Below are 288,358 nucleotides of genomic sequence, written 5' to 3'. Positions count from 1 at the left end.
AGCAGCCGTGGGAATGGCTTTCCCCACTCCCAGTATTCCCATACGACTGGTGTAAGGTCATCCTTCCCTACAGAAGGTGGTGAGGGTAGACCCTGGTTTGACTTACCCATTGAGCAAAGTAGGCACCAGGGCCTAGAGCCAACGACACCTTTAGGAGCCCACAGCAATGGTTTACGTCCCACAATAAGCAAGATGTCTCCTTTGAAAGTCATTTATATAATTTTTAAATGTTTTTTGTGGAGGAATGGGGCCCCCAAGGGCAAAAGTACCTAGGACCCACAAAAGTCATCATGGGGACCCTTCAGCCAACAGAGGGGAGGGTGTAAATAGCATTTGGGTTGGCAACCAGTGAAGTTGGCTACAACTCAGCACAGAGAGGGGAAAACACAGCCGGCAGCGTTAACAGCTCATCAGTCAGTGAGACTAGCTCAGCGTGGCAGGGGTTTCTCAAATAGGAATGGGGTGAGGGATGATTGCATAGCTGGAAAAAGCCCTCTCCCATCACCTAGTAATTGATACTTTGTATGGAAATGTCAACAACTTCCCTTATGGACTGAACTGTTGAAGCCCATAACCCCCCATGTGTTTGCAGAAGGGATCTACAGGAGGGTAATGAGGGTTAAATGAGGTCATAGCGTGGGGCCCCAACGCAATAGTGTCCTCCTGAGAAGCCGGAGGCAGGGGATGGAGCAAGCACACAGAGAGGCCAAGGGAGGACAGGGAGCAGCCGCCTACCCACCCGGAAGAGAGGACTCGCCAGAAGGCAACCCTGCCTGCACCTCAGTCCTTGACTTCAGCCTCTAGAACTGTGACAAAATTCATTTCTGTCATTTAAGCCCCCTTAAATGTCTGTGGCATTCTGTTATGGCAGGCTGAGCAGACTAACGCATGGATCTAATTCAATCCCCTAATTGTATGGGGGTAGCAATGTCACAGAGAGTCAGTGATGTGTCCAAGTTAAAGCGGAGCTTGGCCAGAATCTGATCAAACCTGGCCAGCACCAGTCAAGCTGGCTGGAGGAAGTGGAGGGGCCTGCCTCCCTCCCACATGGCACTGAAGGGCACAGCCACCATAGGTCAAGGCGCCATTCATCTCTCCCACCGCAGGCGCTCACTGGGCTTCTTTCCATTCTAGGGTTGGCGCTCCTGCGGGTTTTGTTTTTTTACCTCTAAGCTCACTCCATCAGAAGGATCTTGGACTGTAATTGCATGACCAAGTGCTCTCTGAATGGAAAGGAGGCCCAAACTCCTCCCCACAGCTCCCATCAGTTAGCATGGAAGGATCAACCTCCTAATGACCAAGGGGAAGGGAGGAAGCAAACTCATCGGATTAATCAGAGAAACATAGTTTGCAAGAGAAGAGCTAATTCATCAAAGCTCAGCCAGCACAGAAACAGTGACTCCACTCTCGTCAGCCCCAGGAACACAAAACAGAAGCAACAGAGCCCAGGCCGCAAAGAACAATGAATCCTTCCAAGGAGCCCCCGGTGATTGTGGATTTTTCACATGAATAAAGAGGAACTGATTAATCAAAGATGGTGAATAAAAGCCGCTGGTTATCTCCCGAGACATGAACAGGACCTAAACTAGGGATGCTGCTTTGTCCCCCTTTCTCAGTTTGAGCCCCCTCTTCCGTCAGGATGAAATGTGACAAGAGCAGACGTTTAAGGAGGCAGTTGCTTGGCTGTCTCTCCATTTCTTTTTCTAAATAATCGATACACGTGTATCATGGCTACTATAAACGTCAAGCCACAATTTGTGACTAAGGCCAGTGCGAATCAGTTCAGGCAGATCTCCACTAGAGGCCTCCCCCACTGGAGCCAGAGAGAAGCAATAAAAATGCTCAAGGCTGCCCCGGCATTTTTTTTTTTTCCTATCAGCCCTTAGTGCAGAAGGTCCAAGGTTTCATTTAAGCCTGCAGACTCCCTGGAAGGGAGGGAGTCACAGCCTGAGGTTTTTCATGGTGTTCAGTTGACCTCTGGAAGCTCAAGGACTCTAGGGGGATGGAGGGAGGCTGGACTCTGATCCTTAAAAGTACAAGTCTTTGAGCAAAGTGAGCCATCACTCCTAGAGACCACAGGGAAGAGCTTTTATTCTGGAGACAACGGCAATGCCCCTGAGCTCCAGGCGTTTGCGTCTGTAATTCTCTCGGCCTGTAATGTTTATTTTCCTTCTTGCTCCTTCCCTTGGTTAACTTTACTTGTTTCAGCTTTGTTGTTTCCTCCTCCAGGAAGTCTTCCCTGACCTACCAGGTTGGGTCGGGCATCTTCCTCTGTGCTTCCCTAATGTGTAGGGCTTACGGAACCTGGTTTTCTTTCCCCAACAGCACTTACTCTTTTCATGTCCTTTGGGAAGTTCCCTGCACTCCTGCAACAGCCTTGGCATAGTGTCAATCAAAAGTCCCGTTCTCTTCTAGCCAAAGAAGTGGACACAGGGCTGAAGTCAAGTCACATTCTCATGCTGAGGCAACCTGATATTGATCAAGTTGAGAAAAATGGTGAGAACAAATTTGTCCCAACAGCATAGGCTCCAGAAGAGACTGTCTGTATTTCCTCTCTTTAGGTCCCCAGAGCTGTGTACCCCTGTCCTTTCTGAGCCTGGTTGCTGAACTTCTCCTATGAATTATTTCATAGCCTTCCTATGCACGGTCTTTGGCTGAGATTAGCCAGAATTTTCTTCTGTTGCCTACAACCAAAGAATCCTGGAATCCTCTGATGTCCCATCCAGCACTCTGGGTAGTGAAGGCCTAAGGACAGTGGCTGTCACTCACCTTCATGCCCTCAGCACCTCTGCAGGGCTTGGTATATGGCAGCTCTTCAATAATGTATTGAGTAGAAGATCCTTGTGCTAGTCACTAAGTAATGCTGCTTTGATTTGCTATGGCAAGAGCTGTCAAATTGACAACCACCCTGTACTGACAACGCTGCTCAGGGGTGCCAGCACCCGGAGACAAACATGATCTAATAGAAACATGTCAGGCTTCAAGGCAGGAGCTTGCAGGAAAAGCACTAATTCATCAGAGCACAGCCAACACAGAGACATGCACTCAAGACCCATTGAAAAGTGAGTACCTGGTTTCTACAAAGAATGTTCCAGAACAATGCATATAGGCACATATATAATTCAACTCATCCAACTTTGTATCCCGCTGCCCTCTGAAAAGTGTCCCACCTCTCCCACCTCCCAGAAGAGCTTAGAGTCATTCTTAACTGAGAGATCAAACATGATTCTTCATCTGAGATCAGGAGTCAACAAAATTTTCGTGCAAAGGGCTAGATAGCAAATATTTTGCAAGCCATCCAGTCTTTGTTACAAGTACTTCACTTTGCTGTCATAGCACAAAAGCATCCATGGCTGGCATGTAAACAAATGAGCATGGGTGTGTACCAATAAAACTTTATTTATTGACACTGAAATGTCAATGTCGTGTAATTTTCACGTGTCACAAAGTAGTCTTCTCTTGATTTTTATTCTTGGCCATTTAGAAATGTTAAAACCCAGGTGCTAAATGATAGGAAGTTATGAACACAAAGAAGGCAAAAATAGGAACTTACAAACACAAAGAACCCAAAGATGGTGGGTCTACTTGATGGGGGAGGGTGGGAGGAGGGAAAGGGACAGAAGAGATAACTATTGGGTACTGAGCTTTAATACCTGGGTGATGTAATAATATGTACAACAAGCCCCTGTGTCACGTGTTTACCTATGTAACCAACCTTCACATGTACCCTCAAACCTAAAAGTTAAAAATAAATAAATAATGTCAAAACCATTCTTAACTCAAGAGCCATGGGCCATATTTGGCCAGCGTGTGCTGGTCCTAATCTAGTTGGTGGTTTAATTGCTCACCCGTGACACACAATGACCACAATGCTCACTCCCCCTCCCAGCCAACTACCCCCAGGAAGGAAACTGCACACAGTCAGAAGCGTTCCGAGGGAGTGCAGACAGGAATCCTGTTCTAATAGGAGGTACAGGGAGCAAAGTTAGCAGCTGGAGAATCAGACCCAGGACAGAATTCTATGATTTCCTGCTTGCTATTTGTGTAGCTCCCAGCAACTTGGTAAACTTTCTAAACCTTGGTCTTATCTTATGAAAAACTGGTGCATCCTGTCTCATGGGGTTGCGAGGATTCTCTGAAATACCCTATGTTAAGTTCCTATAAGGAACTTAAACAAATTTACAAGGAAAAACTCCCATTAAAAAGTGGGCAAAGGACAGGGACATTTTTCAGAAGAACACATACAGGAGGCCAACAGCGTATGAAAAAAGCTCAACATCACTGATCATTAGAGAAATGAAGATCAAAACCACCATATGATACCATCTAACACCAGTCAGAATGGAGATTATTAAAAAGTCAAAAAATAACAGATGCTGGCAAGGTTGTGGAGAAAAAGGAACACTTTTACACGGTGGGTGGGAGTGCAAATTAGTTCAGCCATTGTGGAAGACAGTGTAGTGATTCATCAGAGACCTAAAGGCAGAAATACCATTTGACCCAGCAATCCCTTTACTAAGTATATACCCAAAGGAACATAAATTGTTCTGCTATAAAGACACATGCACATGTATGTTCACTGCAGCACTATTCACAATAGCAAAGACATGGAATCAACCTAAATGCCCAACCATGATAGACTGGATGAAGAAAATGTGGTACATATACACAACGGAATACTATGCAGCCATAAAGAAGAAAAAGATGACGTCCTTTGCAGGACACAGATAGAGCTAGAGGCCATTATTCTTAGTAAAGTAACACAGAAACAGAAGACCAAATACTGCATGTTCACTTGTAAGTGGGAGCTAAATGGTGAGAACCCGTGGACACATAAGGGGAACAACACACACTAGCCTTTTGGAGGGTGGAGGGTAGGAGCCTTTTGGAGGGTGGGAGAGAATCAGGAAAAGTAACTAATGGATACTAGGCTTGATACCTAGGTGATGGGATAACCCATACAAACCCCCAAGAGACAAAATGCACCAATGTTTCATAAGACAAAACCAAGGTTTAGAAAAGTTTACACAAATAGCAAGCAGGAAATAATAGGAAATAATAATCTGTCCTGGGTCTGATTCTCCAGCTGTTAAACCTTGCTCCCTGTATCTCCTACTAGAAACAAATCCCCATGACACAAGTTTATCCTTGTACTGCCCTTATACTGCTGAACTGAGAGAAAGAAAAAAAGAAAGAGAGAAGAGAAAGGAAGGAAGGAAGGAAGGAAGGAAGGAAGGAAGGAAGGAAGGAAGGAAGGAAGGGAGAAAGAAAGAGAAAGGAAGGAAGAAAGAGAGAGAAAGGAATAAAGGAAGGAAGGAGAAAGAGAAAGGAAGGAAGGAAGGAAAGAAGGAAGGAAGGAAAGAAGGGAAGAAAGAAAGAAAGGAAAGAAAGAAAGAAAGAAAGAAAGAAAGAAAGAAAGAAAGAAAGAAAGAAAGAAAGAAAGAAAGAAAGAAAGGAAGGAAGGAAGGAAGGAAGGAAGAAAGAAAGAAAGAAAGAAAGAAAGAAAGAAAGAAAGAAAGAAAGAAAGAAAGAAAGAAAGGTAGGTAGGTGCTATGCAAAGCCTTATTTAGAGCCTGGCACAAAGCAAGAACTTAATGGTGCCTAGCTGGTCACACAGAGAAGGAACAGGACAGTTTCATTTTTTTAATGCCAATTTAGATGTAACTGTGAAGAATATACATACATTCTATAAATGTACATTTGCAGAATGTACATTCAGAACAATATATGTACAAAACAAGTTTGCCATGCCCTGATATAGATGAACAATTACGTTTGATTTCCCAGATAAAAATGACTTCTAAGCTCTTCCAGGAGGTGGGAGGAGACAGGACAAGTTTCCCATAACAGATCACAAGGGCAGCTAGAATGTATGGGGGTGGTCCTTGCTGTTTTTGACTTAGCAGAAAACTCAGCTGAGTTTTTATCTTAATGCTCCTTTTCTATTCATTCTGCTTAGCTACTAAGTCTCAGCTCTGTGTTGAGACTGAGGGGCCCTATGGTGCAAACGATCCCCTTTAAGTTATTCCTTATCAAGAGTCCTGGTTTGCCACCATTCCACAGCCCTCTCTGCCACACTGAGCAGATGGCCCTTGGTTTTGGTGGATAAATAAGTCTCAAAGCTTGGGATGATACAACTGGCTGGGTTAGATTATCCTTGAAATGACCACTAGTCATCTTTAAAGGATATTTCACTTCCAAGAACTGCAACAATTCTCTAAGGTGAGAAAAGCCACTAAAGATAAGTGGTGGGAAGTTCTAGAATTATCCACAAAAAGAAAGGTAGAGGAAGGAGAGTATAGTAGATGAGATCCCAGATCCCTCCTTCCAGAAAGGGCTGGCCCCCCTGCTGCTGGAAGTACCGAAGGCCCTGCAGGACGGCAGGCCCAAGGGCACATCCTCCTGGAGGGGCCACTCCCCTCCTGCCGCTATTCCCCTTGAACTCTTCAATCCTCACATCTAAAGATGGCCTGGCCATTCTGGCTCAATGTAGGGCACTCCAACAAGCCATTTCAGCTTCTAAGCAACCTGTGGGGTCAGCCAGGCTATGGGCCCTGTGCTATGAGGAACTTCTCCCTCTCTCCTGCCTTCACTCTACCTTCTCCCTAAGGTGGACCCCAAGAGCACTTCCCTAAAATCTCCCTTGGTTTTAACCCTGGCTCACAGTCTACATCCCAGAGAACCCAGACAGTGACAGTGGAGCAACTAAGAGCATCATCTCCGGAGTCAAACCCCTGGCCAGGTGGGGCTGGGCCATGCAGTATGAAACTCCAACCCTTTTAGGTGAGGCCTCAATCCCTCACCTAGAACATCATCAGGGCCTTTTAATTAAAGGGCATAAATAAAATTCAGGTGCATATTTTCTAGGACAGTGCCCACCCTGAGAAGAGTAACTCAGTAATGCCCGGATTCCAGGAGGTCCCTGTGGCCACAGCCCGCTCCTCCTGTATCTGTCCCTGAAAGATGAGAAGTCTCATAGGCATGCTAGGGGCCAAACAGGAAGGAACCTAAAAGAGCACGGAAAAGTGGGCCATAGGGGCCTGTAGCTGCAAGGTGCATGTTCAATGCACGTGTTTCTCTATAGTGTGAGGCCTGCTCCAAAACCAGCCACAGGACACTTCCGTAAAAAAGGGAGAATCCCAGTGCAACACAGAAAGGAGATTGAGTGCCACACATCTATCTTCCCTAGTGCTGCACAATGTCGGGGTCACCACCTGCAGGGGTCTGTCCTATAGACCCTTACTCAACGATGGATGAATAAATTCACTCAGACACAATATTCAGTGAATGAGCAGGCCGGGGTGTCCATGGCCACTCACAGACACTTGAGGAGAGTGCTGTAAAGAGATAGCAGCTGCGGGCCATGACACGCTGGCCTCACAGGCCTTTATTCAGCACACATTAAATGACAAAGGCTTTGAGTCAACACCACGAGAAGGTCAAGATTAAAGGCCAGCTTCCAAGGCCTAAAGCAAACACCATTAGTGGGTAATATCCCTGACTGACCTACCCCCGAGAGAGCCATCCAGAATGATCAAAGGTTAATTTTAGGACCACATGAGTAAACAAGTTAGTTAGGTAAACTCCCCAAATCTCTCTGTTTCTACTTTAACTTATTTAACTGAGCGGACAAGGCTGCCTTCAGCCAAAAAGGTTTGTATATATTCTCTATAATTAAATTTCTCCCACCAGCCTTACTGACTCCCCACAGCACAAGGCCAGGCACAGAATGGGCACTGGAATATCTAATGGGCGAAGAAAAACCGGGGAGATGGGGAGGTGATGGCTAAGACTAATTCCTGCAAATACTTTGGCCTCTACTCTGTGCCAGGCGTTCCTCCACATATAAAGGATATAGCTGTGAACAGGTAATCACAGAAGCATAATTGCAAGGGACAAGTGTGTGATCCCCACAAAGGGCATAATGAGATTGATAGGGGCACCCCTGTAGACTAAGGGGTCAGGGAAGCATTTAAATCTAGAAAGTGACATTGAAGCAAATACCTGCATGATGGGTCAATTGGCTGGTGAAGGGGTAGGAGTTGGGGGTTGTGGGAGGACAGGCAGGACAGATGCTAAGGAAAGGACATGCAAATATGTTCTAGGAACCAAAAGGTGTCACTGTGATGGAGCACAGCCAGAGGCAGGGTGGCAGGAAGTGATGCTGAGACAGAAGGCAGCAGCTAGACGGCATAGAGCTTCACAAGCTGTAAGTCTTTGGGGTCTTCTGTAAGGCACAATGGGCAGGCTTTGGAGGGAGGGGGTCAATCCAAGTAGTGTCCTGCTTTAAGTTTCAAACATATCCCTGGCAGCAGAAGAGAGGATGGGCCACGTTAGGGCAACAGGGGAGCAAGGAAAGTCCTTCTGATGATGGTAGCCCCAGCCAGGGTGGTCCAGAAGAAATGGAAAAACAGTTAAGAATGATAAATGTGGAATATGTTTCAGAGATAGAATAAAGAGGGTGAAAAAAGAATATTAAGAGTAACCTCCAGGGTTTTAAAGCTGGCAAATGAGGGGATGCATGAGCTATTTGGTGACAGGGAGCATCTGAAAGAGGAGCTCATAGGCTCCTCCTCATGGGGTTAAAGGGCAACACCAAAAAAAAAAAATCCATGTCTACCAGGAACCTGTGAATGTGATCTTATTTGGAAATAAGGTCTTTGCAGGTATAATCAGGTTAAGGTGAGGTCATACTGGATTCAGGTGGGCCACATCCCCCCTACATCCAAATTAGGATGTGAGGCTACCTCAATAGCTAGTGCCTTTGTAAGAGGAAGGTAATCTGGATGCAGAGACCCAGGGAAAAGGCCATGTGCACTTGGAGGCGGAAATTGGAGTTACGTAAGCCAAGGAGCACCAAGGATTGCGGGCCATCAGTAGCAGCTGGAAGGGACAAAGAATGACCCTCCTTTAGAGCCTTTGGAGGGGGCATGGCCCTGCTGATGCCTCAATTTAGGACTTTTGACCTCCAGAATTATGAGAGAGGAAGTCTCTGCTGTTTTAAGTCCCCCAGTTTATGATCATTTGTCATGGCAGCCCTAAGAAACGAACACAGCCCTTGAATTCCAGAATCTGGAGCCAGCTGTTCTCTAGAGTACAAGTCTCAGTGGAGCAGCCGAGCCTCCTCTACCTCCTCTCCAGACAGACTTGGCTCTCACTGACCTCTTCAACAAGGGTAGCTACAAGAGTAGCTACTACCCCAGGAGAGAGCAGTTGCAGGATTTTTGTGTATATGTAACTCAGGGCCCTACAACTTCAAAAAGCCTCCTGCCCACCCCTGTACACGTGGGTGTAATAAAGTGGCATGACAAATGACACGGGGTGGTAAGGGAAGTGACGGTGAGAAGCTGGGAGCAGAATACCGAAGCATTCTGCAGGGCCACGGAGGACTCTTGGAAGAGACAATGGCAGAGAAACTTTAACAGAGTGGAAAAGAAGAGGGGCTGGCTAGGTGGAAGGGAGTGACCCTGAGGAGCACAGGCAAAGCTTCAAAGATAAAAAAGAGCATGGTGGGCTGGGAGGGGCAGGTGGCACGGAGCAGGTGGAACAGAGCAATAGGCCAAGGTCAGAGGGCCACCCAGGCCATGTTAACATGCTCAGACTCTGTGCAGCTGTGATGGAAGCCACCCAAGAATTAGCCATACACAGGACACAGGCAGGCTTGCCTTTTTACGGCTACACACTAGATAGCTTTGACTTATTTTTACTTAATGCTCCCTATGTTGACCCCCTAACTGCCTGATGTGTTGTGGAGCATCCCAGCAAGGTCCCACATTCATTTTTCTCATTTTTGTTTCAGTTTGACTGCAATCATCCCCAACATGACTACATAGCACTTCCCCCCAAATAATACGAAGTGTCTCCAGTCCTGACAGAGTGGCAAATATCAGTTGGAGGGAACTGAGACTCAGTAAAGGGAGAGATTTGGGCTAAATTTTCAATGCAGTCATATCTTCACCCATTACCAGAACTATAACCATTTGGAGGGCACCAAAGGAAATAAGCATTTTCTTTTACTCATCATAGGATTCAACATGGTCCTGAGTCCCGGACCGAAAGCCAAATAACTCACTTAGAAGCACCACATAATTACTGTATTTGGGCATCAGGCAATTACATCCCAACAGGCTCGATCATACTCAAATTCACTGAGGACTCGAGATGAGCCCATCACTCAGGCAATCCCCAGCTCAAAAACAGGTTAGTACTAAAGGGTTGGTTTTTTACAGAGCTTTCTTGAGGTATCATTCACATACTGTGCAGGTTACCCATTTAAACGTACAATTCAATGGTTTTCAGACATTCAGTCATGTCACTATCACCACGTCTTCATTTTTAAGAAGCTCAGAATTCACAATACAGTTCAATGGATATTTTGGGGTAATGTGGACCCCTATCGGTTCCTAAAAACTATGGACCCTCTTCTCCAAAAAGTTAGCATGTGTGCCTACACAGAAGAACATTTCCCACACAGCTTCACAGGGAGTTCTGCTTGCCCAGAACTGAATACATCTCCTTAACCAAATTATAGTCATGGGCAAAGCGGTTTCTCGTTCACGTTTACATGAAACTGCCTCCCTCCGCCCACTATAATGAACTCCTCGGAGAAAAGTACTCAAGCTTGAATGTGCCGAGTGAGAATGGATTGGCCACATGGACTCATTTCACAGGCACATCTGCAAGTGCTGGCACCTTGCTCACTGCTGACCCTTCCATGCAATCTGCCAGCTCCTCAGTCACCAACATGGAAAATGCTCTCTGTGGCCAGTCCTTGATAAACTGCTATCGGCAAAAGACGTACAAGTTATTTTCTCCCCTAAACATTATAATCAAGCTGATGGGCCAAGAACAAATGCAGAGTCTAGAATTCAAGATTTCCAAAGTTCTAAGATGCACCAATAAACAGAGATTGGTGGGAACAATGATACCTACCGCAATGTAGAGGGATTTTTTTTTTTTTTTTTTTTTTTGAGACAGAGTTTCGCTCTTGTTACTCAGCCTGGAGTGCAATGGTGCGATCTCGGCTCACTGCAATCTCTGCCTCCTAGGTTCAGGCAATTCTCCTGCCTCAGCCTCCTGAGTAGCTGGGATTACAGGCACGCACCACCATGCCCAGATCTTTATGTGTAAGACACAGGCTTCTGGCTGGAGAACAAAAAGAAGTTATTGGAAAGAAATTGGGAATTTGCAGAACCTACATGAAGTTAGGGAATCCTGGTGGGGAAATCAGCTGTTTGGTGGGCCTGCCCGCTTCTGGCTGTCTAGAATCCAAAATCGGTGGGCGGCCATGTGACCCAGTCTTGGCAAATCCCACCATCCCACCTGACACTTTGAATCTGCAGAGAGTGGCAGAGACAAAAAGGCAATTGAGAATAATCCCAAGGTAGCTATGGGGGTGGCTTAATGACGTAGCAGCATGTGTCAGTGGCTGCAAATTTGTCCTGGTGGACTCTTTCTATTAAAATCTGATTTTCATGCTTCCTACTTCTTAACACTCTAGAGCATGCTTGGTTCATGCCCAGGTTCTAAGTCAGTCCTTCAGCCTCCCACCAATTTCTAGCTTCCATATCCTTCCAATACATTCCTTGCTCTTACTTAAGAAAGCCACAGTCTGTACTGTAGCTTGCAACCAAAACCATAACCTATACAAGCACATCTCAGACGTCTCTAGGGACTTGGAAGCAGAGACTGCAGAAGCCAATGTACTTATAAGGCGTAAGTATCTGATCAGTGAACAACAGCTGAGATGCATGACTGCCAACCATTGTTTTCTGGTGTTGCATCACTCTCAGAATTCAAGGTCTCAGACAAGGGCAAAGCCTGTCTGACAGGCAGAGCCCGGCCTGACTGACAGAGCTTGGGTTCCCTGCCTACTCCCAGGCCATATTAGGATGACGTGAGGAAGGAAATGCCCTCTCAGCAACTAAACAGGATGCAATGAACTTACCCGACTTGTCCTGGCTAAAGCACCCACATAGGGGAAGAAGCAGTCCTTGAAAACACCAAGAGATTTTTTAGGAAGAGAGAAGAGGTGCTGAGCTAGCACTATTGCCGGAGTCTATTACACATAATGAAAATTCACCCTTTGAAAGACTAAGAGGCAATCATTTTCCCTACAGTATCCAAGCAAAGACAGGTGCTACATCCTCCAGGTAACTCTGGACTGAAAATATATTTCAATAGCTACAGCACATAAAAACTGACCTCACATGCAGAAAGGGCTCCAGACACTGATTATGTCTTATGCCAGAAACGGGTTCCCTGGGGAAGAGGCTAGAAAATGGAAAAACTCCAAGAAGTAGAATTCCCTAATCCATACTTGTCTTATCTTTTATTTCTCCCAGATCAGAGTCATTTCGTATCCTTCTTTTGCTCTTTTCTAACGTGAAGTGACACCTTCTTCATATAGATGACAAATGACCTGCCGTCACATACCAGGTACTGCGCAAAACCACCCTTCCCAAATGCCTTGCCTTTCTATTGTGCATTCTTTCTCAAGGGGTCTTCACCTACAGGCTCAGGTCTGGATTGTTGTAAGGTTAATGAGTTTCCTTCTTTTAAAAGTAGTTGCTCAGGCTGGGCATGGAGGCTCATGCCTGTAATCCCAGCACTTTGAGAGGCTAAGGTGGGAGGACTGCTTGAGCATAAGAGTTTAAGACCAGTCTGGGCAACACAGTGAGACGTCATCTCTACAAAAACAAATTTAAAAATTAGCCGGGCATGGTAGCACGCACCTGTGGCTACTTGGGAGGCTGAAGTGGGAGGATCGCTTGAGCCTAGGAGGTCAAGGCTGCAGTGAGCCATGATTGCTCCATTGCACTCCAGCCTGAATGGCAGAGCAAGACCCTGTCTCAAAAATAAATAAATAAATACAGTATGATAGATTAAACATGCATTTATAATAGTCTCTCCCCACAACTCCAATAGAATATCTTTTTTTCCTTGATATCGAGTCTCGCTTTGTCACCCAGGCTGGAGTGCAATAGCATGATCTCAGCTCACGGCAACCTCTGCCTCCTGGGTTCAAGCAATTGTCCTGTCTCATCCTCCTGAGTAGCTAAGATTACAGGCACCTGCCAGCATGCCTGGCTAATTTTTGTATTTTTGTAGAGACAGAGTTTTACCATGTTGGCCAGACTGGTCTTGAACTCCTGATCTCAGGTGATCCACCAGCCTCGGCCTCCCAAAGTGCTGGGATTATAGGTGTAAGCCACCGCACCTGGCCGGAATGATAATTTTTTTAAATAAAAGGGTAGAAGGCAGATGGAAGAAGATAAAATGTCAACAAACATCAAGGGCTGGAAGGGTGGAATCTAAGGGGTGATCATCTTAGGGCAGAGAAAGCTGAAAGTGGAGTGGGTGGCAAGGAGGACTGGAGCGCAGTTAACAGAAATCTACCACACATACCATGGAAATTCAAAGTCTCAGGAACTAGAGGCAGAGGGCATTTCTGAAGGCAGGTATGGAAGAGGGCTGAAAAATAGGAAGATGAGTGAAAAGTTTGCAAGGAACACTCAGATTGCCCATCCCCTTTCCTGTAATGTGATTTCTTAAAATGGCAAGGACAATCCAGAGAGTAGCTGAGCCAGAAAGTCTCAGGACTCATGAATGCCAAGCACAGCTAAAGGCAAGAGCAAGGCTGTAATAAAAGCAGGGAAATTAAGGAAAATCTATTGCATTTCTCCACTCAGCAATCAGAATGCGGAAGCCAGTTTTTTATCACCCCAATCCACCTCCTTTAAGGGTACTCCTGAGATACATTTAGGAGTCCCTGCTGAATGTGTAGGTCTTTACCCAAACACTCTGTGAGAGGATGACTAGTAGACAAGCATTACTCACACGCACAAGGCTTCCTGCCAGCATTTGTGTCTCTTGAAGTATGATAAAACAGCCCACTATGACATGACTGATGACTGACCCCTGTGGGAAGCACGCTCCTTGTTATTGTGGCTAAGAGCATGGTCTCTAGACCCAAAGGCCTGGGTTCAAATCCCAGCTCTGCCATTTGCCAAAAAAGGTATTACGAAATACCTTTTCATGAAATAAGTTAATATTTGCAAACCCACCCAGAATAGTACCTGGAATACAAAAGAGCTATATAATTTAAATAAAAATTCAAAAAAGAAGCTCTCTAGAAATAGTCAATGTATTACACATCAGATGACTGCAAATAGGATGAGTTAGAGATGATTTTGTACTCAGAAACTGTGGGATGCTAATACAGAGGAATAACAAAATAGAGGTATTAAAAAGTAAAAGTGAGGCTGGGCATGGTGGCCCATACCTGTAATTCCACCACTTTGGGAGGCTGAGGTGAGTGGGCCACTTGAGGTCAGGAGTTCAAGACCAGCCTGGCCAACACGGTGAAACCCTGTCTCTACTAAAACTACAAAAATTAGCCAGACATGGTGGTGGGCACCTGTAATTCCAGCTACTGGGGAGATGGAGGTAGGAAAATTGCTTGAACCCGGAGGTGAAGTTTGCAGTGTGCCAAGATCGTGCCATCGCACTCCAGCCTAGGGGACAAGAGCAAAACTCTGTCTCAAAAAAAAAAAAGCAAAACTGACATAAGTTTTAAGAGATGACTTGTCTAACATTGAGAAAGTCTCACAAAATATATAGAACAAATGGATCAAGAGCAAAACAAATAGATAAATCGTTCTAGGAGCAGAACATCTAAATAATGAATGTTCAAGAAAGAGAGAAGAAATGCTTCTTTCACAGTATTCAAAAATTGTAACAACATTTCAGAATCCCAAAAGTGTACCCATCAAGTACTACAAATGTAAACAGACCCATACCTAGCCACACTGTGAAGTTTCTGTCTGAACATCATAGATAAAGAGAAGACCCTAAAGGCTTCTGAAGAAAAATAGCTATGGCATCCAGCATACTGCATTTCTTGACAGCAAGAACATTGGAAGCTGAAAAAGGATAAAACAAAGTCCTTAAAAATGTGATTTTCAACCGAGAATCCTATACTGGGTTAAATTATAAAAGAAACATGAAAGGACAAGAAAAACTTTATTATTATTTTTATTATACTTCAAGTTCTGGGGTATATGTGCAGAACACGCAGGTTTGTTACATAGGTATACATGTGCCATGGTCGTTTGGTGCACTCATCAATCTGTCATTTACATTAAGTATTTCTCCTAATGCTGTCCCTCCCTTAGCCCCCCACTCACAACAGTCTCCAGTGTGTGATGTTCCCCTCCCTGTGTCCATGTGTTCTCATTGTTCAACTCCCATTTATGAGTGAGAATATGTAGTGTTTGGTTTTCTGTTCTTGTGTTAGTTTGCTCAGAATGATGGTTTCCAGCTTCATCCGTGTCCCTGCAAAGGACACAAATGTCGTTTTTTATGCCTGCATAGTATGCCATGGTGTATATGTGCCACATTTTCTTTATCCAGTCTATCATTGATGGGCATTTGGGTTGATTCCAAGTCTTTGCTATTTTGAGCAGTGCCACGGTAAACATACATGTGCATGTGTCTTTATAGTAGAATAATTAATAATCCTTTGGGTATATACCCAGTAATGGGATTGCTGGGCCAAATGGTATTTCTAGTTCTAGATCCTGGAGGAATTGCCACATTGCCTTCCACAATAATTGAACTAATTTACACTCCCACCAACAGTGTAAAAGCATCCTATTTCTCCGCATCCTCTCCAGCATCTGTTGTTTCCTGACTTTTTAATGATCACCATTCTAACTGGCGTGAGATGGTATCTTATTGTGGTTTTGATTTGATGACCAGTGATGATGAGCATTTTTTCATGTTTGTTGGCTGCATAAATGTCTTCTTTTGTGAAGTGTCTGTTCATATCCTTTGCCCGCTTTTTGATGGGGTTTTTTCTTATAAATTTGTTTAAGTTCTTTGTAGATTCTGGATATTAGCCCTTTGTCTGATGGATAGATTGCAAAAATTTTCTCCCATTCTTTAGGTTGCCTGTTCACTCTGATGATAGTTTCTTTTGCTGTGCAGAAGCTCTTTAGTTTAATTAGATCCCATTTTGGCTTTTGTTGCCATTGCTTTTGGTGTTTTAGTCATGAAGTCTTTGCCCATGCCTATGTCCTGAATGAGTTTGCCTAGGTTTCTTTCTAGGCTTTTTACAGTATTAGGTCTTACATGTTAAGTCTTTAATTCATCTTCATTTAATTTTTGTAAAAGTATGAGGAAGGGATAGGAAGAATCAATATCATGAAAATGACCATACTGCCCAAAGTAATTTATAGATTCAACGCTATCCCCATCAAGACACCACTGACTTTCTTCACAAAATTAGAAAAAAACTCCTTTAAATTCCATATGGAACCAAAAAAGAGCCCGCATAGCTAAGACAATGCTAAGCAAAAAGAACAAAGCTGGAGGCATCATGCTACCTGACTTCAAACTATACTATAAGGTTATTGTAATAAAAATTGCATGGGACTGGTACCAAAATAGATTTACAGACCAGGGGAACAGAACAGAGGCCTCAGAAATAACACGACACATCTACTACCACCTGGTCTTTGACAAACCTGACAAAAACAAGCAATGGGGAAAGGATTCCCTATTTAATAAATGGTGTTGGGAAAAAAGGAAAACATTTTTTAAAGTATATGAAAAACAAATTTCATTTCCATGCATCCTTTTCAGGAAGCTACTAAAAGGTAGAATCCATTAAAGAAAGAGAATGAACCAAGAAAGGCAATCCCGTGGAACTCCTGCTTCTGAGATCCTGACACAAGAGGATATGACATGAATCCTTGAAATGATCGTGAAAGGAAGACCCAGGAGAATGGCAGCCGTTGAGTCACCTATGGAGCGTCCCGCCTGGTTGGTAACAAGAGGATTAGAACTCTAGGAGTAATATCTCAGAATGAACGAGGGAGAGAGAGAGAACAAGAAAACAAGAGAACGAGTCTGGCCATATTGAGGCGTTTTACAGCTCTGGCAAAGCTGGCAAAGACTCTGGGGATGGGCACAGAAAATGAGGCAAAGTAATAACCAAGCAAATTGGGTAAAACAAATTGCAGGGGTAGAAAACATTTTTTAAAAAAGCAATCACAATGTATTACTGGCTCAGTATGTAACATGTTTGCATCATCACAATAGACTGACTGTTGATTCAATGCAAAATTATAAATGATGGGTTATAGTGGGAGAGGTTGGTACAGAAACGTAATCCTCATTTTCTCTCATAGACGTGTACAGTCAGGCCTCTGTATCCATGGTGGATTGGTTCCAGGATTTTCTGTGGATACCAGATTCTGAGGATTCTCTAGTCCCTTATGTAAAATGGTATAGTACAGTCACTCTTTCATATCTGCAGGTTTTTATCTGTAGTTAGTTGAACCTACAGATATAAAACCCATGGATATGCAGGGCCAACTATAATAGATAATATTCATCAATATTTTTAATTTTAGGTGACATTAGCATACCATATATAAATGGGTAATTAGATACCAGAAGGAACTAAAAATATTAAAAATAGCTTCTTCTGCAAATAAAAATTTGGGATAAAAAGGTTGCCAAGAGTTCTGTTATTTGTTATTAGACATGATTATTTAACTTTTAAACTGTGAATGCATATTTTTTTTATTTTACTTTCATAATAGCAAGCTAAGTAGTAAGAAACAATTTTTTTTTAAGTTTCAAAAAATGTAGGTAGAAATTTATGCCAAGAGGAAATAGTAAAGTTACTAAGTATTGAGCACTGACTGTGTTCCAGAAAAAGAGGCTAGAAACTTAATACACATTCTCCATTAATCCTTAAAATAATCCCACAAAATACTATGCAATCGTCATCTCCAGTTCAAATAGGGAAAGAGACAATATGTAACTCATTCACGGTAACAGAACTAGGTGGCAGAGGAATCAAGATTCAAACATATATCTGACTTCAAAAAGTGTGTTTGTCCCTACCACTTTCAATTCTTACTCAATACATTTTCTAAACACTAATCTGATGTCAAATTGATTAGACCAGGCTGCGTATGGGGTCCACATACTGTGATGTACATTACTATCAGTCAAATATTTTCCCTTTTTGCTTCCAAGATTCATGATAGTACATTTCTTGGGCCCCTTATCATTGGATAAGGCCAAGAAACTAGTCTTGGTCAATGAGTTAGGAATGGAAGTAACATGCATCACTCTATGGCAGAGCATTTAGTTGCAGATGTAAAACCCTCCAGAGTCCCCTTTTTCTCTGCATTGGTGACTAGCAAAATTCAAGACTAGAGCTACGTGCCCACTGAAACTTAATACACATTCTCCATTAATCCTTAAATGTATTCTATTCAACATAGTATTAGAAGTCCTAGGCAGAGACATCAGGCAACCAGAGAAAGAAATAAAGAACACCCAAATAGGAAGAGAGGAGATCAAACTATTGCTGTTTGCAGATGACATGATTCTATATCTAGAAAAACTCACAGTCTTGGCCCAAAAGCTCCTTCAGCTGATAAACAACTTCAATAAAGTTGAAGGATATAAAATCAATGTACAAAAATCACTAGCATCTCTACACACCAACAACAGTCAAACCAAGAGCCAAATCAGAAAGGCAATCTCATTAACAATTGCTATTAAAAAGAAAATACCTAGGAATATAGCTAACCAGGGAAGTAAAAGATCTCTACAAAGAGAATTACAGAACACTGCTCAAAAAAATCAGAGATGACACAAACAAATGTTAAAAAATCTAGGCTCATGAATAGAAAAAAATCAATATCATTAAAATGGCTATACTGCCCAAAGCAATTTACAGATTCCATGTTTTTGCTGTCAAACTACCAATGACATTCTTCACAGAACTAGAAAATAACTATTTTTAAATGTATATGGAACCAAAAAAAGAGCATGGATAACCAAGGCAATCCTAAGCAAAAAGAACAAAGCTGTAGGCATCATGTTACCTGACTTCAAACTATACTACAAGGCTACAGTAACCAAAACAGCGTGATAAAGGTATAAAAACAGGCACAGAGACCAATAGAACAGAATAGAAAGCCCAGAAATAGGTTGCACATCTATGACCATCTGCTCTTTGACAAAGCTGATAAAAACAAACAATGGGAAAAAGACTTCCTATTCAATAAATGGTGCTGGGATAATTGGTTAACCATATGCAGAAGATTGAAGCTAGACCCCTTCCTTACACCATATACAAAAACCAACTCACAATGGATTAAATACTTAAATGTAAATCCAAAAACTATAAAAGCCCTGGAAGGTATCCTAGGCAATACTGTCCTGGGCATAGGATTTGGCAAAGATTTCATGACAAAGACATCAAAAGCAATTGTAACAAAAGCAAAAATTGAAAAGCAGAATCTAAATAAACTTAGCTTCTGCACAGCAAAGGAAACTATCAACAGAGTAAACAGACAACCTACAGAATGAAAGAAAATATTTGCAAATTATGCATCTGACAAAGGTCTAACATCCAACATCTATAAGGAATTTAAACAAATTTACAAGAAAAAAACAGTCTCATCTGAGACAAGGCAAGTCCCCATTAAAATGTGGCAAAGTCATGAATAGACATTTCTCAAAAGAAGACATATATGCAGCCAACAAGCATATAAAAAAAAACTCAATGTCTCTGATTATTAGAGAAATGCAAATCAAACCCACAATGAAATATCATCTCACACTAATCAGAATGGCTGTTATTAAAAAGTCAAAAAAAAACAGGTGCTGGTGAAATTGTGGAGAAAAAAGAACACCTGTACACTGTTTGTGGGAATGTAAATTAGTTCAACCATTGGGGTAAGTGGTATGGCAAGTCCTCAAAGAGCTAAAAGCAGAGCTACCATTTAACTTAGCAATTCCATACTGGGTATTTACCCAGAGGAATATAAAGCATTCTTGTATAAAGACACATGCACACTCAGTCATTGCACCACTATTTACAGTAGCAAAGACATGGACTAATCAGACTGGATAAAGAAAATGTGGTACATATACACCATGGAATATTATGCAGCCATAAAAAAGAATGAGATTGTGTCTTTTGTGGGAACATGGATGGAGCAGAAGGCTATCCTCTTTAGCAAAATAACTGTATTAGTTTGTACACTGCTATAAAGATACTATCTGAGACTGGGTAATTTATAAACAAAAGAGGTTTAATTGGCTCACAGTTCCATATAGCTTAGAAGACCTTAGGAAACTTACAATAATGGCAGAAGGCAAAGGAGAAGCAAGCACCTTCTCACATGGTGAGAGGAGAGAGAGAGAGTAGAGGGAAAACTGCCACTTTTAAACAATCAGATCATGAGAACGGCCTCACTATCACAAGAACAGCATGGGGAAAACCATCCCCATTATCTAATCACCTCCCATCAAGTCCCTCCCTCAACACGTGAGCACTGCAATTTGCGATGAGATTTGGGTCGGGACAAAAAGCCAAACCACATAATTCCACCCCAGCCCCTCTCAAATCTCATGTCCTTATCACATTTCAAAACCAATTATGCCTTCTCAACATTTCCCCAAAATCTTAACTCATTCCAGCATTAATTCAAAAGTCCAAGTCCAAAGTCTCAACTGAGACAAGGCATGTCCCTTCTGCCTATGAGCCTGAAAAAATCAAAAACAAGTTAGTTACTTTCAAGATACAATAAGGGTACAAGCATTAGGTAAATGTTCATCTTGCAAATAGGAAAAATTGTCCAAAACAAAGGGGCCACATGCTCCATGCAAGTCCAAAACTCAGCAGGACATTCAGTAAATCTTAGAGCTCCAAAATGATCTCCTTTGAATCCATGTCTCACATCCAGGGCACACTGATGCAAGGGGTGGGATCCCAAGGTCTAGGACAGCTCTACCCCTGTGGCTCAGCAATTTATAACTGCCAAGTCAGTTTTCATAGACTGGCATTGATTTCCTATAGCTTTTTCAGGTGCAAAGTGCAAACTGTCAGTGGATATATAGATCTGGGGATTGAAGAACAAAGGCCCTCTTCTCACAGTTCCACTAGGCAGTGCCCCAGTGGAGATTCTGTGTGGGAGTGCTAACTCCACATTTTCCCCTCTGCATTGTCCTAGTAGAGGTTATCCATGAGGGCTCTGCCCCTGCAGAAGACTTCTGCCTTGACATCCAGGTATTTCTTTACATCCTCTGAAATCTAGCCAGAGGTTCTCAAACCTCACCTTTTGTCTTCTGCACACTCACGGGCCCAACACCATATGGAAGCCACCAAGCTTGGGGCTTTTAGTGACAGCTGGAGCCAGAGTGGCTGGGAAACAGGGCACCAAGGTCCCAGGCTGCACAGAGCAGCACCGACCTGGGACCAGCTCACAAAGACATTTTACCCTCCACAGACTTTGAAGGAGGGGCAGCCATGAAGATCTCTGAAATACCCTGGAGACATTTTCCCCAATGTCTTGGGGGTTAACATTCTGCTACTCTTACTTATGTAAATTTCTGCAGCAGGCTTGAATTTCTCCCCAGGAAATGGATTTTTCTTTTCTGTCTCATGTTCAGGCTGCAAATTTTCCAAACTTTTATGCTCTGCTTCTCTTTTAAATAAAAGTTCTAGTTTCATATAATCTCTTCGTGAACACATAATATAACTGAACATTTCCAGAACTAGCCAGGTTACCTCTTGAGTGCTTTGCCGCTTAGAAATTTCTTCTGCCAGATACCCTAAATCATCTCTCTTAAGTTCAAAGTTCCACAGATCTCTAAGGCAGGGGCAAAATGCCACCAGTCTTTTTGCTAAAGCATAGCAAGAGTGATCTTTGCTCCAGTTCCTAAGAAGTTCCTCATCTCCATCCGAGACCACCTAAGCCTGGACTTCACTGTCCATATTACTATCAGCATTTTAGTCAAAACCATCCAACAGGTGTCTAGGAAGTTTCAAACTTTCCCACATCTGTCTTCTTCTGAGCCTTCCAAACTGTTCCAACCTCTGCCCATTACTCAGTTCCAAAGTCACTTCCACATGTTCAGGTTATCTTTATAGCAGTACCCCTAACCCCTCTCCTGGTACCCATTTGCTATGTTAGTCTGTTGTCATACTGCTATAAAGATACTACTTGAGACTGTGCAATTTATGAAGAAAAGTGGCTTGGCTCACTAAATTGACTTCAGTTCCACATGGCTGTGGAGGCCTCAGGAAATTTGCAATCATGGCGGAATGCTAAGGAGAAGCAACCACCTTCTTACATGGCAGCAGGAGAGAAAGAGCACACAGGAGAAATTGCCACTTTTAAACTATCAGATCTCAGAAGAACTCCCTTACTATCACAAGAACAGCATGGGAGAAACCTCCCCCATGATCCGATCACCTCCTACCAAGTCCCTCCCTCAATACAGGAGATTACAATTAAAGATGAAATTTAAGTGGAGAAACAGCCAAACCATGTCAGTAATGCTGAGACAGAAAACCAAGTACTGAATGTTCTCACTTATAATTAAGAGCTAAATGATAAGAACCTGTGAGCACAAAGAAGACAACAACAGACACTGGGATTTACTTGAAGTGGGAGGATGGGAGAAACATAAAGGGGCAAAAAAGACAACTATTGGGTACAGGGCTTAGTACCTGGGTGATGAAATGATATGTACAACAAACCCCTGTGACATATGCTTACCTATGTAATAAAACTTCACGTGTACCCCAAAACCTAAAATAAATTCTTTTTTAAAACATGAACAAAAAAAGAGAAAACATTGGTTATAGTCCAGGCCCAGTGGCAAGAAGCATTCTGTAGCACCCAATTGTCATTGTGAAGCAACATTTCTCATAAGAAACCAGGGTTTCCTGGAGAAATGGCTGATTCCAGGCCTGTCTGGGGCAGGAAATGTACAAAAAGCACCTGGACACACAAGTGTAAGGAAACTATACCCTATGGGAAAAGGCAATTTCTAAGACAGAGGGTTTTTCATCAGAAATCACGGATGCCAGAAAGGAGTGACAAAGTTTTCAAGCACTGAAAGAAAAGGATTGTCAACTTAGAATCCTACAGTCAATGAAAATATCCTTGGGGAATAAAGGACAAACCAACACATTCTCAACTGAAGAAAAACCAGAAGAATTTGACACCAGCCACCTACCATTTCTCTGCTAAAAGAAGTTCTCTAAACAGAAAGGACATGAAAAACAAGATTACACTTGGAATATTTGTGTGGTAAAAAGAATAATGGCCTCCCAAAAATGTCCACATCCTAATCCTAGGAACCTGTGAATATACTACTTTATATAAAAGAACTTTTCAGATGTAATTAAATTAAGGATATGAGCTGAGATTATCCCAGATTGTCCAGATGGGATTAATATAATTATAGAGGTCCCTTTAGGAGGGAGGCAGAGAGAGAATAGGAAAAAAATGTGACATTGGAAGCAGAAAGAAGAAGATTTAAAGATGCTGCACTGATGGCTTTCAGATGGGAGAAGGGATCATCAGCCATGGAATACAGGTGGCCTCTTAAAAACCAGAAAAGGCAAGAGAACAGATTCATTCCATTACAACAGCGAGCAAAGGAGCAGATACTCTCTTAAGTCTTCAAAGAAATGTAGCCCTGCCAACCCATTTTAGACTTCTGATCTCCAGAACTATAAAATAATAGAAAATTGCTTTGTCTTATGCCATCAAGTTTGGGGCAATCTGTTACAGCAGCAACTAATACAATCGGAAATAAAGAAAAAAGGGGTAAACAAAATTATAGGTAAACATAAAAGGCTTTCCTTTTCTTGAGTTTTGGAAACTATGGCTGATAGATAAAGCAAACATAATAACACTGTCTGATCTGGTTCTAAATGTATACAAGGGAAATATTCAGTGTAATTATAAATAGGGGAAGGTAAAAGAGCATAAAGAAGGTAAAATTTTGACACTTCGCTTGAAGCGATAAAAGGATGATACCAGTAGACTCTGATAGTTACGTATGTATAATATAATGCCTAAAGCAACCACTAAAAAAAACCTGTAAAAAGATACAAGGAGATACACTCAAAAACACTACCAATAGATCAAAATGGAATTTTTTAATGGTCAATTAACTCACAGAAAGGTAAATAAAACAGAAATGAAAGATGGAAAGAAAAAAAATTTTTGGACGTAAGCTCCAACATATCAACAATTGCACTAAATGTAAATGACATAATTATATAAATTAAAAGGCATAAACTGGCAAAATATTTTTTACATGGCCCATAGAAATCCTAAGTGTGTATATACCAAACAACAGAACGTCAGATATGTAACATACAACTGGTACAGACAAATCCATAAAAATAGTTGGAAACTTTAACACCCTTCTTTCGACAATTGATAAAGTAACTAGAAAGAAAATAACTAAGAAATGAAAAAATATAAACACTCCTGTATTAGTCTGTTCTCATACTGCTATAAAGAACTGCCCAAGACTGGGTAATTTATAATGAATAGACGTTTAATTGACTCACAGTTTCACATTGCTGGGGAGGCTTCAGGAAACTTACAATTATGGTGGAAGGCAAAGGAGAAGTAGGTACCTTCTTCACAGGGTGGAAGGACAGAGTGAGTGCAAGCAGGGGAAATGCCAGACACTTATAAAACCATCAGATGTCATGAGGCTCACTCATTATCATGAAACAGCATGGGGAAAATTGCCCCCATGATTCAATTACCTCCACCTGGTAATTACCTGCCCTTAACCAGTGGAAATTAGGAGGATGTATTAGTCCCTTTTCAGGCTGCTGGTAAAGACATACCGGAGACTAGGCAATTTACAAAAGAAAGAGATTTAATTGGATTCACAGTTCCACATGGCTGGGGAGGCCTCACAATCATGGCAAAAGGCAAGGAGAAGAAAATCACATCTTATGTGGATGGTGGCAGGCAAAGAGAGAGTTTTTGCAGAGAAAATTCTATTTTTAAAACCATCAGATCTCATGAGACTTATTCACTATCATGAGAACAGTGCAGGAAAGACCTGCCTTCATAATTCAATCACCTCCAACCAGGTTTCTCCCACAATATGTGGTAATTGTGGGAGTTACAATCAAGATGAGATTTTGGTGGACACAGCCAAACAATATCATTTCAACCCTGGCCCCTCCCAAATCTCATATCCTCACATTTCAAAATCAATCTTGCCTTTCCAACACTCCCCCAAAGTCTCAACTCATTTTAGCATTAACTCAAAAGTCATAGTCCAAAGTCTCATCCAATACAAGGCAAGTCCCTTCTACCTATGAGCCTGTAAAATCGAAAGCAAGTTAGCTACCTCTTAGTTACAATGGGGTACAGGTATTAAATAAATGCTTCTGTTCCAAATAGGAGAAATTGGCCAAAACAGAGGGACTACAGGCCCCATGCAAGTCCAAAATCCAAAAGGGCAATCAAATCTTAGAACTCCAAAATAATCTCCTTTGACTCCATGTCTCACATTCAGGTCATACTGATGTGAGAGGTGGGTTCCCGTGGTCTCGGGCAGCTCTGCCCCTGTGATGTCAAAGGATACAGCCTCCCTCCCGGCTGCCTTCATGGACTGGCATTGAAAGTCTGTGGCTTTTCCAGGTGCATGGTGCAAGCTGTCAGTGGATCTACCATTCTGGGGTCTGGAGAACAGTGGCCCTCTTCTGACAGCTCCACTAGGCAGGGTCCTAGTAGGGACAGTGTGGGGGCTCCCGCACCACATTTCCCTTCTGCACTGCCCTAGTGAGGCTCTCCCTGAGAACCCCACCCCTACAGCAAACTTCTGCCTGGGAATCTGGGCATTTCCATACATCTTCTGAAATCTACACAGAGGTTCCCAAACCTCAATTCTTGACTTCTGTCCACTTGCAGGCTCAACACCACATGGAAGCTGCCAAGACTTGAGGCTTGCACCCTCTGAAGCCACAGCCCTAGCTCTACATTGGTCCCCATTCAGCCATGGCTGGAGTGGCTAGAACGCAGGTCACAAAATCTCCAGGCTGCACATAGCATCGGGATCCTGGGTCTGGCAATGAAACCATTCCTTTGTCCTAGGCCTCCAAGCCTGTGATGGGCGGGGCTGCTACAAAGGTCTCCGATGTGCCCTGGAGACATTTTCCCCATTGTCTTGGGGATTAACATTTGACTCCTTGTTACTTATGCAAAAGTCTGCAATCGCCTTGAATTTCTCCTCAGAGAACAGAATTTTCTTTTCTAATTGGTTGTCAGGCTGCACATTTTCCGAACTTTTATGCTTTGTTTTCCTTTTGAAGCTGAATGCCTTTAACAGCACCCAAGTCACATCTTGAATGCTTTGCTGCTTACAAATTTCTTCTGCTAGATACCCTGAATCATCTCCCTCAAGTTCAAAGTTTCACAAATGTCTAGTGCAGGGACAAAATGCGGCCAGTCTCTTTACTGAAATGTAACAAGAGTCACCTTTGCTCCAGTTCCCAACAAGTTCCTCATTTCCATCTGAGACCACCTCAGTCTGGACTTTATTGTCCATATCACTATCAGCATTTTGGGCAAAGCCATTCAACAAGCCTCTAGGAAGTTCCAAACTTTCCACATTTTCCTGTCTTCTTCTGAGCCCTCCAAACATTTCAACCTCTGCCTGTTGCCCAGCTCCAAAGTCGCTTTCACATTTTTGGGTATCTTTTCAGCAATGCCTCACTCTACTGGTACCAATGTATTGTATTAGTCCATTTTCATGCTGCTGATAAAAACATACCCTAGACTGGGCAATTTACTAAAAAAAGAGGATTATTGGACTTAGAGTCCTATGTGGCTGGGGAGGCCTCACCATCATGGCTGAAGGTGGCAGACAAGAGAAGAGATAGCTTGTGTAGAGAAACTCCTGTTTTTCAAACCATCAGATCTCATGAGACTCATTCACTATTACAAGAACAGAGCAGGAAAGACCTGCCCCCATAATTCCATCACCTCCCACCAGGTTCCTCCCATGACAAGTGGAAACTGTGGGAGTTGCAATTCAAGATGAGATTTGGGTAGGGACACAGCCAAACCATATCAGGGGATTAAAATTCAGGGTGAGATTTGGGTGAGGACACAGAGCCAAACCGTATCATTCCACTCCTGGCCCTTCCCAAATCTCATGTCTTTTCACATTTCAAAACCCATCATGCCTTCCCAACAGTTCCCCGAAGTCTTGACTCATTTTAGCTTTAACTCAAAAGTCCACAGTCCAAAGTCTCATCTGAGACAAGGCTCGTCCCTTCCACCTATGAGCTTGTAAAATTAAAAGCAAGTTAATTACTTCCTAGATATAATGGAGGTACAGGCACTGGATAAATGCTCCTGCTCCAAATGGGAGAAATTGGCCAAAATTGAATAGGGCAGTCATTAAAGCTTAAAGTTCCAAAATGATCTCCTTTGACTCCATGTCTCATATTCACATCAAGCTGATGCAAGAGGTAGCCTCCCATGATCTTGGGCCAGCTCTGCCCCTGTACCTCTCAGCCTCCCTCCCAGCTATTTTCATGGGGTTGTGTTGAGTGTCTGTGGCTTTTTCAGGTGCACAATGGAAACCGTTGGTGGATCTACCATTCTGGAGTCTGGAGGACAGTGGCTACCTTCTTACAGCTCCACTAGGCAGTGCCCTAGTGGGGACTCTGTGTGGGGGCCCTGATTCCAGATTTCCCTTCTGTGCTGCCCTAAGAGAGGTTCTCCCTGAAGGCTCTGTCCCTGAAGCAAACTTTTGCCTGGACATCCAGGAGTTTCCTTATATCCTCTGAAATCCTGGTGGAGCTTCCCAAACCTCAGTTATTGACTTCTGTCCACCTGGAGGACTAACAACACAAATAGGCTGTCATGACTTAAGGCTTGCACCCTCTGAAGCAATGGCCTGAGCCATGCACTGGCCCTTTATAGCCACAGCTGGGATACAGGGCATTAAGTCCCAAGACTGTGCAAAGCATCAAGGCCCTGGGCCCAGCCCACAGAATAATGTTTCCCTTCTAGGCCTCTGGGTCTGTGATATAAGGGGCTGCCTAAAGACTTCTGACATGCCCTGGAGACATTTTCCCCAGTGTCCTGGCTTCCCATTACTTATGCAAATTTCTGCAGCTGGCTGGAATTTCTCCCCAGAAAACAGGTTTTTCTTTCCTACATCCTGACCAGGCTGCAAATTTTCCAAACTTTTATGCTTTGCTCCCACTTGAATGCTTTGCTGCTTAGAAATTTCTTCTGCCAGATACCCCAAATCATCTCTCTCAAGTTCGAATTTCCACAGATCTCCAGGGCAGGGGCTAAATGCCACCAGTCTCTTTGTGGTGTCATCTTTATCCACTTCCCAACAAGTTTCTCCTCTCCATCTGAGACCACCTCCGCCTGGACTTCGCTGTACATATCACTATCAGCATTTTGGTCAAAGCCATTCAACAATTCTCTAGGATGATCCAAACCTTCCCACATCTTTCTGTCTTTTTTTGAGCCCTCCAAACTGTTCCAACCTCTGCCTATTACCCAGTTACAATGTCACTTCCACATTTTTGGGTATCTTGGTAGCAGCACCCCATTCTCTGAAGTACAAATTTACTGCTTTAGTCTGTTCTCATGCTTCTATAAAAAACTGCCCAAGACTGGATAATTTATAAAGGAAAGAGGGTTTTTTTTGTTTTTTTTTTTTTTCTGTTTCTTTGAGACAGAGTTTCGCTCTTGTTACCCAGGCTGGAGTGCAATGGCCAATCTCGGCTCACTGCAACCTTCGCGTCCAGGGTTCAGGCAATTCTCCTGCCTCAGCCTCCTGAGTAGCTGGGATTACAGGCATGTGCCACCATGCCCAGCTAATTTTTTTTTTTTTTTTTAGTAGAGACGGGGTTTCACCATGTTGACCAGGATGGTCTTGATCTCTTGACCTCGTGATCCACCTGCCTCAGCCTCCCAAAGTGCTGGGATTACAGGCATGAGCCACCGCATCCCGCCCTAAGGAAGGAGGTTTAATTGACTCACAGCTTCACATTGCTTGGGAGGCCTGAGGAAACTTACAATCATGATGGAAGGCAAAGGAGAAGCAGGCACCTTCTTCACAGGATGTCAGGACACAGTGAGTGCAAGCAGGGAAAATGCCAGATGCTTATAAAACTATCAGATCTTATGAGAACTCATTATCACCAGAACAGCATGGGAAAAACTACCCAATGATTTAATGACCTTTACCTGGTTATGCCCTTGACAAGTGGGAATTATGAGCATTACAATTGAAGGTGAGATTTGGGTGGGGACACAGAACCAAATCGTATCAACTACCAACAAATAAGTTCTAACTGCTATTTTTAGAACACTCACCCCAACAGAATACACATTCTTTGCAAGTGCCTACCAAACATACACCAAGATATGCCATGTCCTGTGCCATAAAACAAACCTCAACAAGTTTTAAAAAATAAAAAAATCATACAGAATATGTATGTGGTGGTCAGAGGAGCAAAAACAGAAGATGAGAGGAAAACTTTCATATACTTAGAAACTCAGCAACAGACATCTAAATAATCCATAAATCAAAGAGGAAATCTCAAGAAAAATTAAAAATACGTTAAACTGAATGAAAGTGAAAATCCAAATTTCTGAGACACAGCTAAAACTGAAAAGGAAATTTATAGCACTAAATGCATATATCTGCAGAAAGAAAAACTCTCAAGTAAATAATCTAAGCTTTTTGCCTCGAAAACCTAGAAAAGGAAGAAGAAACCCAAAGCAGAAAGAAGGAATGAAATAATAAAGATAAGATTTTAAAAATCAATGAAACTAAAAACAGAAAAATAATATAGACAATGAAAAAAGAGTTGGTTCTTTCCAAGATCAGAAAATAGATAAACACAGCTAGACAAACAAACAGAACTAGAAATATCAGAAATAATACAGGGGATTGAAAGGAGAATAAGAGATTACTGTGAATGCATATATAAATTTGATGACTTGGAGAAAGCAATCTATTTCACCTAAAAACACGAATTACCACAACTCATCCAATATAAAATAGATCATTTCAGTAGCCCTAGAACTATTAAATAAATGAAATTCATAATGTTTTTTAAAAAACTCCCAAAAAGGAAATCTTCAGGCCCAAATAGTTTTACTTGAAGATTCTACCAAACATTTAAAGAAGAATTAACACTAATTCCACACAATCTCTTCCAAAAAACAGAAAAGGAGAAAATATTCCCAATTAAATTTATAAAGCTAGTTCTACCTTGATACCAAAACCAAAAGATAGTACCAAAAAAAAAGGCAACTATAGGTCAATATTCCTTCTGAATATAGACCCAAAAAAATTAACAAACAAAATATTAGCAAATATATTAAAAGAATTACATGACATAACTAAGTGGGGTTTATCCCAAGAATCCAAGGCAGATTTCTAATTCAAAAATTAATCAATGTGATAGACCATATTAACAGGCTAAAAAATAAACATCACACGATGATATCAACTGATGCAGGAAAAGGCATTTGCCAAAAGTCAACATCCACTTATGACGAAAAACTCTCAGAAAGTAGGAAGAACAAGAACTTCCTCAACTTGATAAAGAACATCTACAAAAAACCTACAGCTAACATCATACTTAATAGCAAAAAAATGAATGCTTTCCCCCTAAGGTTGGAAACAAGGCAAGAATATATGCTTTCACAGCTCTTATTCAACATAGTTTTGGAGGTTCTAGACAGTGCAATAAGGCGACAAAATTAAATAAAAGCATATAATCAGAAAGAAAGAAAGAAAACTTTTCTATTTGCAGATAACATGATTTCCTATAATATATAGAAAATTCCAAAAAAAATTACCAAAAACTCTTAGAACTACTAAGTGAGTTTATCAAAATCACAAGATACAAGATCTATACCAAAAAATCAATTGCATTTTCTATACTTGCAAGAAATGCGTGAACATCAACATTTAAAACATAATACCATTTATAATCATTCATAAAATGTAATACATAGATATAAGTCAATTTTTTTTCTTACAAGTGTTACCACAGTTAACACTATGTAGGTCTAATCCATGGAATAACAGATTATAGTAGAGTGCATAGAAGTTAACTGAAGAGTGGTTTCACAGCAGACAGTGAAGAGTATAGTTGTCTTTTTTTTTTTTTTGTACTATCTGTTTGCTTTTGGTATAAAAGTCCATATTGGACTTTTATTCCAAAAACTACATAGCATTCATGAAAGAAATTAAAGAATATCTAGATAAATGAAGAGATACCATGTTCATAGATTGGAAAATTCGTCATAGTAAAGATGACAATTCTTCCCAAATTGATGTATAGGTTTTACACAATTCCTATTCAAACCCCAGCAAGATTTTTATAGATATAAACAAGACTATTCCAAAGTTTTATAGTAATGCAAAGGAACTGTAAAGTTAAAATAATCCTTGGAAAAAAAAATAAAGCTGGAGGAATTAATTAAGACTTCTTGTAGGCCAGGGCCAAGATGGTGGACTAAAAGCAGCTCTTGTGTGCTGCTGTCATGGAGCGTAAACAAAAGGACTAGTAAACACTGACCCTGCAGGCAGATCATCTGAGAAACCGTGGTGAGTTCTATCAAGACAGCAGGGGAACAGAGAGAGCAGAGAAGAGTAAAGCTGGACACCAGCCTCTCTAAGGTCAGCACAGAGCCACGAGAACCTCTCCATATACGAAAGGGTGAGTGAGTGGGACACCCCCAAGGTCCAAATGGAAGAAAAAATATTAAAGGCACCTAGTGAGAAGGGGCAGGTCACCTACAAAGGGAGCACCATCAAGCTAACAGTGGACCTTTCAGCAGAAATCCTGTAAGCCAAAAGAGATTGAAGGCCTATATTTATCATTCTTTTTTTTTTTTAATAAGTGGGTTTTTTTTTTCTTATTTTTTTATTGCATTTTAGGTTTTGGGGTACATGTGCAGAGCATGCAATACAGTTGCATAGGTACACACACGGCAGTGTGTTCTGTTTGCTTTCACCCCTTCACCCACATTTGGCATTTCTCCCCAGGCTATCCCTCCCCACCTCCCCCTCCCACTGGCCCTCCCCTTTTCCCCCCAATAGACCCCAGTGTTTAGTACTCCCCTCTCTGTGTCCATGTGTTCTCATTTTTCATCACCCGCCTATGAGTGAGAATATGCAGTGTTTCATTTTCTGTTCTTGTGTCAGTTTGCTGAGAATGATGTTCTCCAGATTCATCCATGTCCCTACAAATGACATGAACTCATCATTTCTGATTGCTGCATAATATTCCATGGTGTATATGTGCCACATTTTCCCAATCCAGTCTATCATCAATGGGCATTTGGGTTGATTCCAGGTCTTTGCTATTGTAAACAGTGCTGCAATAAACATTCGTGTGCATGTGTCCTTATAGTAGAATGATTTATAGTCCTTTGGGTATATACCCAGTAATGGGATTGCTGGGTCAAATGGAATTTCTATTTCTAAGGCCTTGAGGAATCGCCACACTGTCTTCCACAATGGTTGGACTAATTTACACTCCCACCAACAGTGTAAAAGTGTTCCTTTTTCTCCACATCCTCTCCAGCATCTGTTGTCTCCAGATTTTTTAATGATCGCGATTCTAACTGGCGTGAGATGGTACCTCAGTGTGGTTTTGATTTGCATCTCTCTGATGACCAGTGACGATGAGCATTTTTTCATATGATTGTTGGCCTCATATATGTCTTCTTTCGTAAAGTGTCGGTTCATATCCTTTGCCCACTTTTGAATGGGCTTGTTTGTTTTTTTCTTGTAAATCTGTTTGAGTTATTTGTAAATTCTGGATATCAGCCCTTTGTCAGATGGGTAAACTGCAAAAATTTTTTCCCATTCTGTTGGTTGCCGATTCACTCTAGTGACTGTTTCTTTTGCCGTGCAGAAGCTGGAGTTTGATTAGGTCCCATTTGTCTATTTTGGCTTTTGTTGCCAATGCGTTTGGTGTTTTGTTCATGAAGTCCTTGCCTACTCCTATGTCCTGGATAGTTTTGCCTAGATATCCTTCTAGGTTTTTTATGATGCCAGGTCTTATGTTTAAGTCTTTAATCCATCTGGAGTTAATTTTAGTGTAAGGTGTCAGGAAGGGGTCCAGTTTCTGCTTTCTGCACATGGCTAGCCAGTTTTCCCAACACCGTTTGTTAAATAGGGAATCCTTTCCCCATTGCTTGTTTTCGCCAGGTTTATCAAAGATTGTATAGTTGTAGATATGTTGTGTTGCCTCCGGTGCCTCTGTTTTGTTCCATTGGTCTATATCTCTGTTTTGGTACCAGTACCATGCTGTTTTGATTACTGTAGCCTTGTAGTATAGTTTTAAATCCAGTAGTGTGATGCCCCCCGCTGTGTTCTTTTTGCTTAGAATTGATTTGGGTATGCGGGCTCTCTTTTGGTTCCATATGAAGTTCATGGTGGTTTTTTCCAGTTCTGTGAAGAAAGTCAATGGTAGCTTGATGGGGATAGCATTGATTCTGTAAATTACTTTGGTCAGTATAGCCATTTTCACGATATTAATTCTTCCTAACCATGAACATGGAATGTTTCTCCATCTGTTTGTGTCCTCTCTGATTTCGTTAAGCAGTGGTTTGTAGTTCTCCTTGAAGAGGTCTCTTACGTTCCTTGTGAGTTGTATTCCAAGGTATTTTATTCTTTTTGTAGCAATTGTGAATGGCAGTTCGTTCTTGATTTGGCTTTCTTTAAGTCTGTTATTGGTGTAGACAAATGCTTGTGATTTTTGCACATTGATTTTATATCCTGAGACTTTGCTGAAGTTGCTTATCAGTTTCAGGAGTTTTTGGGCTGAGGCGATGGGGTCTTCTAGGTATACTATCATGTCGTCTGCAAATAGAGACAATTTGGCTTCCACCTTTCCTATTTGAATACCCTTTATTTCTTTTTCTTGCCTGATTGCTCTGGCTAGAACTTCCAGTACTACATTGAATAGGAGTGGTGAGAGAGGGCATCCTTGTCTAGTACCAGATTTCAAAGGGAATGCTTCCAGTTTTTGCCCATTCAGTATGATATTGGCTGTTGGTTTGTCATAAATAGCTTTTATTACTCTGAGATACGTTTCATCGATACCAAGTTTATTGAGGGTTTTTAGCGTAAAGGGCTGTTGTATTTTGTCAAATGCCTTCTCTGCGTCAATTGAGATAATCATGTGGTTTTTGGTTTTGGTTCTGTTTATGTGGTGAATTACGTTTATAGACTTGCGTATGTTGAACCAGCCTTGCATCCCCAGGATGAATCCTACTTGATCGTGATGAATAAGTTTTTTGATTTGCTGTTGCAATCGGCTTGCCAATATTTTATTGAAGATTTTTGCATCTATGTTCATCATGGATATTGGCCAGAAGTTTTCCTTTCTTTTTGGGTCTCTGCTGGGTTTTGGTATCAGGATGATGTTGGTCTCATAAAATGATTTGGGAAGGATTCCCTCTTTTTGGATTATTTGGAATAGTTTTAGAAGGAATGGTACCAGCTCCACTTTGTGTGTCTGGTAGAATTCGGCTGTGAACCCGCCTGGACCTGGGCTTTTTTTGTGTGGTAGGCTCTTAATTGCTGCCTCGACTTCTGACCTTGTTTTGGTCTATTCATAGTTTCAGCTTCCTCCTGGTTTAGGCTTGGGAGGACATAGGAGTCCAGGAATTTATCCATTTCTTCCAGGTTTACTAGTTTATGTGCATAGAGTTGTTTGTAATATTCTCTGATGATGGTTTGAATTTCTGTGGAATCTGTGGTGATTTCCCCTTTATCATTTTTTATTGCATCTATTTGGTTGTTCTCTCTTTTCTTTTTAATCAATCTGGCTAGTGGTCTGTCTATTTTGTTGATCTTTTCAAAAAACCAGCTCTTGGATTTATTGATTTTTTGAAGGGTTTTTCATGTCTCAATCTCCTCCAGTTCAGCTCTGATCTTAGTTATTTCTTGTCTTCTGCTGGGTTTTGAGTTTTTTTGATCTTGCTCCTCTAGCTCTTTCAATTTTGACGATAGGGTGTCAATTTTGGATCTCTCCATTCTCCTCATATGGGCACTTATTGCTATATACTTTCCTCTAGAGACTGCTTTAAATGTGTCCCAGAGATTCTGGCATGTTGTGTCTTCATTCTCATTGGTTTCAAAGAACTTCTTTATTTCTGCCTTCATTTCATTGTTTACCCAGTCAACATTCAAGAGCCAGTTGTTCAGTTTCCATGAAGCTGTGCAGTTCTGGGTTGGTTTCTGAATTCTGAGTTCTTGATTGCACTATGGTCTGAGAGACTGTTTGTTATGATTTCAGTTGTTTTGCATTTGCTGAGCCGTGCTTTACTTCCAATTATGTGGTCAATTTTAGAGTAGGTGTGATGTGGTGCTGAGAAGAATGTATATTCTGTGGATTTGGGGTGGAGAGTTCTGTAAATGTCTATCAGGTTTGCTTGCTCCAGGTCTGAGTTCAAGCCCTGGATATCCTTGTTGATTTTCTGTCTGGTTGATCTGTCTAATATTGACAGTGGAGTGTTAAAGTCTCCCACTATTATTGTGTGGGAGTCTAAGTCTCTTTGTAAGTCATTAAGAACTTGCCTTATGTATCTGGGTGCTCCTGTATTGGGTCCATATATGTTTAGGATCATTAGCTCTTCTTGTTGTATCGATCCTTTTACCATTATGTAATGGCCTTCTTTGTCTCTTTTGATCTTTGTTGCTTTAAAGTCTATTTTATCAGAGATGAGAATTGCAACTCCTGCTTTTTTTTGCTCTCCATTTGCTTGGTAAATCTTCCTCCATCCCTTTATTTTGAGTCTTTGTGTATCCTTGCATGTGAGATGAGTTTCCTGAATACAGCACACTGATGGGTTTTGGATTTTTATCCAATTTGCCAGTCTGTGTCTTTTGATTGGTGCATTTAGTCCATTTACATTTAGTGTTAATATTGTTATGTGTGAATTTGATACTGCCATTTTGATGCTAAGTGGCTGTTTTGCCCGTTAGTTGTTGTAGATTCTTCATTATGTTGATGCTTTTTAGCATTCAGTGTGATTTTGGAATGGCTGGTACTGGTTGTTCCTTTCTATGTGTAGTGCCTCTTTCAGGAGCTCTTGTAAAGCAGGCCTGGTGGTGACAAAATCTCTGAGTACTTGCTTGTTCGCAAAGGATTTTATTTTTCCTTCACTTCTAAAGCTCAGTTTGGCTGGATATGAAATTCTGGGTTGAAAGTTCTTTTCTTTAAGAATGTTGAATATTGGTCCCCACTCTCTTCTGGCTTGTAGTGCTTCTGCCGAGAGATCTACTGTGAGTCTGAGTCTGATGGGCTTCCCTTTGTGGGTGACCCGACCTTTCTCTCTGGCTGCCCTTAGTATTTTCTCCTTCATTTCAACCTTGTTGAATCTGACGATTATGTGCCTTGGGATTGCTCTTCTTGTGGAATATCTTTGTGGTGTTCTCTGTATTTCCTGCATTTGAGTGTTGACCTGTCTTGCTAGGTGGGGGAAATTTTCCTGGATTATGTCCTGAAGAGTATTTTCCAGCTTGGATTCATTCTCTTCGTCCCCTTCTGGTACACCTATCAAACGTAGGTTTGGTCTTTTCACATAGTCCCACATTTCTTGGAGACTTTGTTCATTCCTTTTTGTGCTTTTTTCTCTGATCTTGGTTTCTCGTTTTATTTCATTGAGTTGATCTTCGACTTCAGATATTCTTTCTTCTGCTTGGTCAATTCGGCTATTGAAACTTGTGCATGCTTCATGAAGTTCTCGTATTGTGTTTTTCAGCTCCTTTAGTTCATTCATATTCCTCTCTAAGTTATCCATTCTTGTCATCATTTTCTCAAATCTTTTTTCAAGGTTCTTAGTTTCTTTGCATTGATTTAGAACATGTTCTTTTAGCTCACGGAAGTTTCTCATTATCCATCTTCTGAAGTCTAATTCTGTCATTTCATCACCCTCATTCTCCGTCCAGCTTTGTTCCCTTGCTGGTGAGGAGTTTTGGTCCTTTCTAGGAGGCGAGGTGTTCCAGTTTTGGGTGTTTTCCTCCTTTTTGCGCTGGTTTCTTCCCATCTTTGTGGATTTATCCACTTGTCGTCTGCGTAGTTGCTGACTTTTCGATTGGGTCTCTTAGTGGACACTCAGATTGTTGGTGATGAAGTATTTCTGTTACTTGGTTTTCCTTCTACAAGTCTAGCCCCTTCACTGTACGACTGCTGAGGTTCACTCCACGCCTTGCTTTTCTGGGGTACACCTATAGCAGCTGCGGAACAGTGAGGGATGCTACCAGTTTCTTTTTCTGCTATCTTTGTCCCAGGATGATGCCTGCCAAATGTCAGTCTTTTGGATATAGAGGGGTCAGGGAGCTGCTTGAGGAGACAGTCTGTACTTTATAGGAGCTCAATTGCTGAGCTGTGAGCTCTGTTGTTCATTCAGGGCTGTTAGGCTGCTATGTTTGATTCTGCTGCAACAGAGCTCATTAAAAAAACCCCTTTTTTCTCAAATGCTCTGTCTTGGGGGGTTGGGGCTTTGTTTTTGGATGTCTGTTGAGGTGTCCTGCCCAGCTAGGAGGCAGTCTAATCACTATTTGACTGCTGAGGCTCCGCCCTGCTGTTGTGAGGCTCACCCTGTTGCTGCAGGCTCTTGCTGTTCTGCTGCATTCTCCACCACGGGCCACGCCCTGAGGCAGAGTCTCTCTGTTGTAGCGGGTTGCCTCGGCAACGGCAGGCTGCGTCAGTAGTGGGCATGTATCTCAGTAGGGGCGGGTTGCCTCAGCAACTGCAGGCTGTGTCAGCAGTGGGCGTGTGTCTGAGTCGGGGCGGGTTGCCTCGGTAATGGTGGACACCCCTCCCCCATGGAGCGCCTCAGGGACGGTCTCCACGGCGAGCGTTTGGAATCGCCGTTTTGTCTGTCCCACTGCACTATCCCACACGCTGTGTCCCTGCAATCCCCTGGGCTGGCCCACTGCCCAGGTCCCTTTCAGTCTCGAGTTCAGCCCTCTCAGGTCTCAGGTTGCCATTTCAACAGGGCACCCGGACAAGCGCGCCCTGTGGGGATCGCTGGGTAGGGCCGGCCGCCGCCACCCCGGCTGCCGGCTTCTCCAGGCAGAGCCTCTGCCTGGTGTCCCGCGTCTCCTTTATACTTGGGAATTTCCCCGTTCTGCGGGCAACAAAGATCAGTCTGAAAATGCAGCTTTGACTCACCTCTCTCAGGATTAACTGAGAGCTTAAATCCTGGGTTGTTGTCACAGTGCCATCTTGAGTTCCTCCCCCTAGCATTCTTAAAGAAAAAAAATTTCCAGCCAATAATTTCATATCCAGACAATTTAAGCATCACAAGTGAAAGAGAAATAAGATCCTTTTATAATTGTTACCACCAGACCTGCCTTACAAGAGGTCCTGAAGGGGTCACTAAATATGGAAAGGAAAGACCATTACCGGGGACTACAAAATACACTTACGTACACTGCAGTGACATTCTAAAGCTGCCACACAAAGAAGTCTGCATAGTAACCATCTAACAACATTGTGTGAGGATCAAATTCATACATATCAATACTAACACTCAAGGTAAATGGGTTAAATGCCCCAATTAAGAGGTAAAAAACGTCAATCTGGATAAAGAATCAAAACCCAATGCTATGCTGTCTTCAAAAGGCTCATCTCATATACTATGACATTCATAGGCTCAAAATAAGAAAATGGAAAACAGCTACAGCTACAAAGAAAATGGAAAATAGAAAAAGCAGGGATTACAATCCTAATTTCAGGGAAAAAAAAGGGAGGTCTTTAAACCAATGTAGATCAAAAAAGATAAAGAAGGGCATTATATAATCGTAAAGGTTCAGTTCACCAAGAAGACCTAACTATCCTAAATATATATATATACCTAATGCAGGAGCACCCAGAATTATAAAGCAAGTTCTTAGACACCTACAAAGAAACTCAGATTCCCACACAATATTAATAAGAGATTTTAACACTCCATTGACAGTATTAGATCATTGAGGCAGAAAATTAACAAGGATATTCAGGACCTAAACTCAGCATTTGTCCAAATGGACCTAATAGACATCTACAGAACTCTCTATCCCAAAACAATAGAACATACATTCTTTTCATTGCCACATGACACTTACTCCAAAATCGGCCACACAATGGGCCATAAAACAGAACAACATCATGTTCTTTGCAGCAACGTGGACAGAGCTGGAGGCCACTATCCTAAGTGAACTCACACAGAAACAGAAAATCAAATACCGCATTTTCTCACTTATAAGTGGGAGCTAAACAACGAGAACACATGGACACTAGGAGGGGAACAACAGACACTGGGGCTTAGTTGAGAGTAGAAGGTGGTAGGAGGGAGAGGATCAGAAAAAAATATCTGTGTAGCTTCCCCCAATGGTAGTCATAATCCAGCATCACAACGAGGATATTGACAGTGATGAAGTCAAGATACCTGACATTTCCGTCACCACAAGACTCCCTCATGTTGCCCCTTTATGGCCACACCAACTTCCCTCTCACCCCGCCTTCCCCTGAACCCCTGACAACCACTAATCAATTCCCCATTTCTATAATTTTTTCATTTCAAGAATGTCATATAAGTGGAATCATACAGCATATATCCTTTCGCGGTTCTTAGCAAATTCAAAAAACTGAAGTCAGACCAACCACACTATCCAACCACAGTACAATAAAAATAGAAATCAGTACTAAGAAAATCACTCAGAACCATAGAATTAAGTGAAAATTAAACAGTCTGTTCCTGAGTGACTTTGGGGTAAGCAATGAAATCATGGCAGAAGTCAAGAAATTCTTTGAAACTAGTGAGCAAAAGATACAACATACTAATATCTCTGGGACACAATTAAGGCAGTATTAACAGGGAATTTATAGCTCTAAACACCTACATCAAAAAGTTAGGAAGATTTCAAATTAACAACCTAACATCACAACTATAAGAACTAGAGAAGCAAGAGCAAACCAGCTCTGAAGCTAGCAGAAGACAAGAAATGGCCAAAATCAGAGCTGAACTGAAGGAAATTGAGACATGAAAAACCATACAAAAGATCAATGAATCCAGAAGTTGGTTCTTTGAAAAAAACTAATTCGATAGGCTGCTAGCTAAATTAATAAAGAAAAAAAGAGAATATCCAAATAAACACAATTGTAAACAAAAGAAGGCATTACCACTGACTCCATGGGGGAAAAAATTAGAGACAACTATGAACACCTCTATGCACACAAACTAAAATATCTAGGAGAAATGGATAATTTCCTGGACACATACAACCTCCCAAGACTGAACCAGGAGGAAATTGAATCCCTAAACAAACCAATAATGGGTTTCAAAATTGATTCAGTAATAATAAGCTTACCATCCAAAAAAAGTCCAGGACCAGATAGATTCACAGCTGAATTCTACCACATGTAAAAAGAGCTGATACCATGCCTACCGAAACTATTCCACAAAGTTGAGGAGGAGTGACATGGTTTGTCTCTGTGACCTCAAGCAAATCTCCTCTCAAACTGTAATCCCCATAATCCCACATGTCAAGGGAGGGACCTGATGGGAGGTGATTGGATCATGGGGGCAGTTTCCCCATGCTGTTCTCTTGATAGTGAGTGAGGTTCTCACGAGATCTGAGGGTTATAGAAGTGTTTGACAATTCCTCCCTCACACACTTCCTCTCTCGCCTGCCGCCTTGTGAAGAAGGTGCCTGCTCTGCCTCCAACCATGATTATGACTTTCCTGAGGCCTCCCCAGCCATGCAGAACTGTGAGTAAATTAAACCTCTTCCTTTATAAATTATCTAGCCTCAGGTTTGTCTTTATAGCAGTGTGGACTAATACAAGAAGGGACTCCTCCCCACCTCATTCTGTAAGGCTAGCATCATCCTAATACCAAACCCTGGCAGAGACACAACATAAAAGAAATCTTTAAGCCAATATCTTTGATGAGCATAGATGCAAAAGTCCTCAACAAAACACTAACAAATAAATCCAGCAGCACATTAAAAAGCTTATCCACCACTGTCAAGTAGGCTTTATCTTTGAGGTATAAGGTTGGCTCAACATGTGCTAAATGGTAAATGTAATTCATCACATAAAGAGAAATTTTAAAAAACCATGCAATTATCTCAACAGATAGAGAAAAGGATTTTGATGAAACTCAATATCCCCTCATGTTAAAAACCCTCAATAAACTAGGTATTGAAGGAAAATAGTTTAAAATATTAAAAACCATCAATGGGCCGGGCACGGTGGCTCAAGCCTGTAATCCCAGCACTTTGGGAGGCCGAGGCGGGTGGATCACGAGGTCAACAGATCGAGACCATCCTGGTCAACATGGTGAAACCCCGTCTCTACTAAAATTACAAAAAATTAGCTGGGCATGGTGGCGCGTGCCTGTAATCCCATCTGCTCGGGAGGCTGAGGCAGGAGAATTGCCTGAACCCAGGAGGCGGAGATTGTGGTGAGCCGAGATCGCGCCATTGCACTCCAGCCTGGGTAACAAGACCGAAACTCCGTCTCAAAAAATAAATAAATTAAATAAATAAATAAATAAAAACCATCGATGACAAACCAACAGCCAGCATTATATCAAATGGGCAAAAGCCAAAACCATTCCCCTTGAAAATCAGAACAAGACAAGGACTCTCACCACTCCTATTCAAAATAGTATTAGAAGTCCTGGCCAGAGAAATCAGACAAGAGAAAGAAATAAAAAGATCCAAATAGGAATAGAGGAAGTCAAACTATCTCTGTTTGTAAATGAATGATTCTATATCTACAAAACCCCATAGTCTCTGGCTGAAACCTCCTTGAACTTATAAACAACTTCAGCAAGTTTCAGAAATAAAATCAATGTACAAAAATCAGTAGCCTTTCAATACACCACCAACATCTGTGCTAAGAGCCAAATCGAGAAGGTAATCTGATTCATAATTGTCACGAAAAGAATAAAATACATAGGAGTATAGCTAACCAGGGAGATGAAAAATCTCCACAACAACAATTACAAAACAGTTGACAAAGAAATCAGAGAGGACACAAACAAATGAAAAAAACATTCCATGCTCATGAATAGGAAGAATCAGCATCACAAAAATGGCCATACTCCCCAAAGCAATTTATAGGTTCGATGCTATTCCTATCAAACTACCAATGACATTCTTCAGAGAATTAGAAAAAACTATTTAAAAATTCAAATGGAATCAAAAAAGAGTCTGAATAACCAACACAATCCTACGCAAAAAGAACAAAGCCAGAGGCATCACGTTACCTGTCTTCAAATTATGCTACAGGGTACAGTAACCAAAACAGCATGGTACCAGTACAAAAGCAGACACATAGACCATTAGAAGATAATATAAAGCCCAGAAATAATGCTATACACCTACAATTATCTGTTCTTCAACAAAGCTGACAAAAACAAGCAATGGGGGAAAGACTCCCCCTTCAATAAATGCTGCAGGGATAACTAACTGGCTATCCATATGCAGAGTATTGAAATTTGACACCTGCCTAACACCACATACGAAAATCAACTCAAGATTTGCTAAGATTTAAATATAAAACCTAAAACTGTAAGAACCTTGGAAGATAATCTAGGAAATACCATTCTGGACATAGGACTTGGCAAAGATTTCACAACAAAAATGCCAAAAGCAACTGCAACAAAAACAAAAATTGATAAATGGGATCTAATTAAACTAAAGGCCTCCTGCACAGCAAAAGAAACTATCAACAGGGTAAACAGACATCCTATAGAATGGGAGAAAATATTTGCAAACTATGCATCTGACAAATATCTAATATCCAGAATCTACAAGGGACTTAAACAAATTTACAACAACCCCATTAAAAAGTGGGCAAAGAACATGAACAGACACTTTTCAAAAGAAGATATACATGTGGCCAATAAGCATATGAAAAAATGCTTCACATCACTAATCATTAGGGAAATGCAAATCCAAACCACGATGCAATACCATTCACACAAGCCAGAATGGCTTTTATTAAAACATTTTTAAAAATGCTGGTGAAATTGTGAAGAAAGGAAACACTTATACACTGTTGGTGGGCATTTAAATTAGTTCGGCCATTGTGAAAAGCAGTGTGGCAATTCCTCAAAGAACTTTAAACAGAATTACCATTTAACCCAGCAATCCCATTACTGGGTATATACCCAAAGAACTATAAACCATTCTACCATAAAGATACATGCACCTGTATGTTCATTGCAGTACTATTCACAATATCAAAGGCATGAAATTAACCTAGATGCCCATCAACAGTAGAATGGATAAAGAAAATGTGGTACATATACACCATGGAATACTATGCAGCCATAAAAAAGAACAACATCACGTTCTTTGCGGCAACATGGATAGAGCTGGAGGCCACTATCCTAAGTGAACTCACACAGGAACAGAAAATCAAATACCTCATTTTCTCACTTATAAGTGGGAGCTGAACAATGAGAACACATGGATACTAGGAGGGGAACAACAGACACTGGGGCTTAGTTGAGAGTAGAAGGTGGTAGGAGGGAGAGGCTCAGAAAAAAATACCTGTCCAGTGCTATGCTTATTACCCAGATGATGAAATCATCTGTACACCAGACCCTTGTGATAAACAGGTTACCTGTATAACAAACTTGCACATGTATCTCCTCTGAACCTAAAATAAAAGCTTTTTTAAGAAAGACTTATTGTAAGACCAGCCATAGTGGCTCATGCCTGTAATCCTAGTTCTTTGGGAAGCCAAGGTGGGTGAATCGCCTGAGGTCAGGAGTTTGAGACCAGCCTAGCCAACATGGTGAAACCTCGTCTCTACTAAAAATACAAAGTTAGCCAGGCATGTTGGCAGGCACCTGTAATCCCAGCTACTCAGGAAGCTGAGGCAGGAGCATCACTTGAACCTGGGGGGCAGAAGTTGAAGTGAGTTGAGACTGTACCACTTCACTCCAGCCTAGACAATAGAGTGAGACTCTGTCTCAAAAAAGAAAGGAAGAAAGAAGGAAAGAGAAAGAGAGAGAACGAGAGTCAGGGAGGGAGGGAGGGAGGAAGGAAGGAAACACTTACTGTATAGCTATGGTAATTAAGACTACATGATATTGGCATATAGTCAATTTCCAAGTGCCATAAGAAGGCGGAACAAAAGACAATCTATGGAACAGAATAGGGAATACAGAAATAGACCCAGCCACACATATATGCCCAACTGATTTTTGACAAGATGCAAAAGCATTTCAATGGAGGAAACATGGCCTTTTTGACAAATGATGCTGGGGTAAGTGTATATTTATAGGTTAAAAAAAAAAAAAAAAAAAAAAAAACCTTGACCTAAGACTCACACATTACACAAAATTAATTCAGAATGAATCATGGGCTTAAATGTAAAACTATAAATCATGTAGGAAAAAGACAGGAAAACCCTAGGGCTAGAGGGAATTGACAGACAACACCAAAAGCATGAGCCATGAAAGCATAAACTGATAAATTGGACTTCATCAAAATTCAAAATGTTTGTTTTATGAAAAGCGCTGCTAAAAAGATAAAATGACAGGCTGTGTACAAGAAACATATATATACGCAAACCACATATCCAATGAAGAACTGGTATGCAGACTGTGTAAAAAATTCTCAAAAGTTAATAGTAAAAAAAAAAAAATTCAATGAGAGCATGGGTTAAAACATGAGCGGACCTTTTAGTGAGAAAAAGATACAGATGACAATCACATAAAAAGATGTGCATCCTTAGCCATGAGGGAACTGCAAATTAAAACCACAATGGCAAAAAAAATAGTGACAACACCAAGGACTGTCAAGAATGCAGAGAAACTGAATCATGTGTACATTGCTGATGAGAGCATTAAATATTACTACCACTCTGGAACAGTTTGGCAACTTCTAGAAAGAAAGAGAAGGAAGGAAGAAGGAAGGAAGGAAGGAAGGAAGGAAGGAAGGAAGGAAGGAAGGAAGGAAGGAAGGAAGGAAGAAACAGAGGAAGGGAGGAAGGGACAGAGGGAGAGAGAGAGGGAAGGAAGGACGGAGAGGAAGGGGTTATCCAGTCTACCATTGATGGGTGTCTAGGTTAATTTCATATCTTTGCTATTGTGAATGGTGCTGCAATACTGATCATAGCCAAAACCTGGAAATGAATGCCCTTCAACAGGTAAATTGCTAAACAAAATGTGGAATGTCTAACATGGAACACTACTCAGCAATAAAAAGGAACAAACTACTGATACACACCACAGCCTGGAGGAATCCCCAGAGAATTATGCTGAGTTTAAAAAGCCAACCCCAGCTGGTGCAGTGGCTCATGCCTATAATCTCAACACTTTGGGAGGCTGAGCTGCAAGGATCACTTGCACCCAGGAGTTCAAAACCAACCTGAGCAACATAGAGAGACCCCTATCTCTTAAAAATAAACAAAAACAAAAACAAAAAAAATAATTAACCAGGTGTGGTGGCAGGTACCTGTAGTCCCCAGCTACTCAGGAGGCTGAGGCAAGAGGATTAATTGAGCCCAGTAGGGTGAGGCTGCAGTGAGCCATGATCTTGCCACTGCACTCCAGCCTGGGTGACAGAGTGAGACCCTCTCTTCAAAAAAAGGGGAACCCCAAAAGGATACATGCTGTGTGATTCCACTTATATGACATTCTTGAAATGAAAAAATTATAGACATGGGGAATTGATTAGTGGTTGTCAGGGGTTCAGGGGAAGGTGGGGTGAGAGGGAAGTTGGTGTGGCCATAAAGGGTCAACATAAGGGATCCTTGTGGTGATGGAAATGTCATGTATCTTGACTTCATCACTATCAATATCCTCATTGTGATGCTGGATTATGGCTACCATTGGGGAAAGCTGGACAAAGGTACACAGAATCTCTGTATTATTTCTTAAATGACATATGAACAATCTAATTAGAATATGGGCAAAGAAATGTAAGACACTTCTTACAACTACATGCAAATCTGCGATTATCCTAAAATAAAAAGTTTAATTTAAAACAATACAAGGGGCTGAGTGCGTGGGTGAATCGCCTGAAGTCAGGAGTTTGAGACCAGCCTGTCCAACATGGTGAAATCCCGTTTCTACTAAAAATACAAAAATTAGCTGGGGGTGGCAGCACACACCTGTAGTCCCAGCTACTCAGGAGGCTGAGGCAGGAGAATCGCTTGAACCTGGGAGGCAGAGGTTACAGTAAGCCAAGATTGCACCACTGTACTCCAGCCTGGTGACAGAGGGAGACTCCATTGAAAGAAAAGAAGAGAGAGAGAGGGGAAAGAAAGAAAGAGAAAGAAAGAAAGAAGAAAGAAAGAAAGAAAGAAAGAAAGAAAGAAAGAAAGAAAGAAAGAAAGAAAGAAAGAAAGAAAGAAAGAAAGAAAGAAAGAAAGAAAGAAAGAAGAAAAGAAAAAGAAAGAAAGAAAGAAAGAAAGAAAGAAAGAAAGAAAGAAAGAAAGAAAGAAAGAAAGAAAGAAAAGAGAGGAGGAGAGGAAAGGAAGGGGAGGGGAGGAGGGAGGGAAGTGGAGGTGAGGGGGAAGGGAGGAGGGAGAGGGAGAGGGAGAGGGAGAGGGAGAGGGAGAGGGAGAGGGAGAGGAGAGGGAGAGGGAGAGGGAGAGGGAGAGGGAGAGGGAGAGGGAGAGGGAGAGGGAGAGGGAGAGGGAGAGGGAGAGGGAGAGGGAGAGGGAGAGGGAGAGGGAGAGGGAGAGGGAGAGGGAGAGGGAGAGGGAGGGGGAGAGGGAGAGGGAGAGGGAGAGGGAGAGGGAGAGGGAGAGGGAGAGGGAGAGGGAGAGGGAGAGGGAGAGGGAGAGGGAGAGGGAGAGGGAGAGGGAGAGGGAGAGGGAGAGGGAGAGGGAGAGGGAGAGGGAGAGGGAGGAAGGAAGGGAAAAGAAGGCAATCCCTGTGAAAGTGAGGACAGCAATTACCTCTGGAGGGAAAGTGGGAGCTGTAATTGGAACTGAGAAGCTAGCAACATTCCCTTCCTGGCCTGAGGGAGTTATGAGGGAGTTTATATAATTCACCAAACTATACATTTGTTTTGTGTAGTTTTCTGTCCCTGTGTTTTGTTTTACAATAAGTTTTTTTTAAAAAAGGCAGCTACTTTGTCTGTCTAGATCTTGGAGTTAGCAAATATGGGAAAGTATTCCTAGTCAGTCCACAATTGACATGTATTATGAGCAAGAACTAAACATTTCTCATCAACAACTAAGATTCTGTTGTTTGTTACAGTAGCATAATTAACACATCCTGACTGACACATATGCAGCAAGACAGTTTATAGATAAGTTGTCAGAATTCCAGGACTTAGGGGTTGTCTGAATTCCAAGGCCTATTGGTTCACTTAGAACCAGTCAACCTAGCAAGGAATGGCAATGTGCCCTTGGCAGTGGGGGCCAGGGAGGACTGTTTGAGGATGTTAATTAAGCAAGAACTAAGACAAATTCCCTGCAGAGGCTTCAGACTACATTGTGCTTCCCTCCTTAAATGTATCTGTTGAAATCCCAACTCCCAGTACACCTCAGAATATGGCCCTATTTGGAGGGAGGGTCTTTAAAGAAGTAATTAGGGCTAAATGAGATTATATAGCTGGGTCTTAATTCAATAGGACTGGTCCCCACATGAGAAGACGAGACACCAGGAATATGCTCACACAGAAGAAAGATCACATGAGGACAGGGTGAGAAGGCAGCCATCTGCAAGCCAAGGAGAGAGGCCTCAGGAGAGACCTTGCCTGCTGACACCTTGATTTTAGGATTCCAGGACTCCAGTGTATTTCTTTATGGTGACCAGAGCAGACTAGTACACCCTGGGACACAAGCTGTCCATTAAAACATCAGAAGATTGTAAAAAATAAAAGTAAATAGAAATTTCTCTTCAAAGCTTTCTTCTGAGCTTATTTAGGATGAATAATAATAGCTTCTTCAAAGGTTGATTTACTCCAAAGTATTTTGTTAATAATCCTAAGTAGCTGTTATACTAAAGAATTAGGTTATAATAAAGAAATGGGTGTATTCCGTGTTCCTAGTTATATGATTGCCCAGATGTTTGCCCTGACATGTCTGGACAAGCCCAGGCAGGCTTCAGCCCATAGTCAATTCTCCTTCCTTATTTGTAAATGTGATTGCTGCTTTAAGTCTTTTGTAAAAGACTTCCTCTTTTCCTTTGTTCTCCCTTGCCTTTACCCTTTTAGGAAAAGTTTTGAGTTATTAGCCAATCAGTACAGTTTAGATTGTGAGGCCCAGCTTCCAGCCAAGGGAAGCAGGGCACAGTAGTAGGGGCCAGTCCATAAGGGATAAATATGTCTGCTTTTCCTTTGTCCTTTGTACTCTCCTGGTAAACTGTGGGTGAGTGTACCCTTTCTGCAGAAAGTAAAGTTGCCTTGCTGAGAGAAAATTTATATTCGAGTGCTACTTTTTTTGCTGTGCCAACAATTTACATATAACAATGATCTTGCACCAATAAGAACAGATCATTTCATTCAGCCACACCTCCTGTCCATTGCAGGTCACTGCCTACATATGCCCAGCACATTGCAGAGTGGAGGTAGAGACAAATGAGAAGCCTGGAGCCAGTGCTAACCGTAAGCACTGTTTCAGTAGGGGTGGGACTGGGGATTTCAGTGTGGTGGCAGCCCCATCAGCAGAGAACAAACCTCTGCCATCTCTGTCTAATCTCTCTGAACCTCTCCCCTCACATGCAAGGGACGTTGCTGCTTCCAACAGGGTGACTAGCAGCTGCATGCACAAATCAGCCACATGGTCACATGGCTTTGGTCCACATGGGCAATGTCAGAGGATGGCCCATAATGGAGGCCTCCCTGCCCTAGGGTTCAAGGTTGGCATTGGTGTATGCCAGGCTCTTGCTTTCCCTCCACCCTCAGCCTCAGCCTTCTGCTGGTAGCACCTAAGCAGAAGGCACTTGGGTAAGACATACAGATACAGACCACACCAATGCCCAGATTTCCACAACAGCTGGTTTGGAAGTGCTCACCCAGCATGGCCCTGGGAAGGGGCAGGGACCTACAGCTGCAGATGCCCAAGAATGATGTTATTTTGCAAACTCCTACCAGTTGATGCCAACATCAATTCATTTGTTTGCCTTTCTGTCATGCAACCTTTCACATCTGATGGCAAGAAAGGGAGGCTGCTTATTTACATTTTTTTTAATTTTATACATCAAGCAAAGGTCAGAGCCACAATCCCAAGATGCAGGCAGGCGTGGAGAGCCACTTGAACACTCTTTAGAGTCCCCAGGGCCCCACTTGACATTTGGCGACCTTCACATCCAAGGCATGAGCTGCTGTGAAGAGCAGCGGAAGCTACTGTCCAGCTGCCGGGCTGAGGGCCAGGGCTGGCTGAGAGCTCAGAGTGACCAGATGCTACGCCTCAAGATGACCAGGAAAAGAAGGGCATCGTTAAGAGTCCTGGCCTGAACAGCGTTGCCAGTTTTAGCAAATAATGAAACAGAATTCTCAGTTCCATTTGAATTTCAAATAAATAATCTTTTTTTTAAAGTATACATATATCCCATACAATAATGGGGGACATATTTGTATTTTGAAAACTATTCATAATCTGAAATTCAAATGTAACTGAGCATCCCGTACCCTACCTCTGAAGCAGTGATGTTTAAAATAAAATTTTCCTCATTTTTCCCCCTGGCCCTAAATGTGGTCACAGAGAGACCCACACAGAGAAGCAGGCCATGGCTGAGAATGGGCTAAGTGCTCTGCCCAGCTTGGAAGCTGCAAACCAGCTATTCTCACACAACTGCACCAGATCCCTGAGTCAGCAAGGGCTCCTCCGAGGTCAATTTCTCTGAGGGAGAGCTCTCAATGTGCCCCATAATGAATCCCAAAGACCTACTGACAGGTAGGTACCCAGTGACAGGTGCTGAGTGCTGTCATTGGTACCAGGATACAGCCTTGAACAAGGCAGATGTGGTCCCTCTGCTCTCATGGGGCAGACATTCAGGAGAAGCCAGGAGACTAGAAATTCTCAGGTCATAAGAGGTAAGAATAAACCAACAGGCGCAAATGAGAGGTGATGGGCTACTTTGGACTGAGTATTCAGGGAAGGGTGCTGAGGAGAGGACATTCAAGCTGAGAGCCACGTGACTAAGGGGGAAACATCATTGCAGGCAGAGGAATTAGTTCATGCAAAGGCCCTGTGGGAGAGAGAGCTTATACAAGAGCAGAAAGACAGCTACTATGGCTGCAATGAAGAGGGCAAGGGGGGTGGGGTGAGGCTAGGGGGCATCTAAACCAGAAAGGGGGGTTGAATTTCATTCTAAGTGCATGGGAAGACTTTGGAGCATTTTTAGAATAACTTGATTGGATTCAGAGATGTGCACACAGCCCAGAGAAACGCACAGCATCCTAAGCTGCCAGGACCAGATCTAGGGGCAGACGAGTAAGGCGGTCAGGACGCAAAATGCAAGGAGACTCTCAATCTTAGATCTGTCTATGTGCTGACTCTTACTGGTCCAGTCCCCTGACCCAAAGCCTCCAGAGAAGCCGGCTGATGACTAAGTTACACGACCAGCCTCACCCTCTCGGCAAACCCGCCCTCCCTGCCTGACCTCCTGTGGAGTAGGAGAGGCATTGGGAGGGCATGGGAGAGCTTTACTCTGTACGCAGCCCATCTGGACCAGCCGCAGGTTTCATTTGCTCTGGGTTAGCCCCCTGCCTCCACCTCCGCCAGCCTATTGTAATGAGGGGCTGACTCCAGGCCAGGCTCCGTCTTGGGCACGGGCTTCCTAGAGCTGGGGGTCGGCAGTTCTGCCTTCTCAGCTGAGCCACGACCCGCAAAGCTGTCAGGAGTTTGAGCTTCTAGCCCTCCAGACCAGCGGACTCTCACCCTCAGATGGGCACCCCACCCCAGATCATTGGATCTCTCCTTTTACCTCACACCCGAGGGGGATCCCAAGCCTGTCTCTTTGGAGTTGGGAGCTCAGGGACCGCTTTCCACCCCATCAGCTAAGCAACTTTGTGGTCCCCCAAGGCCCCTTATGACTTCAGCCTTAACCGGGCATACTTGGCTCACCTGTTTGACCTACCCCTGCCTGGACAAAAGCCGGATGTCCTGGAGCCTGGACTTGAGGGAGGATCCCCATCTGCTGGCGAGAGGCAGCATCACAGCCTCAGGTGAGATGCTGGCTCCTTCCTCTGCCCGGCTCCCATCTGTGGTACCCAGGAAGGCTCAGTCCCAGCCACAGCTGATGTGTTTGGTGAGCTGTGTGCGTGCCTTCCTCGGGTTCCCTTGGTGGACACACATACAGTCCTGGTCGCTCAGCAGGTTGCTAAATCCCGGACCTCTCAGAAGTGCCAGATTCTCCATTGCAATCCCCACTGGGCTCCCTCTAACCTGTCCCAGCGAAGTCGAGGTAGCCCACATTCTGCGTGTTGCTGCCACAGAGGTCTATGGGGGCTCCCTGTTTCCTGACCTATCCCAGTACCTCTGTCCTGTTTCTCCACTGAAGACAGGTGATCAGGTTTAGCAGGCTCTGTGAGGCACCTGGAAGGTGGGCGTTGCTGGAGGCTGTCTCCCCTCTCCTAGGAGTGGCTCAGTGCAATGTTCTAAAGAGTCACCAGAGGCAGGGCAAGGTGGCTCAAGCCTGTAATCCCAGCACTTTGGGAGGCTGAGGTGGGCAGATCACAAGGTCAGGAGTTCAAGACCAGCCTGACCAACATGGAGAAACCCCATCTCTACTAAAAATCAAAATTTGCCAGGCATGGTGGTGCATGCCTGTAATCCCAGCTTCTTGGGAGGCTGAGGCAGGAGAATCGCTTGAACCTGGGAGGCGGAGGTTGCAGTGAGCCGAGATTGTGCCATTGCACTCCAGCCAGGGCAAGAAGAGTGAAACTCCATTTGAAAAAAAAAAGAAAAAGAGTCACCAGAGATGCTTTGTTGAACGAAAACTCAGAGGCTCTGGCAACCTCGATTTGTTGTTCTGGTGGAGGCTGGATGTTATTTTCAATCATTGCTATGCCCATAATCCTCAAACTTAGCAGGTGTTAAACTCGGTGGGACATGCCGAGCTTGTTAACAATACAACCCGAACCCCATTCTGATTCAGCACCTGCTGCGGTGGAAGCCGAGAATCTCTCTCTTTTAACAGTAGGACCAGGTGATCCCAGAAACAGGTAAGTTTACTTACCCTAAAGAGACCCAGTAGTAGGTAATTTTTATCCTCACTGAAACATAGGAAGGTGAGGTGATTACCATCCCCTTGTACAAACAAGGAACCAAGCTGAGGCCAGTGACCAGCCCAAGGTCACAGCCAGGATGGAGGAGAGCTGAGATTAACCTGGGCCTGGTGCTCCAACACCTCTTTTAAGGCGGTGTGTCTTGTCTGGGTACAAATCTGTGGCAAAGCAAAAGCCCAGGAGCAGATTGCTATACCCTGGGAGTTAAGGACTGACCTCTGTTGCAATGTTTCCACTTGCAAGGTGGCTTGAGATCATAAGGGATTGCTAAAGCAGTGGTAAAGGGAGCAGTGAGGGACAAGGATGGGTGAGTAGGACATCTTGGCCTTGGGGCCCTGATAGGCCTGTGTCCAATGCCAGGCCCACATCTACCAGTCATGTGACCTCGGTCCAATCGTCTAACATCTCTGAGCCTCACATTTTTCATCTGTGAAGCGGCTAATGAGATACACTGCTGTGTTGTGAGATGAGAGGGATGTCGGGGGAATGCCTGGCACTGTCTATATGAGAATAGCAGCCCTGGGCTTGGAAGTGAGGGCTGCCTTGGGCCCAGGTTGATGCAGAGCAGGTGTGATCTGGAAGAGTCACCCAGTTCACCAAGCTACATCAGTGCAGAACAGACATTAGACCCGCCCTGCCCACCTCGAAGCCTGTTAGAAAAATGGGATGGAATTATGCACTGATGAAGCTGAAAAGTAGCCCATTGATGGATCTCGTCAGTTTCATTTTAATTCCAGGCTACTAAGAAAACTTCTCTTCCCTTCCTGAATCTTTCTAAAGCCTAATGTGGAAGTTAGGTGTGGCGACCTCATCGGGATCTGCAGTCCTCCTCCTCCAGGAAGCCTTCCCGGATGTCCCAGGCTGGATTTGAGGTCCCACCACTATGCTCCAATGCACCCAGGATTGGCCTCCACACTTTTCATTTTCTGAAATTGTTTATTTTCTCCTCCATCTACTCTCCCCCTGCCATCTCTACCTCTGTGAGTCCCCGCATAGCAAGGCCTGTGTGAAATTCATCTCTGTCTACCCAGACTAGGGGACCAGCCAATGCTGTTGAGTTGAATATGTGGATTTCACCTCACTAGTAGTCTACTTTGTTTACTTTCGGATAAATGTCCTCCAAAGACTGGATGGTTAATTGTATGTGTCAACCTGAGTTGACCCCAGGGTACCCAATGGGCGTCCAGATCAAACGTTCTTTCTGGGTGTATCTGTGAGGGTGTTTCCAGATGAGATTCACATTTGAGTCTGAGGACTCAGTAAATCACCCTCTGCAGTACGGGTGGCATCCTCCAATCCATTAAAGAATAGAGCAAAAGGTAGAAGGAGCAATTCACCCCTTTTCCCCTGCCCTGATGTTGAACTGGGACAGCTCACCTCACCTTCTCCTGCCCTCAGACTGATTTGATTTATATCAACTCCCCTGGTTCTCAGACCTTTGGACTTGGACTCAATTACATCGCTGGCTTTCCTGGGTCCCCAGCTTTCAGGAAGCAGATCTTGGGACTTCTCAGCCTTCACAATCATGTGAGCCAATTCATCATAGTAAATCATATATATATGATTTCCTTCTGGTTCTGTTTCTCTGGAGAACTCTAACACAGCACCTCTGCTCCTTTTCAGAGGAGGTGTTTAAGTGAAAAGATAGAGCTTTGGGTTCTTCCTCCTACTTTTCTGCAATATTTGGATGTGGACAAAGACCATTTTGGGGTCTCCTTTCACCCAAACCCAAAAATACACTTCCCTCGCACTTCCCATAAGAACCCCCCTGTACCCGTCCCATCCTCCTGGGACTCTGATATATAACTCTGCCAGGGTTTGTGATCAGAGAGATGGTTATACCTTCAAAGAATTCATTTACATTCACACGCAGTAGGGTGGCTAAAATTTAAAAAGACAGTGCCAAGTGCTGCCAAGGATGTGGGGAAACAGGAATCCTCACGTGTGGCTAGTGGGAAGGTGAAACAGTGCAGCTACTTCGGAAAATAGTTTGGCAGTTCCTTAAAATGTGGAATATACAGTTGCCATATGACCCAGCCCCGCCCCCCCAGCTATATATCCAAGAAGATCTATGTCCATACAAAAACTGTCACATGAATATTCATAGCAGCAACATTTTTAACAGAAAAGAAGCAGAACTAACCCCAAAATAAATTACCTGAAGAATGAGTGAGTGAAGTAGGCTCTATTCCTATAATGGAACATTTAGTCATAAAAAGGAATGAAATCCTAACGCATGCTGCAACCTAGGCGAGCCTTGAAAACATCATGCTGAGTAAAAGAAGCCAGTCACAAAAGATCACGTTTTCTAGTTCCACTTCATGAAATTTCCAGAATAGACAAACCTACGGGAACACAAGTAGATCTGTGGTTGCCTCAGGGTAGGGGCTTTGGGGGAAATGGGGAGTCACTGCTAACAAGCATGGGGTTTCTTTTTAGCGGTGATGAAAATGTCCTACAATTGATTGTGGAGATGGCCACACAACACTGAAAGTACTAAAAGCCACTCCTGTGTAGGCTTAAGTGGGTAAGTGGTAGGATCTGTGGATTAGCCCTCAATAAAGCTGTTTGAGAATATATTTGCAATCACAAGAGGTCTTCCAGGTCTCAGTGACGTGGTCTAACTCACTGGCTGGCAGGTGGCAGAGCAGAGTTGCTTACCAGGTGGGACATTTCCAGAGTGAGGTTCCATGAGCCCTTGGTTCCTCCCGTTGGTGGGAGGGAGCATTCAGAGACCCCCATCCCACTGAAACCACCAACACAGAAGACAAAGCACAGAAGCGAAAATGATCACTCCCACCCTTGTTCCTCACAATCGCTCTTCACACTTTTATTGTTAATTCCCTTCACATGGCAGATACAGAGCTGTCATCTTGAAGACCAACACTGACCGGGATACGCCGCTTTTACAAAATCATCCCCCCTTCTCATTACTGGAACAGTTTTCTGACCGTCTGGGAGTGTTGAAGGGTGACCAGCACATTTGCACATGCAAACAAGGAGTGACCCCAAGGCCTCAACCAAATTTCCCAGAGTTCACCGTGGGCTGCAGGTGACTTCCCAGGTTTTGGGTTTGTGAGCTTTCCTCGCTGCTGCAAGGGGAGGCCCTCAAGAACCGAGAGGCCAGGATATGGTTCATGAGTGTTAACATTTACGGGACAGAAGCGCATCATCAGGATAAGGAACAGCCTCAGCACGTCATGCTCGTGAGGGTTAACTGTAGGAGCGGGTGGAACGATTCCAGTTTATGAAAATTTAAAGCAAACAACGGTTTTTAGCTGGGTGGGAAAAAGGAAAACTGTGATGTTGGCCAGTGACCAGCATTTTTCTGCCCATGTGAGGGTCGCATGAGACCTTTCTCCTAGACCCTTAGCAGACCCCATACTGCAGCTGATTGACTGACTTATTAAATAACACAAGTTATAAAACTTTAAAAATGGGGCATTTACAGTCAGGGACATAAATACGTGCTTTTAAAAGTGTCTACACACATATTTACAGAGTTGCAAGGTCAACCATGGTAGCCCTGAAAACAAAATCCCTTTATTGTGTGACAGATCGTGCTCATCAGAGCTCCTTCCTCTCGCTCTGGGTTTGATAGCTCACTACTGAAATCAGAGCTGAGAAAACAGCACCCAAGTGATCTCAGACATCCTCGTCTGGGGTCTGCCCCAAAGGCACAAAACCCAAGAACCTCACTGAACTGGGTCCAAACGCCAAGCTCAGCTCACCCGTTTCTCCGAGACATGAACTGTGTTCCAGAAAGCAGGAGTCAGCCCTGTCCATCTCTGGCAGGATGGCCTCCAAAATCTCTTCTTCTTCCCCCTGTGCTTTTAAATATTTCCTTTTTTTTTTCATTTCCCAATTTGTTTGTTTCCTATTGCAGCTAATTTGAGAAGCTCAGACACTAAAGGTGTTCATGGTCCCACCAAGTGTGGCAATGGAGGGCACAGGAGATCCCTCCCTTCCAGACACTGGCCCCATTCCCTGCCCTTCCCAAGGGAAGAAATAGATCTGTAAGTGAGGACAGTCTTTCTCCCAGGTGCACCTGATTTGAGGTTCTCTGCAAAGGACTCAAGAGCAATGGACTGATGAGAATTTCAAGTCTGGAAATGACTCAAGAGCCAGAAACGCAGACACCTTAGGCAGGGAGGGGGTGTTTCCATGTGCTGGGGCCAAGGGGAGTGTTCAGGCTTGGCTCCAACATGTCAATATGCTATCGATTCCCAGAGATGTTGTGGGAGAGGGAAGGTGGGGAAAGGGGGTGGTACTGAAGGGGAACTTGGCCTCCTCCTGAAGCCCTTCCTAAAGCTGACCCCTGGGTCAGACCAAAGTCCCCATAATGGCAAAAGCCAACTGAGGAAGTGAAAAGCAGGGTCAAGGAGCTCTTGAAAAATTGCATAGTAGGAGAGGCCCCACCCCAAGAGGAAAACTGAGCACGGTCCCGAGAGCTGCATCCAGGCATCATGCCGAAGGACCGCCTGGAGTCGGCCGCCTTCCTGCCACTCTGGGGTTCGGGACCCTTGTTTGAAGAGCACTCGCACACCCGCACGAGAACACACGCACATACACATGCACGCACACAGGCGCGCGCACACATGCACTCCCTTTCTCGCGCAGGCTCACACAACTGGGATAGGTCGGTACTCCCTGCAGGGCAGTCTGCCAGTCCCTTTGGCTTCACTGATTCCAGGTCACTTCAGGTGCTGAGGAGAAAAAGGAAATGAACATAATGACGGTGAGCACATATTCAGTCCCAATCCCAGGTGGTCCATGTGTTATCCCACTTAATTTTGTAATTAAACTGTGTACTGAAACATCAAGCTGAAAAGCACAGCTTGATGAATTTTCACAGTGAATACACCTGCAAAGCTGGCACCCAAATGAAAAACCAGAACGTGACAGTCACCCATCAGCCCCAAACCCATGAAACCTTTAAGGATACACGAACCCTCCTGCCCTCCAGAAGAACCACTGTCCTCACCACTAACACGGTAGACTGACTTCACCCATTTTTTTAAGTTAAATAAATAGAATGAATCAGTACATCTCCTCCTGGGTCTGGCTTTTTCCATTCAGTGTTTGTGAGAGCCACCCATTCTGCACGTGTGGTTGATGCTTGCAACCTTGTTGTTGTGTAGTGTGTTACTACAGAAATACACCACATCTAGGCTGGTTGCAGTGGCTCATGCCTGTAATCCAGGCATTTTGGGAGACCGAGATGGGCAGATCACCTGAGGTCAGGAGTTCAAGACCAGCCTGGCCAACATGGTGAAACCCCATCTCTACTAAAAATACAAAAATTAGCTGGGTATCATGGCATAAGCCTGTAATCCCAGCTACTTGGGAGGCTGAGGCAGGAGAATCACTTGAATCCAGGAGGAGGAGGTTGTAGTGAGCTGAGATCCCGCCATTGCACTCCAGCCTAGACAATTAAGAACGAAACACTGTCTCAAAGAAAAAAAAAATGCACCGCATCTATCCAGCTATTCCTCTGCTGATCCACAACTGGGAACTTCCAGTTTGGTGCCATGTGAGTCATGCTGCTAGAACATTCTTATATGTGTCTAGAAGACACATATGATGCACATATCTATGCATTGCTGCTGAGCAGACGTGCTGGGTTGTAGGATGCACACAGATGATGTATCAGCATTCTCACAGGTGTTTTCTGGTGCGTGTGGGTGTGTATCTGCTGAGTGTGTCCCCTGCAGTGGGATTGCTGGGTCCTGAGGTGCCCACATGTTCAGCATCAGTCACCACTGCCAGTTTTCCAAAGTGATTGTACTCTCCTTTAATTTCCTTTGGATGCTCACCACAACCCTCAAGGCAGGCAACACGGATCCCCATTTTATAGGAAAGAAATGGGAGACTCAGAGAAGAGAAATAACTTTTACAAGTGTGCTGATGATGAGCAGCAGAGGTGAGACTTGAACCCAGGCTAGGCTCACTCCAGCACCTGTCTGCTCTTCCAGTCGGGAAGGGATGGCTGTAGCCTCGTGCTTCCTCCGCAGAAACCACATTCACAGAGCTTAGAACAGAGCTGAGCACATGAGTGAGTCCTTAATAATGTTGATTGCAGGCAGGGCGCAGTGGCTCATGGTTGTCATCCCAACACTTTTGAGAGGCTGAGGTAAGCAGACCACCTGAGGTCAGGAGTTTGAGACCAGCCTGGCCAACATGGTGAAACTCCACCTCCACTAAAAATACAAAAATTAGCGAGGCGTGGTGGTGGGTGCCTGTAATCCCAGCTTCTCAGGAGGCTGACACAGGAGAATCGCTTGAAGCCAGGAGGCGGAGGTTGGAAACGAGATCGCACCACCGCACTCCAGCCTGGGTGACAGAGTGAGACCCTGTCTCAAAATCTATCAATCAATAATGTTCACTGCATTGGGTTGAATTGAGCTGGGCCAAGTTCAGGACACAGTTCTCTTGCCCAGTGGACCTGGACACCACTATGATTACTAAAAATAACTACTGCTAATAATGTAATATTTCTATCATAATAATACCAGTTGTTTATGGAAGGCTTACTTCATGCCAGGCACTTTTCATTCACTAACCTATGCGATCCTCCCAATAAACCCATGAGAGAGGTATTATCATTATTGCCCACTTCACAGATGCGTGAATTCAAACACAGAGGAGTAAAGTAGCCACCAAAGGTGTAGCTCCAGAAACTGTGCACTTAACCACTACCCTATGTTCATTTCAATTCCCTGAAATGTCTCGACAGGGCTGGAAAGGGCTGCTTGTGGGGGAGTGGATGTCTTCAAGAGAGGGAGTGTCCCTTCCCAGAGGATGCCTGCTTATGCAGCAGACCAGCCTGTCTGCCTGTGCCCATGAGCCAGAGCAGGGAGAAGAAAAGGAAGCAGAGACGGGGCCAGCTATGGAATGGCTGCATTCCCTTGGCCTGGTGTGGCCAGCAAGTGTGTGTTTCCCTTGGGTCACGTGGGATCCATAAAAGGAGCCATCTTGCCAGTCCCCAACCAAGAGAACAGCCCTCTGGGAGGCCACAGCAGCCTGGGCTGGGGGCTGGACCTGAGAAGGAGGGAAGCTCTCATACAAGGAAGATGAGCCGGGATGGAGGACCTCTACACAGCCCACTCCCAGGACCCCAGGAGGGAGCCCATGTCAGAAAGCCTGCCACAGAGGGCCCTCAGGTCGCTGGTCTTAGCCGAAGGAGCAGCAACAGCTGAGAGTAGGATCATAACCACGGCCAGACAGGTCGGAGGCTGTTCCTTCCCTGAGCTTCCTGCTAAACCCCAGGGTGAAGACCGCATGTGCAAAGGAAGCCTCCCTATAGCCTAAGCAATGTGGCACTTTTCTACACTTAAAAGTGAACAGCAACCTCTGGGCTTTGTCTGAGCCACAGTAAAGGGGATGCCACAGAGGCTGACAAAAGGCAGGGTCTGCCAGAAACCAGGCTCCTCTGTGTTCATTCTTGCTGTATTCATACCATCCGGGAGAGGGGTGCCAGAGCCTTGAATCTGGAATGGGCAACAGCAGGCAAAGCAGCCGAGGCCAGGGGTCCTTCGAGAAGGCCATCCTTTTCTCTGTACAAAACCCACAGGCACACATAGTTTTGCATGAAGGAGGCATGGCCCACTTAAAATCCAGCATTGGTCCTGGAAATCAGAAGACCAGAGTGCTGATGACAGTTCTGCCACGTGCCCCTCCATGTCAGTTTCCTTCCCCATAAAACGAGGGCTTTGACCTGCACACACCCTCCTGAACTAAAATACTTTGCTGTGGCATTTTCATAAGTCTGGAACTGTGTTCAGTAGTGCTGTGGACTGAACTGTGTACCCCTAGAAGCCTTATGCTGAAGACCTAGCCCCTCCATGTCATGGTATTTGAGAGGTCACAAAGAGAGGCTCACGATGAGATGAGTGGACTTCTAAGAAGAGACCCCAGGAAGCTTGCTCTCCCCCAGACCCCCACCATGTGAGGACACAGCAAGAAGGCGGCTGCCTGCAAGCCAGGAAGCAAGCCCTCTCCAGAACCTGCTATGGTGGCTCCCTGATCTGGTACTTCCAGCCCCGAGAACCATCAGGAGATAAATTTCTGTTCAATATTTAAGCCACATAATCGATGGTATTTTGTGATGGCTGCCTGAGCTAACTAAGGAAAAAGTATAAAGAAGATATTTAATTAAAAATTTTTTAAAATAATGTAAGTAGCACATGCTTGGTATAAGTACCAATTTTAAAAATGGAAAGAAAAAACTACATAGGATTTTATGGAGTAAGTTTTAGTCACTTAGTAAACTGTGAGTTTGGAAACTTCGTTGTTGGTGAGCAAACAGAGATTATAAGATGCAGAGGCAAATTACATTAGGCCTTTCTTCATTTGATTGCTTAGCTTGGGAAACTGTGTGGGGCGGGGGAGGGGGAAAGTTTTTTGTTTTTTTTTTTTAACAAAGTCTCACTCTGTGGCCAGGCTGGACTGCAGTGGCATGATCTCGGCTCACTGCAACCTCTGATTCCCAGGTTCAAGCAATTCTCCTGCCTCAGCCTCCTGAGTAGCTGGGACTACAGGAACCCACCACCATGCCAAACTAGTTTTTCTTGTATTTTTAGTAGAGACGGGGTTTCACCAGGTTGGCCAGGATGGTCTCGATCTCTTGACCTCGTGATACACCCGCCTCGGCCTCCCAAAGGGCTGGGATTACAGGTGTGAGCCACCACGCCTGTAATGTGTTTTTAAAGAAGGGGAAAAAGGCCACCACCTGGGACAGTGCCCAGCCCTGGGGCACAGCCTAAATTCATAAGGCTTAGCAAATGCTACATACATTTCATCATCGTCTTTGCCAAGCCTGCAGCAGCCAACAGAAATGTGCCAGTCTGTTTAGGAAGCCAGCCCATTGCACCTGGATCTCCCTCCAGCTCAGAGAACATCTGCTCTGGGGTGGAAGCAATTCCCGGGTGTCCATCAACACAGAAGGTTCATGCAGCAGCCTTAGCTGCAAGGAGGATGCCAGACACAAATGGTTCCCAGAGTCAGAACTGCTCATTCTGGTACAGCCTCCCATTTTCCAGAAGGCCTCAATTTTTCCATCTGTAAAATGGGAGGCTCATCTCCCAGGGCCTCCCAATTCTGTATTATCTTAGAGTCCATCTCAGTGTTGTTCCATGAGGCTCCAGCTCAGGGTCAAGTCTCTGGGTTCCCCTGTCAGGGAGCAGCTGGCCCCGGAGAGGCAGGTTCAGTTCCAGTGGCAGACAACAGAGTCTCTGGGGAAGAGTGGATTTTATTTTCACTCCACTCCCCAAGCCCCAGAGGAATAAAGCCAAGCTAGAAACTCCAACTGCTTAAGAAAGAGAGAAGTGAGGGGTTGGGGTAGGAGGGCAGGCAGAAGGAAGAAAGGGTCTTCTCTTGCTGGTATAACACAAAAGACCTCCGAGTTTCAGAATTCAGCCCATTCTTGCCTTGAACTGCCCTCTCGCTCCAAACAGCCCTGGCTTGTGTTTTAACCCCTGCCTTGTGCTAAGCAGGCATCCCCCAACTAAGTGTGTCCCAGAACCACCCAGCCATCTGCTAATGCAGGTTCCCTGGTCACAGACATCAGGATGGGCCCGTGCCATCAATACCCACCCACCAAGACAAGCAGGGCTGTGGGGGTGGTGGCAGGTCCCCTCTCTGCCATTAACCCGCCATTCCACATCTGTCCTGTGCCAAGCACTTCCATGCTGGGTATGTCTAAGGGGTGACGTGACTTCCCACAGGGATGTGAACTCGGGATTTTGTACAGGGGTTTGGCCCTGTTTGTACTATAGCCCAGTAAATGGGATTTGGGCCTTTTTGGCCATGTTGTACATTTGGAACTGGACTCTAGGGTCTGTATTTATAACAGCATCCTGGATCTGCAGATGCCTGAGGTCCCCTGGTTACGCTTTGCAATGCTGACCCTGGGGACACAATGAATGTAGTCGTGTGGCGTCACCAAAGGGGAGGGTCAAGCCTGCTCGTGGGTCCCCAGCAAAACCCAGGTCTGCTGAAAATGAAAGGCCTGGCTTCCAGGTTTCTATCGGACAGAAATCTTAGAGTGAGTCCAGGTTTCTATCGGAGAGAAATCTTAGAGTGAGTCCAGGTTTTTACCACCAGAAAACCTAGGAAGAGACTGTTTTGGTCCAGAATAAATCTGAGTTTTATACTTTATGGATTAGGACAGATTATATATCCCTCATCTGAAACGCTTGAGACTTGAAACTTTTTCGATTTTGGATTTTTTTTTTGGATTTCGGAATATTTGCATTACATACTTACCAGTTCAGCATCCCTAATCCCAAATCTGAAATCTGGAATGCTCCAATGAGCATTTCCTTCGAGTGTCGTGTCTGTACTCAAGTTTCAGATCTGGGGACATTTTAAGATTTTGGATTTTTGGATTGGGGTCACTCAACCTTGTATCATTTTTACAATCAAATACAGTGTGAGAATAGGAACGCCGCAATCTTTTCTGGGCTTAGCACCTCTGAGGCAATTGAGAACTGAGTATAATGACGATTTTTTTTTTTTTTTTTTTTGAGACAGAGTCTCACTCTGTTGCCAGGCACCAGGCTGGAGTGCAGTGGCACGATCTCAGCTCACTGCAACCTCCGCCTCCCAGGTTCAAGCAATTCTCCTTCCTCAGCCTCCCAAGTAGCTGGGACTACAGGTGCACACCACCACGCCCAAGTAATTTTTGTATTTTTTAGTAGAGATAGGGTTTCACCATGTTGGCCAGGATGGTCTCAATCTCCTAACCTCGCGATCCACCCACCTCGGCCTCCCAAAGTGCTGGGGTTACAGGTGTGAGCCACCGCGCCCGGCCTAATGACTATTTTATTATTAGCATTATTACTCCAATAACGACTTACTGAGTGCTGATTATGTGGCAGACCCTGTTCTAGGCGCTTTGCACATTTGACACTTGTAATTCTCACAATCACCCCATAAAGTAGGTACTGTTGTGGTGCCCACTGTACAAATGTGGAAACTAAGGCTCAGAAAGACTAAGTCACGTGCTTGAAGTTCGCAGCCAGGAAGTGGCTCAGCTGGGATGTGAAACAGGCGGTCCAGAGTCTGCCCTCAGCCAAGTGCCCTCCTGGAGGGAGGCCCTGCCCCGTGCCTGGTACACACAAGCAATCACGCCCACCCCCTTTCTCTCCTTCCCTCCCCACCCAAGACCCAAGCCCACGCCCCCTTGACCCCCAGACCCACCCAAACAGTGCCGGAAGCTGCTCCGTCCTGCCTCGTACCTGTCAGGGAGCAGGCAGGGTGTTTACTCTTTGAAGAATGGTCCCTGGAACTGGGCTGCAGCCGGGGCCTTGACCTTCCTACACTGCCTGGTGACGTACGGGGCGGCTGGTGGAGGGCATCGGGACGCCAAGCGGAGGCTGTAGCTGTGTAGGAAGAGGAACAACACACATTGTCACCAGGAGCCCAGCCCGGTGCCCCAGACATTGCTCAGGGGGCTTCCTTAGTGCTGGTCACCACTTCCCAGGCCCGGCCAGGACTGCACTTCCTGGACACTTTGAGGCCAGGTGCCTGGCGTCAGCCAATAGGACATGAGCTTTAACCACCAACATGCACTTCGTGTTCAATCCACCACACTGTCTCCCCTCGGAGGCGATCGCAGGAGCATGGGCGAGAGCAGTGTCCATTGGCACGGTTCTGAGACACCGTGACAGGCAGTGCCGTCTGGTGACCCCCAGTGGACATGCAGGTGAGCCGGAATGACTCTGCCTGCATCAGAACAACGGCTTTGCCCTTCTGTGATTCCATTCCCCACCTGCCTCCCTGTTCTCCCCTCCTGCCAGGCCCCCGCACCCATAAGGCAGAAAGCATCTGGGGAGGTTACTGTTGCCAAAGCAGAAACACACCTGCTGGGTTGTGGGGGATGGAGGCAGGTCTCCTCCCTGCCCTTAACCCTGCACTCCGCATGCATCCTGTGCCAAGCACTTCCCAGCTGGGTGTCTCAGGGGTGACGTGACTTCCCACAGAGATGTGAACCCAGGATTTTTTTTTTTTTTTGGCATGATTTTGCCCTATTTGTACTATATAGCCCAGTAAACGGCATTTGAGGTTTCAGACGGGCCTTTGAAAATTTATTTAAAAGACAGCTAACTCACATCATTATTCCTCTCCTTTCCTCACTTAGCTAACTTGTACTTCTCTTTCATATCCCAGCTGGGATGCTACCTCCTCCAGGAAGCCTTCCTTCTTTAACTCCTGGGTGAGGTGTTCCTCCATCAAGCCCCCAATGTGTCCCCATCCCAGCACTTGCTACACTGAATTAAAAGCCCAGAATAAGGTATCTGCCTTTCTCATGAGCTCTGAGATCCAAGGTCAGGGTCTTCGTTCATTGTTGCATCCCCAGCTTGGCACAATAAAAATTAACATCTGGCAGGGCGCAGTGGCTCCCCAGCACTCTGGGAAGCTGAGGCCGGTGGATCACATGAGGTCGGGAGTTCAAGACCAGCCTGGTCAACAGGTACAAATACAACATTTTTGTATTTTTAACATCTCTATTAAAAATACAAAAAATTAGCTGGGCGTGGTGGTGGGATCCTGTAATCCCAGTTACTTGGGAGGCCAAGGCAGGAGAATCGCTTGAACCCAGGAGGGATAGGCTGCAGTGAGCTGAGATTGTTCCACTGCACTCCATGCTCAAATAAATAAACAAATAAACATCCACTGAGTAAGGGTGATACACACAGGCTGACTGCATGTCCAGAACCGTGCTAGGCATTTTACATACACAAAGCATCTAACTCTTCACACAGCCTATCCAGGTGGATAGTGCTATTATCCCTAATTTACAGATGAGGAAACTGAGGCACAGAGAGCCTGTCACCTGTCTGCCTCTCTAGATGGAAGATTGGAAAGTGAGGTGTGGGGGGCCTCTGGACAAGGGGGTCCAGGTCAGGGACAGGCCCTGCGACAAAGATTTCACCAGCCCCAAACGCTGACAGTGCCAAAGCTGACAAGCAAACCTCAACCAACATTAAAATAAGCAAATGCATCAACAGACAAACAAATACAGAAGGTGCTGGAGAGAAGCCTTAGACAACAGAAAGAGATCTGCTGTTGTCACAAGGGAGCCTCCCGAGGGCCTGGCTCTCCGTCAAGGTCAGGGCTGCCTGTTTGATTCCTCCCCTGCTCTGTGCAGCCAGGGCCTACGGTCAGCTCGGTCTACTCGCCTGTGCAAGAGTTAAGGAGGAAACAGAGGGCCCATGCTTCATGCAAGCTGTGCTCCAGATGGGCCACCAAGGCTCAGGAGGGAGCCTCAGGGGGGCTGTCTCTGCAGCTAGTGGCCAACCCCATGCTAGCTGGCTGGTGTCCCAGGAGACCCAACCTGGGAGGAGACAGCCAGCTGGGAGGCTGCTGGGGAATAAGAAACAGAGCTGGCAAAGAGCAGGTGCCTTCCCTATAACATCACCCTCCCCAGGAAATGTCTATCTACAGAGGTAAAGCAAGACCAGCAGAAGCTTTGGAGACAGACAATCCCTGCATCATCAGTATCCAGCTTCTCCCTCTCTCTGCTATTAAATATCCAAAAGCCAGATCAATCACACAAAAGTAACACCATGACCTTCCAGCCCTCTCTAGCGAGCCTGTCTGCCTCTGCCTGCTTTGGCATCTGTTCCACCTGGGCTCCTGTGGATGCAGCAACCATAGCGTCTCCGCCAGGGGGCGCGCGTCCTCCCCAGCTCAGTGCGTCCACCTGGATGGCGCGAGGAGGTCTGGGGCAAAACCCCCAAAGGCAGAGGCCCCCTCTGCCACCGCTCATCCACTGCCTGGCCTAATGGAAGGATCACGAAGCCGACATTAACATGCCCCCCATGACTCCCAAGGACTTTCTCAGCTTTCTAAATGCTCCCAGCAGCCCAGGAGGGAGGAGGAACAAGTGCTTTTATACCCCTTTCACGGATGAGAAAACTGAGACTCAGAATGATATGGAGACTTTCCTGAGGGAGCAGAGGCCAGGCCTTTCAGCTCCTTAGGCCACAATTTTGGAGAAACACCAGGTCATTATTTGGGTGTTTCCTGTTAGTTGCTTACTCCTTCACCACCAGAAGAGGATGGCTTTGAGGGCAGGGACTGAGTCTTGCTCACAGCAGAATCCCGTGTCCCCAGGAACAGGGTCTGGCACAGGAAATGTTAGGTGGGTGGGTGGGTGGGTGGAGGCAGCCAGGAGATGTTCTGGTTTGCAAGTGGAGGAAACATGGTCACAGGACCATACCCCCTCCCCAGGCCACGCCCCAACTCAGAGACAGCAGAGCCCAGAGTCTCAGGCACAAGGACAGCCTCCAGTCACAGGGAGATACCCCAACAGCCAGCAGGTATGAGCACAGGATGCTCCCTGTGGGTCATGGTGATGGCACAGTCGGTGGCTGTGTACGTAAGTGTTACCAAGCCAGTGCCTTGCTTATCCAGAGGCCCCTTCACCTTCACAATCCAGAGAACAGCCTAAAACGTTCTAGAAAGTCTTAGTCATCCACAACCAGTGCCCACTGGTAAACCCTTTTTTCTTTTGAGATGGAGCCTCATTCTGTTGCTTGGGCTGGAGGGCAGTGGCACAATCTCAGCTCACTGCAATCTCCACCTCCCAGGTTCAAGCGATTCTCCTGCCGCAGCCTCCCGAGTAGCTGGGACTATAGGTGCCCACCACCACTCGGCTAATTTTTATTACTTTTAGTAGAGACGGGGTTTCGCCATGTTGGCCAGGCTGGCCTCAAACTCCTGACCTCAGATGATCCACCCATCTCGGCCTCCCAAAGTGCTGGGTTTACAGGCATGAGCCGCCACACCCAGCCCCAGATCTGTAAACTCTGAGTGAAGTTCACTGCATGCAGGCACTAAGATTCGTGCCTGAGCCTGCAGCCCGTCCCTAAGGAGCACAAAGTCACAGGGAGCTCAAGCTCTCACGTTCAGTGCACGCTGCTGTCACTGTACACACAATGGCTTACAAGTCCACAGCCAAATCAGAAGCAGCAAAATGAATAGAAGAGGAAGAAAAGAGCCCTTAGACTGAAGCAAATACAGGCTGTAGCAGACATCAGACACTTCCCTGGAAGTGGGAAAGGAGGGCAAGTTCACGGACAGGAAATAGTATGCGCCCAGCCACATATGTGCCGTGATGTTCCGGGTTCCGTGCACGCTTCATTTTGTCCTTGGTGAAACTGAGAGGCTGACAGACTTGAGAGAGGTTAACTATTAGTTATAGATGGAACACTCATGTCCCCTGTGCCCCATTCATATGCTGAAGCTCTAACCCCCGTAGGCAGAGGTGGGACCTACGGGAGGTGACTGGGTTTAATGGGGTCATGATGATGGGACATTCATGACAAGATTAATGCGTGCACCTTGTAAGAAGATGCATGTGTCCTAGAAAGGTCATGTGAGGACACGGACAGAAGGTGGCAGTCTGCGAACCAGAAAGAGCGCCCCGGCCAGAACCGAACCATGCTGGCACCCTCATCTTGAACTTCCGGCCTCCAGAACAGTGAAAAAATTAACTTCTGTCATTTAAGCCACCCAGTCCCTGGCATTTTGCTATGGCAGCCCAAATTTTGTTAAGACAGCTAACTTGCCCAAAGTCACGCTTGGTGAGATCAGGATATGAACACGGGGTCTGGACCGGAGCCGGCCATCTCTGCACATACCTCCCTCCCAACGCAACACATCCATGGCTTCGGTGTCCATGGCCAGCCTCACCCTGATGACTCACTGGCACCCACGCCCAGCCCGCATCTGGTCTTTGAACTCCATTCACGTGCCGACATGACATCTCTTGGACAACTAGGAGGCCCCTTAAATCGGGTCCTGAATTTAAATTATGACCCCACCTCATGCCTGCCACCCACCCTGTCCTGTTCTTGGTGAACAGCACTGCATTTGTGCCCTGAAAGCCAGAGACCTGGGAGTCAACAGGGTCCCTCCCTCGCCCCCTCCTGCTAGACGTCAGCTGCCACTGGCTCCATCCAGCCCGTGTTCCTTCCTCTTCTACCACTATTGGCGAGCACCTCTCGCCCGGGGTCCTGCGAGGCTTCTTCCTCACTGGACTTCTACTTCTCGCTTCTGCGCTGGCTCCCCTCCCATCTTTTTCACAGAAGTGGGACCTTCTTCCTGCAAGGCCAAATGGAGCACGACATGCCCCTGCTGCAACCTATCAGAATCCCACGGCTCCCAAATCCCACGGCTCCCAGACCGCAGCCCAAGAACCTTGATGCATCAAGTCCAGCCTGTGCTTCCCTGCCAGCCCATCTCCCCTTCAGTCCTTGTTATTCCAGCTAATCTGGGTAGAACCCATTTCCCCGTGGCCTCTAGCCCTGGCTACTCACTAAATTCACCCAGAGAGGCTTGGGCTGCACAGCAGGCCATGACGTCGGGATCTCTGGGGCAGGATTGGGCAATGGTATTTTTAAAGCTCTTTGGCGATTCCAGCATGCAGCTGGCTTGAGAACCACTGGCCCTGGAGATGCTTCTGCAGCCGGCCTCTTGAGGTAACACAGCCCTGGTCGGGTTCCCACGGCACCAGCCCCGACACAGACAGTTTCTCCTGCATCTGCGACTGTCTGATAAATGCAGGTCTCCCCAGGGGATCGTAGGGTCTCTGATGGCAGAGCTCGGTTGAGTTTTGCTCATTGTATTCTTAGTACTTAGTTGTGAGTAAGTGAATAATAGACCCTCGACATTTAAGGAAGGAAGAAATGAGAGAGTCAAGACTCCATGATCTTCCCACTGCGCACGTGTTCTCACGCCAAGAAATCTGCACCCATTTAGTGCAGGGAAGGGAAAATGACTTACTATGCTCCCAAAGATGTTTCTCTGTAAAATCCCAGCAAAATGAATGAGATGCGTAGTCCTAAATCCCAGACATCAAGAAAGGGCTGGCACGTTCAGCATCAACTGTTTTTAGAAAGCAGGGCAGCAGAGCATTACCTCGGTAAGATTTTCATACACAGTGGTTTAACACTTTAAACACAGTGGCAGGGCGGAGAGGAACCTGCTCCGTACCTCATACCGACTTTGCCCAGTGTCTGGCCCCTTGCAAACTGTGCTCTCCTGCCTACCCTAGGAGGGAAATTTCTGGACATTTTACTTAGAAGAAAAAGTAATGTGTGTGTGAAAGCACAAGGGGATGCCATACACCATCCAATCTGTACAGACGGGGAAGAGTTGGGCAGAGAGTAGATCTCAAACACCCGGTCCACTCCCGGCTCGTAGGAAGGCTCAGAAACACTGCCTCGGAATCCCTGAAGACAATGCAAGGGCCGCATCTGTTCTGTTCCTGGCCTCAAGGACACATTCATTCATTCAGCCATTCAGATTTCCTGTGGCACATTCTTGCATCAGAGACTCTGGCACGGGCTGTTCCTGGACCACTCTTCCCCCAGGTAGTCACGTGGCTCACCCCCAGGCCCCTTTCCAAGTTTCTGTTTAAATGGCTCCTTCCCAATGAGCCTTCCTTAATTACTCTGTTTGAAACTGCAAGTCCCCCTGGCACTCCTCATCTCAACTCTTTTTTTTTTTTTTTGAGCCAGAGTCTCACTCCGTCACCCAGGCTACAGTGCAATGGTGCGATATCGGCTCACCACAACCTCCACCTCCCAGGTTTAAGCGATTCTCCTGCCTTAGCCTTCTGAGTAGCTGGGATTGCAGGCATGTGCCACCACGCCCGGCTAATTTTTGTATTTTTAGTAGAGACGGGGTATCGCCATGCTGGTCAGGCTGGTCTCGAACTCCCGACTTCAGGGGATCCACCTGCCTCAGCCTCCCGAAGTGCTGGAATTACAGGCATGAACCACCGTGCCCGGCCTCTCCTCCCTTTTACTTCCTCAGTTGTACTCATCCCCTTCAACAGACCTGCGTGTACTTGGTTATTGTTTACTGTCTGTCTGGAAGGCTCCATGAGGGTGAGCATTGGAGTCTGGTTTGTCACTGAGGCACCCCCGGTACCCAGGCTGCTGGCTGGCACACAGTGGCAGTCACCCACTATTTGTCAGGTGGACAGCGTGTCTATTCTGTGCCAGGTGCTTTGCTGACGGGAGTTTTGGTGAATAAAACATGTCAAGTTCTCTACACCTAGCATAGTTGAACATGTCACTTAGTGTAGCCTAGAGAGGAAAGCTGCTCATTTCAGGAGTTTGATGCCAGTACAAGGCCAAGACTCAGGCTTCCTGGCTCCCAAAATGACCACATTCTTATTCAGCCCCCAGTGGTTTTGGATAAAGGAGAAATCCAGACACCCTGGAGTCTACAAGAGAAACTGAAACTGAAGAAACAGGAGGGTCAGAGCAGAGGAGAACTTGGGGAACGGTGACATGGGAAACAGCAGCACATGGGCCAAGACCTCAGGTGGGGGATCCCATCTGTCCAGATACCTAGGCCTTGTGTGGTCCAGGGGGTGGGGACAGGAAGTACAAAGGCCCTGAGGTGAGATGCACCAGGAATGACAGAGGTGATGTTGGGGGGGGGTCTCAGGCCTCCAAGTGAGGTGGCCACCGTGTTGTCCTTCTTGGCAGAGGAATGTTAACACCCAAAGTGGCTGCTGTGCTGGGCACAGACCAGGAGTTGACAGCGGTGGGACCGGGACACCAGCAAGGAGGTGGCTGCCACCACCCAGGGAGAGATGATGGTGGCCTGGACATCAGAGCAGCTGAGGCGGCCAAGCTGGGAGAAGCTGTAGACTCCAGGTGCATTTGGGAAGCAGTGCTGACAGGATCTGCTGATGAACCGGATGTGGGGATGGAGGAAGAGGTTGGGGTCTAGCTGGACTCCAAGCAGGACGGTTTCCATTCAGCCCACATGGGGAGGACAGCAGGAGAGGGAGGCTTCATGGAGAGACAGTTCCATTTTGGAAAGATTAAATTTGAATCTAGACACCCAAGAAGGGAGATGTCAGGTGGGCGGCTGAACGGAGGAGCGCTGATGAGGGTGGAAACCCGGGATTGGTCACATCCGGGCAGTGTTTAACACGTGTAACTGGATGAGATCACCAAGGGGGAGCGGAGACAGAGTGAAGGGACAGAGCCCAGGGACGGAGGCGGGATGAGGGGGAGCAGCCGGTAATGTGCAGAGACCGGGAGAGGGCAGTGTCCAGGTGGAGAGTATTTCAAGGAAGAGGATGGTTAACAGCGACCACCGCTGCGGACGGGCCAAGGGAGATGAGGCTGGGAACCACCCACCGCACTGAGCATCCTGGGGGCTGCTGGTAACCTTGGTAGGAGCAGATCTGATGGTCCTGAACAAGAGCCAAATATCTGAAAGTGAGTTAAAGAGAGACGTGGAGGAGAGGCACTGGAGGCGAAAACCCAGAGAAGGCTTCAAGCAGAACGGAAGGGAAGGAGCTGCCATCTTTCAGAGGACATGGGCTTTCCAGGGCTCCAGGGTCCCCACCTGGCCACAGTGCTCTTCCAAGCTCCCTGCCAGGCCTCCATGGGCCCCTCCTTGCACCTTTTTTTCTGTCACAGTCTTCAGGAGGCATCTCCTGGGACCGACACATGGAAGCTGGTGAGACCACATCGCTGGCCACAGAAGTCTCACATGACTCCGTAAATTCTCAGAGTGCAATTCATTTGAAGTAAGTGTCTGATGTTCTGCACTTTCGCTGAAGGTAGGGGAGAGGCAGAGGGTGGGGAGATGGTGCGAAGGTAAGACAAGCCTGTGACAATGCCCGATGCTCCCTGGAGGCTGGGTGAGGGCCCACGGGTGGGAGTTGTGAGAGCCAACAGCCCTTGGCCACTTCCAGGAATAGGACATCCAATGCAGGACCCACCGTCCCAAAGTGGGAAGGCTCACATGCTCCAGGGAGCCCCCACCCATTCAGATGAAGCCTCCAGCCTGGGAGCAGGGCTGAGAAGACAGGGAAGAAAGAAGTAGGCAGGAACCCAAAGGAGGAAGGGGTGGGGATTCCAGAACCCAGAACTGGAATCCTAGCTCCATTACCGACTTGCTGTGTGGCCTCTGGAAAACTCCTCTACCTCGCTGAGCCACAGGAGTCTTGCCTGTGAAATGAGGGTGTCAGGCAAGGTGGGGGCGGGGGGAACATAATCACATCATCTGAGCACTTCCTAGGAGCTACTGGGTAGCTTTTGGGAGCTCCTCAAACTGCCAGCAGTCCTATGAGGCTGGGCCTGTGATGGTCCCAGTTTTACAGAGGAGGGTGCTAAGGCTCAGAGGAATAAAGAAGCTGGATGTTCAAGTTCCCTTGGCCAATTAGAAAAGCAGCCAAGATTTGAATCCAGGACCATTTGACACCAAATCCCATGCCCCCCTCCCTGACACAGTCCCCAAAGTAGCGAGGATTGAAGAGTCCTTTCCAATCTCCCAAAGCCAGGTGGGGTGAGCCTTTTTTCCACAGAACAGCTGCACTGACCACCCAAGATGCTGGCAGTCTGTTTTGGGCAGGAACCACATTCACTCAGAGGGGCACCAGAACAGAGATTCTCAAATGCGGATGCTCACTGCAACCCCCTGGGGAGACTAAACTGGTCCTGATGCTGCTTTCTACCCCAGCAAGTTCTGATTTCATTGGTTTCAGGTACAGCCCAGGCACTGGAACTTTCTAAAGGTGGCTTTGCAGGCCACTGGTCCAGATCCTTGTACTCGAGGTGTGGTCCCCAGATCAGCGGCATCACTTTCCCCCAGGAGCTTTTTGGTAATGCAGACCCTCAGCTCTGGCCTACTCTGAGTCAGAATCTGCAGTTTAGCAAGATCCCTGAGACAGGTATCTGCACGGGGACGCCGCAGGGGCACAGAGACGCCACAGGGGCTAGGGGACGCTGCAAGAGCACAGGGACGCCGCAGGGGCACAGGGACGCTGCAGGGGCACGGGGACACCGAAGGGGCTGGGGGACACCTTCAGTGGAGTCGCAAGTGTGGGCAGCATGCTAGGCTGCAGTGGGCAGCAGGGGCCCGTTCTGAAGCCTGGGGAGGAGCTGCTCCTTGGTAAAGTTCTGTAGACAAGTCTCGCAGTGAGGGGGCCAAAGGGGAGAGAGTGTAAGTGGGCCTTTCGGGGTAGGGTATTTAGAGTTCAACCCAAACAGGTTTGGGAAAGGTTTGACACCAGCCAAGGAGTGGCTGGGATGCCTTCAGGTGAGACGGAGCCCTCGAGGACTGCTGGTAGGGATGGTGGGGAGACTACAGCTGACCGTGAGGAACTAGTACAGGCCTGCCCACGCACTGTCTTCATGTCCTCTTTCCTTTAGCCCCGGGAGATGGGCTGTTAAACCCTTTTCGCCTCAGCAGACAAACATTTCTTCCTTTTCATCAGCCCTGAGGGAGGCCATGGGCCCACTGCTGAGCTCCCAATGTGGCCTCTATGCTCCCAAAAGACCAGTCACACCCCTGCCTTGTGGAGCTTCTAAGCAGGCTTCTGAGGTCTTCAGAGCCCCTGAGTTCCCCAAACCTGTTTGGGTTGAACTCTAAATACCCAGCATGTGACAAGCTCCTAACACCTGACCCAGTTAGCAGGGAGGCTGGCCCTGCCTGGCCTGTGATGACCTCAGCCCAGGGAACCTGCCGGCGGGGAAAGCCCAGCTGTGGCTGCCTCTTTTGCTGCCAGGACCCAAGAGGTGCAGGGGACCCCAGAGGCCACAGGGAGCAGCCCTTCCCTTACAGACGAGGAAACCAAGCCGGAGCGAGCACTGGCTCACAGTCACATGGCAGGTTGTTCTTAGGAGCAGTGAGGGGACAGGGCTAGGCTCACTGCTTCTTTAGGGACACTGATGATGGGAAGAAGGGTAGTTGAAGCCCCCGAGGACTCAGTGAGGGCACTCAGTCTGTAACAGGCTCTACCTACTTGGCACTGCCAGTGGACTGGGAAGCCCCGAGGAGCACAGCTGGAGTCTATTCACTTACCCCTCGAACCTGCCACTGGGCCTAGCACAGGCAGAGAACGTTTCCTGAGCGAATGGATGGCAAACCCAGGCTCCTGGTGCAGTTCAACCCCTAAACGTGCCCATCCACGTTGCTCAAGCATCAGATCTTCCCAGCATGGCTTCCCATGAGGTTTCTCTCATTACCAAGGTCCTGCCCAAACCAGGGGACAAGGTCCCCATGTTTATGACAATTCTCTGAACCTAACCCTACAGCCCTCAGGCCTCCCTGACAGACCTTCCCCACTCCATTCAGTGCAGGGGTTCGAGTCCGAAGAATGTCACCTCTGCCGGAAACACCGTCACTGCCTGTGACATGACCAGCCCGGGGGGCAGAAGCCCAGCAGGGTGGAGGAGCGGCTTCTCCGGCTTCACAGCTTCCTCCCTTCTCTGCCCTCACACCTCCCACAGCACGCTCCCTTGCAGCCACCTGGTTCCAGGCTTTCTGGAACCTTCTTTCCTCTGACCCTTCTTTCCTCTCCAGTGGAGCTGAAACAGACGGCTTTCTTCAAAAGGCAACTTCTAAGAGTAGGTGGGAAGCCAGAAAGAAATCATGAACAAACACAAAATGTGTGAAGACTGATGAACATATAGAAAGCAGAGTCCCAACCTAGGAAGCAAGAGCTGATGGTCTCTTATGAGATCCAGCCAAAGAGCCCTTTTTAGATGGTAAAATTCTGTGAGGACACTAAAACTTCATTATTGTCACCATATCATCTTCTAAAGATGATCTAGGTCAAAGAAGTCAAAAGGATAAGGTCAATCCCAAGGACAGAGAAAAGAAGAGCTCACCCACATGTGATTTGGAGTTGCTGGGACTGAGTGTCTCAGAAGCCTCAAGTGGCATCTGCTCTGCACCCAGAATTTCTGGAACATGATGCCTGATGCCTGTGCTGGAAGACCCGGAGCCAGTTCAGGGATGAGAGGCAGCTGCTCGCTGCGGCGCTCACTGCTCCTGCCTCGATGAAGAAGCCTGTAAGAGCTTGGGGTTCTTTGCTACCCAAGAGGTCAAAATCAGCTTGTCCCGAGAGGTCTGGGCATGCCTAGCCGGCAGGGCATCCAAGACAGATGCAGCGCTGGCACTGTTATGGGAAAGGCACGCTCACTTTGTGCCTGAATGGGTGTTGGTCAATGCGGGGACCGTGGGCTGTGGGGCTGGAGGTCTCATCCTCAGAATGTGCCCAGGGCCTGGGGTTGGAGAGTAGAGTCTGCTCTCATGTCTTCTCCCTTCCTGCCTGTGATCCCCAAAGTCCTCAAACAGACTTGTAAGGTGGCCAGGATGGGACAGCTCAATCTATCTTACACCAACGAGCCTATGGAAGCCAGCAGGTATCAGATGACTCTGCCCCGGGCCGTCTGGCACCACTCTGGGCTGCTCAGACCTCCCCAGGATCCTGCACTCCATTTAGTTTGGGAACTGCTGATTCAAACTGACACCCAGCCCAGCCAGGCACTATTTGGGGAGACCACGGAATGACGGCCAGGTGGCACACATGGAGTGAAAACCCTCCTAATGTTTCTTCCACGCTACCCTCATTTCCCAAAACCAGGTTCAGTGGAACTGGTTCCCGCAGACACTGTATTTGTCCTCATGATAATTTGCATAATTGCAGCTACCACTTCCTGCCTACTGTGTGCCAAGCACTGTGCCAAGTGTTTGATACGGAATAACAAATCTGATCTTCCAGGAACTTTATGAGATGGGCACTGCTGCATTTTACAGACGAGGAACTCAGGCGCTGAGAAGTTAGACAACTCACCCAGGAACATACAGCTGGCAGACGGCAGAGCTGGGCTCGAAGCCCAAGCCATTTACCTCCAGAGCACAGGCTTGTGAAACCAAGCAGGCGTGTCTCTGCAGGATTTCTGAGCCTTTCATGTGCCAGCAGGCAGTGTAAATTCCCAAGAAGAGGAACAGATTGTCATCTACCCCAAACTTATTTCCCTTAGTTATCTGATAGCCACTGACCGCCCACTCTGCCAATTACTGTGGCTTTGTCAAAGCCCATCCCTACTCAGTTCCGGGAGAGTGGCTCCCACACACAAGGGCCCTGGCCTGAACCCTCCCTTTTCCCCTCCAGAGACTGTCACTTCAGTCCTTGTTCGCGTCAATGCCCCTGCCTGAAGTGCCCTCCCCACCATGGCCTCCTCTCGAGCCCCAGGGGGCACTACTGGAACACTAGGCACATGGAGCCTTTTGACCCATCTGGTATGACCTAGTGCTCCCGGAGAGGCAGAGCGCATGAGGTTTAGAGTCTGACAGTCCTAACTCCACCACCAGCAGCCTGAGCTGGTCGCCTGCCCCCTCAGTAGAGTTTTCATTATGAAACCGGCCTAACACCAACTTTGTATGGCTGCGGAAACATTCCCAACTCTGCCTGCATGGTGCCTGGAACAGAGCAGGAGCTCAATCCAGAGAGGCTCTTACTAGAGGAGACCCCTCCACACCCTCCTTCAGTAACAGCCTACCCAGCAGCTGGTCACTCAAGGAGGGAATCAGTATGGGTTCATTCCTTAAACATTTCTTAAACTTCAGTTAGAAATGGCGGGATGTGTGTGAGTCCACCAACCTTCCCGATGGAGAAAAACACAAACACAGGCTGCCTGACCACATTTTAAATTCATGACCCCAAAATTCAGGTGGGTTCCCAGCACATGCCTCCTGGCAGCCCTTCTCTGTTCCCTGGTGACATTCCCTTGCTCACCCACATGGCTGCTGCCCACCATCTCCCCTCTCCCTCTACATCTACCCATCCTCACTCTCCTCCAGCAACTTCGCTTCCTATGGCCACACTGATGGTGGAATAAGACTCCCACAGTTTGCACCCTGCATCCCTGCCCAGCTGCCTTCTTCCTTGTAAAGTGGGATGCCCCCTCCTGAGCCTCAGTCCTCCCACGGGTACCAGGCCCCATCATCTTTCATGAAATCAAGGCACTCCCCATTTCCACCCCAGAAGTCTCTATTCCTGCATCTGTGTTTGATTTCTTGCCCTAGCATGTATCATCTGACACGCTATTTACTTGCTTGCCTGTCTCCACCAACTGGAACATAAATTCCGTGGAGTAGGACATTGTGTCAGTTTTGTTCACTGCTATATCCCCTGGCACCTAGAACAGCACCAGGCACATAACAGCAGGCGTAGGCCCCACATTCATGAATGAATGAATGAATGAATGGCCAAGATCCTCACCGCCTTTCTGGACTAAATCACACCCATACTGCATCATCTGTGACTTCCAGTTTTTGTTCCAAGCGTGGTGAAAACCTAAGACACTTACAAAAGGAATCAGTACAAAAGCTTCCTATGCCTTTATGATCTCTGCCCTGCAAATAATTTTCTCACCCACACCTAGTTGGATTGCAATTTTAAAGCAAATTACTATAAGCCTTTCTTTTTTTTTTTTTTTTTGAGGCGGAGTTTTTCTCTTATTACCCAGACTGGAGTGCAATGGCACAATCTCGGCTCACCGCAACCTCCGCCTCCTGGGTTCAAGCAATTCTCCTGCCTCAGCCTCCCGAGTAGCTGGGACTACAGGCGTGCACCACCATGCCCAGCTAATTTTTGTATTTTAAGTAGAGACGGGGTTTCACCATGTTGACCAGGATGGTCTTGATCTCTTGACCTTGTGATCCACCTGCCTCGGCCTCCCAAAGTGCTGGGATTATAGGCGTGAGCCACCACGCCCGGCCCTACTAAGAGCCTTTCTAAGGATTCAACTTGTTTTTCATAAATAGCTTGGTGGTATTCATCGGCTTGTATATTTAATTAGATTGTGCAAGTATGATAATAAATACGAGTGGCATAAACAGGTTTGGGGACAAATGCGACTGACCTTTGGCACGCCTTTGACTTAGCTGTTGGAATGGAAGCACACAGGCTCTCCCCGTGAGCAGCAGTCAGGATTTCCAGAGGCAATGGAGAGAGTGCATTAGTATGGTGGGTTGGTCAAACTGAAGTCAGTTGGGTCCCACCTGTATGTTTATTCCACAGTTGGTGTTCCAACAAAAGTTCAGAAGGATTTCTGGGCCCATCCCACTCTCCAAGGCCCTGTGCTTTACAAAATGTCCTTGCAAATCTTTTTTTTTTTGAGGCAGAGTTTCGTTATCGTTACCCAGGCTGGAGTGCAATGGCGCGATCTCGGCTCACCGCAACCTCCGTCTCCTGGGTTCAGGCAATTCTCCTGCCTCAGCCTCCTGAGTAGCTGGGATTACAGGCACACATCACCGTGCCCAGCTAATTTTTTGTATTTTTAGTAGAGACGGGGTTTCACCATGTTGACCAGGATGGTCTCAATCTCTTGACCTCGTGATCCACCCGCCTCGGCCTCCCAAAGTGCTGGGATTACAGGTTTGAGCCACCGCGCGGGGCCCACAAATCTGAATTCTCTGTTCTTCCTTAGGCAATGGTGAATAGGCCGGACTTGAGCGGCGGAGACCTCTGTGTTTGCTTCGAGTGCTCGTGTTTGTTACCCTTTGATCCGCCTGCCTGGATCACATTACCCAGCAGCTCTGACTCATGAGGGTGGTGGAGGAATCTCCAAGGCAAGCGATACTGTGTTGCAGATCCAGTTTTTGGAACAGCTTTGTTCAACGCAGCCCATTCAAAGCATATGGCACCAAGAATCCCATCAGTGTTTAAACCCTAAGAAGAAGATTCGTTATATTGAGCAAAAATAAGAAAACACGCAAGGAAAGTCATCCATTGCTGTGTATTTTGGGAGGCTTTACCGGAGAAGGACACCTCTGAGGAGATGTCAAATGTCAGGAGACAGAATTCAAGCTTGGAACCACAGAAAGAGTGACTATTTTCAGGTCCAAAAATTGGGAAAAAAGAACCTAGAAATTTGAAGGCATATTTGAAGAGTGCTACCCCATGAAGTTCAGGATGTTCAGTCATGGTCAAAGAACTCAAATCTTTGATGTATGCACCAGTGCAGACTGGGAGGGGAAGACCGTAATTCCACCAATACCTTTGAATGAACAAACTGTGCTGTACTGGGCTTCTGGCACACAATTTTCTGCTGGTCTCCATGGCTTATTGATTGGCTTTCCTTACACTTTTTTTTTTTTGAGACAGGGTTTCACCATATTGGCCAGGCTGGTCTTGAACTCCTGACTTCGAGATCCACCCCACCCCACACCCCGGCCTCCCAAGGAGATGCGATTACAGGCCTGAGCCACTGCCCCAGCCTCCTTATGCATTCTTAACCTTAAGGACTATGCCCTGAGGCAGTAACACTGATTCTAATTAGCTATCACCAGCCTTTTCTTTTGACTTGATTTTAATGGATCATTTACCTATGGATGGGACATTCTCTAATCAATCACCAGCAGTTAATTGCCCCAAGATTCCCATTTTAAACCAAGAGGTCATGAGTTCAGGTCAGATAAGTAGGTCACTGAGGCAGAGTGCTAGCTTTGGCTCTATTATCCTTCAAGATTTCTTTTTCTTCCACAAATACTGAGTTCTGGCCACATGCTCAGGGCTACAGCTGGGTGCAGGTGAATGCACACATGCAGGACACTGTGCTGGTGAATCTCCAGCTCCCTCTTACCTACGACACTCGCCCCTGCACTGCCCCGACTCATCATCTGTCATTAGGTTGTTATAAGAATTAAAGACCAGCACTTTGGGAGGCCGAGGTGGGTAGATCACGAGGTCAAGAGATCGAGACCATCCTGGTCAACAAGGTGAAACCCCATCTCTACTAAAAATACAAAAATTAGCTGGGCATGAGCCGAGATCGTGCCATTGCACTCCAGTCTGGGTAACAACAGCGAAACTCCTTTTCAAAAAAAAAAAAAAGAATTAAAGAAAAACGGCCGGGCGCGGTGGCTCACACCTATAATTCCAGCACTTTGGGAGGCTGAGGCGGGTGGATCACGAGGTCAAGAGATCGAGACCATCCTGATCAACAAGGTGAAACCCTGTCTCTACTAAAAATACAAAAATTAGCTGGGCATGTTGGTGCGTGCTTGTAGTCCCAGCTACTCGGGAGGCTGAAGCAGGAGACTTGCTTGAACCCAGGAGGCAGAGGTTGCGGTGAGCCGAGATCGTGCCATTGCACTCCAGTCTGGGTAACAAGAGCAAAACTCCGTCTCAAAAAAAAAAAAAAAGAATTAAAGAAAAACATAATTGAAAGTGTTCTGAGAGTTGAAACCTGATGTAAGTATATCAAAGAGATGGTAAACAAGCAAAGGAAAAGAATTTAAAATTAAAATCAGAAGAAATTACGTGATGAGTGATACCATGTCATTTAAAAAAAAAATACTCTAAAAGCCCTCTGAAGTCTGGATAAGACTCATTTGACAAGCTGATAAAAATGAAGATTTCAAAGTCCCACCACCAGGGATTATGGTTGAGTAGGTCTGAAACTTTTAATCACCCAGGTTATTTTTTAATGTAGGTGGTCCACTGAGCAAACATCCTGGGGAGATAATCCAAACTGGGACCCCATCACACACCCAGGAACACAGGCAGGAAACGCACACACTCAGGAATAGGCAGGAAATGGCACTTCAAGCTGTAATTAACAACGCAAACTGAACCACAAAATGCCCTTACCTCGCCATGTGCCATACACAACTCAGACCACCACCTTCCTAAAACACCTGCTGTTAGCGGGCACGCATGGGCTGTGTCTGTAATTGTTAAAAATACTTTCAAAGGATATAAACCTATCGTTAATTATATGTTGAAATAATTTGGCACGGCGTATATTTCAACCACGATATCTGACACCAATTCATTGAGGTCTGTCCAATGGTGGGCTCCTACGTGAAGGCAAAGTTAACGCAGATTTTTTTCACTAAACTTGCTCATAAAATTCAATCACAGGAGCCTAGCATAAGAATGAAGACAGTAAGAGTATAAAACTCACACCTGTAAACATATATATTGGCGACAGAGAAATTCCAAGACAATTCCTGAGTGACATCCTGAATCAGAAGAGAAATCCATTTCATGGGTAGGTTCATCAATCTCTGCTAAAGGTAGTGAACTACGGGTACTTCCATGAGTTTGTAAGGGCCAGCTCTCTAAAACTATCCAGAGTCAAACCACTTGGCATCAATTACTTATTCTAAACATAAATTAAAGGACATAGGATGGTAAAGAGAAGGAAACATTTTGTTTCAGAACTAAACTACTTCACCTGGCAACAAATATGTGGTGAGAAAGGAACTGATTGCACTTTTACCCAAACTTTTGTTTCATTACCTCCACAAATCATTTATGTAATTCATGTGTTTTGGGAGCTTAAAAGAAAAAAAGCAGTTCATTATATATATGTTGTACTTAATACTCTCCTGTCTAGATCACTTGTCCCACCAACATCACTTACCAGCACAGAACCAAGAGCCAAAATCTATTGTGTTTTGGTTTTTGGCTTTCTTGGAGACAGGGTCTCACTCTGTTGCCCCGGCGGGAACACAGTGGTGCGATCACAGCTTACTGCAGCCTTGGCTTCCTGGGCTTAAACAATCCTCCCATCTCAGCCTCCTGAGTAGCTAGGACTACAAGTGTGTGCCACTGCGCCTGGCTAGTTTTTTTTTGTAGAGATGGGTGGGGGGATGTCTCACTATGTTGCCCAGGCTGGTCTTGAACTCATGAGTTCCAAATGATCCTCCCACCTCACCCTCCCGAACGAAACGCTGGGATTACAGGTGTGAGTCACCACATCTGGTCAAGACTTACTGTTAATGAGTGATCAAACCATGTCCCAAAATCCATGTTCTGGAATTAATGCACTTTGTTTATAAGGAAGGTCCTTGAGAGATCTCTCAAGGCCTACCATTTCTTTGTTTATATATGATATTAACAGGACCACAATCTAGCTTCCCAGCCCACAGACAATTCACAGAAGCGTATCTGAAGGATGACAGGAGGTGCAGACAATATCCATGAATGACAGATGGAAGAGGAGATCTGAGGAGTTACACTCTTCTCAAAAGTCACATCTCAAGCTTCTGGATTCTCTAGTGTGGGGTCAGGATCTCCTATAGGCCAGAATCATCTTTTCTACAACAAAGTATTCATTGATGGTTACCTTGACCTTGAACCTTCAAAAAAGGGTGAAATGGAGTCCAGTGTAGTTTTAAAAAGCGGAAAAGCAGCAGACACAATGAGACCACAGGCAGCAAATACCTGGCACTGCAGAACCACCCACCTTCCTGCACACAAGGCAGCCCGGGTCACTTAGCCAGCCCTCTTCCCGTGAGCATGAAAAGCCAGTTCCATGCAGCACCCTGGGCAACTGGATGTAAACCTACTTATCAACCGTGGCTTGGAGAGACTTCCGTGAAAATACAGGGAGGGAAAGTTGACCTGAGGGAGTAAAGCTCATCCATCCTCTGGGCTGGTCAGTATCTAGATATGCTCCTTCCTTAACAAAGCTGGGTAGATAAGGCTCCATTCCTGGTAAACACACACAGAGGCCTAGCTGAAACCTTGGACATGCAAAATGGGTTCATCCCAGGAAGGACAAAGACATCCATTCACCCCCACCACACTTTTCAGCTCCTTCAAATCAGCTGGTACTTCTTGTCCACACTCTGGCAGGTGCTAAGTCACGTTCACTGCTGCTTAAAGGAGATGCCACTAGAAGAAGCCACAGAGGCATGACCAGGGGCTCCCTTCTACCTCCTCACTCCCAGAACCGCAGATGAGAGGTAGAACAGACTTGTGATTAAAAGAGATGAGTTAGACTGCCTGTACTTGACTCCTGGCTCCACCTCCTACCATCTGTGACTTCAGGCAAATCGCTTGACTTCCCTGTGCCTCAGTTTCCCCATTTGTAAAATGGCAGAACATAAAAGTATTCATAGGGTTCTTTTGAAGATTAAATGAGGTAATATATGGAAAGCCCTTCCTTAACATCGTGGCCAGCGAGCAAATTATTGGGGATCACCCTTACATTATTACGGTTTCAGCAAATTGAGGTTATTTGGTCTTCATGGTTTTACAGAGCTAATGAAATGCTTTCTTCTGAACTTACCTTTTAAAAACTGACATTTGGTTTTGAAAATCAAAACCAAGGGAAATAGAAAGTTACAGGGAAAGGTGATAGAATAAGAATGAATCACCTTTTTTCTCCCTTTGAATTGAAAAATGATTTCCTGTCTTACAGCTCACTTTTCTTTAGTTCTGATGGGTAGGAGCACCTGCTATAAAAAGGAAGCAGCTCTGGCCTGGCAAAGACACAGCAAAGGCCCCCGGTGTCAGTGGTGGCCAAACCAGGAGTTACAGGCCACTCGAGAGCTTTCTCTCTGGGCAGAGGCAGGAGATAATGAGGGAATGTTCTGGCCACTGCAACACATGCTGTCATGAAATCTTATACGTGGCATGCCAGGCTCAACTTCTCATCAGATTCAAACTGAGATTAGAGAGGACATCATTCAATCGTAACAGTGATGCTGACAGCAGCTGATGTGGACAGCACTCGCTAGGGTGGACAGCATCAGTGGCCCTTACAGGCTCCTCTAAAGTCTTTGTGGCAATCCTTCGTGGTCAGATTGATTCTCCCCATTTCACAGACAGGAAAACTGGGGCTCAGAGAGGCTGAGTAGCTTGCATAGGTTAAGCTTACGGAACTATACATGACAGAGCCACAATTCAAATCTTTTATTCATTCAACAAATATTTATTGAGCAACTACTACATGCCAGGCTCCGTTCTTTTAATAGATGCTGGGAATGCAGCAGTGAAGAAAAAGTTCCTGCCTGGGTAGAACTCTCATCCAAGAAGGGAGAGATCATAGAGCAGACAAACCTAATGAGTCCACAACAGAAAGTACAGAAGGCTTGAGGGTCTTCCAACAGTGAAGCACAACAAGAAGAGGGATGAGGGACCGGGCAGTGTGGCAGATCAATGGTCAGGAAAGGCTTCTTGGAGAAGGTGCCAGCTGATCAGACTTCCAGGTCCAGAGCCGATGCCCTTACCTACATTCTGCTGCCTGTCATGAAATCACAGTAGAACCTCAACCCAGGCCAGTGCTGGCCTGCACCTCGCCATCTCCTACGGAATGCAAGTGGCCTTCCGGAAATTCTGAACTTTGTATTTCCATTCTTATGTAATCACGGCAGGCCAGGCTGAACTGAAGCTCTGTCTTGACTTCCTTTGCTACTACGAGGGGCCCTGGTCTGAGACCGAGAAAGGCTCCAGGATCCCAGGAGAATGAATGCCCAGAGCCCAGGCACCAAGCTTGTCCAACATGCAGCCCAACACAAATTCGTAAATTTTCTGAAAACATTGAAGTTTTTTTGCGTTTTTTTTTTCTTTAGCTCATCAGCTATCGTTAGTGTTACTGTATTTTATGTGTGGCCTAAGATAATTTTTCCATCATGGGTCAAAGAAGCCAAAAGATTGGGCATCCCTGCTCTATACTCTCTACGAGCTGTGGCTCAACCGCTCCACACTTGCCTAGGCAGAAAATAGATCATTCTTGGAGCCTTCACGGGTGTTCTAAAAATTCTCACAAAAGCTCTAGCCTCACTGAAGGATAGAACCACCCACTCATGAAATGAATAGAAATGTTTCTCGGTTTCCACGAAGGACTTTCTCTTTCAGGGCTTTTGAGAAGTGAGTCGTTTCTGCAACAGTCTCTCCCACAAGTTCTTTCGTGATCATCATCCAAGTTCACCACATGCTGCCCCTTTCCACCCGGGGCAGGCTACTAAGACCTGGCAGTTTCCTCAGCGGTGCCTCCCTAGGTCTGTTTCTGTGAGGACTTGAGCACCTGATGTCCATGGTAACCACCAGGCCACCACAGCCATCGGCCACTGGATCCTCACTGGGAACACATGGTACCTCCTGTAATGTGCACAGCACATGGCAGGTAGGCGGCACAGAGCTTCGCTGCAGGCCAGGAAGCTGCAACTCAGCCAGCAGCGTGCCATGCCTCTCAGTAACTGACAGTACCCAGGTAATGAACATCCAGATGGATAGGCACTCAATGCCCATGTTTTTCTTGTGGTCCTACACACACCATCTCCACAGCAAAACTGCTCTCTGGCCATCAGCATGTCATGTCGGGGACACAACAGTTAGGTACATTCAAGACTAAAACCCAAGAGCAGTTGGGTTTTAGTTGGAGTTGAACTTAGCTCTGGAATCAGATGGCTGGGTTTGGGGTCCCCACTTGTAGCTGCGGAACATAATTCAAGTGATGTTGCCTCTCTTAGACTTGGTTGATCTATCTGTAAATGAGAAGACTCTTGTCAGGTGGTGGGAGAGCTCAAAATATAAAGCACTCAGAAACGCGTCCTGTGCATTGAAAAGGCCAGTGACATTCCAGGCACATCCTCAACTCCCTCCATGGTGGTTAGCTACACCCCACAGGTCCTCTAAGAGTCCGAGGACAGAGTCCTTCAGATCTACAGCCTGACACCTTGATGATGCAGATTGGCTGTAGAAAGATGTTTTCTGAATGGCTCACTGAATCACAACCGGAGAATGTGCCTGAATTCACAAGTCCAATAATAGCTTGGAAACAGAAGCCATCTGAAAGTGTTCTAAACTCTAGCTGGGTTGGCAAGGATTGGATGCGATTATAAAAAGCAAGTGAGAAGAGAACGTTACTGCAAGGAAAAATGAATCCATATGAGTTTTAAATAACTTCATTCCAGTAAAAAATATTAAATATATTTTGGGGCAATAATTAAATACGAAGACAAATTCAACTGCTGTATATTGAAATTGCTTTTAAGTTAAAAAATTAAAATTGCCACAACTGTCTCCTAAGGCCTAAATGCCCTTTCGTAAACTTACCTGTGCAACAAATTCCAGGTCTTTTATTTTGAAAGTGAGTCCTATTTTAAATGTACATTTAGATTTAATGCTCAGATTCAGTAGATATCTAAGTAGGATTCACATTATGTCAGAGGCTCCTGTTAGTTAAAACATGGATAAGGAAATATTCTTAGCTTAAATCAGTTCTGAATCAGAACATAAACCTGGACTTTAAAATCCACCTGTAGCTTTCTGTGGTTGCTGACATGACACTCCAGTTCTCTCTCCCCTCATCAAGTAACTCAGCTGGCACTTATGAAAGGATGCTCAGAAGCACCGCTTCTTCTGCTAACTTCCTGCCATGGTTTATGAGTTGGACATGGGAAGGCACATTTAGGCGCCAATGTCTTCCATAAAACGTTGAGGTTCTCCAGAATGTCCACCTAAATTTCTATTTTAAAAAAGAGCTGAAAGGAAATCCAGCTGGCAGACGGGAGGCAGAAATGCAAGCATGTACAAATCTTATTACCCACAACAGGTCGACAAGTTAATTCTAATAAAAGTATTTCTGGTGCCTTTTAATGATTCATAATTGGATGTGATTTCTGCAACTGCAAGTAATTTAGAGTCATGATGTTTTTCTCAATTCTTATTCTTAATCCAGAAAACTAAATGAAACCTACACACATCCCCTCCAGATTCGAATTCTAAACTTTACAAATAACGTTTGGGTAGAAAGTAAATACCTCTTTGTTTTGCATGTAACAAACACACTGGTGAAGTGGGGAGGCAGCCTAGACCAACTTTCTTTTTGGGTTCGTGCCTAGCAGGTCAAGGTTCTCCGCTGTTATGAGGAGATGCCTGATCATCCCAGGACCTTTAGAATCATCTCCAAAATCAAAGGGTATTACTATAAAGAGCTTGGCTTCTGTTTAACAGTCACATTGCCATTGGTGAAGCAGACGGCTCTATAAAGCCAGCTTGACGGACTTGATCTGATTGGTCTGTGATGGGAGTAGTATATTCCACAGTGGGAAAAACTAAAGGCAAATGGGTCCAGGAGCAACTGCTAATAATGTCTCACTGCGCCGGGAAGATCTCCTTGCCCACAAATGACTGTTCTACTTGCTCGCTAATGCTGGAAAAGCTTTTATGGAGAAAGCATTGTGGCCTGTTTTCTACATTTAGAAAAAATAACTTTTTATTAAAAAAAAAAAAACCTACCTATAAAAATGGGCTGCACAGTGTAGCTTGGAGTTCAAATCCCAACTTGCCACCTTGGGAGTTGTGTGCCCTTGGAACAAAGTCATTTTCCCCAAATCTGTTTCTCCATTGGCAAGTGGCACCAACCGCAGGCTGTCATTGCCAAGACTTGTTTTGTAAATGCTCAGTGAAGTACCCAGCACACAGCAAGTGTTGGAAAGCCATGCTGAATCCACTGTAAAGGGTTAGATCATTTCCACGACCACTCAGAGGAAGCAGCACAAGGGCAGAAGGTGGGGAGGGAGACAGTGGCGTGACCCTGTGTAGATGGCAGCAAGGATCGGCCCTGGGGCCTCAGAGCTGCAGCACAGAGATCTGTGGCACCATCAAGCAGTTTTGCGCTTTTTTCCCTACGTGGCACCCACTCAAACCTCAAACCTTATTCAACTTCTATTTTGACATTAGATGTTTTGTCTAAAATCTTAATGGTAACATGAATGTCATCATTCCCACCCATCTGGACCTTTATTCCTTTTATCCCATGATACTGTATATTCAAGGTCCTGCTTATGAGGCAAACCCTTCAGGAAAGGTCAAGCCCCCAGAAGGGCAGGGCCCAATGGGGCTTCGGCCTTGGAATCAACATAAGCCAGAAAGAAAGTAAACACTAGGCCCGTGGTGCCTTCACCCTCAAGGCCCACCACCTCCTCTTTCCACCAAGTGCACACGGCTCAGGATTGGCTTCAGAATAACCCTGATGCCTCAACCCTAGATGCAGGCATGCCCAGCCTTAGGAAGAATGGGAAACAGCAGTACCCACTTTGCAGATGATTTTAAGGAGCACATGCGGCACTGCGAGGGCTAAACAACACAGTCCTGTAGCAATTGAGAGCCACACTTATTTTTCCCATATTAAATCCAGAAATTATCCTGTGCCTTGAATTTACCCGGGGTACTTAAAGTACATATTACCCAGGCAGGGCCCGGCCCTAAATGAACTAATTGGAAAGCCCACTTGTAGGGCCTTGGAACTAGTGGTTTTGACAAGCTCCCCAGGTGAAGTGTGCAACCCATGGTGTTGGAGGGCAGGGCTTGCGGCTCCCCGTTTTGTTAAGTCTAGCAAACTGGCCCATCCACACCTCCACCAAGGCCCTGGAACATCTGCTGAGTAGCAGTTCCAATAGCAGTGCTTTATCAGAACCTTCACCAAGGCTGACTGAAGCGGCAGCTGCAGGGGTGGTGCCATCAGGCAGGACAGAGGCCACGGCTGCTGGGCCTATAAAGGCTGATGGGGAACGACAAGCTATTTTCTGTAACTACCAGCCTCATTTGTGAAGCACTTGAAATGTGGCCTTTATATCCGAGTCAACCCTTTTCTCATCTGCCTGTGCTCTAATCCACTTTCAAGGTAAATTGCCCTTTATGATTCTTTTTATGGATTTAAGTCAATATATTCAAAGCGAGGTTCAATATCAAATCAAAATCCACATGAATAAAATATCAAATGCATTAAGTGAGCTATAATTTTAGTAGAGTCATTTTAAGTATTAAAAGCCTGCAGTCATCTAGAGATCGGCACTCAGATATTAAGCTAGAAGCATCTCCTTGACCACCTAGCCTTTGGGGAATTGTGACAGCAAGTAGGTTTGTTTGGAATATGAAATATAAAATGGGGGGGAAAGCCACTATGAAAAAATAAGCCCCACGGAAGTCAGGATTTTTGTGCATTTTGTTCAGTGCTGTATGCTAAGGACCTAGAACACAGCCAGGCATACACTAAGTACTCAGTGAATTAAAGTTGATTTTATAAAGTACTTGTAACAGCCAAGTTAAGACAGCCAGCCTAGCACGGCATTCACTAGAAACACTGCCAAATGTGTCAATGGTAACAGGGACAGAAGGCTTTAATTAGCTTTTGATTTTTAAAGAAAATGTTTACATCTATAATAAAAGAGCCAACACAACCTGAACAGGGCAGCTTCTCCCTTGGAGAGATGGATGTGACGTGGCTCCTTGGTGACTCCTCCAGTAACCATCTGAGTCCCTGTCATGTTCCAGGCGCTGCTGGCAGAGCCGGGGACACTGTGGAGACCTGGCCATTGCCCCACCCTTTCAGTCCAGTGCTTGTGTCTGACATCATCTAGAACCAGGAAAAAGATCTCCTAGAAGGAGCACTCAGAAACCAGCCAGTCCACTACTCTCCACTTTTTGCAGATTGGGAACTGTGATCCAGAATGTAAAAGAACTCGCCCAAGGCTAAAACACCGAAGACAAAGCCAATGAGGGCACTTGTTGGAGGCCTGTTTACTTCTGAAGGCGCAGGGAAGGGATGAATGGCCGGCAGATGGGTTAGGATGGAAACCCAGTTCTCCCCCAAGACCATGTCCTTTCTCACAATGTTAATTCCTCACAAGCCACTGCTGTATATTCAATACTCATTTGCTTAAAACTACTATTGAAGACCACTTCCAGATTCCTACCAACCTCTCTCCTCTGTGTCTTTCTAAGGGAGGACTATCGTATGCCAGAATCTGGCCAAGGGAGGCTGGCTATCCCTTCGCCACCTTTCCCCGACAAGGAGTGACAGACAGAGGTGGTTACCAAAGTGCTATGATGATGAACTATAGGAAACCGCTTATGGTCAGCCATTTTTAATTTTAAAAAGCCCTAGCAATTTCATATAAACTGAGTATGTCACAACTTTTTGGTTTCATTCTTTGGAGATCCATAGAAATAAACATCAATCTACAAACTAGAATAAACTGTCAGGAAGCACAGAGGATGCTAGACCCCATCAATGAAATTATTATGTACTTTACTCTTACCCAAGTGAGTTCACAAGGTACTTCTCAGCACCGCTGTCTGACTACATGTCCACCCTCTACAGAGAATTCCAACTGGAATGAGCGCATATTCAGTTACTGTCAAATAGAAACAAGTGAACAGATGCCAGGTGAGCTGAGTAGGTGCCGCACTTTCAGAGTGCGGGCTTTCAACAGTCCTCCACGCACCCTGTTTTTCCCCCCTAACTGCTCCCAATTATGTACAAAATGCAGTCCTTTCACAGATGTTTAGAAAGTTTTTTATTGGTTACAGTGATATAAAATGCATTAAATTCTCCCCTAGTTATTAAGTGTTTGCAGCAAAAGCACAAAAAATCTTTTTTAAATACATCTGACAAGCCCCAATGATTTCAATGCTGGGAGGGGAAAACAGCAATCACCACTCTTGTCTGTCTATCACGAACCTCTCTCTGTCTCAAGGCTACATTGGTTAAAATCAACGGACAACCCTTTTTTGTATGTCAAATTGTAAATTTTAATGTTTCATTAGAATAGTCTTTTATAGCACTCTCCAAAAAGAAGCAATAAAATAACTAACAGCAAACTTCAGTACAGCACTCTCCGGGTTAACAACGCCAACAAAAAATGAAATGTAAATCACATATAATACAATTGAAGCGTCCAAAACAATTTAAATAATTTTAAATATTTTATTTTTAAACTGCTACAAATGCTTTATACAGTATTTCAACATAAAGTCCCCATAACAGAAATGTAACAAAATGGGAATGATAGTGGAAGGATTAAAGTGGCACAAATTCACCAAACAAATATTAAACTACAAATTTTTAAGAGGTAGATTACTTTTGAAGTTGAGAACAAAAAACAGTATGAATAAAACCTAGCCGTTTTCCACCAGCTCAGTCATTAATTTAGAGGGAGGCATAAAAATGCAAGGAGAAATGGTATTAATATACTTAAAGAAGAGGCCAATTTGTTTTTAATCTCTATCAGAGATGGAAGTGTAAAACCTGGTATGCAAATTCATTTATACTTACATGCAGACATACATCTATGCAGGCCTGGGATGCACCTGTGCATTGATATATTGCTACACAGTCTCTGATTATAGTTATAAATTAGTGCCAAATAAGAATCTGAGAGGATAATGTCCATTTGGATATACAAACACAACACCAGAATAGGCATAAAAAAGAGTCCATATCCAAACTGGCTTCCTCTCCATTACGCTGGCAATCTCTTGTGATTTAAAAAAACAAACAAAAAATACCAGGGTAAGAGATCAGCTAAATGCCTCTCTCTGTCTAGAATTAATTTAAAAGAAAGGCATCAAGAGCTGATATGTGACCAAAACGTTTTAAATGAGTGCATCCAAATTTGTCATCCCTGAAACCTACAACAAACTACTGCTAAAACAGAGAACTTGCTTTGCAAGGTTAAGTTCAAATCATTCCTTTCTCTGCTACATGCCAAAAATAAGGGCCATGCTCAGATCTGAGGTACCAGTCCCGTGACGAGGCGCCAGTTCATCTGGCCTGTCTTACAGTGCCCTTCTCTTTGGATCTCAATCACCCAGGAGCCCAGCATGCGCGTTGGGCCCCACCGAAGCAGCAGATGCCTGACTCTAAGCCTGCCGGCAATCAGTTGTATGTTAGGATTTTTGAGTCAGCTTCAACTGGTCTTGCAAGCTTGGTAGATTTCGTATCCTTTGCCGTAGTGCTTATCCTAAGTTGAGCATGCAATACCTTTTAGTCAATTAAGGTTTGTTTTGTTTTGGGGGCTTTTCTACAGGAAGTTCCTAGAAAATAAGAAAACTGAAGATAAATGACAACATAACATAACCTTACATGAATTGCCCATGTTAAAGAAAAAGGTGAACGGACCATAAGACAAATGTTATTCAGACAACAACACATAAATGACTGAAGGCATTTAGGAAGGAGCATCCTACTCAGAAGACATACCCTGCAAGGAACTACACGCATTTTCAAGGGGTATAGCAGAGATGGAGACTGAGAAATTGGCACTTTATTTTTCTAATCAATTCATGGTAAAAGAGAAAACTTGGTCTAGAATTTCATTTTGCTTCTCTACCTTTAAGTTTTCTAGCCTGGCTGCAATGGAAACTCGGTTCGAAAAGAAAAAAGTGGCTCTAAAAGGAGCATTAAAGAACATAACACCACCTTGGAGTTCAGGAAGTGAGTAGAGAATATACCTCTCTCCTTCCCTTTCTGCTTTATGGGAGCCCATGAAAATGAACCCTTAGCAACAGATTTAAACTTAGCACTACAGAAAGCCGTGGTGCGGGGTTGGGGTGGGTCACTGTATTAAGAGCTGCAGCAAGAGAACCTGAATGACTGTGGCATGCCTGGTTTCCTGTGTTTTGTCCCAAGAAAAATATTTGGAGCACATGGCTTTTTTACACCCTGTCTGGCACTATGGCTTGTGTTCCAGGAAATGACCCTTAAGTGTTCAATAGAAAACTCATGGAAAAAAATCACATGGCTGATTGCAAGCATATACTTGAAAAACTGTGGAATCCTAAAGTGGCATTCAAATGTAAAATATCTGAGTATTGAAAACTAGCTCCTAATCACAATCTGTTGTAAGGAAATACACGGGACAAGGATGTGCTGTCTGTTTTGTAGTAAGTCCCTGCCTACCCAATGTAAGTAAAGCAAGCTGCAAACAGAGTGAAAGTGGTATTCCTCAACACACAATAGATGTGCTGATTCCTCAAGTTGGGAATCCTCCCTACACAAAATTTAGAAGTAGAACTATACTTAAACAGGAAGACGACTGTAGTTCAAACAACTCCTTATCAGTGTAAAACAACAAACATGCACTGAGGATGAGGCCTGCTCTGTAAGAGCCCTGGGCAGGATGTTAATGACAATCATCACATTCCCCAGGTCTGAGTTTAGGAATCCCAGTTTTGTACTAAATTCACTACAAAGTACTAAGACCAAAACAAATACTTGGAAGAAATGTCCACTTTTGTGTCCAGATAGTCAAACTATATCTTGATGAACATGTTTTCCAATTCCCAAGAACTCTTAACAGGTTTATGGCCACTTGATAAGTGGACCCCTGGATCATATTCCTGACCTGTAGATGTGTTCACAGTTCCAGCACCTCACACAGGGGAGGAAGAGTTGCCACCAATGACTGTCATTACTGTCTAGTTAGAACAATACCAATGTTTTCTTTCTTATCTGATTCTTCTGTACTTCCTTTTAAGTCAAATGTCACTTCAGCAAGGCAACCCTTTAACTATCAAACAAAGCAAAATAATGACAATTAATTGGAGCAAAGAAGAGACAGAATTTTTAAGGCACATCTGTAGCCTTAAGGGTTCTTTAAAAGACATTGCGTAGAAGCTATTTGAATGAACTGGATAAATTTATAGTCACTCTGACAGCTTTTCCTTACAGAACATAATTTTTTCAAATCAACTTTTAACCTTGAACTGTGTAAGTAGAACACATTACAAAACAAGTGTTTCTTTTAGATAATACTGAAGACAAAAAGGGATAGAAACAGTACTACATCCTAAAGCATCAACCACCTGGGAGGCGTTTTATAGCACAATCTGTGAAAATGAAGGCACATTGTGGTTGCTGAAGACATAAGCAATTTGAAAAGGACTCAATTTGATCATGTCCTGTTGGTGCAGCACCTCCAGAACACAGACTAAGTGCAAACAGGTGCACAACTCAGTTGCTAAAGGCAAGCAGCTTTGACAGCTGATAACACAGGTGCTTATTTTCACCAGCACTAACCTCCAAGATGCTGCCTATGCATGTGCCGTGGCCAGAGACCGATCATTGGTCAGACCTATAGCAACTAAATATTTAAAACATTTATGAAGTAGCTTTCTAAAAATCTGAACCATTAATCCTACAGTAAATCATTCAAATCAGCCTTGGCTAATGAGTCTTCTCTCTTTAGCTGTGATTTAAGAAAAGCCAGCATTAAAAATTCTACCTGATTAATTATGCAGGGCTAATGGCACCCCTGTGTCCTCATGACCTCTCCAAAACGGCAGTCACACCCACACTTATCCCTAATTCTGCTTGCTTAAAACAGCAGAGAATTTTCAGACACCAAAGCTATAGCCATGAAAGCCTACAGTCAGGTCAGGTGGCATACTCTGAAAAGACAGGATTTAAAAGTATTCTGTAGAAATGCTATCTGATAAGAGTAATTTCACACGAGACTGACCTATAGGCATTATTCAGAAATAGCAAGAATTCCAAGAATGCACATCCATTTTGGACAAAGGAGAAAGTGAGAATCCAATATAACAAGTTTACCACTGCCATCTCTCTTCATCTGTCACTGAGAACAGTTCTTAACATAAGAAGCACACGCAATAAAGCAGTAAGGTCACTTCAAATCTAGGACGAATCCTTCCATCATGACCAAGGACACAAAGGCACTGACAAATGAGGCCTGGGTATCACACAGGCCTGAAAGAGCCACAAGGGTCTTGTCCAGAGTTCCCAGCACGTCTCTCCTACTCTGCCTCCCATCCAGAACCTGACTTGTTTACTGTCCTATGGCTGAGCTCAGGAGGTGGGGAACAGGGCATAAGGCCTTTTAAAGGGCTATGTTTTCTTTTTACCAACACAATAAATTATTTTATTTATATATATATATATATATATATATATATTTTTTTTTTTTAAAGAGATGAGGTTTCACCATGTTGGTCAGGCTGGTCTTAACTCCTGACCTTAGGTGATCCACCCGCCTCGGCCTCCCAAAGTGCTGGGACTACAGGCATAAGCCATGGCGCCCAGCCTAAATTGTTAAAATTTAAACACTGGCAATGAAAGAAAGTCTCTGGTACTAGATCTATGTTGAAGTCACAAAAATATTAAACAAAAATTGGTCATGGTTTCTAATGAACTTAGCGACCCATCTTAACCTAAGAAATGATCTATGATTAGGAAATAAGACACGTGACACCGAGCTATTACCCAAGATATGAAGGAAGTTTGAGAGAATCTCATCTTTTCTTACAAAGTTACTTTTGAAAGCTTTTCTATAGTTTTAAATTCAAGTATACCTGGCCACATTAAAGAAGTGGCACCACTTTGTCAGTCCTACGTCTGAAATTAAAACTATTTATTCATCTCTAAGGCATCCAAAGCTGTGACCCTTCATGCCTATAACTTATGCAACAGCTATTTCCTTTAAGTGTTTAGGTCAAAATTTTATAGGAAAAGAAAAAAAAAGCAACAAGAAACCAAAAAACACCCGTAGGCAAGGATACTGTCGCCTTCCTGGCCTTTCCCTCCCACCAGCTCCTGAGCTTACCTGAAGTCCTTCAGCTCCTGCTTGGCACTGCCATCCTCTCTCTTGCTCTCACTCGAGTCAGCAGCAGCTGCGAGCTGAAGGCTTCGGGTGACTGGCCCCCCACTCCGCTCTCTAGATTTTATATTGAACCGGTCTGTTCTTTTCTTACTCGCCAAGGCTGATTTGCTTTGTAAAACAGCTTTGCTTTTCTGTACCCTCACGTGCAGGCTCCGCGATGTTTTGCTGGAAAGCTGAGCAGAATGATTCTTGGCCACAGCTTTGGGTTTTTTCCCCTCAACATGAGTTATTTTGGCCATTCTTATCGGGCTGGAGTTCCTTAAAGAGGAGGAACTTGGTTTTTTGGATTTCACCGAAGCTGCAAACTTGACATTCTGCTTGGACCTGAAGGATGAGGAGGGGAGCGGGACTTGAGTGGGGCCTGAGCTGCGGGCTCTGGTCTTGCCCAAAGGAGTCTGCATGCTTTGCATTTTAATCTCCGCATCCGCTGTCCGTCTGCGGTGGTTGCTGTTGTTTTTGTCACTACCTGCAGGTGATGAGTGTCCACCTTTCTTAGATGAATGAGAAACTTTTTTTTTGGGAGGAGAAAGGGGTTTTTTGGGACAGCTGAAAGCAGCGTGTTTATTCAGGCTTCCAATGTAAGTGAACTCTCGATTACAGTAAGGGCAGATGTGAGAGGATGACTCACAAGCATTTTTCAAGTCAGCCTTCTGCTTTGCAGATTTGTTTTTCTGAAGGATTGCTTTCTGTACAAGCTGATTTTTTTTCTTCAATGCATTTAATTTGAGTTTATTCGACGACATTTTGCTGAGCTCAACACTAAAGTTTAGCCTTTTGGGCTGTCCCATTCGTCGGAAGGCGTTTTTCCCAGAGTTATCTAAAACCACCACGCCATTTTTGGGTTGCACAGTTTGTTTTAATGGTACCGGATTTTTCTTAGGCGTATACCTCTTCTTGTCACTTGCAGAAGCACACGCCAGGATATGTTTATGCAGCTCAGGCATGTTGTCGACACCTTTTCCACACTTTGTGCAGCGGATGGCAGTAGTAAAAGTCTGCGGAATATTGTGTGTAGTGAAATTTGTGGCCGTCACACCAATCCCCATGGGGTTTCGATGATGGTACTGAAATGGAGGTGGTTTAAAGCTTGGGTAATGCTGATTGAGGCCCAGTCGAACATCTGGATCTTTTGTCTTTATTCCGGAAGCCATTATTTTTATAGTCGTGTAAAGCTCTTCTGAGGAATCATTTAACTCCTCTTCCTCTTTAGAAGTTTCTAAAGGATCTTCTGGCAAGCTCTGCATATGCTCTACATGGGCCTTGCTGGGATCTGTAAAGTTTTGGGGCCTCAGAGTCCCACTTTCAAACTCATGATGTGTGCACACCTTATCTGGGTGAAGATCTCGCTGGTGCTGCTGCAAATTGCACAAGAAAGCAAATTCTTTTTTACAAACAGAACACACGAAGATATTCCCAACTCCGTGAAGCAAAAAGCGATGTTCTGACAAGTCCGTTTTATCCTTAAAAAGCTGCACACAAAATTCACATTTGAAGGGCCATTCTTCAGCATGAATAGATAAATGTTTGGTTAGATCTTTAATGGAAAGAAAAGGTGATTCACAGACATTGCAAACAAAGTTTTTGTTGAATGTTTCCTGAACAACAGCATCCTGTTCAGCAGCAGACTGCGGCTCTTCCCTGGGTTTCAGACCTTCATTCTCCAATTCCTCCTGTTTGAAAGACATCATGGGGAGAGAAGCCTCCAGATTATCACCAGAGGAAACAACAGATGATATCGCGGAGAGAGGAGGTGGAGAAGGAGAAGAGGAGGAAGATGAAGAAGAGAACGAAGAGGAGGAGGAAGATGAAGAGGAGGAAGAAGAAAGTGTTGGAGGCCCAGGTGAGGCAGCAGACGTCAGAGGTTCCACGGGAGGAATGGGAGAGGGAGAGGGGGACACTGTTGGGGACAGAATTGGAAGTGGGGACTGTGCAGTGGCATTTGAGAGTGGAGAGGGGCATGGATGTGGAGATGCGCTGGAAGAGGGGGCTGGAAGAGGTACAGTAGGAAGGAGGGGAGGGGGCGGAGTGGCAACAGTTAATACTGGGGGACACGGTGGAGGGGAGGAAGGATCTGTGGGAATCAAGAGAGGAGGCAGCCGACCAGAAGAAAGTGAAGGTGTCTGCAGGGCAGGTGATGAAGGACAAACATCAGGTGGGGACTCGACAGTAGGGGCAGGGAAACCAGAGTCCGGACCAAGGTCAGGATCTGGCTGAGCTTCTAGGGATTTACAAGGACTTGGGCTCCTAGTCACATCTGCAGGGTTTTCTACAGGTAAATCGATGCCATTATACTCATTGAGAAGAACCTTCTGTAACATGCAAGTGGTTGGTTTCTTTTTCTTTACAGCACTACAAGTAGGCTGTACTGTATGATTTTCTTTGAATTCCTTGCCTTCAGAGTCACTACAAGGCTTTTTATGCACACTGAGATCTAAGACAGATTCCCACTGGACCAGAGTCTTGCCTGTACCCTCAGCCTTCTGTTTGACACCACTGGATAAATCCAATGGCTGCTGGTTGCACACACTGCTAAAAGCAGAACTGGTTGTCCACTCTTTAGACATTTTATATTCATCAAAGCATGAAGGGCTCACAGTTTCTCTCTCATCTCTCCCAGACAAACTCCATGCTGGTGAGTCGCTATGACTTTCTAATTTGGATTTTTTGGAAGTCAGAACTGCATCAGTCCACACTGCTTTCCCATCGCTTGGCTTTCCAAAGTCACGAAGGGCAGGGCTGTGCTGTGGGGAACTGGGAGGAGAGCTGGTCCGCCTCTTAAACCTACTTGAGGTCACAGGCAACATTGACGCAGGAGCAGACACACAAACAGGGCCTAATTTGGCTATTTCAGTTGCTGAAATCCCCACAGGAGGAGTTAGTTTATCTTGAGTTTGAAGAAGTTGCTTGAGCTTTGATGACAAATAAACACTTTTCTCTTTATGAAAAGACACTGCCTCCGTTGTTGATATGCTAAGAGGAAGACTTAAGGAGCAGGAGGGGGCCATGGGGTCAGAATCTGTTTCAGCCTTAATTTTGGGCAGTGCAGGCGGACTCGCGGTTCTCCGCTTCTTGGCCTCATTATTTGTACTGCCTGAAGGTTCTTTAGGAAGATCTTCTGTTACAGAGACCTGTGTGGTCTTTATACTTTGAGTAATTTCCACTGTAACTGGAGTGAGCAGACAATTTATACCATATAAATCTGCCGAAGTTGACTCCATCTCAATCACATCACAGTTACTAGTGCTGTTATTAGTTTGAATTTTACCATCAATATAGTAATTTAAGTTTTCAGAGATATTGCTAGAAATGTCCATGATGTACACGTCATCTGCTTCACCTTCCTCCTCTGGCTCTGTGCTTGGTACATAGACATTCTGGGTGGCCTGGGCCTGTTCTGCTGGAGGCTGGGGCTCTTCAAGGCCTCCTTTTCGCCGCACACCTTTGGGAATCAGATGGCGTTCGTGAACTCTACGCTGATGCCGTCTCATATTAGTATGAGTCCCAAAAACCTTTTTACAATATTTGCATGGATGAAGTTCTTTAACTTCCCCATTCTCTTCTACAACAGAAGAATTTACTGTGTCTTGGGAAGGCTTCTCTGAATTTATGATCAGACAGTCTTGCCCAAGATTGGGAGGACTTGATTCATCTTTTGCAGCAACGTTTTCTCCGGGTGCTTTGCCATCAGCCAGGTCCTCTGATGGCTGTAGTGTTAGGCTGGGTTTCCGCTTTAACCCTGCTTCGTGGCGCCGCTCGTGCCGCCGCCGGTTAATCTGTGTGCCAAAGGCTTTCCCACAGTACTTGCATTTGAAAGCATGATTAATCGTGGATATATGGATATGCATGTGACGCTCAAGCCCTTGTTTGGTTGTAAACTTCCTCTCACAATGCTGACACGGAAACATAAACGCTTCAAATACATCACCATTGGCCTCTTCTTTAGTTCTGGGGATTTGCACGGCAGATGTTACCTCTGAGGAATCTTCAAGACTTTCTTCTGAAATTGTTTTTGGTTCCTCTAATAAATCTTCCGGCTTCTCATCACACCGTATTTCTGGCTCTTTCATGGAACTTTCATTTGGCATGCTGGCTTCTTCTTCCCCCTCTTCTTCCAACTCATCATCATCATCTTCTTCTTCTTCTTCATCCTCCTCCTCTTCCTCCTCCTCCTCCTCTTCCCCCAAATCATTCACCTCACAGTCTGCTGCTTCTAATTGCTCATCTGGTTCTGGCTGTGGCTCCCAGGCATGGGCAGGGGTTGCTAGTCCTGGAGGCACCTCCTGACTGGCCACTTCCTGGAGGATGGCCGGCTGCTCAAGTGCTGAGGCCGAAGGCTTCTCTTCCTCTTCTTTAGGACCTAGAAAGCACATGGAAGCAGAAGCATGGAAGTGAAGCCTGGGAAAACAGCTACTTGGTGAACAATTTGTATGATTCAAGTTATTTCTCTTACCACCTAAAACATAAGGGAGATTATGATGAACAGTAAGTTACTTCTACTTTATATACTTCACTGATAGAGTTGGATGGGATATGAATCCATTTCATCAGCTATTCATTCAACAAGTATTTACAGAGTACCAGCTACATACCAGGCAATATCCCAGAGAGTGAGGACACACACACGAACGCAAAAGACAAGGATGTCCACGAGGAGCTGGGATTTTGTGTTTAGTTGCACATACATACAACTCTCTTTACAGAAAACGCAGTGTTTAAAATTGTGTTGGAGTAGCCAATACTACATTTTAGGAAAGTAGTTGTAAATTCTAATTTCTCATGATTCTAAACTGAAAAAAAAGTTCATTACTAGACATATCACCAGGTTAGGTCCTTGGAAGTCTGTCTGGAGTAAATGATCCTCTCTCCTTCTTAATTAAAACGTTATATTCAGAAGCTAGAACATTTTCCAGAATCGTGTAATCACAAGTTTTTCAAGCTAGACAATCTTTGGAGATCATCTCTTCTAAGCCTAGCCAAGTTATTAAGAACTCAGGAGCACCACACTGAAGGGAACGGGAATCTGCAGTCACTTTGCAGTCTCTAGGCCTAGCCCATCTGAGGTGCTTGGTAGAAGGCGGTCAGGGAAGGACTTGCTTACAAGGTGACAGTGGAGGAGACACCTGAGGAAAATGAGGCAGGCAAATATTGCAGGGGAGGAGCCCTACTGGATAGAGGCAACTGCAAAATGCATAAGTGCTGAGTTAAGAACATACTAGATGTGTTCAAAGAACGGCAAAGACGCCAGTAAGGCAAGGTGGGGAAGTTGGGAAAAATAAGGGGATGAGACTAGAGATGCTCACACAAGACCCTGGAGGCTGCTGGCCTTTACTCTTGAGTGAAGCAGGGAGCTACCAGCGAGATCTAACAGAAATATACAATCTGACTTGTCATCAAGAGAATCATTCTGGTGACTACAAGGAAGACAGTGAACCCTAGGTGACAAGGGTGGAGACAGATGGACAAGAGGGGGCCCACTGCATCCTCCAGGAGAGGCAGGATGGTGGCATAGGGTTGGCAGTAGGACAGGATTACAAGTGCTCTGGATATATTCTGGTGATGAAACTGACAATGCGCCTGCTGACTGGCTGTGGTGAGAGAGAAGACAAGGAAGATTCATGCAACTGCAATAATCCTGGCTAATGAAATGTTGAAGATCACAAGAGAAGCAACTGTGGTCTGTACATGTGTGTGTCGTGGGGGAACTAAGAGTTTACTTCGGACATGCTGAAGTTTTAAGGTACCTGATTATAGACATCCAAGTCAATATATTAAGTAGACAGCTTTATATGAATCTGGAACTCAACAAAGAGGCTGGCCTAGAAATTTCAAAAAAATTTCTATAGAAGGCCAGAGAAGGTATTTAGAGCACTGGACTAGATGAGGTCACCTGGCAAGTGAACGTAGACAGAACAGGAATGAGAGGACTGTGTCCCAACTGACTCAAAAACTGAGGTGGGAAGAAAGGCCAGTGAGGTATCTGGAGAACCAAGAGAGGGGTGGCCCTTCGGCCAAGTAAAGAAACTGCTTCAAGGAGGAAGTGACCAGCTGTGTCCAGAACTCCTGATGGGTTGGATAAGATGAGAATGGAACATTTCATCTGCCAAGGCAGAGGTCTGGTTATTGTATCAGCAAGTGAAGTAGTGGGGACAAATGCCTAACAGAGTTCCTAAGAGAATGGAAGGAGGCAGAAGAGACAGGGAGCCTGTTAGCAACTCTTTCAACTTTACCCGTAAAGAAAAAGAAACAGAGTACAGACCAGAAGAAAACACAAGGACAACAGGAGATTCTTAAAGACAGAAACTGTAATCATGGTTTCCTGCTAGTAGGAATGGTCCCCAATGCTGCTGCTTCAACAGTCTCACTTGCTGCACTGTAGAATTGGGCCCGTCTACTGCAGGCACTAGGAGAGTTAAGAAAGGCTCCATGGAGGAGGCAGAGCTATTCTGACTTCTCCAGACTATATTACCTGGCTATTCCCCCAGTCACTAGCAGATACTGACTTAGCACTCACAATCTGCCAGAACTAGGCAAACAAGACTTTCAAGATCCTTACACATAGAAGAGCTTCACTTTAACAGAAGCCACACACAAGCAACAAAGCAACGAAACTATAAAAAATTAATGCTTTTGCTTATGGAAGTGTGGTACAGAAGCATCTCACATGGGCTTGATTAATCAGGAAAGGCTTCTTCAGGCTGAAACTGAAGGATACAAGAATCAAGGACGAAAGAGGAAAAGCAAGCAGAGAAGTATCAAAACACACAGAACATTGTAAATTAACGTGGACTTATCTGGGGACAGTGGGGAGCCACTGAAGGTATTAGAAAGCAGGAGAGAGCCATCTGGGAGACTCGGCTGCAGGGTGGGTGAAGGGATGGGGGAAGGACATCACTGGAGGCTGAGGAGCAAGACTGGAAAGCGGAATTAGAATGGATATGCTGGCTGCTGTGCTAAGACAGAAAGGGGAAGGAGCAGTGGAGGCAGAAAACAGCAGCCAGAGACCTTCAAGATCCGAAAGGCCTGCTATTGGACATGGGGAGGAGGTCAATGCCAAGTATTACTCATGCAACCTCACTTATTCAGTCCTAGCCCCCTTGCTGTTTCCCAGGAATATCCGCCTTACTTTTTCCCATCTGCTGCTACATTTACCAGCAATGAGGTTTCTGTTTCTAAACAGACACAGTCTTCTCTCCCTCCTAGACTAACTTCATAAATTCCATGAGCTTTCCACAAACTGGGAAACCAGTCGTTCGATGGTAGTAACGTATTTCAGATTAGGAGCTACCTCTCTTTTCAAATACATTTTCAACAGAGATCCACAATACTGCCAAACAAAAGCTGAAATGAGATAACAGAAAATACAACCCTAATGTTCAGAAATTTCTTTATAGACTTCACTTTCAGTTAAAATCTGTGGCTTCTTTTGATGGGGAAAAAATGTCTTTCCCCATGACTGGTAAACAATCCCAGATTTAGAACTGTCCAAAGTAATACAAACCTAAGTGTGCACAGCTCCATTAACAACTACAGCCCATGCCAGAGTGGGTCCACACACTTGATGTGGTCTGTTGAGTTTTTAACATAAAGGAGGGTTGGGAACACAAAGAAGAGTCTGAACTGTTTGCTCATTATATAGACCATTTGCTGAGGACAATGCGGAACTTTCAGGGGAGGCCTTCGACCCCACTTTGACCAGCTGTGCCACATACTGGGGGGTAAAGAGCAAGTGTCATTTTTCATGGGACCTGATGTTGTATCAGGAAAAAAATAATTATCTCGAATTACTGAAGGGGAGTAGGCGACTGTCAGATTTGTTTTTTTAATTCTGCCAACAAAGGTAGTGAGGCTCCTCAGTAACTTTTGTTGTTCAAAAAAAAGTCTCAGCAGATCTGAAATTAAGAGGCAGAACTTAGGTTAGACTCTGGGAAATGAACTTGTCTATTCTTGCTTCATAAAATGGCACAGAAAATTGTAATCTTTTATGAACATTATCATCACAAACAGTACTTAAAAATGGTTATGAAAGGCATCCAAAATATTTTGGTTATTTTTCTCTACAAATACTTCTTGAAAGAGTCACAAACCTGTCTTCTGAAATTTGCCTATTTGGGTCACTATAAACAACTCCAGTAGGCTCCAACCTGCAAAAATTTGCCCATGGCAAATTAAGACAAATCTCCTTCCCTTCTGTCCCAACAGTCACAATATGGTGGCCCAACTGCAATGAGCACAGGGCAAGCTGTCTCTCTGATTGACTTTCAATCCATGCCTCTCGAAGTTAGATTCTTACACCATGGCAGGCCTAGAATATTAATAATCAGAGGGACTATAATGGAGAAAATTTTAAGGGGAGAAACACAAAGAGAGAAAGTAAGAATTTAAATTCTAACAAAAAAAAGAAACACACTTCATTCTGTACACTTTTCATTCTGTTATACAAAAATCAAAGACCTTGGATATTTTAAGTAAATGCTTAATTTGAAGTATAAAACATACATGTATTAAAGTGTACAAACAGTTAAGTACATAGCAGGATAAAATTCTCACATATATATAAATATATATATACCCTCGTGTGACCATTCCACAAATCAGTAATAGAACACAACAAGCACCCCAGGAACCTCCTAATGTCCTTGCTATCACTTTTTTAGGGTTTTATACTTCATGCTATAAATGCAATCATGTACTATGTTTCATTTATTATCTTTTTTTTTTTTTTTTTAAGAGACAGAGTCTCGCTCTGTCACCCAGGCTGGAGTGCATTGGTGGGATTTTGAGTTTGGAACATAAAGGGAGGTTTATGCAGCCTCAACCTCCTGGACACCAGTGATCCTCCCACGTCAGCCTGCCTACAGGACTACAGGCACATGCCACTATCTCAGTGAATTTTTTTATTTTTATTTTATAGAAACAGGGTCTATGTTGCCCAGGCTGGTCTTAAACTCCTGGTCTCAAGAGATCCTTCTGGCTCAGCCTCCCAATATGCTGGGATTACAGGTGTGAGCCACCACACCTGGTCTCATTTTATTTTAACGAGGGAGTAAGTTCAATTTTAAGAAGAAAAGTCTTTCATAATTGTTTGAAGGGAAGATAGAATATAGAAGGCTCAGTTTACCATATTAAATTTAGGCAGCTTTTTTGCTGTTTAACCTCTGTACAGATAGATCCTAAATGATTCTCAGAAGGACAATACAAGGAGATACAAAGTTAAATTCACTGGGTACATACATACCCCAATTCAGACCAGGCCAATATCAAAAGCTTACCTTCTATAGAATCTCTCATATTTGCAGAGGTGAAATCTGGCTCACTTGTCTTCAGTTGTATGTCTTGGATTTTGTTTCCTTTGTTTTTATTTTCCTGGGATTTTTTCTTCCCTGAAACACAATTTGTATTTATTTATTCATTTATTCATTCATTCATTCATTCACTCACTCATGTATGTGTTATCATTCTGAATTCTTGAAGAAGACAATTATTAATCCAATCAAGCATACTATATATTCCTAGGCAATTACCACTTTGGATTCCTAAAGAAAGGAATAAATGATGACTATAAATACTATGTTATATAAGTAAATGATGACAGAGGGGAAAAGAAAGAAACCCATCAATCTTGTATTTTTTACAATCTTGGGCATGCTATAATGACTATCAAATTATAAAGTAATGTATTCTCAAAAAGTTACTATTGATGTCAAAGGAAAATTAGCAATAGTACTAAATTTCAACACCACACAGCTAACAGGGACGGACTGTTTATAAGAAGCGTATTAGAGAAAAAGAGTACGGTGTAATGTGGGGCCCCTTTAGCTAAGACATGATTACCCCTAATTGTTGGAAGCAAAACAAGAGTCAAAGAGATTCTGCTGAATTACAAAAGATACATATTCACAATGGCTCAAATACAAAATGCAGAGTAATTATGAATAATTCACTGTCCACCAGCATGACATTCTTGAGAGCCCTGAGGGATCTGACTGTAGGTCCAGCACAGGTCAATATTTCATTAACAATTCAGAGGATGGAATTCAGAAACACTGACTGCATTCCAAGCGATACCACACTTTTAGAAGGTAAGATTAAAATGCAGCATAGTTCTGATAAGCTGGAACAACTATCTAAAGTCGTGAAGATAAGAAATAATTATCCATAGGAGTAATACTAGAGAAATCAGAAGCCCAGTTTCTTTAGGATTTAACCAAAATTTGTAACCTTTCTTTTCCATTTTTTAATTACCAGATTTCTACTTTTCCGGAAACTGGCATTTCAGTCTTTGGAGCCAGACAGATCCCTATTCTTCCTTGAACACTCCTTTTTCTCCACTGCTCTCCCTGCAACAACATCCACCAGCTTCCAGAACTACAAGTCTCCGACACCTTTTATCTCTGCATTAGTAAAATGAAACTAGAAACTACTTAAAGCTGCTGTAAACATGTAAAGTTATATCCTCCATAACAGAGAATCTCTACAGGGAAGCATAATTAGCTAAAAATGTAAACTAGATAAAAATGAGGTCAAAGACATAAAATAGCATCATTGAAAACATCTAAATTAAAAGTAGAAACATCAAGTACAATGCAAAGCAAAAGCGAATCCTAAAAAACATCATCAGATTTTGATAAAGATTTAAGAGATATAACCTTAATAAAGTCATTTTGCTTGTCAGTCTTAAAAAGCAAATTCTAAAATAGCATTTTAAACACCTAATTCTTCAGTCCATGAGAAATCAGATTTTTTTTTTGCCACTACATTTATAAGGGTTTGTTAAAACAAATAAATTGCTGATAGTTTGTCTATCCATTCATTTCCAAAGGCGCTTAAAATGGAACTCAAGAAACAAGCACACACTTCACTGGAACCACATTCTGGTGGGAACAAGCGTGTGAAGGATCTGCATGGAGATGACTAGCACGTGTCTCCAGGTGAAGAACTGTAAGCCAATCCCCTCCAAAAGGGGCACAAACATCTAAGCACCTTTCTACAGGCATAACCTCCTCTTACAATTCTTTCTCCCTGTAGCAACTTAACAGCACTTTTTCTAAATCAGATAATGACAAAGGTTCTTCAGGGATCCAATTTTGTTTAAGGGAATTTGAATTCTACCTCCTTTCAATCAGTTTTCTTAACGCTTATCACATAAGCTAGTTCTTTCTGTATGTAATGCTCAGCCTGTATTAGATTACTGATAGCAAAGAAAATGCTTATCGCCCACCCATGCACATAATGCAAATATAAATTACTATCTACCTAAATAACTTCTCTAGTGCTGCAGCTGATGTCTGAGGAAATCCATGGCTTCTTTTATTACCATGAGAAGAGAGAGTTCCTAGTGTAGCCCACAGATGCTTGATTCAAAAATCATATTCAGAAAGTTTTTCCCTGAATCCAAACAATGACATTTTTATAAGACATACCACCTCATGTACCCCGAACAGGCCAAGGAATGTGGCCTTTTCATACCAGTCATTTACTTAGTACTTAGCATGAGCTTTTAAAGTAAATTAAAATGGAGAGGTGTAATCTAAACCTTCACTCCTTGCATAAACGTTATACACATTTAAAGAAGGGTCATATTGTAAAATTTAACAGAAAAACAGATGTCAGTTTGTTGTAATACAATCACTTGCAAAAGAAATGCAAAGATTTTTCTACAATCTCCCAAGCGCTATACGAACCCAGTCTATAGGTCATATAAAAGCAAAGTACACTGTTCTATATGTAAATAGAATATTAAATAAGTAAAATATCTAGATTTATATCTTAACAAAACAAAGTACAATCTTAATACCATTAAGATGCACTCAAAATGAAATCACATAACTTTCTAAAAGTTAAAGTGTGATTTTAAGTTTTATTCTCTACCTAAAAGAACATTAGAGTACCTAGCTGACACTAAATGTCAACGGTTCTTTTTTGGACCACCAAAACCTCATCAGTGAGAACTCCCTTTTCTCTCCCAGGGTGTCCTCTTTAAAAGCCATGACCCTGGAAACCTAATCCACTATGAAGAGAAGCCACGTGCAGTACATATATCTCCTGGATCCTATCAGAGGACTAAGGAGGGTATCCTGCCACAGACCACTATGAGGTATCAAGGCGCCTCAACCGCAGCGCAAATGACACATGGACCAGATAATCCTTGGCTGTGCGGTAGGCTGTCCGATGCGATGAAAGATGTTTAACAGCACCTATTGCTTCTATTTACTACATGCCAGTGGCAGCCCCTTCTAACTCTTAACAATCCAAAGTCTCTAGACATGGCGAGATGTCCCCTGGGGAGATTTCCACAGGTTAAGAACCACAGGGCTAGACCAATGCATTTCTGGGTCACTAAAGACATATGCAACTCGATAGTCCATATACTTATTAAAAATTAGAAAAAGTACTCGAAAAACACCAATAAGACAATTTTAAACATGGAGTAATACCACCAAACTAAATTTGGTGAACACTGACAGACTTAGTTTATCATGGAAATTAGTCTATCATGATTCTACCATTCATCCATGAAATTGAGATTATCTGACACCTGAAACAATGATCTCAGTCTTTAGGAGAACCACCTGTCAGGTTACTTCTAGTCATGAGGGCCTTAGACTAGAGATGAAGGGACTACCAAACCACCTTTCCTGCCTGCAATTTTATGAAAGAAACTGAAGGCCAGAGCCAGAGAGGGACTAACCGGTCTATGGCAAAATAGAAGGTCAAACCAGGGGTCCTGACCACACACACACACTTGGTGTCCCTCACAACTGCCAAATATTAAAACAACAGGTAGTGGAACCTGCTACATTTCCTTAAAACAGTACTGGTTTCTTCTGACACCTGATTTCTGTCCTATATGTCATCAAATTAAAAGAATAAACAAACCAAACCCATAAGGACATTTACAAAGGGGAGAAGGAAATTTGTGAGCTTCTCTCTGTGAGGCAGAGGAGCAGGAGCCGCTGGGAGCCTGGCAAGCACACAAGTGCACTTACCATCAGGTCCTGGGGGTCCTACAGGGCGCTACTGCCAGCTGGCTGCTCCGCTTGGTCTAGACAAGAAAGACAGAGGAATGAAACACGAGGAAAGTGAAATGGAAATGACGACAAGGAAGAGCAGAGGGACAGGACAACACTATGAACATGAGGAAAAGAAATGAATACATCAAAATGAGAAATTGAATGCAACAGAAGGAAAACAGCAGTTATCTACTGCATCAAGGCGCTCACGTACCAAAAATAATGTTTAACTGTGTATTTAGTTGATCAGAATAACACCAATGTAGTATATTCATTTTTGGGCCTATACTGTGCCCTTATTGTAAAACTGATGCCCCTACCACTTAATGGATTCATTTTGCTAGAAGCCCCCAAAGTCCCAATGCATAAATCACTTTACAGGGGAGATATCCAAAGAGCTGAGATGTGAAATAACCTGCCCAAGGCCACACGACTACATCTGCTGTAGAGCTGGAATGAAAACTCAAGGGCCAGGAGTGGTGGCTCACGCCTGTAATCCCAGCACTTTGGGAGGCCGAGGCGGGTGGATCACCTGAAGTCAGGAGTTCAAGACCAGCCTGGCCAACATGGTGAAACCCCATCTCTAATAAAAATACAAAAATTAGCCAGCCATGGTGGAGGGTGCCTATAATCCCAGCTACTCAGGAGGCTGAGGCAGGAGAATCACTTAAACCCGGGAGGCAGAGGCTGCAGTGAGCCGAGATCACTCCACTGCACTCCAGCCTGACAACAAGAGTGAAACTCTGTCTCAAAAGAAAGAAAGAAAAAAAAAACTTAAAAACAAAACGTTAAAAATGATCTTTCTCTTACAGTTACTTCTTAATATCAGTAATAAGTTAATATGCATACTTCTTTTTTTTTTTTTTTTTTTGAGACAGAATCTCACTCTGTGTCTTACTCTGTCATCTGGTCTAGAGTGCAATGGCGTGATCTTGGTTCTCTGCAGCATTGACCTCCTGGGCTCAGGTGATCCTCCTGCCTCAGCCTCCTGGGTAGCTGACACTACAGGCATGTGCCACCACACCCGGCTCTAATTGTGTTTCTTTTTTTTTAGACGGAGTTTCGCTGTTGTTACCCAGACTGGAGTGCAATGGCACTATCTTGGCTCACCGCAACCTCCGCCTTCTGGGTTCAAGCAATTCTCCTGCCTCAGCCTCCCGAGTAGCTGGGACTACAGGCACGCACCACCATGCCCAGCTAATTTTTGTATTTTTAGTAGAGAAGGGGTTTCACCTTGTTGACCAGGATGGTCTCGATCTCTTGACCTGGTGATCCACCTGCCTCAGCCTCCCAAAGTGCTGGGATTATAGGCGTGAGCCACCGCACCCGGCCTGTGTTTCCTTTTTGTAGAGACAAGATCTTGCTACGTTGCCCAAGCTGGTCTTGAACTCCTGGGCTCAAGCAATCCTCTTGCCTCGGCCTCTCAAAGTGTTGGGATTACAGATGTGAGTCATGGCATCCAGCAGCATACCTTACTTTACAAAGCACTTTACATCCATTATTTCACTGGTTTCAAGGGCAAGTGAAAAAAAGTTGCATAAAGACTTGCACTGGCCAGGCACAATGGCTCATGCCTGTAATCCTAGCACTTTGGGAGGCCAAGATGGGCAGACTGCTTGAGCTTGGGGACTCAAGATCAGCCTGAGCAACATAGTGAGACTCCCATTTCTACAAAAAAAAAAATTTAGCTGAGCATGGTGGCAGATTTCTGTGGTGCCAACTACACGGGAGGCTGAGGTGGAAGGATTAACTGAGCCCAGAAGGTGGAGGCTGCAGTGAGCCATGGTAGTGCCACTGTACTCCAGCCTGGGCGACAGAGATCGTCTCACAAAACAAAACAAAGACTTAAATTGCATTTATAGTTTTATTTTTTAAAGCAACAATCAAATTGGAATGCATTTTTAATTTCTACTTTATGTTGTGCCAGAAACAAGTAACAGTCAACAGCACAGAGCCCTGATCTGAACAAGCATGATGCACCACTGAATAATATCAATAAAATTGGATTTTCTAGTGAAATGGCTACCAAACAAAGACATTCAACAACCGTAACAACTATTTTCTAAGACAGTGTATAGCATTATACTGCTGGTGCCTGCGATATGAGTTGCAAAATCAAAATTGCCTAAAGCATCACATGAAAAATTTAACCTAGGTCTGGACTATGTTCTACTATCCTAATAAACTGGACAGACACACCAGGAAAATTCTAGAGAATAATGTTTCACTTCAAAATGTTCAGGCAGTAGAGAGAATGCAAAATTCTGGGAGACTTGCTCAAGTTACATTAAAAATTCATTACAACAGTGAAGGCTCATGCATTTGGTGATTTAAATGAATTAAATTTAAGACTCCATGTAACTCTACGTGTGCTGCCTCCTCACTGGGGAGCTATTCAACTCTGAAGGATAAAATCAGAATTAAATATCTGTAAACAGAAGCTAGGTCCATCCGATCTTCATTTGGGGAGCTCACCATCTAACTCAGATACACAGTTGGTTCCAAATCAGACAAGACTCCAACTGGGACATTTCCACAGTTGTACCATGGAAGGTCATCGAGGACACAGGCTTCCTAACAGGGCTGATACCACCTCACCAAGGTGGGTTGTACCTGCTGCCTCCAGTTCCTCTGCCCTACGTCAGTCCTTCATCCTTGCACCTAAACTACCACCCTTTCTACTCTACAGGAATCCAATTCCCATGGTTACCACTGATACCATAATTACAAAACCCAACAGTTCTTCGGGCTTTATTTGCCCCAAGTTTCTCCTTCACATCTGAAAACCTGGTACTTCTTTCATTCTTAGGTTCCTCCTCCCAGACTTATGACACTGCCATCTAAAATCTCACTCTTTTGCAGTCTTCCTCTTCTTCCTGCCTCTAGATAAGAAGGCCCTTCTTAGGAAAGCTGAAGACTGGAACCATGCTTTCACAATAGGCTGAAGAAAGGCTTTGACAAAAGCATACGGCTAAGCTGAGGGCACAGACCCTAGAGAACAAGGTAGATGCTGAACTCAATATGCTCAAAGCTGAGAAAAGAACCAGAACACTCTGGAGCAAAAAGAGCCTTGAAGGTCCCATCTGTTACCTGCACTTCAGGTTAAGTATGAGTAAGACATTATAATATAGGGCCTTCCAAACTGTTGAAAGTCCAAGATGTCTTCTGTGAAAGCAGGCCAGCTGTGGCACTAGAACCACTCAGGATACATCTGGCTTGGAGATTAGAGTTCTCAAAGCAAGATGAAAAGGCTTAACTGGGAGAGGTATGAAGTACATGTTAAATTACTCCTATAAAATTTTTAAGAATCAAAATCTGCAATAGATTGTGTTGGTAAGGAAGCGGAATCGATGGATAATAGCAGAGCTGTTATCTTAAGAATGGCCCAGGTGATGCTATGTGTGAGATGGTCAAGGTCAACTGGAATTATACCTCAGTTCTGCTGCCTATATGAGTTTAACGTTCTGCAGATGAGGTGACAGAGAGGAAGAGAGAAGCTGAAAATGGATACATAAAGCTAAGTTTTCTGTAAGTAATTACAGTTCATTTCAAAATTCTGAATGCATGCTTTAATATAAGAGAATGACTTGGTACTCTGGAAGTCATCGAATGTCATTAATAAAAGAAATGGGAAACCGGGGCAGAAGGACTGATGGGCACATCAGGGTGCCTCAACCAGAAAGGCTTTCAGAGATGTCAGCAGGGGGGTATGGTTATCAGAGGATCACAAGTGGCTATTACAGTGCTCCTGGTCAAGGAGCAATCAGTGGCAAAGCAAGCCCGGCAGATCTGAAGTAGTATGACGTTGCAACAGTTAGTATTTATAAAAGTTAACATGCCATGCATTCTTCTATAGATGTCTTTTTCACTGAAAATAATTTTGAAAGTTATCTGACAGTAAAAAATTCTATTAAGCTCTTCTGGCATAATTTCACATCCTTTTCTGCAGTTAAACTCACCAAGAACTATCTGTAATCCTGGAGGCAAATTATAAAAATAAAACCTCTCTGGTTTTAAGTAGTTCATGGTATTAAAACACAACTCTAGGTTTTGCTTCCAACAGAAACAATGGAAAATTTCTAGATTTTGCAGTTATGCAGATCACAGTATAAATTCCTGAAATGCTTGCTTCCTGCCAGGGGGCTGCTGCACAGCCTCTGCAGCTGTGGAGGCTGAAGGCTCCCCTAACTCTTCCAAATGTCAGGCTGAGGGGAGAACAGCAAAGATCCATCGGAAGGGAGTCCAGGCTTTTACTCTGTCAGAAAAAGGCTTTCAGTGGTTTTGACTAGATAATTCCAAATCTTGGAAAGGGCTTCCCAAATAAACTTTACCAAATTCAAGATAAGAAAGCATTAAGTTTCCTTACATTCTTTGGAGCCTCAAAAACTGTTGTGGCATGAACAAAATTATTTAGGAAAGTAATGACATAGAAACAAGCTGCTGACCTATTCTACTTTATAATTAATTTCTAGGCTTCCTTCTCATGTTTTTTTAGTAGCCTGAAAAATGTACCTAAAATCTGAAAACGTTACATGTAAATAGTGAAGAGACAACTACAAAATAAAGAACCTAATTCAAGTTATGGGCTCAGCCCCCTGTGACCAAAAAAACAAAGTTTCTGCTGTTGTAGAGGAGGTGTGTTTCCAGTGCCTGGCAACCCTGAAAACAGAGGGGACAGCCACACCCTCAAGAACTCAGCAAAGAAAGTCATGCTTCCCCATTCAAAGCCTATGGCAAATTTTACAATACTGCATCCTGATGAATTAACTACATCATTTTAAAATATTTTCAAGAAGTAAAAATCTGGCATAAATATGAAACAAGATACAATGAAAACATTCAAAATTCATTCTTCACATTTGGTTACAGAAATGCCCATAAGAACAATGGTCAAGCCATATGACTAATTAATAAAATCAGGCTACTACGATGTATCCACAGAGATAAACTTAATGGAAATCAAGAGAATATACATTCAGATTTTGGCATGTGGCTCCCAGTGAGAGAGTATTGATAAGGGTATGATATTTCTATGATTGTATTTTCTCAGATAAGCATTTGTTTATATTATGTAAAAAAAGAATACACGATTTTTCATGTATTCAACTCAGAAAAAACGTTCAGAAAAACGCCACAATTCCCAGCAATATCAAATCCACAACGGATACACAGTTATAAAGACTTTAAAGGGATTAAAAATAGAACAGATATTATTAAAGAGCCAAAAATGCTTAGCATTCAAATTACCCCTGTTAACCTTTTGGTAGATATCTTTCAATTCTATGCAACATATCACTTCAAACAAAAAATTAATGTTTCCTCTTTCCAAATGGCCACAAACCCCACATTCTTTTTCTTATTCACTGCACTTGGTTATTATACCCGTCATTATTTAAATAAAATATTTAGTTTAAACAATCATGTTGAGTGCCTGCCGGTATTAACCTAAGGGTCAATGTCTTGGCAGTTGGCTGTGATAATCATTCTGTACCTGTATTTTGCTTCTCTTAAAAATGTAAAAACTAGACAATGGCATTTGATTAGACAACATTTTAACAGACGTTTACAAAAACAAGAGCATTTACAGAGATATTAAGCTACCTAATTACTCAGCCCCACCGTGAAATGAGGCACTTTTAGTCCAGCACAGGTTTTCAGAAGACTCAGCTCCACTATTGCTGATCAACCAGATCCCACCGCGACAGAGTATCTCAACTGTGCCCGGCCACCTCCTCACCCACAGCTGTGCCCTCTCAGCACTTATGGACCAACATATAATCCAAGGAAAAAGACCTGGGACCCCTCCAGGCTTCCGCACGCACACCAGCTGGCATAAACTCGTCCCCTCTGGTAAACTCAGAGCTGCCAAGGCTGTACTTCAGATTGAAGAGCAGAACAAAACTAAAACATATTATTCGTATAAACTTTTAAATCACAAGTTACATTTAAATTCAAATCTAGATTTTTTTTTTTTTGAGACAGAGTCTTGGATCTGTTGCCCAGGCTGAACTGCAATGGTACAATCTCAGCTCACTGCACCTCTGCCTCCACTGGCTCAGGTTATTTTCCTGCCTCAGTCTCCCAAGTAGCTGAAATTACAGGCATGAGCCACTATGCCTGGCTAATTTTGTATTTTCAGCAAAGGGGGGGTTTCGCCATGTTGACCAAGATGCTCTCAAACTCCTGACCTCAGGTGATTCTCCTGCCTAGGCCACCTGAAGTGCTGGGATTACAGATATGAGCCACCATGCCCAGCCCAAATCCAGATTTTTTAAATAGATCTCCACCTAAACACAAAATTCTACTAGTCTATTCAGCAATGTGTATCTCATTCTCAGATGTGCTAGTTATTCGGACTATATCACACTGCTATTCAAATTTAGCCCAAACTTACTATTCTTGATATATTTTTTAAAAATTTCTTGAGTACTCTGTAAAGTGTTTGGAATCACGGTAAAATAAATAAGTATTCCGATAATTTTCCTTGGCTGCTTATTAGCTATACAACACTTATGAGCTATAGGGAATACAAATATATATTACTACAAAGATGTCTGCCATGAAAGAATGTAAAATTGAAGTTACGCGCCTGTTTAACATTGTAAAAAACAAGCCCCTCTGCAGAAACGCCCTACTATAATGATAACAAAAAGCAAACTTTAAGTGGAAAAGATCTTCTCAAGAATCTGTATTTCATTAAAAATCGAGAAAAAGGAAAGGAAGGATAGTGAAAGAAGCAAGGAGTCAGGAGAGAAAGAGAAGGAGAAGGAGAAAAGAGGGAGGAGCGGAGGAAGTAAAGTGCCATCCACCAATGGAACTCAGTAAAGCGGGGACGCCTAAGGAGCTCGCACTGCAGACCTGGCCTTGATAACAGGTTCTGGCATTGGGAAAAGAGCCTTTCAAAGGCAGGAAATCTTCCTTGGTGCTGGTCTCCAAGGAGTATCCCACACTGTCCTTGAGCTGATGCTTTTTCTATTTTTTTGCCAATATAGGGGTAAAATAATGCCCACAGGGAACAAATTAAGCCTTGGAGGGAAGGCTCACAGAGGACTAGGGCTTGAAACAGGAGTCCTTCCTAGGCCAGTGTCCACCATTGATGGAAAGGGTCTCCCAACCCACGCACTCATTTCACCTGCTCCCAGAAGGTTACTGTGTCTCCAAGGTCACACGTGCTCCCTGGAAAGAGCTGACCCAAACTGAGGTGAGACAGAGGACTAGGCTCTTGTCCCCTTCCCCAGTGTGGTGGTGGCACTCGGAATAAAGAAGGTCTTAAAGATAAGTTTGGTCCTCAAAAACAGAAACCCATAAAAGTGAAATAGCATGAAACTACATTGTGCAGCCCTTGGGCTATGATTTGATTAACAAGAAATAATCCCATTCGAGGCAGAAGGGAACCAACTATGATATATACTGGTAATACTAATCTGATATTGTTGTCAAAAGAAGAAAATGAGGTAATGCACAAAACGAATGCCACATGGTGCCTGGCACAGACTCAATAAATGGAATCGATTGTAAGGAGTATCCACAGTAGATTCTACTAAACAAATTACAGAAAGCACACGCCTACAAATCTCAATGGTCGGCATATGTTCCTTCGTATGAAGACAATGACAATCTGCTTCCACTAACAATTCCTAATTCATCCATTTGTTTTGTTCATTTGTTGTCCACTGATTCACAGGATCCCACCCAGATATTATTATAAAAATGTGCAAGTCCAACGAGGACAGAAGTTTGAGAGAATTCTGTCACTCACGTCCACATCAATATATAAATGCTCAAACAGTGTAAGCTGTGAGTATACTTTATTTTTAAAGTCTGTAACCTACTGATTTTATTGCTTCTAACTGTCTCTGCTTGAGTTTGAAAACTGAACATACTGGTTCACTTTGGTGGTTCTTAATCTTTTGGAGAGGAGACTTCAGACCCCTCTGAGTATCACGTAACACCTAAGGCCCTTCTCCCCATACAGTCACAAAAGGATGTAAACACAATTATTTGGTAGACAACATTGGGGGCTCAGGGACTCCTGTGTTATTACAAAGTTAAGTTGTGAGTATGTATAAGCATTGCCTTTCAACAGAAGGAATGTACCTGTGTAATCCCTGAAAAAGAACTCCAACTCCTCAGAATGCTCAGTAAAGATGCTGCACAGATAATCAGGACATTTCTTCCCAGGAAACTGGTATCATCAAATTAATTAGTACCTTCTAAGAAAATAATCCTTTCACCCATTTGGCTTTTCCTGATTTCACACCCAGAAAGAATGTTAAAAAAAATCTGTCATATACAGCCCTGAAATTGCTTCCACATGATTACTTTAAAGGCTGTCTGATAATTTAATATCTAACAAAATGTTGAAAAACTCATTCACATAAAATCCTGTTTTAACAGTCATAAGTGCTTTGGACCATGTAACAGTGAGATGTGCTTACTTCTGCCAGGCAAATGGAACAAATCAAATTCCAAGAGTTACCTAATGCACCAACCTGTGTCACCACAGGTGTCCTAGTTTGGGTAACAGTGAAATAAGACAGCTTGTAAGAGAGAAGCAGGTTTCCTGCATATGAAGAACTCCTTAATGCCATGATGCATATATTTAGTTGCAGATCCAAGGAAGCCGTTTACTCTTACCTAATTTGAATCACCTTAATTCACTCCACAACGCGAAAGGAAAATATATGGATTTTAAGAAAACATGTTACACAAGATGGCAAAACTGTTTTTGTTTTTTAAGAAGTGTGCCAACAGGCCAAAGAACGGCAGTTACTATAGAATGAATTTTGCTGGTGCCTACCATTACAACAGGATGAACCAAAGGTTGGTGTAACCGAAATGTTCCTATAATGTTCTCAATACTCACAGCAACCCCGTAGGATAGGTAGCTCATATTCCCATTTTACAGACAGGCAAATGAAAGACCAAAACATGGCAAGTAACACATCTTAAGTCACGATGCTATTAACTGGTGGAGCTGGTATTTGAATCTGGTCTCTTAATTCTAAGGCTATGTTCTGGTGTATCACAATGAATTCTGCATATTGTGCATCTCCTAACATTCAAGATATAGCTGGGCCAGCAAACTTTCCCCTTTCCCCTCCACCCAACATACACATACACTCCAGGCTCATTTTAAACAAGTTATCCATTTTCAAAGTACTGATCAATCTGCATCTAATGCAAAAGGAACAGTGAAGCCCAAGCAATATATTTCCACCCACTAAAAAAAATTTTTAGGTTTTTTTTTTTCCTAATGTGCTTAGCATAGAAACTGAAGAGGGGGTAGGAGGAAGCACAAGAATCATTCTCTATGAAAACAAAGTTCACCAATTCCACGTACTTTTTGACAATCACCCATGAAATTTATAGGACTCTGTCTTTAAAATCTGAAAAGGTCAGACAGAAATTAAGTATCACTTTTTCTTGATTTAATATTTTCTACACTCTGTTACAACCCCAGATTTTATCTTGGCATACGAACAGTAATTTGCATTATCTTCTATCCTGGATTCCTGGACTTATAATGATAACTGAAAAGAGTTATAAAGATCTTAACTCAAATTTGATCTTGTTATCAAACACTCCCATGACCCATCTAACAAGGAGGGAAAGACACTGTGGATTATACCTTTAGCAATTAACAAAATTCCTAAAATCAAGTAGATTTGGAATCTTAAACCCCTGGTCCAAATATCCAAGATTGAGACCATTAACAACATATATTTTTTATTACTTATTATTGATACACCCTTTTACTTATTTTCTTGGATGTTAGACGGAAATTGTAATTTCAACATTAGTGTTAATCTTACAAAAATTACAGTCCATCATGTGTAAATAGACAAGGAGATTGTTCCACATGTAAAAGATCAAAACTACAACTATGATCATCATGGTGCTGCCCACAGCATAAACCTGCTACAGAAGAAAACAAGACTTAGCACCCAGCTATGACCAACATTCACATCCTCATAGCGAGAGTAACAAGGCACGAGGTGGAGAGCTAGGAACTCTCATTTCTCACAGGCTCTTAGACATTCTGCTTATGGCCAGTAATCTCTCTATTCCAGAGAAGCAGGCTCTGATAATCCCACACATTAAAGACGAAAATGTAGCCAACAGAACCTGAGAGGCCAAACGGTTTAAAAAAAAAAAACACTCAGAAATTTCATTGTTGCCCATTCTAAATGGCACTGCAACTTCAAACATTGCACAGAATTCCATTTTGGGGTTCTAAACATGGGTGAACAAACCAGTTTGCCTTCATTTTTGTGGCATGTGGCGCCTCAGGAAATCTACAAAAGACTACAACAAGAGGTAGGATTATAAATACAAGAGAAAAGATAGTTTATCACTAGTTTTTCTTAAAAAAAAAAAAAAAAAGGCAGGGGAATTTTAGCCTAAGCAATGCGGTATTAGTTTTCTTAACAGAAGTCAATCCTTTGCTACTGTCCATAACTGGGAACAGACAGCTATAATTCATTAAGAGTGAAATTAGGTTTTCATCATTTAGACGCTGATTAAACAAGAACATACAAAAATGAAAGTTATGAAAGTATCAAATTAGCAGTATTTTAGATGTCATATTATCTTAGAAACTGATTTTTTTAATATACCACACACATACACAGTATCATGTTATTCATTAGAATATTATCTGTATATTAAAAATAAATGTTATGTACTTTTAATATTAAGCATCTCAAATAACTACACATTCACTAGATTAGTAAAACTTTCATCAAAATATTTTTAAATTTCAGGATCATGGCCACAGAAGCAGGAATAAGAAGCAGCTAAAATAAATGCTTCAAAACACTGAGAATGTTCTAGTCTCTTATCCAGAATCCCTCATGACATTTTCCTAATACACGCACCAAGTTTTAACCTTTTAAACAAAGATACCTTCTCCTATTTTTCAGAGAAAAGGTTAGAACAGAAAAAAAATGCTAAAGAAGTTTGAAAAAATGAAAGCATAACTACTAAACTGCAGTGTGTTTTGCCTACAGTATGTGTTTGGGTGGTTGGGGGGTGTTAATTACTATCTCTTTAAGGAACAATCGAATCAAGCACTCTTCAGTAAAAGTTCCAAGTAAAAAAAGCCAGATTACATTTGGCTACAAACTCAAGAAGCTTTAAAAATTTTATATAGACATGCATATTCTAAGAATCTATTGTGGAATAAAGACAATGAGGAAATCAATGAGTCCTCCTCATTAGGAAAATTCAAGAGCACACACCTATAGGTTAGGGTAAAACTCTTTTCACCTCCTGGTCTCCTTTAATGTTTCTCCTCTGGAATGAGTCAAGCAGCTAGAACAGGAAAGCTTTATCAGCAAACAAAACCTCTTAAGAGGGTACTGCTTCAAACAGTTCAAATGTATTCTTCTTAAATGAAAAAGTGGAAAAAAAAAGTTATCCCACTTGACAAACTTTCTGGCAAAGCAAATAAAAAACAAAACGTCACCTCCTAAAACTTAAAAAACTAACAAGCATGATGTAACTCAATTATATCTACAAACAAATCATAACTGTACTTACAGTTTTTGTAATAATCTTTAGGGCACACATTAACTAAAGCATGTTCATTATCTATAACATTCAGCTCAAAAAAACTTTAAAATGTATACTTTTATTGGTAGAACAGCCAGACTGTTAAGCCAGTCTCAACACAAGACCAGTGCTGCCAAGTTGGAAGCTAATCATTGGCTTCTCATCAATAGGACAAAATTAAAGAGCTCTATAATCCTAGACTCTAGATGCTCTGCACTGCAGAGGGAGCTGGGCAAAAGCAATGTGTGTCTCACTGTGCTCTTTTGGTTTCAAAACTAACAGCAAAATAATATAAAACCTAAGAGAAAGAAAATATTCATTAGAAACCCAGAACAACAAATATGTCATTTGAAAAACACTTGACAGACAACAGCTAGCAAGGGGTAAAAACTCAATCTGTGTTTTTAAAAACTGTTTATCTGGGGTGCTCAAAGGAATGCAACACACCGATGCAATTCATAAATCTCCAAAGCAAAAATAACTGAAGGTGTCACCATAACTGATCTTTCCTACACCAAAGACTTCACTTAATCACAGTCTTGCTCTTTAAAGTGGGCACTTCTTACGGTGAGCAGTGAAAATTCACCTTGGCTAGTCAGTAAAGCAAATAAAACACTGCAACTTATACAGTATATCTGTCCTACTTAGAAACATTATGCATGAAAACTGGATTTAGGTAAGACAGCGCCTTTAATTTAGGGCCTGTGTGAACTTGGCAAAGCATGTAGCCCCTTGGAGCATCAGTTTCCTCTTCTACAATTGATGATAACTGACCTCAACTTTGCAGTGTTATTGGGAGGATTAGCTATAGTACACACAGAACAACCAGCACAATGCTAGAAACAAGGGTAATTGCTGTCATTGTCACCATCAACAGAAATGAGTGATTCATGGCATGACATGACATGCAAGTAAGTGTCAAGGCATGACATGTGTCCATATCAAAATATACTGAATAAATAAATGCAGCCAAGAACTCTTGTAATGTATGAAAACTGGTTTAATGTGAGTGGCTAAAAGAAAAACAGCTACTTTCAGTATTTCTCTTTTTCACTTAAAGAAACAATAGCATTTTCAAATAACTTTTGCTTCTCCATGTCATTCAGCTCCTCTAAACTATTTCAACCAAATTATGAACACTAATTAAAACACTCTCAGCCAGATGAATGGTCAAAATAAAAGTCAAGGCCTGTGCCTGGCAGCATGTGAAATATAAACAAGCAATCTAATGCCTACAAAGTACCATGCCAGTTTACCTGAAACTTCGCTCCCCACACAACCTTTAACTAAAAGAAATGTCAATTTTTATCCAATTCCTCAATTCTTTAGAGGCAACTTTAAATACAAAACTCCACCCTGTAATACCAGCTATTAGGGTAATACCCATGTAATACTCCATGCCTGTAATACCAGCTATTAGGGAAGCGAAGGAAGACGGCTTCGGCTCAGGAGTTGGAGTCCAACCTGGCAACACAGAGAGACCCTGTCTCTACAAAATAAATTAAAAAATTTTTAAAGTTTTTTTTTTTAATAAAATAAAAAACTACACCTTCCTCTCTGTAATACTCCTATGAACATTAGTTTGAATATCATAACAGCTATCTGAAAACTGAAACATGAAACTAAATAAAAATTCATAATTTAGAAAAAGAACCTAGTGTTCATATTGAAGGAAAGCACAGGAAATTGGGTTTTTTTACTTTCAAATTATAAGTGGATGTGTAAAAATCAACTAAAGTATTTTGAACTAACTATAAGGGTCTTGTTACCTCTTTTGTATCCTTTAGAAAAAGTAATCATAATCAAACCTTTTTTCTGTATTAGGAAGTCTCACCTTCAATTTACATATGGACAAGAGAACCAAAATAACAACCTAAAAATAGAGCACAGCATGGTTCCCAATACGCACAATTATGATGTTTAAAACTTTTTAATCATGGCATATGTTAGGGTTTTTGCAAATTCACCCACTAAAATACTGGTGAGAAATTTGCAAAATGCTTTGAAAAGTTTTAGTCCACATAATTTCCCTGTAAACAAGGATAGATAAAAGAATCAAAGGCACAAAATGAAAATACTGACCAACATTTTTATCTCAGTTTGGAGCAATTCAGCAGCAGCAGCAGAACTGCATTTTTTTTAATTCCCTAACTCCTACTGTTGAAGAAATACTAATTAAAACTGTACTGAGCTTTTAAAAACAGACCACCACAACACCAGCAGAGAGTTCATCCTGGCAAGCAACCACCAGCGACAGAACATTCAATGCTCAGCAAAGGCACCCTCAGGAGGCAGCCAGAAAGCTAGAGCAGAGACAGGCCCCTCCAAGACTGACCAACCCGGAAGCAGCTTATTTGTGTCCAACGCCACAAGGTTGCCAGCATAAAGCCAGACACAGGAACACTGCCATGTCCAAGTGCTCCACATCCTGCTCCAGCACCTGCAAACAGGAACCACAGGCCAGTGCCCAGTGAGTGGGCACAGGACCTGCCCACCAGGCACCCAGTAGGCATAAGGCCCATCCTCAGACACCAGGCCAATGCCCTGTGAGTGGGCACAGGACCTGCCCACCAGGCACCCAGTAAGCATAAGGCCCATCCTCAGACACAGGCCTCTGTCATTCAGCTTGCAGTCTGAAACAGAGCTGCCAGCTGCTAGGAAAGGTTAGGAGATCAAACTCCATGGAAGCCTGACCACTCTGCGTTTATTAAATGTATTCTGTAATTTCAACTTTAAATGGAACCAATGTTGTCACTTCTGTTGTAGCCAACCGCATGTGGACAAAAAGCTGCATGTTATATAAAGAAAAGGCATGGAAAACCTGGTTCAAATTCTGACTGTGATTCATTGGTAGACGCTTGGACAAGTTTTCCAGTTTTGGAAGTGTCCATTTCCTTCCCCCTCACCAACCAGAACACCCACCAAGTCTGACGTGTGCGTGGCTGTAATGAAACAGACCTGGAAACTCCGCAATGGAGGAGGATGGTAACTGCTGTAGTCATCTCTCCTTTCCCTACCAACCAACACAGCCGCTTGGTGCAGCACCTGGCAGAAAAAGGGCCAATATATGTCCATTTGCATAACTAAGTTTCATACTCCAAAAATACTCCTGTAAGCTATTTTATAATGAGTAGAACTGCTAATAGTACTGGGTCCCTCTTCCTGGAACCCTCAGCCACTAGAACTTCTTGTGTCATTTATGTCATAACCTCAGAAAGGTCACCCCTGGCCACCCACCAACAGTCAGGCCATACAACCTACCCTATGACACACTATTGACATTACAAGACATGCCTACCTCTGTCGGCCTGCAGTCCCCACTCTCCAGAATGTAATTCTATGTGAACAGGGACCCTTGTCATTTTAGTTCTTTGCTGAAACTCCAGCCCCCAGAATAGCACCTGACACAGATGCAAGGAATACTTGTTAAATAACAGAGAGGAAGACCATCCACACAGTTACAACTTCTCAGCCCCCAAGGTTCCTCTTAACGTCCTCCTTGTTCCTCTCTCTGTTCTGAAATGTCCCCATCCTGCCACCCTTTCTACATAGTCTCCCTAACCAGCCCAGCCCAGCTCAGCATCCCTTTTTCCTCCTCTTAGGGAGGGTAATAGTCCTTACTGCCTATACCATCTGTTTAGCACTTTTTTTAAAAAAAAAAAAAAGTACCTTAGACTGAGTTATCTTTGCATATGGCTCTCTTACCTCCCTAAATTTTAAGTTTCTAAAGGGTTGTTATTCAACATCTTTATTGAAGAATTTCAAATATATACAATTTCAAAAGACTTTAGTGTTCTTCGCAGTACCAAGGTTTTTAATTTAAACAATTCTGATGGTAGAGACAGATAATATATCACTCTGCTAAGCTGATTATAATTTAACTGTTCTGTGGTGACTAAAAGTCATGGAGATAAATGCTTATAAACTAGTTGATATTCTCAGGCACTACTTAAGGTTTTTATGAAGGACTACCTGAACCTATTAAATGACCTTACAAAACCTGTTCTTTATCATTCATTGCTCATTTTTGTTATAAACTTTGTCTTCTTCAATGTCCAGCTTTCAGGTATAAAACGTCCTGCTGCTATAAATATAAACTCTTTTCTCCTAATTTGCTGTGAACAGTGAGATCAATAGGTTAGAACTAGGCCTAAAGCAAGGGTGAATCAGCACAGAATGAGGCTGCGACATAGGAAGAAAGAGGGAAAGAAGAGACCCAATGCTTATTCTGAGCTTCCACAGGTGCTCCATAAATCCCCATTGAATACATGAGTCACCAAGTCAGTAGTTCCTCCGCAAGCAGCAGGGAAGTAAATGCCAACCATATTCTGAGACGTGGTACTTACATTTCTAAGAGCCCACGGCTTCACAGAGCATGTTTTTATTATCTCACTTGCTCTTGACAACTTTGTGAGATTAGATGCACAAGTATCATTGATATTATGATATTCATTTTTAAGGCTAGGGAAACTTCGTCTCGGAGAGGTAACATGAGTTGCCCAAAATCGCATACCTGGTAAACACCCAGGCATCCCGGTTTTCATTCCTTCCACTAATCCCATTTGTAGAAAGCCACTGTTGTTTCTCCAGGTTAAAAGAACTTCAGGTAAGGCTCTTATGCAGCTGAGAAAGCAGGGAAAGCACTGCCATGATAGTCTACATTCTGGAAGAGCATTTGCCAACAGTCATTGCTTACTGCTAACGAGCAAATTCAATTTCTCATTTCTCACCAAAACAAATGGGACAGAGATCAAGGAGACGAGAAATATTTCTAAATTTGACCATTTCTATGCTATTTTATAATTGTAATCTTTCTATGCTTCACATTAAAATAACCTGAAACACCTGACACCAAAAACCCTCCTTGCTCTCTACCTGAAAGTTTAATCTATTTCATCCAAGTAACACGTTTTCCATTTTACAGAGGCTGCTCAGATATGCAAAAAAAAAAAAAAAGTGAAGATCAATCACAAAGCTGAGAATCCAAATTAAACTCTAGTTTAAAACGTCTGATGTATGCCCATCTTTGGCCCGTGGGCAAAACTGCATGCTCCATGGTCGCACACAATATGAATGAACTGTGTTCTCACAGCACTGCGTTCTTTTCCTTCAACACATTTGTGTGAGTCATTGCCAATCAATGAATATTTATTGAGGGCCGACTACGTGCCAACCATCTAGGCGCTGATCAGGTATTTACTGATTTAATGATGATTTCCCCGAAGAGACTACAGGCACCATGAGAAGAGTTACTGCTGCCTTTTTGCTCATCACTGTGCAGTACAACAGAGCACAGTGCCTAGCACACAGCATGGGCTAAATAAACATTAAATGAATGAATATGGGGGGGAGGGGGGAGGGGACGGGGAGCGTGGGAGGTAATGAGGGGAGAGAGGAGAAGGGTCCACCACTTTGTATGTAAAGAAATTAGGGCTTTGCCCTGCCCAAACAAGCCTATGATCCACCAGCAATCTGATGAATTCTGAAAGGCACCACATGCAACGCACAGCTGTAAGCATAGCAGCTGTCAGGCAAAGAAGCTGAGGTCCAGAACTATGAAGAATTCAGCCCTTTGTTTTTCTCTCTGTCTAAGAATGAAAATGAAGTTAGGCCCACTGTCAATCTACCTGTATGCTGCATGTATTCAACATGCGGCTTTCAGCAATACTAAGTTAACATTGCCTCTGAATGACACTTGTGTTGATTCACTCTCTGACAACACTACCTGAAAAGATATTATTTAAATGTCTGAGGTCACACATAAAACCTAAATAGAACCGAGTTAATATAAAAAAAAAATCTCCATTTCAGGTCTTTGCAAGCTATAAGTTGGAAAGGAAAAAAAGGTTTTATTTAAAAGTAAAAAAAGGTTTGACTCATTATTTAAACTCTTCAAAGTTTAAGTCTTAGAGAGCAAACAGGTCTCTTTACCAGTAAGCTGTTAAAAACAGACTGTAAGTTCCAAGAGTGAGCTTTGCGTAAGTCTTTTAATTAAAACCTGGGATTCTGGGTTATAGGCTGCCCAGAATAGTACATAACAATAGGATAATAAGAAATATGAACTATTTAGGTCAATATAAAACACCAGCCATCTATGCAGGTATAAAATTGCAGATATTAAGTTCACATATCTCCAATATAGCAAAAAGTATATGTTCAAGTTTTCCCCACATCCAACTAAAAGAAAAAAAATTTACAGATAAGCAAAAGAGTAATGACGTATGTTCTAATAAACATGCACATCAAAGTATGCCAAACAGAGGTTTGCATTAAACTGAGGTTGCTATTAAACTACAAATCTATTTAAGTACATGAGTTAGTTACGATTAGTGGCACAGTAAAGAGAGTCCTGTCCTCCCCATCTCCAGCCCCCTACATATCACAACTTACCTGGAAGGCTGGTAACATTAAACCAAATGAATACAAAATAAAGGAACAAGTTGAATTACATAAAAAGTTTTCATTGCAACCAATTAAGCACTAAGCCTAATAACAAAATCTCAGTACTCAGTTAAAGTTTAAAAAAACAAAAAACAAACAAACTAAAAAAACTGGGAACTTTCTAGACTCTGATCATCTGATTCAGGATCAAAAGCATTTAACACTCTAAAGCAGTGACTAAATCACATCAATAAATAGACAATGCATATTCAGTAAAAGGCCTACCAACTGTTCCATGGGTGAGTTAATTGTATTTTCATTTTATGGTGATATACAAAGAATACATACTTGAAAAATCAAAACAGACTTCTTGCCTACATTCCTTAATGACGATTTTAATATTTTCCCAAATCGAGTTTACGGTATGATTTTAATCACACTATGTCTTCCACAACTCACTTTGCAATGTTGGGTAAAGGATGGACCTGTTTGTTCAGATGACTAAAAAAATTTACTTAAGACCTAAGGTGAGAGAAAAAAAAAAAAAAAAAAAACACCTGTATTTGTATCAATAAGAAACTACCATACTGTGCCTTGGCATATTTTCAAACTGGAATCTATGACCGATTCCTGAGTTCACAGTAAAATTCTTCATAAAAAAAAAAAAGTCCCAACGTGTCAGTATGCCAGCTGGAAATATGATACAGCCAAACTATTTTCCTAACCAGAAATTATCCCCTCCCTTTTTAAGTCTGACTACAATACTTTACCTTTTGTTGGAAATCATCAGAAGTCGTAAAACTATGAGAATTGCGTCAAAACGACAGAACAACACGCTCTCTAACTTCCACAACCCCCTAGGCATCCTTTCGGAAGCCCATCGCGCCCGCAGTCTCCCTGCCCTCCCCGCCGCCTCCTGTCTCTGTGTCTGTCTGTCTCTGCCCCTGCCTCCCCCACTCCCCCGCCCCGACTCCGCGGCCGACGCAGCCCGCATCCCGAGCTGCGGGCCCGAGTCTGAGGAGCCGTGCTGTCAGGCCGGCCCCGAGAAGGCTCGGGCGCCCGCCTTGCGCGCGGATGCGGAGCGCGGCTCGGGGTGCCCGCGGGAGAGCGTCCGGCCCAGGAGAGACGTCCGCGCACTTTCCTCAGCCAGGGCTCTAAGTCACAAGTTAGAAAACAGCCCGAGCGAGCGGCGGCCGTGATTCAGCAGCGGGGCCCGGCCGGCCCGGGCGGGAGGGCGGCCGATCGCAGGGCCCGAGCGGGACCGCGGGGCGGGAGCAGGGCAGGGCCGGGCCGAGTCCGGAAAAGGTCACTGAGACGCCGCGGGCGCCGCCGTCCGAGCCCGCGACCCGCCTCGCGGTCAGGCCAGCAGCGGCGGGGGCGGCAGGGCGGCGTCGCGTGCGGGCGTGGTGCCGAGGCCGGGCAGGCGGGCCGGGGGGCTCCTACCTTTCCGGCTCTTGGGGGAGCTCCGCTTACTCCGGGCGCTGGCTCGCTCTTCCTCAATCGCAGCTGCTATCTCAGGGTTGTCTTCCCCATTGTACCAGACCAGGAGCTCCTCGCCCGGCGCGATTGGCTGCGGGGAGAGAAGAGACAAGCGCCGGGCCAATCAGAGCGGCGGTTGTTGGCGGGGGCGGGGCGCGCACCGGGACGCGGGAGGGAGCGGCGCCGATGGCAAACAGCTGTCGGCGGCGCCCCGCGCACCCAGCTAGCAGGAAGGGCTCCCGGCCCCAAGCGGGCCGCGCCGGCGCCCGGAACCCTCTGCTGGAGGGAGGACCGCACCCGCGGCGCCAGGAGAGGGGCGCGGAAGGCCAGGTGACGGGCAGCGGAGCCCGGGTGCTGTCACAGCTTCCTGTTTAAAGCCTCACGACGGCCCACGCACGGGAAAAAATAAAACATGGGACCATTTTGCTCACGAAATCTGAAGTCAAGAAATGTAAAGCGTGCGGCGTGGAAAGCAGAGTGCTGAAAGATAAAGACCAGGGCGCGTTACAGACCCCAAGAGCAACTTCAACAGGACGAGGAGGAACCACGCGCAAGCACTTACGAATACGCCGCGGTTTCTAGCCCAGCGCCTCCAATGGGAGGCCGCCCGGGGCCACCAACCTGCTCGGGTCCTGGGAGGTCCGTGCCTCGCCCTTTGGACCGTACATCAAACTTCTACATTTTAACTTTCAAATATAGCAGGAAGTATCTCCCATGCATTATGCTGCTAAACCATTACATTCTTAAGCCATGTATGACTGGGAGTAGTGAGGACCACCATCAAACTGATTCCACGCAGAACAAGATCCAGAAGAAAAAACACACTGAGTGCAAAGTTTACATCCCTAGAATTTGGGGAAACAGCTTATTGGTTTCTCTCACAACGACTGATCTGTTCAAAAGTTTCAAGGGTATCAATACAAATAAAATTGTATTTAAAACCGACTGAATAAAAATAAGAATCCATGAGTCCAGCCTGATGTGAATGAAGGAAGGAAGGAAGGAACAAGTAAATAAAAAGGAAAGCTCTTCCTTAAAGGAGATGCCAACTAATCAGTAAAAAAGAAATGCTGATTAGAAAATTGCCATTTGACAATCATTACAGTAATGATTAATTCAAGCAAGACTCAATCATGAATGGATGCTAAAAGTAGGTAAAAGTTAGGAGTAACAAAATACATTGCCTCAGAATATCTCCCCATAAAATAGTTATTAATTACAAAAGAAAAAAAAACACTTTAATAATAAGACAAATCAACAGCATATGTCTCCTAATACGATGCACAGAAAACAGAGCATCACTTCCGGTAGATTTCTGCACAAAATCCTTACATAGAATTTAATCATTATGAAATACAAGAGAAGCTCAAACTCTGGGACGTTCTGTAAAATAACCAACCAGTTCTCAAAACTAAAAGGTTATAAAAGACAAAGACTAAGGTACCATCCAAACACATGAGACATGACAACAGATGTGAAAACATTTTACAAACACGATTGGAACAACTGACAGAATCTGAGTAAGATGTACATATTAGCTAATAAAATAATGTGTTGGTGTTAGCCTCCTGATTTGGATCATTGCACAATGGTTATCTTAAGAGAGTGATCCTGTGTGTTTTGCGTTTTGTGTTTTTTGCGGGGAGGGAAATTCCACCTACAGTTTAAAAACAAAATAGTTCCTCACTTCAACATACCTTCTAGTCTAGATAAAGCCCCTAAAAGTAAATACTACTTCGCTTAATTCTCTGTAGAATTCTCACTGTTTATATAGTCCAAATTTTAAAATACTCTAAATTCTTTAAAATAAAAGCAGCTGTTTCTTTTGCTCTCCTCCACCCCTAAGAAAAAATCTGCCTTTCTCTTATTTTTGAACCAGTTAAATCTAACAAAAAAATTTAATATACAAGATGTTAATGAGTGAAAGCCTCACAAACACCTTTGGCATTCTAATGAGCTAGTCTGTTGAAAGAACAGGCTTATGTTAGAGAAAACTGTAGATGAAATGTGTAGTTTCTCTATTTTTTTGTTGTAAGTCTCATATTTAAGAAATGGTGGTATCAACTAATATTTGAAATGACTAGAGTTCTCAGAAATACGTAAAGTCTTAAAACCAAAGCAAAAAAAGAGCACGGGAAGGAGTGAGAACAAACGCGCTCCCCATATATTCCCCACTGAAATAGCATAACCAGAGAACTAGCGAGAAGATATCACTGGACATTTTCAAGATTCCTCTAAGAATAAGAGCTTAAGTTTCCCTGTTCTCTCCATTGCAGTTGTCAGGGAAATGCTAACTGAACTAGCAACTTGGTGAAGTTAAATATCCATGCAAACGCCCCTTGGGAGGGCACTCATGTCCTAAGATATTCTTGTTGCTGCAAAACACACAAAGTAAAAACACTCCAAAATCTGTACCACAAATCAATACGAAAGTTCTAGCACTGGTGAAGTGTTAGAACAAAAGGAACATATTTGTTAGCTGCTGAACAGCTTTCAAATTTATTAGTGATCATAGTGGCTCATATCTGCAATCCCTGAACTCTGGGAGGCTGAGGTGGGCAGATCGCTTGAGGCCAGGAGTTTAACATCAGCCTAAGCAATATGGTGAAACCCTGTCTCTACTAAAAATACAAAAATTAGCCAGGCATGGTGGTGCATGCCTGTAGTCAGAGCTATTCAGGAAGCTGAGGTGGGAGGATCACTTGAGCTTGGAAGGCAAAAAAAGGCCGGGCATGGTGGCTCATGCCTGTAATCCCAACACTTTGGGAGGCCCAGATGGGTCAAAGATTTGAGACCAGCCTGGCCAACATGGTGAACCTCGTCTCTACTAAAGATACAAAAAATCAGCTGGGTGTGGTGGCATATGCCTGTAATCCTTGCTACTCAGGAGGCTGAGGCAGGAGAATCACTTGAACCCAGGAGGTGGAGGTTGCAGTGAGCCAAGATCACGCCATTGCCCTCCAGCCTGAGCCACAGGGCAAGACTACATCTTAAAAAAAAATAGTAGTAGAAAACAAAACAAAATTATTAGCAACTTGAAATGGTTATATTACAGAACTATATATGCTTTGCAACTTTATATTAAAACAGCTACACCAATGGACCCTTATGATGAGAAAAATAATAATATATATTTTTTAAATCAAAGCTTGTTTTCTTCCATACTATGTTGTTTTTTCCTTCTGCACTGATTAGCATTTTTAAGTTAAATTCAAAAGAAAAGAAAAACTACTGCCTTCAGAAAGGAAATATAAATCCACATCAAAAAAAGTCAGAAGACCAAACAACCTTTCTTTAAATATATTTTGATGTTAAAGAAAAAATTAACAACAAAGATTTTAAACTCTTCCTACGTTCTCTTTGGGTTCAGAAAGGTATAAAACCAAGAATCTACTCCATGTTCTCTTCTTTAAACATCAGCATATATAAAATAAACTTGAAATTTTACTAAACAAATCGGGAAGAAGCAAGGTAATATTCCCCATACTGGGTAAGGAATATTAGAAAAATGTGCCTAAATCTAAAAAATATTAGAAAATGAAAGAAGTATTCCAGGATCACTCAAACACACAAAGTACAGCCACTCATACCCACCTACAATCCAGTCCCCAGCACGGTCTTTTAAAAAGTCATAGGTCAGATCTTGGCCTCAACTCTCCAATTGGTGAACAGCACTTAACCCTAAAACTCATCCATCCCTGTGGACCTCACCAGCCTCATCTCCTAAGATTCCTCTCCTCCTCCCTCTAGCCACATGGGCTTTTGTTCTATTCCTTTAAAAAACAAACCAAAAACATTAGCTTATTTCTCCTCTAAGGCCTTTGCTCCTACCACTCCCCTTCCTGGATTGCTCTTCCAGCAGACCTTTTCGTGGCTGTCTCCTTCCTATCCCAGAAGTGGGGTTCAAACATCTTTCCTCAGAAAGGCCTTCCCTGACTCACTAGAGACAAAGCAGCCCTCTCCTACCTAGCTAGTCTCTATCACATTTTACTGTCTTAACACACTGATCACTACCAGAAATTACTTTCCTATTTACTTGTTTATTATCTGCCTCTTTCCCTGTAACACGGAAGATCCACCAGACCAGAGACCTTGTCTGTCCTGTTCACCACTATAGGAGAGGTCTTGGTACACAGTAGACTCGCAATAAATATTCATCAAACTCATAAACAGAGGAATGAAGGGACAGCAGAGTTAACAGCTAAATTTCAGGAATTTAAATCATTTTTAACCATATTAAAAACAAAACCAATGTTGAGATTTCCCAATTATCTGGTGTAATAAGTTGACAAGGTGATACAGAGCCCAGAGAGCATCACATGTCATTTCTTCACAAAACCTTACCCACGGAACACTTAATCTAGAAGAACAGAGTTAGATAATCACTAGTAAAAAATGTGAAAGGCTTTGTACCTACTTGAGCAAATATCAAAGATCAAGTTTAGGGGAGGTCTGCAAAAATCAGAAGTGTTATTTTGGACAAAAGTAATAGTACTAGTATAGCTAGTTAACACTTGAGGACTTACACTGGACTAAGAACTGTTCACAGAACCTTCTCTATATTGATTTGTTTAACCTTCACAACAAACTATGAAGCAGTCTTATTATTACCTCCATTTTATGGATGAGAAGACTAAGACACATAGAGAGTAAGTACCTTTGCGTGGTCACATATCTAGAAACCAAAATTTGCTCACAAAAGAGTCTGCTCCAGAGTCTCCCTCCTGACCATGACACCATACCACCTTGTAAAAAATAACAGCAATCATGTATTGGCACCTATTAGGTGCTGGAGCTCTATCCATATTCACCCATGCAATCATCACAACCACACTATGAGGTCAATGCCATAATTACCTGTATCTTACAATGAGGGCACTGAGGCATGGAGAGGGGCTTAGCTAAGGTTACAAAGCTAGTAAGGTCACATCTACTTGCCTTGGATCACAGCAAGTCAGGATTTAACCTAGGCAGTCTGGCTTCAGAGTTCACTCTCCCAGGCACTATTCTATCTTGCTACTTAGTGTTTCTCTGAATTTGCATCAGAGATGAACATATTTTAACTTGAAGTATAATGAAGGAATTGCAGTGTCCCAATATCCACATGGATAATAGGAACTTCTTTCCTATACCTTGATTGTCTCATATTCATCCCCTAACCAGTATTTCACCTCTACCAGGATTCTACCTCACTGATTCAACTATATGTATTTCTCACTTTAAATACTCTTGAGAAACAGAATGCATTCTTGTATTCAATTTCAAACTTCGATATAAGAAAACTGTAGAGTAATACCTACTAGAAAAGCATGCTACTACAATCCAGCAGAACAAAAATGGAAAACAAGGTTTTTAAAGTCCTAAATAAGAAAGTATAACAAAACAATCTCCTGCAGGGATTGGATGCAAGGACCTGGGTATAAGCATGGTCAAAGGCAGGCTAGTTGGCTAACCATGTCGGGAAAGCTGCAGCGAAGGAAAATTAAATGGCTACATGTTAACTCAACTTCCAGAAGGCTATTGCCACCACACTAACAAAACCCAGCACACTGCAAAGCTCACCACTATCTGAAATGTGTGCTCACCAAGTGTTCAACTCCATGGAGGTAATTTTTTTCATAGACCATTCTCCAATCTATGACATTTTTAATGAAAGTAAGTGAATAAAGAGAAATTTGCCTTATGGCAAGTTTGCGTATCTGTTGCAAAAAGCAACAACCATCCATCTTAACAGGCTCGAGACTCTTAGAAAATCTCCAGGTATAATGTGGATTTGTCTTCTTCAAGAATGTGATCCATGAAAATGAGGGAGAGACATGGCCTTCTCAACGAAGAAATGCAGCAACACTCAACGCTTCCTAATACTTAACGTCTCTGAAAGTGCTCTATAACCTCATTACCAGTACTAAAACATAACCTCATTACCAGTCCTAAAACATGACTTTCTTCTCCAAGGAAAATGTGGCAGAAGGAAGAAACATGTTCTGAGTAAAATTTAGGGAAAAGAAAAGCTAATCCAATGCTGCATTAATATCAAAGACTAACAATGTGTATTCAATTAACACAGACCCACGATAGCTATTGATGGTTTCTTACAGTTGGATAAATCTGCCAGTCAGACAGTTCCTAATGCCTCTGTGTCTTAGGAGGAGGGAAGCAGCTGCCACTTGCTTAACTCATCAGTATCTTTAAAGGAGCAGTGTGTAATTATTTAACATGATCTTCATGATTTAGCTCCCTGACACACATGGGCAACCATATATTTACAACACAGAACCTTGAGTGTGTGGATGAAGCACTTCCAAATATAATCTTTTCAAGGTCTGCAAAGTCATTATCAGTCACAACTAAGGATAGCATTAGATAAGCATAAGCAGGGCCAGGCATTGTGGCTCATGCCCGTAATCCCAGTACTTTGGGAGGCTGAGGCCGGTAGATCGCTCGAACCCAGGAGTTTGAGACCAGCCTGGACAACATAGCAAAGCTCTGTCTCTACAAAAATTAGCTGGGTGTGGTGGCATGTGCCTGTAGTGCCAGCTACTCAGGAGGCTGAGGTCTAAGGATCACCCAAGCCTGGGGAGGCTTAGGCTACAGTGAGCCGTGATGGAGCCCCTGCACTCTAGCCTGAGCAACAGAATAAGACAATCTCAAAAAACAAGGAAAACATAGCAGAGTAACTAATGGTAAATTAATTCTAACACTGTTACCTTTAAAGTTTTATAGTAAATGGCTCTGTTGATTTCCAGTGGGAATAAATTTTGCTCTTCTCCCGAGCAAGCCCAATTCACATACCGCAGCCAGTTTCCCTTCTCTGGATCAGTGGCATCAATGCACATCCATCCCAAATTTGGGTAATATACCTTGAGAATGGAGAGAAATAAAAAACTGTTGTTAAAATAGAAATATCTTTAAAATGTTTCCATTTTTAACTTTTAAGGATAATTCGTTTTCATTATATGCAAGTACTCTATATAACGCATTTCATAAAAACAAGCAACAGAGAAAAGAAAAAGGTAAAAATTGAAATTAAAAACTGTGTAAATCTCATTGTTTTTCTATTTAGGCTTGTTTTTTTCTCCCCCACAAACTTAAAAGGCTATAGTTAACATGCTTGGTATCTCCAAATGCTTACAAATATGGACACAGAGACAAATAACAGCTATGCTCCTTAAAGTGTGACTTAGAAAGGAAAACAGCTTGCACTGTTGTTCAGCAGCACCCACATCCCAAGCTTTCTGGGTTGCTCCACTAGCCAAGTATGGCGTCCTGGCCTTGCCAGGTAATAGAGTTCAGCAGGTCCCTTCCTCACAGAGCTGACAGGGACTTCAGGAGTGAACAAGCATCATGAACCAGGCACATGGATGACAGGATATGATGCTCTGCAAACTCAGCTCACCCTTAAAACTTGCTCCATCCAGAGCATCTGCAAGGGCGAAGGGGCAATGGAACAGACTCTGGGAAATATCAATGCCCTTCAAAAAGAAAAGGACCAAAACCTCAACCCCTTTTAGAAGTCAAATGAAATCTCTTGCAAGAAGCCTTCCCTTCTCACCCACACCAATTCCTCCCACAGATGCTCCCAGCACTTATTTATCGTCCTTCATTTTTAAAGAACATCTATTTGGCAACTATTTTTAACTTTAATTTTGTGTGTATATATATATACATACATATACACATTTCCCCAAAACCAGACTATAAAACACCCGAGTAGACACTGAAACAGAACTGCAGAATCAACTGGCTGGCAGACGTGCTACGCAAAAGAAATGAACCTCCTACTTTATTTTTAGGAAGAAAGGATATAATCTAGATGTTGCCATTTCTTCCTAACCACTCATGCCTTCTTCCCTACCCACATTAGTTACCTTTCTTTACTGCACCTTTTCTTCTGGAACAAAGCTCCCATTCCCCCACTGATGGTGAGGATGCTGCTCTTCTGGGAATGCCTGGGTGTCTAAGCCTATGATTGCCAAGGGGCAGCATCCACCTTACCAGGCACTAACACTGCCTTCTTCCTCTTGAAAGTTGAACGTCAGGCATAATGCTACTTGCCTGGCATATTATCTCATTTAACCCTATGTAGCAGGTTTATTATCTCTCCTTTGAATATGTGAAAATTGAGGCTCATAAGTTAAATAACTTTCCCAAAGTCACCTGTTTGACTGTCATAAAGATGGGCTTCAACTCAGATCTGCCTGTCTTCTATTTATCAGTGCCTTCCTTGACCATCCTAGTTAACTGAACTACCAATATCTAATGAGCACCTACTATGTAACAGGTACCATGCTAGGAGGTGCACTGTAGTTACTTTAATCATCACAGGCACCAAGGAGAGTATCTGTACATAGTAACTTACACACGTATTATTCCCCTCATCTTCAATATAAACTGCCCAGCCTGGGCTCAGGGATAGTAAGTTTCATTTTAATTCACTGCAGTGATGGCAGAGTCCCACTCACTCTCCACCCAAATACTGGCACAGCTACTGAGACTAATGAGACTGCAGAGACAAACACAGATAGTTGCCAAGAAAACCACGCAGTTCAGAAGGCAGCTGGAGTCTATGTACCTGCCTCAGGATAAAAATACAGGCTGTGCCAGAACTTCCTGGCTCTCAGGTCAATATAGCCATTTGCAAAAAGCAAAGTGTTACAGTTGAGTCAATTCCTTATTCCTACATAGCTCATTTTGTTTCAAATGAGACTAAGGCATCTTCTTCTAAGTCACACTGACTGACGTACAAAAGGAACACTTGCTTTTGTAGAAAAAGATAACACTTCAATTTTTAAAAATAGACCAAGAAGTACAACGCATACACACAGCCAAAATCTCATAAAAATACTAATCTTAGTTATTAAAAAATAACTTGAAAGTAAAACAATTTTAACCTCTTAAATTGGCACACAAAAAAATTTTAAAGATAGGAAAGGGAGTGAAAAAACAGATATTGCCCCAAAACACTGCTGAGCAGAAAACAAATTGAGAAGAAATTTAGCCACACCTGACCAAAAAACAGACAAAAAACTTTAAAATATACGCACACAAACCCGCACATATACTTGAAGGAATTCATTCTAATGAGATCATTGGACAATGGTACCCAGATGTATATACAAAGATGTTCACAGCAGTGTGGTTTCCAACTGATGGCTAAATGGCAAACAATATGGAATGAACTTAGTAAATTATGGTCCACTTACAGAGCTGAAACCTAAGACACTAAAAAGTACTGTGGTACAAATGATTAATTAGATTGTACGGGAAGATTTATTTCCTGTTAGATACACCTATATACTTGAAAATGTTTTCCAATAAACATGCATTATTTCTGTAATTAGAAGGCAGCAAAAATAATCAGATGTTGTGAAAATACACTTATCAGCATAAAAGAATTAACACATTGATGACTGAATAAAAGCATTTATAAAAAGTATTTTTCAAGTATATCATTTTTGTTTTAAGTATATGAATACACGAATATAAGAGAAAAATCTGAAACTAGATTAAAATGTCACAAATGGTTTTCTCTGAGAAGGGGGATGATCTGTAATTTTTATTTTCTTTAATCTTATATCTTTCCCCCACTAATTTAATATATTCTACATGACAAAAAAGGAGGATGGGAAAAGCAAGTTAGTCTTCTGAATGAAAACCTAAGTCTGAATGAAGGTAGCCAAGGTCTGCGGAATTCTAAGCTAAAATCCTCCTCATCTTCCTCTTCCCCCACAGGTATTTCTAAAAATCTTGCAGCTTTCTCATTTTTATTGAGAGTTTAACCGTATGTTTAAAAACAGATTAAAATATGTTTTCATACAATTCCCATCTCACTTGGTCAAACCTTTGTTTCTAATCAAATTAATTTCAGTGATTGACACACAGAACCTATCTCCAAAATGTGACATAATTTTGCTTCCTGTAACTATCGATTAAACCTTTGTTTCTAATCAAAGTAATTTCAGTGACTGACCCACAGAACTTATCTCCAAAATGTGACATAATTTTGCTTCCTGTAACTATCGATTAATATCCAGATCTTCATAAGGGCCAACAAATATGTAACTGACTTGATCCCAGAGAAATACTGCCATATAATCAATGATCTTTTCCTTGATTTAATCTATAAAACATTCCCTTTTAAAAAGGCAAAGGTATCTAATTATGTACCATTAAAAATGAATTTTGACAAGCTACCTAACTTTCAAATTCAAACTCCCTACTTGGAAAGAACTTAAGGAAGAGAAAGACCACTATACCAAGCAGTGGGCTAGATGCTTTACATGTTATTTAACTCTTAAGAATTTATGGCTGGGCGTGGTGGCTAACACCTGTAATCCCAGCACTTTGGGAGGCTGAGGTGGGTGGATAATTACGTCAGGAGTTCGAGACCAGCCTGGCCAAGATGGTGAAACCCCGTCTCTACTAAAAATACAAAAAAATCAGTCAGGCATGGTGGCAGGTGCCTATAATCCCAACTACTCCGGAGGCTGAGGCAGGAGAATCATTTGAACCTGGGAGGCAGAGGTTGCAGTGAGTTGACATGGAGCCACTGCACTCCAGTCTGTGCAACAAGAGCAAAAACTCTGTCTCAACAACGGAAAAAAGAATTTATAAAATAATTTAATGAAATGTTATTAAGGCTTAATGAAATATTATTAAGCCCCCTTATAAATAAGCAAATTTATGGAGGGTTGGTAACTTCAAAAGGTTAATTAAGTCACTAAAAATCACAGCAGGGATTCAAACCTGGTCCCCTTATTTCTTCCTATGCCAAAATCAAAACAATATGCAGATAGGGAATGGGGGAGGGAGGCTGGTACTTTTGTCCTGTTGAGTGGAGTTCTCAACTTGCCTTTCTATTTTCCCTCTTTCCAGACCCCTCTTTCCATCCCTAACCTCCAGTAAGTTGGCCAGGCCCTACCTCCTTTCTGCCTCTACCACCTGACAGGGACTGAGTAGTAATTCTTGGTCAAGCAGAACATAATTTTCATACCACCCAATTTCCATTCAATTTAATCCAGTCATTTTGAAATAGCTATAAAATAATCTAAATTCAAATTTTAGTACCCATGCCAATTTAAATACACATTCAAAATTAAATATTTATGCTATATAGAAGAAGGCTTGCAAAGAACAAACCAAACCGTTAGTTACCTCAGGGGACAGAAAGTGAGGGTTATAACTAATAGCCCTCCATATCATCTACCTGTTACATGTATTAATTCAAATTTGTAAATTAAAAAAAAAATCTGATTCAGCTACTGCAAACACACCATCATTTGAATCCTCAACTATTCACCTATAAGCACCTCACTCAATCAAAACTTGCAGTAACCCACTTACTTTGATAGAAACCATTCAGGAATTAGGACAAGGCAATGAAGAAACCTCCTCACACTGTAGCAACGCCCATGTGGAGAGAAATCCTCACTCACACCAGCTCTCCAAAGTTAGAGTCTACAGCAATAAAACCACTTCCGCTGGCTGTTCTCGATTTCCCTCCTACTGCATGTAACCTGGGGCTCTAACCCGTGGAGACAGAATCCCTCTTGGAGGTCCAAGCTCCCATTGCAGTGGGCCTACTCTGTCCACACCTCCTGAGGCTCCTTTTCTCATTTTCATTTTTCTGGGGATCTAGCTTGTTGAATTTCCAATGTTATAATCTACACCCTGCTTTCCACTTTCCCTGTCTGTTCCCAAAAGACAGGCAGGAGGTTCACATTTACCTCCTGAGTCCCCGTCAGTAAACCTTGATTCAGAGAACTTTCGGAAGTCAGTTCTGGAATCCGCACCCTTTCCTATTATTCTTCTAACTTTCTTGATTCAAAACACAGCCCATATCCTCTAACATTAGGGGAAAAAGCGATTCTAGGCAAAAACGAAGAGATTATGAGTTGGGAATCTTTTTTTATGGCCACTTATATTTGTTAATGAGGAAAATATCTATAGCATCTATTTTTTGAAATCTTTATTGATAGAAAGTAATTTTACTTATTTATAGGGTACATGTGCTATTTTGATACGTGCATAGAATATGTAATGATCAAATTAGGTTATTTAGGGTATCTATCACCTCAAACATTTAGTTAATAGGTACAAACATACAGGTAGATAGATAAGGTCTACTTGGTTATCTTTTTAAAAGTATTTTACAAAAAAATAAAATCATCATCATCATCCAATCCAAGTGTTTTTCTTTGGTGTTCAGGTTCAACTAATGCTAACTGAACCAGAGATGTCTATATCACCTAATTTCATATACATTATCTAATTTGTAGTCAAACACATCTGTTAGGAACTTACCCTTCATTTAAAAGTAGGAATAAAGAAAAACAAAGATAACCTCACCTTGGTAAAAAAATGTTTCAATGAAAGTCTTTTTTAATAAAGAATTTTATTGACACTGCTGCCTATAAAATACTATACCTTCTTGGTATGTTCAAATTCCAGCTGTTTTTCAGTCACAGAATTCGACATCTGAAGTGTTTGTTGAGGATTATAAAACTGACATCCCTACAGAAGTAACTTTCTGGTGACTACAGACAAAAATGGATCTTCAATACCAACTACTTCACTCCTCAGATTACTTTAGATCACAGACTGCTTTTCAGAACTATTCTAACACACCACTGTATTGTAAAATGTCTGAAAATTGTAGAATAAGGGAAATAAAAGAGAATCTAATTGGTGACAGCACATTTTATTTCAATAATCCCACCTGCCAGGGGACATTTCCCAATACACAGGTTACTTTTATAGAGATTCTAAAATACAAATTTAAAAATTAAAGAGTGTGGCCTCTCAAGCCCTCGAAGCAGCACTAACAGACCCTCTCTTTTAAAATTTGACTGAGTAGGTTTTATAGTGTAAGTACACTGAGGTTTCTGGAAAATCTCCCAACGGATGCACAACAAATGTTGACTGGTTCACAGTAGGTCCCCAATGAAAAGCCACTGGACAAATAATTTATTCTCACTCTTCAATCAGAAATTCTGTCTGTGGACCAAAGATGTTTAAGAATCCCATATAACTCTATAAATAACATGCAAAATGTTGTGAACATATGTGCATTTGTATATTTTCTGGGGAGATTCTCAAAAGGGTCCACAACACAAAAAAGTGTAAGAGTCTCTGGGCTTTGCTAACAGGAAGAAGACTGAATAAGCAACCAAGAAACAGGCTCTTGGCCTGATTCCAGGGCTAATATTCTAGGACATCATAAAGCCACATAGATCTCATATTTCTCACCTGTGGAAATATCTATGTCATTTCTAGTATTCCCTTATTCCACAAACAAAAATTTCCGTGAGGTATTACCAGCAGTTTATAATACCGCAAACATTGTATGTCAAGCGTGGTGTTCCAGAACTTAAGACAGTGCTTGGTATGTGCTAAAAGCTTAATAGGGATTAAATGAATGAATAAATAAAACTCTCAAAGAGAATTCTGGTTTTTTTGCAACAGACCAAGCTGCCAATCTGAGTACAAGTGAACCTGTTCAAAAAGATCACTTAATTCTCTGGACTTCAATGTCCTCATCTGTCCTGCAGTAACTGAGAAAAGAGGAATGTAATTAGCTCATCTGTTTCTATGACAACCAATTCCATAGCCATCCCACCTTTAATTACTTCATCCAAAACCTATGCACTGCTATTAACCACTCAGCTTCCAGGCAAACCTGATATCAGACATCACCACGTTCACTCCTACTGCTACTCTTTCCCACACATCAAGACCAGGGCTCGGCAAACTTTCTGTAAAGGACCACACACAAATATTTGCAGTTTTGCAAGCCATATGGTTTCCATCACTACTGCTCAACTCTGTGATTATGGGGCAAAAGAAGCCATAGATAATATTTAAATGAACAATCAGAGATGTGTTCCAATAAAACTTTACTCATGAACTGAAATTTGAATTTCATATAATTTTCACATGTCACAAAACATTTTTATTTTTCCAAGCATTTAAAAACGTTAAAAACCATTCTCAGCTCCAGCGCTGTAATAAACAGGTGGCAGGTTGTATTTCCCTGGTGATCCAGACATTTCCCTACCGCTGAAAAGCAGCACTGAGAGCTGAAAAGTACTTTCTGAGAAAAGGTTCTGCAGAATCAGCTGGTTGACTTCTCTCTCTTCTTCTTGCCTACAACTTTAACTTATAAATAATTTGAAATCAGAAGAACTGAGATAGCGAGGACTATAAAACTCATTTGTTAATATTTAATCATAGCAGTGCTGACTTATAAAAAATATTTATATCTCTTTTAAAAATTACATTAACATCTTCTCATTATACAGAGACAATTTCTCTATTAATTTTAACTGACATGCAATTCTACTTCTTCCCCCATCCTCTTGACCTTGAAATTTGTTGCCTGAATGAATAAAATACAAATATTAGAAGTAATAACGACCGGTTTTCATCTATAAAAACTGATTTTTTTTTTTACTATTTAATATTAAAAAGATTAACAATATTGGATTTTAAAAGGCTGGCAAGAAACATAGACTGTTGGTGGTTGTATAAATAATTAACAGTACAATCCTTCTGGAGGGAAAATGTTTGGCAAAATTTCTAAAAAAGTTAAAAAATATATAACTTTTTGACAACATTTATACTTCTAGAAATTTATCTTAAGAAGATAATCAGTTAAGTCAACACATATTTATATACAGTGAGTTTTATACTTTGAAGAATTATTTATAATCATAAAAAGATTAAAGCAATTTAAATGTCCAACATAAGGCTTGGTTAAATAAATCATGAATGGCATACAATGAAATTCTGGATGGGCATAAGAAATAATGATATAAATAGGCCAGGGACAGTGGCTCACACCTGTAATCCCAGCACTTTGGAAGCTTGAGACAGGCAGGTCACTTGAGCTCATAAGCCCATGAGTTCAAGACCAGGCTGGGCAACATGGTGAAACCCCATCTCCACCAAAAATACAAAAATTAGCAGCTGTGGTACCACAGGCCTGTAGTCCCAACTACTCTGGAGGCTGAGGCAGGAAGATCACTTGAGCCCAGGAGGGGGAGGGTGCAGTGAGCTATGAACATGCACAGCATTTCAGCCTGGGTGACAGAGCAAAACCCTGTCTCTAACCCTGTCTCCAAAAAAAAAGGAAAGAAAGAACATAAAGAAGTAGATGACATAGATATATGTTCACAAGATACTGAAAGAAAAAAATCGCATTACAAACTGCATGTGCTGTTTGATCTCAACTGCATAAATTTCTACATATGGGTTGTACATGTACCAGTGTGTTGTGTGTGAGGCTGAAGAAAGAGAAGTAGCGAAGCAGGGAGTTAAAAGAACGGTCAGGAAGATGTTCATACAGTGGTTGCACCTAGATGGTAGGAGTTTCAATGATCTTTGTATTCTTGTATATATTTTTCTGTATTGTTTCTATTGTGTTACAGTGAGCATATATTAATTTTAAATTGTAAAAGGTTTATTAGAACATATAACACCAAAAGTGACTGCTAATATAAACTATGGACTTTGGGTAATAACGATGTGTCAATGCAGGTTCCTGGGCTATGCCCCACTCTGCCACAGGATGTTGACAGTGGGGAAGGGAATGCATGTGTCGGGGCAGCATGTATATGGGAACTATCTGTACTTTCTGCTCAATTTTGCGATGAACCTAAAACTGCTCCAAAAACTCTAAGTGTATTAAAAAATAAATAAAAATAAAAACTTACTAAAATAATTCTTATCCAAACAATTCGAAAGTTCTGTTAATTAGAAGCAATTTGAGTCCCATAAAAGTCAATCTGAAAGGCTTTTATCAGAGGTGGTTTTAAAATACAGCAGATTACTCGGCGTGAATGGGGAAAAGTCCAGACAACTGAAACACGAAGTCCCGAGCACCAGCTAGCCAGGAGCTCCCTGGTCAGAAACTGATCGAAGAACGCTCTCCTCTTGTGACAACCTATTTTGTGCATTCACACTGAGGATACGCTACTGTTTCTATCCTGTTATTTCTGATTTAACAAAATGTTTTCAGTGAAAGCTTAGAGGACTTAAGACTGGGTTAGATAATCAAGGGCTCAAGGAGAGCAATTTAACACTTTGTCTTAGATTAGCTTTAAAATGGAATTCTGGCTGGGGTCTAAGACCTGTTGCTAAAAGATAAGCTGGTCTTAAGGGCTTTGATGGAAGAACAAGTGCCAAGATGAGATTCTGATGATAAGCCGTTTCTGTTACACTACTACAAGGCATTCTAATGCAAGTCTGAGGATAATAAGAGCAGAGTTGGGAGAAATTAATGGGAAACTACTGAGTCTTACCTCAATTTTCATTTTCTTCTTTATAAAAAATATGTACATTACAATTTATACTTCCTTTGCCATATACATACTTACATATGTATGTCATTATCTACTGACTTTTATTTTAACAGAGCAAAAGGCTTACATGTTTCTGTACCAAATGTATACCTTTTAGTCAGAACTACCTGAATGAGATTTTTTTAATTGCAGGGAGACAAAAGCCACCCTTGATAAGAACTAGGATTCTTATCAAAGATTTGCAAACCCTAGTAGTATAGTATATAAGAAGTATCTTATATTAACAATGGGATGTTAATGAGTTTATAGAAGAAATTAAGTTCCTAATAAGTCATGGTTCCAGATTTTCAACAATGATCAAGTCATACTATGCATGAATCTCAATGCAAATAAGCTGAATTTACAAAAAGCACTATTACTAACTTATACAGAAGTTGTTCCATGGGATAAAATAAGCACTACTAACTTCAGTTTAATACTGCTGGCATTAGTTCAAGATTAGCGTTATACACGCAGCACTGGAGTAAGCGTTTTCTGGTTCCTTGACATTCTTCTCACTAAACATAGTACTAAACCCTGTGAGCAAATTTGCTAGTTTCCCTTGGGAAACATCTAAAATTAAGAATGCAGTTTATTAGGGAGCATAATTTTGTGGACAAGACATTTTTAATCATGCATTATCTTTAGTAATTATTTTTAATCAGGCATTATCTTTAGTAATTAATATTTTTTGGCCAGCCCTTTTATCTACAAATACAGAACTCTTACACCTCAAAAGTAGTGAAATAACAGAAAGCAATAACTCTTGTGGTAAATTCTCATTTCCTAAGACACCCCCACTTTAATCGTAGCAAGATACATTATAACAAATTCATAAGAAACAAAGAACTCAAAATCATTGGGATAAACTGTCCAGATTTTTCAAGTTAGGACACAGCTTATGGCATTAAGAGAAACAGCAGCATACTTCAACCATACAAATGCCACAGAATTTCTTGATGAAAAGTGTCCACACATTTCCTAGCCATATTTTTTCTTTTTAGGCTTTTATATGTTAATGTGTGAAAAACAGATGTGATTCAATTTCAGGCAGTCTGATAGGAATGCTTTTCCTCACCATCCAAAACCTCAGCTTGTTTTGAAAAGGAGTCACACCATGGAGCTCCTTGAAGAACTCAGGAAGCTTCCAGAGGGCACTGACCTGAACTAAATTCATCGTAAATGCTGAATTCCTATGCAATACCCCAGGGAAAAACAAAGGCAACAACGACAAATTTTATCTTCACAACTATCCTAGGAGATACTTTTTATCTCTCTTTTTTAAACTAAGAGTTTTCTAGCCCAGAGGTTATGTACCCTGCTCAAAGTCACGAGGCTAGAGGTAGGATCTGAACTCAGGGAATGCAATGAAAACCTAACTGCCTCCCTGTGAGGCAGGAGAGATGCAATCTAGCTCTGCATCTACAGGCCTCCCGAGCAGAGGCCCCACAGAGAAGGAGAGCTCTCCTGTATCTCCTGACTGCTTCTCCTCTCAAAGGAATGTGCAGATGCCCTGCTGTCTTCCAGGACTGCTGGGAGAACATGAAATTCATAGATGAAAAACTTCTGAAAAACTACAAGCTCTATATATGTGCCATATGCTAAATATATCCAACTCTGAATATCCTAGCAACACAGAAATTACTTTCTAAAATATAGAGAAGAACCTAACAGTGCCTTCTTTGCAGCCACCCTGGAGTGTCTTTTCTGGGGTTTATCTGGAAGCCTGTACAGTGACAAACCATCTAACAGGAAGTCAAGGTCTTAGATGCAAAGCAAAACACCCTGGGCAAGGCAATATAAAACACGGATTTGACATCTGTTGTTGAAGACAGCCAAGCAGCTTCAAAATACAAAAGCATATATAAATAGCAGTCTGTATCCAGGGAAACACATTTTCTCTTTAATAAAAATATTCTTGATTTTAAAGAACACATTAAAATGATTGTTTTAATTTCAAAATGTCAAATCCTGAGAGAACAGAATAATTATTTCATAAAACTCTGATAAATAAAGAATCAGAATTACTTCTTACCTCCCACATGTATACATTATTCTTAACCTGAGATCTTTTCTTCTTATCACCAACAAATGGCCCAAACTTTTTGCCTTTTAAAATTGGTTTAGTGGCCCAGACACCTAGAAAATAAAATCAGTATTTTTATACTATATCATGGTTATTTTAAAGATTGAAACCATTAAAATCAACTAAGTTTCACAAAATAGTTAAAAGGCTAAACTGCCTAAATCAAGCTAATGTCAAATAGCCTGAGATCAAGTTAAATCACATTAAGTCGAGTGCTCAGAGGGGATTTTTATTTTTCTTCTTTATACTCTTCTGTTCTATAAAGAGCTTATATTGTTTTATAATTAGAAAAGAATGTTTTCTATACTCTTAAAATGTTTTACATGTTACACTACCCATACAGTAGGATCACAAATATTTGAATAACACAATCACAACTGAAGAGAAAAAAATATTGGAATGGAGTGAAAGTACAACTGATTTTTAAGCTCCTCTGTCTGCTTGTCTATACAGTTCAAATTGTCTCTAATGAACATGACTTGTTCTTATAAAGGGTTAGAAACAGAGTTTAATGAATAAATATTTTTGAAGTTCACTTGCTTAAAGTGGAAAACCATTTCCTACCTAACTAAACTTCCTGAAAACTTAGCTACTGGAATGGCTCACTTTTCAGAGTTTCCAGCAGCCAAAATAGCTGTTCATCGACAGTATTCTTAGGGTTATTTCTATTTTCTATGCACTAACCATAACAGAAAGCGATATAATGAGCAAGCGGTCTGTGAAATGGCAGGAGTGTGGCCCAGGAGTCCAGGGAACTGGCACATAGCATCCCTTTAGATCGCTGCCCTCATCTTTTGGCTTCAGTTTCCTCAGGTACAGAATGGCAGGTAAAGGCTGGGCCAGTCCTATCCTGCTAGAATGTACGAATTCCACTTTTCTGTAAGTCTGCTATTAACTGCATTTGACAGCACCTCTAACAATTAGTTGAGCTACAAAATCAACCACTTTAATTTGAACAATATACTCAAACTGCTCGATAAATAAGTTTCCAACGAGAATTTTTTAAAGCATGTATTAAAATTTTTTCACACATATGTACATATAAATTAGAGTATCAGAAGTGTATCTTAAAAAAGAAACAGGGATGTAAATATGATATATTCCAAGACTGCATTTTGACTAAGGTTTTACAGTTTACTTCCTTAGCTTTCTGTCTAAAGATGAAGCCACAAAAAGACCAAACACACACAAGCTTGGTTTGCATTCAAGAAATCCCAGCCAGAAGCATTAGGATACACTCATAGCATGTTATTCATTGAAGCATCTACTGAGGGCCCACAAAGTATTTGGTACTGGAGGCATAAAGATAAATAAGAAATGAAGGTACCCACAAGCAATGACAGGGACGGGTGGAATAAAAACAATTACAAAATAATGAAGTGAATATAATGGCACAATCATACTCATCACGATGAAATCAGAGAGAAGGGAAACAACACGTTCTGTGGGACAAGGCCCAGCAGGGAGACTCAGAAGAGGAGGACACTTGGGCGAGTCACGAAGGATGGGGCGTGTGTGTGTGTGTGTTCCTGGTTTTGTTTTTACAATCCGTGTCCAACCTGGATTCTTGACTGGAATATGCATCAACACCATATAATCTTCTAAGTCAAGGGTAAATCCGCTGCTTTTATGGTGTGCTCCCTACCTGACATGCCCTTGCAGGAAGCCTCACTGCCACCTGCTCTTTACTGCCTGACTTGTTCCGTGACAGGAGAAGCACTCACCAATCCGGGTCTTGTCAACAGCAGATGGGAAAAGCCTCACTTCCTCCGGAAGACCTCGCAGCACATGTTCGGGTACCTCAGCCAGGGTCTCAGTGGCCACCGCAGGCTCAGTAGTGTTCTGCAAGTCAAGAAATAGAAGGATCACAGCAAAAGAAAGGAAACAAATATTGTGGGGGTTTTTTTCTGGTTCAATAAGCAAATATGTAAAAATGTAACCGAAACCTGAAGCTGGCGAGCCAGACCAAAACGCTATGTCAAGCATTTGAGGAGCTGCTTTCATGATTGTTTGTAAGTGTCCAAAGGAAACCCCTGCAACCTTCAAGCATGTCTGTGTTACTCTATTTTGTTCCAGCCACCTGTGGCCATTTCCAAAATATAATCACCTCCGGCACCATACTGCTTTAAACTCAAACAAAATCTGGCAGCAAAATACAGCATAAGCTTACTTTTAAATCAAAGGCTACCATCAGTACCTTAACACATTTAAAAAGTAAAAACCAACACTGGTCACTTCAATGAATGCTTTCAGCACACACCACAAAGGCTACTAGGGCCCTCCAACCCTCCCCTATCCATGCCGCCCTCCAGCAACAACCCCTAACTGGATGGAGCTTGAACATTCCACCCCAGAACACGACAATTTATTGTCGTCCCTCATTGTACGTGCCACCTTTCCAGGAAACAGTAATTTACCACTGTTTACCAAGTCACTAAACAGCAAAGTCACCAGGATATCACAGAGTTGCTAAGAAACAGATAATTTTATAAAATTACTTATCAAAGTTTAGTCTGGAATTCATCATAATCTTAAGAAAAGATTACTACTAGATAAGTATGTAAGGAAGGGAGAGATTTGAGCCAACTGGTAGAATATGACTGTTATTTTTTAAATAACTTTCAAATCAAAAGAACACTAAGGGTCTAGTAACTAGTACATCATATATCCTACAGAGCTGACGTGCTTATCAAGTCTAACTGATGGGCATCTCGTGTTACTGCTAAGAATGATGGGTTTTGTAGTCTGAGTGTGTTTCATTTCACTGCACAGGGAAACATTTCTCCAGGACTTTTAAAGGAACCAACATAGGCAAAAGTCATCCCCAAACAAAAAAACTAATTGTTCTCACAACAACGAAGCTCTTGTAGTCTCAAAAATATATGTACCAAGAAAAGAATATCATCCAAACTGGCATACTCTCAGCATTTCAATTTTTGGTTTATTAAATATCAGCAGTCTACTTCAAGAGAAATAAATCTTACAGTCATCATAAACATGGCCATCTACTCTCTGGCCTGCTTCAAGTTGGAGAGCCCAAGAGAGGGCATCTAGAGACAGGTTTTGTCTCTCATGCAGAGCTGAGCCAACTGAGCCTACATTTCAGACACACAAATGCTTTGTTCCTGCTTGATTTACACCTTTGTCCCAACAATATCCCTGAAACATTTGCCAAAACATAAGATAGTCATTTAGCCCCAGAAAATGGTCTTACGGTACCTTCAATTAGCTAAAGTGCATAGGCATTTTTCACTTCTAAATATAGTGCCCCCATTTTTAAATTTTTAATCTATAAGCTGGATTTTTGGAAATATGAACAACTTATTTCCGAAGAGGGAAAAGGTATTACACTGGTAGTTGGCATCCTAAGCTACATAATAATTATTTCAAATCACTGATAAGTAAGTGACATTAACAAATATTTGCCAGAGTGAGGCTTCCTATCAGCACCGGCCATTTAGTAAAGCAAAAGGGAGTTTTCTTCCTCCATCTCAGTTAGGGCCCTAGGCAAAGACTCAGTACCATTTATCCTCCCCAGGAGCACAGTTAGGGTCACCTCATCTGCTAACCTAAACTGGTATCTCCAGGCACTTTTACAGTGATACTAACGACAACTTCATATTTTCTGAGAACTTCCTTGCTCAAGGCACTGTGCTGTCTTACAGGCTGGGTAAAATTTACCCCAAATAGCCCAAAAGGGCTCTTTTCTTACTTAGATACTATCAGTGTCTCCTCCTCGACACACAGAGTAGGAAATTAGAGCTTAGGGATATTGTTTAAACGGCTCGAAGCCTGGATCTGAACCCGCATCTCTCTGATTTGAGTGCCTAGTCAGTACTAACCATCATGAAGTTTTCACTTAAGATTCTGCTGGAATACCATCTAAGAACCTCTGCCCTAAAACTTCCATATTTCCATGGAAATGTCAGCAGGAGATGGCGCCTAAGGCAGGAATGGTCATTCCCACAGGAAGTGTGTAACTTGAGTACAAGTTGGAGATCACATGTATTAAAATTTCTGAAGCACCCGAGAACATAAAGGACCTCAGCAGAGATGTCATGGGAAAAAGAAATAAGAAAAAATTCTATCCATTTGTTTATCCATTTTAAGTCAACTCATTATTTTTTATCTTTTTTTTTCTTTTAAATTACTCTTTTAGTAATTTAGACCCATTAGTTTTTCTTTGGGGCTCATGCACCCAGTAGAGGAAAGTTTTTTCTGTTATTTTTGTATCCTTCGCATTACAAAAGGACCCAGCTACAACAGGAGCAAATCAATTCGCAGCAGCCCAGCCCAGATGCTGGGCAGACCCAGGGCCCTCCCTCCTTTCTCCTCCACAACCCCGCTGGACTCATCATGGCAATGGCTATGGCTGCAAACTGCCTGGAACATTTCTTGAAAATCAGTGATGTGAGAAGTAGAAGGCAGACTCATGGGCTGGACTGCCTAAATAGAACCACCTCTTTTCTTCCTTAGTTCTCCTTCATAACTCTTACCACAATTGTAAATGCTTATTTGTATAGCTCTGTGTTTACTGTGTGCCTCCTCTGTGAGACTGCAGTGAAGACAGATGGTGTCTATCTTATTCAACGTTGTGTTCCCAGTGCTTAGCAGGAGATTTCAAATGTTTGTTGTCACTTAAATACTTGAATGAGTACATGGCTCTTTGTAAACTAACTTAAACCTTTTTTTTTAAAGGGAGGAATAGAAATAAATAAAAGAGCAGGGTCATCTATCAGGAAGTATTTTCTCCACATGCATTTGAATTTCTTGAATTTGAGGCAGATATTCCTCCGGGACAATATAAGAATCCTTTTTCAGAAAATGTGCTCCCAGCACTTTGGCGGCTGATGCGGGTAGATCACGAGGTCAAGACATCAAGACCATCCTGGTCAACATGGTGAAACCCCAACTCTACTAGAAATACAAAAAATTAGTTGGGCATGGTGGCGCGTGTCTGTAATCCCAGCTACTCAGAGGGGCTGAGGCAGGAGAATTGCCTGAACCCAGGAGGCAGAGGTTGCAGTAAGCCAAGATCGCGCCATTGCACTCCAGCCTGGGTAACAAGAGCAAAACTCCGTCTCAAAAAAAAAAAAAATACAAAAAAAATGAGCTGGGTGTGGTGGTGCGCGCCTGTAGTCCCAGCTACTTGGGAGGCTGAGGCAGGAGAATTGCTTGACTCCAGGAGGCGGAGGTTGCCGTGAGCCCTGGCCACGCCACTGCCACTCTAGCCTGGTGCCTGGTGACAAAGTGAGACTCTGTCTCAAAAAAAAAAAAAAAAAAAAAAAGTGCTACACCATTAATTCCAAGCAATGGACAAGTAAACCTTTGGAACAAAGTAATGTTTTCAAAAAATTCTCTCCTCCACATACTCATAAACTGTAATCTCTTCTTGGTACATATCCTGATAGGATTAGATGTAATATCACACTCTAAACAGGTTCATCTTGGTTCTTACACTAAAGAATCACAATATGATCCCAGGATTATTTCCCAGATTGATCTTGTCTAAAATAAATTGTACCATCTACTCAATTAATTTATTTAAATATTTCCGAATCTCTGCTATGGGCCAGGCAATGTTCTAGGCAGCACACTTGCCTCAATAATGCATCACTCTGGTGAGAAATACAGACAAAATTAAACACATACATACAATGCCTGATGCCCTGGAGAAAACTCAAGCATAAAAAAGGGGGTACATGCCTTCTGATCAATGGCGAATGAAAAAAAGAAGGGAACATAGTCATGGAGCAGGGATGGAGATGCCTTTTCAGACAGAATGCTGAGGCCTCTCTAGAAGCAGAAATGGAATCTGTGACGATATCAGGGAAACATGCCAGGAAAAGAAAACAGCCAGGACAAAATCTCAACTTAAGAGAAAATGCAGTATGCAGGCAAAAAGACCCATGTGTCCAGAGCAGAGACGGTGAGAGAAGCAGCTAGAACTGAGCCAGGAGGGGCAGGCAGGGGTAAGGCCTCTGAGAAATACTCATTGCCATTAGCTTGTCTGCACAGAATGAGCGGAGCAGAGAGCAGACCGCGAGCTCTGCAAGGCACCCCAGCTGCTGGCGTCTCCTAGCATGCCCTGTCCTTGCTGCTCCTCAATAGAAGCATGTTCCTGTCTTAGGGGTTTTTAACAATGATCACTGTGATATGAAAGAAGCTAAAGGACTTCTCTGCTTTCCTATTAGTTAGACCTCAATGAGGATTCATTATTTGACTGCTTAATGAAGTACAGTCTTTAAACATGTATCAATGAACAGATCTGGAACAATATGTATTAAATTTAAGTTAATTTAATTGTAGTTATTAACTATTACTTGATCTCATTAATCCAATGTCTCCAACTTCCTACCTGAAACTCAAAGAAAGTCACTACTCGCGGCCGGGCGCGGTGGCTCAAGCCTGTAATCCCAGCACTTTGGGAGGGAGACGGGTGGATCACGAGGTCGGCAGATCGAGACCATCCTGGTCAACATGGTGAAACCCCGTCTCTACTAAAAATTACAAAAAATTAGCTGGGCACGGTGGCGTGTGCCTGTAATCCCAGCTACTCAGGAGGCTGAAGCAGGAGAATTGCCTGAACCCAGGGGGCGGAGGTTGCGGTGAGCCGAGATCGCGCCACTGCACTCCAGCCTGGGTAACAAGAGCGAAACTCCGTCTCAAAAAAAAAAAAAAGAAAAAGAAAGTCACTACTCGCTTCTCTTCCCCCAGTGAATCACCAAAGCCTCTCTCCTTGATTCAGCCCATCAATCAGTCATTAACAAATACTCCCTAAGTGTCTGATCAGGGCTAGCACCATGCTGGGTGGTGAGGATCAGGGACCCCCTCCTCACGAAGCCCACTGGCTAGAGGAAGAACTTCTCTGTTCCTGCTCCCTGAGACAAGAAACCTTAGAGAGATTTTGATTCACGAGTTTTGACTTACTAGGGAGCCTCTGAAGGACCCTTCTACTGCTTTCCTGATACCTTTCCTCTGACCCAGGATGACCTTCCCATGCTGGACGGGGTGAGGAGCTTAGGGAGCATAACATTTATTCCATCCTCTGGGCCAAGATCTGTGCTAACCACTTTACATGCATGACCTCATTTAATCCTCACAACAATAACAATCACAGCTAATACAGATGAAGCGTTTGGTAGGTCAGACACAATTCCAGGCACTTATCACCTCATTTAATCTGTACACTACCAATTGCTACAGGTCCTTTTATGATCTCCATGTTACAGATGAAACTAAACCTTGCTCATGGTCATAGTCAGCAGGTGGCAGAGAAAGGTAATTTCAATCGAAACAATCTGGCTTCAGGATCTGCATTCTCAAATACTAGGCCACAGAGCAGCCCTGCTGAGTAACTTTTCCAAGCTACACAGTTTTAAAGTAGTGGAGCCAAGATATAATCCAGACAGAATCCAGAGTCTACATTCTAACAGTTCTAACCACCAATCCAGGGGGTCTCATACTTCATAGTCCAGGGACACCTGAGAATTTCCTTTCTGGGACCAACAAGGGCAGAGCTATTGCTACAACAACATTAATGTCGTCTGCCTTTTTCCCTCTCAGGTGTGTAGGGTGGAGTTTTCTGGAGGATATCATGTGTGAAAATGTCATCATTCTGATGGCTTATGAAATATGTGTGACTGCTTAATCTTATGTTTTACATTTTTCTGATTTATGAGTAAGACCTGTAGTCTGACTAGCATTACTATGCCAAATCAATTTCCAAGCTTTGATACTGTACTACAGCTTTTTAAGATGTTACTGCTAGAAAAAGATAGGTAAAGAGTAAACAGGACTCAGGCTGGGTGTGGTGGCTCATGCCTGTAATCCCAGCACTGTGGGAGGCCGAGGTGGGTGGCTCATTTGAAGTCAGGAGTTTGATACCAGCCTGGCCAACATGGTGAAACCTCGCCTCTACTGAAAAAACAAAATCTAGCTGGTTGTGACAGCACACGCCTGTAGTCCCAGCTATTCGGGAGGCTGACGCAGGAGAATCACTGCCCAAGGGATAGAGCAAGACTCATTCTCAAAAATAAATAAATAAGAGTACACAAGACTCTCTACACTATTCCTATAACTTCATGTGAATCTATAACTATTTCAAAATAATGTGTTATCATTTCCAACATGGTAAACACGCATAGATATGACACACATCAACAAAAAGTCTGAGCTGCTGCTGCCTCCAGTCTTCCATCGTACCTTCCCTCTCAGGACTAAGAAGCAGAAGACAGGACCCATTCTTAGAGACCATACCTACAAGAGTGGAGGGAGCCAGGGGAGGCTTAATCCACACATTCATGTCCTATGTCCTCCCCTTCCTGGGCATCTCCCCTACTTCCTCAGCACAACTGTTAACATTAAAACTACAAGCTTTAAAACTGTAAGCTTTTTACTCTCTTTCTCCTCCTTCCTTTTTCTCCCTCTATACCCTGAGATATCTTTTTCTTCCATACTTTGTTTTATATATTTTCCCTTAAAAATAAGCCATGAATTTTGGGAAGCCAAGGTGGGTGGATCACAAGGTGAGGAGATAGAGACCATCCTGGCCAACATGGTAAAACCCCATCTCTACTAAAAATACAAAAATTAGCTGGGTGTGGTGGCCCATGCCTGTAGTCCCAGCTACTCATGAGGCTGAGGCAGGAGAATCACTTGAAACCAGGAGGCGGAGGTTGCAGTGAGACAAGATTGTGGCATTGCACTCCAGCCTGGCAACAGAGCGAGACTCTATCAAAAAAAAAAAAAAAAAAAAGCCATGAGAAGGAATTTTTATAACTTTCTACATCTATGCACACTTGAAAAGACAGTGAGCAATGTCAAATATGCAAAGCTGGGGACAAGACATGGTTGTGACATTTGCTCTCCCCAAACAGGCACAAGAGTCTTTTTCATTTGAAGGGTTTCACTGCTAATCTCTAAAGGGGAAAAAGCAAAAGATGCCAGAATAAACTGGGATGAGTTGCAATGGCTTCAGAGTATTAAACACAGCTTACTATCAATGCCTGTTTGGGCTCTCGCAGGAAACAGAGGAAAATGTCGAAGAAAGTTCCCAAGGCTTTAAACCCCAGGGGAGCAAAGCTGAGACCCCAGCAAGGTAAGATTACCAAAAGGGGCCAATTTGCATTTGTATTCTAGGCCTCTCCTCTACCCAAAGAACCCTTTGGGCTCCTAGAAGCCAGTCCCCACTATCCTAACCTAGTATGCTTTCCCCTGTGGCTCAGTTACAACACTCTCCACAACTTGCAACAGTGTGCACTGTGTATTGTGAAAGCCCTCACTGGTTGGCTTGGTTAATCACCTCTCCAGAGAGGCAAGTTTAGGGCCTTAGACAGGCGGGTTCTGACCAGAGCAGTGGTCACTAAATGCCTGGCAGTCAACCACCCAGAGGTCTGGGCACAGACAGATGGCTGTGCAACTGGCCATGGAGTCCAGGAAGTAAATGACAGGCCTCAATGGAAAGCAGAGGAGGAGAGGCTAGCTGAAAACAAAAGCCCCAGAATACCCCTATCAAAGAATGGAAGGAAGAAAAGGAACAGCAAATGAGTCCTAGTCCTAGAAGTCAACACAAAGCCAAAAGAGGCACCAATCTCATGGCATCACCAAAGCCAGGGAAGATTCCAGTAAGTGTGGTGGTCAACAGAGCCAAACACTGCTGCTGATCCTTCAAAACCTGTCATGTCCAATCCCTTTCTCCAGTTCCCATTGGCACTGTCATCTTCCAACCTGAAATTATTCAGCAGTCTCCAGTCGTCCTGCACATATTAGCAAATGTTCCATGTGCTGGAGCGGCACTACCTGGGGAATGCAGCCACCAAGAGAAGGGGCAGGTCCTGCCCGCCTGCACCCCAAGCTAATGTGGCAGCCTATGGGTGCTCAAAGTCTCAGTGACCTCAAGAGTGATGTGAGAGATGAGGAGGGGACAGTGCAGTGCTTTAGTTAGGATGTCAGGGGGAGGCCTCTCAGAGAAGATGTCACACAGGGACTTGGACTTGACAGATGAGAATGAGTCATGTATTAAGAACTGAGCAGGCCAGGCAAACATGCTGAGGAGAGAAGGGGCTTGGCATGTGCAGGAATAAAAAGAGGCCACTAGAGCTGCACCAGAGCAGAAGGGAAGAAAGCAGAGGTGGCCACGACTGGAACCCGTAAAGCCAGGGCAGGGCAAAGGGCTGGACTGCATTCACAAAGCGGTGGGATGCACAGGAGGGTTTGGGCAGGAGTGACGAGATGGGATGAGGTTTTCTGGCTTCCAATCTACTCTATAGTCAACTTCTCTGAACCTTTTCTCTTCTTGAATAATCAATCTAGAAAGCATCTGATTCAAAATGCTTTTTAAACTTTCTAAATACAATCTAGTAGTTCATCTGCTAGCTTTAGAGACTCCCAAGGTTCAGGAAAGCAAAGAAATTAAGGCACCTGAGGGCTCATCCCCTCTACTTGTCTTGTCCAGAAGATTCTAACACAGAATGGGAATAGGTAAGGGTGGGGACAGGGGGTTGGTAGGCAGGAGAAGGAGCTTTCTACTGCCTCCCAGTGAGGCTGTTACTGGTGAGACTGTTTCAACTTCTCAAACTATCTTCATCCAAAGCAGCAAACTGTGGGATATAGCCTTTCATCAGATGGGGTTTGTTTGGTCTACCCATGGATTAAAAAAAAAAAAAAAAATTCTATTGGAAGAAATCACAGGAAAATACCCATTTTACTCTTCCAGGTGGTCCCTGGCCCCTACAGGCATCTGGGTTCCTGGCACACCCTCTGGCCCCTCCTCCCCTCACCACGTAGGTCCCCTTCCTACTCTAGGCCTTTCTCACTTTAGGCTTTCACCTGGCCCTCAATTCTTCTAACGGTCAATATCCTCCACATCCTTCCAGGTCAAGTACCAATCCCAGTTCCTCCACAAAGACATTCCCAACAACTCGCCATGACCGCCAGCTTTTCTCATTTCCCAGATGGTGAGCTGCACGTTCTGTAAGGCCTGTGGAGAACCATCCCGTAGCGAGGAAAACCTGGCGAGGAATCAATCAGGAGCTTTATGTAATTGCCCAGACAAGGGATGTTTGGGTCTGAATTCAAGCAGTAACAGTGATTAAACTATTTGACAGGGCAGAATCAGGACATGGTTACCGGCTGAAAAATAGTAGTAATAAATAATAACTTACAGTGTTTCCTGTATGTCAGGGACTAGCCTAAGGGCTTTCAGTCCAGTAACTCATTTACCACTGACTGCAACCACATGGGGTGGGCACCAAGTCTCTCCCTATTTAACAGATAGGAAAGCGAACACAAAGAAGCCAAGGACTTGCCCAAGGCCACGTAGCTAGAATGGCAGAGCCAGAACTGACCAAGGAGAGTGAGTCAGAGGACATCAAAGGAGGAGCAGAGCTCAACAGTCCCACAGCTTTCTTCTCTACCCAAGTGTTAAGATCCTAACATAAGAGGAAAGGCTTCTTGCCACAAGCGCCTTCCAGTGACTTAGGGAAATGTTATTCAGGTTGCTAATTTTTTTTTCAAATTTCAGAAATAATATTTTCATTCAAAAAGACATGGTCCCGATTTTACAAAAATCGCTAATTTATCTAGTGGAGTACATGATTCAAAACAAGATTTTAAGTGCCACCATTATTCATTCAGCATGCTAATTTCCAAAACTACACATTTATTAATTGAGCTTTAAATCAAAACAGATAGGAACCACCTTACTTAGAAGGTGGTTTTCACCTTTTTTCACCTTACTTTTTCACCTTTTTTAAAGTGAAAAAATCAGATTCATACTTATAATTACCTATAAAAAATTCTATATTAATAATATGATAAAACAGTGCAAGTGGTTTCAACTTTTTATATCATGTATATTTTTAGAATTAGAAAAAACAGGGAGAGATAACTATGATGAAACATAGGAAGCCATCCCAGGGTTTCACGGACTCTTTGGAACTAAGGTGATGAATAGACATATCTAGATGGTCAGATGGTCTTCCATAAAACTCCTCCTACAAAAGAAATGAACTATAGATACAGGCAACAATATGGCTGAATCTCAGAAACAGTATGCAGGCTGAAACAAGACAAACACTACAGGGCATAGACTGTATGATTCCACCCCTATGAAACTTCAGAATGGGAAAGACCAACATGTAGGAACAGAAAGCCAATCAGTACAGACCTTAGGCAGGGAAAGACTAACTTCAGAGCAGCAGAAAATAACTTCTTGGGGTGATAGGCATGTCCTATGACTCGACAGTGGTAAGAGTGAAACTTGGACTGTTCAGTTAAAACAGTTACCTTTTACTCTATGCAGACTATACCTCAAAATTGATTTTTAAAATCAAATAACTAAACAGGTCAATAAATCTAAACTCTCATCTTTAAATCATGTTAAAATGAAACTTTAATGCACCAAGAAAATAAAGGACAAACATACCAATGCAATAGAAAATAACATTTTCGATTGTGTTCACTTTCTTACCTGTTAAATAGGGATAGTAATGGTACGCAATGTGGTTGCAGTCAACAGTAAATGTCTGACTGAACGGAAAGCTCTTAGCTTGTGCCTGACACATAGGAAACATTGTAAGTTATTACTTTTTAGTATTGTTGTTTCCAGCCAGTAACCAAGTCCTGATTCTGCCCTGTAGAATACCTTAACTATTTGTATTTATTAAGAATTCTTTAACTCAATTCTAACAGTCCTCGGCTCAAAACCCTACAAAGGTTCCCTACCTCACTGGCAAAGTCTACTCTGGTCTTTCTAGCAACCCCAGGGCTGAGTCCACACTTCTTTGACCATTTACTCCGCCCTCCTCAGCTCTGTGCCAGGCATGTGAACCACAGAACCAACCTCCTCCACTCTCCCTCTCCAGCCCCTCTCTCCACACTCTTTAGACAAATGTTCACTGCCAACAGCAAGGTAACTCTGCTCTAGGGCATAACATTGGCATTGGCTGCTGTTACATAAAGCTGCATGCACCATTTTCCATGGTCAACATATACTAATTTTTTATGTTTAAATATATATAAGAATAAGCAAGTGTTACTGGTGTTTCATTTAAATTCATATAAGTAACTCCTTTTATATGCTTTGCCCAGAGAATTATCAGAAAGTATTATATCAGCTTAATTTATTTAATTAAAGCACCTAGTTTCTTAAATATTGATTGATCAAAACTAACTGGAAAATGACAGCAATATGTGAAGGAATAGACTAGACTCAATTTTCCTTAATATTAAGAACCCTTGATAGTATATTCATACTAAAATATATATTATTGCTATAACAGACTAATAATAATTACCAAAGTAATTATTACAAGCAGAAAAACAGCTTAGAATCATCAGTTTAATCTCTAAGTTTAGAGCTGAAAATCTCTAAAATTCTATGAACAACTCATCTTTGTAATAGATTTGCAAACAAGAATCTAAGCTACTATCCTGGAACAAACGATGGGAAAAAAAAAATCAAACAAGCTTCAGTTTACTGAAATAGCATTAAATTATATTTGGTTAATGAATAAGCAGGACTGCTATAACAATAAACAGATGAAAACACAAAACAAGAAATGCTTATACACCATTTTTGAAAAAGAACAGCAGTCAAATTAGTTCTGAAATATAACAAAGTACCCTCTTTCAAAAAGTCCATTAAGTTGTCCAACTGAAGAAACTGTCCTCAAGCATGGTGTTAATCTCAATAGTGAACACACCTATCACCACACTCTTGCTCCCTTACGATCCAGTCTCCATACCACAGTGGGAAGGACGTTCTAAAAATGGCAATCAGCTTGTGTCACTGTCCAGTAACCCTAAAGGCCCTATGAACCTTGCCTCTCACGCCAATGTCCTCGTATCCCAGAGTCCATGACAGGGCCAAGCTCCAGACCCTGGCTTGCTCTCTGTTCCTTGAACAAACAACCTCATTTCCACGTCAGGGCCTCTGTACCACTGTGTGTTTACTCTGCCTAGAATTTTCTTTCCCCAGATCTTCATGTGTCTGTCTGGTTCCTGGTTATTACCTGAGTCTCAGTTCTACTAGCAATCACCTCCACAGAGTAGCCTTCTCCGACCATGTAATCCAAAGACCTCTTTCCACCTCCACCCATCATCCTTTATAACCAAATCTGGTTGAATTGTCTTCACAGCACTTTTCACTATCTGAAATTACCTTGCTTGTCTTCCTCCTTTTTAACTGTCTCCCTCTTTGAGTATGTTACTGGCAGAGCCCTTGCCTACCTAGTTCACTGCAGAACCTATAACATGCTGGGGTACAGTCTGTGCACGATGAATGAGGGAAGGAATGAATGAATGTTAGGGACAACTGAGAAAACGGACCTATTCCTGAGATAAAGCCATTCCTAGATAAGTCTAGGAAAATAAGGAAACCAGCAGAACATCTCAAAAGTTAAGTATCAGGATGGGTGTGGAATGTTAATGAAGCAAGCAGGAGACCTATGATCTGAGAACAGAGAGAAGGGATCACGGAGAGCCAGGGGAGGAGGCACAATGACTACTGCTCTAGCTGCCACCCAGGCATGGGCTCAAGTGGAAGGATCCAAGACTCACATGCAAAGCAAGTTGGCTCTAATTGAGAGGATAAGACATATTAAGAAAGGGGTAAGTTTTAAGTGAAGAACAGAGGGGAAGAGAAAGAAAGACAAAGAATATGTGGGTCGGGGAGCTTTGTGGAGCCCCAGGAGTGGGCTCAGAGGGAGCTATCACACTAGGACCGACTTGTAACACACTGATACAACTGAGTGTAACAGTTCAGAATGCCGCCTCAAGAGTCAGTGCTTAGAATACTGGCAGGCTTTGGACTCGATTGCTTCTTCTAAAGGAACTGATAACAAACCATATGACATGCCCATACCTAGGATCCTGTAGTCCCTGAAGCTCAACTGCCAGGCATATATAAACAAATTATTATATGCAATTGTCTAAGAGACCATACCCATCAGAAGAAACAGAACTGACAACTAAAATCCATCAAAGCAATGCTGATCCGTCCCCAGAGCGAACAACCTAATCCTAAAATAACCATCAGGATTTTATTTATAAGTCAATCTTCTTCAAGTTCAAACTTTTTTATATCTGAATTTTGTTGTGTGGAGTTATTTTTCAGTTTTTCAAGCATTCACTGCTCATATTTACTAGAAGAAAATGAGAGGAATAAATACGAGAAGGGAAAACCATACATTATTCTGAAATAAGTCACAAACCTTAAAAATGACTGGGGTGATTATTGAAAAATACTGATAGATTTTATGCCCTAACAATCAGGTCTAAACAGCATATAACTAATATTCTTCTAATAATGAAAATATACAAAAAGATGCTAAAAATTTTACTCATAAAAAGAGGACAATTTTTATAATCCAAATAAAAGTTTCATTACTACCAGACCATTTAAATTACACCCAAATCAGAAATGTGTTAACCATTAGAAACATAAGAGGACACTTTTCCACTGATAACTTGGCATCTGGCATCAAAGGCAGTCTTCTGCAGGTCTGATATTAAAACTTGTCGAAAGCAAAATGAAATTGTCAAAGAGCCAAGAAAAAGAAGTAGTTATTGCTACAACTTTTTGAATGGCATGCAGCCTTTTTTAACCAGAAGTTTGTTTGATATCATTGAAATATACAGCAAAAGTTTGAAGTGTCAAGTCTAACACACTAGAAATATTATAAGCCTAATACTGTACAAGAATTAAGGCATGATTATCCTAAGGTTAAAGGTGTAGTAGGCACATCAGATAAATGATTTCTTAACAGTGATGCAACAAGAACAATATCAACGTTTAGATTCCATTTTGGAAGAACTCATAACCATTCTAACGCAGAATCAAGACTCCTCTAATAAAACAGTTCCTAGACAGCAGAAAAGCAAGCTCCTTTGGGTGACCAGGTTCATATTAAGAATCAATCTTAAAATAGGAAGGTAAATAAAATCTATGAAACATATGTGTATAACTTTGATGGATCATGACTGTGGAAATCCACTCTATTCTTTTTCCTCCCCCACCTCACCATTTCAAAAATAATTTGCCTTCAAAAGCATGTCAATAAATCTGCAGGCTTTAAAATAATAGAAAGCATGTGTCCCATGTGTTCGCCAGATTCGGATTTTTATATTATATGTCCTCTGCATTAAAATAAACATTTCTGATAAAGAAACTAATGAAAAAGAAATCAAAAGAATCCATTCCAAAAATTTCACATCTCTCAATGCAACACAGGACTGAATTTATCAAACTTGGCCCGCTAATTAAATTGGACTTGTGATCTCTACTTAGAATCACCTGTAAATGATAAAAAAGGTGTCCAAAGTTTCAGTTGATGATGGATACAAAATGTTTTCAAGTCTGAGAATTTTAAGCTAAGGACTAAAAAAAAATTTACATTCTTCATATTTTTGGTTTTGTCCTTCATATTTTAAAAATAACTACTTATGAAGATTTTAAAAAGAACATTTCTGACACCCACGAATTTCTATAACTACAAGTGAGATGATATTGAAACCAGAAAATAAGAATCCTACCCTAGAATATATTATTAGATTCACATAACTGGTTCTACTTATCGGAACACCCTTGAGGCTATGGAAATATCCACAGCAGAGTAATTTAATCATCAGGTAATCCCACATCTCCTGTAAAGAGAAACACATCTTACATTTCAATATCTGCCCTCTTGTTTTTATTCTGAGAACAGGTTTTTCAAGGACAAAATCCTTAAAGGTTCTTCTTTGATCATTTGCAGTCTCTATAAATAACTTTTAATCCTCTCTTTTCAACCAGCAGATAATCACAAAATAAAAAAAATGCTAAAAATGAAACCTTAATAAACTTCAAAACAAACACACACAAAAAAAACTCACACTAGAGTGTGGCAAGGGGGAGGTCAAAAAGAAAGTCTTAATGAAAATCCCTAAGAATGAGTCCTCTACTCAGAGAACCACAGAAATGCCAACCCACGCCCAAACAATGCACATTCCACTGCACGAACAAATGCACAGTATGAACGCAATGAACTAATTAATGGTTTTAAGAAATAAAAATGAGAATCCAGGAGAAATTAATGTGTGTGTTACTATCTGGTAAAAATCAAGAGCTGGTCTAACATCTAGGTCACGTATTTGCATAAATTCTGATTTTTAAACTCACCTGATTCATTTTCAATTCCTGTTGTGTTCTGTAAAGATACACACAACAAAGAAACTTCTTTGATTACATGAACCCTAAAAAGAAAAACAGACAATTGTAATATGTACCTGCCTACAAATGTACAGGGATTTAAAACCACATACAGAACTGTAGAGTTTGCTCAAAGGGCTATTCGTAAAGCAACTCTATGCCAAATCAACTTCAATCTATGCTGAGAGCTCCCCTGTCAGATTTATTATCTCCAGTAAAATAAATGTCTTACTCCTCTTTATTAGGGCTTCACTGTACTCTACAATCGAAAGTAGACTCGTTAGGATGACATCAAATCTTTGCTTTGGAAGTGCATCATTCCTAAGAAAAAATATATTAGCTTTGTTAATTAAAATGCAAAGCATTATTGAGTACCTTATTATGCAATATAAGTGTCCTTTTACTTTCACCAATACTGTGTTGAATGTAAACACCATTAGAGCCCATTACATTATCGTTGTTCAAGCTCCTGAATTAGAAAGGTTAATTTACTAACATTGGCCACTGGGAGTTCTCTCTGAGGAAAAGAACAAAAAACTGGCAGTAAAATACAAATGTTTTAATAAAAGATGTTTGGAAACAGCTGCATTGTCCCTTTAAAAAAAAAAAAAAAAAAAAACCTGTGTTCAATGTATTCATAGCATAGCAAAATAAGAAGACAAAATTATTTCTTGTAAATGCATATAACATACTTGTTTCTAAATAATAATCTCTGAAAATGGTCCTTTCTGCAACATATGCCTTAAGAGACATTATATTAAATCATGAGACGTTACGTAGAAATTCCACTGTACGGTTCTAAACATTTCCTTTATGTTTACATGCACACACCATTAAGCACAATTCTATTTCTTTATGCACTTGCTTAGCACATCTTTCCTTCCCCGACCCACAAGCCTCTGCTTACATTGTAACTTTATGGTCTAACTCTTATTAACCCAAGGAATACATAATTTAGTGACATTCTTCCTATTGCCTGCCTACTGTTTTGACATTTTTACCCTTTTTAATAAGGATCGTTGGGTTTTTCTTGCCTTTTCTTGATCTATTTAACCACTCACCTGATCATCCTTAATCATCAAAGGCACTATATTTAAGTTAGGGCTGGCTGTCTGCACTACTTTTATTCATTGGCGAAATGATGAATTCCATGACATTGTGTCTTGTTAGAGAGCTCCCTGCTAGCCAAACCAATACAAACTCTTGGTAAGTGAGTACTCAGAATAAAAAGCCAGAGAACTGAAAGTTAACCCATGAAGTCCATTCCTTTACATTTTAATACTGAGCATCTTTCTCATCTGTATTTACATGTCCTACCTTAGTAAACATTGCATACTGAACATAATCGAGTCTCTTCTGTAAGACTTAAGACTGTTGTCAAGTTAAAAATGTCTATTTTGGTATTAAACAGTGATGAGGTTAGTGGTCCCGCTGATGTGCACATCTGACTACTATCCAGTTCCACGTGGTGGCCCTGCATGTCACCATATTCCCCCAGGTGCTTGTCAGGGGTTTCACTTGTCCTCTTACTAAGCTTTTATGGGTACATTTATTAACACTGACTCAGGGGAGTTCTCTTTGAGGAAGAGAACAAAAAACATCTATAGTAAAAATGCAAACATTTTAATAAAAGATGTTTGGAAGAGCAGTAACTTTCCTATTTCCCTTTGTTTGCCTTTTCCCTCTCACAAGAATTGTCAGTATCATCATCACTACCATTTATGAAGCTTCTCCCAAGGAGCAGAGGGCACTGCGCTGCCTTTGGTGAACTTGCTCAGGTCACCTTTGCCAAAATAAGCACAGCACCAGCATCCTCAATTAACAAGAGCTTAAGATAATTCAGTCAAGGTCTCATAATTTTGGTTTCTGCTAATGCATCTTAACTACATCTCACCAATTTTTTACTCCTGACTCCCCATGAGCACCCACTAAGTGTCAAGCACTGCCCTTGAGCAGTGGAAAGGAGGAAGATTCCTGCCCTTCTGGGGAGGACAGCCACAGCAAATACATAAGTAAAATATGTGGCGTGCTAGAAAATGAAAGTGCTTTAGAAAAAAAGAAAGAGTTAGGGAGAGGGAGCTAGGAATTACAGTCTCTGTCTCTACTTCTATGTGTGCAAATTCAACAATGTGGTCAGAGGACTCAGAGAAGGCGTCTACACAAAAGCCAGGAAAGAGAAGAGCTTCGAGCCAGGAAAGTATGGGGAGAAACGTTATATGGAGGTGGAGGTGGAAGCGAAAGTGAGAAGCCTCACAGAGCTGCGAGCCTGGGAAAGCGGAGAGGGAGCTGCGGCTGGTGCGGCTAGTGTGGCTGGTGCACAGTCCATGAGGGGCAAGTGAAGAGGCGATGTTGGAGGCTGATGCCCAGTCTCACCAGGAGACAATGTGGGTGCGGCTCAGGCAGTAGAGCAGACGTGTGGATCCCACATACATTTTTTAAAAAGAGCACCCAAGATGTGCTGCAGGTTTAGATCTTAGGTAGGAAAGAAAGAAGTCAGGGATGGCGCTGAGGTTTCTGTCCTAAAGGCATAGGAAGATGGACCTGCTGTTTTCTGAGATGCTGCCTTCTTCTTACCATCTGCTTTTCATGTTTTCCCTCTTTATTTAACACTTCTTTTCTTTTCCTCACCTCTTGTCATTGCTAGTACATAGGCACAATTCAGACAACTGAGATATATCCTAACATCTGATATTGAACAACTAAAATAGTACTTAAAACATTGTATTCTTTGATTTATTAATTCAATGAATCTCAAGGGTTTTGTTTTTGTTGTTATTGTTGTTTTGTTTTTTTCTGGAGATGGGGTAGTACTCTGTCACCCGGGCTGGAATGCAGTGGTACAATCATAGCTCACTGCAGCCTCAAACTCCTGGGCTCAAGTGAGCCTCCCACCTCAGCGTCCTAAGTAACTAAGACTACAGGCTGTTGCCACCATGCCCGGCTAATGTTTTTTGTGTGGGGGGCAGAGATGAACTCTCACCTTGTTGCCCAAGCTATCATCTTCTTCTTAATAAAAAAGGTTAGAATATAATTCAGATTATTACATAATTAATAATCTTCTCTGACTTTCTACATTACCTTTTTCCTCTCTGTCTAAATGAGAATGCACTTATTATTTCTTTCCAGAGAAAAGAAAGATCTTAACATCTTCTCCTTAAAGGTTCACCATGTATCCGTGTGGGTAGAGCCTCCTCCCTCTTACTTCCAAATCCTAGTTGCTAAAAATCAGACCCTCATTTCTTCCTCCTCCCTCTTGGACTCACAACATAGTCAAGCTATATACCTAAAATATCAAAAACACTGTAAATCTGACAGTGAATCCTCAAATGATATTTTCAAAACTTAATTCTTTATTCAACTATACCAAAAACAAGGGGTGTTAAAAGAAAAGAAGTAAGACAGACCTGGGCAGAGTCTCTCAACAGAGGACCACTGCATTTTGGACTGGCTAATTCTTCCTTGAGCAAGACTGTCCCTTTCCTTATGGGCACTTAACATTGCTGTGAGCAATCAACACTGGCAGTGCCTCCAACATTTTGACGACTGGAAATACCTATACACATTCCCAAATGCCTTTCCAACAGAGAACCTCTGAACTGCAGTAACGATGTGACTAGCGGCAGGATAATAATGTATTTTAAAGCAACCAAAGTATGTAAAAAGTTTTGGTATAACTTCCTTAAAATTCCTTCGGCACTGCTCGAAACCCCCATGGAAGTGCCATGGCAATCCCACGTAACTTTCAAATTCAGTGTTGACTTCACAGTCCTGTCTTTACATACCCATTTAACTAATACATAGTATCTCCAGGCCAAGGTTTAATCAAATGTGAGAAACTGCATGATCAATCCAGCAGTGCAGAGGCAGAGAGAAATCTTTCCACGCGTATCACTAAAACCTTAACAATTCTACCAAACACTCTTTTTAAAAGTACTAAACAGTTAAGTGCCTCTGCTTTTCTAATGGCAGATACTGAAAATCTTTAAATCCCTAGGACTTACTTCTCTGGCTTATGCCTTAGTTTCTCTTCTGGATTTCCATGCCTGATCAAACCTTCTTGAATATTTCTATAGCACCCCTTGACTAAATCTAACACATGCCTTTCATCCCACCTTAATATTTATCAGTCCTAGAAGGAACAGATAAAGCATATTAGTAGATATACAAATTTATAGCATGTGGATTTTTATCACCAACTATACTTCAGAACATACACTCTGAAAATAAGAGCTTGATCTCTACTTTACATATCAAGATTTTAATGAGTATATGCACTTAACCTTTCAAGATGTTGCTTTCAAGTTCTAGACAAACCAGTCTTATAAATATTTATTAATAGCCCAAAGATGATTTCATGATAAATGATCAGTATCAACATAACAGCAATCAAATAATTTGGGTCATTATTAAGATACTAGTCCCATAAAGTGTCAACAACCGCAATAACTGTTAAGCTGCTGTCTTCTGACACAGAAGTCTAGAGACCAGAAAATCTAGAGACATGTGGGACAGCCCTTTTCCTGGGTCATACCAGCCCTGCAGCCCCAGCATTCTCTATTACCAATCCTCTGAAATAAAGCAGATTTAACTAAAGAAAGACACAAACTAGCATTAATGTAATATAATGTAATACATATAACACTTAAACTGTCTTCATATTTGTCCCTTACAGACTTGTAAAAATCTACAAATCTATAGGAAAGGTAAAGTAGGAGCAACAGTAGATTCTTTAAGATTAGTTTAAGTCTGTGGGGGAAGGGAGAAAATTGGGAAAATACATATTTGATTTGTACATTCACCTCTAAATTATTGATATTATTTTTTACAATTTTCTTTAGAATCACTTTAGATCTTTGACAGGGAGCGGGGAGTATCTGGAAAATAATTAACTTTGCAATAGTCACACAGAGGTCACTCATACTATTTTGTAATTCTTTTAAGTTACAAAAAATTCTACATTGTGACATCAAGATTCAGAAGAAACTTTAACTTTTATGACTCATGAAGTTTAGGGATGAAGGATAAAAGAGAAAGAAGTAAGGGAGTTAGTATGCTTTTATCAAATTTAAAAGACCAGAATGAAAACATGGACTGGACACAAGAAAAAAAGTTGCCATTTTAAGAAAGAAGTCTTAGAAAGTTCAAGGTCAACATAAAAAAAAAAAGTTTAATCACCACAAAGCGTAGATCTCAAGGCAAATAAATACCGTAACACATACAGAGATGATTCAGCTTTTAGCAGAGTAGATCTGTAGTGTCTTCTAACACTGACTTTAACTTACTCTGACCAAAAGATTCCTGCAATCCTGAAGTTTCTAGAAAAATAATAAAAATGTCTGAAATATGCCACCTTCTCAAAAGCCGTTTTCATTAATTTTAAAATGCTGCCAGGCTCGGTGGCTCATGCCTGTAATCCCAGCATGTTGGGGGGCCAAGGCAGGTGGATCACGAGGTCAGAAGTTCAAGACCAGCCTGGCCAACATGGTGAAACCCCATCTCTACTAAAACGAAAAGTAGCTGGGCATGGTGGTGCACACCTGTAATCCCAGCTACTTGGGAGGCTGAGGCAGAGAACTGCTTTAACCCGGGAGGTGGAGGGTGCAGTGAGCAGAGATTATGCCACTGCACCCCAGCCTAGGCAAAGAACCAAGACTCCATCTCAAAAAAAAAAAAAAAAATGCTATTAAGGTATGCATTGTCATAGAAAACTACCACACATAATTCCTAAATTACAATTTGTGAACTTTTTTTTTCTTCAGAAAGACTCCACAACTAGAAAGAATCTGTAAACTTTAGGCATCAATATGAAAACATGTAGTACCCACTTGTTAGATTCAGCAAAAGCACAAATATCGAATCTGCCCAGGAATTTGCTAAACGAAAAATTATCAGTTTTCCTTTTCTAAAATAATACGATTTTACAAGAGTAATATTGTTTCATACTAAAAAAATATAGCCCCAATTTTGGTTTTAAAATGCAGACTATATTACCAAATTAAATAAAGTGAAAAATCAAACCTGATACTTTAAGAATAAGGAGATTCTGTGTATGTGGAGAGAAACTGCGAATACAGGAAAGGTATAACAAACCGCTGAACCAGAGGGGAAGAACTCCTTCTGTTTGAAACCACTCATGACTCTCACCCCCGGAAAGGATTTCTCCCCAGACCAAAAGACATTGGTTAACACAGAGTATATCACATACAGCAATTTCCCTACCTACAATTATGTAAGAGATATGAGAATAGAATGTTCACAAATAAACCAGTAATTTCTTCCATTTCAATAATCAGTTTCCTCAGTGAGGCCCAGAACAGAACAGACAACTATCGTAGGCCCGGATTCCCCAAATGCACAGAGCAGAGAATCCCGTGGCAGAAACCTAAATAGTGAAGTGGAGTGTATTGGGTTTGCTCCAGGTGGGACAATCTGATACTGACAACATAGTTTCCATGTAACAGATTAGAAAACCAAGGGTCTGCTGTTGTCAGTGGTTTTAGAGCTGCAGAGCTCCAATGAGAAAATGAGACTGATTCAAGCTTTTTTTGAAATACGTAAGTTTATAGAGCTCTGAGGTCAACAGCCCTCTATCTCCAGTGGGCCTTGAGCAATTAAATAACACCATATCAAAACATCAAATAAGGAAGAACCTGCTGATATGCTAGAAAAGGACTATAAATCCACATTTAGACTGTGGCATTCCAGGGTTTTTTCTCCGTCATCAGAATATCTATTCCTTTACTTGGAAAAAAAAAGATTAAAGGGGAAATTTTCAAAAGATACTGCTCCAAGCATCCATTAATAATGAGCCAGCTCGGAAGTAAACATATGGCAATTGCTGATTATTTATCATTATTGATTGCTGTCATTGACAGCTACTAATACATGCTCTCCCTCATACTTTTGATTAAATTTATACACCAAAGTCATACTCCACTAAACATGCAATTTATTACACCACAAATATCAAGCTTTGTTTAGGGTTCCTACAGTAATTCCCTGTAATCCCCTTATTAAAATTACCTAGTTTCTCTAAAGAAATTAAAACATATTATCGTAGCTCTCACTATAAGATATTCCTCCTCCCCATGGTACAAAAAAAGTGAAAGAATCATTGTCAATTTTCCTGAATGAAGTAACTCGATCCAATCAAAGCACTCTTGAATTAAAATGTTAATATCCTCTCCTTATTTTCAAGATTAATTGCCAAGAAATACAAATGACCTGGGGCAGGTCACAATATAAGAGTTTTCCAATCAGTCCTTGCTCTCTGATGAGAACAATGCTGTAGATTCAAGGCCATTATTACCTCCTGAAAAACAGTATTAAACTAACAGAAGTTTCCGTGAAAGATTCTTTACTGACATTTTCCCTATATTAGATGTGTAAAAACTTTAACTTATTATAAAAGGAAAATTAAATCAATTCTTTACTAACGCTCAAATGCCAAGCTTCTAACTCAGACAAAATTTCTAAAGTAAGATGCCATATGATAGCTCATTTCACAATTCCCAAAACAAAATGAATCCTCAGTTGACCCCTGTGAGTTACCATTTTTCTACTGGAGTTGCCAATGCAGATGTTACTTTTAAAATTAAGAGATGTCTAGAAACCCTGCAAAATACTTGTGAATTTCCCAAAAAATAGAAGAATGCTACAGCAGCACGGACAGGGTAGTGGTCCTTGCACTCAAGCCTTCATTTCTCCCATGAACCCTCTCTAAGCAATACCGGCATCTTACAAGGAGCTGCTCGGAGCTCTTTTGGTTTTTCCTATAAAACACAATATACAGGAAAACTCATCTTCCATACAAATTGCATATAAATGATGGGGAGGCTTCCTGAATTCACAGTCGAACAGCCTAAAGCAAAACTGGAATTTATGGCAGATAGAATGACAACTTAAACTTTTGCTACAGTGTCAGGCACACATATATCACTACAAGGTTCTACAGATCTTCTCCCAGGATTTTATTAAGGTTCTTTTTTTGTTGTTGTCTGAGACAGAATCTCACTCTGTCGCCCAGGCTGAAGTGCAGTGGTGCAATCTCAGCTCACTGAAACCTCCGCTTCCCGGGTTCAAGTGATTCTCCTTCCTCAGTCTCCCGAGTAGCAGAGACTACAGGTGCACGCCACCACACCCAGCTAATTTTGTAATTTTAGTAGAGACGGGGTTTCATCATGTTGGCCAGGATGGTCTCAAACTCCTGACCTCATGATTTGCCCCCATCAGCCTCCCAAAAAGTGCTGGGATTACAAGCGTGAGCCACTGTACCCAGCCTCTTCTATTTTAAATAATCTGAGATTTGGGATTTATTCTCTAAACACATTACTGCTTCTCAAGAGCATTTAAAAATAATGGCAATGCCTCCTGCAGATGTGCACTGCTCTACGGTTTAAGAGGCCCTTAAACTACACACACACACAAGATTTTTTTTAAGAAAACAAAAGTATATTTTCTCAAAATAAATCATTTGTAGTTCCTGTTTCAAGGTAAAGATAAATGCCTAACCATTTATGATTTTTAAAAAAAGATGAAAGACTGTCTTTTGATGTTTGCCTGCTTTAGTCCGCAAAACACAGCAACTCAAGTGAGCATCAGTGCAGAGCAAGGATAGAACAGATGGGCGGTTCTAGGGGGCTCTGAGTTCCAGGTTAAACCTAAACTTAATCTTGTGCTAGAGTTCCCAGATACCGTGTGAGGAGTTACTATTCTATTTCACACCCTACTCCAAAAGGTCTGTGGAAAAAGACAGAAGAGGAATGACTGAGAAGCAGACTGTACGATGTATCACCTGTAAGAGGAGCCTGGTTTCATGGCAGTCCATCAGGAGGCAGATCTGGCACCTGGGATGGGCAACGAGGCGTTCTGGACTGAGAAGGCACCATCAGTAAGATGAAGTTGAATATTTTAGGAAGATTAAGTTGATAGGAAAGAATGAGGAAGTAGGTGAGGAGAGGGCAGCCAGAAAGACTGGGGCCAGGCAAGTCAGTTCAGAATCCAAGAGAACAGGCAATTAGGGTTTGAACTGCAGTCAAGAGCTGAAATAAAAGTATGATTGACACTGCAGAAGGAGGGAACAGGCAGAATGTTAGCTAATTGAACAGGAGCTAAAAAAGAAATGGCAAAGATGAATCCCAAAATTGGAATGTGAGTGACTGCAGGAATGGTGGTTTGAATATATTTGAAAGATAGAATAGTCAGAAGTAGGGACGATATTTAAGTGAAAGGTGGTAAGCTCCATTTTACCGACTCTAAGGAGATGCCCGACATTCCCAGGGAAAACAACATCAGGCTCAAGTGGAAGAACAGGTCCAGGCACAAAGAGGACATCAACATCAGGGATGGAGATTCAGAAGTCCCAAAGGGGCGCCTCAGCAAAGGAAATTACCAATCGGAAAAATATCCACAGAGAAGGGTAGAAGGTGCAGGATGTGGCTTTGTGAAAGGCACGGAAGGAGCTAGAAAAAAAAATAGTTACCCCTTCCACCAAGTTCTGTAAGAGTGCGGGGAAGCTCGAAACGCCTAAGGACTCAACAGATAACAGGAAGGTTTTTCTCTCAACAGTAACTGCCATGTTATTTCACAACATTTAGTATATTAGGAAAAATATCTAAGAAAAAATGTTACTAATGTTCTTGAAAAACGTAAAGTATCTCAAAGTGTCTGCCTATCCTTTATTCACCTCAAAACAACCCGATGAAAGTGAGAGGTAATCACAGTCTTCAGTTTACAAACAGGAAGAGACAAGAAGGGACAAGTGACCCACCTACCCCTACCACAGCCGAAAATCACTCATACTCCAAACTTGATCTGTGAAACTGTCATTCTGTACATTGAGGTAGGGCTCCATTAAATTAGTCAAGAGTTGCATTCATATATTTATCTCCCCAAGCAGGTGAGCTGACCTGCTGGCCACCTTCTAACAAGTGGCAACAGAGCTTCACAATTAAGAATCTAAATTTATCCCCAGAGCCATTCTTTTGGACATTCCTACTTTCAGATGTACTTTACAACTAAGGTTTTCGGAATTACGGCAAAGTCCCTAAAACATAAGCCTCAGAGAGTGAGGAACATTTAGAATGTCATTTTTACACTGATACTCCAAATTATTTTTAATTTATATTGTCTTAAACAAGGCCTTGGGCCATGGACAAGATTCATAATGAAGTATGTAAGGGTTTAGTGAAACTTACAATTCAAATTTTGATGGCATCACTTAAATTATTTGAAAATGCCACAGAATTATCCCACCAGAGTTTAACATGGTCTTAGTAGAACTACATATAAGCACACATAAAATGTGTGGGTTTTACCAGTTTCCAGACAGACTGCCCCCTATAATCAAACTAACAGTTCCACTGAGCTTTACATATTTCAGACAAGCTGTGCCAAGAAGTAATTCAGCTCTTTCAAAGCAAAACCCAGAGTATGATTTATTGCAAGAGCTACAAAATATTCTTTTCACCAAAATGGCTAGAAAATAAGCATTCAGTAAAATCTCCTTTATTGCATGTTCCAGAGGACTAATAAATGAAAACCCAGTATAGCCATGACATGAACCAAGACTCTAAGAATAAATACTATACAGTACTAAGAAAAATATTATAAGCATATTTCATTCCAAATGAGCCAGATTTACTACATACAGTAACTGTAATTCATGCCTCAGGAACGTGGGGGTGGGGAATGAAAGGCATTCTCTTTAAGAAAGAATATTTAAACGACACATGCATTCATTCCAGTGAAATTATACAGATGTTCTGTAATTCAAAAAACCACCCCTTACCAAATGTGGCTCCAAAAGCACATCTCTTTGCATATGTTTTATTTATCAATACATTCTGGCTAACGATTAGGTACGCCACAATAAAAATTCAATCAATACTATCTATACTTATAAAGATTACAAATAAGGATTTGGCAGCTTATAATTCCGCCCTAGAGGAAAGCTGCATTAATGCTGCAGGTTTTCCAGAAGATTAATGAACTGTCTTTAAATTATAATGTATTAAGTTAAAGTTAGGTAAGCACTTCAAAAGAAAGCCTTATTGCCTGAGGGCTAATTCACCATTTCTGTGCATAACCTCAAATTGGCAGTTTTAAAAAAAAAAAAAAAAAAACGGTTTCAGAAAAACTACAGTTTAGCCTCTACCATCAATCTTCAAGGGGTTGCTGGACCAAGTCTGCTTTTCTAGAAGCCAGCTGTTTCTGCGCTTTTCAGCAGAATGGTCGACAGGCTTAAATTATTCACCATGCATCAACTATGCAAATTTATTCGAATTTCATAATTTAATCTGCATACTAAGAATGCTGGTGCCATGTCATGAAAACTCCTTCATGATCTCCAGGAGACTTCACATTGCTTTACTTCGCCACAAAACTGAGGCTGAAGCAGAAGTGCTGAAAGTGACCATTCAATAAAGTTGCAAAACCAAAGGTGGAAAGGAACTTGGACAGACCTGGAAGTCTATTTCTTGGCTTCAAGGTGTAAACCACCTAGTCTATTCTTACAGTTCTTAAACTAAAGGGATTCAATAGTCTGCTTCAATAATTCAACCATACAGTTAGATGAGCCTTCCTTCACTGCAGCGGTTCAAGTGGCATTTGGAAATGTCTGGAGATTTGATTGGCTGTCACAATCGAAGGAGGTGCTACTGGCATCTCCTTGATAGAGGACAGGGATGCTGCTAAATATCCTACAATGTACAGGACAGAGAATTATCCAACCCAAATATCAGTAAGTGCAGAAGTTGAGAAATCCTGCTTTAATGGAACCCAATATTGTTGTCAGTAATGGAGTCCACCACTTTCAGACATTCTGTGAAGATGGTTTTTACAGCTCTAACTAGAAACTTGTAGCTTCAAAAATAGAGAGATGGTTCACCACCCCAGGCCTCTAAACAAATGTTGTAACCATAGGTGACAGCATAGCTGATAAGCAGCGTACAAACCATGAAGCCCTGGACACGTGGCAGCAATATCCATGGTAAGGATGGTCAGGTGATGTCCCTCATCATCTGGAAACTCCCTTAGCTACCTCATCACCGAGCAAGTTTGACAATTTTCCCTCAACTATCTACCTACTCCTCTTCCACTCCCCATTATGGAGTTTTCTAGTAGAGGTCCATGGTTTTGGTTTTTTTTCTTCATGGTTATTAAAAATAACATGTAAAACTACTCAGAAGGCATGAAAATAGTAAATAACCCAAGGTGCTTTCCATCCTGGAAAGTCTGTGACTTAACAGGACTTAAAAAGGGGTTGTAAATCAGATCTGGAACTTGAAAAGGGACACGCTGCTTAAAGAAACAGTCCCATGAATAAATAAACATCTAACGTAAAATAATCATCAAAAGAATGTGTGCAGATATATGTACATAATTGCACAGCCACAGCCGAGAAGGGAAGAAAGGGAGCTGAAATTGAGTGTTACTTCTTATAACTACACCCGCAAGAAAAATGTGTATTTAGATGCTAAAAAGCAGAATTTACATTTTTCACTGCAATCTCAAAAGATCACAGAACTTTAAAACCCACAATGTTAACAAACTTTCAAACAAATCTTAATGAAAAGAAAAATCTCAGGCTTGAGAAACCTTACAGATCAATATGGACGTGACTGGCAATATGGACTGGCAATATGGACGTTACAGCCCATCCACATATTAAATAGCCATTAAGCATAATATTGAATGGTTAGTGGCACTGATACATGCTCACAATATCACAAGGCAAGACAGGTTACAAACAATATACACGTTGTATTATCACTCCTGTATAAAATGTAAATATATATATATGAATGAATTATAAAATAAGGAAAGAAATACACATAAGCACACCAAGAGAGACAGGAAGACCTGCCAAACCTTAGGTGGTTATCTGAAGAAGGGGAAGGTTGTTTCTTCTTTGTACTTTTCTCTACTTTCCAATTGTTCTACAATAAGAATCTTTTGTTATGGTTTGTACTTACAAAACTAATACATTCTTACAGATTTAAACTGTACTGTTTCAGGCCACGTCCACAAAATAAGGAAAAAGCAAACCTGAACATACCAACTTTTCAATTAAAGACACCACCGTCAGAATCAACAAAAGCGAACATTTACTGAGCGGTATTATGTTCTGGTACTTTTCTAAGCACTTAAAATGTATTAACTTATTTCAATCAAACCAAAACAGATGTGCTGAGTAAAAAGAGAAAATGTAAATTGAGTTTTAGTTCCACTATGAATTTTGATTTCAGTTTCCATAGCTTGAAATGAGATTTAATAAAAATGATCTTTAAAGGTCCTCTCCAGGCTAAATGAAGACTCTACGCGCAAAAATTTGACCAGTAAGTGTTAGTCCGGAAGCCTCTAGAATGATGAGGCGGCTGTGGACCATCTCAAAAACACAGAACCCTAATAAAAAAGAACCTATCATTATGGGTCTCAGTTCATGAAATAATATAGGTACAGTAAATTTCCTACCTTTTTTTTTAAAAAAAGGCCTACATTTTTTTTATACTTGGACACAACCGATCAAACCGAGGCAGTCTGTTCATTGAAGGGTTCCATTTGTTTTAAAAGTTTCGGTCACTTTTAATAAAACTGGAGTAAACAAAAACTTAAAAGAAATATTTTGGTCCAGTTCTGGGGTAAAAATATGTGTTCTAGTGTCTGGCTAAAGGGATCTAAGGACCTACTGACATTCAGCAAAAGAGGTTCCACGTCTCAAGTACACCCCAAACCTCAATACAACACAAAAAGTGAGGGGCCAGCACGAAATTTCTATTAGGGGAAATTTCAGCTGCATAGTTAAGGACTTTCGGGTTAACTGTGGGGTCGTTGCCGCAGCTCCTAGCCCGACACCAGGCTACAAGCCCGGGGATCGGTGGTTCACGCGTGGATCAAAAGAACCATCAAGGTTTAGGAATAACACTGACCTGTTAGGTTTATTTCATGTCTCACTTGCCCCCATCAAAAGAGGTTCATTGAAAGTCTCAGTAGCAAAATTAATAACATAGAGGTGCACGTCTGTAACACACACACACACCCGTGGGTCTATAAGAACACTGAGGGAGACAATCTCCAGGTTTAAACCACACAAAAACTATTTGGGAAACACAAAGACACAAAACAAATTAGGAATGCAAATGTGCAAGACACACTCAGTGGGAACACAAAAGAGAAAAGCACAGCGGCCTGACAATTGGGACGGCGCCCGGCCCCACGTGGGGTCCCAGGTGGCCGCGCCGCCGCCCGCACTCGACCAGTCGCCGCAGCCCGCGCGCGTCCCCCGCGGGGCGCGCGGCTCTTCACGGCGACAAAGCGAACCCCGAACTTCGCCGCGGGGAACCCCACGCCGGCAGGGAGGGACCCCGCGCCGCCACCAACCCGCGGGGCCACCGACCCGGAGGCCCGCGCCTCGTCCCGGGGCCCCCGCCGCGCCCGGGACCGCTGAGGGGGCGCGTCCGCCGGCCGGGACATCCCTGCGGCGCCGGGTCCCCTGCGTGTCGCCGCCGCCGCCGCGCTCCTCGCGGGGAGGGACCAGCGTCCCGGCGCCGGCCCAGAGGCCGCCCACCCGCGCCGCTCCTTACCCGCGCCCGCGCCTTAGAGCAACTAGGGCCGTCGCCGCCGCCGCTGTTCCGCCGGCTCCGGCGCCCGCGGCCGCGCCGCCGCCATCTTGGCTCCAGTCGGAAGTGACGTCGGGCGGCGCGGCAGCGGCCTGCGAAACTGCTGGGCTGCGGGACCCGGGACTGCGGGGCCCCCGGACCCCGGCCTCCCCGCTACCCCAGAGCCCGGCCCTTGGCCCTGCGCCGCCGCCCGAGGGCTACCACCCGGCCTCCCCCGGTAGGTCACTGCGGAATACATGGCGGCGCCTTGGGAAGGTGCCCCGGCGGTCGGCGTCGCGGCAGGTCCTACCGCACCCAAGCGGGGTTCAGAGGTTCTTAGAGAATCTAAAAGACTGGAAGAGGTGTTGGGAAGGCATGTCTACCACAGGAGGTCGTTAAGCATCTGACAGGTACATAAACATAGGCCTTATACTTCGCTGGTGTCAGAAGGACCAGTACAGCCTCGCCCAAAAACATGCACCTCCAGGCAGGCAGACACAGCTGGGTTTATTTGCTGCCCGGGTACCCGGGAGCAGTGACCGGCGGCCGCCCTGTGCCCGCGCTGTTCCAGGGCAGCGCCTGAGAGCCCTGCCCTTAAGGAGCTTACTGTTCACAAGCGGGCGCGCAAATGGACGGCGGGGAGGACGACTCACAGATGCGCTGATGAAGATGAACTGGGTGGACCTCGAGATGGCTCTTCGACATCCAAGGGTGAAGCCTAGCACGTGGGTGAAAATGAGTTGAGTTGAGGAGAGGCGCAGGCTGGAGATGAAATGGAAGGTTGGGCTTTGCCTGGAGCCTCGAGCACTTCAAGATAAAGTGATCCTCAGAAGGAAGTCAGGAAGAATCTGAACGTAATGCCCCAATCCAAAGAGAGACCCCAAAAATTATGAACGATCATTTCTGCAACGGGGTTAAACTTAAGCAAACGTGTTGTAACAACATATATCATGTTATCTTACTGTAAAAGGATGAAGCTATAGCTGATGGCCCACCCAGTCAGTTGTAGTGAACAAATGAAGATCACCTCATCAGAGTAAATTTTATCAAGGCCTTGAGAAGTGGCAGGATCAGCACAGAGCACAAGAGAGAAAAGCAAATCAAACCTCAAGGCTTTGCTTATTTCTCCCTTTATTCAAGGAAAAGAGATCCTAGATCTGAACGATATCCATCTGCAGGTCATCAAAGTAGTATTCTCTGTTATAGAGCAAGTCATCACACTTCTGCATCCCTTGCCTAGATTAATACCTTCCAACTTGATTCATGTGTTGAAATTATCTGAGGTATCTGTGAAGAAAATAGGGAGATCCCACTGTTTATCCACATCCACCACCAAAACACTGACATAGAAATCAACATTTTAAGAGAAAAGGTATGGGCCACCTGGCATTCTATAGAATGCAAAAGGAGAATAAAGGACATTAAGTCAGAAGTAGCATGGTGAACCAGAATGTATACTAGATGGTTGGTTAACGAAGTAGCCAGTGGTCATCTTTCCCGTCATTAATCCAAAGCGACTGGCTATGTGAGTTTCCTGTGGCTGCTGTAACAAATTATCCCAAACCTGACAGCTTAAAACAACAGAAGTTTATTCTCTCACAGCTCTAGAGGCTGGAAATCCAAAAGCAGTATCACTAGGCCAAAATCAAGGCGGCAGCAGAGCCAGGCTCCCTCTGGAGTCTCTAGTGAAGAATTGCTCCTTCCCTTTTCCAGCTTCTGGTGGCTGCCAGCATGCCTTGGCTTGTAACTGCATCACTCTAGCTTTAAGGCCAGTATCTTCAAATCCTTGTATCCATCTTCATATTACCTTCTCCTCTGTATGTGGTCAAATTTCCCTCTGCCTCCCTCTTATAAGTACGCATGATTGCATTTAGGACCCACCCAGATAGTCTGGCCATCTCAAGATCCTTCATGTCTGCAAGACTACATATGAAGTAGCATTTACAGATTCTGGACATTAGGGATGTGGACTTATGTCTGGGACCATTATTTATCCTATCACACTGGGTGTCTCCTCAGCATTTCTGAGTTTCTCCCACCCTTAATCAGCCACATGTTTTTTACCAGTGTATTTCTTGAACATATGTCTATATTTCAACCTGTACTATTTCTCAGGATAAATAATTATATATAATTTATTTAATCCAAAAAAGATTAGAGCCATCAAAAATACAATAATGAGCCCTTATTATCCATATGATATGTTAAGTATCACTCTTTTGCCTCTTTGGAAAGGTAAAATGTATTGCAGGCTGTTTCTGTATGGGGATGGAAGTAGAAAAAATATATTCTTTGTCCAAATCAACGACCTGAATGAAACTCCGCTTTACCCCAGTACACCTGCTACCGGTTCTGGCCTGTTTCGTACCTTGCCACAGCAGTACCGTAACAGAAGACATGATCATTATTCACCGCAACATCCTACTACCCAGAAGAAGGTCTGGCACACAGTAAACGCTAAATAGATATTTTTAATGAGAAAAAAGTCTTCTCTATGGCCCTCCTAATGTGGATATATTAGAGCAAATATGTTGTAGACCTGATCTTATGCATGTAAATGACAGCCTATTGTTGATATTGTTATAATAGGAACCACAGCACTCCTGCCCTGCATAGCAGCTGGAATGCCTGTAGCACTGCTTCCAAAGATTACAGATCTTATATCTGAGATCTAAGAGTTTACAGTACATTGCCAATGAGAATGTAAATGGACTTCAAATTCCCCAAATGATAACAATACTTATTCTCTGCTGGGCTCTGTCCTAGGTGTTTGTCCTAGGTGCACTCTCTCACTTATCCTCATAACCTGCAATAAGGACTATCTTCATTTACAACTGAAGATACTGAAGCTAGGAAGGGTTCAAGGACTTGCCGTGGCCGGGCACAGTGGATCATGCCTGTAATCCCAGCACTTTGGGAGGCTGAGGTGGATGGATCACTTGAGGTCAACAGTTTGAGACCAGCCTGGCCAACATGGTAAAACCCTGTCTCTACTAAAAGTACAATTAGTGGGGTGTGGTAGTACACACCTGTAATCCCAGCTACTCAGGAGGCTGAGACAGGAGAATTGCTGAAACCTGGGAGGCAGAGGTTACAGTGAGCAGAGATCATGCCATTGCACTCCAGCCTGAGCAACAGAGTGAGACTTCATCTAAAAAGAAAAAAAAACTTGCCTCATTAGTAATCCAACCAAGCTAACAGGGTAGTTTGGCAGGATACACAGCCATCTCCCTCTCAGCTTAGGAAGGCCGTCCTAAGAATAGGACTAGCTCTGCAAGACAAGAGAGGACAATTTAAGATGGAAAAACATCCACAGAACCAGGTTTTGAACCTAGACAGTTTAGCTCCCTAGTAAACAACCTCCCCACCCCCAAAGCATACATGCACACACACAAGTCTGAGAGCTAGACCAGGAACTGGTCCATGCTACTACATGCTCTTAACTAGTCATTCCTCCACCCAGCTACTCAGGGTAGGGGCTGGGAAGTATTTTTTTTTTACAATTTTTTTATGAATTGCCAGAATTATTAGAAAACATTGGATGCATAAAGTCGCCATTCTAAATCCTGTCCCTGAACTGTCCAGCAGGAACATCTATTAAAAGACCATAGGCAGGGGCAGAGGAAGAGAATCCAGTGCAGCTGCATCAGATGAACTTGTCTTTTGTTCAAATAACACATTCACTTACCCTTAACAAAAAGAAGAAAGAAAGAAAACTGAGTCCTTTTCCTTGTGACTGCAAATTGTATTCCATGATGAGATCCAGGGACTCTTTTCTATTCTATCACCTCACTCTCCCCACCTGCCATCCCTCTGCCACGTCATTCACCTGAACAAGGAATGGCATCCAAGCAAGCACCCTAGCAACCAAAAGATCTGAAGCTTGCACTCCAGGTTCTGATCAGAGATGAACACGTGAAGTCCAAACATAGCAACTCTGGTGGCTAAAGATACATCTTATCCCACCACAGGCACTTTTGGCTGCATAGATTCTGTGAGAAAAACTCTGCAGCCTCAGAGTGTATAGGCAGATCTCGGCAGTGGTGAAATGCAGTTGTGTGAGAAGGGGAAAGGGGGCGACCTTTACTGAGCCCCAGGTCTGAGCCGGCACTTTATACTACATTGTCTTTTCATCCTCCCAACAGCAACAACAGCTGCTAATTTTGCAGATGAAGAAACTGAAGCTCAGATTGTTGAGAGACACAGCTGGCCGGTATGAGAAGCAGGATTCAAGGACTTGTCTGAGGTCAAAGTCCATGATGAGTTCACTTTGCTTCTGGTCATCAAGACGCTCTGAGCCACTAGGAGCAAAGACACCACCCCTGTCCTCCAAGAACTTAGGATCCAGTGGAAGAAACAGGACTCAGAAAGCATGCTTACTCTAGGATAAAACCAGAACCCATGGTCAACATGGTGAAACTCCGTCTCTGCTAAATACACAAAAATTAGCTGGCCATGGCGGTACGTGCCTGTAATCTCAGCTACTTGGGAGGCTGAGGCAGGAGAATCACTTGAACCCTGGAGGCAGAGGTTGTAGTGAACATTGTGCTCCAGCCTGGGCAACAAGAGCAAAACTTTGTCTCAAAAAAAACAAACATACAAACAAACAAAAACAGAACCTCATTCCTATGCTCCCAGCATGATGGCCCGCTCCTACACCTTGTTCCTTTTCAGTATTACTCTTAAGAAGAAAAGAAAGAAAACGGACTCCAAGATGTTAAAATTTCTTTTTTTTTTTCCTTTTCTTTTTTTGTTTTTTTTTGAGACAGAATCTCATTCTGTCATTCTGTCGCCCAGGCTGGAGTGCAGGAGTGCAGTAGTACAATCACAGCTCACTGCAGCCTTGACCTCCTGGGTTCAAGTAGTCCTCTGGCCTGCAGAGTAGCTGGGACCATAGGCACATGCCACCATGCCCGGCTAATTTTTGTATTTTTAGTAGAGATGAGGTTTTGCCATGTTGCCCAGGCTGGTCTTGAACTGCTGGGCTCAAATGATCCTGCCTGCCTCCGGCCTCCCAAAGTGCTGGGATTACAGACATGAGCCACCACACCCAGCCCAAGATGATAAAATGTCTAACCAAATCACACATGTGGCTCTAGAGATAACTTTACTCCATTCTACAAAAAAATCCAGAGCACCGTTTCTAGATTTTCCCGTTGTACTTCTTATATTACATTTTATAGAACCAAACTTGTTAATAAATTAGTTGAAAAGTTCAGAAATTTCCAAACAGATGTCACTCCTTTCAAAACTTTTAGTGTAACAAGCTCAAAGGCCCACGTAGTTTGTTCCAGAGAGTACAAAAGGAAGTTCAAGTCTTCCTCGAAGGCAGAATGAATTCACTAATACACCACCCTGAGAGCATGAATAAAACATATACATTGACAGCAAAGGCATGAAGTGAAAATATTTTTCAGCTGGAAATAGCAAGCAGCATGAGAAGGAATAGAAAATAAATCAGGTCCAGAAATGTGCAGGTTGCGCCGAGATAGTAAAACCCTAAGCCTGGATGTGATTCCCCAGATTCGAAGCTGTACTGTGTTGTCTTACAAGGTTGTCTGTAGACGAGATGACCCGTCCTACCTACCCAGTCAGTGCTCACTCATCACCAAGGTGAACCATCTCTTTTTTTTTTTTTTTTTTGAGACGGAGTCTTGTTACGTCACCAGGCTGGAGTGTAGTGGCGCGATCTCAGCTCACTGCAACCTCGGACTCCCTGGTTCAAGCAATTCTCCTGCCTTAGCCTCCCAAGTAGCTGGGACTACAGGCACGTGCCGCCACGCCCAGCTAATTTTTGTATTTTTATTAGAGACAGGGTTTCACCATGTTGGCCAGGATGGTCTCAATCTCCCGACCTCATGATCCACCCACCTTGGCCTTCCAAAGTGCTGAGATTACAGGCGTGAGCTATCGGGCCCGGCCAGTGAACAGATCTCTTATGCTGGATCTGTGCTTCTCACTTTCCCCACCTGTGTTCTAGAAATGCCAGCCTCTCCGTTTTCCTTCACCCTGATTTTTGTCTAAGATTCCCTCCTCACCCCTTCTCACCTGCATCCAAATTTTGCCTTTCCTCAGAAGCCAGCGTTTTGATGAAATCTTCCCTTCGTTGCATTGGTTTCTTAGGGCTGCTGTAAATAAGTGCCACAAAATAAATTCAGTGGTTTAAAACAGGCGTCCTCAACCCCCAGGCCAGGAACTGGTACCTTGTTAGGAACTGGGCCACACAGCAGGAGGTGAGCAGCAGGTGAGCCAAGGAAGCTTCATCTGTATTTATAGCTGCTCCCCATCACTGGCATTCCCGCCTGAGCCCCGCCTCCTGCCAATTCTCATAGGAGCATGAACCCCATTGTGAACTGCACATGCGAAGGATCTAGGCTGTACACTTCTTATGAGAATCTAGCGTCTGATGATCTGTCACTGTCTCCCATCAACCCCAGATGGGACCATCTAGTCGCAGGAAAACAAGCTCAGGGCTCCCACCGATTCTTCTATGTTGTTGCAAAAGTAATTGTGGTTTTTGCTGTTTTTTAATGGTAAAAAACACAGTTACTTTTGCACCAGCCTAATACATTATGGGGAGTTGTATAATTATTTCATTATATACTATAAAGAAATAATAATAGAAATAAAGTACACAATAAATATAATCATCCTAAAACCATCCCTCCTGCCACCTCAGCAGTCATTAGAAAAATTGTCTTCCATGAAACCAGTCCCTGGTGCCAAAAAGGTTGGGGACCTCTGGTTTGAAACAAAAGAAATGTATTGTCTTATGGCCCCAGAGGTGTCGCAGGATTGGTTCCTTCTGTAGAGTCTGAGGGAGAATCTGTTTCATGCCTTTCTCCTGGATTCTGATGGTTGCCTTGACATTCTGAGGCTTGTAGACAAATTATTTCAATCTGCCCCGTCTTCACCTGGCCATCTTCTCTCTGTATCTCTGTCTTCACATGGCCTTCTTTGTAAGAATACCAATCATTAGATTTAAGGCCACCCTAGTCTAGTATGACCTCATTTTTTTTTTTTTAATAGGGACAGAGTTTTGCCATGTTGCCCCAGGCTGGTTCCAAATTCCTGGACTCAGGATGTCCACCCGCCTCAGCCTCCCAAAGTGCTGGGATTACAGGTGTGAGACACTGAGACCACAGCTCTTTCTCATCTTAACTAATTACATCTCAAAGACATTCTTTCCAAATGAGTTTACATCTGAGATTCCAGGAGGACATGGATTTTGGGAGGACAGTGTGCAACCCAGAACAGAAATAGAGCACACATTCATTCTTTCCTCGTTTTATGAATCCAAGTATAACCTCCAGCAGCAATTGCCCATATGCTGTGTCCCCTCAGGGTCTAATTGCTGTATGTGTGTACTTTTTTTTTTTTTTGAGACAGGATCTCATTCTGTCACCCAAGCTGGAGCGCCGTGGTGCAATCTTGGCTCACTGCAGCCTCAACCTTCTAGACACAGTCATTCTCCCACCTCTGCCTCCCAAGTAGCTGGGATTACAAACATGCACCACCATGCTGACCTAATTTTTGTATTTTTTTTTTGTAGAGACAAGGTTTCACCATGTTGCCCACACTGGTCTCAAACTCCTGAGCTCAAGTGATCCACCCTGATTGACCTCCCAAAGTGCTAGGATTACAGGTGTGAGCCTCCACACCCGGCCTGTATATGTGTATCTTAAGTCCCAACATATTTTAAGCCTCTTGAGAGTGTGAACAGGGTTGTACACATCTCTATTATCCAAACATTGGTAAGTACAAGTCTTTTCTCCATCAATACTGTTGATTGATAACAAGCATTTTGTAATTTAAATATGATCTCTGAAATAGAAACAAGTTACTCATAGCTAAGCAAGAACTCAGGGCCTGCACTTTGAATTCATTTTTCTTCCAGTTTACCTTGACTATATGTTTCCCTCCTCCAACCCTCCCTAAGAATTCAAGCTGTATTGTCATCTTAAGATGCTTTGGCTAACAGAATAACAATACCTTTCCAAAGCTGCACAAACAGGGTCAAAACACATGCCATTCCTCTGTCACATTTAAGTCATCATTTAAACAACATAAAGGAACCATACAGGTGTCACAGCCAAGACAACACCTGCCAACACCTGCCAGGGCTGAGACACCTGAGCTAGGTTCATAAGCCTGCTAACCAACCTATATGAGCCTCTGCTTGAAACTCATTCACTGGCCAAGTTATGGTTAGCTTTAACTAATTGGAGAGCAGTGATTTTCAACTGGGGTGAGATTTTGCCCCCAAGGGAACATTTTGAAATATCTGGAAAGAGTCTGAGTTGTCCTAATTGGGTGGGGGCTGCTACTGGCCTCTGGCAGGTAGAGGCCAGAAAGGTCACTGAATATGCTAAAATACACAGGACAGTCCCCTTCCACAACAAAGAATTATTCAGCCCCAGATATCAAAAATGTCTTTTTTAAAACACTGCTGTAGATTATTTAGTATGTGACTTTCAAGTCTCATCTTTAGACATACTCATTTGGAGTATGGACTGCAGACTCATCAAAAACAGGAACTATATCTCCCTTCTTCCCTTATCTTCCCTGCTCCAGGAACTTCTTTAGACAGTTTTCCCCTAATTGCTTCTCCTGCTACCATGAAATTTGAGTATCATAGATGTACTGTATATCTGTTGTGTATTATATAAATATCTGATAGGATTTGGGGGTGTCCCCACCCAAATCACATCTTGAATTGTAGCTCCCACAATTTCCACATGTTGTGGGAGGGACCCTGTGGGAAGTAATTGAATCATGGGGGCAGGTCTTTCCTGTGCTATTTTTGTGATAGGGAATAAGTCTCATGAGATCTGATGGTTTTATAAAGGGGATTTTCCCTGCACAAGCTCTCTTCTCTTATCTGCTGCCATGTGAAATGTGCCTTTCACCTTATGTCCTGATTGTGAGGCCTCCCCAGCCACGTTGAACTGTGTGTCCATTAAACCTTTTTCTTTTGTAAATTGCCCAGTCTCAGGTATGTCTTTATTAGCAGCATGAAAACGGACAATACAATATTTGTGCTTTAGACACCTTGGTGAGGTATAATGGCTACAGTTACTGGAGAGCAAACATATTGTAGCAGCTAATCTTTTATGTAAGATTATAAAGAGCTTTTTAAAAAAATATATGGCAAAAGCCAGGCATTGTGGCTCACACCTGTAATCCCAGCACTTTGGGAGGCTGAGGTAGGAAGATGGTGAGGTCAGGAGACCGACACCATCCTGGCCAACACGGTTAAACCTCATCTCTATTAAAAATACAAAAACTAGCTGGGCATGGTTGTGCATGGCTGTAGTCTCAGCTACTTGGGAGGTTGAGACAGGAGAATCACTTGAACCAGGAAGTCGGAGTTTGTGGTGAGCTGAGATCACGCCACTGCACTCCAGCCTGGCAACAGAGTGAGACTCCATCTCACAAAGAAAAAAAAAAACAGTGGCAAAAACACATATCATGTAAAGTTACAATCTAGCCATTTTTAAGGGTATGGTTTACTGGCATTTAAGTACACCCACATTGTTGCACAGCCGTCGCCACCATCCATCTCTAGAATTCATTTCATCTTACAAAACTGAATCTTGTTTTGAAACACAGTCTTCCTCGGTCTCCCAAGTTGGCGTGTAGTGGCACAATCTCAGGTCACTGCAGCCTCTACCTCCCAGGGTCAAGTGATCCTCCCACTTTAGTCTCCCAAGTATGTGGGACTACAGGAGCATGCCACCATGCCCAGCTAATTTTTGTTTATTTTTTGTAGAGACAGGATCTCACTATGTGGCCCAGGCTGGTCTCAAACTCCTGGACTCAAGCAATCCTCCTGTCTCGGTCTCCTAAAATGCTGGGATTACAGGCGTGAGCCACCATACCCAGACCAAAACTGAAACTGTATACCTTAAATGATCGTTTCTGATTCCCCCTTCCCTTAATCCCTGCCAACCATCATTGTGCTTTCTAGTTCCATATAAACCTTTTAAAATATAAACTTAGCTCCTATGCTTCTGGTTAAGATATCTGTTTCAGCCTTTGACAACTTTTTGGTGTTTACTTTTTTTTACGAAAATTTATGGCCAGGAATTTTTTACTGTTTTACGGTTAGGATTTTTGTGCCCCTCAAGAGCCAGTTTTTGCCCCTGTTGAAAGTACATGAACTCTAATCAACAACATTCTGATTAAGGGAGAAAACGGCTGACTAGTGTAAAGGTTAAATGTATTGGCCAAAATAAGGATGCTGTAGTTTATTTTTCTATATTATACCATTTTCTCATTATTCTTAATAATGAATGCTCATCATGCCACCTGGCTCCTCATTATAAAATCTGTGACGACTGTGCTTAACAGAGCCAAAGAGGCAGCACGCCTGACAACCAACTACAACCCACTTACGATGAGAAAACCAGAGCTTCACTTTCACATACTGTGGGAACCTGATCTAAAAATATGGACAGACTCATGTTCCATGCAGACTGGTGGGGAGCCTTGTCTCCTTCTAGATTTATTTCATGATGCAATGCATAATGATGGCACTATGGAAAGCTAAATATTAATAATACACTTTTTATGCATGCTACTCTGAGAGCAAATGTCAAAAAAATTTACTAGCAAGACTGAAGCCTCATTAGCATTGCCTTATGCCAGTCAGGATTATGTCTGCTTTCAGAGAGAGAAACCAACGCCAGAGGAAACAGCAGACCCTGGGCCAGGTTGTTAAACTTTCTTCTTCTGACATGATTAAAATTAGCAATAGGCATTCTTATGAATTGTTTCTTATTTCCCACTTGGCTAGACAAATCACAATACCTCAACTGCTTTTTATAATTGACTGTGATGAAATGTTACATGACTATAGTAAGGCAAGAGCAAACAAATAGTTTATCAGGGAGTAAACCCACCTTGAATGTAACATTGTAAATGGCTCTTACTTGTAAAATGGGCTTCTGTGGTTCCTTTTAAAACATTTTTTTCAGTCTTTAAAAACATGTTTCGTGTTTTGTTTTTGTTTTTAAGAATTTGTATGATTTTAATTATGATACCTAACCTCTCTGGGCCTGATTTTTATATCTGTAAAATTAAGAAGCTAGACTACCCTTCCAGTTCTAAAATCTGCTATTCTGGTCGTATTTATATAAACTGCTCCAGGACAATTTCATAATTGAAAACTAAACCAGCAATATTTGACAATGAGAGGTATTTTGAGTTGGTGTAGTAGTTAGGCTGTCTCTTACATTGTGAGAAACACTCTAAAACGTACATTTTATAAACATTTTCTAAAAGCTTTTGGTATTTTTCACAAAAACTATTTAAGTAAAAATCATGTGCGATTCAGCTTTGTCATAGGTGACCTATGGGGGGGAAATGCAAAACAAAGAAAACCACAATTATATAACTTGAGACTTCATGTTGAATCCTCTTAAGATGTTTCTATGAAATTTTACCTGCATTTGCAGTTAAATAAGGATTTTCTTTCAATGACAAAAAAACAAAACTCATTACTTTATATGTATAGGGATATATAAAAATAGACATATAAATACATATTATATAAAATACAAAATAAAAACATAAATATAATATGAAACTATAATATAAAAACAGCCAAATACATTTATATAATGTAAAATATATCTGTTATGGCCAGGCATGGTGGTGCACACCTGTAATCCCAGCACTCTGGGAGGCCGAGGCAGGTGGATCACAAAGTCAAGAGATGAAGACCATCCTGGCCAACATGGTGAAACCCCATCTCTATTAGTAAAAAATACAGAAATTAGCTAGGTGTGGTGGTGCTGTAGTCCCAGCTACTCAGGAGGCTGAGGCAGGAGAATCACTTGAACCTGCAAGGCAGAGGTTGCAGTGAGCAGAGATCACACCACAGCACTCCAGCCTGGTGACAGAGCAAGACTCCGTCTCAAATATACATATATATTTTATATATATATATACATATATGTTTTATATGTTATATATGTTTTATAGATGTCACTATCTTGAATCAGCTAACAAAATTACTGTCACTTATAACATCTTTTTAACTCAAAAAATTCATATTCTCTCCTCAAGTGGGAAGATTACTAAATAATAGAACAAAAATTGACTTGAAAACAGAAACAAAAATCTTCTCTAGGTCTGTAATATATATTTAACAAGCAGTTACAATACAAAAAGCATGAGTATGATTATAAGAATGATATGTGTGAGGCTGGTCAATATCGTAATGGGTGATTTAATCCTTTCTAGTTCTGCCGAAAACTTTCTGCTAACATTTCTGAACTAAATGTACAATGGAAAAGTCATTAATACATACATTTGTGTTTTGTTTTGTTTTGTTTTTTTACCTATTCCACCTAATTCCTGAGTAGCTGAGACACATACACATAGACGACAGGGTGAAAACAGGTAAAGAAGGCGAAATGGAAGAAAAAAGAAGGTGAGTACAATGGCTGTTTCTATGCCATTATCTCAGCAATGTCCTGATAGTCTGAATACTGTGTATCCTACACCTGATTTTTGTAGTGTCCCCAAGCTGGAGCATAACAGAGTACAGATCAGAGAATGCACTTCTGCCAAGCGCTTCCATTAACATCACATCAACATTGCTACTCAGTGATTTTGTGGGATGGAAAAGAGCCATTCCTGATTCTTCCTCATCCCACAATGTGGAGAAATTCCCACCACCTCTACACTCTCTATTCTTCCTAGAGCTCATCAGTCCTCTTTGAGCACGTTTAGAACTTTCTGGTTGTTTTTTTTTTGAGACGGAGTTTCGCTCTTGTTACCCAGGCTGGAGTGCAATGGCCCGATCTCGGCTCACCACAACCTCCGCCTCCTGGGTTCAGGCAATTCTCCTGCCTCAGCCTCCTGAGTAGCTGGGATTACAGGCACGTACCACCATGCCCAGCTAATTTTTTGTATTTTTAGTAGGAACGGGGTTTCACCATGTTGACCAGGATGGTCTCAATGTCTTGACCTTGTGATCCACCCGCCTCGGCCTCCCAAAGTGCTGGGATTATAAGCGTGAGCCACCTCGCCCGGCCACATTTAGAACTTTCTGCCTTATAATTTCATTACCAATGTTCCTCAACTTATAGTTAGATTACCTCCTACTAAACCCATCTTAAGTCTAAAATATCATAAATAGAAAAAGCATTTAATGCACCTAACCTACAGAACATTAGAGCTTAGCCTAGCCTACCTTAAACATGTTCAAATATATAAATAAAAATAAAAAAGATTGTATTAGTCAGGGCTTTCCAGAGAAACAGAATCGATGGGATCATATATATGTATATATGCTAATTGCATACAGGCTCATATGATTACGGAGGCTGGCAAGTCCAAAATCTGCAGTATGGGCCAGCAGGCTGGAAATCCGGGAAAGCCAACAGTCTAGTTCTAGTCCAAAGGCTGGCAGACTTGAGACCCTGGAGAGCCGACTGTGCAGATGTAGTGTGAAAGCCGTGTGGTGGGGAATTCTCTCTTGCTCTGGAGGCCATTGCTTTTGTTGTTGTTCTATCCAGGCCTTCAAATGACTGGATGAAGGCCACACATGTTATGGAAGATGATCTGTTTTACCCCAAATACGTACATTTAAATGTTGATCTCAGGCCAGGCCTGGTGGCTCACCCTGTAATCCCAGCACTTTGGGAGGCCAAGGTGGGCGGATCACCTGAGGTTGGGAGTTTGAGACCAGCCTGACCAACATGGAGACACCCCGTCTCTACTAAAAATACAAAAATTAATAAGATTACAAGTGGTGCATGCCTGTAATCCCACTACATGGGAGGCTGAGGCAGGAGAATCGCTTGAACCTGGGAGGTGGAGATTGCAGTGAGCCGATATTGCACCATTACACTCCAGCCTGGGCAACAAGAGCAAAACTCCATCTCAAAAAAAAAAAAATGTCGATCTCCTCCCAAAACACCCTCCAACTTGATACATAAAATAAAGCAACACAAAGATATAGTAATACTATTGAATGGCGTCTGATATATACCTGCTATCAGTGATTTCTGTACTGGAGGCCATGCTTGTAGATAAAGTTGGTTTTACAGATCTACAATGTTTTGTCTGAAAGGGTGGCACTAAATACTTGCTGCCAAGCCTGCATTTCATTGCACTTGTTCTTTTCCTGTGCATGCAAAATTTCCAGTAAAGATTATTACTATGAAAAAGAAAAAAAAATACATTAAAGTGAAGACAAGTGCGATCATGTTTATAGATGTTTTAGTACTTTCATGTCTTTAGCTGTAGATTACTGTGTGACGTTCAGATGAGTCTTTTTTTTTTTGAGACAGAGTCTTGCTGCTTTCACACGAGCTGGAATGCAAAGGCACTATCTCAGCTCACTGCAGCCTCCACCTCCTGGGTTCCAGCAATTCTCCTGCCTCAGCCTCCTGAGTAGCTGAGATTACAAGCACTTGCTACAACACCCAGCTAGTTTTTTATTTTTAGTAGAGATGAGGTTTCACCATGTTGACCAGGCTGGTCCCAGGTGATCCACCTGCCTCGGCCTCCCAAAGTGTTGTGATTACAGGTGTGAGCCATGGAGCCCGGCCTCAGATGAGTCTTGCCATGCAGTCTGGTGAAAATTTTGTTACTGCTTCAGTACTGTTATAAAGCATTTTTAATATAAACATCTTTAAAAATGGTATCGACCAATAGACAGAATTGTATTTGTATATACAAATGTTTACAAATGTAAATGTGATTACATATACTAATATGAATATATTACATATACAAATATGCACATACATTTCTTATTGGTTGGTAATGTTTTAAAGGATATATGTATTTATGTTAGAAATATGTATAAGCATATTTCTCACACAAAATATGCTTATGTTCTAGTGCACGCACAGGTACACATACACAGTATTTATTGGAAAAAAATGATAATGATGTTGCTAAAAGCAAATAGAAGAATACAAATGTAACATCATCAAGTCTCAAAATGATTCTTTCTCTTAAATAACCTTTTTATCTGGAGGTTTCTGGAGGAACAGAATCTGCTGCTTTCCTTCCACCTTGTATCCTTTACCTATTTTTATCCCAGCGGTCAGGTTTAGATGAATTGAGCCAGAGTTGTGAAAAAAAATTGTTATGGGTATCACTAAATTAACTAGCTGTCAAAGTGCGATTCAATTATTCCAGATTCATTCATTCATTCAGTGTAGATTTATTGAGCACTGTGCAAGGTTTGGGAGATTTAGTGTGAGCAAGACAGACCTTGGCCCTGCCTTTATGGGATTGGGATTTACAATCTGCTGATTAAGGCGATGTATTCCACCTGGAGTCAAGGCCTTGCACACTATCACATTAACTTACCTTCCAGCTTCATCTGCCTTTATTCCCTTCACTCATTCCCGCCCCTGGCATATGACTTCTCTTCCTAACGCCCCATTTCCTCAGAAGCCCTTCTCCCTGTCTACGAGCTCACAGTCTCTTCACTCTTCAAGACCCTGTCCACTGCCTCTTTGTGAGCCACTCCTGGTTCTTCCTCACCCCGCAGTGTGGAAAAACTCCCCCCATTTCTAAACCATGTATTCTTTCTAGAGTTCATCAGTCCTCTTTGATCCCATTTAGAACTTTCTGCCTTATAATTTCAATATGAATGCTCCTTAACCTGTCGTGGAGTTACATCCTGATAAGCTCATTTTAAGTTGAAAATAAGATAAACAGAAAATGCATTTAATGCATCTAACCTACAGAACATCAGAGCTTGGCCTAGCCTACCTTAAACATGTTCAGAACACACTTTAGTCTGCAGTTGGGCAAATCATCTAACACAAAGCATATTTTATAATGAAGTGAATAAGGTGAAACATAGTGATAACCTGGGAAAAGATCAAAATTCGAAATTTGAAATATGGTTTCTACCAAATGCTTATTGCTTTTGCACCATTGGAAAGTCAAAAGTCACAAACTGAAATTGCAAGTGGGGGACCAGCTGTATTTGCACACATGACTTACCTCCACCACCAGACTGTAAATGACCTTAAGACAGGATCCAAGGCTGTTTACTCCTGTCCTGTACCTGTAACAGCACCCTGCATATGACAGGAGCTTATGGGACAAATACATTAATGAATGGGTATGGCAAATCACTTAACCTCATTTAGTCTGATTTGAAATGTGAGTTGGGGTACAAACATCAACATTCCATTTCTTCCCCTTAAATAATGAAGGACATGGTTAACATCTCAATCTTATATAGCAATCTATATCCATAATCTTGATTTTTAAAGGATGTGGAGAAATCTTTTCTGGCCCTCAGTCCCTGAATTCTTCAGACCCAACCAATCTTCAACCAGACAGTATCAGCCTTGACAGTCACCTTCCTCATGAGCAGAAATCTATTCCTCCCAGTTCCCGTCCCTCACATCTCAAATCACCCCATCTCTGATGCTTTCTTAGTCCTTTTGTGATCTTTACACAGATCTATTTCACCTCCCTGTCCGGACTTAACGCCTTACACACCCAGACGCATCAAGTTCCAGTTCACACTTTTCCTCTAACCCATCACAGACTTGCACAACTTTGCTCAGAATATGATTGCTCCTCAGAACATCTTTTCTTTTATTTCTGCTTCCTAAAAGTGTTCTCAGCCTTCACGATTCAATTTTCTACCTTTTCCTTTGAGAAGCCTTTCCTGACCTCCCAGGTGGAAGTTCTTCTTCTTGGGTCTCCTGCAATGGGCATCTCTTTAAAGCACTTTTTAATTAGTACCTGATACAGTTTGGCTGTGTCCCTACCCACATCTCATCTTGAATTGTAGCCCATGTGTCGCAGGAGGAACCTGGTGGGAAGTAATGGGATCATGGGGACAGTTTCTCCCATGCTAGTCTCGTGATAGTGAATGAGTTCCCATAAAAGCTGATGGTTTTATAAGACGCTTTTCCCCCTTTGCTTGGCACTCCTCTATCCTGCCACCTTATGAAGAAGGATGTGTTTGCTTCCCCTTCCACCATGATTGTTAGTTTCCTGAGGCCTCCCTGGCCATGCGGAACTGTGAGTCAATTAAACCTCTTTCCTTTATAAATTACCCGGTCTCTGATATTTCTGCATAGCAGTGTGAAAATGAACTAATACGGTACCCATAGTCTTGTTAGTTGGTGGGAGCCAGTCTACCCCCACGAGGCCATTAGTTGCATGTGGATAGGAATTGCGTCTTACTCACTTTTGTTTTGTTTTGTTTTGTTTTGTTTTGTTTTGTTTTGTTTTTTTTGAGATGGAGTTTCGCTCTTGTTACCCAGGCTGGAGTGCAATGGCACGATCTCGGCTCACCACAACCTCCGCCTCCTGGGTTCAGGCAATTCTCCTGCCTCAGCCTCCTGAGTAGCTGGGATTACAGGCACGCGCCACCATGCCCAGCTAATTTTTTGTATCTTTAGTAGAGACGGGGTTTCACCATGTTGACCAGGATGGTCTTGATCTCTTGACCTCGTGATCCACCAGCCTCGGCCTCCCAAAGTGCTGGAATTACAGGCTTGAGCCACTGCGCCAAGCCATATCTTACTCACTTTTGTGATATGGAGAGGTGGCTCAGCATTATGAGTCAGCTTCACACTATGTACTTAGTAGTCTTGGATTTAAATCCAGCTTCCACCACTTACTAGCTGTGTGACCTTAGACAAGTCGCTAAACTTTTCTAGCTGTCCATGAATAATGACGATAATGCCAAAGGTTTAATAATAATACTTGTCTCGGTGGGAGGTTATGAAGCTAGAGACAATGGACGTAAAAATAAGTCATTTATTATGACATCTCTGTCACATAGTAGGACATTGTGGCACGGTGTTCATTAAAGAGGGATATCGCCTCTACCTCTGCCACAGTGCCTTACACATAGCGGGTACTCAACATGTTTGTGGATTGAATACATGAGGGGTGGAATTATGAGTTCAGTGTGCTGTAAAAATTACATCTCCTTGAATATGAAACTAAAAAGCGTCCCTCACTTTGGCAGAGAGCCAGAAGCCGGAAAGAGGCTGAGGCTGAAGCTGAGCTGAATCTTGCCAAGGTAATAAAAATACATCAAAGTATCTCACTATTATTACTTCTCTCGGCATTTCAAATACAAAACTATGTTAAAGGTAAAAAAAAAAAATTGTTGAGATGAAGTCTCACTCCATTGCCCAGGCGCACGATCATGGCTCGCTGCAGCCTCAAGCCATCCTACCCCCTCAGCCTCCTGGATAGCTGAGACTACAAGCACACACCCGGCTGATTTTTTTCCATTTTTTATAGAGATGGGTTTTTGCCATGTCACCCAGTCTGATCTCAAACTCCGGAGCTCAAGCCATCCTCCCACCTCAGCCTCCCAAAGTGCTGGGGTTACAGGCATAAGCCACCATGCTTGACCTAAAATTCTTTACAAAGGAAAAAATTCTTAAAAATAAAAATCAAATTGCCAATGTATTATTCCCAATACCATGACTCTCTTTTCCATTTAGAGATCAGGCAGGATAATGCCATGCAACTCTGGCAATTTATGAATAATATTGAAAGACAGACTAGAAAGTGGAGTTTTGTTTTTCCAAGGGTTAAGTTCTATCCAAGAGCTCTCAGGTACTGATGCTGGAAGAGACTGAGATGAGAGGTTAAGTCATCTGTAATTCAAACAAACCCATGGAAAGGATGCAGGAAAATGAAACTGAGGCCATCGTTGGCAGAGAAAATGATTTCTACAGAAACGTTTTCCAATTAGAAGAAAGTGAGGTTGGTGGCAATAAAGTTGGGAAGAAATCAGTCACAGTAACAAGGCTATCGGGTAGAGAGGAGCTAGCCTGTGGGAAGGTGTGGTGTCACATGACAGCCGAATGAACTAGAGATGGAGAAGTTGCTTATCAAAGCTAAACTCTCTGCCTAAACCTCAGTAAGATCTAGAAAGCAAGCTGTACATGCCATCAGCTTTTCACTATGGAACCAGTGTCTGTATGAACTTACAGATTAATGCACACTTTAAATCACAGATCCAGTTAGAAACACCAAAAAAAAGATACAATGTAAGGCACTTTAGCTCTGGCCTCTTAATTCTATTGTATTGTCTGCATTAGAAGTTAGATTCCAACATGAACACTGGAGGAAACCTGAGAAGTTAGGATCTTCAGTTATATGAGATAGGATCTTCAGTTATATGAGATCTGTCTGTTGTCCATAGGAACCCCAAAACTCATCAGTGAAGCTTCGTTACCACCAGAGTCAAATGACCTCCACCATCATGAGTTCTGTTTCAGCCACTAGGGATATGAGAAGGAATCGAATGAATAACCCTACTTCTTTAAGTAGAGAAAGACCAACAGAAAGAAGTCTGAAGTTAGATGGAGCAGATTCTGTTGTTCGTCTGCCCAGGGTCCCTTCACCTTTTTTGCCTACATAACTAAAGCCATATTTTGTTCAGGTGTCTTTCCCAAGAGGACATCCAGTTCTGGAGGTGGAGCTGGAGTAGGTTAACCTAATCATGATAGTTCCATTCCTTTTTCTATAATAGATGGGAAAATCAGAATGAAGCCAATCAGTGTGTGCCTCATATGGCTTTGGCTGTGTCCCAACCCAAATCTCATCTTGAATTGTAGTTCCCATAATTCCTACATGTTGTGGGAGGGACCTTGTGGGATGTAATTGAATCATGGGGGCGGGTCTTTCCCATGCTGTTCTCATGTTAGTGAATAAGTCTCATGAGATCTGATAGTTGTATAAGGGGCAGTCCCCCTGCACACGCTCTTTCTTGCCTGCCACCATGTAAGACATGACTTTACTCCTCCTCCACCTTCCACCATGACTGGGAAGCCTCCCCAGCTATTTGGAACTGTGAGTCCATTACATTTCTTTCCTTTATAAATTACCCAATCTCAGGTATGTCTTTATTAGCAGCATGAGAATGGACTGATATAGTGCCATTCTCCTGGAAGCTGTTATTGGAATGGGATTGAACATATGATTATTTCTGGAGACAATTCCAGTGAAGGGAAGAGCTGAAATTCCATAATTGATAGTCTCTCTTTCTCTCCCCATCCCCCTTCCTCTTTCCTGTTAGACATGAACAAAAAAGTACATCACCCCAATTTTACCTGCAGTCACTTGTGACGATACATGAAACAGCTTGAGCATGATACTTACACAGAAGAGAGAGAAGGGCTGAGAGAATCACAAAAGAGCCCAGCCCTGATCATCCAATGCAAGGAACCTGCCCTACCCATCAGTGCTTTTCAGTCAAAATAGAATGCAAGCCATATACATAATCCTAAATGTTCTATTGGCAATTTCTAAAGGAGTAGAAAGAAATAGGTATTATTGTAACTCAAGCTGTCTGCATGAAACATTCAAATATCAAATATAGATGTAACAATCTTGAAAAAGAGCAAAGGTAGAGGATTCACACTTGGTTTCAAACATTACGACAATGCTGCAGCGCTCAAGAGTTCAGTACTGGAAACAATCTCTGTGTCCACTGATGAATGACTGGAGAATGATTTGTGGCATACATAGGAGATAGAATTTTATGCAGCCATAAAAAGGAGATCCTGCCATTTGCAAGAACATGGATGAAACTGGAAGACATTTTTTAAGTGAAATAAGCCAGATGCAGAAAGAAAAATATGGCATGGTCTCTCACATGTGTGGAAGCTTTTTCTAAAAAAAAATTCAAATACATAGAAACAGAGAGTAACACAGTGGTTACCAGAGCTGGGATTTGAGAGAAAGAATGGGAGATACAAGTCAAAGGCCATTGCAGTTATGAATACAAGTCTAGAGAGCTAATGTACACCATGAGTACTACAGTTAATAATTTTGTATTAGATGTACTGAGAATTTGCTAAGAGTCAGTTTTAGGTGCTCTTACTACAAAAAAGAAAGTTAACAATGTGAGATGATGGATATGTTAATTCGCTCGTGGTAATCCTTTCTTGACCATAGTAATCATTTTACTATGTATATGTACATCAAAACATCATATTGTACATCATAAATATATAAAACTTGAAAATAAAAGCCGAGCACAGTGGTGCACCCTTGTAGTCTCAATCACTTAGAAAGCTGAGGTGGGAAGGTTGCTTGAACCCAGGAGTTCAGTTCTAGCCTGGGCAATGTAGTAAGACTCAATCTCAAAAAAAAAAAAAAAAAAGCGTGATGGTGGCATAGGAATAGACATAGATCAATGGAATAGAATCCAGAGACCAGAAATAAACCCATACAGTTATGGTCAATTGATTTTTGACAACATTGCCAAGAAAATTCAATCAGGAAAGAATAAACCTTTCAACAAATGATGCTGGAACATCTGCATAGCCACATGCAAAAAGTGAGGTTGAACCCCCAACTGATGTGGTTTAGATGCTTGTCCCCCCAATCTTATGTTGAAATGTAATCCCCAATGTTGGAGGTGGGGCTGGTGGAAGGTGTTTGGGTCTTGGGAGAGGATCCCTCATGAATGGCTTGGTGCCATCATCATGGTAATGAGTGAATTCTTGCTCTGAGTTCATAGGCGATCTGGTTGTTTAAAAGAGTGTGGCACTATCCTCCAACACCCTCCCTCTCTTGCCCCGTGATGCACCTGCTCCTTTCTTGCCTTCCACCGTGAGTGGAAGCTTCCTGAACTCCTCACGAGAAGCAGATTCTGGTGCCATGCTTCCTACACAGCCTGCAGAACCATGAGCCAAACAAACCTCTTTTCTTTATAAATTAGTCAGCCTCAGGTATTCCTTTATAGTAATGCAAAATGGAATACCATACCTACCTCTCACACCATACATAAAATTTAACTCGAAATACCAAAATGTAAGAGATAAAACCATCAAACTTGTAGAAGAAAACAGCGGAGTAAATCTCTCTAATGTTTGGTAGGCAGTGGTGTCTTAGATGTGACAACAAAAGCAAAAACAAGAAAAAAGCAAATAACCCAAACTTAATCAAAATTAAAAACTCTTGGCTGGGAGCAGTGGCTCATGCCTGTAATCCCAGCACTTTTGGAGGCCAAGGCAGGTGGATTGCTTGAGCTCAGGAATTCAAGTCGGGGGAACATGGCGAAACCCCATCTTCACAAAACATACAAAAATTAGCTGGGTGTGGTGGAGGGTGCCTATAATCCCAGCTACTTGGGAGGCTGAGGTGGGAGAACCACTTGAACCTGGGAGGCAGAGGTTGCAGTGGGCTGAGATTGCGCCACTGCACTTCAGCCTGGGCAGCAGAGCCAGAACCTAGTCCAAAAAATGAAAACTCCTGTGCATCAAAGGACATTATTAACAAAGTACAAAGCAGCCCAGATAATGGGAGAAAATATTTATAAATCATATATCTGATGAGGGTCTGATATCCAGAATACATAAAGAACTCTTAGAAACCAACAATAAAAAGAATAATGTCCAATTTTTAAAAGGGCCAAGGATTTGAATAGACATTTCTCCAGAGGAGAAATACGAATGACTAACAAACATACGAAAAGATGTTCAATTTCATTTGTCTTTAGGGATATGCAAATCAAAACCACTGTGAGATACCACTTCATACCACTGACATGGCTATCATCCAAAAGGCAGACAATAACAAATGTTGACAAAAGTGTGGGACAAGTGGAACCTACATTCATTGCTGATGGGAATGTAAAATGATGCAGCTGCTTTGAAAAATAGTCTGGCAAGTCCTCAGAAGTTAAACATACAGTTCCTGTGTGACCCAGCAATTCTACTTCTAGATATATACCCAAGAAAATTGAAAACATATGTTCACACAAAAATTTGCACACAAAGATTCAACACAGCATCATTTCTAATAGCCCCAAAATGCAAGTTATTTAGTTGTAAAACAGAATGAAGCATCAATAATCAATCAGTAAGGATGAACCTTGAAAACATTATACTAGTGAAAGAAACCAGACACAAAAGGCCACATATTATATGATTTCATTTATACAAATTTGCCAGAATAGTAACTCCACAGAGACAGAAAAGAGATTTGTGGTTGCCAGGGCTGAGGACAGAAAGGAATGGGGAATGACTGCAAATGGGGTCATGAACATTTTTTGCAATTCTTTTGGGGTGATGAAAGTTTTCTGCAATTTGGAGATGGCTGTTCATCTTTGTGCATATGCTGAATATCACTCGATTATACACTTGAATGGAGTGATTTTATGATATGCCAACTCTACCTTAATTTTAAAAATTGCGAAGATAATCAAATCTCTATCACCGAATTACGCCCTTTGAGCATGTGGTGCAATAGAATAAGCTCTAAGGGTACTTTGAATACAGAGACTGAGAAAGAAAGTACCACAGAGGACTGAAGAAGAAAACTAAGGGAACACTTTTTTTTCCTTTTTGGATGGAGGGTTAATTTTTCTGATTCGTGTCAAAAGGGCAAACCAGTGCAGGTTACAGTTTCCCTCTCCGCAAAATGAACCTTGGAGAAACGATGTTTTTATTTATTTATTTATTTATTTATTTATTTTGTTAATTTATTTGAGATGGAGTTTCTCTCTTGTTGCCCAGATTGGAGTGCAATGGCACGATCTCAGCTCACTGCAACCTCAGCCTCCCAGGTTCAAGCAATTCTCCTGCCTCAGCCTCCCAAGTAGCTGGGATTACAGGCATGTGACACCATGCCTGGCTAATTCTGTATTTTTAATAGAGACAGTGTTTCTCCATGTTGGTCAGGCTGGTCTCAAACTCCCAACCTCAGGTGACCCGCCTGCCTCAGCCTCCCAAAGTGCTGGGATTACAGGCATGAGGCACCATGCCTGGCCAGAATACACCTTTTTTCTCTGCATATTTTGAGTACATATGGAAAAAATATTAATAAAAAATAGACCATAAATTAGGCCATAAAAGAAACCTCAATAAATTCCAAGGGAACAGGATCATACACACCATATTGACCAGGTTTTCCAGCTATAATGCAATAAAATTAGGATTTAATAACAAAAGATTGCCACAGAAATACTATATGTCTGGAAAACTAAATAACTTTAAGAAACAACTCAGCCGGTACAGTGGCTCACGCCTGTAATCCCAGCACTTTGGGAGGCAGAGGTGGGTGAATCACCTGTGGTTGGGAGTTCGAGACCAGCCTGACCAACATGGAGAAACCCCATCTCTACTAAAAATACAAAATTAGCTGGGAATGGTGGCGCATGTCTGTAATCCCAGGAACGTGGGCGGCTGAGGAAAGAGAATCGCTTGAACCCGGGAGGCGGAGGTTTCAGTGAGCCAAGATCGCACCATTGCACTCCAGCCTGGGCAACAAGAGTGAAACTCCATCTCAAAAAAAAACAAAAAAAGAAAAGAAAGAAGGAAAAGAAACAACTCATAGATTATAAAGGAAGCAAAAGGGAAACTAAAAAATTCTCAACACTGAATGATCATAAAAATATTTCTTCCTTGCTCTGATAATGCATTCAGAATGATTTGTATCAAGACTGGGGTTGTGTGTGTGTTGAGTCTCACCGCCAACCCGAGCCTTCTACTCAAGAGATGACATTGCTGATTTTAGCAGTAAAGCTCCAAGAGGTTCAGGTTTTTAAGATCAAACTGTGATGTATCTGGTCTAATTACAGAGAGCTTGATTTCTTCTTTCTTAAAAATCCGTTATTTTCAGAACAGTTGTGGTGGCTCTGCCTGTAATCCCAGCATTTTGGGAGGCTGAGGTGGGCAGATCACCTGAGGTCAGGAGATCGAGACCAGCATAGCCAACATGATCAAACCCCGTCTCTACTAAAAACACAAAAATTAGCCAGGTACGGTGGTGCATGCCTGTAATTCCAGCTACCTGGGAGGCTGAGGCGGGAGAATCGCTTGAATTCAGGAGGCAGAGGTTGCAGTGAACCAAGATCGCGCCACTGTGCTCCAGTCTGCATGGCAGAGCGAGGCTGCGAGACTGTCTCAAAAAAAAAATTAGTAATTTTCTATATGCCATGAAGAAATAACTCAGTGAAGTATTGTTGGAAATAATCTTAGTAACATATTCGAATGCAACAGAACAAAAAGAAATGCTTAGCTGGCAATGGCAACCAAAGAGGAAAGAGGAATTCACACTCGACTACCTCCCAAATGGACACAGGATCCTCCAGCTCCGACTGGACTTGCTGGCTTGGTGAGCCTGGGCAGGAGGCTCCTCTGAAATCTGTCTGTGATTTCTAGTCCTTGTTCAAGCTGCATCTTCAGAACTGCCTGGGAGAGCCACCAAATCGCTCACTGCCATTCTCAATGCCACAGATTATGCGTCAGACACTTTTGTTAGCATACAAAGTGGACAACTGTTGTTTTCACCTTTTACCTGCCAGGCGTTATGTCCCATTTTTTTTTTTTTTTTTTTTTTTTTTTTTGAGACAGAGTCTTGCTCCGTTGCCTAGGCTGGAGTGTAGTGGCACAATCTCAGCTCACTGCAACCTCCATGTCCCGGGTTCAGGTCGTTCTCCTGCTTCAGCCTCCCGAAGCAGGATTATAGGTGCATATCACCACACCTGGCTAATTTTTGTATTTTTAGTACAGATGTGGTTTCACCATGTTGGCCAGGCTGGTCTCGAACTCCTGACCCCAGGTGATCCGCCCACCTCAACCTCCCAAAGTGTTGGGATTACAGGCGTAGCCAGCACACCCGGCCATGCCCCACGTTTTTTTGATAGCAGCATCCTACATTTTTCTTGGGACATTACCGCCCTGCTTCCAGGCTGTGTGGACCATGTAGATGCCCTCCCATGCTTGAGGGCTGGCTTCCTGTCCAATCAACTCAGCATTTCAAGGACATGGCAATGGGTTTACATCCATCTGCCCCGTGGGAGATTTTTTGCAGGGGTTTTGTGAAAGGAACACTCTCTGTCATTTTCAGAGCATAGGCAGTAAGGCATGTAAGTCTGGAGCAGCTTGGGGTAATCCTTGATGTCACATGAACAGAGGACTAGAATAAAGTCAACACAGGAAGAGAAAAACACAAGCAGGAAGTCAAGACACGAAGGGGGACTCTTTTTCCAGGACATCGTGCCTGAAGTTAGATGTATCCCTGAACTTTTTGAGTACACAAATCAATGAATTTTTTTTAATTAAACTAATTTGAGGTTTATTACTTGCAACAGAAAGCAGACTGACCAATATAGCAACCAATAATAAATAAAAGACAAAACCAATTGGATTTGGAACCAGATTTTGGTTCAATCTACCCATCAACAGCAAAAGATGTAGGCCTTCTTGATTATTAAAAGGCAGGAAACAACAGATGCTGGAGAGGATGTGGAGAAATAGGAATGCTTTTATACTGTTGGTGGGAGAATAAATTAGTTCAATCATTGTGGAAGACACTTCAGTGATTCCTCAAGGATCTAGAACCAGAAATACCATTTGACCCAGCAATCCCATTACTGGGTTTATACCCAAAGGATTTTACATCATTCTACTATAAAGACACATGCACGCTTATGTTTATTGCAGCACTATTTATAATAGCAAAGACTTGGAACCAACCCAAATAAAAAATGTGGTACATATACACCATGGAATATTATGCAGCCATAAAAAAGGATGAGTTCATGTCCTTCACAGGGACGTAAATGAAGCTGGAAGCCATCATTCTCAGCAAACTAACACAGGAACAGAAAACCAAACACCACATGTTCTCATTCACAAGTGGGAGTTGAACAATGAAAACGGGTGGACACAGGGAAGGGGAACATCACACACACTGGAGCCTGTCAGGGGTGGGGGTCTGGGGGAGGGACAGTGGGGCGTGGGGGGATTGGGGAAGGATAGCATTAGAAGAAATACCTAATGTCGATGACGGGTTGATGGGTGCAGCAAACCACCACGTCACTTGTATACCTATGTAACAAATTTTCACATTCTACACATGTACTCCAGAACTTAAAGTACAATTTAAAAACAAACAAATAAAATAAACTTTATTTGTTAACTAGGTCATTGGTATGTTCAACTCCTTTTTCACAAGTCTGGCGAAAAAACTTTAACCAGACAGAAAAACAATCAGACCTTCATTTACATAACATATTGGCTCTTTCACTGACTTCCGGGCAAGTTTTTGGGGTGCTCTTTAGAGTTGCCTTCTTGAAATTAGCCATAATGCACACTCTCTGCCTTCCCAGAAGGGCATTTAAAGAAAAGGGGCCAGGCACAGTGGCACATGTCTGTAATTCCAGCTATGTGGGAGGTCGAGGCAGGAGGATCACTTGAGCTTGGAAGATCTGCCTGGGCAGCAAAGTAAGACCCCATCTCAAAACAGAAAGAAAAGAATACAGGGTCTGGCCAGGAGTGATGGCTCACGCCTTTAATCCCAGCACTTCGGGAGGACGAGGTGGGTGGATCGCTTGAACCCGGGAGGGGGAGGTTGTAGTGAACCAAGATCGTGCCACTGCACTCCAGCCTGGGTGACAGAGTAAGACCCTGTCTCAGAAAAAAAAAAATACAGGGTCTACCTAGGAAAGGAACCAACAGTATATGTATAAAAACATGAGCATGTTTGTATGCATGAGTGCTTTCGGACAGGGCCAACCCAGATCACATATCAATATTTATATTAAAAAAGCAAAAGTACCCTCCAACCCGGTGAGAATTTAAAACCTCTTCTTGCTGTCACTCTCATTTGCACTTGAAAAGAGCTGTCAGTCAAAGAACTTTTTTTTTCTTTCCGAAGAGACGGTTCTCTTGGAAGACTACAGTTTTTCTTTTTTAGGCCACGACATGCTTCACAACTTAAAAGTGTTCCTCTTCTTGAAATCAAGTGGGCTTTATTTTTCAAGTCTTGAATTAGAGAGATGTTGCTTTGGATAAAAATACATCCACGGGGAAAGGATTATTTGCAACTCAGAAATGATAACCTAGTTCATTTGGTGGCAGCCCAGCAAGCTAGGGCAGATACAGTAATCTAATCTGTAGGGTTTTTTGTTTTTCTTTTTTGGTTTTTGTTTGTTTTGAGATGGAGTCTCTCTCTGTTGCCAGGCTGGAGTTCAATGGCGCGATCTCGGCTCACTGCAACCTCCGCCTCCTGGGTTCAAGCAATTCTCCTGCCTCGGCCTCCTGAGTAGCTGGGACTACAGGCATGCGCCACCACATCCAGCTAATTTTTGTATTTTTAGTAGAGACAGGGTTTCACCATGTTGGCCAGGCTGGTTTTGAATTCCTGACCTCAAGTGATCCTCCCGCCTTGGCCTCCCAAAGCGCTGGGATTACAGGTGTGAGCCACCGCGCTGACCTAATGTATAGTTTTAAAAACCATAGTTGTTCTGGTTAAAGGAAAGTAGGAAGGAGTCCTTTCCTGACAGCTCACCAGGTCTTCCATGTGTGATTGTCAAAATGGTAGGGACCGACAAAGAAGACAAATCCATTCTATGTCATAGTGACACCTAATGCTGAATTTTTCTTCAAAAAAGAAGAAAGAAAGACAAGCAAACCCCAGGGCTTCTGGGTGTCTATAAGGTGTGAAAGCAGCAGAGGAGTCTAAAATCAAACTGAATTTTAAGATTTCAGTTCTAAGAGAAGTTCCCCACTCAACTACCCTGCCCCTTTCTAGCATGTTGCATGTTCTCTGCACTGATCCCAGGGCTAAGATACAGCATGGCTCATTCATAGAATTTCCCTGTTCTTCCTTTTTCTTTGCTTTAATGACAACTGGCAGATACTCTTGCTTTTTATAGGTACTCTTGGCACTTTGGTTCTCAATTAGTTTGGGTTGACTTTGTCAGTTTCTTTTGGCAGGTGGCAGTAACAGGTGGCTTGGAGCCTGGAGCACACACTATCCCACCTGGGTCCCGTAAAGACTTCGTGGTTAGTGCTGAGGCCTAACAGCCTTCAACTCTCTGCCTGCATCCCATCTGCTGCGTGCTCGGAGCTCCGTGACATGGGGCAGCCATGGTGACCACTGCTGTCAGCTGTCTTAGAGTTGGGAAGTTACAAGGGCTGGTCATCACTGCCTCCTCGTCACTCGGGGGGCTGGTGTCCTCTCACTTCTCGCTCCTGTTGGTGTCTGCACTGCTCAGAGATGCCCTTGCACGCCCACCCCCATTCCTGCTTTCCACGATGGCCATTGCCCAAGTTCCCCTTCAGGTGCTGGGTTTACATCCACCCTCTCTTGTCCACGCCCACAGCTGTGAACCTGGGGAACAGCTTGTAATGCTGCCATTTCACTGTTCTTTGAAATAATACGGTGATGGGGTACAGTCAAAAGACTGTGGTCTTTGAAGTTTGATGGTTTTGTGACCTTAGGCCCCTTGCCAGCGGGTCCCACTTTGCAAGGTTCTGGTGAGGACCTGGAATAAAGGATATTTCTGGAACATGAATGGAGCACGCATTTCATAAGCAGTGTTTGCTGTTCATTAACAGAGGCAGGGGCGACATTGATGTAACCATCTTCTTTTACTTCTACTCTGTGGCAGTGACTGTCACAGCTCTCTTAACTCCGTCACTCCAAATCCGTAATGTTCTGTTCCTTTGGGCACAGCAGGGCTGTTTATGTGGAAGAAGGAGCCCCCTGCTGGTCATCCGGAAGAGTTGCTGTTAATTTGCAATTTGCTTGTCTCATTTTAGTAGTTTGCTTTGTTTGTTTTAGGATGCACAGTCACGTGTTGACCTGGATGCTGTGAGATGTGTTCGAAGACAGTTGAGGTTACAAGAGACGAGGTATGGAGGTGGTCTTCAGGGAGTTAAGCTATCCAACTCTTTTGTGTTGCTGGGGACCAAAGGATTACCCGGGACCTCCTTCAGTGCTAAAACCCACCCAGTCTTGGACCAATCTGGACAAGTTGGTCCCTTTAGGCCTATCCCATTCACTCTGATGCTAGGCAGAAACCAGGCTTCTTAGGGTTGAAGCTCAGGGCTGACTGTTTAAATGGGAGTATGAGGCTGGATGCAGTGGATCACCCATGCCTGTAATCCCAGCACTTTGGGAGGCCGAGGCGGGTGGATCACCTGAGGTCAGGAGTTTGAGACCAGCCTGGCCAACATGGCAAAACCCCGTGTCTACTAAAAATACAAAAATTATCCGGGTGTGGTGGTGGGTGCCTGTAATCCCAACTACTCAGGAGGCTGAAGCAGGAGAACCACTTGAAACCAGGAGGTAGAGGTTGTAGTGAGCTGAGATCGTGCCACTGGACTCCAGCCTGGGTGACAGACAGACTCCATCTCAAAATAAATAAAATTATAAAATAAATAAATAAAGGGAGCAAGGATTAAGCAAAGGCTGGAGAGCAAATCAATTTCCTGCAAGGATGGGGTGTAAAGGACCCATCAGATTATAGACATAGGTTGGGGGGGCAGTGGGGAGCACTGGGTTCTTCAACTGTGTCTAAAAACTATGAGCTTCCTCTCCATTCCTCTAGGAATTGGCCTTCACCAAAAGAAAGCCCTACACTTTCAAATTCATGAACTATTGGCTAATCTGTTTTTCCCTTTTGGCAAGGTGATTTCAAGGAAGTTTCTCTCTCACCAAGGATTTGACGGGTGCACTGTTACATCCCTTGGAGATGAAAAGGGAAACCCAAGTTATCCTTTTCCTCCTCCAGTTCTTTGCTGATTTAAGATTAATATTTCCTCACTCATCACTAGATGAGAATAATGATGGCTTAGTCATCAGGTATGGAACAGAAGTAAAGAAAAGCACCATGTCCTACAGAAATTGGAGGGAAGACTCAGAACAGGAGACTGCAATCACCTGGGCTGGAAATAGACCAGGACCACACAGCTAACTCCTACCACTTAGGTGCTGATGTTTTAATGAATGGAACACAGCAGCTTTCCAAGTAATATCACTTTCCAAACTACCCAAATGCCACGTCTATTACTCCTTGGAAGTTGCCTTTGCAAAGACTTGCCCAGTTCAGTCCCTGCCTAGTGATTCAAAGCTGATCATATTCCACGGTAAGAAGGTCCTACTATTTATTTACTCCAAGACTTTCGACTCTCCTTTCTATGGTCATGCTGTGCAGATGAAATTTCTCACTATTATAGAACAGTGGTTTTCTTTTTTTCTTTTTCTTTTATTATTATACTTTAAGTTCTGGGGTACATGTGCAGAACGTGCAGGTTTGTTACATAGGTATACACGTGCCACAGTGGTTTGCTGCATCCATCACCCCATCATCTACATTAGGAATTTCTCCTAATGCTATCCCTCCCCTAACCTCCTGACGGGCCCTGGTGTGTGATGTTCCCCTCCCTGTGTCCATGTGTTCTCATTGTTCAACTCCCATTTATGAGTGAGAACATGCGGTGTTTGGTTTTCTGTTCTTGTGTTAGTTTGCAGAGAATGATGGTTTTCAGTTTCATCCATGTCCCTGCAAAGGACATGAACTCATCCTTTTTTATGGCTGCATAGTATTCCACGGTGTATATGTGCCACATTTTCTTGTTCCAGTCTATCATTGATGGGCATTTGGGTTGATTCCAAGTCTTTGCTATTGTGAACACTACCACAATAAATATACTTGTGCATGTGTCTTTATAATAGAATGAGTTATAAACCTTTGGGTGTATACCCAGTAATAGGATTGCTGGGTCAAATGGTTATTTCTAGTTCTAGATCCTTGAGGAATCACCACACTGTTTTCCACAATGGTTGAACTAATTACACTCCCACCAATAGTGTAAAAGCATTCCTATTTCTCCACATCCTCTCCAGCATCTGTTTCTCCTGATTTTTTGATGATCGCCATTCTAACTGGCGTGAGATGTATCTCATTGTGGTTTTCATTTGCATTTCTCTAATGACCAGTGACGATGGGATCTTTTTCATGTTTGTTGGCTGCATAAATGTCTCCTTTTGAGAAGTTCATATCCTTCACCTACTTTTTTGATGGGGTTGTTTCTTTCTTGTAAATCTGTTTTAGTTCTTTGTAGATTCTGGATATTAGCCCTTTGTCAGATGGGTAGATTGCAAATATTTTCTCCATTCTCTAGGTTGCCTGCTTGTTCTGATGATAGTTTCTTTTGCTGTGCAGAAGCTATTTAGTTTAATTAGATCCCACTGGTCTGTTTTGGCTTTTGTTGCCATTGCTTTTGGTGTTTTAGTCACGAAGTCTTTGTCCATGCCTACGTCCTGAATGGTATTGCCTTGATTTTCTTCTAAGGCTTTTATGGTTTTAGGTCTTATGTTTAAGTCTTTAATCCATCTTGAGTTAATTCTTGTATAAGGTGTAAGGAAGCGATCCAGTGTCCGCTTTCTGCATATGGCTAGCCAGTTTTCCCAACACCATTTATTAAATAGGGAATCCTTTCCCTGTTGTTTGATTTTGTCAAGTTTGTCAAAGATCAGATGGTTGTAGATGTCTGGTGTTATTTCTGAGGCCTCAGAACAGTGGTTTTTAAATGGGGGTGATTTTACTTCCCCTTGTGGCTCCCACAGATATGTGGCAACGTCTGGAGACCTTCTGGTTTTCACAGCGTGGTGAGTGCTACTGGCATCACTGCCCCGATGGGTGGGGGCCAGGGAGGCTACTCATTTTCCTGCATTGACAGGATAGCCCCACAACAAGGAAGTATCCAGCCCCAACGTCCGCTGTGCTGAGGTTGAGAAATCCTGCAGGAGGCCGTGGATCTTTTAGTAGGGTTGTGCAATCATCACTACAGTCTAATTTACAACATTTTTTTTTTTTGAGACGGAGTTTCACTCTTGTTACCCAGGCTGGAGTGCAATGGTGCGATCTCGGCTCACTGCAACCTCCGCCTCCTGGGTTCAAGCAATTCTCCTGCCTCAGCCTCCAGTAGCTGGGACTATAGGCATGCGCCACCACACCCAGCTAATTTTTGTATTTTTAGTAGAGATGGGGTTTCACCTTGTTGACCAGGATGGTCTCGACCTCTTGACCTTGTGATCCACCCGCCTCACCCTCCCAAAGTGCTGGGATTATAGGCATGAGCCACGACACCCGGCCTGATTTACATTTTTATCCCCTAAAAGAAACTTTTTACTCATTAGTAGCCAATCCCTATTTCCACATTCTTATTATTCTTACATTCATTAATTAATCCTCACACTACTATATGAAGTAAGAACCTGTATCATTCCTATTTACACATAGGGCAACTGAGACCCAGAGAAGTGAATATCTTACCACTATTCAAGAGAGGAATCTATTACTCAATCTAAGGCAAGAATGGAGATCACAACAAATTTTTTCTGTAAAGGGTCAGACAGAGAATATTTTAAGCTTTATGGGTCACATAGTCTCCATTGCAGCTACTCATTTCTGCTGTTGTAGAGTGAGTGCGGCCATAGACAATATGTAAGCAAACTGATGAGTCTGTGTTCAAATAAAACTTTATTCACAAAAACAGTTGAAGGGCCAGATTTGGCTCTAGTATGTCAATCCTGGAATTAAACCATTACCAAAAGCCTCACATTGACCTCGACAATGCTTCCCTAGAACCATCCCCCAGACAACCATTATCCTAAAGACTATATTTATCACTTTCTGACTTAAAAAAATTTTTGCTTATCTAAGCTGTGTGATGTCAAAACAATGTGTTATCTTGTTTTACTGGGTATGAACTTTCAAAGTGTCATCATATGATGTGTGGTCTTTGGTTTTTAAAAATTCAGTCTTAGGTTTCTGACATTCATGAATGTGGCCATAGTGCACTCGTTTTCGTCACTATGTGTAAAATACTTCACGGGGTGAGTATACTGCAAGTCTTGTAAACATTCTTTCCTTGATGGATATGTAAGTCAGTTTATTTGCCATTATAAACAATTCCTCTAGGTGAAGAACTGCTAGGTTAGAGGATTAAAAAGCATTTTATTTTTTTACCTATTGTTATTTTTTGAGAGGGGTTGCACTATACTGCCCAGGCTGGTCTCAAACTCCTGGGCTCAAGCAATTCTCCCACTGAGGCCTCCCTCCCAAAATACTGGAATTACAGACATGAGACACTGTGCCTGCCTCTTTTTTTTTTTTTCTTTTTCTTTTTTCCTTTTAAAGATACCTGAGCCATGTAAATTACACAGTCTGGAGTCAGAGTGACTTCCTGGCTAATTTCCACCATTTCTAACTTTATCATCTTCGGCAAATTGCTATGTCTGTTGCTGAGTCCTCTCTTTTTTCCTTTTTGGCCTGTGAAATGAAGATAATGGTATCCACCTCCTCCCGTTGTTGTGAGGATTAAATGAGATAATCTCTGAAAATCTGTTATTAGCCCATTGCTAGTGCAGTTTGGGAATTTAAGAACTTTTTTCCTCACTCTGTATTTGTGAGATGACTTCTCCAAAGTCAATAAGGGCAATGTTAAAAGAAAAACTTCAGCTGAATTAAATTTAAAGCTTAATTGAGCAATGCAGGATTTCCCAGCAAGGCAGTCCCCAGAATCACAGCAGATTTAGAGACACTCCAGGGATGCTTCCTGGTCAGAATAAATTTATAGACAAAGAAAGGGAAGTGCCGTACAGAAATTGCAGTGAGGTACAGAAACAGCTGGCTTGCTCACAGGCTGGTGTTTGCCTCACTTGAACACAGTTTGAAGGCTTAGCAGTCTCTGAGTGGTTGAAGTATGGCTGCTGGGATTGGCCAAGACTCAACTATTGTTACAGGTGCATACTCGTAAATTAGGTTTTTAATCTTGTCTACCTATTAAGCTGGGTTACAGTTCGTCCTGGAGGACTCAAATATAGAAGCATGGAGCCCTTCTCAGGACATATTTAGTCTGCATTAACAGCAAACTGGGTACTTTATCTCAGAAACGTCAGGATCCACCATATGTCAGTTTTCAAGTAAGGGTGTGTGAATGAATGAAATGATGAATGAAGGAACCTGTGAATGTGATCAGAGCTGTGGCACTGCCAGCTGCAGACACAGGTGTCAATGACCTGGGTGTCATGGTTTTGAGCATGGGGGTGAGGAAGGTGGGGAGGCAGCAGCCAGGGTAGGACTACCTCCGATTGGATGAAGTGACTGTTTTGGGTCTGACCTGCATTAGTCAGTAAGTAATTCCCTGGGTGTCTGCCTTGGAAGGAGACATACAGGTTTGCTCAGGGAGGGCCTGACAGTCTGACTCTTGAAGTGTCTGTGAGCTGCTTCTTTCCACTTGCGAGTAGCAGGTGAGCTGCAGAAGAACTAACCCGTAGTAGTCCTTTCTCACACTGCTATGAAAAAATACCCGACACTGGTAATTTATAAAGGAAAGAGATTTAATTGACTCACAGTTCCACATTCCTGAGGAGGCCTCAGGAAACTTACAATCATGGCGGAAGGCAAAGGAGAAGCAGGCACCTTCTTCGCAGGGTGCTGGATGATTATATAACCACCAGATCTCATGAAAAATCAGTATCACAACAACAGCATGGGGGAAACCACCCCATGATACAATTACCCCCACCTGGTCCCCTTGACACCTGGAGGTTATGGGGATTATGTGGATTAAAATTCAAGATATTTTGGGTGGGGACACAACAAAACTATATCACTCACTATCACAAAGGAACTCAGCAAATCACGGGACTTGGACATTTGAAGGTCACGGAAGCCACTGTCATTAAAGGACATTGTCACTAAAGGCCAATTACCATTGAGTCAATTACTTTTCAGAGGCCTGAGCACACCAATGGGAGCCTCACTGTGTGCTGGGATTTTATAAATATAACCATATAGACACACATGCATAATTTCTTAATACAAACACATTACCCTGTGAGTTTGTATGTCTCTTTTTAAAATATATGTCAGATCTTAGAAATACTATAGGAAAATGCTCTACCAGTAAAGTTTTAATGTTTTGATAATGACCTTTTAAAATGCAGGTTTTAACTTTAACAAGATAATTCTGTTTCCTAGGATTGCTGTTTTAAAAGTGCAACCAGCCTAGGTGGAAACTGTACACCAGGGTCTTCCAGATGGGTAATTGATGGCGTTCTGTAGCTGACGCACGCTTTTTTTTTTGTTTTTGAGATGGAATTTCGCTCTTGTCACCCAGGCTGGAGTGCAGTGGAGCGTTCTGGGCTCACCGCAACCTTCGCTTCCTGGGTTCAAGCAATTCTCCTGCCTCAGCCTCCCAAGTAGCTGGGACTACAGGCACGTGCCACCATGCCCTGCTAACTTTTGTATTTTTAGTAGAGACAAGGTTTCACTTTGTTGACCAGGATGGTCTCGATCTCTTGACCTCATGATCCACCCGCCTCGGCCTCTCAAAGTGCTGGGATTATAGGCGTGAGCCACCGCGCCCGGCGGATGCACGCTTTAATATTTGCCTATAGCCTGGCAGCAAAGAGGCCAGCATGGTGGGGGGAGACTTTATTACCCTGCCAGCTACAGCATCATGATTCTTTCTGGGCACTGGCATTTTGTGAAACTCTCAAGGGAAGGTGACGCAGGGGAGAAAATGCAAATTAAATTACATAGATGGGTGTTTTTATGTCTTCCACCCCTTTCCTAGAACTAGTACAACTCTTAATGGTGATGGTCCCCAGTTCACCAGCTTTGTATCTAGTCGTCATCTCATGCAAATATGGCTTTACTTGGTGACACTGGCCGTAGCTAAGTTACTTGGCATGTTTGACTTTTGACCATAACAAAAATGGTTTTGGACTTTATTTCCAGGAAATGTATACAATGCCGTTTCAATGTTACAATCATTTTTAGAGTTATTGTAACCAATGTGAATATCATGTTTCTTTAAATCTGTTCTGAGCCTATAGCGTTTGCTTTGTGAACATAAGTGTACTGTATATATTCTGTATAATTATATTGTACTGTAATATTAGCTTATTTGATACAAGGAAAATATGTATTGGGTCCCTTTCGGCTAGACTGATTGTTTAATCTTTTTAAAAAAGATTTAAACTTGGGCCAGGTGCAGTAGTTCATGCTGTAATCCCAGCACTTTGGGAGGCCGAGGCAGGTGGATCATCTGAGGTCAGGAGTTCAAGATCAGCCGGGCCAACAGGGTGAAACCCTGTCTTTAAAAGAAAAAAGGTTTAAACTTAAAAAAAAAAAAAAGAGAAGTCTTCAAACTGGCCTTTATTACCTGGTCACAAATAAAGTTGAAGTTAGGAAAGGGATGGGCAGGGAAAAACTGGCTTTGGGTATCTTTGGATAGAAACATGAGACTGAGGTTTGGGTTTGTTTTTGTTTTCTCATTAAAATATCTTATGCTTTATAGAATAAAATTTCCTGCTGTTGTTAAAGAATAAAAGAACCTGGGATTCCATGCTTGGGGTCCCCTTCCACAATCCTCGTGGAAGCTTTCTCTCTCTCATCTTCCTAAATAAATCACTTTCTGCAAAAATCAATCAATCAATCAATAAAATAACCTTTCTTGGATAATGAGCGCATTTTCCAATCCTTTCCTTCATAGCCACAAAAGATAGCTATTGATATTGCATCCAGTGTAATTCTACCTCATAACCATCATGAACTAAGTGTCCTTGTGTCAACTCACTAGATGTCCTGAGTATGTAGACAGTAACAATGGCGAAGCAGGTTAGTCACCAACATAGCCACCAATGTCCAGTGCACTGTAGAAGTCCTTAACTCTCTGTCTGTATAAACCCAGCAAGACGTTGTCAGAGCTGGCTCACAGACCATGATTGGTGAGTCTGTTTGAAATTCCAGCTTTTCCATCACAGCCTTAGATGTGATAAATGGGCTGCAGTCTGACGGTGAATAGCAGCCATCAAGGACAGCCAGAGCATTCTTCAGGCTGAATTAGGGTGAAATGCCAAGAAACTGCAATGTGCTAACAAGATCTGTGACAGCTACACGAATTAGAGGGAAGGTTTTGTTTTTGTTTTTGTTTATTTTTCAAATACAAGGATCCTTTATTTTCTTTGTCATCCTCAACTATCCTCCCAGGATTCTGACAACCGTGTCACTCAGGTTGCTCATTGGGTTTTCAGATGAACACCATCCTTCACCATTTTCAATGAAGCCATCTGTATTACTCAGTCAAGAGGGTAAAAATGATGCACTGTGGAAGGCACCTGTAAAGGGGTTAAGGCATTGAGATACATGATTTCCTTATGACAAATATTCTCTTTTTTTCCCCTAGCAAATAATGTCTTCATTAATTCTTGCTACTAGCTGGCGCTAGGCTACATTTAGTAAGCAATGCAGTGACACTGAACCGGCCGCGATTCGTCATCCTTCCTGGGTCGTTCCTCTTTGTTTGAATAATGCCTTATGTCACCTCCACCGTCTGGCTTATCAGTAGAGAGGAAGCCGTTCTCACATGCCTGCCCAGGTGTTTGCAGCCTGGAGCTTCACTCACAAACACCGAAGAGAGGTCCTTTTAACTGGTATGCTCTTTGAAGTCTGTTTGGACACTAGAATTTTCTGTTTTTTATATCGCTTCCACCTCTAATACATAATTTTTTTTTTTTTTTTTTTTTGAGACGGAGTTTCACGCTTGTTACCCAGGCTGGAGTGCAATGGCGCGATCTCGGCTCACGGCAACCTCCCCATCCTGGGTTCAGGCAATTCTCCTGCCTCAGCCTCCTGAGTAGCTGGGATTACAGGCACGCGCCACCATGCCCAGCTAATTTTTTGTATATTTTTTAGTAGAGACAGGGTTTCACCATGTTGACCAGGATGGTCTCAATCTCTTGACCTCGTGATCCACCCGCCTCAGCCTCCCAAAGTGCTGGGATTACAGGCTTGAGCCACCGCGCCCAGCCATAAACTTACTTTTTATTCTCCTTGAATTTTATAATATACATGGTACATGTTTTTGTCTAGAAAGTTTAAAGACAAAAGTATCTGAATAAAAATACTAATCCTCCCCCAAAAACAAAATAAATAAATAAATAACAAAAATACGAATCCCCAACTTTGTGTTGTTAAAGTCCTCCCTAAAAAAGGCACCAAAACTGGCTGGCCGCAGTGACTCAGGCCTGTAATCCCAGCACTTTGGGAGGCTGAGGTGGGTAGAACACCAGGTCAGGAGATCGAGACCATCCTGGCCAACATGGTGAAACCCCACCTCCACAAAAAACACAAAAATTAGCTGGCCGTGTCAGCATGTCCCTGTGATCCCAGCTACTCAGGGGGCTGAGGCAGGAGTATCCCTTGAAGCCAGGAGGCAGAGGTTGCAGTGAGCCGAGATCGTGCCACTGCATTCCAACCTGGCAACAGACCTAGACCCCATCTCAAAAAAAAAAAAAAAAAAAAACCCCACAGAACTAGCTAGCCAGTGCTCTCTTACTATGTTTACTATTTTGCATTGTCATATTTATATGGATACATTTTCTGGGATTACAGGCATGAGTCATTATACCTTCAACTAAACACACAGGCTGTGCTCTGCCTATGTTGCCTATTTACATGTTCCTGAAAAATAAACTTCATTTTATTTTTCTTACTGTCTTTTCTTGGCCTCCTTTGCAATGATGAATAGTGATGGAGATAGATAGCCTCTATCTTTGCCCTGCTCCTGATAGCAAAGGAAGAGCTTTTGCCACACTAATGTATTTGGTGTCGTTTTTATTTTGCTAAGCTTTCTCATCAATGTGGGTGAACTTTATCGAATACTTCTTTTGCATCTATTGAAGAAAGCATATGATATCTTTCCTTTAATTTCTGAACATTGTGAATAACATTAATGAAATTTTTAAATGATAAAACAACCTGGCATTCCTGGTATAAACCCAACACATAGTTTATCCATTTTATATAATGCTGGATGTGATATATTAATTTTTCTATGAGGATTTTTGACTCCACGTTCACAGATAAGACTGACTGCTTACATTTTCTTTCCTGGCTATCTTGTTTTGGTGTAGAATTGAGGTTATGCTAACCTTACATTGGGAATCTCCTTTTTTCTGTGAAAAAGTATGTGAGTATGTGTGAAATTAGAAAAATGTTTCATATGAATGTTTGGTGAAAACCACCAGTAAAGTCATCTAAGTCTGGATTGATTTATTTATGTATTTATCTTTCTTTCTTTCCTTGTTTCTTTCTTCTCTTTCTCTCTCTTTTTTTGTTTCTTTCTTTTTCTTTCTTCTCTTTCTCTCTCTTTTCCTCTCTCTTTCCCTCTCTCTCTTTCTTTCTTTCTCTTTCTTTCTTTCTTTTTTCTTTCGAGGCAGGATTTTACTTGGTGACCCATGTGAGAGTGAGTGGTACGATCATGGCTCACTGCAGCCTCAACCTCTTAGGCTCAAACGATCCTCTCGCCTCGGTTAAAAAAAAAAATTATAGAGATGAGGTCTCACTATGTTGCCCAGGCTGGTCTTGAACTCCTGGGCTCAAGTGATCCTCCTGCCTTGGCCTCCTAAAGTGCTGGGATTATAGGTGTGAGCCACCATGCAGAGCCTGGCTGGAATTTTAATGGACTTTTTGTTTTCAATTACCAATTCAATTTCTTCAATAGAGTTAGATTTGCCCTACTGAATAAACTTTAGAACTTTTTAAATGTTTTATTTCTTGTGAAATCAGTTTTGCTAAGTCATTTTTCATGAGAACTTGTCCATTCAGTTTAAATTTTTATATTCATTGTCACACAGTTGTCAATCATATTTTGTTTTCTTTTGAATGAATGTGACACCTATAATGATATCCCTTTTCTCATTCCTGGCACTAATGACTTGTGAATTCTCGCTCTGATTTTAATCACAGCAGTTTGTCAACGTTATAATGTCGAAGAACTAACTTTTTGGCTTTATTGATTCTTGCTAGTGTTTATTTATTTTCTCTTATTTCTGCCTTTTATTATTTTCTTCTTCATGATTTTTTTGTGTGGTTACCTTTCTACCCCACCACTTATGCCTACTTATGATTTGATTGACATATAAATAGTGATGAATTTCCTGGTATTCGATAATAGTTGCTTAATTGTAATTCCAGTTAGAATATAGCTGGTTTCGTTGACTAGAGTATTCCACTAATAAGGCTAAGGTCAAAATTTTTATTCTTTCTTGGGCTGGTGCAGTGCCTCTGAGCCCATGGTACAGTCAGCCACTTCACAGAGGTCACTGAAAATGCTGCTATAACTTTGGAGCATTGTAAGTATTTCACCATTACTGAAGAGAAAAAAAAAAAATACAGAAGTTCGCATTCTACCACCTGTTGGTCACTTCTGTTTTCTTCAACAAGTGAAAGATAGAAGATTTGGGCCAGGTGAGGTGGCTCATGCCTATAATCCCAGCACTTTGGGAGGCCAAGGTGGGTGAATCACCTGAGGTTGGGAGTTCAAGACCAGCCTGACCAACATGGAGAAACCCCGTCTCTACTAAAAACACAAAATTAGCCGGGCGTGGTGGCACATGCCTACTCAGGAGGCTGAAGCAGGAGAATTGCTTGAACCTGGGAGGCTGAGTTTGCAGTGAGCCAAGATCATGCCATTGCACTCCAGCCTGGGTGACAAAAGCTAAACTCTGCCTAAAAAAAAAAAAAATTATATATATATAATTTAGAAGAAAAGGTTTATCTGTTGGTAAAAATATGCCGGTAAAAATAATTCCATTTCCATTGGAGTTTGATGTATATTATTACCTTTCAAACTACTTAAGAAATTTTCACAAATTGAGTTTCATTTCATTATACTATTGTCATTATACATTCTGCTTTAAAATTTATTAAAATTGGTCAGAAATATCATTATTTGCAACATGCTTAATTAATTTGCCTAGTGTCAGCTATGGCATTTCTAAGCATAACTTAGAGTGGTTCACTCTGATGGCGATCAGAGATGAGAGTGTTCCCATAGGCAATGTTTTGTGATACATGTGAGTTACTGTTTTTGTCAACAGCAAGTGCTAGGTTCTCCTATCCCTCACAATATCTGGTGTATAACATGCATCAGAAATGGAGAGGAAGCAAGCAGTCTTGTCACCTTGACTGACAAGAAGAGTTTACTCGTTTCTGGTTTTCTGTATAACATCATGCACCACACTAATATGGAGGTAGGAATGGGAATGGTGTATTAGAGAACTCTAAAATAACAGGGCTGAAAGAAAGTAATGATTTCCTGTGATGTTGACTTGTAATCTTTAGAAAATTCTTGAGCGTTAGCCTGTCAATCACAAGGTGCTGAAAATTTGAAAAAGATCATATTTTACTCTCACTAAAGGTATTAGTGATCAGAGGGGGATCCAGATGGCAGAATAGGAACAGCTGCGGAGTGCAGTTTCCAGCAAGAACAATGAAGAGGGTGAGTGCCCACCTCATTTCCAAACAAATTTTCACTGCCCATAGACCAGGAGATTCCTGGGCCGAAAAGTGCCACGAGTTTTCAGCACAGCAGTTTCAGCCAGTGCCAGGTTGGCACACAGAAACTCACACAAATCTGGGCAGCCGTTTCAACTGGTGCCTGGAACACCTGGGAGACAGAGCCACCCATTCAACTGAAAGGGAGGGGGCACAGACAGAGAGGCGATCTGGCTTGGTGGGTACCACCCCCACAAAACAAGCAATCTGAAACACTCTGGATTGAGTTTCACAGCAAGCACAGCTAGACCCAGGACGGTCCAGCTCTGTAGGGGGAAGGGCAACCTCCACTACTGAGGTAGTTCACACAGCAGCTAGGCAGAGCCTGAGGCAGCTCAGCAACACCTCTGCTGGCAGACTGTGACTAGACTACTCCATGCTGGGAAGGGCATCTATGAAAAAAGGCAGCAGCACGACAGGAACTTATAAATAAATCTGACCTTCCTAGGACAGAGCACCTGGGAAAATAGGTGGTTATGAGTTCCACTGCAGCAGACTTAAAAGTACCTGCCCAGAAGCTCTGCACGGAACAAGGGAGCTCCCAGCACAGCACTTGAGCTCCTATAAGGGACAGACTGTCTCCTCAAGCAGCTCCCTGACCCCTGTATACCCAAAGAGACACCTCATAAAGGAGAGCTCAGGACAACATCTGGGAGGTAACCTTCTGGGAGGAGGATAACAGAATAAGAAACCAGCAGCAACCCTTACTGTTCTGCAGACCCCACAGGTGATCCCCAGGCAAGCAGCATCTGGAGTGGACCTCCAAGAGTCCTGCAGCAGAGGGGCTTGACTGTTAGAAGGAAAACTAAGAAACAGAAAGAAAGAACTTCATCATCAACAAAAAGAATATCCATTCAGAGACCCCACCTGAAAGTCACCAACTACAAAGACCACAGGTAAATAAAGCCACTAAGATGGGAAGAAACCAGTGCAAAAAGGATGAAAACACCAAAAACCAGAAAGCCTTTCCTCAACCAAAGGATCACAACTCCTGACCAGCTGGGGATCAAAGATGGATGGAGAATGAATCTCATGAATTGACAGAAACAGGCTTCAGAAGGTGGGTAATAACAAACTTCTCAGAGCTAAAAGAACATGTGCTAACCCAGTGCAAAGAAACTAAGAACCTAGAAAAAAAGTTAGATGAGATGCTAACTAGAATAAACAGCTTAGAGAAGAATATAAACGACTTGAAGCTGAAAAACATAGCACAAGAACTTCACAAAGCATGCGCAAGTTTCAATAGCCGATTGACCAAGCAGAAGAAAGGATATCAGAGATTGAAGATCAACTCAATTAAATAAAACAAGAAGTCAAGAATAGAGAAAAAGAGTGAAAAGAAATGAACAAAGCCTCCAAGAAATATGGGATTATGTGAAAATACCTAATCTACATTTGATAGGTGTACCTGAATGTGACTGAGAGAATGAATCCAAGCTGGAAAACACTCTTCAGGATATTGTCTGGGAGAACTTCCCCAGCCTAGCAAGGCAGATTCAAGTCCAGGAAATACAGAGAACACCACAAAGATATTCCTCAAAAAGAGCACCCCCAAGGCACATAATTGTCAGATTCACCAGGGTTGAAATGAAGGAAAAACTGCTAAAGGCAGCCAGAGAGAAAGGTTGGGTTACCCACCAAGGGAAGCCCATCAGACTCACAGCAGATTTCTCCACAGAAACCCTACAAGCCAGAAGAGAGTTGGGGCCAATATTCAACATCTTTAAAGAAAAGAACTTTCAACCTAGAATTTCATATCCAGCCAAACTAAGCTTCATAAGAGAAGGAGCAAGAAAATCCTTTATGGACAAGCAATTGCTGAGAGATTTCGTCACCACCAGGCCTGCCTTATAAGAGCTCCTGAAACAGGCATTAAACATAGAAAGGAACAACCACTACCAGCCACTCCAAAAACCTATGAAATGGTAAAGACCATCGACACAATGAAAAAAATGTGTCAACTAATGGGCAAAACATCCAGCTAGCATCAAAATGGCAGGATCAAATTCACACATAAGAATATTAATCCTAAATGTAAATGGGCTAAACACCCCAATCAAAAGACACAGACTGGCAAATTGGATAAAAAGTCAAAACCCATCAGTGTACTGTATTCAGGAAATCCATCTCACATGCAAGGACACACATAGACTCAAAATAAAGGGATGGAGGAAGATCTACCAAGCAAATAGAGAACAAAAAAAAAAGCCAGAGTTGCAATCCTAGTCTCTGATAAAATGGACTTTAAACCAACAGAGATAAAGAAGCGCATTACATGATGGTAAAAGGATCAATGCATCAAGAAAAGCTAATGATCCTAAATATATGTACACCCAATATAAGAGCACCCAGGTACATAAAGCAAGTTCTTAATGACCTACAAAGAGACTTGGACTCCCAGACAATAATAGTGGGAGACTTTAACACTCCACTGTCAGTATTAGACAGATCAACGACACAGAAAATTACCAAGGATATCCAGGACTTGAACTCAGATCTGGACCAAGAGGACGTAATTGACATCTACAGAAATCTCCACCCCAAATCCACAGAATATACATTCTTCTCAACAGTGCATTGTACCTTCTCTAAAATTGACCACATAACTGGAAGTAAATCACTCCTCAGCAAATACAGAAGTTCGAGACCAGCCTGGCCAAAATGGTGAAACCCTGTCTCTACTAAAAATACAAAAAATTAGCTGGCATGGTGGTGCACGCCTGTAGTCCCAGCTACTTGGGAGGTTGAGGCAGGAGAATCGCTTGAACCCGGGAGGCGGAGGTTGCAATGAGCCGAGATCGTGCCATTGCACTCCAGCCTGGGAGACAGGGTGAGACTCCGTCTCAAAAAAAAAAAAACAAAGCAAAACAAAACAAACAAACAAAAAAAAAAATATATATGTCTCAGTAAAAGAAAATAAAATATCACCCGCAAAACAGTGTGTATAGTGCAGCACACATACACTCTATTTTTAGTAGAGAGGGAATGCACACGTGCGCACGTGCGCGCGCGCGCAGACACACACACACGTTTGCTCATAGTTTCAAATGGAAACACAAGAAGGATTAAACCAGAGGGAGAAATATTGGGAGAAGGCAGGAAAGAGTGAGAGGCAGAAACAGTAATGGAAACCAGACCTCCCTGAATGTATCTTGCTATAAATCTTTGACTTTGAAATCATTTACATATTTTATATATTCAGAAATTAAATTAAGGATAGGAAATAAAGCATTTCCTAAAACTTGAAAATAAATCAAAATAGGTACTAAATTATGTATCAGATTGATGGTGTGCCCTGAAGATAAAAGAGCTAGTTCAATTACTTTTGGATGTTGCATTTGGACCGTACATCATTAGAGGAATGTACTCGAAGGTCAAAAAAAAAGAACTCCAAAAATATGTAAACTTCATTCAGTAGTCTTTCTGGTGGTAGCTATGTTGACACTATAATTCTGAAATTCTTATCTGCAGTTTGAAGATTAATACATCATTATATCAATAAAAAACTATTGTTAGAAATCAAGATTTTTGTGTGTGTAACAGAAAAGACACACACATATAAAAAAGACGTTCAGTCAAACCAGCCATGGCGGCTCACACCTGTAATCCCAGCACTTTGGGAGGCCGAGGCAGGTGGATCACCTGAGGTCAGGAGTTAGAGACCAACCTGGCCAGCATGGCATAACCCCATCTCTACTAAAATTACAAAAATTAGTTGGGCGTGGTGGAGGGCGCCTGTAATCCCAGAGGCAGGAGAATCACTTAAACCCTCGGAGGTTGCAGTGAGTGGAGACCACATCATTACACTCAAACCTGGGTGACAAGAGTGAAACTCCATCTCAACAACAAAAAAAGTTCAGTCAAAACTCTGTGATGTCAGATTTGAAATGGAGATTTGTTAACTTTGCAGGCTTTAAAAGTATTCATTTTTCTATTCTTGTACTAGTTGGAGAAAATATATATATTTATTTTCGAGGTTAGTCAACAGAAGCAATAACAACACAATGAATACACCATTTCCCACTAAAACAAGCCAGGGCTCCTTAGAGAAATGGCTAAGCACAATTGAAGGCAGGCACAGTATGAGCTGCCCCTGGGGTTTCTTGTACTAGAAAGTAAGGATGCTATCAAAGACTAATGGGGGTTGCACCAAAGAGCCAACTTGTGGACTCCCCTGGTCTCAGGTAAAATAATTAGAGCACCAAAAAGAAGAATGACTGTAACTGACTAAAACATAGCAAGTACATAAAATCAATACATTTATAATGATAACGGAGGTGTGATTGAGCAAGAAATTGAAACAGAAAGAAATAATAGCAGCTTAAAAAAAAGCATAGGGTATTATTGAAGGTAGCTAAGGCACCAACTCCTTACTGTGAGAATAGGTAATTTAAGAAAAAGAATTTGGCATTTATCCTGCCTGTTACATCTGAACTGTATTTCCAGGTTACTAAAAAGCAGTACTTCATCAGGAAATGTTCTTCTTTACAGGAGAATTTCATCTACTATACTTCAAAGGAATAATACAAGAAAAATGGTTAAAAATCATCTTTTTCAAACCCTTATTGAATAATAGGTCCAGAGATTAAATTAATGCAAAACCTAATGGAAAATGATTGACAGGGAATTTTTCAATGGAAGGATCAGATTGCCATCACCTGAACCAAATGACTGATCTCGCCTCACTGAATGTTTGCACCAGATTATGCACTTTTTGATGCATAAGTAGGATATTTCGTGACATATGCTTGTCAGAGAGGCTGAACCAAATCTAACTCAGCCCTTAGATCTCACTTTCAGATTATAGGAGAAACAAGGAACAAAACCAGCAAGTTAAAGGAATCAAGTAATTGCAGAACGGGCGACGTTCTATAGCAAACCTGATCCAACTTTCAAAGCAGTCAAGGACAGAAGAAAAACGGGGCAGAAGAAGTGGGAATGTTCTTGGTTATAAAGACTTAGGAGCCATAATAATCAAATAAAATGAGTGGAGGAATTTGAGTATAAACTAATCATTCTTATTTAGGATTTTTTAATGTAAATTAGATGTGATCATGATATGAGAAATGGCCTTATTTTTTAGAAATAGGTTGAGGTGAATGAAATACTATGCAGCCATAAAAAGGAATGAGATCATGACTTTTGTGGGAATATGGATGGAGTCGGAGGCTCTTATCCTTAGCAAACTAATGCAGGAACAGAACATACCAGATGTTCTCACTTACAAGTGGGAGCTAAATGAAGAGAATTCATGAACACAAAGAAGGGAACAGACACTGGAGTCTACTTGAGGGGATAAAAGTAACCATTGGGTACTAGACTTAATACCTGGGTGATGAAATAATCTGTAGGACAAACCTCCATGGTGTGAGTTTACCTACAAAACAAACCTTCACATGTATCCCCAAACCTAAAATAAATGTTTTTAAAACCAATTTAAACAAATAAAGAAATAAATACTTTGAGGTGAAATGACATGGTATGCCTTGCCATGTGCCTTAAATGACTAACAAAAACAAAAAGAGGAAGGCAGGGAAAGAGAAAGAGATAAAGAATGGTTAGATAAAGCAAGTGGGATGAAAATCAAAGCAACAAAATTGTTCAGTTTGAGAAATGGGTTCATGGGGATTAATTATCCTACTTCTTATACTTTTGTGATGAAAATGTTTATAATAAGATGTCTTTTATTTTATTTTACTTAAAAAAAAACCTACAGCACCCAGTATTCCCAAGTGGTCTCCCATCCAAGTACTAACCAGGCCCGACCCTGCTTAGCTTCTGAGATCAGATGAGATCAGGCATGTGGCCATAGACTATTGTAAGTTGTCTTTTAAAAGTCAATCATTGGCTGGTTGAGTGTATGAATTACTCACACCTGTAATTCCAGCACTTTGGGAGGCCAAAGCAGGTGGATCATTTGAGGTCAGGAGTTCAAGACCAGCCTGAATAATATGGTCTCTACTAAAAACTCCAATCTCTACTAAAAGTACAAAAATTAACCAGGCATGGTGATGGGTGCCTGTAGTCCCAGCTACTCAGGAGGCTGAGGCAGGAGAATCGCTTGAACCCAGAAAGTCACCGGTTGCAGTGAGCTGAGATCATATCGCTGCACTCCAGTCTATCTAAAAACAAACAAACAAAAAAGTCAACCATTAAGGCACTTTGCCAAAAAAATTTTAGATGGCCAATATATCACCTCTGGATGGACATCTGTGCTGACAGCGGCTTTTTTAGACAGGCCAAAAAAGAGACATATTAAGAGTCGGTGAGAGGAACTCCTGTGGAACTGCTCTGTCTTCATCATGTACTAAAGAGACATTTTATTTCCACATTTTCCTTTATTTCAGTAGAACACGTTGATTCAATTCATTTAGCAAAAGGGTCCCACAGTCCCCAGACTTCCCTTGGCTGCCTAAAATATATAGAGCAAAACCAAGCAATTTGGTTTGTTTGTTCCTAGAAAGGAATATTTCTTTAGTGTAGGCACAGAAAAAGACACGTATTTTTATGATCTGGACTCAAAAAAAAAAAAAAGTGAACATAAGGAAACCAGTGAACACATTGGGTTGGGAATAAGAAAAGCTGAGCTGTGCCAATGGCAGCCTGTGTGGCCTGCAGCAAGCAGCTTCATGGTGTGTGAGATGGCATTGAGGGGATTCCCAATTTCGTTGCTTCTTTGAACACACCAGTCTCTCATGGAGCAGGGAGTTTCCCTTCCAAGAGATTCATGAACAGAACATGAGCTACAAAGTCATTTCCTAGGTTCCCCTTGACTCTGAGATCTTCCGATTCTCTGACTCAGTTGCCAGTTTAATGCAAGCATTGCCTGTTGAAATGTCAAATATCATTTCAAACCAAAGCACATCACAGAGGCATGTTCACAGATAAATAAAAAGCTTCAGGCTGGGCGCAGTGGCTCACACCTGTAATCCCAGCAATTTGGGAGTCCAAGGAGGGTGGATCATGAAGTCAGGAGATCGAGACCAGCCTGGCCAACAAGGTGAAACCTGGTCTCTACTAAAAATACAAAAAATTAGCTGGGTGTGGTGGTCGGGACCTGAAATCCCAGCTACTTGGGAGGCTGAGGCAGGAGAATCATTTGAACCCAAGCGGCAGAGGTTGCAGTCAGCTGAGATCGTGCCATTGTACTCCAGCCTGGGTGACAGGGTGAGACTTTCTCAAAAAAACAAAAAAGCTCCGTAGGCCAATAGGTGACTCCTGTCTGTGACTGGATCAGCCATTGTACCTATTCTATCTGTGGTGGCTTGTTTCTGGATTGACTGATCAATGTTTGGTTTTCTATAGCAGTGATTCTAGAGCTCACTAGCAAGCCTGGTCCCAGAATTTCTAAGGGGTTCTGGGGCCAAGACAAATTTGGATGTAAAATAAATGTTTGCGTGTAACATGAGATCATGTTACAGAAATAAATCACCTTCTTCGTTTGCATGACACTTAATCTTGCAACAGCTCTCTAGGGAAGATGCAGATGAAGAAATGGAGCCCCAGGAAAGGAACCTAGGACTTCCCTTCCCTTTTCCAACCTATCTGTGTGAGGCAAGATTTTCTTCATATACTTTAACCAAAACCCAACTAATTGAACACAGAAGCAGATATGAGAATCCTGCTTTCCCCTATTATGCCAGGCAGGGAGGAGTTTTGCAAAATGTAAGACAATGCCATTCTTCTCAGAAATTGTTTTTGTTTTGGAAGATGCAGTTAGTTTTCATAAAATGTGTTATGTTAATATGCAATGGGTTTCTTATTGTCATTCTAAAATGAATAGATGAATACATATTTTTAATTTTCTCAATTTTAACTTCCAGTATGTTAATGATGGGCAAATACACCACATAAACAAAAGCTCTCTCTGTGGGCCTCAATAATATTTGTGTATAAAAAGGTCCTGAGGTCATGTTACAGAAGTAAAGCATCTTCGCAAGCATGACACTTAACTCTCGCAACAGCTCTTTAGGGAAGATGCAGATGAAGAAACGGACTCTCAGAGAAATAAAGCTCCATTTGCAGGGACACACAAAGAGGAAGGGGCAGAACCAGAGTTCAATCCAGGTCAGTCTGATTGCAGGGCTTCACCTATTAACCACCAGGCAATGCTTGCCCCCAAAACGGCCAAAGCTCCTCCTCCCAAGGATGCATCCAATCTGTGTTTTTGACTATTGACTTGATCTGATTACATGAAAACACACTAAAGAACCCTGGCTGAAACTCATCCAAACTTAACCTGTGACTGGAACTGAAATCCCTGCTTGTTCTCCACATACCAAGTTGATTCAACGAATTCCCCATCATTTCAGTGCTTTGCTAAAGCAGTGAGAAATTCACATGGTGTACCAGTGACCATGTCTTCAGTAGCAAGGAACAACAGTGCTATCGCTTAGATGTTTGCCCGTCAAATCTGGTGTTGAAATTTGATTCTCAATGTTGGAGGTGGGGCCTAATGGGAGGAGTTTGGACCGCGGGGGTGGGGCGCGGGGTTGGTCTCTCGTGAATAGATGAACGCCCCAGGGGTAGGGCTGAGAATGAATTCTCACTCTATTAGTTCCTGAGAGAGCTGGTTGCTATCAGGTGAGTGCACAAGCAATTGCAGGTTTTGCATTGCTGGAATTTGCCGTTTGGTATTAGAAAACGTTCTTAAATAAATGTGGTTATGTTATACATCATTTAATGGGCATTTCTTGCTTTATGTTTTTTTGCTAACGACTTATTACTTGCTGTTCATTTTATGTTTATTTTAGACTATGGAAATGATATTAGACAAAAAGAAAATTTGAGCAGTTTTCTTAGGCAAGTTCAAAATGGGTCCTAAAGCAGCAGAGACAACTCACAACATCAACAATGCATTTGGCCGAGGAACTGCTAACGAACGTACAGTGCAGTGATGATTCAAGAAGATCTGCAAAGAAGACGAGGCCTTGGAGATGAGGAGCAGAGCGGGTGGCCATCGAAAGTTGACAACGACCAATCAAGAGTCATCATGGAAGCTGATCTTATAACTACATGAGAAGTTGCCAAAGAACTCAACGTCAACCACTCAGTGCAAATCGGAAAGGTGAGAAAGCTTGATAAATGGGTGCCTCATGAACTGACCGAAAATCACTGTTTTGAAGTGTCATCTCGTATTCTACACAATAGCGAACCATTTCTCAACTGGATTGTGGTGTGCAATGTGGATTTTTTTTTTTTTTTTTTTTGGAGACGGAGTTTCGCTCTTGTTACCCAGGATGTAGTGCAATGGCGCAATCTCGGCTCACCGCAACCTCCGACTCCTGGGTTCAAGGCAATTCTCCTGTCTCAGCCTCCCGAGTAGCTGGGACTACAGGCGCACGCCACCACGCACAGCTAGTTTTGTATTTTTAGTAGAGACAGGGTTTCACCATGTTGACCAGGATGGTCTCGATCTCTTGACCTCGTGATCCACCCGCCTCGGCCTCCCAAAGTGCGCAATGTGGATTTTATACAGCAACCCGTGATGACCAGCTCAGTGGCTGGACTGACAAGACGCTCCAAAACACTTCCCGAAGCAAAACTTGCACCAAAAATGGTTCATGGTCCCTGTTTGGTGATCTGCTGCCAGTCTGAGCCACTGCAGCTTTCTGCATCTCAGCGAAACTGTGACACTTGAGAAGTACGCTCAGCAAATCAGTGAGATGCACCAAACACTGCGATGCCCGTAGCTGGCATTGGTCAACAGAAGGGACCCAATTCTTCTCCATGACGATGCCTGACTGCACGTGGTACAATCAACCCTTTAAAAGTTGAATGAATGGGGCTGCAAAGTTTTGCCTCATCTGCCATATTCGCCTGACCTCTTGCCAAGTGACTAACACTTCTTCAAGCATCTCGACAACTTTTTGCAGGGAAAATGCTTCCACAACCGGCAGAATGCAGAAAACACTTTCCAAGAGTTTGTTGAAGCCTGAAGCATGAATTTTTACCCTGCGGGAATGTACAAACTTATTTTTCATTGGCAAAAATTGGTTGATTGTAATGATTTCTATTTTGATTCATAAAGATGTATTTGAGCCTAGTTATAATGATTTAAAATTCACAGTCTGAAACTGCAATTACGTTTGCACCAACCTATAAAGAGAACCTGGCACCTCCCTTCTCTCTCTTGCTTCTTCTCTTGCCATGTGATCTCTGCACGTCTGCCCTGCTTCTTTGCCCTCTGCTGTGAAGGAAAGCAGCCTGAGGCTTTCACTAGACACCCAGTCCTCCAGCCAGCAGAACCATGAGCCAAATAAGCCTTTTTTCTTTTTCTTTTTTTTTTTTTTTTGAGACGGAGTTTTGCTCTTGTTACCCAGGCTGGAGTGCAATGGTGCAATCTCGGCTCACCGCAACATCCGCCTCCTGGGTTCAGGCGATTCTCCTGCCTCAGCCTCCCGAGTAGCTGGGATTACAGGCACACACCACCATGCCCAGCTAATTTTTTAAAAAATTTTTAGTAGAGACGGGGTTTCACCATGTTGACCAGGATGGTCTCGATCTCTTGACCTCGTGATCCACCCGCCTCAGCCTCCCAAAGTGCTGGGATTACAGGCTTGAGCCACCGCACCCAGCCAGCCTTTTTTCTTTATAAATTACCCAGCCTCAGGTCTTCCTTTCCAGCAACACAAATGGACGAAGATAAGCACGAGGGAATACTTCTCACACCTAGGAAGCAGTCCTCAGGTAAGGCAGCTGCAGGCTCCTTCTGTTGTGGCTCTGGCCCTGTTTCTCTGTCTCTCTCACCTCCTGTTTTTGGCTGAGCCTCAGTCCCATGGCTGGGTGCCAGATGGAGCAGCACACACCCACTCAGAAATAACCACTTCTAAAATGAAAAAAATCCATCTTTTTCTTGGGCCTCTTTTTAGGAATAAGAAAATCTTTCTCAGAGGCTCCCAACCCCAGCAGAATTCTGTTTTCTTCCCCATAGTCAGGTTTAGTTCCCATGCATCTTCTAAATCAATCACTGGCAAGGGAAATGAGATCCAGATTGAATTAGACTGCCTGCTTGGGAGTAACGGTTGTTGGGGAGTTGACCACAGATTGTCACCTCTCTTTATGAATGACAAGTCTATACAGCAATAATGGCCAGAGACAGGTGTGGCATCTCACTGTGGATCAGACCATTCTCACTGAATAGCAAAATTCATTCCATGATTTCAGCTCTTGGCGGTTGAAGACTATCATCAGGTGAGCTGAGTACCAGGTACGGCAGCCTCAGGGCCCCACAGAGCAGGCTCAATGTCTCTCTTCTCCCTTTGACAGCCAGGCTTGGTGTTTTAATGACTGCTGGCCATGTTAAAGTCCTTTTACTATAACTCTGATAGATGTTCTAATGGCATGCGTATCCATGGCTGTTGACCATTCCTACAACAGCACAAAATGTAATTTTCCAGAGCAACAGTTCAGTTGAAGAAATGGTCATATTTCTATTTCCTGAATGCACGTTCAGAGGTAAGAAAACTGTGTTTGCTTTGAAGAAAAATTAGCAGTAATCATAGGTTATGTGAAAGTCATCTGACACATCTAGGAAAGTCAGTACATGCAAATATTTGTTTGGGGTCTCAGGGCTCAGTGCAAGGCTGGAGCACTTAGCCTTTATTCTAAAGGAACTTCTTTGGAATATGGATAAATGGACAGAATTTCATCCAAAGCTCCAGCTGGAGCAATGCTGCCAGACCACAAATTGACTCCTTGCAGTGTTATTTCTGGGGCAGCTGTGGTGTGGGTAACTCAGAGTACTGATCTATAACCAAAGGCAAATGGGCATCCTTTGGGCGCCAGCTTCTATCATCATCAACCAAGACTCTTCTCATTTTTAGGGCTTGGCCAGTGGTCTGTGTGGATGTGTTACCTTGTCAGGAAAGCACACAAAAACGAATTGGAGAGTCAAAAAGAAGGGGTTTAAAGGGATATTACAGAGGTCCAATAGCAGAATCGGTATCGTCAGGCTTCCCATTGACACTAAGATCAAGACGCAAGTCCTTCACATGCCCGTGAGGCTGGGCATGACCTGACTCCACTCACTGGCCTAGCCTCCTCTCCTGCTGCGCCTCTTGGTCTCTGCACTACAGCCAGGTTGGCCTTCCTTGGCTCCTTCCTAAGAGCCCAGCCACGTGCTACTTCCTCTGCTGAGAATGCTTCTCCATCTGTCCCGTCTTGGCCTGACTCCTGCTAGCCCCTCAAACCCCATTTAAACATCACTTCCTCAGGGAGACCTCTATGACCCCCCAAACTAGCTTTCATGTCCTTGTGCACTATGCTTTGATTGTATATGTCCTCCCAAAACTCGTATGGTGGAACTTAAACCCCTAGGTAATAACATTAAGAGGTAGGGACTTTGGGGAAGTGCTCCACTCTCATGAAAGGGATTAATGCTCTTATAAAAGAGGCTTCAGAGAGCTGCCTGGCCCTCCTATTTTCTCTGCCATGGGAGCACACATGGCATTTGTCCCTTTTACCCTCCTGTCTTTGGTCATGTGAGGACACAGCAGCAAGGCATCATCATGAAAGCAGAGAGCAAGCCTTCACCAGACACTAAATCCGCCAGTTTCTGGATCTTGGACTTCCCAGCTTCCAGAACAGTGAGAAAATAAGTTTCTGCTCTTTATAAATTACTCAGTCTTGGGCATTTTGTTATAGCAGCATGAACAGAACTAGACACTGGCATGTTTTAACTCCTTCTTCAGTGTACTCACCCCACTGCACCACCTGGTTGTGAGTGTGATTGTTTGATTGCTGTTAGTCTTCCTATCCCATGACAGAAATATTCATATAAACAGGAGCCAAATTGGTGTTTACTGCTTGATTTCCAATATTTATCACAGCGCTTGGCATGGAGTTGGCTACGAATAAATATTTCTTGAATGGATGAATGAAGTCAGCTTCACAATTCTCCTGTCTTATTTCAGAAAGGCGGATTAGTCTCTTTTCAGAGATTTCTCATAGTGGGAAACAGATCTTAACTGAGCTGTCCCAAGTATTTTGTGTGATAGCAAAAGTACGCATTCTCCTCCACCTTCCCTAATGCACATTTCATCCAGCTTTGGAGGACGCTCACTGACAAGAGTTGAGCTTAGTGTCGTTTTCCAAACATTCACTATTCGTCTTCACCTTCATGTGCCGGAAAACTTTCTTTTTTGGGTCTCCTTATCCTCCAAGCTGCATCGATAAACTAGCCTCCAAGATTCAAAACTCTTCCCATATTAAGTTATCAAGTTATCTGTTGCTGCAAAACCAGTTACTATAAAATTATATTTCATATTTGTTGTTTTTATAATTTGTCTCTACCATGACAAAGAGGGTAGGGACCATCTCTCAAGTATTCCCTGCTCTAGCCCCAATGAGGCTCTATACTCAACTGCTATTTGCTAAATACCATGTTACTCCAAAGTTTAGCATCTTAAAAAAACAATAAATACTTATTTTATTATAGTTTCTGTGGATTCGGAATTCTGGAGCAACTTAGCTGGGTGTTTCTGGCTCATGGTCCCGCATGAGGCTGCAGTCAAAATGTCAGCCTGGGCTGTGGTCAGCTTAAGACTTGACTAGGGCCAGATGATCCACTTCAAGGTGGTATCGCTCACATGACTGGCTAGTGAGTGGTGGTTGTTGTTAGGAGGCCTCAGTTCTTTATCATGTGTATGTCTCCATAGGGCTGCTTGAGCATCCTCACAACATGGTGGCTGACTTCCCCTAGGGCAAATGATCCAAAGTGAAAGCAAAAAGGAAACCACGATGTCTTTCATGAACTAGGCTTCAAAGTCACACTCCTTCATTTCTGCAATATTCCATTGGTTACAGAGATTGGACCTATTTAACATTGAAGAGGTCTCCATGAAGGCATGACCATCACAAGGTGAGACTCACTGGGGTCATTCCCATAAACTTGCTCAACCTGAACTGGGTCCAGCCTTTTTTTTTTCAAATCAAACATTCACTTTCCTGCCTACAAATCCCCACTAGCTTCCCATAACACATAGAAGAAAATCTAAAATCCTTACCAAACTTCCTGCCTCAATGCCTGATATAATCCAGCCCCTCCTTACTAACCTCTCCTCATCTCTTAACTCCTCTCTCTCTGACTCACTCCAGCCACATTGGTTTTCTCTTTCTCAAAGATAACAAACTCGACCCTCTCCCAGAGCCTTTGCATCTGCGGCTCCCTCAATCTGGAAACTTCTTCCCCTGGGCACCTGCATGACTCCCTCCCACCTTTCATTCTGTGGCTCAGCTTAGATGTTCACCTCTTCTACCCTCTTAGAGTCCTTCCATCCCCACTGTGTTTCAGACTAGCATTCAGTTCCACCCCTTCACTCTCTCTTACTTTGCTCAGGTTGGTGTTTCTGAATAGCCATCGTCACAACCTAAAATTATATTGTATATTTGTTGTTTCTATACTTTGTACCACAACAAAGAGGGTAGGGACCATCTCTGAAGTGTTCCCTGCTCTAGCCCCAGTGATTGGAACAATGCCTGGTAGATGCCTGATATGGTTTGTCTCAGTGTCCCCACCTGAATCTCATGTTGCATTGTAATCTTCGCTGTTGGAGGAGAGGCCTGGTGGGAGGTGACTGAATCATGGGGGCAGACTCCCCCACTTTGCTGTTCTTGTGATAGAGTTCCCATGAGATTTGGTTGTTTGAAAGCATGTAGCACTTCCCCCTTCTTTCTCTCTCTCTCTCTCCTGCCAGCCATGTGAAGTGTGCCTGCTTCCCCTTTGCCTTCCACCATGATTAAAAACTTTCCAGAGGCCTCCCCAGAAGAAGCAACCTGTACAGCCTGCAGAACTGTGAGCCAATTAAATCGCTTTTCTTTACAAATTACCAAGTCTCAGGTATGTCTTTATAGCAGTGTGAGAACGGACTGATACAATGCTAGATACTCAGCTGTGATTTGCTGAATAAATGAATGACTACACCTGCAAAAAGGAGAGGTTGGACTAGATCAGTTTTCAGACTGGTGCTGTCCTAAGAACTGTTACTCATTCAAGACCAAAAAGTACAGAAATCAGGGCCAGGTGCAGTGGCTCTCACGCCTGTAATCCCAGTGCTTTGGGAGGCCAAGGCAGGCAGATCACCTGAGGTCAAGAGTTCGAGACCAGCCTGGCCAACATGGTGAAATCTCGTCTCTACTAAAAATACAAAAATTAGCCAGGCGTGGTGGTGGGCGCCTACAATCCCAGCTACTTGGGAGGCTGAGGCAGGAGGATCTCTTGAAACTGGGAGGCAGAGGTTGCAGTGAGCTGAGACTTTGCCATTGCACTTCATCCTGGGCAACAAGAGCAAAACTCCTTCTCAAAAAAAGTACAGAAATCGAAAGTAAATATGGAGAAACTTTTATAGCACTTTGACATCACTACGACATCCAAGCTCATGACCAGTGACTGATCTTAGTGAAGCCAGTAAAAAGCCTCCATTATAGACCAGTTTGGGTGTGTTGACCTTGCATGGTGAGCCACGTGCAGCACATGCCGCAAAACTAGTCATCCATAATTTTTCAGTGGCAGAAATGGAATCTGGATGCAATTTTGGATCAAAGCTGACAAGCTAACTTTAAAATGGGTGATATTTTAAAGTTAGCTTGTCAGCTTTGGTCCAAAAGTGAATAAAATCCAGATTCCATTTCTGCCATTGAAAAATTACTTAAATGCAATTGTAGCTTTTCAGGCTAAATGGTGACTGATGAAGGATTAAAGATAAATTCCGAAAATACAGCATTACTTGCTTCATCTTAGACAAAATGAGTATCCCAAGTTTGTATCCTTTGTCCTCTGCAATGTATACCCTGACTTTCAAGGTTTAGGTCAAGACTTTATCTTTCTTTTCAGAAAATGAGGTGGCATGACCGCTGTAATCCCAGGACTTTGGGAGGTCGAGGCAGGTGGATCACCTGAGGTCAGGAGTTCAAGACCAGCCCGGCAAACATGGAAAAACTCCATCTCTACTAAAAATACAAAAATCAGCCAGATGTGGTGGCATGTGCCTGTAATCCCAGCTACTCTGGAGGCTGAGGCGGGAAAATCGCTTGAACCCAGGAATAAGCTGAGGTCACGCCACTGCACTCTAGCCTGGGCGACAGAGAGAGACTCTGTCAAAAAAAAAAAAAAAAACAGAGAGCCCAGAATCCAAAGTTCAAGTTTAAGCAGTGTTGTGCCAGAATATATACCATCAAAGAGATTTTGAGGTGCCTATAGTATTTGGAAACAACATTGTATTTTCTCAAGCTGCTATTTAAAACGAGATTCCACTGGATGTATGTAATGTTTTAAACAGAATTTTAAGTCTTTTTGAAGCCACCAAAGAGTCCACTCTTTATAATGTAATTGTTCATTTCTATTGAATTTCTACCTTAGAAATTCAAGAAGTCATCGTTAGTTTGAAACGAGCTATTTATGATGGCTCCTGCCTGAATTTCACAAAGCAGTGAACAGACTCTTGGTTCACATTATCCGCTGCTGCCTGTCTTTCCACGGCTGCCTTTCTTTCCTTATGGGTGCTGAACACTCTGCTTCTTGCTTCACTATTTCTGACCTCAAATAACCTGAGTGCTGCCTCCCCTAGAGAGTGCTGTAATCCAGCTCAGATCCTGGAGTCCGGCTCAGATTCTGGGCTTTCAATATCCACAAGTCTTCACAACGAAATTTTCTAGCAAAAAAAAAAAACCTCATTAAAGCTTTGAAGAAGGAAGTGAATTAGCTTGGAGGGTTCTGTTGAGAGAAGCTGGGATTGAGGAAGAGATGAGAGTCCCTGCAGCTTTTGGAAGTTGGAACCATTTGGAGGACAAGTGGTGAGGGCTACAAACCCATGTCTCTGAAGGATTCTGTATACCTGATCAGGCACAGGTTTCAGATCATTCACACGCCACATCAATTCTGGCTTCCGCCAAGTCACGACAAAGTGATTCTGGAACTCTTAAAGGACCAAGAGCTTTCCCTCCAGCAGATCTTAGTTTTCCATGTCCAGGGGTCTGAAAGATGCATTCAATGTGATAAAATGTTTTCGTTTCACCAAGCACAGGGGATTGGTGCTTTAAGCATATTATTTCTTTACTGAACTCAGAAAACTTTCCTGATTCAATTTTAAAAAACACCAGCTCCTCTTTCCCATGCTCTTTCCCACTCCATGCCCAGCACCCTCAGTTACCATGAGGGACAGCCTCCAGGCAGAAGTGATGGGAACAATTCCCTTGGACATCGGACACTTATGTCAGCAATGTACGAAATATAAATGCCCTCAAATGTGATTTGCACAGGGGTTTAACTCTCTTCTCAGCATCAAGATCTTTTTTTTTTTTTTTTTTGAGACGGAGTTTTGCTCTTTTCACCCAGGCTGGAGTGCAATGGCGCAATCTCGGCTCACTGCAACCTCCGCCTCCTGGGTTCAGGCAATTCTCCTGCCTCAGCCTCCTCAGTAGCTGGTATTACAGGCACGCGCCACCGTGCCCAGCTAATTTTTTGTATTTTTAGTAGAGATGGGGTTTCACCATGTTGACCAGAATGGTCTCGATCTCTTGACCTCGTGATCCACCCGCCTCGGCCTCCCAAAGTGCTGGGATTACAGGCAGCATCAAGATCTTAACAAGCAAAGAGTTTGTTGTATTTTCACCCAACTGTTTGCTTTTGAGAGGGGTCTGTAGGATTTGTCCCATGCCTAAATCCAGAGATGCAAAGAGTCACATACCTGGTGTGATTTTACGGAGTGGGGTCTGCTGCAGCTGGAGGGCAGCCCAAGGCTGTGATTTAGATCTTTGCTGCTACTAGCACCCACTCTGATGGTCCCCTATCCCCCAGCTGCGTGCCCCCTTTTCATCTTATTGCCCATCGTGGAAGTCCTCATGAACCACAGATTGATTCCCGAGGTGGGCCGGGATTAGTGGGAGCTGATTTCAGAGCTTGGATTACTGAGTGGCAAAGCTTTTCCCCCATGAACAGTCATGCTCTGGTGCAAAGCTCTTCTCAGGAAGAGCAGGCGCCATCAGAGGCTTGACTGTGATGCTAAGATGGTTGCATTTGGAGGGTCTTCTGTGGGCTGGATTGGAGCTACTCAAAGATAGATCTCCTCTCTCTCCCGCACCCTGTTTTGCATTAATGTAGCAAAGGTAGACAATCTTTGCACAGGAGGTTGAAGCACATTTGCCTAGCACACTGGTTTCCTGAGGCGCCGTAACGAGGTAGCACAAACCCGGTGGCCTGATAAAACAGAAATCTAATCTCTCATGGCTCCGGAGACCAGAAGTCTGAAATCAAGCTGCGGCAGGGATGCGCTGCCTCTGGAGCCTCTAGCAAAGAATCCGTTCCTGCCTATTCCAGCTTCCAGTGGCCGCTGGTCATTCCTCGGCTTGTGGCTACATCCATTTAAGTCTCTGCCTCCATGGTCACACGACCTTCTCCTCTTCCGCCTGTGTCTTGTCCTTAGAAGGACATCTGTCTTTAGATGTATGGCCCACCTGGGTAATCCAGGATAATCCCCCCACCTCAAAATCCTTAACTTAATTGCATTCGCAAAGACCCTTTTTCCAAATAAAGTCACATTTGAGGGTTCTGGGGACTTGAACGTAGACATAGCCTTTGAGGTGGTCACTACGGAACACATTATAGCCAGACACAGATTCTCTTCTGTGCTCTTAGTCCAAGAATGTTAGAGAGCAGAATGTGCGGAAAACAAATCTAATTGCTATCTATCCCGCCAAATAGAGTTTTCCAGAAGTGGGCTCTGTCCTGGCTGCATTTATGTCAGTGAGTGGTTGGCTAGCCCTAGGGATATTGACAGGCAATTGCCATCACCCCTCAGCCTACTGCCCTCTCACACCTCTGTGATTAGGTTCTGCTGTTTTCAGGAAGTCTCTCCACCGGACAAAGGCAGTTCCACCCGTTCTGAAGGCTCAGCTCAAATAGCCCTCTTTCATGTCAGAATGCTCATGGAGTGGTCTCCAGCGCGGAGGGCACCCACCATGGCTCTTTGGAATACAAGAAGAAGATGTGAGAATTCTTTTTTATTTTCTGAGACAGGGTCTTGCTCTGTCACCCAGGTTGGAGTGCAGTGTCACAATCATAGCTCACTCCAGCCTCAACCTCCCTGGCTCAAGCAATCCTCCCACCTCAGCCTCTCCAGTAGCTGACCCTATAGGTATGTGCCAACATGCCTGGGAAACAGTTTTTAATTTTTTGGAAAGATGGTGTTCACTATATTGCCCCGGTTGGTCTCAAACTCTTGGCCTCGAATGAACCTCCCACCTTGGCCTCCCAAAGTGTTGGGATTACAGGTATGAGCCACCGCACCCAACCAAGAATTCTTTACATTTAGTTTGTATCTTCAAGAAAGAAAGAAATTAAACCTTTCTAAAATTCAACAGGTAAATTAGCAAAGGCCCATGTATTTACTGTATTTACAATTTAGAAACATATTGGATAGCACAATATGGAATGTCATTGTTGGACATTTTTTCCCCTACAAAAATGGCAATTTCACATGTTCATCCTAACAGCATATTAGGAGCGAGTGCTCACAGAGCTTTCACTCCTAGGGACATGTGATCAGAAGTTTGTTTGTTATCACAGCCTGGGCAACATAGAAAAACTCCATCTCTACAAAAAAGTAGAAAAATCAGCCAGGCATGGTGGTGCACGCCCGCACTCCTAGCTACTCAGGCAACTGAGGTGAGAGGATCACCTGGGCTCGGGATGCAGTGGTCGCAGGGAGCTGAGGTCGTGCCACTGCATTCCAGTCTGCGCCACAAAGTAAGACCCTATCTCAATTAAAAAAAAAAAAGTTTTTGATGAGTATAATCATATTTAAATTTTTTTTTACAGATGGGGTCTTGTTCTGCTGCCCAGGTTGGGGTGCAGTGGCACTGTCATAGCTCACTGTAGTCTTGAACTTCTGGGCTCAAGCGATCTTCTCACCTCTGCCTCCCAAGTAGCTGAGACTACAGGCTGGAGTCACCATGCTTGGCTAATCAAACTTGACACTCTGACCTAGTTTAGCCGAAGGCACAGGCAGAAGCTTAAGAAGTTTGTGTTTTTCTTCTTGCGAGTCTCTTGGAGACTTGGAAAATATGGATTATCAGGATTGTGGGCACCGAGCTGGGAATGAATGATCTGGGGAGTGGAATCTGAGCCCACATCTAGCAAAGTGGGCCCTCCTCCCCAGAATTTCCCTTGTCCCTTCCCTACCACCTGCCATGTCCTTTGTCAGACCCTTCCCTGGAGGAACCATGACACACCCACTAAATAAAGAAAATAGAAACCTTTTAAAGGCACCCTAAAACCTCCACCTGCCTTTAAGAGACCAAGTGTGCATGGCATGCTATACATATATGCTCCAGATAGCTGCTGTGTGCCGGGGCATGAGTGATGAGCAGGGACAGACACTCCTCTGGTGTCCTGCTGTGGTGCCCGCCTGAGGCTTTATGGCTGCAGAATACACATTCACTACAGCAATGACTTGACTTTCATAAACAGGAGAGGTAGCAGCAGTGGACTGGGCTGCATCAAAGAGTAAGACTGCATGAAACCACATCCCAGGTCTTACATAGACATCGAGTGTATACAGAGAGCAGGTGGCCACTTCCATGCCATATAATCGGTGAGCCACTTCCATGCCATATAATCAGTGACTCTGTCAGAGCCTCTTTTCAACATCTTTTCCTTTCTTTCTTCTTTTTTTGAGACGGAGTTTTGCTCTTGTTGCCCAGGCTGGAGTGCAATGGCGCAATCTCTGCTCACCGCAACCTCCGCTTCCTGAGTTCAGGCAATTCTCCTGCCTCAGCCTCCCGAGTTTCTGGGACCACAGGCATGTGCCACCATGCCCAGCTAATTTTGTATTTTTTTTAGTAGAGTCGGGGTTTCACCATGTTGACCAGGATGGTCTCGATCTCTTGACCTCGTGATCCACCCGCTTCGGCCTCCCAAAGTGCTGGGATTATAGGCATGAGCCACCACGCCCAGCCTCAAGATATTTGACCGCCTGTCTCAGCGCCTGAAATTCCACCATTGGTGATATTCCTTGGATTCTTGGATTTTTAAAACAATTTATTTCTCTAGACTTGACATAGCATTTCACCTGAGTGAGCCTCTACAGATATAATACCTTATATTGGGGTCACAGAGGCATAGTTGAAGGCCCAGCCCCTCTACCTACTACTGGGTGACCTTGGTAATTCAACCATTCCAACCTTGGTTTCCTCACATGGAGAAAGACAAAAATGACACCCACGTTTCAGGGTTGCTGTAAGAATCAGATGCAATGTGTGTAGAGGACACATCATGTGTCGTGCCAGGAGGTGATGGTTGTCAAGCCTCCAAGTCCAAGCCTGGCCATTTTAGCCTTGGTGACCCACGCGGACACCTCTGGATGGTCCCCAGGAGCCAAAACTCAGAAGTAACCACAAGCAACCAGGCGGCCACAGAAAGAAGTGAAACAACTTTTTCCTGCCTCAACTGATTGCTCTCCCCCTGCAACCTGCAACCTTTGTTCCTTCTCAGCCTTTCGGGATTTCCTCCACAGACATTGCATTTCTCAAGACCCCCACCCCTGTAACTATGTAATTTGCCTCACCCTCCCCTCTACTTGAAACCAATAACCCCCACTGTTACGATCATGTCTGTGATAGGTGATCACTACCATTGTGACCATACATCTCGTGACGCCCTTCCCCTCCCTAAAATAGATAACCACCTTTAACTGACCACTTGCCTCAACCTATAAAACCAACTCCTATCCTACTGCCCTCGGCTGACTCTCTTCTGGGACTCAGCCCGCCCTCACTTCGGTGAATTAACAGCCATGTTGCTCACACAAAGCCTGCCTGGTGGTCTCTTTACGCGAGCAACGCCCCTGACAATGGCTGCCAAACAGTAGCCCATATTGCTACTGTGTGTTGCTTTATAACACACAAAATGTTTACAAGCCCTATCTGTTTGCTCCAGATGCAGTCTTCCAAGCTAGACTGGACTGTGTTATTATTTCTGTTTTACAGATAAAGAAACAGACAGGTAATACTCTGTACATGAACTACAAGTCAGGTCTTCTCACACTTGACTCCTTCTACTGCACACTTTATCTTCTTAGGAGATCAGTTGGCAGCCTGCTGAGGGTAGACCCCATGGGAATAGGGCAGAGACTAGGAGCCAGAGAAGAGGGGGAACAAATGGGAGGTGGACAGGTGGCAAAGAAGTCCTTGATTTTGAAACTGTGCTGCTGTGTGATTGACTGCCTGACTAATCTGCAAACAGCATTACTAATGTAAGTTAGTGGTGCTCTATAAATGAATAATGCTCCCAGACCCTAAACAAATAGCTTCTTCCTTAGCAACAGACCCAAAGGTATGTTTTTACTGGCATGCTTTATGAATTATTAGAGTACGTGTTTTTTCGAGACAGTCTCACCCCATCGTCCAAGCTGGAGTGCAGTGGTGCAGTCTCTGCTCACTGCAACCTCTGCCTCCCAGGTTTAAGTGATCTGCCTGCCTCAGCCTCCCAAAGTGCTGGGATTACAGGCATGAACCACCACATCCGGCCTAGAGCACTTTCATCTCAATGTTAACATCTATGGCATAGCGCCTAACTTAGCGGAGGCACTTAGTGAATATCTGTTGAATGCTCACTGAAAAGATATTGGGATTTAATTCATCAAAGCATTTCTGACCACTGAAGGTGAATGTTGGGTAAGGAAGTTATGCAGGGTTAGTCATCATGGCGTGGAGGAATTAACACAGCGAGGTCTGCCTGTGTGTTCCACTCGTCATGCAAGGGTGGGCTCTGCCTATTGTTCTCAGTCACATTTCTTTCACCATGGATTCCTCTAGCATGAGTGACAAATTGGAATGACAGTATGGAAGGGTCTGGTAACATCTGTCTGTCACAAAGGAAGCACGGTGGCTGCCAACCCATTGTTAGGAAGGATGAAGGGAACAGTGCAGGGTCAGAGTGCAAAGGCCAGTGCTGCTTTCCATCTGGGATGGGCTGATGGGCAGTGGGGAGCTGCCCTCACAGATGGTTGCTTGGAAGGCACATTCATTTCCTAGGGCAGCCGTGACAAATGACCACAAATTGGGTGGCTTAAAGCAACAGGAAAATATTTTCACATCGAGTTTGAAATCAAGATGTCAGCAGGACCATCTCCTTCTGAAGGTTCTAGTGGGGCTTCTGGCGTCCTCCAGCTTCTAGAGGTGCCAGTGTTCCTTGGCTTGTGGCAGCATCCCTCTTGTCTCTGCCTCTGTCTTAGTGTGGCCTTCTCCATGTTTCTCCTTTCCCGTTTGTGTCTCCTCTTGTTATGAGAATGCTTGTTACTGGATTTAGAATCCACCCGATTAAGCCAGGATGATCTCATCTCAAAATTCTTAACTTAATTGCATTTGCAAAGACCCTTTTTTCAAATAAGGCCACAACTTCCCTGGGACCAGAGGTAAGGACTTGGACATGTCTTTCTGGTCACCATCATTCAACCCATTACAAGTGGGATTGGCTCCAGTTACTTTCTGAAAGTGATGATGATCAAATGAGATGTGTCAAGGGGATGGATATCCCAGTTACCCCGATTTGATTTTTACACATTATATGAATGTATTCATTCAATGATCAATGTATTCAATGTACTGCAAAACTAGGTACATCTACTATTCATCAATAAAAAGTAAATAAAATAAAACAAATAGAATGATATGTGGATTCCCAATCAACATCAAGCATATTCCTTTCCTATGTGAAAAAAGAAAAGGCTGGGCGTGGTGGCTCACACCCATAATCCTAGAACTTTGGGAGACCAAGGCAGGCAGAACCCTTGAGGTCAGGAGTTTGAGACCAGCCTGGCCAACATGGTGAAACCTCGTCTCTACTAAAAATACAAAAATCAGCCAGGCATGGTAGTGAGTGCCTGTAATCCCAGCTACTTGGGAGGCTGAGGCAGGAGAATTGCTTGAACCAAGGAGGTGGAGGTTGTGGCAAGCCGAGATCATGCCACTGCACTCCAGCCTGGGCAACAGAGCAAGACTCTGTCTTGAAAGAAGAAAGAGAGAAAGAGAAAAAAGAGAGAGAGAGAGAGAAAGAAAGAAAAAAAAGAAAAGAAAAAGAGAAAGAAAGAAAGGACTGAAGGAAAAGAAAAATGTTGAATTAATTTTGTGTGCCTAGCAATTCTTTTTCATTTCAGAGAAGGTGCCTATTATGAAGTCTTTCAGTTTTTGACATATTTCTCATAAATCTATTTGGACTCTGGTGACCAGAAGGATTTCTCTCAGGGCCAATTTCACATCTTCAAGTTCTTTTTCTTCTACATGTTAAACAAATCTCTTCCAATGTCTGATAAATCACCTTGTACTTAAAAAAAATCACCTTATACTTTACAACCTGCCTACTTTTCACTAAGTTGTGTTTTCATTAGAAAGAATTAACTAGCTCCACAAATGTTTTCATGGAATGTAGATGAGACATTTCTGTCATTTTGGAAAAAAATAAACATTTCATTTATATGCTTTCATGTAGAAAAAAGATCAGGTGGTCCTCTGAGGGAAAATGGACAGGGACAAAGGATCACTGTGAAGTTATTGGCCACTGAGTTTAAACCTTCTTTCTATGAGCATCACTCTTTGTTTTTGTTTTTAGTTTTTTGAGACAGGGTTTTGCTTTGTTGTCCAGGCTGAAATGCAGCGGCTCGACCTTGGCTCACTGCAACCTCCACCTCCTGGATTCAAGAGATTCTCATGGCTCAGCTTCCCAAGCTGCTAGGATTACAGGCATGAGTCACCACACCTGGCTAACTCTTTGTAGAGCTAGGGTTTCATTATGTTACCCAGGCTGGTCTCGGACTTCTGGACTTAAGCAATTCGCCTGCCTTGGTCTAAGCATCACTCTTTTAATAAAAATGTCAGGTAATTCCTAGTCACATCTGAATATTTACTATTCATTTATTTATTTATTAGAGACGGGGTCTCACTCTGTACCCCAGGCTGGAGTGCACTGGTGCGATCACAGCTCACTGTAACCTCCATTTCCGAGCCTCAAGCAATCGCTCTCCTGCCTCAGCCTCCCAAAGTACTGAGATTACAGGCACAAATCATTGCACCTGAACTAGATATTTAGATATCAAAAAAATTAACTTGTTTTTACTTTTATGTTTCCTAGGCGGCAAGATCCTGTTCTCTAGGAAAATAAAAGTTTTTCATTATGAACTCCTTTATCAAAACATTGTAATTCACAAATCTGGAAACATTATAAATATCTATGGACAGGAAAAAAGTAAATGGTAGTGTAGCCATGACCTCATAGCTACACCAGCTACATAGATGCAACAGAGTTCTTTGCATCCACAAGGATAAATCCAAAAAAACACTGGGAATAAAGAAAGCAAGTTGCAGAGAATAATTTCGTGTATATAAAAGTTGAAGCTGGGCGCGGTGACTCACACCTGTCATCCCAGAACTTTGAGAGGCTGAGGCAGGCGGAACACTTGAGGTCAGGAGTTTGAGACCAGCCCGGCAACACAGTAAAACCTGTCCCTACTAAAAATACAAAAAAACAAACAAAAAATTAGCCAGGAATGCTGGTGGACACCTGTAATCCCAGCTATTTGGGAGGCTTGAGACAGGAGAATTGCTTGACCCCGGGAAGCGGAGGTTGCAGTGAGTCAAGATCTTGCCACTGTACTCCAGCCCCAGTGACAGCGTGAGACCCTGTCTCAGAAAAAAAAAAAGAAAGTTGAAAACATGCAGATTAATGCCATTAATGCTGTATCAATATATACATACAAAATAAGAATAGTAGAAAACGTGCATGTCCCATAATGAAACGCATCCAGTTCAGGAGAATGGTCCCTCTGAGAAGGAGGGAAGAGAGGAGCTGGTGTCGGGAGCATTCCTGAGGGACAGTTATAAGTTTTTATTTCTCAAAAAAAAAATGATATGGAAAATTAAGGAAATGCTAAGATTTGCTAGTGCCAGATGGTAGGGTATAAGAGGATTTTTCATTACTGTCTGTAATTTTCTGTATCTTTAAAGTATTTCATCATAAAAAAAATAACTTCCCTATTTCCCACTGGCTGCAGAAATTATGTCTTCAAAACACACCACTGCCGAGCTGATGGGGAGACAACTGATTTTAAAGATGACAAGTGGGGCCGGGCACAGTGGCTCATGCCTGTAACCCCAGCACTTTGGGAGGCTGAGGCGGGTGGATCACCTGAGGTTAGGAGTTCAAGACCAGACTGGCCAACATGGTGAAACCTTGACTCTACTAAAAATACAGAATTACCCAGGCATGGTGGTAAGCGCCTATAATCCCAGCTACACGGGAGGCGGAGGCAGGAGAACCACTTGAACCCGGGATGTCTCTCACCTTGCAGTGAGCCGAGATTGCACCATTGCATTCCAGCCTGGGCAAAAAGAGTGAAATTCCATCTCAAAAAATAACCACCACCAGCAACAACAACAAGTGAACAAAGCAAAAGAGGGACAAGAGGGACGGAGAACAAATCAAGACAGCTGCATCCCGGTTAGACTTCGGGCTTTGGGTAACTGCAGTTTTAAGCAACTGTTTGAATGTGAATTTCCTCATCTGTAAACTGGTGATAATTTCTGCCTTGCCTGCTTCACAGGGATGATTGAAGAGTAACTGAGACTATAATAATAGAAGTAAGAAGTCGTTGTTGGATTGTGTTAATTACAGAATACTCCTTGTGTTTTCATATAGGCATTAAACATTCATTATTTACTTTAAAGCTGGCAAAAACTTTATGATGTAGTCCGGGCGTGGTGGCTCACTCCTGTACTGCCAGCACTTTGGGAGGCTGAGGCGGGCGGATCATGAGGTCAGGAGATCGAGACCATCCTAGTTAACATGGTGAAACCCCATCACTACTAAAAATATAAAAAATTAGCTGGGCGTGGTGGCAGGCACCTGTAGTCCCAGCTAGTGGGGAGGCTGAGGCAAGAGAATCGCTTGAACCTGGGAGGTGGAGGTTGCAGTGAACTGAGATCGTGCCACTGCACTCCAGCCTGGTGACAGACAGAGACTCTGTCTCAAAAAGAGAAAACAAAACTTTGTGATGTATTATTTTTCATACCTTTTGGGGCATTCTTCTTTCCATAACTACCCCTTGTCAACAAGGAATGACAATGAATCGCAGGGGCAGAGTGGGTATCTGTGGTAAGCAGTGACCTGACACCTGGCCAGGAAGCACTGACTGACAAATTCTGTGGTGACTTGTCAGGCCAGCCCGATTTCCGCAGGCATCAGAAGGCCTGGAAATGCGGAGTGAATGAGTCTGCTGGTAGCCAGGGCTAAAGCTGAGAGAATACACAAAGAGAGGCCGCGGACACCAGGCGTGGGCCTTAGCAGTCCACGTGCGATTTAAGGGGTGAGTCAGTGAACACGATCAATACGCAGAAGCCAGAAAGTAGAGAACAGATGCTCAGAGCAGAAAATAAATGCGTTGGTTGGTAGTGGCAGGAACCACAAAGGAAAGAAAAATGAGGGGCTAGGTCACCCTTATTTTGGCCACCAACAAATGCCCATGTGGTTTTATCAGTCAGGGTGCCAGCAGGAAACACATGGCATCCCCAAAAGAGTGATGGCGGAGAGTGGGATGAAGGAATCATTTACCAATGGCAACGCAGGGTTAAGGAAATGAAAAGGGGATGAAGTGCCTGAAGGGTAGCAGCTCTAAGAAGCCCTTAGCAGCCACAGGTGTAAAGAGGCAAGAGGAGGAGTTGATTCCTGGAACCTGGTGAGACTTATGGAGGAAGCAAAGGGCCACCCAACATGAGCTAGGTTTTTTGGTAGAAAAACACAGTGACTGGACCAGGCACAGTGGCTCACACCTGTATTCCCAGCACTTTGGGAGCAGAGGCAGAAGGATCACTTAAGGCCAGGAGTTCGAGACCAGCCTGGCCAACATGGCGAAACCTCGTCTCTACTAAAATTACAAAAAATTAGCTGGGCGTGGTGGTGCATGCCTGTAGTCCCAGCCACTTGGGAGGCTGAGGCAGAAGAATTGCTTGAACCCAGGAGGTGGAGGTTGCAGTGAGCCAGGCTCATGTCACCATACTCCAGCCTGAGTGGCAGAGCAAGACTCTGTCTTGAAAAAAAAAAAAAGAGAGAAAAGCAAACCACAATGACTGGCAGCGTGTGGCCTTGCAGAGAAGAAGTTGGAAGAATAAATACATACTTCAGCCTGTCTCTCTGTTGCCCTTCAATCACCTCTCAGTGCCTTTCATTGGCCAAACCCACCCAGAACCTTGAGAGCAAGAGAGCTTGGTTGATGTAGTCTATTCAAGTCAGCCTCTGAGGTCACAGAGTCAGGGGAGGAAAGGCAGAGAAGAGACTCACAGGGGGACATGAAAACTGTCCAGAACAGTGGCAGAGGTGTCAAGATCATCCAGAATCCAGTGCTGTGTAGAAAAGCCTCAGTTCCTGGAGGCTGAGCTATGCAGTGCTTGGGGGTTCCCATAGGATGTGTTTCCCTTGTTTTCATGTGTATACACATAACACACAGCATTCCATAAGGATGCTTTCCTTCCGAGTCTTGGTTCCTTTCAATCAAGAGTGTAATGATATAAAAACATTAAGTAATTTCCTCCATACTGGAAGTAGTTCAGCCTGGAACCAAACCTGCAACAGCCAGGGTCAGAGCCACGTTCTTTCCACTCGAATACACTGGATGTACAAATGTGATATCAGCCCCATGATAAAGCATAGAAGCCACTGCATGCTGCGGTGCACACTTATGGTCACAGCTGGTCAGGGGGCTGAGATGGGAGGATTGCTTGAGCCCAGGAGTTCAATCAAATCCAGCCTGGGTAACATAGTAAGACTTCAGCTCTTAAGGAAAAATATATATAGAGAGAGAGAGGCCAGGTGGGGTGGCTCATGCCTGTAATCCCAGCACTTTGGGAGTCCAACGCAGGCAGATCACAAGTTCAAGAGATCAAGACCATCCTGATCAACATGGTGAAACCCCATCTCTACTAAAAATGCAAAAATTATCGAAGTATGATGGCACACACCTGTAGTTCCAGCTACTCGGGAGGCTGAGGCAGGAGAATCACTTGAACCTGGGAAGTGGAGGTTGCAGTGAGCCAAGATCGTGTCACTGCATTCCAGCCTGCTGACAAAGAGAGACTCTGTCTCAAAAAAAAAAAAAAAAAAGTACATTTTAGGAAGATCCCATTGATAGATTGCAGATCAGACTGGAGATGATGTGGGCACCTAAGTTTGCAATTGTGATGAGATTTTGCTTGAGGATCTGAATTAGCCGGCCACTGGTGTACATGTGAAGGGGGAGGCACTGTTCACTTGTTATGTGCCAGTTACTGCTGCAGGGGCTAAGGACATAGCTGAGAACCAAACAGATGCCTGCTCCTCTGGAGCTTATGCCATCTGAAGCTGTAAGGGTGGATGAACTCTCCAAGCGAGAGACCATCGAGAAGCGAAAAGGAAGCCTGAAGCATGCCTGTGAGCAAAGAGGGGGAAGTGAAGACAGGAGCCAGTGGGGCAGCTTGCAGAGAACCAGGAAGGGCAACCAGTATGGGAACATGTCATGCAACCAAGCGAGAGCAGATGGCTTCAAGAAGGGGACCAAAACAGGGCTGATGGCTGCAGAGGGTGAACGAAGACAAGACCAAAAGAGGCCCTGGAACTGACAAACAGGAGGTCATTTGGAAGCTTGATCAGAGAAATTCAGTCCAGCGGATGGATGCTAAACTGAGAGGTCACTTAGGAACCATTATGGTGGGGATTTACAATGGGAGTGCTGTCTAGGAAAGAGTTGGATGCTCCACACGCAGGAGTATTTTGATATGGTCATCATTCAGGCCTGCAGATTTATGGTTTTAAAATCCGAATTGCACAACAGTCTCCAGGGTTAAGCAGGTCCTAGGACCTAACTCATGTCAATCAACTCATGAGAAACTGATTATAATCCCAAATGCCAAGTTAGTAATTTTCGACTATAATATTCTTTTCCAGTGGTGGGAATATTTGTGCCCATTATCCAGGGCACCCTCGTTCCAGTATTAAGCTACTTAGGGAGCTGGATTATTAATCAGAAGCCTGTTAGATGGAAGAGAACAGGAATGGCTACTCCTGAAATGCATTTCATCCAGTCCATGGTGAAGGACTCCCTTGGTGATCTTTCTGCATATCCCTGGCTCTTAACCTTGAGGTACACCAGAGCTGAGGTCTTGGACTTGCCTTTTCCTATTTATACTTATGGCCATGGTGAGCTCATCAGCATCACGGTGGTTAGGTTCTAGCAACTTCCAAATTGTCTCCAGTCATCTCATTTAAGCTCTGTACTCACGTGCCCACCTGCCTGCTTCATGCCTCGAGATGGATATCTGCACACAGCTCAAACTCTGCATGTTCCACACACAACTCCAGCACTGCCTCAAGCCTGCAGCATCCACAGCCTTGCCCTATTAACTGATGGCAACTCCATTATCCCAGTGGCTCAAGTCAAAATCCTTGTTGTCATCTTGACCCTCCCATTTTTCTCATATCCAACAACCAATCTATCAGATAATTCTATTGACTTCACTCAAAGTATCACTAAAACCAGACCACCTTACACCACATCCACTGCTATCATCCTGGTTTGAACCTCCATCATCTCTTGCTTGCATTCTCGCACTGGCCAGTTCCCAACCAGAAGTGAGGATTTTTTTGTTTTTTAAGGTAAGTCAGGGGCCAGGCACACTGGCTCATGCCTATAATCCCAGCACTTTGGTAGGCCAAGGTAGGCGGATCACCTGAGGTCAAGAGTTCAAGACCAGCCTGACCAACATGAAGAAACCTGATCTCTCCTAAATTAAAAAAAAAAAAAAAAAAAAAAAAATCAACTGGGAGTCGTGGCATATGCCTGTAACCTCTGCTGAGGAAGGAGAATTGCTTGAACCTGGGAGGCAGAGGTTGCGGTGAGCCGAGATCATGCCATAGCACTCCAGCCTGGGCAACAAGGGCAAGACCCCGTCTCAAAAAAAAAAAAAGTCAGATCATGTCACTCCTCTGTTCAAAACCTTCCCATGGCTCCCCATTTCCAAGGGGGCTCCACCTCTCTGACTTCATCTCCTACCACAGGCCCCTGGGCTGACTGCTCCAGCCTTCTGAGTTTCCCTGTATATTCTAAAACATGCCAACGGTGCCCTGCCTCATGCCTTTGCTGTGCCTTTTGGCAAGAACACTTTTCCCTCAAGTACCCATCAGGATTGCTCCTTGCCCTGCCGCTTCAGGAACATGGCGTGACTCTCAGGGAGACCTTCTCCCACCTCAGCCTCCATGCTGGAGCTCCTCCAAACTTGAACTTCCTCTCCCTCCTGTGCTTTTCTCCATGGTCTCTCATTTTCACACTCTATTATTTACTTTTATTTTGTAGTCTGTCTCCAGCATAAGAATGTAAGCTCTATGTGGGCAGGAATTTATGTCAGTTTCACTCACTATGGACTCCCAGCACCCAGGACAGGCCTGAACATAAATGTTTGAATGAATAAATAAATGAACAGATTACTCCTATCGCATGAGAGTTCTTCAGCGGTTACACCTAAGGGAGTGTCTTCTTTTTCTGGATCTGGCTGGCCAGGCATCCATACCATGTACCCGGTTTCCAGTGTGCCTTGGACCATCCACAGATCCAGCCTTTTCACCTACAGATGCTCTGGGGACGGGTGGGAACAGAAGCAAAAAGGTCCACCTCCTCCTTTGGTCAGGACATGTGCACACCTTCCTGAGGTTACATGTGGAGCACTGAAAGTGCTTTTATGCAAGCACATATTCAGACAGCCTCTTTGACTACTTCAGCAGCATCCAGAGGGAAGCCGTCACTTCAGAAACATTTGCTGATCAGCCCGTATGTGGCTGGCACGTGATTATTTTCTCAAAGACCTGTATCAGTGGAAAGGCAGAGGCAGCAGTAGAGGAGGAGGTAGGAAAGAAAAACTGGAAGGAACAAGGTCTCAGAACCACGCATAGGACTGTCTGTACTATGGCCCCAAGCCATCGGATGCAGAAATAGAACACACCGCGCTTTGAGTCAGCATCTGATGAAACAATCTCAGGGTAAGAAAAAGTGCTGAGGAATCATGTTCAGTGCTTTCGAGCTGGCTCCGCCTGTACCAGGTATCTGTATGCTGGGCCCTTGGGCCAAAGAACTCCCATTCACACCAGTGGGTGTGATTCATTCTGCATTGTTGACCAATAATCACACATCATTTATATTAACTGAATCGAAAAACCCAGGATCGATTATGTTCTAACAAGATTCTAAGCTTCAGAAAATGCAAGAGACAACTCTATTTTTAGTGTATGTGTTAAAGATGCGAGCCGCCGTGCCCTGCCAGCAAGTTTTAATATCAGAATATGCATCATTCCCCAATTGAAGGTCACAAACTGCCCCATGCCCTGAATACTAAATAAATCTGAATTAAAATAGAGACAACTAGGGATTAACAGTTCTTTGCTCTTTGCTGTTCAGGAAAGCCGAGCCTTGAAGGTGGCACATGAAGCAGAACTATGCTCTGGTTTTCCACTGGTTCTCCAGGGTGAAAGGGGAAAAATAGGGGTTAAACACAAGGCCTTTATATCATGCAAAGGTCTAACTTCAGCCCCACCTGCTCCTAGACACCTTTGATGGAGTTGTTTCCCTAAACTTCCAGGACCTTGGCAGCTCCACCAGTTGCTAGTCGTCTCCTGGGGGTGGCCTGTAATAGAATGTATGTTTACATGTAACATAGTTGAGGGTCCATTCTCTTTCAATCTGTTGGACTAGGTAGACACAGTTTTCTGCTAGAAAAGGGATGCTTTCTGACAATCTCATGGAATTTCTTGGAAAAAACTGCAGCCCGAAGAAGTTAAATGACTTGTCTGAAGGGTTACAGGTGTAGAGTAGCAGAATGAGATTGGAACCCTTTGTCTCCCAGGATGGTCTTGAACTCCTGGGCTCAAACGATCCTCCCACCTCAGCCTCCTGAATAGCTGGGACTACAAGCATAAAATGTTGTTCCTTGCTTGGAACTCAAATGAGCACCCAGGATTTCTGACAATGGGACAAATTCAACAATCCCCCCCCCCTTTTTTTTTTGAGATGGAGTTTTGCTCTTGTCGCCTGGGCTGGAGTGCAATGGCACAATTTCGACTCACCGCAACCTCGGCCTCCAGGGTTCAAGCAATTCTCCTGTCTCAGCCTCCCGAGTAGCTGGGATTACACGCATGTGCCACTATGCCTGGCTAACTTTGTATTTTTAGTAGACACAGGGTCATGCTGGTCAGGCTGGTCTCAAACTCCCAACCTCAGGTGATCCACCTGCCTCAGCCTCCCAAAGTGCTGGGATTACAGGCGTGAGCCACTGCGCCCAGTCCAAATTCAACAATCTTGATTTAACAAAAGTGAGTGTGTATTTTGAGGAAATCATGGGGCTAACTGATCTCTCGCTCCTAGCACCCAACCCTTCCAAGTAGGGATAGAGTTGGCAGGAACCAGACCGGCATCAGGAGGATGAAATATGCATGGAGCAGTGAGGCGAGGTCGGGAGGAGCAGATCAGCAGCACCCACCCAGCAGCAGGCAAGACAATCTCCAGACAGGGTCAGGGTGAGCCAGGAGCCGTAGGGCATCCCAACAACAGGAATTCACCTCTCCTGAGGTGAGATTTCTAGGTAGGACTGGCAGAAGCAAGCTGAAGCTGCTCCCACACCTGGTTTTCCTCTCCAGGGCTGAGAAATTAAGAATCAAACAAAACCTCATTAACACTTTGGGACCAGAGTGGGTGAAAGCCCCATGTGCCACGTGTCTCCCCAGCCCGTGCTTCCGCTTAACCTCTCTACTTTGGCAGACCTACCTGAAAGGTGTAGGTGCATTTTCTCCCTGTGGAATTCTTTACCTAAGTTGTAAACTTATCTGGAGATGTTCCCAAGTGTGGCCCAGACTTCAACAAAGGTCTGACTCATTGTTGTACACAATTGTGTTTTATTTGAAAACAGGTCCACACTGCATTGAGCACCAACACAGGTGTGACCAAAAAACCCACAGTCCTGTCCCCGCAGACCCTGGGTCCAGTGTATGACTTGGGGGTGAACTGTTATTTTTCACAGTGAGGGGGGAAGAAAGGATGGGCAAGGAGATGGGCCTTATCCCATCTCCTGTTCAGGAATCTGAACAATAAAACAAAGTTATTTAAACTCATCCAGCTCTTCTCATTCCCCTTCTCTCAATCAGCTGATGTTCAAATACGGAATCGGAGCCAGTGGGACCAGCTGCATTTGGGAACACACAGACACACTGTTTAAAATAACATCCACACGTTATTGCGAAAAATAGGAGGAATGGGCTGTGCTTCCGACTGATAGTTTACTTTTTCCTGTTTTATGAATGCTTACAAGTTTACAGGATATCAGAATTGCACAATTGAAATCATGACAGAGCATCTGCTCAATATAAAAACTTTGTTTAGGCCGGGCACGGTGGCTCACGCCTGTAATCCCAGCACTTTGGGAGGCCGAGGCGGGTGGATCACGAGGTCAACAGATCGAGACCATCCTGGTCAACATGGTGAAACCCCGTCTCTACTAAAAATACAAAAAATTAGCTGGGCATGGTGGTGCGTGCCTGTAATCCCAGCTACTCAGGAGGCGGAGGCAGGAGAATTGCCTGAACCCAGGGGGCGGAGGTTGCGGTGAGCCGAGATCGTGCCATTGCACTCCAGCCTGGGTAACAAGAGCGAAACTCCGTCTCAAAAAAAAAAAAAACTTTGTTTAGAAAAAAAAAAAAATCCAATGGCTATATGGGAAGAGAAGTGCCAGGCTGGATGGCGTGGAGACAGAACGATCCCTTGAGATCCTTTATTTTGTTCTTTTCAATAGGATCCCACAGGTATTTGCGGTGTGTCATGAAGACTAGAGATACCTTCTATTTTTAAAATCAGATATTTACGTCCAGCTGCTTTTAAAATTAAGATTGTAGAAAATGATTTTTGTTCCCTGTATCTTTCCTCTGAGGCAGAAAGCGAATGTAATGTGGCAGGTTTTATTTCTCATACCAGAGGCTCACATAGGATTTTGTTCTGCACGGGGGCTCTTGGTTTCGAAAACGCTTGAGCCTCTAGCACCATTAAACATCCAGCAGCTTCCTCAGTGTCCAGGCTGAGATATCCACATCCTGGAACGAAGCAGCCAATCCGAAGGATATGCATCACTGGGAGGAAGGAAGGCTGCCCGCTTCACCCCAGCTCCCCATCATCTGAGGGAAGTGGAGGGGGCAAGTCTGGGAGTCACCAAGTCATGGCTGGAGAAGGATTTGGGTAAAGCTAAGTCTAGAGGCTGCCTGTGGCCTACTTGGGAGAAACAAGTGCCTTCGAGACTACAGACTTCCTGCTTGCGTTCTAAGACGATGTCTTTGAAATGATTAATCTGGACCAGCTAAAGACAGTCGCTTATCGCGCGTTATCCAAGTTGAGATTTTCTACTTGATTATGTGGTATACATATCAGGCTTTAAAAGACAGACCAAACTAAACCGGAATGTATACATTTCAACAGATCAGCAATTGCAAAAGGCTGGTGCTATTTACTGACATGGTACTGGATCCAAGGACTCCGTGGTTATAAATATTTCCAGATCCTTTTGCATTTGAACAATAACAGAGAACGGTCAGACGGAGACACATCGATCCAATGGTCCAGTCTTTTTACAAAGCAGTTTATACAGTTTTGCTCCATTTTCTATGAATCTTGTCTTTCGAATCATCTTTTATAGAATGTAGATTCGAAAACATGTTTGAAAGGCAAATATTTAGAGGAGCCAGGCCTGGTGAACCGCCTTTCCTTCAGTTACTTTGGCAAGCAGAGAGATCACCACGGATTCTGAATGGGGTGGGCAAGTGTTCCACGGATCATCTTCTCCCACAAGCTCAGGGACAGGGCGCAGAGGAACAGAAAGGTCTTTTTTCAGTGTGTTGGCAGCAGGGCATAACCCTTTAGCTCTTTAGGGCCTGTGAAAATAAAGAGAAAGGTGGCTGTCATGTCTCTTACTGGCATTGTGAATAGTAACCCTGTGAGTCCTTGTTCCTCTTGTCCTTTGGTCTAAAGTCTTCCAAGTTCTGACACCTGGTGATCACCTCTGGTCCCCGATATCCCTCCTCCATGCCTTCATCCTGACATAGAAGGGTCAGGCTCCCTGGCTTTTCCAAACATGCTAAGTCCACAGCCGTGTTATCAACTGTATCTCTCAGCCTTCCATGTGTGTATTATTTGTCCTCTCCCCACCGCTCCATCATATATCATCCCCCCAACACGTACAAGAAAAAGGTTTTCTCTAGCCACGAGTGTAGATATTCTGAATTCTTAAGGAATTTTAATAAGGAGAAAAAACTCCTTCCCTTCATCAGTAGTCAAAGGTAGGAGTCTGTGACCATGTGTGTGGGTGCATGTGGGACAAGAGTGAGAAATCTCAATGAAAAAGACCCCATCCGTCCGGGTGCAGTGGCTCACACCTGTAATCCCAGCACTTTGGGAGGCCAAGGCAGGTGGAGTTCGAGACCAGCCTGACCGACATGGAGCAAGCCCGTCTCTACTAAAATTACAAAATTAGCCGGGAGTGGTGGCACATGCCTGTGATCCCAGCTACTTGGGAGGCTGAGGCAGGAGAATCGCTTTAACCCGGGAGGCAAAGGTTGCAGTGAGCTGAGATGGTGCCATTGCACTCCAGTCTGGGCAACAAGAGTAAAACTCTGTCTCAAAAATAAAAATGAAAAAAGAAAAGAAAAAGACCCCATCCTCAGTGGAACTCCTTGTCAGAAAGGGCTGCTAGCTCTGTGACAGATGGTTTTCTGGAAGCCACCTATCTCTGATGGTTGACGGCAGGCTGATTAGGTATCATGTTAAAACTTGGTTTGGGTTTTCTTCCAAGTTCAGTTAGTTGGTAAATTAAGACGAGATCAAATGTGGTCAGATCTCAACAGAAGTCAACTTACAAGCCATCTCTGGCTCTGACTCTCTTCTTTTGGAAATTTATAAGACCTAAGTAGAGATTTGTTCTTCTGGGGAAATCTTCAGATGTATTCCTTTTGAAAATTAAGAGGATTTTTTTTTTTTTTTTTTTTTAAAGAGACAGAGGTTCGCTCTGTCATCAGGCTAGAATGCAATGGTGCAATCTCAGCTCACTGCAACCTCTGCCTCCCTGGTTCAAGTGATTCTCCTACCTTAGCCTCCCAAGTAGCTGGGACTACAGGCGCCCACCACCACGCCTGGCTAATTTTTATATTTTTGGTAGAGACGGGGTTTCACCGTGTTAGCTGGGATGATCTCGATCTTCTGACCTTGTGATCTGCCCACCTCAGCCTCCCAAAGTGCTGAGATTACACAGGCATGAGCCACCGTGCCCAGCTGCTTTTTCTTATTTTTAAGAGACAGAGTCTTGCTCTGTCACCCAGGCTGGAGTGCAGTGACACAATCATAGCTCACCCTAGCATCAAACTCCTGGGCACAAGTGATCCTCCTGCCTCAACCTCTCAAAGCACGGGGATTCCAGGTGTGAGCCACTGCACTCAGAGCACCAAGTAAGGAACTTTTGAACATGACCATTATACAAAAGATCATTTTTTTGAGACAGGGTCTTACTATGTTGCCCTGGCTGGTCTATACGTTGCCCAGTGGCTGAGACTACAGGCACGAGCCGCCACACCCAGCTAATATTAGAAATTTCCATTAGTTCAAAAGTTTGAGCTCGAGACATGATAGCCTTCATGTATCTATCACATGGGCTTAAGTTATTTACTTACGAATACCTTCCCGACATTTTTCGCATAACCACCACGATGATTCCACCAATGAAGCCAATGGCTAGTAAGACTCCAACTATAATTCCAACCAGGGTCACTGTTGCCAAACCATCTGAATGAGAGAGGGGGAAAAAAGCGTGAGTCCCAGATAAAAAATATGCCAGTAATAAAATATGTAATATATAAACAAAGCTGCTGCCCTACTGTACATAGCAAATAATGCTCACGTTGGTTGAGCACAGAGTATTTCTTCCAAAAGGAAGAAGGTGGGCTAATCTAATCCTATTTTACTAACAGGAAGATTTCAGAGGATCTATCAACTTAACGCTCATATCGCCTTCACTGTTAATTTTGGGGTAGTGTTTGCATCGGGCTATTAAATTGGCCCCTATTTTCATTCTTAGTAACAATAAACTACGCTGTGATACCATTCCCCATATCTGTCATGAAGGGAATGGTCTCATCTGGGATTTGCTTATTTTCAAATACAGGGAATTCCCTTTTCTCTGAAAAAAAAAAACCAAAAACAAATACAAAACCCTTGAAATCTGTCCTCAAAAGATTCTCTATTCTGTTCTCATTGACTGCAATCCAAAACAGAATGTAATTCATCTCCAAAATTGGCTTCAAATAAATTTTTTTAAAACTCGAGTAGGAAGGAGTATTTTGATGCCAAAAATCTAGCCTACCTTTGTCAACTGTTATCTGTGTCTCTCCATCCACTTTCTCTGTAAAGAGAAAGATACATTAATGTAGAATTATTAGGGTTTAATAACTTAACAATTTGCAAAAGATGAATTTACCCAAGTGGAAAGTAGCAGAATATAAATCAAGAGGATGACTTCTTAAATAGATTGGATCGGGGATTTTTAAGCAAGCCCTGATGTGACACTGTCTTTGTAACTATTATTATCTAACTTATGAATCCTTATTCACACCAATGGGTTCATAGCACTTTTCTATTTACTAATTCTGTCTCATCAAATTTAGAAAGCAGAATAAAGGAAACCGAGCCACGAAGATCTTAAATAAATGGTCAAGAAGTATCAGAGGTTAAGGCAGCAGCAGAATCCAGAGCTGTGGATTCTTAGTCCAATGTCAGGATCACAGAGAAGGGACAGACTGTGAAGAGGTCTATTACTCATTTTGAGATTAATACTCTAGTTTGGGAAGATGTGACCTAGACTCTGATTAGTCTCAATATCTATTTCCGGGGGCTTCTTTGGAAGCAAAATCCAGATTTTTACAAGGCAACAATAGGCCCAGATAAGGTTCATGAGCGAATACACCCTTTGTGTTCACGATGCCGTTATTTTAGGACTTCTATCTGCAATCAAACCTAGTCTAATAGTTACAGTGTGAATATTCATCCTTGTGAGTTTCTTTTGAACAATTTTATGCAATAATCTATTTAAAAATAAAAATGTTTTGCTTTTCCTCTTTGACCTCTTTATATAATGAGTCCTTAATTACTCTGGGTGGTGGCTGTTTACTAGTTTGCAGATGGAGGAAACGTCAAGCTGCCTTGATTTAAAAAGCAATTGGGAGAAGTTAATCATCCATCGAGCCCTGCCCTAAAATCTTAGTTCACAGCTTGCAAAACACCCCAGGTAGCCAGTAGCTTTCCTAATCGATGGTAAAACTAGCCAACCATCATGTAAAAGATGCCTACTTTTTCTAATGGTTGGGTTTGAAAACCATCCCTTTTGGACCAAGGCTCTCCTCAACACAAGGTGCCTCCTCTCAAGATGGCCCCAGGGTACACATCCCAGAAGCCAGTTCTCCCTGGATGAGCTGAGCCCACGGGTAGAGAGCACGTAAGAGCTCATGCTGACTCTGGTACCTCACCATACAGGACACGGCTGGGTTTGGGCTTTCCCAGAACAAAGGTGGCATCGAATCAGCTCCCCAAATGTCATCGCTAGAAGTCAACTGCCAGCAGAGATAAGTCTATCATTTGCTGAGCACATCCCACCACATGGGTACTGATTCCAGGCTCTTCATGTACCATTATCAAAGACATCATTGGTTGAAAATTGTTATTACTGAAAAGAAAGTTTGTGGAGGATTTGTTATTAAATCAGAGCTTATTAGTCTCCTATTTCCCATCCCCCTCCCAATGACACTGACTGTGATCCTGAGCATTCGTCATACATGGGCACATCATCGTATTTGGGTGTTTCACAGCAGAACTGAACATCTGCTGCCCTAATAACATTACCCCTTGAAAACTGAGTGCTACTAATGACATTTTGGCTCGCATTAGAAAATGTCTTGGGAAATGAGCTATTAAGTAGGAATGTGTCCTAAGTCACAATTTTTGTGACAGGGTGGGACAGGGGACAGGCAGCTGATAATTTTTTTAAAGGAATAGAAGAGAGGTATGAAGTATGATAGAATATTCAACATGGACGGCACATTTTTCTGCTGCTAGTTAGCTGTCAACCCACGTTACAAGTGAGCGATCCTCCAAAATTTTAAAAAGTTTTCCAATGATCACTTATATTGATTATTCTTTCTTTGTTTAGCTCAACTTGGCTTTCCCTGGTATTTAAATGTTAATCATTTCTTTAACAGCTTGGAGTGAGGTTCAGGTTTTATCTCAAAGCGCCCCACCCCCACTTTTTTGAGACAGAGCTCTGTTGCCCAGGCTGGAGCTCAATGGCACGGTCTTGGCTTACCGCAACCTCCACCTCTCAGGTTCAAGCAATTCTCCTGCCTCAGCCTCCAGAGTAGCTGGGATTAGAGGCATGCACCACCACACCCAGCTAATTTTTTTGTATTTTCAGTAGAAACAGGGTTTCACTATGTTGGTCAGGATGGTCTTGAACTCCTGACCTTAGGTAATCCTCCTGCCTTGGCCTCCCAAAGTGTTGGGATTATAGGCGTGAGCAACCAGGCCTGGCCAAGAAGAGCTTTCTAGGTATTCAGATGTGCAACTGGTTTGGGAAACCATTGGTTTAGACATGATATTTATATGTAAGACCTATCTAGATAAAACAATTCACATAAAATTTTCTCCAGTGAGCTAGCAACTCATTGAGGTTTTCAGAGGATTACTTCATTTTCTCTTCCACCTTATCCACTATAAAATAAGGCATTTTTTAAAACCCCAAACAACCGAATTTCTCAAGACATCTCTAGAAATAGGAAGTGATCTCTTTCTATTTCTTTCTTTTTTTTTTTTTTGAGATGGAGTTTCGCTCTTGTTACCCAGGCTGGAGTGCAATGGCGTGATCTCCGCTCACCGCAACCTCCGCCTCCTGGGTTCAGGCAATTCTCCTGCCTCAGCCTCCTGAGTAGCTGGGATTACAGGCACGCGCCACCATGCCCAGCTAAGTTTTTGTATTTTTAGTAGAGACGGGGTTTCACCAAGTTGACCAGGATGGTCTTGATCTCTTGACCTCGTGATCCACCGCCTCGGCCTCCCAAAGTGCTGGGATTACATCTTTCTATTTCTTATATCGACAATCATTTTTCCTCATTCTCATCAATGATGGTCTAGATAGAAAAATAGCAAAGACTCAAAAAACTCCACCAAAGCTTTTCTCCAAGGTGTTTCACTCACACGGCTGCAGCTGCCAACTGTGAGTCACCAGTACAACCCAAATCCTGGCCAGATGGGTTTAGAACAGACGCTTGCACCATGTAAACAGACATGAACTCAATGGAAGGTGGTAAGTATTCTTACAGAGTACTCACTGGACAACTGCCATGTAAAAGTAAGTAAATGTCAAGGTCTCCAGACTGTGAAGAGGTCTATTACTCATTTTTGAGATTAATACTCTAGTTTGGGAACAGGTAACCGAGACTGTGATTAGTCTCAATATCTATTTTCTGGGGCTTCTTTGGTAGCAAAATCCAGATTTTTATAAGGCAACAACAGTCCCAGCTAAGGTTCATGAGAGATAACATCCTTTGAATTCATGACACTGTTGTTTTAAGTTTTCTATCTGCAGTCAAACCTAGTCTAATAGTTACAGTGTGAATATTTGTCATTGTGAGTTTCTTTTGGATAATTTTATGCAATGACCTATTTAAAAATAAAAATGTTTTGCTTTTCTCTTTGACCTCTTTATATAACGAGCCTTAACTCCTCTGGATGATGGCTACCTACTAGTTTGCAGATGGAGGAAAAGTCAAGACTTCTCTATCTATCTATAAATCTATTAAGATTTACAGACGATGGCTGAGGGTTGCACCCTTGGGTGTCCACACAAAGTTCTCCATATCACATTCTATCAGCCTGGGGTCCACCAGGCCACATCAGTAGCTGCTTAACTCACCCTGTGCAGGTGTTATCAGTAATCATTTCAGGTAGAGAGGTATGTTCAGCAACCCACTAAACCAACCGCATCAACTCAAATCCAATTATGAACCTATCATACAAGGCTTGGTTCAGAAGTCACTCTTGCACCCCAACATGCCCCCTGTTGATTATTACATTTGTTCATGGACTTTGGAAGGTACCGATTCTGCAAAAGTAGATCAGCCTCCATGGAGGTGACTGGTTTTCTTACCCCTGGAGTGACTGGTTGCCATGTTTGAGGTTGTGGTGCTCGGACTTCCTTCTTCGGGGTGCGCTGTGCTTTCTGGAGTTGGCAGATCCTCGGGGCCAATGTCGGTCACACTCTTGACACTCGTTGCCACCTATTGTGGGTGTGAATGAGGAAAAATAGAAAACAAAGCCTAATTGTCTTAAAATATTAAGACAATTAGCTAGTTAGTCTAATTAACTCTGCCTTATAAAAGAAAAGGATTTAAGGTGTCATCAAAATACGGAACCCATGATGGCATACACTGCAAGCAGAAACAAGAAAACGAACAGAAACAATTAGATCTTGAAGAGACTGTTGCACACACATGTTCACAGCAGCATTATTCACAAGAGCCAAAAAGTGGAAGCAAGCCAACTGTCTGCAGACAGAAGAATGGATAAACAACACGGTCTATCCATGCAATGGAACGTTATTCAGCTTTAAAAAGGAAGAGCATTCTGACGCATGTTATAGCAGGGATGAACCTTGAGGACATTATGCTAAGTGAAATAAACCAGTCACAAAAGAAAAGTACTATATGATTCCACTTACATAAGGTAACTAGGAGCCAAATTCTAAAGTAGAAGGCTGGCTGCCAGGGACCGGGGGAAGGGAAGGATGAGGAGTTATTGTTTCATGGGTAGAGTTTCAGTTTTGCAGGATGAAAAGTCCTGGAGATCAGTTTAATGGTGTGAATATACTTAACACTACCGAACGGCACACTTCAAAATGGTTGCAATGATAACGTTTATGTTATTTTTTTTACCGCTGATGAGTACCTCCTATGAGCCCAGCACAGTTCCAAGCCCTGGGACTATAATGTGAGTAATATAAATTCTCTGTTCTCTTGAAGCTGGCCTCTGGGATGGGGTAGCAGAATGTGAACATTTAGCAGGTAAACAAGCACAAAAGGCAGTTTGACACGGTTTTGAGGGCTTTGTCTAGACTAGACTGGACTAGCCTCTGGAAAACTTTCGGTAAAGGGCCAGATGAGTAAATATTTCAGCTGTACAGGCCACACAGTCTCTGTTCTAACTAATCAACTCCACTCTTCTGGAAAGCAGCCGGAGAATTCTCAGCTGAATGGGCATTGGCGTGCTCCAGTGAAACTTCGTGTACAAACACAGTGGGAGGGCCGAATCTGGTGGGTAGTTCGCTGACCTCAGGGCCAGAGGGTGACTTCTGATGGAGGTGGGGGTGAGATTACTTTAGGCTGTTTGAGATGGCTTCAAACTTGAGAATTATAAGAAAAAGTCAGCCATGGAAAGATCTGCGCCACGTTCTAGGCAGAGAAAACAAAAGCCTAAGTTGGAACAAGCTTGGTGTGTTCAAAGGTCAGAAAGTCCAAGGTGGCAGAAACAGAAAGGGAAGGAGATGCTGGTGTACAGCTCAGACAGGCAGGCAAGAAATCACAGATCGCCTCAAGGGTGGAGGACGTGGCTCACTGACCTCCTCAATCCCTCCCAATGCTTGGCATCTTGTCTTGTCTAGGGCAGGTATGTAACAGGAGTTAATTAAAATTTATCAGGTTAAGAATGTGTTGGGGTTGAGAGGCTAAATAGTCTATAATCATGTAATCTGTGGACTGGTTCTAGTCCATGTTTATTGCCAGTCTATAATGGGCAAAGAAACTGAGAAGACATATTTAGAACCCGTTAGAGCAATGACATGGCCACAACACCCAAGAAAACTTTCATTGTATTGAAAATTGGGCTGTAACAGACTGGAAATGTAAAATCCTGACTCCTTACCAATTTGAGAAGCCTTGGCTTCTACTCTGAAACCATCTGTGATCATCCACCAGCTAAGTGGACAAAATTGGGAAGGACAGTGAGTCCTCACTTAACGTTGTTGATAGATTCTTAGAAACTGCAACTTTAAGGAAAATGACATGCAGCAGGTCCTCAAATAATGTTGCTTCTTTATAAGTCATTTTGTTTCAAGTCACAGGTTTCCAAGAAACTATCAACAGCATTAAGTGAGGACTTATTCTTTTTTGTTGAGCCACATAACTATACCTTGGTATGGTGGTAAAAATGCTGATTTTATATATAGACGTATTTATCTATAAATTAATATACATCATAACCTTGCAATTTGATCCCCTGCCTACGGAAAAAATTCCTCTCCCCTCAGGACACTGACCAGAGTTGTCAAGCCAGCCGTAGAGAGGTCTTCACCAGCTCCTGGGGTCAGCACATCATCTTCGGCACCTGGCATCACAACGCTGCCTTCTGTACCTGGAGTCTTGATGTCATCTTCTGGCTGGCCCGTGCTGGCTGAAGAAGAAAGACTGAGTCAGAGCCTAAGGCAGAAACCGCATAAGCAGACTGAATTTGCCGGCTACATGCGGAGTATTTTCTTTTCCAGTATTTTTAAAAACTTGTGTTTTATTTTGGTCCTTTTTCTGGCTTCCCGCAGTGCCAGAAACCAAACCATCCTCCTTGCAGCAATTCTGACACATACAATACCCTGGTTACCTCCACTACAAAGCAAAGGAAGATGAAAACCTCAAAAGGTAGAGCAGCCAGCTGCTCCCTGGGGCCCCACTGAGATGGCCTGAACAGGGGACACACATCTTTCCTTTTCGATAAGAAATCAGATTCTTCCTGGTGTCATTTCTATGATGAATTAATGTATTCATCTAGACCTCAACAATTTTAAATTAGAGTCAATGGGAAAGACTTCTGAACATACCCCTTTACAGACTCCGTGCAAACTGAGGTCTCCATCTTTTTATTTTTATTTTTTTTCCCTACTTTTTCAAATTAATTTTTTTTAAGAGACAGAGTCTCCTCTGTTGCGGAGGCTGGAGTGCAGTGGCACGATCATAGCTCGCTATAACCTCAAACTCCTGGGCTCAAGCAACCCTCCCGCCTCAGTCTCCAAAGCAGCGGGAACTACAGGTGTGTACCACCAACATCCAACTTCTATCTTTTTAAAATCCAACTCTCTCTCCATGGAATTTTGAGAGTGCTGTTCACTTGGACAATTAGAACCACAGGCTCTGACCAGAGACCTCATAGATTACATGGAGTTTTACCTCTTACTTTATAGTTGGGATTACTGTCTACAGGGGAGCGTCAGTAATATGCTTAGGGATACCAAGATACCAAGAGAACACTTAATACACCAAAAGCCAACTAGCTGGGTGCAGGGGCTCATGCCTGTAGTTCCAGCACTCTGAGAGGCCAAGGTAGGTGGATCATTTGAGGTCAGGAGTTTGAGACCAGCCTGGCCAACATGGTGAAACCCTGCCTCCACTAAAAATACAAAAAGTAGCTGGGTGTGGTGGTGGCCGCCTGTAATCCTAGCTACCCAGGAGGCTGAGACAGGAAAATTGCTTAAACCCAAGAAGTGAAGGTTGCAGCGAGCTGAGATCGCACCACCACACTCCAGCCTGGACTCAATCTCAAAAATAAAAATTAAAAAATATAGGAAAAGAGCCAAACTAATGAACTGCCCCTGGCCCTGGCTTTTCTGCATTAACATTTGGACAAATGACGTGTCATACCAATGAAAAAGGTTTCTGGTAAAGTAGGGGATTGGAATGGACTACCACGCTGAATTCTACAATGAGACACAGCAGATAACAAGTGTCCTCTTCTTCAGCTTCTGCTGCAATGATCCAAACTACTCATGGTCACGCTCAAGCACCATCTGTAAATTATCACCGAACAACCTCTTCGTGCATTAAAAATGTGACTCATTGACCACGGGCTTCTTCCCTGGACTCCAGTGGTCCTGGAAATTCCGTGACTCAATACAGTTGCAAAATAAACAAGCACATCCCAGGAGTGAGGGGAGGGAGATGCTCAGAGACTTCTTTCGGTAATTAAAGAGCAGATGTTGTTTGTCTCTAGGCAGCACTCACACTAGCAATCCATTCCTTGTCTTGAGATACCTTATTCTCCCCACTGCTTAGACGGCCCAACCAGAGGCACAGCTAGTGAATATTTGATTATAGCATCTTTGATGCCTCGAGTGAGGAAGCCTCTGAAGTAAGTTCACTTGTTCTGTGAGCCTGCTCTTTGATTCTAGAGTTCTGATCTAGTAGAGATGGCTCTGGATGCCTACCTAAACATTTACTTTTTATCTGGGGGTGTGGAAGGGGGTTTACCAGTTAGCAATAACTGAATACCTCCGTGCATGCAAATGGTTTGCCTCTCCTTGCGGCCTTTTGCTGGAGTAGGGGTGGAAGTGAGGGTTGGTGATTGGCTCCCACAAGAATGCATGAGTTGCAGTGTAGGCAAACATTTAACGTATTTATTGAGCTCAATGGGAAACATCCCTTTGCCAGACAAGTAGTCCCTATTTAAAATTCACTGGCCGGGCGTGGTGGCTCATGTCTGTAATCCTAGCACTTTGGGAGGCCTAGGTAAGGGGATCACCTGAGGTCAGGAGTTCAAGACCAACCTGGCCAACATGGTGAAACCCCATCTCTACCAAAAAAAAAAAAAAAAGCCAGGCATGGTGCTGGCCCAAACCTGTAGTCTCAGCTGCTTAGGAGGCTGAGGAAGGAGAATTGCTTGAACCCAGGAGGTGGAGGTGGCACTGAGCTGAGACTGAGCCACTGTACTCCAGCCTGGGTAACAGAGTGAGACTCCATATCAAAAATAAAATAAAAAATAAATAAAAACTTATTAAACCTCCCATTTTATTTTCTTCCTCCCCTGGTTTGAACTTAGTTAACAAATTATCAATTTTAAAAATGTTTTCTGGAGCTGCTCAGTAAAATCACTTACTTATTTGGCGTATCTAACTTAAAACAATCCTTGTTTATAAAAAAAAAAAATCAAGTGAAAAAAAAGAAAAAAGGAAAAAAAAATCAAGTGCTCAATGAAGTTAGTTTTAATTCTTTCATAGACAGCTCAGTTCATTGAAAGTGTAACTTGATAAAAATTCCTTCTTGTTCTTTTCTACCCTTGGTCCTCAGAGCCAAGTACTAAAATCGCTCGGAACGGACAAAAGACATTTTATGAATGACAGTCGGGATTAAGATGCATGTCTTTTGTCTCACTGCCCTGGCATTCTTTCTGCTCCATGGGAAAGCTGAACTTTAACAAGAGATCCCCAATTGTTCCTCTTATTATCTTGGCTGAAGGCTTCCCTGGGTGAAGAGTTCCTACTAGGCAGAGTTTCCAGCCAGGATCTGAGGTTCTCTTCCCCTTCCTCTTGAAATTCAAATCATGTACTGATGTCTTCACTTTCCAATCCTCTTTCCCCCAAGACACAGGCGTGCACACACACACACACACACACACACACACACACGAATGTACATATTCTCCAATCCTCTTTCCCACAAGACACAGGCGTGCACACGCACACACACACACACACACACAGGGATGTACATATTCTCCAATCCTCTTTCCCCCAAGACACAGGCATGCACAGGCGCACAGACATACAGACATATACACACACACACACACACACACACACACACACGGATGTACATATTCTCTGATCCTCTTTTGCCCAAGACACAGGGGAGCACAGATACACACGCGCGCGCACACACAAAGGATGCACATATGTGCACACACAATCGTTTCTACAAGTGTAGTGATGAATTTGCCGTCATAAACCAACTCCCACAGCCTGGCCTGCAGGTTCAGTTCTGCAGCAGCGTGCTCGCATGCTCACATAAACACCTTTTCCTGCAACACCCAGCCTCAACTGAACACAGCTCATTGGAAGTTTTCAAATATGGCAGCAACCGATCCACCTACTTTGAAATTGGTTGTTGTTGTGATTCTTTTAAAAAGCTAGGCTGAAGTTTCTAGCACCTAGGAGAAGACGATTTAATAAATCAACTGTCTCTCAGGGTTCTTAATTTTGAGAACAAATAAACTTAAGCAATGCTTATTTGTATGAAATCACTGATTATGAGTAAGTTTTATCTTTGCATTCATGTCTAACACCTCTTTAGATTGCACACATTATGAGATGGAAAGGTCTCATTTTATTTATTTATTTATATTTGTAGAGAGGAGGTCTCACTATATTGCCCAGGCTGGTCTTGAACTCCTGGACTCAAGCAGTCCTCCGACCTCAGCCTCTCGAAGTGCTGAGATCACAGGCATGAGCCATCATGCCCAACCTGGCATTTCTTTTTTTCTTTTTTTTTTTTTTTTGAGATGGAGTTTCACTCTTGGTACCCAGGCTGGAGTGCAATGGCGCGATCTTGGCTCACCGCAACCTCCGTCTCCTGGGTTCAGGCAATTCACCTGCCTCAGCCTCCCGAGTAGCTGGGATTACAGGCGCGCGCCACCATGCCCAGCTAATTTTTTGTATTTTTAGTAGTGACAGGGTTTCACTATGTTGACCAGGTGATCTCTTGACCTCATGATCCACCCACCTCAGCCTCCCAAAGTGCTGGGATTACAGGCTTGAGCCACTGCGCCCAGCCCCAACCTGGCTTTTCTTTAAAACTACTTTAGAGTTTAGATGCAACATTCAATCACGCTGCTGGTGTAATTGTATTGTAATAGTCCCAAATCATTAACAATATTTTGAATAAGTGTTTTCAATCTTTTGGTTTTATTCACACTTCTCTGATTTGTGGTAGCGAGCTGTTTCATCCATTTGTCTTCTTTTGTGCCCATTTTTTTCTCTGCATGGCATTCCCTCTTATAAGTAATTCCCTCTTGTTATACCTTAAGAATATATTCTTGGCTGGGCACGGTGGCTCACACCCATAATCTCAGCACTTTGAAAGGCAGAGGCAGGCGGTTCACCTGAGGTCAGGGGTTTGAGATCAGTCTAGCTAATGTGGTGAAACCCCATCTCTACTAAAAATGCAAAAAAAATTAGCCAGTGGCAGGTGCCTGTAATCTCAGCTACATGGGAGGCGGAGGCAGGAGAATCGTTTGAACCCAGGAGGCGGAAGTTGCAGTCACACCATTGCCCTCCAGCTTGGGCAACAAAAGGGAAACTCCATCTCAAAAAATATATATATATTCTTTGGCCTATGCTACTGGCATTTTTTTTTCTAGCTGGCATCTACGTCTTTCTTTTGCAAATGAGCAAGCTATCAGTAGTCAGACTTCTTAAACTTGTTTTCTCTGACGTCACACTCACAAACCCTTCCTCAAGAACACATAAATATTCACCTATCTTTTCCTTATGGTATTGTTCTTACATTTAATATTTCTATTTGTCTTATGTTTATTTTGTATTATATAAAAGAGAAATATAACTTCCCTCCAAAAGATAAGCCAATAACCCTGACAAATCCTCTTTTCCCCATTGCTTCAAACCCAGCTCTCATTAAGACAAATCTTGCTGGGAGCGGCGGCTCAAGCCTGTAATCCCAGCACTTTGGGAGGCCGAGGCAGGTGGATCACGAGGTCAAGAGATCAAGACCATCCTGGTCAACATGGTGAAACCCCATCTCTACTAAAAATATAAAAAATTAGCTGGGCCTGGTTGTGCGTGCCTGTAATCCCAGCTACTCAGGAGGCTGAGGCAGGAGAATTGCCTGAACCCAGGAGGCGAGGCTGCGGTGAGCCGAGATCGCACCATTGCACTCCAGCCTGGGTAACAAGAGCGAAACTCCGTCTCAAAAAAAAAAAAAAAAGACAAATCTTTTTTTTCCTAATACTATGTCATGGCTGGGCATGGTGGCTCATGCCTGTAATCCCAGCACTTTGGAAGGCTGAGACGGGCAGATCACCTGAGGCCAGGAGTTTGAGACCATCCTGACCAACGTGGCGAAATGCTGTCCCTACTAAAAATACAAAAATTAGCCAGGCATGGTGGCACATGCCCATAGTCCCAGCTACTCAGGAGGCTGAGGCAGGAGAATTGTTTGAACCCAGGAGGCAGAAGTTGCAATGAGCCAAGATCGTGCCACCGCACTCCAGCCTGGGCAACAGAGCGAGACACAGTCACAAAAGAAAAAAAACAAAAAACAAACCTGACTCATAGTTACAGGAGAAACTTCCCAGCACGAGGCCAGCTTAAGTAGCCTGGACATTGCCAACTGTCCCTTCCCCACGTAACTGTCCCTTTCCCACGTATCTGCAGAGTCTCCAGAACCTGTTTCTAAATCCGCGCTCTCTTTGCTGTAAGCTCCCCCCCTCCCCCTCCCCCTCCCCCTCCTCCTCCTCCTTCTCCTCCTCAGCTGACCACTGCTGAGTTAAACCAGTGATCAGGGAGTAGCTAGACTTAACACTCCATGAAAAGTAAATTATTCAAATGGGCACATTTGGGGGTTTTTCAAGATCTGAAACGGACGCAGCATTGCAAATTCCACTTAAAGTGGAAGATATACATCACTCCCATTTGCTGCTCACAATATAGGGTTCACAGGGTGTCTCCCACTGACTTTATCTCACAACAGCCCTGTGGTGGCTGGACCCTTAGCCTGCCTTCAGAAAGAATCTTGTCAGGCCAGTTTAGCAAGAATCCCCCCACCCCAGACATCTCTTAGCAATTTTCCACCCACTGATCCCCTCATTCTGCTTGTCGGCTACAAATCCCCACTTTTCCTTGTACCCAGAGGTGAACCTGAGCTCTCCTCCCGATACCAATGCCCCTTATTACAGTGGTCTTGAATAAAGTCTTCCTTACAGTTTTAACAAGTGTCAGAATAATTGTTTCATTAACTAAGTCAGAAGTGAAGTGAAGTGCAGAGTACGGTGGCTCACACCTACAATCCCAGCACTTTGGGAGGCCAAGGCGGGTGGATGACCTGAGGTCAGGAATTTGAGACTAGCCTGGCCAACATGGTAAAACACCGTCTCTACTAAAAATACAAAAATTAGCCGGGCATAGTGGTACAGACCTGTAATCCCAGCTACGCGGGAGGCTGAGTCAGGAGAATTACTTGAACCCGGGAGGCAGAGGCTGTAGTGAGCCGAGATCGTGCCATTGCACTCCAGCCTGTGTGACAAGAGGGAAATTCTGTCTCAAAGAAAAAAATTAAGTGATGTGCCAAGTTCACTTGATTCCTTAACAAAGCCAAATGTTCTGACCGCATCTCTGGACTCACCAACATACAACTGAAAAGCAGCTGTGGATTTTTGCAACGTGCTCTCCGGCACTTTGGGCTAACATGCCTGCTGCCTTCCCCTCCCTGGGTTCTGAGAACCTTCCCCTTCTGCCCCTGTGCCATCCTCATCCTCATCTTCGCAGAAAGCACGTCCCGGTAGTCAAGAACAAGTGCTTCCCCCACCCCCCCACCCCCCCACCCCCCCCCCCCCCCGGCATCTCACTGCCTCTTATCAAATCCCAATTGCCAGAATCTTCCAATCTTATTTAACGACCAGTCTTGACTTCCTCCAATGTGTCCCCTTACTAGGAGAAATCTGGACGAATCTAAACTTTCAGCAATGGCAGGTTAGAAGACACGACTTGCTCTAAAAGAAGGTGGTTCTTTGAGCAGCAGCAGCCCTCTCTCCTCTTAACTGTGCAAGTGAAGGCAGCAGCAAAAACCAAGACTGAAGCCTTGGTGAGTTCATCTCTCCAGCCCCAGGTCCCAGCACTCGTATTCCTTCCACAAATATTTACCCAGCACCTGCTATGCGCTGGGCCACATTCTCAGCACTAGAGACAGAGGAGTGAACAGGTAAGGTCTCCACTTTCAGGGACTGGAGTACTGTTGGAGTGGGGTGGGGTCACCATAAGCAAATAAACACCACATCAAGATAGCTTATTGGGTGGCTCACGGCTGTAAGCCCAGCACTCTTGGAGGCAGAGGTGGGTAGATCACTTGAGGTCAGGAGTTCAAGACCAGCCTGGCCAACATGTTGAAACCCTGTCTCTATTAAAATTACAAAAATTAGCTGGGCATGGTGGTGGGCACCTGGAGGCTGAGGCACAAGAATCGCTTGAACCCAGGAGGTGGAGGTTGCAGTGAGCTGAGACTGCACCATGGCACTCCAGCCTGGGTGACAAAGCCAGACTGTCTGAAAAAAAAAAAAGATAGCTTCTTGAACACATCAAGGTAGCTTACTTCATGCCTTCAGACCTCTGTTCAAAGGGCACCCATTTAAGTGACTACTCTTCCCCTCTTCCATGGCACAGAAACCTGAGTGTTTAACCATCCTACCGACTCACTACCTGACTGTCCTATGGGATAACTGGGTTGGGGCCTCCCTCCCTTCCTCTTTTCCTTCCTTCCTCTCTCCCTTCCTTCCATCCATCAGTCCCGTCAGTCCCTTCCTCCCCTCCCTTCCCTTCCTTCCCTTCCTCCCTCTTTTCCTTCCTTCCTCTCTCTTCCTTTCTCCCTCCTTCCCTCTCCCCCTCTCCCTTCCTCCCCTCCCCTCCCTCCCTTCCTTTCCTCCCTCCCTCCCTCCCTCCCTTCATTTCCCTCCCTCCCTCCCTCCCTCTCTTCCTTCCTACAGAGTCTTACTCTGTCACCCAGGCTGGAGTGCAGTGGCTTTCTTGGCTCACTGCAACCTCCACCTCCCAGGTTCAAGTGATCCTCATGTCTCAGCCTCCCAAGTAGCTGGGATTATAGGCACAAGTCACCACACTCAACTAATTTTTTGTATTTTTAGTAGAGACAGGGTTTTGCCATGTTGGCCAGACTGGTCTCAAATCCCTGACTTCAGGTGATCCGTTCCCCTCAGTCTCAGCTCAGTTCAACAAGGTCCCAAACTGGCCTGGCGTGGTGGCTCACACTTGTCATCCCAGCACTTTGGGAGGCTGAGGCAGGCAGATCACCTGAGGTCAGGAGTTCAAGACCAACACGGAGAAACACCATCTCAACTAAAAATAAAAAAGTAGCTGGGCGTGGTGGCACATGCCTGTAATCGCAGCTACTCAGGAGGCTGAGGCAGGAGAATCCCTTGAACCCGGGAGGTGGAGGCTGCAGTGAGCCAAGATTGCACCACTGCACTCTAGCCTGGGCAACAGAGTGAGAGTCCAAATCAAAAAATAAAAGTCCCAAACTTAGCTGTTTGCTGGTGCTTCTCTCAGTCACCATGAGTGGGTTTTGGAACTGGGAACAAGGCATTAGATTTTCCCCCTATTAACCACATTTTGAGTTACCCCTAGTGTCCCACTGCCTGGCCCATCTCCTGACCTGGTGTTGAAGCCTTCCTTTGGAATACTGATGTTCGGCTTTCAGCCACACCACCCTGTACTCGCCTGACCTCATCTGGAATATTGATGCAACCCCTAACCTTTGAAGTCCCAAAGCTCCTTTACCCAAAGAAAGTCACTCCCTAACCCAGAGTCGTGCGCCCGTAACCTCAGCAGTAGCTGGTTGTGATTCACATAATCACTGATGTGGCCAGTGAATTTTCTTCCCCTCCACCCCTTCCATGGAGCCTGGTAAATTGCTTACTGGATCAAACGTTTGGCCCTGGAAAATTTAGACAACTGTGACTAAATCTGGGCTTTGACCTGCCTGCCACTCTGTACCCACAGAAATGTCCCCCTCACTGAATTTTCCTCCAGGCATACATAGTGTGATAACCTGCTTTTTGTGAGCTTAAACTGACTCTCTCTTCCTCAGCTGAGAGCTGTTCGGGCCTCATGTTAGCTTCTTGAGCCGGACAGACCCCATCTTAGCTTCTTTATTTTAGTTATTCCCCTCATTAAATATGTAATTGTAGCATGTAGCTGGGGCAGGATGACACCGGGCACATCCCAGAACGCATTTGCTGATAAGGGGCCAAGTTAAGCAGCACCAGCAAAGCCTGGGAATGCAGTGCCCAGAGCCCCCATATCTATAAGTTGTATGTCTTTTTCTGACAGCTCTAGCCCTTGCACCTGGTACGGTTTTATTTCTCATGTACTAGTTTATCTTTTAACTTTTTGCTTACTCTGCTTCTGTGAAAAACTTGCTTCAGCTAGGTTCCCCCCTCCCTTTTCAAACTGGAGTATAAGAAACCCCCAGACTCTTTCTTCGGGGCTGAGAGAATGTTGGGCATTAGCCACCTCTCAGTCACCAGGTAAAATAAAGGACTCGTAATTCAATCTGAGAGTGTGGTGCGTTCCTTAACTCGCTTGGGTATAACAATAGCACCAACTGAAGCCCACGCGATTCCTAGAGTCTGGCCCTGGGGTAGGTATTTAGCAGATGTCTGTTGAATGGCAGCATAAGGACATTTATACATTCACATTTCTTTTCTTTTCTGAGACATTGTTTCACTCTTGTCGCCCAGGCTGGAGTGCAGTGGCGTGATCTCCGCTACTGCAACCTCCACCACCTCCTGGATTCAAGCAATTCTCCGGCCTCAGCCCCTCAGATGGCTAGGATTACAGGTACCCGCCACCACACCCAGCTAATTTTTTGTATTTTTAGTAGAGACAGGGTTTCGTCATATTGACCAGGCTGGTCTCGAACTCCTGACCTCAGGTGATCTGCCTGCCTCAGCCTCCCAAAGTGCTGGGATTACAGGCACGAGCCACCGTGCCCGGCCAGAACACTTCTTTAAAATTATCTTCTGTATTTATAATGCTCCTGCCACTGCCCACCAGGGCTCACCCCAGAGTTGTTAGGCACCTTCTCCCATAATGAAAGAGATGGTGTAGCTAAAGACAGAACAGCACTTGTGAAGGGGAACTGCTCTGCTCTGCGTTGCCGTTCGATTTCTCATGAGCAGTGCCATGGTCACTCACTGTGGCAGGTCCTGTCAGCCCTGCGGGTCAAGCCTGACGACGAGATGAGACTTGACTGTGTGCTGTCAGCACTGGGGACGTGTGATTCTTCCATAAAATGAAAGAGAAACATATCAAAGCTGAGGAGATCAGACAAGTGTCCCTAGTTCCCCTGGAGAAATCAGGAGAAACCCTGCACGTGAAGATGGGAAACCGCATCCCCTGACTTCAAACTGGGAGGCAGTCTGCACGGTACCCCATGCCCCAGAGTTTGCTGTGGGCTCTCAGTGGGGGTGCCCCCTCTGGGTCACTTCCCAAAGTTGAGGGCAGCATTTGGAAGGTTTCTGCAGCTGAACTGGGCAGTGAAGAAGAGGGGTCAACGAGGAGGACTCAATTTTTCTTTCAGTAACAAGGAGTCACATTAAGTCACTGAGCAAACGGAATATGAATGTTTTGCTCACAGCCACATCATCAAAAAGGGACAGGATATAAGATCCCTATGACATAATACAGGTATGACGTTATCTCCCAATCAGATCTAGCCTCTCTCCCCTTTCAAGAGGGAAAGGAACTGAGACCTCATGTGCACCTTTCACAGATCTTTGCATTTAACTCCAAGACGATCCACAAGGTGTTTTAATAACGAGTGCTATTTGTTGAATTTGGAGAACGTGCAAAATGAGATGTCACGTGCATGCTCTCTTGTTCTTTACAAAAGTCTCACAAACAGCACCATCCTCATTTTTCAGCTGACGATGGTGAGGCTGAGACGTTAAGTCAACTGCTCATGAAATCAGCAAGTGCCAGCACAGGGATTAGACACTGCAGTCTATTCAGACTCTCAAACCCATGCTCCCAACCACTGTGTCTTGTAGCCTTCACATGCACCAATCCCTTTTTTTTTTTGGAGACATAGTCTTGCTCTGTTGCCAGGCTGGAATGCCTTGTGCGATCTCGGCTCACTGTAATCTCCACCTCCCAGGTTCAAGTGATTCTCCTGCCTCAGCCTCCTAAGTAGCTGGGATTACAGGCACGCACCATCACACCCAGCTCATTTTTGTATTTTTAGTAGAGACGGGGTTTCACCATATTGGCCAGGATGACCTTGATCTCCTGCCTCAGCCTCCTAAAGTCCTGGGATTATAGGTGTGAGCCACTGTACCTGGCCCACCAATCACTGTTGACCAGCTCTCTGTCGTATTCCTCTTTACTCCTAAAGAAAGGTCTGGAGTAGACCGAGCTGCCTTAGATGGTGGCTTCTGCAGTAGATTATTGAGGTGGGGCTGCCAAGGACACCTGCAGGCTCGTCTTTTAGCCCTATTAGTGCCCTTCGAAAGCCCATCTCTCCTTCATTGCCCAGGTAAAATCCCCTTCCCTTCAGAGTTCTTCCAAGTTGCCAGGAGAAAGTAATCTCCTCTAAACTAGCATAGAATTTGGTAACATTTTGGCATTTATTACCTTCTCCCTACCTGCATCTACAAGTTCCTTGAGGGCAACACCCCATCCTGCTTAAGTTTATGGCCCCGCTGCTAGCACAGCCTCTGCTGCCTGAATGAATAGATGAATGGCATTCATCGTTTTCAGAGTTCATGGGAGTCAATCAACACACTCATCCTCAAGCACAGACATGGCTCAGAACTCCTCAGTGTTCACATTCACGGCTCTGATTACAACCTCAACCAAGATTACTCAACCTGGGGAGTAGTTTTTCTCTTGACCGAAGCAGAACGTTCTCAGTCCAAGAGGAAATGAGTTCACAGTTCTGTGGACTGAAATCACAGCTCCGTAATAAACTTTTCTGGAACTCAGCTAGGGCTGGAGTCATGAACACTCCCCCTTGTAGGGAGGGGCACTTAGTACCAAATGACAAAAACCTGCTTTAGAAGTGCTGTCCTTCAGCAGAGCTTCGCAATGGGGTGGTGAGGCACTTGCTGTCTGCTCGGAAATTAAAAGGAAATCTGAGCTGATTCACTCAGGGCTGTCAGCTGAGCAGACCCTGATTTTGCAAGAGTGAGAAAAGAAGCAAGCCCCTTTGCATCTGACCTCACCGTCCACCCCATGTAGCTCAGACAGCCCAGCTGTGAGCTCAGGAGGACGAGGTCTGCAGGAATGTGCAGAATGTGGCCGTTTCCACTAGCGTCCCTTGGCCTCGATCCCAAGCCTGGTTTGGGACCTTGAAGTATGCCTTGGTAGAATTTTAGAAAACAGTTGTTTTTGTCTAGGAGAATCTCTTCTGTTCTTCCCTTGCCATTTTTCTCCCTTTGTTCCAATGTAGGAGAAATTCAGGCAGCAAACTTCATCCTCAGGGCTTAGCTCTGACACTCTTTTAGATGACTGTCTTCCTAGGTACTCATCAAGTACATCAAGTTCAGTGTCTTTACTATTACCTCAAACTCACTGTATCTGGAGCCGGGCGTATAAATGTCTTTTCCTTACCAAGTTGGTTCCTCATCTCTCATCCCTCCTACCTGATTTTTATGCTTCTATTATCTGCTTTCTGTCATTCCTGTGGATCTATCCTGTTTCCTTCCTCTTCTTCCTGCCAATGTTTACTATGTACCCACTGTATTTTATTTTATTTTTCATTTTTTTTGAGATGGAGTCTTGCTCTGTCACCCAGGCTAGGGTGCAGTGGGGCAGGCTCACTGCAACCTCAGCCTCCCAGTTCAAGTGATTCTCCTGCCTCAGCCTCCCAAGTAGCTGGGATTACAGGTGCCCACCACCAGGCCCGGCTAATTTTTATAATTTTAGTAGAGAAAGGATTTCACCATGTTGGCCAGGCTGGTCTCAAACTCCTGACCTCGTGATCCACACGCCTTGGCCTCTAAGTGCTGGGATTACAGTCATGAGCCACTGTGCCCAGCCCTATAGGCTCTTTTAAGTGCTCTCCTCTTTAAGGAACAAGATAGGTACACAAATAGTTAAAATACAGTGAGGAGAATCGCCAAAGCAATCTTGGTAAAGACAAAGCAGACTCCTACTTTCATTTGCAAACTTACTACAAAGCTGCAGCAATGAAGACTGTGCTACTGGTAGGATAGACATATATATAGATCAATTTAATCCAGAATTAAACCTATACGTTTATGGGTGATCGACTTTTGACAGAGGTGCCAAGATTCTTCTGTGAGGAAAGAATCATCTTTTCAACAAATGGTGCCTTGACAACCGGATACCCACAGGCAAAAGAATGGAGCTGGGTCTCTACTTCATAGCCCACACAGAAATAAACTCTAAACGGATCAAAGACCCAAATATCAGAGCTAAAACTGTAAGAGTAAAACCCTGTAAGCTTGGATTAAGCAATAGCTTCCTAGATGACGCCAACAGTACAAACAACAAAACACAGATATATTTCACTTCACCAAAATTTTAAACATTATTCAATAGTGGCTCTCAGGAAATTGAAAAGACAAACTTCGCCCGGGATGGTGACTCACGCCTGTAATCCCAGCTCTTTGAGAGGCTGAGGCAGGCAGATCAGCTGAGGTCAGGAGTTCGAGACCAGCCTGGCCAACATTATGAAACCCCATCTCTACTAAAAGTACAAAAATGAGCAGGGTATAATGGTGCACACCTTTAGTCCCAGCTACCCAGGAGGCTGAGGCAAGAGAATCGCTTGAACCTAGGAGGTGGAGTTTGCAGTGAGCTGAGATAGCACCACTGCACTCCAGCCTGGGTGACAGAGTGAGACTCTGCCTCAAAAACAAAAACAAAAAACAACCCAATCCACAGGATGTAAGAAAGGTCTGCAATTTATATATTTAAGGGTGTACTATCTAGAATATATAAAGGAGGCTTTCAATCAGCAATATAAAGGCCACTCAACTTTAGTGAGCGAAGCAATTAAACAAACATACCTCCAGAGATATACAATTGGCTAAGAAGTGCATGAATAGATGCTCAGCATCACTAATCTTTAGGGAAATGCAAATCGAAACTAAGAGATGTCATTTCATACTCATTAGGATGGCTACAACGTAAACACACACACAGAGAAAGAAAACCAGTTTTGGTGGGGATGTGGAGAAACCAGAAGGTGCATTACTGGTGGAGCTGTAAATGGTACAGCCACTTTGGAAAACAGAATGGCAGTTCCCCAAGCATTAAACAAACTGGGTGTGGTGGCATGAGCCTGTAGTCCCAGCTACTTGGGAGGCTGAGGCAGGAGGATGGCTTGAGCCCAGGAATTTGAGGCTTTAGTGAGCCATGATAGTGCCACTGCTGCCCAGCCTGGGTGACAGAGAAAGACCTCATCTCTAAAAAAATGTTTAAAAAAGAACAAAATTCTGGTGCATGCTCTAACAGGGATGGACCTTGTAAGCGTCACACTAAGTAAACAAAGACAGACAAAAAAGCCACATATTGTGTGATTCCAGTGACAGGAAATATCCAGAATAAGCAAATCCAGAGACAGAAAGTCAATCAATGGCGGTCAGGGCCTAGGGGAGGAGGGGGAGTGACTGCTGATGGCATGGAGCTTTTGGGGAAGGCACGTGATGAAAATGTTCTGAAATTGATAGTGGTGATGGTTGCATAACTCTGTGACTATACTGAAGACTAGTGAATTGCTTTACATGTGTTAATTTTGTGGTATATGAGTTACATATCAATTTTAAAATGTGAATACAGTCCTGAATGCTGTAAGAAATGACTAGTAAGAAGTCAGGAAATACTAAACTGTAAGCCTTGCTGGCTCCTATTCCTAGAAATTTGGTCTCATCCCCACTTTCTGTTGTCACCAGATTTTGTCTCTTTAGCTCCTGACCCCCCCACCTGTCCCTAGACTGGTCCCACAAACTAGATTCAATCTCCTATGGCTCCTTCCTCATTAATTATCTTCTGACAACCAGCCTCCATGGTCCACTCCCATCCTCTACTTCTGCCTACAGAAAAAGGTCCGCCTCTCCCACTCAGCACGGACTCATCTGTCTCCTCAGTTTCCTGCCATTGCCCAACTCAACCCTTCTAACCCCCAGCCTTCACCACTCTTGCCAGCCCTCAATGCCCACGCCTCTTCCCACAGAAAACCCGGGCTAATCTAACTTCCATGCATTTGCTCAAGCTGTTTCTTCTGCCTGGACTGACCATCCCTGCCACCTGATCCAACCAACCCCACCACTTTTCATAGCCAAGATCAAATTGCATCTTCCCCACAAGGCTTCTTCCAGCTCCTTCCAATGCCAAGATTCTCTCTCATCTCCAAATCCCTAGCAACAGACAACACATTTGCTGTGTAGAACACGACTTTATCTGCTGCCCCTTATGTTCTTTCTACATACACAACACACACCTATCTTGTCTCTCTGCAAGCTGCAATCACAGCGCATGCTTCCTCTCTAACTTAATAATGTGTGTGCTCTGTAAATGCTTAAGGGGACAGGGACAGCTTCCTTTCATTCAGTACTCCCAGCATTGTGTATACACATCATCAGTGTTATGTATGCAACAAAGTTAATATAAGCCGAAGAAAATCAAGTACGTAAAAATAACTGGTGGCGGGGGATGGTGGCTCAAAGGCCAGCACTTTGGGAGGCTGAGACAATTAGATCACTTGAGGTCAGGCGTTCACGAACAGCCTGGCCAACATGGTGAAACCCCAGTCTCTACTAAAAATACAAAAATTAGCCAGTCACAGTGGTTCACGCCTAGAATCCCAGCACTTTGGGAGGCCAAGGCAGGTGGATCACAAGATCAAGAGATCGAGTCCATCCTGGTCAACAAGGTGAAACCCCGTCTCTACTAAAAATACAAAAATTAGCTGGGCATGGTGCTGCGCGCCTGTAGTCCCAGCTACTCAGGAGGCTGAGGCAGGAGAATTGCTTGAACCCAGGAGGCGGAGGTTGCGGTGAGCCGAGATCATGCCATTGCATTCCAGTCTGGGTAACAACAGCGAAATTCCATCTCAAAAAAAAAAAAATATACAAAAATTATCCCAGCGTGGTGGCATGTGCCGCTAATCCCAGCTACTCAGGAGGCTGAGGCAGGAGAATTGCTGGAACACGGGAGGTGGAGGTTGCAGTGAGCAGAGATCACGCCACTGCACTCCAGCCTGGGTGACAGAGCTCCATCTTAAAAACTAAATAAATAACAAGTGGTTTGCTGCCATAAGGTAAGAAGTACTTGAAGGAATCAACCGCTCACTTTTCTGCGTGTCCTCATTGCATGGATTCAAGCAATTCCAACCACAACTGACTGTGTAGCTAAGTGGTTAGGGGCGTGGGGTCTGGGGTTGAGCAGCCTGGGTTCACATCGCACTGTTGCCATTTCCAAGCTCCGTGTCTGTGTGTGGGTTACTGAACCTTGCTGAGTCTCTTAATTCCTCTATAAAATACAAGAAGCTCCAGCCGAGTAGGTCTGTTGTGAGGACTGAATGAAACAGGGCTTAGGTAAACGCTAGCTATTATTATATTGTTAGTGCTATTAACACCAGCCATTGAGGACCTAGATCCCTTAGCTTCACAGATTCACATTTAATCTTATGGGGCGATTCAGCTCAGTTTGTTCCTGTTTCCCATTAGCCAAGCTCACAAGAGGCCAGAAAACAAAATATTTAGAAGGGGAAATTGTTTTCTAACTCTTCATACGCATATTGCTCTCCAAGGCATGCCCTTCTTGGGAGTGAGATGTCCCGAAAACGCTACTTGTATTTACAACAAAAGCAAAGGGTGGAGCTGTTTGGGTGAAATAAATTTCCAGACTGTGACAAAACAGAGATTTCTGATTCATCGTAGAATCACCTTGATTGAGATCAGAATACCCCCAGCCACCCCATATAACACCTTTCCTACTCCCTGAAAGCAGGGATAAGGTTTGCCTTGTTCCCCACTGCCTGACTTACAGAGTAGCTTCTCAATAAATATTTGTTGGCTGGGCGTGGTGGCTCACACCTGTAATCCCAGCACTTTGAGAGGCCAAGCCAGGCTTAGGAGTTCGAGGCCGGCCTGGGCAACATAGGGAAATTCCATCTCTACTAAAAATACAAAAATAGTTGGGTGTGGTGGAGCACACCTGTGATCTCAGCTACTCAGGAGGCTGAGGTGGGAGGATCGCTTGAGCCCGGAGGTCAATGCTGCAGTTAGCTGAGATCATGCTACTGCACTCCAGCCTGGGTGACAGAGTGAGACCCTGTCTCAATCTATCTATCTATCTATCTATCTATCTATCTATCTATCTATCTAAATATTTGTTAAATCAGTTAATTCTTTGGGCAGGGTAAACTTAAACATCAACAACTTCTCATTCTTCTCCTCTCCCTTTCTAGATTCTAGGCAAACTGATTCCCTTCTCTTTTGAGCAGGACAATATTCGCTGTGTCACAGCTTTTTGTCTATTAGTTGTGTTGTGTTCTCCTGGATGGAAACACCCTGAGGAATTGTGGGAAGTGCCCTGTTCTCATCATTATTATGTTAAAAATATTCCAGCATGCCCCTTATTTGTACATGCTGCAAACCTTAACAATGATTATTACCCCAGTGGCTCAGGGTTGGTCTCCCTCTACAACCTGGGGCACTCTGTGGTCCATGCCCCTCTGGACAGAGGTCAATAGCACATCTTTCTCCGGATATGTGTGTGTGTGTGTGTGTGTGTGTCTATGTGGGTTTTTTTTTTTTTGGTGGGGGGTGCATTACATTTAACATTGCCTCAGTGTCAGCTTTCAGCTCCTCAAAAAACTCCATGAACTATGCCTTCATATTTCCCCCTGGACTTAGGTTGATTCATCTCAAAGGACAAATCCATCTCTGAGCAATTCTCAAGGCAAAGACACTCAGCCAGACGTAAAGGAGGGTGAGCCCACCTACCTCTTTCGGCTGACACTCAAGGGAGCTTGCCATTATCTGGGCTGGCTGCCCACAGGCCATTTGACAGGTGCTGGGTTAGACATGTGGGAAGGAAACAGCCACCTTGTTTTCCTGCCTTGGATGGAATTGGCAAAATTCCAACTGTTCCCTACCGGAGCTCCAGCTCACAGCTCTTGGATAAAATGTCTAATCACGGAGCTGTATCTCTTGCCCAGCAAATGAGAATCCTGAGACTCATCAAATAACTGTCCCGTCCACTTGGCCTTAAAAGTGTCCAGCACCCTCCATCAGTTGATTCTCTGCAATAAAATGTGCACACCGGGTATTTCCCTGAGAGGTTTTAGAGCGCCAAGGGGCAAGGCTTCCTGAAAGAGCCCTCAGGATCTGATTCAGATTCAGCAAATGAATTTCACCAGGGTAATCCTGAGTAGTTGAGTTCTCTCTCCCCCCTTCCTCCTCCTTCTCCTCCTCCTCCTCCTCCTCCTCCCTCGCCATATCTCCACAAGTTGTAACCTGGCATGCCTGCTCTCCGAAGCCAGAAATATGACAAATATTCAGATAAGCCGATGGAATTTAAAAGTGCAGGTTTATTGCTTTGCTAATGAGAACTGCAGAGCACACTTCAGAATGTGAGGTGTGCCTCTCTCAGCTTTGCTTGTAGCACAAATTCCGCACCTAGCAACGCACCAAGAACTCAGGAAATGCTTAATAACTGTTTGCAGATTGAATTAATGCATCTTATTTTAATGTATTATGACAATTTCATTCTTAAAAGGATATGGGGAGCATTTAATGTAAAAGTGTTTTTGTATTGTTAGAAAATTTTGTTTTTATGTTTAAGGGGCTTAAAGTGAGGTCAACCTTTAATTTCAAGTTCAACAACCTCTTTTTTTTTTTTTTTTTTTTTGAGATGGAGTTTCGCTCTTGTTACCCAATGGCGCGATCTTGGCTCACTGCAACCTTCGTCTCCTGGGTTCAGGCAATTCTCCTGCCTCAGCTTCCTGAGTCGCTGGGACTACAGGCGCGCACCACCATGCCCAGCTAATTTTTTGTATTTTTAGTAGAGATGGGGATTTCACCATGTTGACCAGGATGGTCTCGATCTCCTGACCTCATGATCCACCCGCCTCGGCCTCCCAAAGTGCTGGAATTACAGGCGTGAGCCACCACGCCCGGCCTCTTTTTTTTTTTTTTTAATAGCAGAGTACTGTAGTAAAAATAGCTTGAGGTTTGAAGTTAGACCTATTTTTCAAACCCAGTTCTGGTATACTCCAAGGTAAGAGTGTGTAATTTACAAGTGTTTTGAGGATGGAAGGAAGTAGCCAGGGGCATTCCTAGCAGGTGGTGGGTGATGGGAATGGGAGAAAGGTGGTGTCCTTATTTTCTTGGCCTGAGGCCACTGTCATGCCAAGGCTTGGGGTCCTTCTAATTCTACTGTGTAGAGTCACTAGCGTGCTGCTCGTTTTACAGAAGCCACAGAAAGGAAGGCGTTTCGTCCCATCAGCCATGTCCAGACGTAGCCTTCTCATGCCCGGACACATTTTTTAAATTGTGCTTTTCTATATTCAATGCTATTCTGGATCTTATACACCAGTGCAACGCAGAGGCCTCCCTCGCAAAGCCTCTAACAGACCTAATCTTTATTATGTGCCTTCAGCGCAACAAAAACTCTGAACAACTCATGAGGATTTCAGGGCCTCCTAACTGGCAAGCGTTTCGGGGGAAATCACAGGGAAATTTGTTGGCCGCATGATTAATCCTGGGTGTATTGGTCCCGGAAAAGCGCGTATGGGTTAGCAGCAAGCAGCGGCTTGCAGAATCTCACAAAATAAACCGTCTAACGAACAGGCCCCAAAAAACCATGCCTTCCAGATGGAAGTTCAGCATGAGGGTGGGGCCTAACAATGGAAGAAAACGCCAGATGTGTGGACAACAGACCTCCTTTGAATCCACACTAACACCCCAAGAGATGACACAGGGGACCAGATTATAAAACTCAACCAGATTACAACCCTGGAGGAGGGAGCCCAGTAGGGCGTAGGATCTTAAGAAAAGGATCATAAAATTCATCACCATAATTACCCCCCAGCCCAGCTCCCCAACACAAGCCAACAATAGCTTCGCTGGCGAAGTTATTCATCCATATTCAAGTTGCCTTGCTCATTATTCTCAGACAAAAAGGCTGTTGGGCCTCTGTTCCTCTGGCAGCCAGGCAACTCAGCACCCACCCTCACTCAGCCAGCCCCCGACTACAAACCACTGCTTTCTTTAGTAGTGGAGTTTCCAGTACCAACGATGGTTTTTTGGTTTTACTGTCATCTTTTAGGACTACCTTTGACAGTCAGAAGCTGGCTGAAGATAATCACAGCTAAAGCTTCCCTGCGTGAATACAAAGGATGTTACCAGCAGCTGTTTCTTCCGCAAGGCTGGGATGCTGAAGTGAGGGCCCTCCCTCACATTGCCCTGACAAACACAAAAGGGTGTCATTTGCACGTCGTCTCGCCAAATAGGAAATGTAAGTGAAAACACAGAACTGTACATATTCCAGTGGGAAGAGAAGTTCCAAAGATGGGACTGCCACGAATAATCCGTGGCTCAGTCCCTTTGAAGCAGTCAGCCCAGCACTGAGCAGTACACTCTATCATTTCCCTAAGACTGGGTATTTTTTTCTGTGTGGACATTTGTAGGAGCCCAGATTAGGCGCAACCCTCCTGCAAACCACTCCCTCTCCAAGAAGTATTCTTCTGGGCCTAGGCCTACCTCGATCCTCAATTTGGAAAATGTTTACTTTTCACATCACAGCTCAGCAACCTCCAGCCCCAAAGATCACAAGTTAGCTTACAATTCCTTCAACAAACGTTTAGTGAGCAACTACTACATGCCAGGCGTGGTTTTGGCCTGGGAGAAATCAAGGCTAGATGTAGCTGCGTCCTCCAGAGCATATGTTCTATTGAGGAAACATAAAAATAAAAACTCAAGAAACAAAACGTTGACAGATGTCAGCGGAGACCACCAACACAGCAACCCAGCAGAAAGAGGGAAGGCTCCAGCAGAGGCAAAGGGGAATGGAAGATGTGGATGCCCCCACCCCCACATGGGAGCCATTACGTTTAAAACCTAAGGAGTCGCCAACAGGCATTGGGTCACTGATGCTGTGGCTTAAGATGAACACGTGGCTCAAACCCACTTAAGCCTCAATGTTCATAAGGCGCAACCATCCTCATGCACTCCACACTCCTTGGAAGCCTCCACTTGGACCTTTTCCACCCACACTATCCTCTAAAGAGGGTAAAGGAGGCCTCTTCCAGTCCACTGATGGGGTGCTGAGTGCGTCCAACAGGCAGGGCGCCAGACTACGTAGTCCCAAGGGAGACCAGGGCCACCGCAGAGAGGGGAATCCTCCTCTTGGCCCCAGTCCTCCTGAAAGTCCCGATTCTATGGGGGCGAGCTTCTCCCGAGGCGTGCGCATGCCTCCAACACACCGCCCTATCGGAAGGAAACCCCAGTCCCTGCTGCCAGTGAGTGGGGCAGCCTACTGTGAACCACCCGAAATCTCTGGCGCGGCCGACTCGGAGGGAGGCCCCCTCTGCTGCCCACCTTGCAGCCTGTGGATTCCGGGGGCTCCTCCCGGCACACCCGCGCAGCTGCGTCTTTGGGACCTGGCACCGGCTGAGCCGCTGCCTCTCCTCCTCCGGCGCTGAGCCGCCTGGCACACACACACCCTCAGCTCCCCCGCGCTCTCCTGAACAACCTCGAATGCCAGGCCCGGGCATTCCAGCAAGTCTCTGCTCGCTCGTCCCCACCAGCGACCGCGGGAAGCCACTTGGCGCTGGGTCTTACCTCCTTCTGCCAGGACCCAGAGCGACGCGCTCCCCAAAACGAAGAGTAGAGCTGACACCTTCCACATCGTTCCCGACGAGTTGCTCTCCTGGGGGCCGAGCAGCGAGTTTCTGCGATGGGGGATTCAAAAGCTTCGCGGCCACAGGCCCAGCCTGGAGGAGCGCGACGGTGGGGGTCGGAGGGGTGGGAGCGGCAGCCCTGGCGCAGGAGGGTGCCCGAGCTTCCCCGGCCCCAGACAGCCGGACGGCAAACTTTGCTGTAGAGAACTTTCCAAGCGGAGTCAGCATTTATCTCTCGCGAGGAGGCGGGGGCAGAGGGGTCGGCCGCAAGGTGGTCTCAGTCCCGGCGCGCTAGGCCCGCCCTCGGGCTCTGTTTGGCCAGCGCCAAAACGATGATCTCAGGCCAGGTTTAAAGTTACAGGGCCGCAGCTGCGGGGCCGCCAGTAGTGCGGGCCCTGGCAAAATGGGCTTTTATTCTGTTCAACAACAGGAGGGAAAGGGACCACATGCAACAAGCGGGTTTTAAAAAAACAATAAACGGGGTTTTAAAACCCTATATTTATTATTCTTTTTTGTTGTTGTTAAGAGGAAGCTACGAGTCTGTTTTTCTTGTTATGGGCAGAGGTGAGAAGTGAACTGTTCCTTGAGTGGCTGGTAGTTTTAGAACCAAGCATCGGGTTGTTCCTGTAAATATTGAATTTGATGGCTTAAAAAAAAAAAAAAGTTGGCCGTCATCTGGGTGGGCCGGAGGCGGCGCGCGCTGGTCAATTGCGCCCTTGTCCCGGGGACCAGAGCGGGCGGGCACCGGGGGGCTGCCCCAGAGCTGGCTGCTGGGGCGGGGCGGTGGTTGGCAGAGTGGGTAGCTTTGGCAGTTTTGAAGAGGCTGAACTCCATCCGCCTCTCCAGACCCGGGGATCCAGCGCTGCGATGCTGGGGCCCACCGGCGTGCTCAGTCGGATTAGGCTGGGCCAAGCGGTGACCCATCTGGTCGCCAAACGTGTGTCCCTTCCAGGCCGGGCTCACCCTCTTTATTCCTAAATTTGCCCCCATAATCCTCACTTTGCCTTCATCTCAGGTACCAGACATCAGCAACCGGAGAACTTAACTTTTTTACTTTTAATTCCTTCTGAATTGCTGGTATTAAAAAAAAAAAAATTAAGACCAGGAGTTTGGGATGGCCTCTGCTCCACTCCTAGATGCCACAAATTCCATTCAACAAAAGAACCTGAAGACTCAAGCTGTTTCCGGGCTCCACATTGGGTGAAAATTGTTTGCAGATCCTTATCTTGACCCCTCCCCGTTACACATTTACTTCTAAGCATCTCCTGGGAGGCTGTATTAAATGCTCAGATTCCTGAGTTCTATCCCAAACTCATCAATCAGGCCTTTTGGGAATTCCTATTTTAAACCAGTGTCGCAGGAGAACTCGTCCCCTGGAACGATTGGTAAACTCTGCTCTTCATCACAGCTTCTAAGCAGGATCTACCTGGGGCGTTGGTCATTGTGCAGGTGCCAGGCTGTCGGGAGGTAAGGGGAGATTCTGCATTTCTAAAGATCTCTCAGGTACTGTCTTGTCCTGGGGCTACAAACAGGAGCTGAGCACCTGAACTAAGACAATGAGGGGCGGGGGCAGCACCCTTAGAGCCAAGGGGGTGGAAATGTGAAGAGAAAACTAGTGATACAGACACTTTTTCCTGAACCGACTTCCCCATCTTGGAGATGTATTTTATGACTCCCAGGTCAATAACGTCTGTTGACAGGATGAATTGTGCATTGTCCGTTGAGCCTGTTAGATGGAGAATAGATGCAAATCTATTGTGCGTGTAACTCCAAGGTCACACACGGGAAAAAAAAGAGGGATTGCTTTATTTAAAAGATTGAAACAAAATGAAGCCTGGGTGGGGGAGATTGGGTTACAAGCAACTAATTTAGAGGGATGCTGAGACTAGGTCAGGATTCAAGGAGACCTGCCTCCTATCCCGCCCCGCTATGTGTCTAGAATCTAGAAAGCTGATCACA

At 43.3% G+C, this 288,358-nt stretch overlaps 2 protein-coding genes, 1 long non-coding RNA gene and 1 other non-coding gene across 15 annotated transcripts; 2 read left to right on the top strand and 2 right to left on the bottom strand.

Moving 5' to 3' along the window:
• Positions 1 to 54,888: 54,888 nt before the first annotated feature.
• Positions 54,889 to 181,542, bottom strand: PRDM2 (PR/SET domain 2). Of its 11 annotated transcripts, none has more exons than XM_035307793.3 (10): positions 181,396 to 181,542; positions 163,081 to 163,154; positions 147,644 to 147,761; positions 145,869 to 145,972; positions 134,201 to 134,353; positions 127,458 to 127,584; positions 104,337 to 104,447; positions 95,011 to 99,424; positions 63,324 to 63,467; positions 54,889 to 56,789 (listed from the first exon to the last, which is right to left on the bottom strand). In XM_035307793.3, exons 2-9 carry the CDS (start codon positions 163,087 to 163,089, stop codon positions 63,347 to 63,349), a joined length of 5,157 nt encoding a protein of 1,718 aa, XP_035163684.1. In that variant the 5' UTR covers positions 163,090 to 163,154; positions 181,396 to 181,542; the 3' UTR covers positions 54,889 to 56,789; positions 63,324 to 63,346. The 11 variants fall into 11 exon arrangements, with proteins under 11 accessions (XP_035163684.1, XP_017829828.1, XP_035163690.1 ...); XM_017974339.4 differs by lacking the exon at positions 181,396 to 181,542 and adding an exon at positions 177,693 to 177,796; XM_078330415.1 differs by lacking the exons at positions 54,889 to 56,789; positions 63,324 to 63,467; positions 181,396 to 181,542 and adding exons at positions 83,569 to 85,146; positions 177,693 to 177,796.
• Positions 71,084 to 79,673, top strand: LOC128932582 (uncharacterized). Its single transcript, XR_013519799.1, has 2 exons — positions 71,084 to 71,653; positions 78,351 to 79,673. It is a non-coding gene; the product is annotated as an uncharacterized LOC128932582 (long non-coding RNA).
• LOC118143496 (small Cajal body-specific RNA 11) lies at positions 180,872 to 181,000 on the top strand. Its single transcript, XR_004727703.2, has one exon.
• Positions 181,543 to 253,772: 72,230 nt separating the features above from the next.
• Positions 253,773 to 286,652, bottom strand: PDPN (podoplanin). 2 transcript variants are annotated; one of them, XM_003733345.6, is made up of 6 exons: positions 286,341 to 286,652; positions 264,280 to 264,413; positions 262,117 to 262,246; positions 258,286 to 258,324; positions 257,597 to 257,708; positions 253,773 to 255,808 (listed from the first exon to the last, which is right to left on the bottom strand). In XM_003733345.6, the coding sequence occupies exons 1-6, from the start codon at positions 286,405 to 286,407 to the stop codon at positions 255,802 to 255,804; spliced, it is 489 nt and encodes a 162-aa protein (XP_003733393.6). In that variant the 5' UTR covers positions 286,408 to 286,652; the 3' UTR covers positions 253,773 to 255,801. The 2 variants fall into 2 exon arrangements, with proteins under 2 accessions (XP_003733393.6, XP_078186540.1); XM_078330414.1 differs by having other exon boundaries at positions 257,603 to 257,708.
• Between the last annotated feature and the right edge of the window lie 1,706 nt (positions 286,653 to 288,358).

Source organism: Callithrix jacchus, chromosome 7 (genome assembly GCF_049354715.1).
Source record: "Callithrix jacchus isolate 240 chromosome 7, calJac240_pri, whole genome shotgun sequence".
Classification (NCBI taxonomy): domain Eukaryota; kingdom Metazoa; phylum Chordata; class Mammalia; order Primates; family Cebidae; genus Callithrix; species Callithrix jacchus.
The sequence above is the reverse complement of the archived record's forward strand: the minus strand, read 5'-3'. Positions and strand labels throughout refer to the sequence as shown.

Coding starts and splice junctions, on each gene's coding strand:
- PRDM2 (XM_035307793.3), bottom strand. Junction 127,585..134,200: donor TTTACTATAAAACTTTAAAG/GTAACAGTGTTA, acceptor CTCTCCCCGCAG/CCAATCGCGCCGGGCGAGGA. Junction 104,448..127,457: donor CTCCCCCAAGAGCCGGAAAG/GTAGGAGCCCCC, acceptor ATTGTGTTTCAG/GGAAGAAAAAATCCCAGGAA.
- PDPN (XM_003733345.6), bottom strand. CDS start 286,407: ATGTGGAAGGTGTCAGCTCTACTCTTCGTTTTGGGGAGCGCGTCGCTC. Junction 258,325..262,116: donor GGCAACCAGTCACTCCAGGG/GTAAGAAAACCA, acceptor TTCTCTTTACAG/AGAAAGTGGATGGAGAGACA. Junction 257,709..258,285: donor ACAGATAACAGTTGACAAAG/GTAGGCTAGATT, acceptor TCTCTCATTCAG/ATGGTTTGGCAACAGTGACC.